At 53.8% G+C, this 227,487-nt stretch overlaps 13 protein-coding genes across 22 annotated transcripts; 4 read left to right on the top strand and 9 right to left on the bottom strand.

Annotated features, from left to right (window-relative positions):
• Positions 1-1,045: 1,045 nt before the first annotated feature.
• RAB1B (RAB1B, member RAS oncogene family) lies at positions 1,046-7,476 on the bottom strand. The gene is made up of 6 exons (XM_084893868.1): positions 7,325-7,476; positions 5,754-5,826; positions 5,416-5,511; positions 5,224-5,319; positions 2,528-2,659; positions 1,046-2,438 (listed from the first exon to the last, which is right to left on the bottom strand). Exons 1-6 carry the CDS (start codon positions 7,450-7,452, stop codon positions 2,244-2,246), a joined length of 720 nt encoding a protein of 239 aa, XP_084749994.1. The 5' UTR covers positions 7,453-7,476; the 3' UTR covers positions 1,046-2,243.
• A 633-nt stretch (positions 7,477-8,109) lies between these two features.
• Positions 8,110-17,708, bottom strand: KLC2 (kinesin light chain 2). Of its 3 annotated transcripts, none has more exons than XM_084893860.1 (16): positions 17,517-17,646; positions 16,644-16,882; positions 14,024-14,254; positions 13,806-13,875; positions 13,001-13,223; positions 12,290-12,377; positions 12,070-12,171; positions 11,812-11,985; positions 11,598-11,697; positions 11,031-11,080; positions 10,853-10,920; positions 10,630-10,738; positions 10,395-10,553; positions 10,199-10,323; positions 9,448-9,505; positions 8,110-9,102 (listed from the first exon to the last, which is right to left on the bottom strand). In XM_084893860.1, exons 2-16 carry the CDS (start codon positions 16,869-16,871, stop codon positions 9,019-9,021), a joined length of 1,869 nt encoding a protein of 622 aa, XP_084749986.1. In that variant the 5' UTR covers positions 16,872-16,882; positions 17,517-17,646; the 3' UTR covers positions 8,110-9,018. The 3 variants fall into 3 exon arrangements, with proteins under 3 accessions (XP_084749986.1, XP_084749985.1, XP_084749987.1); XM_084893859.1 differs by lacking the exons at positions 8,110-9,102; positions 17,517-17,646 and adding exons at positions 9,207-9,394; positions 17,656-17,708 and having other exon boundaries at positions 9,430-9,505; XM_084893861.1 differs by lacking the exon at positions 8,110-9,102 and adding an exon at positions 9,209-9,394 and having other exon boundaries at positions 9,430-9,505; positions 17,517-17,648.
• An 8,456-nt stretch (positions 17,709-26,164) lies between these two features.
• Positions 26,165-113,995, bottom strand: PACS1 (phosphofurin acidic cluster sorting protein 1). The gene is made up of 24 exons (XM_084893855.1): positions 113,514-113,995; positions 64,561-64,648; positions 53,340-53,429; positions 51,561-51,686; positions 48,549-48,693; positions 48,214-48,305; positions 48,059-48,139; positions 45,623-45,682; positions 44,798-44,958; positions 44,393-44,486; positions 39,534-39,614; positions 38,200-38,315; positions 37,914-38,049; positions 36,933-37,037; positions 36,273-36,379; positions 35,515-35,669; positions 35,278-35,388; positions 33,893-33,995; positions 33,449-33,491; positions 31,611-31,650; positions 31,281-31,416; positions 28,966-29,192; positions 27,616-27,735; positions 26,165-27,516 (listed from the first exon to the last, which is right to left on the bottom strand). Exons 1-24 carry the CDS (start codon positions 113,852-113,854, stop codon positions 27,401-27,403), a joined length of 2,874 nt encoding a protein of 957 aa, XP_084749981.1. The 5' UTR covers positions 113,855-113,995; the 3' UTR covers positions 26,165-27,400.
• A 1,269-nt stretch (positions 113,996-115,264) lies between these two features.
• On the bottom strand, positions 115,265-130,733 carry SF3B2 (splicing factor 3b subunit 2). Of its 2 annotated transcripts, none has more exons than XM_084893856.1 (21): positions 130,521-130,733; positions 130,306-130,355; positions 129,929-130,006; positions 128,167-128,415; positions 126,926-127,043; positions 126,015-126,112; positions 125,579-125,675; positions 125,343-125,434; positions 124,758-124,973; positions 124,485-124,622; positions 124,248-124,328; positions 123,597-123,824; positions 122,658-122,807; positions 121,386-121,475; positions 121,179-121,286; positions 120,291-120,398; positions 119,866-120,008; positions 119,676-119,777; positions 116,131-116,230; positions 115,826-116,011; positions 115,265-115,491 (listed from the first exon to the last, which is right to left on the bottom strand). In XM_084893856.1, exons 1-21 carry the CDS (start codon positions 130,651-130,653, stop codon positions 115,420-115,422), a joined length of 2,637 nt encoding a protein of 878 aa, XP_084749982.1. In that variant the 5' UTR covers positions 130,654-130,733; the 3' UTR covers positions 115,265-115,419. The 2 variants fall into 2 exon arrangements, with proteins under 2 accessions (XP_084749982.1, XP_084749983.1); XM_084893857.1 differs by having other exon boundaries at positions 130,306-130,352; positions 130,521-130,693.
• Positions 130,734-133,154: 2,421 nt separating this feature from the next.
• Positions 133,155-140,465, top strand: GAL3ST3 (galactose-3-O-sulfotransferase 3). Its single transcript, XM_084895725.1, has 3 exons — positions 133,155-133,422; positions 136,560-136,790; positions 139,106-140,465. The coding sequence occupies exons 2-3, from the start codon at positions 136,669-136,671 to the stop codon at positions 140,283-140,285; spliced, it is 1,302 nt and encodes a 433-aa protein (XP_084751851.1). The 5' UTR covers positions 133,155-133,422; positions 136,560-136,668; the 3' UTR covers positions 140,286-140,465.
• A 9,022-nt stretch (positions 140,466-149,487) lies between these two features.
• CATSPER1 (cation channel sperm associated 1) lies at positions 149,488-158,903 on the top strand (the record flags this gene model as incomplete). Its single annotated transcript, XM_084895715.1, has 14 exons — positions 149,488-149,545; positions 151,091-151,158; positions 151,209-151,628; positions 152,748-152,985; positions 153,897-154,010; positions 154,239-154,398; positions 154,633-154,724; positions 154,855-154,998; positions 155,134-155,197; positions 155,327-155,399; positions 155,930-155,990; positions 156,773-156,848; positions 158,603-158,717; positions 158,877-158,903. 14 exons carry the CDS (start codon positions 149,488-149,490, stop codon positions 158,901-158,903), a joined length of 1,710 nt encoding a protein of 569 aa, XP_084751841.1.
• Positions 158,904-160,912: 2,009 nt separating this feature from the next.
• On the bottom strand, positions 160,913-162,429 carry CST6 (cystatin E/M). Its single transcript, XM_084895655.1, has 3 exons — positions 162,130-162,429; positions 161,365-161,490; positions 160,913-161,076 (listed from the first exon to the last, which is right to left on the bottom strand). Exons 1-3 carry the CDS (start codon positions 162,367-162,369, stop codon positions 160,993-160,995), a joined length of 450 nt encoding a protein of 149 aa, XP_084751781.1. The 5' UTR covers positions 162,370-162,429; the 3' UTR covers positions 160,913-160,992.
• Positions 162,430-169,830: 7,401 nt separating this feature from the next.
• BANF1 (barrier to autointegration nuclear assembly factor 1) lies at positions 169,831-171,929 on the bottom strand. 3 transcript variants are annotated; one of them, XM_084894814.1, is made up of 3 exons: positions 171,804-171,929; positions 170,796-170,934; positions 169,831-170,334 (listed from the first exon to the last, which is right to left on the bottom strand). In XM_084894814.1, the coding sequence occupies exons 2-3, from the start codon at positions 170,916-170,918 to the stop codon at positions 170,188-170,190; spliced, it is 270 nt and encodes an 89-aa protein (XP_084750940.1). In that variant the 5' UTR covers positions 170,919-170,934; positions 171,804-171,929; the 3' UTR covers positions 169,831-170,187. The 3 variants fall into 3 exon arrangements, with proteins under 3 accessions (XP_084750940.1, XP_084750942.1, XP_084750941.1); XM_084894816.1 differs by lacking the exon at positions 171,804-171,929 and adding an exon at positions 171,761-171,785; XM_084894815.1 differs by lacking the exon at positions 171,804-171,929 and adding an exon at positions 171,172-171,603.
• Positions 171,930-172,043: 114 nt separating this feature from the next.
• EIF1AD (eukaryotic translation initiation factor 1A domain containing) lies at positions 172,044-177,904 on the top strand. Of its 2 annotated transcripts, none has more exons than XM_084894812.1 (6): positions 172,044-172,467; positions 173,548-173,826; positions 173,958-174,066; positions 174,161-174,269; positions 174,435-174,482; positions 175,005-177,904. In XM_084894812.1, the coding sequence occupies exons 2-6, from the start codon at positions 173,740-173,742 to the stop codon at positions 175,147-175,149; spliced, it is 498 nt and encodes a 165-aa protein (XP_084750938.1). In that variant the 5' UTR covers positions 172,044-172,467; positions 173,548-173,739; the 3' UTR covers positions 175,150-177,904. The 2 variants fall into 2 exon arrangements, with proteins under 2 accessions (XP_084750938.1, XP_084750939.1); XM_084894813.1 differs by having other exon boundaries at positions 172,232-172,467; positions 173,684-173,826; positions 175,005-176,356.
• A 6,397-nt stretch (positions 177,905-184,301) lies between these two features.
• On the bottom strand, positions 184,302-193,975 carry SART1 (spliceosome associated factor 1, recruiter of U4/U6.U5 tri-snRNP). Its single transcript, XM_084896142.1, has 20 exons — positions 193,579-193,975; positions 191,752-191,809; positions 191,355-191,410; positions 190,598-190,724; positions 190,382-190,487; positions 190,053-190,130; positions 189,863-189,962; positions 189,639-189,781; positions 189,326-189,532; positions 188,589-188,713; positions 188,382-188,518; positions 188,143-188,282; positions 187,047-187,220; positions 186,565-186,675; positions 186,257-186,344; positions 185,424-185,514; positions 185,190-185,325; positions 184,690-184,779; positions 184,465-184,586; positions 184,302-184,383 (listed from the first exon to the last, which is right to left on the bottom strand). Exons 1-20 carry the CDS (start codon positions 193,892-193,894, stop codon positions 184,365-184,367), a joined length of 2,424 nt encoding a protein of 807 aa, XP_084752268.1. The 5' UTR covers positions 193,895-193,975; the 3' UTR covers positions 184,302-184,364.
• Positions 193,976-195,933: 1,958 nt separating this feature from the next.
• On the bottom strand, positions 195,934-203,496 carry TSGA10IP (testis specific 10 interacting protein; the record flags this gene model as incomplete). 4 transcript variants are annotated; one of them, XM_084895051.1, is made up of 8 exons in its annotated part: positions 195,934-196,107; positions 196,759-196,883; positions 197,071-197,170; positions 199,056-199,223; positions 201,847-201,991; positions 202,152-202,834; positions 202,939-203,066; positions 203,368-203,496. In XM_084895051.1, 8 exons carry the CDS (start codon positions 203,494-203,496, stop codon positions 196,029-196,031), a joined length of 1,557 nt encoding a protein of 518 aa, XP_084751177.1. In that variant the 3' UTR covers positions 195,934-196,028. The 4 variants fall into 4 exon arrangements, with proteins under 4 accessions (XP_084751177.1, XP_084751178.1, XP_084751179.1 ...); XM_084895052.1 differs by having other exon boundaries at positions 199,056-199,220; positions 203,368-203,479; XM_084895053.1 differs by lacking the exons at positions 195,934-196,107; positions 196,759-196,883 and having other exon boundaries at positions 197,100-197,170; positions 199,145-199,223; positions 201,847-202,834; positions 203,368-203,479.
• A 12,508-nt stretch (positions 203,497-216,004) lies between these two features.
• DRAP1 (DR1 associated protein 1) lies at positions 216,005-218,190 on the bottom strand. Its single transcript, XM_084893537.1, has 7 exons — positions 218,030-218,190; positions 217,734-217,806; positions 217,361-217,454; positions 216,963-217,082; positions 216,770-216,860; positions 216,525-216,613; positions 216,005-216,234 (listed from the first exon to the last, which is right to left on the bottom strand). The coding sequence occupies exons 1-7, from the start codon at positions 218,069-218,071 to the stop codon at positions 216,129-216,131; spliced, it is 615 nt and encodes a 204-aa protein (XP_084749663.1). The 5' UTR covers positions 218,072-218,190; the 3' UTR covers positions 216,005-216,128.
• A 278-nt stretch (positions 218,191-218,468) lies between these two features.
• On the top strand, positions 218,469-220,683 carry LOC311627209 (UPF0696 protein C11orf68 homolog). Its single transcript, XM_084893536.1, has 2 exons — positions 218,469-218,632; positions 219,288-220,683. Exons 1-2 carry the CDS (start codon positions 218,502-218,504, stop codon positions 220,042-220,044), a joined length of 888 nt encoding a protein of 295 aa, XP_084749662.1. The 5' UTR covers positions 218,469-218,501; the 3' UTR covers positions 220,045-220,683.
• Positions 220,684-227,487: the final 6,804 nt, after the last annotated feature.

The following is a 227,487-nucleotide window of genomic DNA, read 5'->3' as shown; positions in this document are numbered from 1 at the left end:
ACCGCCCCCCGCCCCACCCGCCCCCATGGGGTCAGACCGCCCCCCGCCCCCCCGCCCCGATGGGGTCAGACCGCCCCCCGCCCCACCCGCCCCGATGGGGTCAGACCGCCCCCCGCCCCCCCCGCCCCCATGGGGTCAGACCGCCCCCCGCCCCACCCGCCCCGATGGGGTCAGACCGCCCACCGCCCCACCCGCCCCCATGGGGTCAGACCGCCCCCCGCCCCCCCGCCCCGATGGGGTCAGACCGCCCCCCGCCCCACCCGCCCCGATGGGGTCAGACCGCCCCCCGCTCCACCCGCCCCCATGGGGTCAGACCGCCCCCCGCCCCCCCCCCGCCCCGATGGGGTCAGACCGCCCCCCGCTCCACCCGCCCCCATGGGGTCAGACCGCCCACCGCCCCACCCGCCCCCATGGGGTCAGACCGCCCCCCGCCCCACCCGCCCCCATGGGGTCAGACCGCCCCCCGCCCCACCCGCCCCGATGGGGTCAGACCGCCCACCGCCCCACCCGCCCCCATGGGGTCAGACCGCCCCCCGCCCCACCCGCCCCCATGGGGTCAGACCGCCCCCCGCCCCACCCGCCCCGATGGGGTCAGACCGCCCCCCCGCCCCACCCGCCCCCATGGGGTCAGACCCTCACCCACCGTCAGCCTCGGTCCCGGGACCAGCACTCACCCGCTCCCCCGGCCGGAGGCTGCAAGCGGTCACCGTCCAGGGGCAGAGACTCCGGCCAGAGGCCAGCGAAGCCAGCGCGGGGCTGTACCGGAGGCCTGGGTCCGGCCATTCCCAGCCGCACAGCCCGTTGTGCCCGCGGGCGCTGGCTTCACCTGGTGCCGCCGGCCTGTCCCTCCCTGATGGAGCCGTGCTGGGCCCCAGGGGACACCCACAAGCACAAACCGCTCTCCCGGCTTCAGGAAGTGGGTCAAGGACTCGGACAGCAGCCCAGGAGGCGGCCCCGGCCCAGCCCCCGTGCAGACCCCCGCCCAGGGCTCCCGTCCCAGCCCCACCTCCAGGCGGCCCCCCCACAGACCACACGCAGCCACAACTTCCTTGCAAAAACCCTCGGCTCGCCCGAGGGCCACTGGAAATTTATTTTTTTGTCCTTTCTGTCTTTTCCCCAAGTGGCTTTTCCTTGCAAAATGCCTGACATGACACTGGAGGGGAACCTGGGGGGGGCACCCTAAGGGGCAGCCCGGGGACTTAAATACAAGCTGGGAGGCAGGGCACAGGTGGGACAGGCGACAGCACAGGGACATGGCTTGTCAGGTGGAGACCGAAGGTTTGGTTTTTGCAGGGAGAAGCTGTGCCAGAGGCAGGGCTAGGATCCTGGGTGGGAGGGGGTGAGGAGAGAGGCCCCCAACCCTGGGTGGCACCCACATTCCCCAGAGTAGTAGCAACAGAGGACGAGGATCTGCCCTCGCAGGCTCCGAGGGGAGGAAGCCACTGCGCGGCCCCGGGGAAGGCAGGTGCGGCAGAGTGAGGGTTAAGGCTGTGCCCAGCTCTGGCACCGTGCGCCTTCCACCTCCGCCTGCCTGAGCACAAAGGGGCGCGGTGGGCAGGCGGCACATGGGCCTGGCTCTGGCAGGGCAGGGGGTGGCAAGAGCAGGCTCCCTCTGGGCACAAGACACAGGCCCAGCTAGCTGCCCGCCCACCTGCACTCGATGGGCTCAGACCTCACTGCAGCTGGACGGCTGGAGCTGTGAGTGTGGGAGGGGTGGGAGGAGCAGTAGGGAGGCGGCGAAAGGGGGGGCTGTGGGACCCCTGGAACCCCCATGCCCATCCTGAGGTCTGACCTAGGACCCTGGATCCCAGGTCCTGGTGCCCCGGTCCCATTTCTGACCTGGGCACTGACAGCCTGGGCAGCAGAGGCCTGGGCGGCCCTCGGTTTGTGGGGAAGGGCTGGGCAGGGGAGAAAAGATAGAAACCCACTGCAGCATACACGGGGGCCAGGGAGGGAGGCAGACAGGGGCCCTCATCCCAAAGAAGAGTGAACGTGGGGTGTCTTTTAACGTTTTCTATAGGCGGCAGCAGAGCAAGGCCCGCCCCTGCCCAGCCCCGGGCCTGGTGTCCTCCTTGGGGCCCTGGTAGAACCGAGGCTCAGGGTGGCAGGCAGATGGGCCAGAGGGAGATGAGGAGCCAAGGACACCCCAAAGCCACAGACTCAAACGCCCCAGGAGAGGGAGGCCCCTCCGCCCCTCCAGGAGCATCATCTGGAGAAGGCGCCCTCTGCCCACCCCTGCCCCTCTAGCAGCAGCCGCCGCCCGCCGGCTTCACGGGGGTGCTGTCGATCTTGAGGTTGGGCCGCTCGCCCCCCGTGGCGGCCCCGGGCCCCATCCGCTTCTTTATCTCGGCCGCCATGGTCATGAACGCCTGCTCCACGTTGGTGGCATTCTTGGCACTGGTCTCCAGGAAGGGGATGCCCAGGGAGTCGGCAAACTCCTGCCGAGGGGAGAGGAGAGAGGAGAGGAGAGGAGAGAGGGGCGTGAGAGGCAGTCGCCCCGCCCCCCGGAGGCCGGCCCGGCGCTCACCTTGGCCGTGGTGCTGTCCACCACCTTCTTGGTGGTGAGGTCGCTCTTGTTGCCCACCAGCAGCTTGTTGACGTTCTCGCTGGCGTAGCGGTCGATCTCCTGCAGCCACTGCTTCACATTGGCGTAGGATTCCTGGGGAGTCGAGGCCGGGTTACTGTGCCCCACTGCCCCGGGCAGCACGGGCTCCGGGGAAGGGCTGCCCTGGACCCTGGGAGAGCCGGAGCCTGGACTTTCCTCCCGGCCCTCCTCTGTCTGAGACCCCAAAGCCAGCCCAGCTCCACCCGCTGTCTGCCAGCAGCCCCCACACCCGAACAGTGTAGCCTGAGGCCCGAGCTTCTCTCTCTCCCTGAACCCCAGAAAGGTTGGGGAGCCAATGGCATCAGGTAGAGACCGAAATCGAGAGTAACAGGTCAGCCGGACCACAGTTCCCGCAGCGCCTCAGAGGCCCTTTAAGGGGAAGGGTCCTGCGGGGAGCCCCTGGCCTCGGAGGGAGACAGTTCTGGGAACAGTCTAACATTCACCCTCCTCTGGCTCTCGGGGTCCGCCACGCCCCACCCCAGCCGGCCGGCGGGAAAGGACGGAACTCGTAGGTGGTCGGAGCCAGAGCCACTTCCTTTCTGAGGAGCAGGGATGACAGGTCACCGGGCTCAAACTCACCCCCGCGTGTCCCAGGGGGCCCTGTGCTGGGCACGGGGTAGAGGAGGAGTGAAGCACCGGGGAAAGGAAGGGCCAGGCCAGGACACAGGGCGGCGGACAGGGTGCCGGGGCTGCGGGCCGGGAGCTGGAGCTCAGCACCACCGCCTGGAGGCGCCGCTGGCCGCTCCTGAGGGACGGGCCGGCCTGCGGGAAGCAGGAGGGGTGGGAGTGGTGCAGGGAGCCGACGGCAGGCGGTGGGTCACAGGTGCCAGGGGCACGGTGCCTTCGGAGCGGGGAGAAAGGAACGATGCTGGGACACAGGCCTGAGGAAGGAGAGGCGAGGAGCAGGCGGAGCCAGTGGGTTCTTAGGGAGGGAGCGGCAGGAACACCCCTGTTCTGGGAAGACCGTCCTGGCAGGAGAGCAGAGGCCAGACCAGAGCGAAGAAGGTGGAGACCAACAGGAAGAGCAGCTGCGCCCTGGCAGGGAGTGAGGCAGCAGGAGCGCAGGGCCCAGGCAGACCATCCTGGGTGAGGCCCTGGCTTTGCCACTGACTGTGTGACCCCAGATATGTCAGCTGGCCTGAGCCTCAGTTTCCTCCCCTCTGAAAACCAGTACCTCCCAGTGGGGCTGTGAGCACGGAACAGTGAATACAGGCCTTCTGCTAACAAGTGCTTAATTAGAAGGAGCTGCTGTTATTATGAGGAGCCAGATCTGAGAGGATGGAGAGGACAGAGAGGGCCTCAGAGGGGCTGGCTGGGGGAGGGCAGTTTTCTGGCCAGGCTAAGAGGGACGCAGAGCTGGTTCAGGAGATGGTGAGGCCAGTGTCCAGCAGAGGATGTGGAGCTCAGGGAGGCCGTCCGGGAGCAGGAAAGGGTGCGCTCAGAAGCAAAGAGCCCTGGGTTCAAACTCTGGCTTTGCCTTTCGGGCTGCGGGCAACAGCTCTCCAAGCGTGTCTCCTCACCAGGACACGGGGACCCACCACTTGGTCACTGGGTGACACTGGGAAGATCAGAATACAGACACAGTACCAGCGGAATGTCAACAAGATCTACAGCGAGAGCTACTGAGACACAGGAATCCCAGGACGTAAGACGGAAGCCAAACCACTAAGTGGCCCAGGGAGCCAGGAGGCGGCGGGGCAGCGTGAGGAGGCCCACACCCCGCCCAGGGGGCAGCACAGGGGGCGCAGTGAAAAGCCACTGGAAGATCTCCGAGCGCAGAGGAGCTGGAGAGCTGGAGTGAGGAGGACGGAGTGAAAAGCCACGAGAGGGCCATCAGGGTGAGAACTGAAGCGCGGTCACGGGGTTTGGCAGGCAGGGTGAGTGGGGCACAGTTCACCGCAGCCTGTCCAGGAGGCGCCGCCACGGGCCCCGTGCGCCCGGGAGCCCAGCCCCGCTGCCCTAAGCGCAGGGACTCCTCTGGCCGGAGCCGGTGGGAGCATCTCCACATCCCCAGAGCCGGGTCCCACTAAGCAGCGAGGTTTGGAGAAAGAACAGCATAGAACCAGTAGCGTAGGCTTTCTGTGTCTGCCCATGAGCAGCTGAGGACCCTGAGCAAGCCTCCTCCCCGCTGACACCGCCCCTGTGAGGCGGGAACAGAGCGGACCTCTGGGCGCTGTGAACACCGAAGCTGACGGGCTCTGTCAACTACGAGGCATGTGACCGTTCCCGGTGAACATGGCGCTGCTGCCAGAGACACACGCCTAAAGCGGCCACCGCAGGCGCAGGGCTCCCGGGCCTCTGCCCACACGGTGCCCATGTGCAGGCTCCTCGCCTCCTTGTCCAAAGCTCTCCATCGGCTTCTCTCGTGTCTTTACAAGGAGGCCATGGGCCCAGCCCAGCAGCCAACCAACCGACTCGACTCCTTCAAAACGCAGGTGCCCAGATTGTCCAAAATAAGGGGAGGGGCGAGCCTGGCTCGGTGAGGCCCCTGCGGCAGGGCCTCTGAGGACCTGTTTCTGCTGTTCCTCGCGGGGAGAGGGCCCGGGTCCACATCCTCTCCAGGCCGCGTCAGGAGGAGGATGGGAGGAAGCACAGCGGGGGAGGTGGGCCAAGCGTACCTGGTCGGTGACGTCATACACCACGATGATGCCGTGAGCGCCCCGGTAGTAGCTGGACGTGATGGTCCGGAACCGCTCCTGCCCCGCCGTGTCCCACTACCAGACAGAGGAGAGGGTCAGCCCGCTCCCCGCCCAGAGCCCCGTCCTCCATGGGGTGCTCGGCACCAGGCCCGTGGGGAGGGCGACACTCACGATCTGAAGTTTGATGGTTTTGCCATCCAGCTCGATGGTTCGGATCTTGAAGTCCACCCCGATGGTGCTGATGTAGCTCTCCGTGTACGTGTCATCCTGGAAGATCAGGGCCAGTGACACGTCCTGAGGCCTAACTAGAAAACCCCCCTCCAGTTTCCTGCCCCTAATTGCACCCTACTGGCCAGCCACATGCCCTTGTTCAGTAGCCATGTTGCTGGCAGCTCCTGCAACTTCGTCCTTCATCCCCACATCTTGCAACTACTGTGCTCTGGGCTGCCCATTCTCCCTCCAGCCACCAGCCAGACACCCAGAGGATGGTAGGGGGACTTCCTACTCACAGCGAACCGAAGGAGCAGGCAGGACTTGCCCACGCCCGAGTCACCAATCAAAAGCAGCTTAAACAGGTAGTCACTGGAGAGGAAGGATGGGAAAGTGTGAGGCAGGTAGGGAGCCATCATCCGGGAGCCACCGTCATAGCATTCTTGGCCCCGAGGCAGGCCTCAGCTTAGAGCACTAAGGTGTTCACAAGATCCTCCCACAAGTCCCAGGAGGGGAGAGCTGGCCACCCCCCGTAACACAGAATTCCCACTTTACAGAGAAGGAAACTGAGGCACAGAGAGGGGCATGACTTCCTGAGGTGACAGGGCTGGGTACCTACCCTGATTCCTGACAGACCCATGGTCTGGAGTCCAGTAGGGACTATCTAGGGGACCTGTCTTGGCAGGGGAGGCCCCAGGAATGGAAGCCAGGGCCCGGCCTAGAGCTTGCTGAGTGAAGAGCTGTGCAGAGCTCCCATGAAGCCTCTCAGAAGCGGTGGCAATAACAGTGAGCAGTCAGGCCGTACCGGGTTCCTGTGTGCCTGACCCAGGGCTAAGAGTTCCAAACGCACCCTCGCGTGTAAGCCCCGCCAGAGTCCAGGGCAGAGGGTGGCTGTTATTCCCAAGAAATGAGGAAACCAGAGGCAGCGAAGGGAAGTGGCTTGCCCTGAGTCACACAGCTGGTAACCTGGGGACTGGAACCCGGGTTCAGACCCCGAGGTCTGTGAGAGCTGTCAGCTCCCTTCTCCGAGGCCCCCTCCCCAGGAAGCCTGAGGCCTGGCTCTGGAGGAGGAGGCGGCGGCAGCGGGGAGAGAACTGACACTCGGGAAAACTGTCCTGAGCGGCCTGGGACAGAGATGCGGGCCACCTGCCCCTAGGGGGAGTGACCAGGAGAGTCTGAGGAAGAGAACCTCACGGGAGGGAGCGGCAACTGCCACGTTCGTTGGGCTAAGCAGCAGTGTGACAGCAGGGGAAGGGTGTGACGGCGGCCCGGGGCTGCAGGGAGAGGAGAGGGCGGGAGGGCCGGAGCGGCGGGAGCTGGACCCGGGCTGGGCCGGCCCCGCGGCGGGAGGCCCCGGGAGAGCGACCCCAGCGGCGCCCCGGGACCTCCCGGCCGGCCCGGAACCGGATTCCGCGAGAAGGGCGAGAGCAGACGGATTCACGGCCCGACCTAAAGGGCAGGAGTCTGGACCGAGACCGGGAACCCTCTGGTGAGAGACCTTATCGCTGAGGCCATTGTCAGCGCCCAGATCGCCACTCTTAACCAGATGGGGAAACTGAGGCCTGGGAGGCCAGGGCTGCGGGGTCACCTGACCTGTAAGGCCAGTCAGGGTCAGCCCCTCAGGCTCCAGGTAGTGTCCCTCGGGGTCGCGGTGTCTGGGCCCCGGGTACAAGAACTAAGGGTGTGGAGCCGGGGTCCTGGGGGCCCCGGGGGAGGGGCAGGACCCGGATGTGTGTGGGGGGGGTCAGCGGAAGAGGGACCCGGATGTGGGGGCCGCACAGTCCTGACCCGGGCCGGACAACCCGGTAAGCGCACAGCCCCGTACTCGGGATCGAGGCTACGCCGAACGGCGCAGGCGGGGCTCACTCACTATTCGGGGTTCATGGCGGCAGCGGCGGCCCGCTCGGTCGCTCCCAGTCGGCTCTGCTCCGCCTCCTGTTCCAAGATGGTGGCCGCTCCGCCCCTCAGGCCCCGCCCGCGACGCGCAGCCGCAAACATTCCAGCCTGGGACCTCGCTGCGCGTTGCTTCTTGGGACTTGTAGTCTCCTTACGTTGTCCAACGTACTCCGCAGCGCAGGCGCAAACCGGGGGGGCCCAGCCTTCTAGCTCATCACTGCGCATTGCCTTCTGTGGCTCTCTAGACATACCTGGGCTTTTGGACTGCACTTGGGAGCCTTGTGGTGTCCTGGAGTTGGAAGCTCTCTTTAAGGCCGGGGTTGACACATCTGTCTGACAGGCATTGATCCCTATCCTCCCGCCTCCCGGAGTATTTGAAAAAGTTCATTTCTCCAGGGTCCTTTGTGTACTGGCGTTCCTAACTCACAGCCACAGGCCCGGGGTAAGGTGTCCTCGTCCACTTTATAGATGGAAAAATCGAGTATCAGTAACTCGCTCAAGGTCTAACAGCTTACTAAGGGGCAGAGCTCAGTCAAAGCCCGCAATTTTCTAGAACCTCAAAGATGAAAACTGTTAGATCTTGACCCTTGGGACCCCCAATTATGGGAAAGAATATCTGGGCTCCAGTTGGAGGAATGGGATGTGAGGGATACACACACACACACACACACCCTTCATTCGCAGCCTTTCCCGACCCCCGACCCCAACCCCAGCCTAGACCCTGGGAGCCCTGGACTTCAGCCCCAAAACAAGCCCGGCTCAGATTCAAACCATCTTTATTTCTACAGCAACATTTGAAAATAGAGAACGACCACCTCACCCCACAACTGGAGCAGCCCCTCCTGCCACAGCAGGGACATCACTGTCCCTCGAGAGAAGCTGCAGGCGTGGGAGAAGGCGTGGCTGGATGGCTCGACAGGCAGTGCCTGGTGGGGTCGGGCGGGAGGGACAGTGCATAAGGCCGGGATGCAGGGCAGGGCCCGGCGTTGAGGGGCTGGTAAGGGGAGGATTCTCCATCCGGGGCACGGAGTGACAGTGGGGCAGGACGCATCCCTCAGAGTCCACACCCCTCAGGTCCAGGAGGAGCGCGACAAGGCCCAGGGAACCTTTTGGGGAGATCCCCAGATGTGTTGTGGAGCCTGGGAGATACCACCGCGTGGAATGGGGGTGATTAAGGCCTGGGCGGTACCACTAGAGAAGGGCGGGGTGAGGGGAAGCCCAGGCAGTACGGTAGACTGAGGAGAGGGGGCGGCCAATAACTTATTTCTCTATATACAGAAGCAACGGCCGAGGAGGGGCAGGAGGCGGGGGGAGGAGGAGAGGCAGGGCAGGGTGCTGACTGGAGGGCAGTTACTTAGTGTTCTTGACTCCGGGGTCAGGGGATGGCAGGCCACTGAGCCTCTACCTGGAAGACCCCAGCCAGCTTTCACTGGCTCTGAACCTAGGACAGGGGCCCTGCTGGGAGGAATAAATAAGGGGTAGAGCTGGAGCCGGGCAGGCCCAGCCTCCAGGGCTCAGGCTGAGATGACAAGGGAGGAGGTTACCCTGAGATTGAACAGAAAAGACAGGGGTCCTGGGGAGTCAGGCAAGACAAGCAGCAGGCCCATGCGCAGGGCTGGGGGGAGGGCAGAGCCGGGTGCGGGCTGTGGCACTGGCTGCCCTTCAGGGTTAGCCCACCAGGGAGCTTCGTCGGGAGAGGTCCATGGAGCTGGAGCTGAGGGCGCGGCTGTCAGAAAGGCCTGTGCCTCCAGGCTGTGGGCAGAGGGGGCACGTGGCTCAGCCTTGTGCTGCTGCCAGTCTGCCTTCCCTGGCGAATCCCTGAGCCCCACCCATGCCCCGTCCTGGTCCTGACACCCCCGCCCGCCTCCACAGGGACAGTGCTGGTACTGGCCACCTGCATGTCCACCCAAGCAGGGGCTGGGTCTCCCTAATTTGTTCCCCCAGTGTCCAGCCCAGAGCCAGAGCCAGAGCCAGGAAATGCTGCCGGGGAGCCATGCTTGAGGAGCCCGTTAGGTACCCAGGGATGCAGGCCTCCCGCCCGGGCCTGGGCCTCCGCCATACCTGGGCCTCCCGCCATACCTGGGCCTCCCGCCATACCTGGGCTGGCTCTTCCGCACTCTTGTTGAGGAAGTTGAGAGAACTGGCCCGCTTCATCCTGAGGGGACGGAAGGCCAGGATGTGCGGTGGTGGGACTGGAAGGTGGGAAGGGGATGGGGTGGGGATGGGGTGGGGGTGCGGTGGGGGTGGGGTGGGGGGAGCTGAGGGAGGCACCGATGTGGTGGGACTGGAAGGTGGGAAGGGGGTGGGGTGGGGGTGGGGTGGGGGGAGCTGAGGGAGGCACCGATGTGGTGGGACTGGAAGGTGGGTTGGGGATGGGGTGGGGTGGGGGGGGGAGCTGAGGGAGGCACCGATGTGGTGGGACTGGAAGGTGGGAAGGGGATGGGATGGGGTGGGGTGGAAAGGGGGTGGGGGGGTGCGGGGGGGGGGAGCTGAGGGAGGCACAGATGTGGTGGGACTGAAAGGTGGGAAGGGGATGGGGTGGGGGTGGGGGGAGCTGAGGGAGGCACCGATGTGGTGGGACTGGAAGGTGGGTTGGGGATGGGGTGGGGTGGGGGGGGGAGCTGAGGGAGGCACCGTTGTGGTGGGACTGGAAGGTGGGAAGGGGATGGGATGGGGTGGGGTGGGAAGGGGGTGGGGGGGTGCGGGGGGGGGAGCTGAGGGAGGCACCGATGTGGTGGGCAGTGGAGCCTGAGAGATGAGGGAGCTCACCCCGAGCCAGGAGCTCATTGGGGTGTGGGTGGTTCTTAAGGCTCACCCTGCGTGGTAACCGATCAGGGCAGAGGCTGACCTGGGGTTTGGGGGCTCCTGGGGGCCCCCACCCTGCAGCTTCTTCACCAGCATCTCACTGCTGCGCCTCAGAGCGTCTCGGAGCTTCCCCAAAGAGCCGCTGCGCCGCAAGGAGCCGCTGCCATCCTGTGGGGAGGACATGCTGGACTGTCGTGCTGGCCACACAGCCTCCTGCCCACCGCAAGCCCTCGACTCACCCCGCTCCACTCGGCTGCGGGCCCTGCCTCCTCCATGTCAGACTCAGACCGAGCCCCAGCACCCCCGGCCACATCTCGGCCGCCACGGCGGTCTCCCCGCCCACCGCTGCCATCTTTCAGCAGTTCCACCACCTTGGTCTGGCTCGCAGGGTCCAGGCCCTAAGGAAGCGGAGGGCACATTAGGGGGAAACAGGGCCGAGCAGGTCCCCGCCTAGTCCGCAGGCCTGCCGCCCACCTGCTTGCGGCTGCGGCTGGCGCAGTCCTCCAGGGTGTGCGCGGCTTCCAGCTTGCCCTGGCGCCGGTACAGGGCCCCCAAGCTGCGCAGGGTGGTGTTGACGGTGGGGCTGTGGACAGGACAGCGGGACAGTCTCACATTCTGTGTTCCCTAGGAACCAGCCGGCCAACCAGGATCTCACCCTGCTACCTGCTCTGCCGCCAGCCCTGCCCTTCGTCCTCACCTGTCCACTCTGCAGGCCTTGTACCAGCTGCCGTATTCCCCGTAGGCAGTGCTGTCCCGGCGCTTGTCCTGGGGAAAGAACGGTGAGGGGTGGGGGGAAGAGAAGGCCCTCCCCTCTACACCCCCCAACTCCCCCTCCTCCCCTGGACACCATCCGGCCCGGTCCGCAGTGCTGCTACCTTGGTCTCCTCCCGTTCCTCCGCGTGCATCCAGATGGGCTTGTTGTCCCCTGCGGAGAAAAGGGGGCTGTCACCAGCCTCCCATACAGGCCTCTGCTGGTTGGGCTGGACATAGAACTGGGGTCTGGGGAGGGGATCAGGGGGAGCCAGGAAGAATCAAGGTTGGGCTTGCTGAGTGAATGAACAAGAATCAGACCTAAAACGTTGGTGCCCTCCTCTGAAACAGATGACTGTGGCATAGGCTTGTGCTTGAGGGGCTTGGGGGAGCAGACCCTCAAACACCGTGGGCCACACCTGAGCCTGAGAGATGGGCCAGGCTGAAGGACCCAGAGCAGGAAATGGGCCATCGGGGGCCAGACGGCAGCTTCCCAGCGAGGGAGACATTGGGCTGGGCCTTCATGGGGAGCCAAAGTTGCCCAGGAGAGAAAGGGGAAAGACTCTGGGTCTAGGGCGTGGGGTGTACAAAGTGTCGTGGCACAGACAGGGCCAGGAGGTGTGTGTACCTGCCTGCCTGGCCGCCGAGCCTGTGCTCTGTGAGCTGGGGGCACATGGCAGCCACGGACTCACCATTGACAGAGCCAAACTCCTTCTCGTGAGCTCGGGTGAGGATCTCCTTGTACAGGGTCTCTGCATCCTGGTACTTGCCCTGCTTCAGGTAGCAGGAGGCCTGCAGAGGCAGGGGCCGGAGGAAAAGCAGATGCAGGGACCTGACCTTTTCCTCCTCTTCCCCCCTCAGCCCTCTCCCTCCCTCCCCGCCGTAGCTCCTCCTGGCCCAGGGTACCAGGTTGTTCTTGGTCTTGGCCACGTTGGGGTCATCAGGCCCGAGGCGTGTGGCGTAGATTTCCAGGGCCCGCCGGTAGTAGTATTCTACCTCCTCGGCTTTGCCCTGGTTCTGGCAGAGCAGTGCCAGGTTGCTCAGCTGCTTGGCCACATCGGGATGAAATTTGCCCAGGACCTGGGATGGGAGCAGGAGCCAGTGGCTAGGCTCAGCGCTGGCCTAGGCCCCCTGCCTGGCCCGCCCCGCCCTGCCTGCGCCCACCTTCTCCCGGATCTCCAGGGCCCGCTTGCACAGAGGCTCGGCCTCCTTGTACTTGCCCCGCTTGCCGTACAGAACCGCCAGGTTGTTTAATGTTGCAGCCACCTGGGGGAGGGGGAGGGGAGGGGTTGGAGAGTAAATGGAGGCTCGGTGACCCAGGGCCCTTCTGAGACCTGGGAGCCGCAGAGAGCAGCAGCAGCCCAACCCCCACCCCCTCACTCACAGCTGGGTGGTCCTTGCCCAGTGTCTTCTCGCGAATGGCCAGGGCGTCATTGAGCAGGTGAGCAGCCTCTTTGTACTTGTTCTGGTCCCTAGGGCGGGCGGAAGGACGGTGAGATCCTCCTCCAGCCTGGGCCCTGCCCGCAGTGGTCTGGTCCCTTGTTCACTCCTGCCTTTACTGAGCGGGCACGATTATGACTGAGCGTGGGAACCGGACAGCCGGCCTCCGGGGCTCAGAGGCTCCGGGATGCACTCACTCACCAGGGCATGCAGTGCTGGGGAGGAAGCAGGCTCACCAGACCCACCCCTGCCTCATGCCCAACGCACACCGTTCTGTACCCTCCAGTGCCCTCGCTCATTCTGCTCTTCCTGTTGGGAAACCTTTCCAATCCTCTCGTGTTCCGGGAAGACTCACTTTTTACCAAAGACCCTACTCTAGCCACGGTGCCTAGAGAAGCTGTGCCAGCTCCCTCCCTGGCTATTTCCAAACCTTTCTCCCCCTTAGCCTGAGGCTTACTCACACCTACAGGCCTACAGCCCAGGCCGTGCGGGCCCAGGCCCCCTGTGGGCTCAGCCCCCTTGGCACAGCTCCTCTCTCTGCTGCCCAGGCGCCTGGAGAAGCCCAGGCTGGTCCTGGCCCGGGCAGACGCTGAGGCTTGGCCCAGGGAGGAGCCTCCAGGGAAGGCGCAGGCGCCGTGCCTGGCGGAGGGCTCACCGGTAGACCAGCGCCAGGATGTTGAGCATGGTGGCCACGTCAGGGTGGTCGTGGCCGGACGTCTTCTCCAGGTCTTCGAGCGCCTGCTTGCAGAGAGGCACGGCCACCTCGTAGCGGCCCTGGGAGGCGTACTGGATCACCAGGTTGTGCAGGGTGCGGAGCCGGGCTGGGATCTCGTAGCCCCCGTGCTGGGCAGCCGCGTCCCCTCCGCCGGGGCTGGGGGCTGCAAGGCCAAGGGGAGGAGCTCAGATGAACCTACCTGCCCCTCGGCTGGCCTGGTGCATGCCAACCCACCTCCAATGCACCTGACACACGGCCCTAGGCAAGTTACTGTTTGGTCTCAACCCCTTCATCTAAGAACCACCCCAGAAAGCAGGGGTAATGTCCTCACGAACTACCTGCCCTGGAGCCTCAGCTTCTCAGCTGCTGAGGGAGGTCTGACTGACTGCACAGGGCACCAAGCAAGGCCAGCACCGGCCCAGGGCTCCCTCTGCTCTGACCCTCCCTCAGCCCTCAGAGGACGCTGAGAGGAACCAGCGCTGCCGGCGGTCACAGAGCGGCGAGTGGCACAGTGAACCAGGCTGGACTGTGGTGCCAGCTCCGCTGGAGCTCGGGGTGGGGGAGGTGGCAGGGAAACATGGAACACCATGTTAAGCTCTCACATGCTGGGATGTTGATCAGGAATGAATGCCAGGAAGGAACATGCCAACCACTTGGTTCCAGTTTCTGGTGATCTCTGAGGCCCAAGGACCAAGAATCTGTTCAGCCCTCTCTACCCCCCCCCAGAACCAGCTGCCCTCCGCACCTGAGCTCTGCTCCTCCTCGTTGGGGAACAGGTCGTCCAGAGAGTCTTTGGGGACCTCCCCCTTCTCCTCCTGCGCAGGAAGACAGGATGAGATCAAGGAAGGGCCAGGTAGCCCAGTGGTCAGCGGCTGGGGGAGCTGAGTGCTCTGTGCTGCCCCCTCCCCGCTCCCAGGCCCTCTGCCCCGGCCTGGCAGTGGCTGCGGCAGCGGCAGCACTCACGCTGGGGGAGGTGTCCTCATCCAGCTTCCGGATCTGGCTCATGAACAGCAGGTGCTGCTTCTCCTCCTCGAGCTGGGCCACCGCCTGCTCGCTGCGCTGCAGCTTCTGCTGCGTCCCCGCCAGCTCCTCTCGCAGCCACTGGTTCTCCTGCACCAGGCGCCGCACCTGGGCCCGCAGCTTCTGCTTCTCCGACTCCACGGCCCCCAGGTGGCTGGACAGCGCCAGGATCACCTGTGGCGGCCGGAGGGATGCCGTCAGAGCCGAGCACCCGCGCCCGGGCCTCCGGGGCCAGGGAAGGGCTGAGCTGCAGGGCTGAGCCACTTGAAGTTTCCTCTCATCAAGGGCGTCTTCTCCCAAGGCCCCAAAAAGACCGAGTCCAAGACTGAGCCAGGAGTCTTGGGGATCCCCAACTCCTTCCCTCTAGGATCAGAAGTCCTGGCCCCTAGACTGTCTTTGCTGGACTCTAAGAAATCCCACCCCTTTTCCTGGGCCTCCAGCTAGTCCTCTGATGATGGCCAGCTCCCGCTCACTGGCTGATGGAACAGGGCGAGTGGGGGCGCTGTGCTTTCCCCAAGCTAGCCATTGTCTCCCTTTGTCTCTCTTGGGGGTTGTGCTCAATCTGCTGCAGCCACAGCCACTAAACCACTGCCTCCTGCCCAGGAACCTGGACAGATGGCTGGAACACTTTCCCAAAGAACCCTGATAGACTGTAAGACCCACCCTGACTTCTGCCAAGGCTAGACCCGGGGGGGATGGGGCACATATGCCAGCCGATGGTCTGGGAGCCACAGGGCCGGTGAGGAGACCCAGAAGCTTACTCTTAGCCCTACCCCTCGCCCAACCTCCATGATTCCTTTCCTGAGCTGCAGGCTCCTCCCGCCTTGGGGCCTTGCATCCGCTCCACCCTCTTTCCCATCATTCACTTTCAGAGGCCTTCCTGCAGTGAAACCTCTCTTCTGCCCCCAGGCCCAGGAAAGCAGGGCACCCCCCCCCCCCCCACCAGCATCCTGATGCCCATCTGTGCCGGAGCCGGCACACACTGGGGGCTGGTGGGGGGAGACACGACGACGACCCTACGTGTTCATCTCTGTGCCTGGCAGCCAACCATTGCCCTTCCAGAGGGCCGCGCAGTCTCAGACCCTGCCCTTTCTACTTGATTAGCAAATGCCTAAATGACAAGAGTTTTCACAACCGCTAGCTTTTTAAAAACTCCCCTAGACAGCCTGGGAGTGTACACAGCAGATGGCATGATCCCTATTTTAAAGACAAGGAAACCGAGGGCACCACCTGCTCAGGAGTCACAGAGCCAGCAGTGCCTCCGCCAAGACTCGAGGGGCCGAGACTTTCCCCAGAGCCCACCTCCTCCTCCATCTGCGCGCTGTCCGGCAGCCCAAGTCAAGAGGGCCAAACACAACTCTAATCCTGCGGCTCTCTCATCCCTTCATCGCTCCAACCAGGAGCCAGGGAGTTCCGTTCCCCTCTCCCTCCCTCACACCGATCCCCAGTCCTCCTGGACCGACCTCCCGAGCATCTACAACTGGCCCCTTCCCTCCACCCTCATGGCCACCCCTTTGGTCCAAGCCACCGTTTCTCATTTGAATCCCAGCAGTGGTTTCCTACCTGCCTCTTCCATCCTTGACCCGCTATAGTTCACTCTCCATACCTTTTCCCGCAAGACTTTAACACCTAAGCCATACTGGGCCACTTGACTGCTTAAAGCCCTCCAAAGGCTTCCCAATTCCCGGAGACTGAAACCCAAACGAACGAGGCACAGCCTGACCTGGCCCTGCCGTCCCCACAGGCCTGGTCTGTCCCTCTCTCCTTTCCCAGGAAGCTCTGTCACACAGGTCTTTTCCCAAGTCTCCCATTGCAAGGTTTTTCCTGCCTCAGGGCCTTTGCACATGCACCCCCCCCTCCTCCCTTTTCTGGAGACGGGTCCAGGTCTTGGTTTAAATGTCATTCCTCGGAAGTCTTAACTGACTAATAGATAAGACTTCCCATTTAAAGCTATTACAAGATTTTGTTCTTTCCTTTGGAGGATTTATCACAACGTGTAACAAATGTATGTTCTTATCTTCCAAATGGACTAGAGCAGGAATCTAGTCTGTATCCCTGGTACCTAACATATTGCCTGGCACACAGTAGGTATTTGAAAACTTACCTGTTAACGAGTGAATAAGAGAATGAATGGGTGGGTGGGTAAGGATTTTCCTTTTTGTTTTCCTATGTCATTCAGTCTTTGCTACCTACCCTGTTTCCCCGAAAATAAGACAGTGTCTTATATTAATTTTTTCTCCCAAAGTTGTGCTAGGTCTTATTTTCAGGGGATGTCTTATCTTTTCATGCGCTAGGTCTTATTTTCGGAGGATGTCTTATTTTCGGGGAAACACGGGTAGCAGAGAAACTAGGATCAGGGTTCTCCGTGGGGGCTGATGGATGGCTGTCAGGCTTCTCCTAGGGAGCAGTCTCCAAAGCTCAGCGGGTATTTACTGGGGTCTTTGCCTGGAGCTCCAGGGGACAGATGGTGTCCTGCTCTGATTCTGTTCCTACGCAGCCAGAACCCTCCGGAACCTCCAACCCGCCCTCCGCCACCTCCCCCCTCAGCACTCGACAGGCCTACCTGGGCCTCCCCCAGTCCCAGCTCGATGGCTTCCAGGGAGCGGCGCAGGAGGACACAGCGTTCCTGCGAGCCGGGCTCAGCCTCGCCGGCTTCAGGAGCGACCAGGGGGGCGAGCAGGGCGCGATGCTCCCCGCGCAGGGTCTCCAGCCCCTGGATGACGGCCTTGGTGCCCAGCACGATCTCATCCTGGCTCAGCTTCTCCTCTCGCGGAAGCACCATCGTGGCCATGGCCTTGCCGCCTGCGGAGGCGAGGGGGCGGGCAGCGGGTGCCGGCCGCAGCGCCCGCAGCCCCGGGTTAGGTAAACACCTCCGTCCCCGGGCGCTGGGTCCCCGGGGCGCCCGCCGCCCTGGCCCGCAGCCCCGCCGCGCCCGCGCTGGGCCTCCAGGGGGCGCGCTCGGCTCGCCTGGGCCCGGGAGACGCAATGCGGTGAGACCGGCGAGGCTGGACCCAGATTCGGCCCGGACCCCCGGCTCAGGCCTGCGCAGGCGGCCAAGCTCGGGCTTCCCGGGGAGAATCGCTCAGCCAGGGAGCGCGCGTCGGAGGAGGGTCCTACGGGGACCGTGGGGTCCCACTTCCAAGCGGGAGACCCCGGCCCCTCGGGCAGTGCCAGCCCCGGCCCCCAGGCAGCCCCATCCCCGTCTGGCCGGCCGGCCAGAGCCCCTCCTCCGTCCCTGGGAGCCCCCTCCCCGGAGGAGCCGAGACCCCGGCTCCGTCACCCAGGCCCCGCCCACGACCACCCTCCCATAGGCCGGCGCGCGGCGGCCGCCCCTCCCGAGAAGGCCCGGCGCCCGCCCCCGGCCCAGGCCGCGCCCCCTCCGCGAGGGGGGCCCGCGGCGCCCCTGCCCCGGCGCCCGGCCTCCCGCCCCGCGGACCTGCGCCTCGCGCTCGGCGCTCCCGCTCCGGCTCCGGCTCCCGCTTCACTCGGACCGGCCGCCGCGAGCGGGTCCCACCGCCTCCATCCCGCCGCCCTTCCCGGCAGCCTCCGCGCCGCCTTAAAGGTGCAGCCGCTACCTCAGGCGTCGGAGGTGGCGAAACACGCTCTGCGCCCGCGGCCGCCTTAAAGGAGCGCGAGCCCGGGCCCGGGGCGGGGCCACCGGGCGGGGCGGGGCCACCTGGAGGGGCGGGGCCGCGGGCGGGGCGGGGCCGCGGGCGGGGCCGGGCGGGCGCGGGTCCCGGAGCCGCCTCCACGCGCCGCGGCCTCGGCTTCCTCTCTCGGAGCCGCTGGAGCGGGAGCCTCGGGAGCCTGTGCGCCGCAACCACCCGATGCCGCGGCGGAGAGGACGGCGAGGGAAACTGAGGCCCGGGGAGGCCCGGAGCCCCAGCGGGAGCGGACACCCACGGACGTTTATTAAGGGAGTGGCCGCTTTCTGATCGCTGTGCCAGACGCGGTGGTGCCTGAAGCGGGTTCACTCCCTGGATGCCCGCGAAGGCCCGATGTCGGGGCGCTGCTGTCACCGCATCTCCCAGATCGGACCCCTCCGGCTCCTCTGCTGTGGGGCCCCCCCCCAACCCCTTCGGAGCGGCTCCGTCCCCTGCAGGCTCCCCACAACTTGGGGCTGCTTCCTGGGCATGGGGGAGGCGGAGGCTCTGGCTGGAAGGGAGGGAAGGGTGGCAAAGGGCAGCCGGGCCTCTGCCAAGCCGGACTCATGGCCTGTGTGTGTACACACAACAGATGCTGCTGACCGATGGACAAGACAAGGCCATGATATCATCCGGCTCAGATGAAAGATCACCTGTTCAGCGAGCCCATCCGTGATTCCCTCCCGCTGCCCCCCCCTCCCCTCCCCGTGCAGAGCAGCCCTCCGGCCCAGCCCGGCACCCGCTTAATTCTCTCTGTAGCGTTTATGCCTCCAGCATGTGTCTTGTCGGCTCCCTGTCCCCTGCCTAGAATGTGGCCCTGCCTGTCTCCTTCACTCCCAGAGCAGCCCCTGGCCGGCCGCAGGGCAGCACTAAGTGCTGGTTCTAAAAAAGGGCAGAGGGTGCACCTGTTGGCCTTGGCAGGCCCAGGCTTTGGTCTGGTGCTCTGCGGCCCTGGATCGGTGGCCACCCGGCACTGCCCTCGGCCCATGGCATTAGGGGTGCAGCATAACCACCCGGACAAAACCCGCAAAGCGAGGCCGGATGTTAGTACCAGGGGCTGGGTGGTCCTCAGGTCAGGGTGGGCCCAGACTCAGACTGCACCAGCTCCAGAGCCTGTGGGTGCGAGAACCCCCTGGCGTCCTCTCTGACAGACCTGGCCGGGCGCCCTGGCGAGAGGACGGCACGCCCTGTGGCCGGAGCGCATACCTGTGCGGTGAGACTCTAAAGGTTAGCCTTCCCTTAGACCACATGTGTCAAACACAAGGCCCGCGGGCCAAATCCAGCCCGCCAGGCCTTGCAATGTGGCCCGCACCGCACTGTCATCACTGCACTCCGCTGTCAGTTTATGACATTGTCAGTTTATGACTGTTCAGTAAACCATTCGGCCCGCGATTTAGGCTGGATTTTAGATTTTGGCCCCTTCTCTGATTGAGTTCGACACCCCTACCTTAGACAGCCATCGCAGCCCTCCTGCCGCCCCCACACCACACCGGGCTCTCTTCTGGAAAAAGTCTGCTCTTTGGCCAGGGAAGATGTTTGGAGACAGCGATGTCCTTCTCTTGGCTGACAGTCCCTGTCGCTTCACCCATTCCTGCCCCTTCTCACTCTGAATTCTCTTTTCTGAGTGTAGTTTAGCGTTTCTGTCCGGACACTGCTTACAGCGTGGCGCTCAGTCCAGGGCCCAGGGATCCGGCAGGGAGTGAACTGCACAGATCACAGAGCAATGGTCCCCTCCTTTTATTTTATATATATGAGGAAGGGAGAGGGACAGAGAGAGAGAAAATCAATGATGAGCCGAAACCGGTTTGGCTCAGTGATAGAGCGCTGGTCTGCGGACTGAGGGGTCCCAGGTTCGATTCCGGTCAAGGGCATGTACATTGATTGCGGGCACATCCCGAGTGGGGGATGTGCAGGAGGCGGCTGGTCAATGATTCTCTCTCATTGACATTTCTAACTTTCTATCCCTCTTCCTTTCTCTCTGTAAAAAAAAATCAATAAAATATATAAAGAAAAGAAAATCAATGATGAGAGAATCATTGATTGGAACCCGCATGCGCCCTTGACCAGAATGGAACCTGGGACCCTCCAGTCTGTAGGCCAACACTCTATCCACGGAGCCAAACCAGCTAGGGCTGGGATTGCCTATTGCTGGGTTCTAGTTCTGGCCCTCCCGCTAGTTCCCCGCAGGCGGTGTGGTTTCTCTGAGCTCCTCTTTGGGCACCGACCCTGCTCCTCCCTGCCTGCCTGGTGGAGGGAGGGCTGGGCCGGCCGCTCGGTTCTTATCTGGTTTTCTGTGCTTGACCTTGCGGCGTCCAAACCTTTTCAACGCTCGGCCTTTTATCTTGTCTCTGAGGATGTACTGTGAATCTCCCACCGGAAGGGACTGTTACTTCATCCGCTGTGTTCTGCACACCCCTTCCCACCTCCCCTTGCCCCCAGAGGCTGGTCCGTGCCAGGCTGCTGATGGGTGCGCCGTTAGGGAGAGGAAAGGAAGGAGCCTATCGCAGTGGTGATTCTGCTCCTTATGCCATTTTCCTCAGAGCTCATCGGCTTACCCGCTGGTCCCAGCCCGGGGAAGTGGTTCTTGCTGCTTTTAATATTGTTTCCTCCCAGGAACCCCCTCCCTCTGCTTCCCAAGCGGAAGCCTTAGATCCTCAGAAGCACTTCACTGAAGTCTGCTTTCTCAAGTGATTCTTTCCGCCTTGGCTAGCTTCATGCCTTTTTTCTTTAATCCTCACCCGAGGATATTTTTTCCCTATGGATTTTTTAGAGAGAGGAGGGGGAGAAGGAGAGAGAAACATTGATGTGAGAGAGATAACAGCACTTGGTTGCCTCCAGCACATGCCCAGACAGGAGCTGGTACGAACCTACAACTGAGGTATGTCCCCTTGATGAGAATAAAACCCTAGACCCTTCAGTTCACAAGCTCTAACTGCTGAGCCAAACTGGCCAGGCCACTCCTTTTTTGTTTTTTTCTTATCATTTTTATTTTTAAAATATATTTTATTGATTTTTTTACAGAGAGGAAGGGAGAGGGATGGAGAGCTAGAAACATTGATGAGAGAGAAACATCAACCAGCTGCCTCCTGCACACCCCCTACTGGGGATGTGCCCTCAACCAATGTACATGCCCTTGACCGGAATCGAACCTGGGACCCTTCAGTCCGCAGACCGACGCTCTATCCACTGAGCCACACCGGTTTCGGCCACTCCTGTTTTTGAAGTGGCTGGGGGGCACTTCTGTCAAGCATAGCATCCCCACCCTGACATCCGGGAGGTCACTCATCAATGCTCAAGATTGGAGTCTCCTTAACGGTCATGTGTCCCACATCTCCCCGCTTCCGGAGGGGCCTGTGCCATTGTGAACAGCTCTGGTTGTTCGCCTTTTTCCTGCTTTGAGCCAAGAATCGGGTCTGCTCAGAGCTCCCCTGAGAGGCTCCTGGCTCCTGTCCCGGCAGCCACATGGCAAAGCTGTGCCTCCCAGCCGGACTAAAAGGGCCCGGCCTGCTCAGTGGGGTCGGATGAGCTGAGTTCAAAGCCAGGTTTCTCCACTTGCCAGCTGTGCAGGTTTACCCATATTATTACCTTATCTGTTTCCTTATCTGTAGAATGTGGTTCCTAATCCCTATCTATCTGTGGTTGAGTCCTCAAGAGAACAGTGGCTCAGGGGTTGAGCATCAACCTGTGGACCAGGAAGTCATAGTTCAACTCCCAGTCGGAGCACATGCCCACGTTGCAGGTTCGATTCCCAGTGTGGGGCGTGCAGGAGGCAGCTGATGGATGATTCTGTCTCCATTGATGTTTCTGTCTCTCCCTCTCCCTTCCTCTCTGAAGTCAATAGAAATATGTTTAAAAAAATAAAATTTAAAAAAGAATGGGATAAGTAGCAGAGTTCAGATGTTAATATTATGCTTTGTACCTAACAGACACTATTCCTAGTAGTTATTTGTTACCACCATCTGTTCAAGCTCACTACTGAACAGACCCGGTGCTAGTGAATGGACAGAATATGACGTGGAGAAAAAATATGACATGGAAGGCAATGCTGCGTATGGTGGTGTGGGAGAGAAAACACACCCGGAATGAAAGCGAGCAACACAGGCCGCAAAGAGGAAGCATGGCTGGGTATGACAGGTGCTAAGAGCGTGGTGCTGGGTGTAGGTGCCCTGCGTGGTCAGGATGGAGGGAGCTCAGCCTGGCGGGGGCGATCTCACCTCTGCCCAAGGCCAGCTCTCCCACATGCCAAGGAATCCCTGCTCTCCATCCTGCCCAGATACTCCCTGAGCTCCATCCAGACCCATATGTTCAACTCCAGTTGGATGCCCATCCCCTCACCCACACCTCTCACCTCCCAGGACGTCCCACCGTCTGCCCATTTGCCCATGGCAGATGGTCAGTCCCCATCCTCTACTCTTTCTCCTTTGACCCTACTTCTTAACCAGCCTGCTGATTCCACCTCTTAAATAAGGCTCAAGTCTCCATTTTCCCACCTCGTCTACCGTGCCTTAGCCTATGTCTTGCCACATCTTTCTGAGTTGCTGTAATTCCCTTCTAACTCTTCTGGTCTCCAGTCTCGTTTCCTTCCACTGTAGTAGCAGGTGATCTTTCTGAAGTCCACCGCCTTTCCTTTCTGCCTAAAGCCCTTTCTGGGCCCCACGCTGGTCGCAGGATAAAGCGCGGTCTCTGCCGTGCACAGAGCAGTGATGATCAGCCGCAGGCTCCTCAGTGCCCCGCTGCTTCCTGGCCCTCTGCCCTCTCCCTCTCCCCATCGCTTTTCCGCCCCACTCACCACTGTGGGTCTCAGGATGGGCCGGACTCTCTCCTATCTGGTTGTTGCTATTTTTGTACCCGGAACATCCATCGTGTTGGGCATCTTTTGCTCAGGTGTCAGTTCCCTTGAGACATCTTCTCGGACACCCCTCCCCAGGCTGCATTAGATGTGTGTCGTCCCCCCCCCCCCCCCCGCCCCATGGGCTGCCGTGCAGCCTGCTGTGCTGTGTGGCAATTGTCTGTTTGTCTGTCTCCCCTGCTAGGCTCAGAGCTCTCAGAGCTAAGGACCCAACCCTGCGTGCATCTGGTACCATCACACAGTAGGACTTCATGCACACAGGACACGGGGATGCGTGGGAAGTCTGAGTCTCGAGAGGTGGTCTGGGATCTGATGAGCCGGGTTAGAAACCTGGCTCCCTCTCCACCAGTCTGTGTGCCTAGGACAAGGGACAGACCCCCGACTCACTCCTTTAGCCAGCTGAGTGTTGGCCAGGTCCAGAGTGAGGGGCGCCCCATCCCTCCCCTTGAACCCTCATTCTAAGGTGCTACAAAGACATTATGGCAGGTGGCAGCGTTGGGCTGGGTGGTCGGGAAAGCCTTTCTGAGGAGGTGATGAGTAGGCAAAGGGGGTGTGGGGCAGTGAGAGCATGTAAAGGCCCGTGTGCAGGGGAGAGGGATCTGATTACGGAAATGTCAGCATTGGCTGAAGGATGAAATGCGCAACCAGGGATGTGCCAGGAACTGAACCCGTGCACATTGCTGACACTCTGCCACTGAGCCACACCACTGAGCCATACCAGCCAGGGCTGATTCACATTTCAAAAGGCTCTTGTGTGTAGAACAGACTACTGGAAGAGCAGCTAGAAGCTGGACAAGAGGAGATGAGTGAAAGCAGTGAGGACCTGTGGCTTCTGGATCTGCCTCGAAGGGAAAGCCTATAGGATTTGCTTGTGCGCTGGATGCTGGGTATGAGGAGAAGAGGAGGCAAGGGTGATTTCAAAGTTTCTGGCTTCGGCAATGGAGGGGGAAGTCTGCGCACTGGGAGCATTTCACGCCGCGGGGCTGGGAGCCGCCAGAGGCGGGAGCCCCGCGTTGTCCAGTGTTTCGAGGCCACTGGACAGAGCGCCCTGCTGCGGGAGGCCGAGAGAGAGCAGCTGGTCCGGTGGGAGGGGCAGTGCTGGCCCAGGCCCAGGAGGAAGCGATGCTAGCAGGGAGTGTGCCCTGGAATGCCGCTGAGGGGCCACACGAGAAACAGACCCTTGGATTTGGCAGCCCAGGCCATTGGTGACCTTGGTGAGAGGACTTTTAGAAAACAGCCTGAGGGAGCGTATGGGGGGGGGGGTGCGAAGGAGGGAGTGTGGAGAAAGGGAGAGCGAACAAGCTCTAAGGGGAGCAGACATGGTGTGACAAGCTGAAGGGTGTCAAGAATCGGGGATTGTGCCGCGCCAGCACAGCCAAGGGTTCGTTGAGCCTGAGCGGGGGCGACGGAGGATGGAGAAATGATAGACAAAGAGAAAGAGCTGGGTCTAGGTGAATCTTCTGTGCCTGGCTGAGGCCACAGAACAGATCCAGACTGCAAGCTGACAGTTTATTTTTAAAATATATTTTATTGATTTTTTTACAGAGAGGAAGGGAGAGGGATAGAGAGCTAGAAACATCGATGAGAGAGAAACATCGACCAGCTGCCTCCTGCACACCCCCTACTGGGGATGTGCCTGCAACCAAGGTACATGCCCTTGGCCGGAATCGAACCTGGGACCTTTCGGTCCACAGGCGGATGCTCTATCACTGAGCCAAACCGGGACAAACAAGGTATTTACAATGTTCTTCTAAGTTTCATTTGTTTTGGCAGCACTCGCTGCCCCTCCCACAGGCCACTAGCTACCCAGGAAGGATCTAGGGAGCAGTGACAAGATGACAAGATCAAGCTTAATTATGCTTAGAGGACTGTGCCCTCCAAGCTGGGACTTGTGTGCGACTTTGCCAGCAGGTCAGTCTGAGGCTTAACCCTATAACCGCTTCCTACAAGGAGCATAGCCCTGGCTAGTGTGGCTCAGTTGGAGCATACACCAAGAAGGTTTTGAGTTTAGTTCCCGGTCAGGGTACATACCCAGATTGTGGGTTCGATCCCCAGTCAGGGTGCATACAGGAGGCAACCGATCAATGTTTCTCTCTCTTCCTCTCCCTTCCCCTCTCTCTAAAATCAATGAAAACAAGCCGCCAGGTAGCTCAGTTGGTTAGAACATCGTCCCAATATGCCGAGGGTTTGGGTTTCATCAAGCACATACAAGAAGCAACCTAATGGATGCATAAGGAAGTGGAACAACAAACCCATGTTTCTCTCCAGGCTGAGTTTCCTAGAATCAATAAATAAAAATAAAATAAAATCAATAAAAACATATCCTCAGGTAAAGACTAAAAAAGAAGGAGGATCAGGGAAGTGGTTGCTGCCGGGCAAGGACACAGAACAGACGTCTGTGACCGGAGAGAGCCGTCACCGGAGCCCAGCCTGCTGGCATCCTGATCTCACACTTCCAGCCTTCAGAACTGTGAGAAAGAAATACTTGTTTTTATGGGAAAAAATAAGAAAAAATCACGTGTTCGTGAAAGAGCCACAGAGACTGGGAAGGGCAGGGGCAGAGTGAAGCCTGGAGGAGGGAGGGGCCGTAGGTGGAGCAGGCGGAGGCGGAGGCCCTGGAGTAGGTGCAGGTAGGCTGCAGTTCATGCCTCCTCCTTCCTCTCATCTTCCCATCTCCTCTTCTCAGTTCTGCACTGGAACCTGAGAGGGTGAGGAGCTGGGACCACAGGGCCTGCCCCACACCCCTCCGGCTTGGCCCTCCCACAGGGCTCCCAGGTCCCCACCGCCTCTGCCCTGCCCATGCCCTCCGCTGCCCGCTCCCAGGACGGCCTCGGTGGGCCCGTTCACGCTGCCCTCTCGTCACCTCAGACACATCTGAGGCGTTCCTGTCACCGACGGGGTGGTACACCTTGTTTGGCAATAATGTGCAGGTTGCATTCTGGGACACTTTCGAAGATCTCACTTGATTGTGCCCCTGGGGAGGCAGGACTAGTTGCATTTTCTAGGCTGAGTGTGCACAGGGCCAAAGCCGTTAGGTCATCGGCCACCGGAGCTTGGGGAGCCAGTGACGCCTGCCCCTGGCCGTCCACCCCTGTGGTTGTCCTGCAGGTGGATGCCAGGCCCCCATGTGCACACTTGTTCACAAAGGAGGCTTGGGAGCAGGGCTGGGCTGTGCCATGGCCAAGGTTAAGGGCGGCAGGAGGGCCTCAGTGATGGCCCTCCCCTCCTCCTGCAGAGGCAGAGCCCTTTGACCTCAGACTTCACCAGCTTCCAGAAACAGGAGTTAACCTAGTAGGGGAAGAAGCCAAGTTCTAATCTTCAATCAGAAGAGAACCCATCTTGGGAGGTGGGTTTGGGGGTGCTGGATCGCAGGGAAAGGGGGACTTCGGTGGGAATGGCGCTGTTTCTGACCTCTGCTCCCCCCTACTGGCAAGACACCTTCCTGCGGTGTACAATGAAGAACACGGGATTTGCTTCTTTCCCAAGTCAGTTGCTGGTGGATTCTGAGCAAAGTTGGCGGCACTGTGCAGAGGGGTGGGGGTTGGACAGACTCTATGTCACAGCGAGAGGCGAAGAAGCCTGAGCCTTGCTAGTTGGTAAGAAATCAATTTATTGAATGAAAAAGCCAGCATCCACTCAGCCCCTCCGCTACTCCCGCTAAGGGCAGGACAGCGGCCCAGCCCGGGAGATGCTGAGCGGCGGGGCTGAGCCGTGGCTGAGGGCTGGAGGAGCCTGTGGGAGGTACGGAGAATGAGAAAGACAGGTTTCAAAATGAAGTTATGTGCAAACTTCTGGAAGGGGTGAGGACAACAGTGAAGTTCTGGAGGTGCTGGTGGGGGCAGGGGGACTCAGTGTGCCTCGGCCTCGGAGAGGGCTGACGGTCGAGGCTGAGGGCTCAGTCCCCGAGTCCCTGGTGAGGGAAGGAATGGAGCCTTCTGGAGGGACCCGGGCTGGGAGGCTGGGGTCTCAGCCCAAACCAGGGACACAGGAGTGAGGCAGGGAAGTACAGACCAGGGAAAGGGAGACAAATGGACCTGGTGGGAACAGGGGGTGAAGGGGCGGGGGGCCACAGACAGTACATTGGGGGGTCTGTCTCCCAGCTCTGCAGAGTTCAGCGTTTCAGGAAGAGGCAGAGCTGTGCTGGGTGAAGGGGTGGGAGGCAGAGGGAGAGTCAACAACAAGGGAGCCACGGGGCGGGGGCCAGTGCCAGGTGCATCACAGGCACCACCGAGACTGGCCGTGCAGAGAACAAAGAAATGCTCAGGACGCAGGCACATCTGCAGGGGACTCGGGGGAGAGGCAATGTGTGTGGGGAGACCAGGAAGGCCTCTCTCCGGGGTGGAAATACACAGCATCGCCACAGAAATGCTGTCCTGGGGGTGAGGGAGCTGTGGGAGCTGCCCATGATGGGAGGGGAGGGCTCCCGGCGGCTCAGGCTGAGCAGCAATGACAGCTGGGCTGTAGAACACAGCAGGGCTGGACTCCCTGCTCAGGATTCCAGGAGCCTATTTCCAGGAAGGGGACCAGTGCCACTGGGGAAAAGAGGCGAAGGCAGGACTCAATTCCAGGGACTGGCACCAGAAAGCAAAATCAACATGCCTCGGACCAGCGGGAGGGCGGGATGGAGAGAGGAGGGCGGGCCTGCCCAGGAGGAGCCTGAGCAGGGGGAGGGGGCAGCATCCCCGGTGGTAGTGTCCTCAGGACTCGGCCAGGGAGATGCAGGCCTCCGGGCCAGGAGGGGGTGCTGGACCTGGGCCTGCTGGCCCCCTGCCCGCAGGCAGGGAGGCGGTGGCAGTGCCAGGAGGGAGTGGCCAGAACACAGTGCCCTCAGGTGGTCTTGCTGCCACTGAACAGTCCCACGGGAAAGTGCTTGACATGAGTGGGCCACTGCGCCGCCAGCTGGAAGAACTTGATGTCGCTCCACTCGACTCCGTCAATGGACACTGGGGGGGACAGAGGAGGGGGTGTGACCAGGACCGCTAAGGGCCCCTGGAGGGGCACCTCCCTGCCCCCAGTGCCCTGTCCCACCCGGCAGCACCCACCTCGCAGCATGGTCTGCTGCTGCTTGGCAGAGCAAATGAGGCGGCTGATGCCTTCGATGACCTGGCTCTTAGAGTCTACCTCCTTTTCTCGAGGCTTCTTGCTCAGGAAGATGGTGGGAACTGGAAAGCAAGCAGGATCCCAACTGTCACAGCCCTGGTAAAGCAGCAAATCCTCTCCTCCCCCCTACTTCCCCTTCTTCCGGGGCAAGGGGAAGTGGCGTGCAGAAAGCCGACCCTGCCCAGGCTCCGGGACCTCGGAGCTCCCGCCCCATCCAGCACAGCCTCCCACACCCAGGCCTGAGCACTCCTGTGGAATGAGGAACCGGGCCAGATCCTCTGAAGTCCCTTCCAGCTCCACGGCCTGGGGGAGCCGTGCAGGCTGTATCAGCCCTGCCTGGGACAGGCCTGTTCCACTCCTGGTGGGGAGAGGCAAGAACCGGAGGGCACTGCTGGGCTGACAGCGCCCCCCCAAGGCCAGTCTTGGGGGTACAGGTGCAGGTTTGGCACAGCCCCCACCACCCCTCAGGGATCTCTGTGGATGAGGAATGAGCAGGCCCAGCTGCTTTGGGTGCCTCCGTCCTGACAGCTGGGGAGTGGGGTGCCAGGAGGGCACAGTCACCTGGGCACACAGCGCAGACACACAGCCAGACCTGCGGGTTTACAACCAAAACCGACGGCAGCCAGTGCTGGCCTGGTGGGTGGATTCCCGCCTCAGTCTCCCGGAGTGCAGGGCCCAGGGCCACTCCACCTCTTCCTCTGGTGCCTAAGCCTCCCCTCCTTTCTGGAATGGGCTGTATTCTCCCTAAGTATTCCTGCCCCCCACCCCCCCAGCCAGGACATGTTTTTATTGATTTTAGAGAGATGGGGGGGGGGCCGCGGGGGGGGGGGGGGGAGAGAGAGAGGGAGAGGGAGAGAGAGAGAGAGAGACATCAATGTGAGAGAGAACCCGGGACTGAACCCGCAGTCCTTTGCTAAATGGGATGATGTTCTAACCAACGGGGCCGCTTGGCCAGGCTCCCCTTACTTTAAGGCTTGAGTGGCCTCGGGTGGGGTGAATGCGCTGCGCCACGGGGCCACGTGATCTCGGGCTGTGGCGTGGAGGCGTCCTGTCACCCGGCTGTCCCTGAGGGCAGCACTCACTGCCTTGGCCCCGGGGCTGTGGGGCTCAGCGGACAGGGACCAATGACGCACTGGGGACCATTCCTTTGTGGAGAGGAACGGGCTTGTCTCCAAGGTGAGGCAGGACCCGGGGACCACGTGATACTTGCACTGCTTCTCCTTCATCCCAGGTCTCTCCGAATCAGATTCTGGCCCGGACCCTGACCGTCCCCGGCCTCAGAGGTCACTTGCCTTTCTTGTTCTTCTCTTTGGTGACCACGGTCATGGCCATGGTGCCGGAGAGCTGGGCCTCCCCGCCATGGGGCAGGCGGGAAACCTGCACTGAGCGGAAGACACTCTTGAGGGTGTTCTTGGAGCTGGCATCTCTCTTGTCACCTTCCCTCCTCCGCTCCCCAGGGTGGCCGAGCCAGTAGTCCACCTGGAGGCCGATCACGTCCCCATACGGACTGCTAGGGCTCCTGAGGAAGGGAACAGGAATGGAGAGTAGCTTCTGCCCTCAATTCCCAGCTACATGGCCGAGGGATGGGGGCGGGGGGTGGAGGGTGGGGACAGGGGGCTGAGGGGGGACTGCCAGGCTGTGGGGCTCCAGGGTCTCTCTAGTCTCACAGAAGTGGCTCATGAGGGAGTGAAAACGCCAGGAGAGGGCGAAGACTGGGAACACTGGGAGGGAAGCAATGAGGGATGAGGGAAACAGAAGATGCTCTATGAAGGAAAACGGTGTGTGCATACACACGTGTGCACAGGCACCCACACACCTGCACATGCACACACACCAAGCAAAACCGGCCAGAGGTGGGAGGTTAGTGGGGCAGAGGGGCAGCATGGCGGTAGCAGCCTGGGAAGCGGATGGAGGCTGACCTGCAGCCTCTTGCTCCTGGCACTCTAGCACAGGATAATTTTAGCTCCAAGGAGAAAAAGAGCTGATGTTTTCTTGAAAGGAGGCGTCAGACACAATAGGAACATAGGCTACAAGTCATCTGACGTTTCTCTTTCCGCCTGCTTTCAGCGGTGCTCGGAAGTATAAGCTTAAGCTGGCAGGGAAAGGAGGTCGGGGGAGGGGGGACCGATCCCAGGCCCCCCAGGAAGCCTGGAACCCGGGCCCCTGGGACCACATGTGGGATTTCCTCCTTTTCCTGCTCTGCCCTTAACGAAGGGCCATGAAAAGGGGGAGAGGGTGGGAGAACAGCGTCAGGCAGCTTTCTCGCCATCTAAGAGCACTTCAGACTCCCAGGAGCCAGTCACTGGCGGTTCTGGAAAAGCCACTGGCCAGGCCTACCCTCCCTGTTGCTACAAGGACCATCGTCAGAGGGAAGAGAGAGGCAGGGGCTGAAGGAAGGGAAACGGAGGGAGGAGCAGCAGGAGCACCTTTCTGCTCCTGACCCAGGCCAGCTCCTCTCCCACCGCAGAGCCTGTCCCCTGGCTCCCCCTAACCGAGCGCCTGCTCCTCTGCCCGAGGCTCAGCGGGACGGCTGCCCACAGAGGCTCCCTGGCCACGGCTCTAATTCCTTCTCCTTCCTAGCCCCCCTCCTCCGCCCCCAACACACTTCCCACGGCACCCCCTGCAACACATGCAGTTGGAATTTCCGTGCTGCTTTGACCTTGCAGGGGCCCAGGAGCCTGAGCTCCAGGACAGGGACCTCCTGTCTCAGTCATGGCCATGGCGACAGCTCCATCGCGCTGAGGGAGACTGTAAACATGGAAGGAAGCAGCACCTGCCCTGTGCCCGGCACACACGCTCACACACTGCGACCTGACTACCTCCCTCCTCTCACAAGTCGGAAATGAAGCTTCGCAATTTGTCCAAGGCACAAGATTCTTTGCTTCACCCAACTTCAGCCAGGCTTCCGAATCTTCTCTAGAACCACCTGTGCACGTCCTTATAAAATCCAGTTTTAGCAAAAACCTTGCTAAGTCCTCCACCATCCATATCTGAGTAGGTTCTGCACCTGCCCCCAAACTCTCCCCCCCCCCCCCGCCCTGTCTTTATCAAGAGTCCTATGAGGTCAGTTTAGCCAGAATCTCCCAGCCCATGCTTCCTCTCAGTAATTTTCCGCCCACAGACCCCACACCCTCCTTGGCTACGATCCTCACTTGTGTATGCTGTATTGAGACGAGCCCTATCTCTCTCCCCGACACAGTGACTCCTTTACCTATCAAGACAGTCCCACTTTGAATAAAGTCTCCCTACTGCGCTGTCAGTGTCTCTGACTGTAGCACAGAACCGCAGCTCAAGCCCAGGAGGTCCGACCTTCATGCTCAGCCTTCCTGCCACGCTGGGCAGAACGAAGACAAGACCTGTGCGCAGCGCTTTACAGATACAAAGGGCCCCTCAGTCAGCCCTGCAACTGCCAGACAGACAGACAGACAGCTGTGCGACGATTGCCCAGCCAGTGACCTAAGTCTGAATTCTAATGACAGTGTTCTCACCACCATACCACCCTCTGCCCTCAGTGTGCTGCCACTGGGCCATGGTGCCGCGGGAGTAGGGAAGCCGTGGACCCGGAGGGAGGGACAGCAGGAAAGACAGGTACCGGGGAGAGCCTTACCCCACAACGGCGAGGGCACTGCTCATGGACGGGGAGGACGGAGGGGTGGCCGTGGCGTCTCGGCTCAGGCCTGAGCTGGAGGGCGGGGATGTGGAGGGCACCGTGAGGCTGACCGCGGGCGCGTCGTCGCCGTCGCCTGCCGGAGACACACAGTTGGCCGGAGGAAGCCCTCCGCCTCAGTGGCAGCCTGCTCTCCTTTGGGCCTTAGGTACCGCCCCTCCCCCCCCCCCCCCCCCCGCCCCCGCTTCCCTGGGGAGTGCGGGCGCCACCCAAAGTCTTCCCCTCTGGCCTGCTGGCCTCACTCCACGGAAGCAAAGGGTCCCAGCTCACCTGTGGCAGGAGAGTCTTCCACCAGCCCCACCTTCACCACCTGGGGAAAAGGAGACACCAAAGCTGCACCCACTGGAAGCAGGTGGTTGGGAACAACAGCCATCACTATGCATTGTTTGATGTGGGCTTTTAGAATCTTTGCAAATGCAGAGCTTTAAGAGATGTGAAAATACCAGTTCCAAAAAGCGAACTGGGGCCCCAGGAGTCCTCACGGCTCTTCAATAGGGACAAGGGCCGCAGGAACCATGTCCATGTCCTGATCTCCTTTCGCCTAAGAAAGATCAGGAGTAGGAGGCCATCTTCTCATCAGAGAGAAATGAAGAGCCACCTGAGAAAGCGGGGGAGTGTGGCAGGGAGGAGCTCTCTGCGCCTGCCTGTTGCAGCAAGCCAAGGGAAGACACAGCCAGCTGACACCTGCTCCCTCCTTCCCAGACTTCCTGGAATCTGGAGGAACACTAGTGAGGAAGGGTCCCAGCTTCAACCCCTGGAGGCAGTAGGGTCCACTCCAGCTTCCCAAATAATTTTAGATGGTGCATAGTGAATTCTGGGAAGGTTAGAGGGCGCCCTCCAGTGGCCAGAAAAGGGCACAGCTAGAGACAGACCATTTGTCACAACTGTGATACCAAGGGACACAAGTCCTGAGTCCTGGCGGGTAGGGGGCCTAACACCCGGCAGAGGCTCAGCAGAGCTGGGAGGCCACAGAAGGTGGACCCTGAGGGCTGGCGTGAATGGAGATCATGCCCAGATGGTTCCCTTGAGGCTGGCTGCTTAGAACACAATGGCTGCTATTCTTGGAATTTTCTATGCATTTAGACACCAGCAAGTAACACATCGATACTCAGAGCTTCCTGGATATGACTCCTTTTGCTTCCCTGGCCTTGAAAGATGCTGTCACCTCCTTTGTTTGAATTTTAGATTTTTTTCTCTCTCTCTCTTGGCTGTGAGGTCAGAGTGGGCAGCGACCCACAGCTCCATGATGATGTGAGTCAGACCGCCACCCAGGCTACAGGGCACGGTCTGGGGCCTCCAACAGGACCGTTGGAGCAGCTCCAGTGGCAAACGGGGACGGACTGGACGAGCCAGGCGGAGGCTGTGTAAGGTCTGAGGAAGGGCCAGTGAATATGCCCAGGCTCAGGCATCTCCCAAGACCGCTCAAGGCATCGAGAATGTGGGCCGAGCAGAGAAGAGGGACAGTGGGAGCTGCCCTCACCTGCCCCTTCGCCCAGAAGCTAGGAGAGTCCTCAGGAGACTATGCAGAAAGATCCAAGCTGACCGGAAGGGAAATGTGAACATCCTGTACATGGAAACCTGAGTCTCAGCCACGCTTCTGTGGTGTGGCCTGGCCCCGCAGGTCAGCTGTCCCCTCAGGAATCCCTCTCTTGGTAAGTCTCTGCCTTGTGGCCCAGCCACACCAAATGAACCAAAGATCAGAACGACTGACACCAAAGAAGTCCACGAGGTGTTCCGAGTGTTTTCAAAACCCACTAGTGTAGAGATTCTCCCTTGACACACAGGGGGGACAGAAGAGACCCTTGTTCTCAGAGGCCTATCTGACCCGGAAGATGGAAACAACCTATTTCTCAGACTGCTCTTCAGAATGTCCTCTCTCACTGCTTGCTGTGGGGCTGTCCTGTGCACTGTGGGTGTCAGCAGCATCCTGGTCTCTACCCACTAAACGCCAGCTCTGAGGACCCAAAATGTCTCAGGCATTGCCAGCTGTCTGGGGAGAACCGCTGTCTGGATGAGTCTTCCGTGTGCGTGTGTGCGTGCGTGCGTGCGTGGAGGACAGGCAGGCGGGGGAATGGGTGGGGCAGAGAGGAGAGACAGTCAGTACTCACGCCAATGAAGGGGATAAACTTCTGATACGAGTCTTCATCAGGGCTGTTGGGAGAGACAAGAGAGCCCACAGTTAGTGGGTGAGGCCGCGTGGAGAGCTTTTCCTGTTTTACGGCAGCTCTCAGGGATCCAGGCACTACTACATGACATCTTCCCATCAGGTCCAGATGGCACGAGCAGTCACAAAATGGAGGCAAAAGGCCCGAGTCTGCACACTAGACCCCCTGCTCCCACTTCCGAGCGTCAGTCCCTGAGATGGTGCGGAGGCCCAGGGCCAGGGAGGACGGCCTGAATGGGTGACAGCAAAAACACCGCCTCTCTCCACCTCACATTTTCTGGGGTTTCTACACCAGGAAATGGTAGGAAGAAAAATGTGAAAAAGCAAGGAAGATTCAAGATTGACCTAACCCACCCCCCTATAAGAAATGCCCCAAAGGGAAACTTACAACTTATGCCTGCAGGTCAGCATGGCTTCCGCCACAGGCAGCTGGTGGGTCACTCCCGCGCCGTTGATGTACTGCATCACCCGCCCCACTACGTCCAGTTGCTCTGCAGAAAAGCCAGGAGATACCGGACAGACTTTAGCAGGCAGATCCGACACCCCGCTTAGAGAGCCCCCTTTCTGACACCCATGGGAAGACCTGGGAGTAGAGGTAGAAAAAGAGTTCCAAAGACCTGGTGGTTTTTAAAAAACTATTATTATTTATAAATATAAAAGGCTAATATGTAAAGTGTCCCCTTGCGAGTTTGGCGGGGAGATGGTGAGTTCAATCGCTCACTATGACATGTGCTGACCACCAGGGGGCGGCACAGAATGAAGGCAGGCCCCGGTCAGCTCTGATTGCTGGCCAGGCCTAGGAACCCTACCCGTTACATAAATTTTAACTAGAAGATTCGTGCAAGAATGGACCTTCTTTTCCTTGTTTGCTGGCTGCACCTGTGTGCATATGCAAATTAACCAGCTACCTTTGTTGGGTTAATTTGCATACTCACTCCCAATTAACTGGTGGTCCTCACGAAGGTACGGTCAATTTGCTTCTTTCTCTTATTAGTGTAGATTGATTTCAGAGAGGGAGAGAGAGGTAGAAACATCAATGATGAGAGAATCATTGATTGGCTGCCTCCTGCATGCTCCCTCCTGGGTATTGAGCCTGCAACCCAGACATGTGCCCTTGACCAGAATCAAACCCGGGACGCTTCAGTCCACAGGCTAATACTCTATCTGCTGAGCCAAACTGGCCAGGGCTAATGGTTTTGACTCTAATGCACAATAGACCAAAGCACTGCTCTCTCTCTCTTCCAACCCGTCTCTTGCTCTTTCCCAGGCTAACCATGCTCCCGCCTCTGTCTTTGCTCATACCAACCTCATAACCCAAAGGCTCCCCTCTTCTCTACTAATCTGTGCCCATCACTTCCTTCAAGGTCTGAGGAAGCATTTGCCCCCTCAGCCTCCCCGAGCTCCAGCTCGCCCCAATCCCGGCCACCTCACTCTGTGTTTCAGGATGACATGTCTGGTGCTATTCATGTACCAACAGACAGCTCAGGAGCTATTTTCTGCTTATATCTCATCTGTACAACTAGCATGCTCCCCCCGCCCCCGCCCCCCATGGCCCTCCTTATTTTTAGATGCACAGGAGCAGAACAAATGGCAGAGACTAAAATCACCCAGGGTGGAAGGGCTGCACTTAGTGGGCCTCCTCTTACTATAGAGGAAAAGACAAACCGGAAGGAGTGGGAGAGTTAGAGCCATGCTCTCCGGCCTCCGTCAGCCGCGACCGGCCCTCTCTGAGCCAGGCGGCATTCCACCGCAGTGCCTTACCGGGGTCCTTACCTGACACCGGGGGCTCCGAGCGACTGAACAGGTCTCTCCAGCCAGAATCAAGGAAGGTGCTGCTATATCTACTGTCCACTGAGCCCAAGTACTTGGCCACAGGGTGAGAACCTGGCAGGTGGAGAGAAGGTGAGCTGGTTAGGGGACAGGATGTTGGCATGGCCTTGGTGCCTCCTGATTGCCCCTCCCTCGACCCAACCCACCGCCTGCTTCATGAGTGGGATCTGGCCTCTTTACCGAGGGGGATGATGAGAAAGCGCATGTAGCCAAGCCAGTCGGAGGTCTTGTTGGCCAGGGACTTGACGAAGAAGCGGAGGATGGAGCTCAGGTAGGTCTGGCTGCCCAGCGCGGCCACCTTCACCGGCCGCGGCATGGAGGAGTTGCAGTTGCAGCTGGGGAGCAGGGGACAGTCACCACCACTTTCTGGAGGTTCACAGCAGCCTACTCAGAGGGAGGCTCTGAGCTCAGACCTGTCTGATCTCAACAACCCACAGGGGAGAAACCAACCAGCAAACAAAATAGTACAGAGAGGCAATAAACCAGCGCTTTTGAAATTAGGGAGCTATCCAGGATCAGAGAGGACGGGCCACTGTCTAGCACAGTGGTTCTCAACCTTCCTGAGGCCGCGACCTTTAACACAGCTCCTCATGCTGTGGTGACCCCCAACCACAAAATTATTTTCGTTGCTACTTCATCACTGTAACTTTGCTACTGTTATGAACCATAATGTAAATATCCGTGTTTTCCGATGGTCTTAGGCTCTACAGCAGCAGTTCTCAACCTGTGGGTCGGTCTGATCGGGCCAGGAGGTGCTGTCAGCACATGGGAGTCGGGGTGGGAGGGTGCCAGAGGAACCCCAAAAGGCAGGGGAGGAGCCACGCCCTTACTAGCGCTGGATGCCAGAGGAACCCCAAAAGGCAGGGGAGGAGCCACGCCCTTACTAGCGCTGGATGCCAGAGGAACCCCAAAAGGCAGGGGAGGAGCCACGCCCTTACTAGCGCTGGATGCGGGTGAGCAGGGCCGACAGCACGGCCTGCACCTCCACGGTGGAGCAGGTGCACACGACCGGCTTCCGCTGGTCCTGGAGCAGCTCCGCCACATACTGGGGGAGGAAAGGGCAGAGACACGGTGAGGCCACAGGGCAGAGACTCTGCTTCCCCACAGGCGCCAGCTGCAGGTCCTGTCCTCTGTCCTTCAGACCACCGAGGAAGCGGGAGTGGGCTCTGGGGTCTAACTGGGTGGGCAGTGGTGAGTGGGAGCAGGCAGGGCTGGGGGTGTTGCTTAGCTCCGTCTGAACCACATTCACGGACTATGGCTGACCATGGATTTTACAACACGTGGCACTCAAGGCACCTTCCTTCACGATGCTCCCTGACGCACACAGCCCCCCTGGAAGAAGGTAGGACAGTGATATTGTTGCCTTTTTACAGATGAGGAAGCTGAGGTACCGAAAGTTAGTAGTTAAGGTCCCGTAGGCTGGAAAAGGACAGAAATGGGATTAGAACCCAGAGCCTGGGCTTGGTTCGGGGTAGGAGGGACCTGAGGTATGGGGGTTATTTTTCTATTCTTCCAAGCCCTGACTCTCAAATACACCCCTGGGTGCCTCTTGCTCTCCAGAACCTTCCCTCCCAGGCCTGTGGTCTGCAGTGCTGTACCTGGCCCTGCCAATCAGTGGTGTTCACAAGGATGACGTTTTCTGGGAGGGCTGCGTCTGACACCAGGATCTGGTTCAGCTGGTCATACACCACCTTTCTTGGAATCTGCAGGGACAAAGTGTCTGTGAGGCAGGCCCAGGGAGCCTGAGAGCGGCGCTGGGTGGGCTGTGAGAGTTCGCGGAGCAGGGGTATTTGGAGACACTAGGACTTTATGGAGGGGACACAGCGTCACACTGGCCAGACCAAAGCGGAAAGGAGGACAGAACAAGCAGAGTCCTCAGAGAACACTCATCCACAGGCGCAGGCCACAGCAGCCTCCTGACCGGGAGGGCGGGAGGCGCAGCAGGCATCGCATAACGGGAGGGGGGCAGGCAGAGCGGGCCAGGCAGGGGAAGGACCGGAGAGGAGGGGGCGGAAGGAGGCCCCGGGGAGAGAATTAATGAGTGGCAGAGTGCTGCGCGGGGAGCCTGCTGCCACAGGAGCGAGGCGTCTCAGGACCAGTGATTAACCAGACGGACAACACGGCGCCCCAGGGCTAAAAGCGCGGGGCTATTCTAGTCTCTGGTTCGCTGCCAGCTAGGCAAAACGTCCATGCAGGAAGCCTCACTGACATGACTTTAATATTTATCAGGTAAGCAAGCAGGCTCGAGTTCAGGCTGGTGATGTCCAGTGAGATTCTGATGGCCGCCATCTCCCAGAACCTGAGGCACCGCACAAACTAACGTCCGTCGGAGGCAGAGGAGGCCAAGCCAACCAGGAGGGGTGGGATGCCACCTGGGGCTGAAGGCAGCTGGTCGACGCTGGCATTTCTTGCCCCATCCCCTGCTCCCTGCAAACAGCCTGGAGGCCAATTCCACACGAGTAGTAATAACAAGTGTGCTAGACCTCTCTATTTAGGCCTGTTTTCAAGACTTTTATTTAGAACATTTCAAAGGAGCCCTCCTTTCCTCCCAGCTGACTGCCCAGGACCCGGGCCGGTACCTGCGTGCTGTGGCCCAGGTCGGGGGAGCGCTCGCTGTCGGAGCTGTTGGTCCGCTCGCTCAGGGGCTTGGAGAGCTGCCGCTCCCGCAGGGGCGTGCTCCTCTTCTGCCGGGGCGTGTGCCCGCCTTCCGCTTTGCTGCCAGACACGCGACGAGGAGGTGAGACGGCCCGCTGGCCCCACGCCATTGCCAGCCCCTCTTCCCTGGGCCACAGCCTCATGCCATCTGTTTGGCCTCCTTATCCTGCCCCCCAGCCCCCGCTGTCAGCGTTTCTCCCTCCTGAGTACCTGGGCGAGGCGGAGCCTTGGAGATCTGTTTTGCTGGACTTCATGGGAGTTTTGACTTTTTCTGGCACAATCAGACTTGTACTCCCGTCTCCGAACATGTCCTGGTCAGCGATCTCCTGCCATGGAGGAAGGAAGCAGCGAGGCTAGGGCTCACTAGGAGCCTCTGGGGTCCTGCCCGGGCCCGTCCCCACTTGAGGAGAGGCCGTCACTCCCTCTTTTCTGAAGCCCCCCTCACCGGGGAGAACACTGGCTGCAGGGCTGTGCCATTCAGTCTGTCCCCTATCGTTACGGACTATTTGTCAACACACAAACCTGAACTGAGGTTCTAGCTTCTCTAGGTGGGAAGGAGAGAGTTTTAATCAGGAAGTAACTTTATTACATTTCACTTTTAAAAGACCACTGTGCAGCAAGGGCCAAAGTGGACAAGAGTGAAATCGGGTTATTCAGATTACTGGTGAGTACAAAGCGCGTGTTGTAGAGTAAGTTTTAAATTAATCTTGAGTCAAGCCTAATGTTTCACACACCAGGTCTGGAATGCAGTTTTACTTACAAAAGGAAGCAGAGCCTAAAACAATTCTTTCTGGCCTCCACTAAGCTCCCAGGTCTCACTGGGAGGCTGATGCAGGTGGGACCTGGTAAAGCTCTCTGCTCCCTCCCACCAGGTCCGGCCTCCAGCTCCCTCAAGGCCCAGCTCAGATGCCCCCCCCCCCCCCCCCCCCCCCGCCCCGCAGAGCCACTCTGCCCTGCAGCCTCTGCATGGGGTGGGCATGGGCTGGCTTTCCTCCGCAGGGCTGTATCTTGAAGGCAGAGGCGTGTTCTCATATTTGCATCTTCAGTGCGGAGCACAGATGCCCAGTATATGTGTGTGGAATTCACTGTTTAAATAAATCGTGTACCCCAGCCAGTTCATTCCATTTCATTAGGGCTTGGTCTGCTCTCCTGTGCAGCCTAGCATCTCTCAGAGCAAGGAGTGACCAGAATTCCTTGGAGATTTAATATTGTGGCTGCCTGGCCATACATAGTAAGAGCAACATGGGAGGAAGAGATTTTTTTTTTAAGGTGAAGATACTGATCATCATCTCTCGGAAATAAATGAGGGTGGCAGATAGTGAGGAATTATCTAAATCAGCATTTGCTCAGCTGTGATTGGTGAAGTAAGCTGGTCTCTGGTTATACTCCATGCGAAGGATTTCAGGAGGAAGAGAACACAGGACATTCACGGCCACGGATGCAGGGAAAATTCCCGTGGTGTTCCTGAGGGTTTCTCTGCCTTTGTTTCTAAAGACACAGAAACCATTCCAAACAGCTGAGACGGGCGGCCGAGCCATACGTACCAGGGTGTCTGTTTCAGTCAAGCTGTCATCTTGATTTTTAATCCAAGCAGATTTGACTTTTTCTAGAGCAGCCAATTCCATCTGTAAAAATTATAATAGTTAGTCATCACCGATCAAAATGATCACCACCAACTTGTTTTCTAGGTACCTTAGAAACTTAAAAATTTCATGATCTAATGCAACCTTTGGGATTTTCATCTTATAACCATCTTATAAAGAGGTTATTTTGGTGAAAACTAAGCCAGAGGTCAGTCATGTTTATAATCACTAAATCAACAATACAGTGAGCCATGGAGCCCACAGTTTCTGACTGACAGATGTCGTTAGGGAAGAGCAGCTCAAAGCTTAGAGGGCTTTACTACGGGGCCCACAAAGGCTGGCCCTGGACCCGGTAAAGCCCCTCACCCAGGAGGAACTATGGGACCCCTTCTGCTTGTCAAACTGCTGAGAGGAAAGGAGGATCTTATAGTGCAGGTCCTTGATTTTGAGACTGAAGACATCCATAGTAGCCAAATGCTTTTTGCTCGGTGTTAACATCTAGAAAACCCTCAAACAGAATATACCAAACAAAGACAACCAATGGTAAGCCTTTTAGGTGTGAACTAATTATCCCTTTGTTCTCAACTCTTAGCATTTCTCATAAATATTAAAAACTTATTTTGCCAATATAGATAAACAGCCAGGATTTTCATATTTGCAAATATTGCTTCTGGTTGTGCATTTATCAATGTCAACGTGATGGCCAGTTAAGAGTTATGGGACTTAGACACAGAAAAGGTATTAAAAAACAAAACAAAACAAAACAAAAAACCGTTACAAGAGTTATTTGAGGCAAACTGACGACAGTGCTGGGAGCAAGATCTCAAATGCCCCAGAAAAAGGTATTGGCCTCAGTGAACCTCTGGTTCTTGTGGGGAACCAGGAAGTCAGAAAAGATCCGGGATATCCTACTTCTTTCTAATCACTTAAAGTCCTTCCTCTGAGTAAGTTAGAGTATTGATAAATATCAGATTAAGAGGCTCAAGGGGTCACGTGGCAAACTAATGAACAAGGATCACAAAAGCAGGTCCCTGTGCCCTGGCTGGAAGGCTCAGTTGGTTGGAGCATCGTCCTGTACACCAGAAAGGTTGTGGGTTCGACTCTTAGTCAGAGTGCATACCTATGCTGTGGGTTTGATCCCCAGTTGGGGTGGGTATGGGAGGAAACGTATTGATGTCTCTCTCTCACATCAATGTCTCTCTCTTGCCCTTCCTATCTTAAAAAAAATCAATAAAAACATCCTCAGGTGAGAAAAAAGAAGAAGAAGGCACCGAGTCATACTCTGAACCAGGTTTCTCCATCTGGCACTGCTGACAGCTGGGGCAGATCTCCCCTGAGGCTGGGCTGCCCTGTGTGCTGCAGGCTGTTTGGCAGCACCCTTGGCCTCTGCCCACTAGATCCTAGTAGCGGCCCCTGTCCCCACCTGCCTCCCGTTGTGACAACTGAAAATGGCTGCAGTCATTGCAAACGTCCCCTGGAGATAACTAGTCATCCCTGGTGGAGAACCACTGCTCTGAGCCAGCTCCAAGACTAACGCAACACACTTTAAACCTCAGATTTTGAGATGGTTTGGTTCAGAGCCATACACAATCAGCTGCCTCCAGTTTGCATAGCTACCTCATACACATTATGTAATAACCAATGTTAAAATAGCAGAATCATGGCAAAGTCCTGGTCAGACTTAAGACTGAAGAGGATTTCACTCAATTTTGGGTCTCAGTGTGACAATGATGGGCGATAACACCATTTTGCTGGAAGGGTTTTTTTTTTGTGTGTGTGTGTGTTTAATATATTTAAAAAAAAATTAATTTCAGAGAGGAAGGGAGAGGGAGAGATAGAAACATCAATGATGAGAGAGAATCATTGGTCAGCTGCCTCCTGCACATCCCTACCAGGGATCGAGCACACAACCCAAGCATGTGCCCTTGACCGGAATCAAACCTAGGACCCTTCAGTCCACAGGCTGACGCTCTATCCACTGAGCCAAATCAGCTAGGGCCGCTGGAAGGTTTTAAAGTAGCATGCCCTGCAGCATGTCTCCACAGAAAAGCTGGCCCACCCGATAACATCTTTAACTTGGTTTGGGGTTGGAGGGCACCTGCCAGCTATTTACTGACTCTCCTGGATGTCCCTGGCAACCCACTAGGAGCAAACTCAACTCTGAGTTTCCATTTCTGCTCCTGCGGACACTAAGGGCTTCTCTCTCTGCAGGAGTTGGGACTGGCAGTGCAGTAGCCGTATCTGTCTGCGTGCGTGGCACTGGAGGCAGAGGTAGCACTCCGAGCACTGTGCCGTGGGGCGATGCTGGCTGCTGCGGAGGGTGCCAGGCTCCGGGGTGTGGGGGATGTTTTCGGCTGTCACTGTGATGAAGTACTAGTCTCTGCCACCACTATGCTCAGTGCATGGAAGCAGCAGTCTTCAGCAGCAGGCAGTCCTGACTGGAGGGCCGCCTCTCCTGACTGCCCCAGCGGCAGCACTGGCAGGGCCTACTGTTACCAGCTTACACAGCAAAGAAGGTCGCTGCTGTGTGCACAAGTCTTGGGAAAACTCAAGAACTGTAATAATTTGTATTAGCAGAAATTCCTTCTGCTTCTAGTGATAAACAAAATCTTCTAAAGTTTGGGGAACAAAAAGGAAGATTAAGAAAAATAAACAAACAGCAAAGATAGGGTATCAGGGAGCAAGGACAAAAGGGGCAGCACGCACAGGCCAGCCCATGGAGCACAAGCTCAGTATCTTCTCCTAATACATTTCCAAGCTTTCCTCGTAAGAGCACAGCCTCGCTCTGTCCTTCCTTCCCAAAGTGCCTCTCAGACGAAAGAATTCCAAAGTTCCACACCCACATCAAAACATATGGGGCTCTTCAGAATAGAAGTATCACAGAGAATCAGCAAAGCGAACTTGGAATCTAGCCAATAAAAGCAGAATCTGAAGGACTCACTAAAAAGACATCTAGCTTCCATTAACCACGGTACATCAGTCCGTCCATCAACCAGACGCCATGCTAGATGTGCTACCTGCACCCTCTCACTGTATCTTCACGCTGCCTTGTAAGGCATGCGCTTTGCAGAGCTACACCAATGAGGAACGAAGGTGTGGCAACTGCCCCAGTACAGTCAGTGGATGAACTGGTGAAGTCAAGATTCAAACTCAGCCTGACTCCAGAGCACATGCTTGCAACCCACCCCTACCCGGCCCCAGTAAACGTTCTGCCTAAACAGAGACCCTTAGCCCATTATATTGCAAAGACTGCTCCTCATCGCCTTTACAGCCACCTAGGCTCCCATGCCAGCACCCTCTCCTTATGAACAAGGCACCCGAGGCTCAGAGCACTAAGGACATTTTCCTAAATGTTGTAAGCCATGTAACAAGAGTAAAGCAAAGCCTACACACACCCCAACAACCCAGAGACACCATCATTAGGAGAAAAGAGTTTTCTTAATATCAACGGTCCTTAGCATTTGCTGAGCGGTCACCTGCTGGGTGCTGTGCCAGTGCTCTGGGCACTGCCTCATTAATCACTGAGCTGCGTTTGTTACAGCAGAGTCCCGTTCTGCATTCCTAGGACACTGACAGGTCTTTCCTCCGCAGGCCCCAGGTTTCTCTCTAGAAGAGCCATCCCTGTGTTTATTTTTAAGACGGAATCTGGCTCTAGTGGCCAAAGATCTGTCCACGTGGACAGCGGCGATTCAGCAGGGCCGTCCAGCCGCCCGGCAAACACAAACAGTAAAGTGAGACCGCCTCAGCTCCAGGTCACAGGAGCCTGGGCTGGAAAGTTGCTGAGGGCACGGGGTCTGCAAGTGCAGGCCCCAAGGCTCCCCGTGGCGGTATTCTCAGTGATTCCTGGTGCAGGCTGCTTTTCCATCCTTCCTTTCCTCACTACTGCCATCTGGTGTCACCATTCTAGGACGGACTGCCTGCTGTGCCTTCACCAGGAAGAGAGATTGGGTGGAAGACAGCCCCACCTGGCGGCAGCAGGCAGTAAGGCAGCCCACCAGCTGCCCACCTCGCTAGCTGCACGCTTGGGACAGGTGCACACCACAGACAGTGCTTTTCAGGGGAAAAGCACCTCACATGCTTCATATTATTTCCCCACAATTAATACCTATTTGCAGGGTGAATTTTGTATTCCTTCTCTTAAAGCGGCAAGAATAGGGAGACTTAAAAGATTCAATTTCTTTGACAGAAGACATTGGGCTTTCTGAAACCATGCACGTCGTCTTCTTGCCTTTATTGTAAACGAGGGGAAGGACAGCTTCCCGGGCTGAGACAGATGCAGCATCTCCTGGGTCCCTGCCGCTGACCCTGTGGGAGGGCCTTCCCGACCGGGAACTGAGCACGGGCCCGGGTGATGCTGGGCTCCCGGGCTACAGCAGTCAGCACCTTCTCCTCGTCACCGGGCAAAACAGGAACCTGCCCACTGAGTTTTAAGTTATCCGAGAGCACCGTCCCCTTTATAAATAAACCTACCCAAGTTCCGTGTCTTCTGAACAGACCTGTGGGCTTCCAGCCCACTTTGCACCTGTTCCTTCTCCAGCCTGGAATGCCTCATCGATTACCATTGGTGGGTGCCACACTCCCTTCTGAGAGGGAAGGCTCCAACTGAGGGTGGGGTCAGACCAAAAAGAACAGCCAACCGGCTACAGCAATGCCTTCAGACAGCTAAGCTCGCAGCGAGGACCGAGATGACAACCAAGGTTGAAACGAGAGGAGGTGCTCTTCCGAGGTCCCAAAATGAGCCCCGAGCAGAAGGCCCAGAGTGCTCAGCCCCAACACTCCCTCCCCAGGACCCCCCCCACCCAGCCACTGGGCTTGCTCACAGGGCTGGTGGTGTCTTTGCCGAGGCTGCCCTTGCTGTTGAGGCTGCCGATCTCCGTCTGTGAGCTGGACTGCGACATCCCCTCGAAGAAGGGCCTGCGGTGAGGAAGCACAGCCAGTCAGCGGCCGCCAGGGCCAGCACAGCGCTCCGGGAGCTGGGAGAGCTGGTGTTCCAGAACGGTCAGTGACCTGGCCTCACGGACACCGTGAGGGGACACGGCAGAGCGGGACAGGCAGGGACCTGGCCTGAAGGCCTTTGTCAGTTAGAAGCAAACACATGGACTTTGTCCAGACAGAAGGAGGCTCCACAAGAACGAAGCATGGAGATTCCCTGGCACTGGGGGACGTGAGGGAGGGTCTGGAAGCAGAGGAATGGGAGACAGTTTGCTAGAGGAGGGGGGTCTCACTTAAGCTTGGGCTTCGGAGTGCTGAGGATGCTCTCTGTCTCCTCCATCTCGGGGCCGCTGTCGCTGGGGTTGTACATCTCCAGACTGTCATACAGCTCATCCAAGTCCTCCTCCACCTCGCGAATCTGCTCCCGGGATACGTGCTCCAGCCCAAAGCCCACCTGCAGGGACAAAGGTCTTCAGTTTAGGGTAATCCCGATTTACCATTACGGTGGATGTGCAACTCCTTCCTCCTGGACAGGTACACCGGCCCTCTGGACAGTCCCTGTAAGGGACAGGCCACAGTTTCACCCTCTTCGGGCACTCTCTGTGAGCCTGGGGTCAGGAAAAGCGGCAGTGCCAGCATCCCTCTCCCAGGGAGCGGGCACAAGAAAGCCCGGGAGCCATGACCCAGGGACAACCGGCCCAGGCCGGCTAGAGCCCAGGGAGAGACTGCTGCTCTATCAAGGGCCAACTCTTGGTTACTCAAGGTTGGAGCTCTGAAGACACTCCGGCCTCACACAGCTATTGCTCACAATGTCCCCCTTGGAATGGGCGGGAAGGGGACCTACAACAACAGCTGGGTGTCCTGCCGACCCTGTACCGGAGGCTGGGTGTTAGGCAATGGCGGGGGGTACCCCTGCTGCCCATCTCCAAATGCCGAGAAGCCTGGGCGCTACGTGTGAAGTCTTTCTCTTTTCAAGTAGCTTAAAGCCCTTCGTTAGCTACCTTCTCGCCAGGGGGTCCGGAATCTTGGCTCCCAGCGGCATGAAGAGTGCACCCAGGAACAAGGGTGCAGCTCAGGGAGATTTACTCACCATGCACCCTGAGAGGAAGGGGTCGTACCTCATCTGAAACTTTAAACCGCTTCAAGAGGGCCACGAACTTCTGTTTGATGTTCGGCTGCTGCAGGGACAAATGGCACAGCAGTTCTTAACACCCATTTGCGATCAAGTCAACAGAGGGGCTGAGAGCATATTTTGTGAGAAACTGGGAGGACACAAAGGTGGGAAGAGACAGCTTCTGCCCTTCGGCACTTCAAATCTATGACTAATTCCAGGGCACAGCACGGGTCCTGGTGCTGGGGGCGCGGGGGCGAGGAGGAGGTCTCAGGGTGCCCAGGGCCCTGCACCACGCTCCCGCTGGTAATATCACAGGCGCACCTGCACTCATTACTTTCTCTTGTCCTTCAGACCCGTGGTGCCGATCACCTGCACGTACACAGGCATCTCAGACTCTGCGTTTCCAAAACAGGAACTCACTGTCTTCTCCTTATACTCCCTCCCCTGGTTACTGATGTCACCATGCACCCAAATGCCTGACTCTGGACATGGAGTCTCCCCCTCTCCTTCCTGCCCCGTGCTCCGTACTGCTACCTCTCTCCACTGTAACACCGCGGCTTCCCTCCGGGCCTCTCTCCTCGCCTCTCTGGGATCACTGCATCAGCCTCAGCAGGCACCGGCCCATGCCCAGCCACTCTCCAGTCTGTCCCTCTAAACCCAGTGACCATTCCAAATGCAGATCTAATCGTGCTCCTCTCTGACCTGAGGGCTCAGTGGGCCGCACTGCCTGGGTGACAGAGATTAAGAGCCAAACCAATGTCTGCCGGAGGGCTAGTTCTGTCTCTAGCCGCATGTCACCCTTCAACCCCTCCACCCCACGTTCAAGTGGAAACTAACTGCTTACAGTTCTGTGAAGAGCTGGGCTCTCTACTGGTATCCTCTGCCTTGACTAAACCTTGCCCCCAGACCCACTTGGCAAAGTTCTATTTATCCTGAGAAACCCACATCTCAGCGTCTCCTCCCTGAAGCCCTCCTGGCACTCCTGCTCAGTGGTCACGTTTGCTTTTGGCCACCTCTACCCCTTACACAAAGCTCTCTCCGCTGGCACCCGTCCCACTGAGTGTTTAGATGTGCTTGTGTCACTAGACACTGTGAGCTCCTTGATGGCCCTCCTTATCTCTCTGTCTTCAACTCTGGGCACAATGCCTACCTGTGGCCATAAGTACTTCCTGCCTGAAGGGCAGCCTCACTGTTTGGGGATGGAAAAGACCAACTTGCAAGTAAGATGGCGCTACGCCCTTCAAGAAAGGGAGGGCTTCCAAAGGGGGAAAGGTCATTCCCAGCAGAGGAAAAACTTGGGATCACAGTGACAGACGTGTAAGAGCAGCACCTCGATTCGTGTCTGGAACAAAATGTTCTTGGCAGGGAGAGAATAAAGCATGTGCACAAAAGGAGACAGAAACTACAGAACAATCACCTCGCCTCTGGAAAAGACTGAAAAGTGCCTGCAGCTAATAACAAAAGCCTGCGGGGGAGTGGGGAGGTTAGGAGGAGCACTGAACTCTGGCCCTGTAGCGGGAAGCTATGGCGGCCACAGAGAGCCAATCAAGGACTAGGACACCGTTTCACTCTCTCTAGTCATTAGTCCGCAGGGAACCAAGGCCGGGTCTGGAGGACTCCCATGCAGTGGCACCTCCGGAGGACTGGCCATGACAGTCTGGCTCCACGGCGGGACACCAGCTCAGATACAATAACCATCCGGGAGATCTGGCCCACATTCAGGTCACTCCGAAGGTGATGGGAATCTGCTCTTGGGATCCCTAGACTATCAGTCTGCACTAGAGAATCAGGAAGCCTCTGGGGGAAATGAAACTGTGAAATTCTCTCCTAAAAACTCCTCTCCCACATTTTCACACAGAAACTCCATCATCAAAGTTAATTTAGAAATTCAGATATTTAGTGTTTCAGGACTCTAATTTCACCAAAAACAGTGACTCCTGAGGAAATCTCATGCAGGAGATAATCCAAGGGCACTTGTCTCTAAGGTTATGGACCCATTAAGGCAGGAACTGTATCTAATGTAATTAAACCATATCAAGTCCACAGTTCTAAGCACTAGCCAATTACTTCTGGGTAAATCCAATACATGACTAAAACAGCGATCCTCCTAGAGAGGACTGGCTTCCTCCATGCAGGGGGCAGTACGGAGCGTGCACCATCAGTTCCTGGGAGGGAAGGTGGGTGTCTGTGGTGTTCTGCTCCCGGAGGAAGCATTACCTGTTCCAAAGTTTCAAACAACCGTTCTCAACCTTTTTTCTATCCTAAGACAACCGTTACATCCGTGATTCTTAATTAGGTGGTGGAGGAGGCAGTGCGCAGGGGGATATCAGAACCTTGAGGGGGCGGTCATGTGAGGCTTTAAAACCTCGAGTAGACCTTCCCATGCCCCCTCATCAACTGAAAATCTCGGCTCACACATTCCCCAGACTCGGAGGCTCACCCTGGTGATGGCGGAGGTGGAGGTGAGTTTCCTCCGGGTCTTCTTCACTTTCCGCAGGTCCTCGTCTTCATAGAACAGGTCCTGGGCGGGAGGGGACAGTGAGGCTGGGAAGCCCCAGGTCTGGCACTGCTCTCAGGCCCGGCCTGTGGAGTTACCTGTCCGTGCAGGGGGTCATCACTGCCTTCCTGCTCTGAAGAGAAACTCTCCTCCTCTTCCTCAGAGTAATTGTCAATATCAGGAGAACGGTCTGGAAACAGACACCTCAGTAAGGAAACCTCGCCATGGGAGGCCTGGCCCGAGGCTGGCGGAATCCTGGCTCTCTGCGGCGGGCGGAGGAAGGCACAGCCATGGCAGGCCACGTTGTATTTTCAGGACCTCTAACTCCTGCCTAAGGACATTTTAGGCACCATCTCATCCCCCTTCCCCACACGGAGATCAGGTGAGGGCTGCTCCGGACCCACGGGGCCTCCGGACATGGCAGGCATCTTACCAGACAGCTTGGATTTGATTCCTTCGTGGTCAATGGGCTGGCTGGACAGGGAGTAGATCTTTATTTCTGCCACAGGCACGGAGACGTCCTTCACGTTGCTGTGCAGGCCCAGCACCAGGGCGCCCTCGTTAGGGTGCTGCATCACCTGGGTCACAGCGGCAATGGAAACGCCTTACTGCGGAGGGTCTGCAGAGGTGTCCGTTTCCCCAGACCCAGTGGACGTGCAAGCCAACGGGCATGGCATTCTGCTAATACTTCCCTTTCTCACTATCTTCCAATGTATGGCTACTCTCCTATGCCGGTCAAAGGCTTATTTTTAAAAAATATATATATTTTATTGATTTTCTACAGAGAGTAAGAGAGAGGGATAGATAGTTAGAAACAATGATGAGAGAGAATCATCGATCAGCTGCCTCTTGCACACCCCCTACTGGGGATGGGCCGGCAACCAAGGTACATGCCCTTGACCGGAATCGAACCTGGTACCCTTCAGTCCGCAGGCCAACGCTCTATTCACTGAGCCAAACCGGTTTCGGCCAAAGGCTTATTTTTAAACTGTCTCTGGAAGTGCCAACCACCAGTCAGACCACGTGGTTAAAGATAAAAATCAAGGCCTGAGATCGAAAATGGCTGCCAAAGTCTAGGATGCCATTCTGGCGTAGGTCCCTCACAGAGAAACTAGTTCTCCAGGCTGGGGAGCTCCCCTCGCAGTGAGGAAGAGGACCTACAGCACAGGAGAGGGCGCAAGGGAACGTGGCGTCCAGGTCCCTGCACTGCCCCCGGCCCTCGTACCGATACCAAACCTGAAGAGGACAGAGAGATGGTGGGCTACCCCACATGTCCCACTTATTACGGCCACCTTTCCCCTATTTAACGCACTAACGTGCAGAAATAAGTTTGAGAACGGATGTGTGGCCCCCTCTGCCTCCCCTGTGCCGGAGCTGAGAGGCTCTGCCTGGCATGGAGGGAACTGCAAGCACCCGAGGACCAAGGAGCCTGTTTCTCATGGCTGGAGAGGTGATCAGAAATGTGGAAAGGCTAGAATAAGCCCTATGGTGTCGGATTGGAATTGATTGGCATGTGGGCTTATGATCAGATAGGTAGATATAGACGGGGAAATAGACATGATGTGCATGGGTACATATGTGCATACACATATATGTACATATATTCCCTGGCTCTGTTTAGAAGCAGTGATACCCCAGCTGGGAAAATGAGCACTCCTAGTACCCAGATCTTGGTTTCTAAATGCCATATTCCACTAACGGAACCAGGGCTCCTCAGAGGACCAGTTCATTCCAAGGCTGGGTCAGAAAAAGTACAAGATGAGTCTAACGCTTTACATCAGAAAGTAAACAAGTGTGTGAAGAGTAAAAGAGATGGCCCGGCCAGCATGGCTCAGTGGGTGAGCATCGACCTATGAACCAGGAGGTCACAGTTCGATTCCCAGTCGGGGCACATGACCGGTTGCCGGCTCGATCCCCAGTGTGGGGCGTGCAGGGGGCAGCTGATCGATTATTCTCTCTTATCACTGATGTTTCTCTCTCTCTCATCCTCTCCCTTCCTCTTTGAAATTAATAAAAAAAAATATATTTTTTAAAATATATTTTATTGATTTTGTACAGAGAGGAAGGGAGAGAGATAGAGTTAGAAACATCGATGAGAGAGTCATCGACCAGCTGCCTCTTGCACCCCCCGCCACTGGGGATATGCCCACAACCAAGATACATGCCCTTGACCGGAATCGAACCCGGGACCTTTCAGTCCTCAAGCCGATGCTCTATCCATTGAGCCAAACCGGTTTCGGCTAGACACCATTTTAATCAAGCAATAAAAGTTAACATCACCAGTAATGGGACAAATCACTAGAAAAACACATCATTAATTCTATGGTAGTTCTGCCAAAAATATATAATCTGAACCTAATCTTCGGAAAACACCAGACAAATCCAAATAAGGAACATTCCATAAAGTCACCAGCCTGTACTCTTAAAAAATGTTAAGGGCATGAAAGACAAGGCCTGTTGTAGTTGAAGGAGACTAAGGAGACATGACAACACATAATCCTAGGTTAAATCCTGGGTTTAGAACCGTGGTCGGCAAACTGCGGCTCTCGAGCCACATGCAGCTCTTTAGCCCTTGAGCGTGGCTCTCCCACAAAGTATCACATGCAGGTGCGCACATACAGTGCGACTGAAACTTTGTGAGCATGCGCAGAAGTCAGTTTTTGGCTCTCAAAAGAAATTTAAATTGTACTGTTGATATTTGGCTCTGTTGACTAATGAGTTTGCCGACCTAAAAGGATATTATTGAAGCACGGCACAATCATTGGAATGGGGACTCTGAATTAGATGATAACCTTGTATCAGTGACACTGTCCTGATCTTCATGAAGGCATGGTGTTCACATAACTTAGGAAATTAACGAAGAGCAATATTAATGTGCAATGGGGCATCATGTCTGCAACTTACTCTCATGGTTCAGAAAAGAAAATGCACAAATATGTACCTAGAGAAAAATAAGGCAAATGTGGTAATATGTTAACACTGGATAATCTGGGTAAAGGGTAAATGAGAATTCCTTGTATATTCTTACAACCTTTCTATAAGTTTGAATTAAAAAAAAATATTTTATTGATTTTTTACAGAGATGAAGGGAGAGGGATAGTTAGAAACATCGATCAGCTGCTTCCTGCACACCCCCTACTGGGGATGTGGCTGCAACCAAGATACATACCCTTGACCGGAATCGAACCTGGAACCCTTGAGTCTGCAGGCCAACGCTCTATCCACTGAGCCAAACAGGTCAGGGTGTGAATTTTTTTTTTTTTAAAGTTAAAGTACTTGAAAAAAGAGGTATATCCTGCATTTCCAATATAAGAATTTACTTATCAAATGAAACACCCCACCAGCAGGCTGAGAAAATCATTTGCTGGGCTGTCATGGCTGGGCCTGGTGTGTCTCTTAGACAACGATTTAAAGGCCAACCGTCTGCAGACTGTGTTCCTCTCACCTCTGCCATGTTGATGAGTCCCACGGCCAGGGTCTTATAGCCCAAGATAGTCCGGTTCTTGTAACGCTTTCTCCTTTGCAGCATGATCTGCAGTTTATTGGCATCTCGCTTCAGGAAGTGAGGGTACTGCCAAGTGCAAAACAGAGTCAGGCATGGTTAATGAGCACCTGAGGCCTTGGTGGGCCGGTCCTGCTAGAGGGCACACAGTCTTTCTGGGCTTCCCCATCTCCTGTCTGTTCATGGGTGGGGAGGGGTAAGAGGGTAAAGGAAGTGTCACTGAATTGCTGCTGGGGGTCTGCTTCTGCTTGGTACCTGGCTTCCACTCTGCAGTCCAAAAGAACAAAGAACAGAACAAAGAGAAGATCACTTGCTGAAAAAAGGGGTCAATTCATCAAGACTTACTTCCACATGTTTATAAACCTAATAACAGGGCTTCAAAATGCATGACCATCAAAACCTGTGCCTGGCTTAGGGCCGTCACAGTTTGAACTTACAGTTCCTTTTGCCCCCATCATCTTGTGACTGGCTCTTTCCTAAAATCCAGCTCTCACTTCCTTTTCCTACTCAGTGAAGCCTTACCAAAGGAAAGGCCTATATTCCACTAGAGGCCCAGTGCACAGAATTCTATATCCCACTACAGGTACGGTGCACAAAATTCATGCAGTGTGTGTGTGTGTGTGTGTGTGCGCGTGTGCGCGCGCGCCCCTCAGCCCAACCTGCACCCTCTCCAATCTGGGACCCCTCAAGGGATGTCCGACTGCCTGTTTAGACCCGACCCTTCTGGGATTGGACCTAAACAGGCAGTTGGACATCCCTTTCACAATCCAGGACTGTTGGCTCCCAACTGCTCCCCTGCCAGCCTGATTGCCCCTAACTGCCCTCCCCTGCTGGCCTGGTCCCCCCAAATGCCCTCCCCTGCAGGCCTGGTCCCCCCAACTGCTCTCCTCTACAGGCCTGGGTCTCCCCAAACTGCCCTTCCCTGCAAGCCCAGTCTCCCCTAACTTCCCTCCTCTGCCGGCCTGGCCTGGTCACCCCTAATTGCCCTCCCCTGCAGGCCTGGTCCCTCCCAACTGCCCTCCCCTGCTGGCCATCTTTGACCACATGGGGGCAGCCATGTTGTGTGTTGGAGTGATAGTCAATTTGCGTATTATTCTTTTATTAGATAGGATTACCCAGTTTCCTCTCCTTCACTGTCCTCTCCACATCGGAAATTATCTTGTTCTCTGATGACTTTATATTGCCTGTCTTTTTCACCACTGAGTCTCCATTGTCTACAGCAGGCCTGGCACAGAGCACATTTCAGAAAACTGCCTCTTTCCTGGCCATGTGCTCAGGTGTTTTCTCTATGCATTCAATTTGGCCGACTGGGATTGTGATGACAGACAGACATAAAAAGGAGAAGGGAATGGATGGAGATTACAAGATGAGGACAAAATGGTTGTGTGCTGTGACTCACTAAGAGGTGATGGGGCAGAGCGTGGTAGGACAGGTGAGCTAACAGCCTTATCTAAGGAAAGGAAAGAGAAGAATGAGACACGGTATATTTTTTAGCAGCCCATTCAGGTCTTGGCATCTTTATCATGGCTGGCTAAGTGACTACTCTGGCCCTCCAGGCTAAACGTGTGAGCTCTAGGTGACTTTAATCCATTCCTGCTCTGGCTAATTCACTGGGTGACTTTCATTCATGGGGCTACGTCTGCTCTTGGATCAAACGGTTTCCAGATCAGAGGGCTGTCTAGGGATGGGACTGGACATGGCATACTGTGGGCAGATTCCTACCTGAAGGGAGAAGGTTAGTTGGAGCTCTGTTTCCACCAGTCCACTGGCAGGAAGGATGATCTCATTGGAGCGAAGAATCCTTTTTGAACCCTGAAATCAAGAAAAAACTATGTCAAAGCCGTGTCACCAAAAACCGGACTGAACGGAATACTATGTTGGCAAACAACTTTGAAAAACTCTGCGCTGTTACCAGTCTTTGTTGTATTAGAATAAAGGCACACCACAGGTACACTGTATGCTGATACTGTCCTGTATGTTTACAAAGGGTCTTCACATTAAAATGGTTTGTTACTGCGTCCGAGTTTTCCCAATGCTCTGGAGGAAGAGGCGAGCAGGTGCCATCCCCCAGTAGGGGTGTCGAACTCAATCAGAGAAGGGGCCAAAATCTAAAATCCAGCCTAAATCGCGGGCCGAATGGTTTACTGAACAGTCATAAACTGACAATGTCATAAACTGACAGCAGAGTGCAGTGATGACAGCGCGGTGCGGGCCACATTGCAAGGCCTGGCGGGCTGGATTTGGCCCGCGGGCCTTGTGTTTGACACATGTGCCCCAGGGTGTGGTGTGACCTCCCCACGCTCCCCTCAGCCTGGCTCTTCCTCTCTGACACTCAGCAGCACTGTCCTGTCGGTGTGGTTTTTTTCTCGTTTCAGATGCTCTTTCAGGCAAATCAACTTGTCTTTCAGGTCTCAGCCCAACTACAACTTTTTTCCAGGAAACTTTCCTTTTAGCACCCCCACACCAACTTCCACTGTATTAGACACCGCAGTGCTTTTAGCTCTAAAAAAAAAAGTGAAGCCAAACTATCCTAAACTATCAAGAGTTCGCAGGAAGATCTGAGGAATGCAAGTAAATGTCTACAAATGATTTTTTTTAAGTTGAGGTTTGACCTAAACAGTGAAGTGCCCAGGTCTCCAGTGCAGACTGATGAGTGGATAGATGCACACACTGAGTACCCCACATCTGTATCCACATGGAGAACACTTACTCTGGAAAAATCCCTCTGACCCTTCCCAATCTTGCACCCCTCCCAGAGGCAGGTACTGCTTTGACTTCGTTCACAATAGATTCGCTTGGTCTGTTCTAAAGTTTCACAGAGACGGAACCATCAGTATGCACTATTCTGCTAGGGCTTCTTCTGCCCACATACTGCATTTGAGGTCAACACAGGTTGTGGCACGGACCATTCATTCCTTTTTATTGCGAAGCAGAGTTCTGTGCTAGGCACACGTGTACCACACTTCGTTTATGCACGCTCCCGCTGCCGAACACTCACAATCGGTTGTTTCTAGTTTGGGTTGTTTCCAGTAATTATGGCTGAAGTTAAGTCTGTGGGGACGTGTGTTTTCCTTTTTCTTGGGCAAATGCCTAAGAGAGGAAGTGCTGATGTTAGGGAGATGCATGTTTAACTTTAAGAGAAACCAGCAGCCCCACAGCTTCATGAACACTCGGGAAAGCCGATTGGTGGATTCTAATGGATACGCTCAGTGCAATATCATTGTGGTTGGAATTTGCATTTCCCTGATGAGTAACAATATTGACAAAGTTTTCATTAGTTTTTTGGTCATTTGTAAATTTCCATTTATGAATACGTATTTCATCAAATGTCTTTACCCAGGTTGCTTATCTTATTAAGTTGTAAGCTTTTAAACTTACACATGACATTGTCAGATATATGTATTGTAAATATTCTGCCTATCCATTTTCTTAATAATAATTTGATGAAGAATTTAATTCTGATTTAGTCAACTTTATTTTTTCCTCTTATGCTCAATGCATTCTTGATCCCAGTTGAGAAATCTTTGCCTAGTCCAAGGTTATATTCTGCTTATCAAGTTATTCTGCTATATCAGAGCAGATATTCTGCTATATTTTCCTTTAGAAATTTAAAAATTTTTTTTTTTAAAGAGAGAGGGATAGAGAGTTAGAAACATCGATGAGAGAGTCATTGATCAGCTGCCTCTTTTTTTTTATTTTATTGATTTTTTACAGAGAGGAAGGGAGAGATATAGAGAGCTAGAAACGTCGATGAGAGAGAAACATCGACCAGCTGCCTCTTGCACACCCCCTACCGGGGATGTGCCGCAACCCGGGTACATGCCCTTGACCGGAATCGAACCTGGGACCCTTCAGTCCGCAGACCGACGCTCTACCACTGAGCCAAACCGGTTTTGGCAGAAATTTAAAATTTTTTATTATTTACTTTTAGGTTTCTTATTCATTTAAAAATAAAATGCATTTTACAATGTTTTATAATTAGAATAGCGTTATACCAATTAAAATAATAAAGGAAATGGCTTTATCTGTTGACAATGCTTTTTATAGTAACCTCTATTACAAACAAGAATCCTGACAAAGTTTTCACCTGAGTTAATTTAGGCTTTTAAGAAATCTCTGTAAAATGAATCTCAGAAATATGAGATAACCCAAAAGGTGGTCTATGTATATTTCTGCCGTGGGTAGAGACATTGGCATGCTTTAGAGATATTTCTAGGTGTCAGGCCTGGTGTGTGTGCCTGAAGACCTGCCTCCTGGAGCCGCTCAGATGGTGGCCGCTCTTCTCCCACAATCCACACACCACTGGGCGTGGAGGTGCGCAGGCGTCCGCTTGCTCATCACCAGCTACAGAACATTCTCCCTCCCACCTCCCTAACCCCCCTTGGAATTGAAGTCATAAGACTATATTATCCTCTATTCTTCACTGTTGCTGTCACCTAGAACTGCCAGTCATTCCTGCTCATGTCTTAATTTTGGCTCCTCACTCACTGTTTCTCTCCCCAACACTCCTCCAGTCCTAACTCGATGATTTCAATATAGATATGGTCTTTCCAACCCCTTGACTCTAAATCCCAAGTTCTCTTCCAGTGATCTTGTCCTCACGCTTGTCCTAGCCACTCACATGGTCATACAAGCAATGCTTACCAGAAATCTCAGTTTTATGCATCCCACTCACCTCTATTGGCACTTCCTATCTTTTCAGTTCATTCTCTCTAGTTTATCAACAATGATAATCCTTCAAACTCACCAAACCTACAACCCATTGATCCTCCCACCCTTTCACTCTCCCTCATGTCCCTGCTGTTCCTGCTTTCCTCCTTGCCCAGCTTAAGTGCCACCATCAATCTTTATAAGGATGCCCTTGCCCATGCCCTTGACTCCTTTGCCTGCTATTGTTCTGAGTACTCGTTTGGTAAATTACAACCTGTTTAAATCCAACTGCACCAGCTGAACATGCCTGAGAGAATCCTATAATCAGGCTAACAGTTCTGACTTTAAATGTATGACCCCAAATCTTCATGCTGCCAGCAATCTCTGCATTCTCCAAGTCCTTCCATCTTCTAAGCCGATAATCTTGATTCCTACTTTGCTGAGAAAAGTGAAAAGTAGGAAAAGAGCTCCCACAGCTCCCGCCACACCCACCACTTCCTGACCACCTTTGTACTCACACCCTCCTCCCTCCTGGGACACAGAACCCGTGCTTCTGTCCTGTCAATCGCCCTCCTTGCGATCTCATCCCTTCTCACTTACTCAGACTGTTCTAGCCATTCTCCCTTGCCTACATAATCACCTTTCTTCTCTATTCTGAATCATTTCCCTTAACGAAAACATGCCATTATTTTTTTTAAGGCCTCTCTTGTCCCCACATGCCCTGTTGACTACCACCCCTACCTCACCTTCCTTTTTTTTTTTTTTTTGTCTACCATCAGGAAATAGCATTTTTATTTATTTTTTTTTCTTTTATTATTTTTTTTTAAATAAATTTTTATTGTTCATATTATTACAAATGTTCCTTTTTCCCCCCCTCACCATTGCTCTCCTCCACCAGGTTTCCACCCCACCCTCTGCCCTTTCCCCACTCCCCATTGTCCTCATCCATAGGTGCACAGTTTATGTTCAGTCTCTTCCCACGCCCCCCTCTCCCCTTTTCCCCAAGAATCATCAGTTCACTCCCCTTCCATACCTCTGATTCTATTATATTCACCAGTTAATATTGTTCATCAGATTTTTTTTTTTTAATTTCCTTGGTTTTTAGATTCACTTGTTGATAGTTACGTGTTTGTTGTTCATAATTTTTATCTTTGTTTACTTTCTCTTCTGAAAGAACCCCGTTCAGCAATTCATATAATTCTGGTTTGGTGGTGATGAACTCCTTTAGCTTTTTTTTTATTAGTGAAGCTCTTTATCTGACCTTCGATTCTGAGTGATAGCTTTGCTGGATAGATTATCTTTGGCTGTAGGTTCTTACTATTCATCACCTTGAATATTTCTTGCCATTCCCTTCTGGCCTGCATGGTTTCTGTTGAGAAGTCAGCTGACAATCGTATAGGTGCTCCTTTATATGTAACTACCTTCTTTGCTCTTGCTTCTTTTAATATTCTCTCTTTGTCTTTTGCTCTTGGAATTTTAATTATGAGGTGTCTTGGTGTGGTCCTCTTTGGATTCCTTTTGTTTGGAGTTCTGTGCGCTTCCTGGACTTGTAAGTCTAATTCTTTCACCAGGTGGGGGAAGTTTTCTGTCACTATTTCTTTCAGTATGTTTTCAATATCCTGCTCTCTCTCATCTTCTGGGACCCCCATAATTCTGATGTTGGTTCGCTTGAAGTTGTCCCAGAGGTTTCTTACATTATTTTCAATTTTCTGGATTCTCTTGCCTTCTAGCTTCTGTGGAGGAGTGTCTTCTGGCTCTTTATGTTCCAAATCTTTGACTTGATTCTTGCGATCTTCCCTTTTGTTTTTAGGACTCTGTAAAATATGTTTTATTTCAGACAATGTATTCTTTATTTCTTGTTGTTCCCTTATCATTTCTTGATGATCTCTTTTCATATCCTCATAGGTCTTATCCATCTTTTCTAGGAAATTCTTGAAAAACCTTATAAGCGTAGATTTGAACTCTATATCCAGACGCTTTTTGTCCTCCATTTCTTTCGTTTGTGATCTATTTTGTTGTCGCATTTCGCAGTTACAGATGGGGCGAGGTTTCAGGGTGGAGCCTGCAGCTTTGGCTTCCGTCAGCCCCGCCCTATGTGGGTCCTTCAGTGCTCGCTGCCGGCGCCTCTGAGAGAAAGGTGCCCTCGATTTTCGCCTGCTGCCAAACAGTCTATGTGCTCTCCCCCAATGAGCCCGGTATTGGGGTTCAGTTCAGTTTGAAGTGGAGTTGGAGGTGGCGTTCAGAGCAGTCTGGAGCTCCAGTCTCCTTCCCGTCAGGGCAATCCCGCGGCACAGCCGGCCGTCCCTTCTCTGGGGGCAGTGTGCGCGCCTCCGGGACCTCCTTTCGCCGCTACCCCGGGTTCCGCCTTACAGCCCAGCTCCCTATGGCTAAGCCTGGGTCCCCGGGGTCTGGGGAACTGGGGTTCAGAGCAGTCGGGGGCCTAGCACAGTTGGAGTTTTATCTCCTTTCCGCTAGGGAACGCCCGCCAGGCACTCCGTCTCCCCCTCCTCTCTGGCTCCGTCCTCTCCGCGCACCGTGTCTCCGTACCTTGGGCTTTTCCAGCTCCTCCGCGCCTCCTTCTGGTTTTGTCCTTGCTTCTCGCTGTAGAATTTCCAGTCAGTCAACCTTCCTGTAGTTCTGGGCAATGTCTGTTTTATATTTTAGTTGTATTTTATTGAAATTGTTGTGTGCGGCTGCGGCTAGGTCTTCACCTGGGCGCAGCCATCTTCCTCACCTTCCTTTTATAGCAAACTCAAGAGTTGTCTCTTTTCGCTCTCTTGAAGTCTTCTCCCATTTCCTCTTAGATGCATCCCAGTCAGCCTTCCTATACCACCATTCCACCAAAACTGCTACGGACAAGGGCTCGGCTAACTTCCACTCGGAGGACTGATGATCTGTTCTCGCCTTCCTGAACCTGTCTGCAGCTCTGACAGAGCCATCACCCTCTCTGTCAGCAACGCTTCCTCCATTGGGCTTCCAGAACACCACTCGCCTGGATTTCCTCTTTCCCTCCTGCTGCTCTTTCTTGATTTCAGGTCCTTCTTCTCCATGACTTTTTAATAGTGGGGTGCCTGAGCCTCAGTCCTTAGACCTGTCCTTTATATGCACTCCACTCCCGATGATCTCATCTAACTTAAGGTCTCAAATGTGTCGATGACTCTCCAAATGATTTCTCTCCCCCACACCTCTCCCTGGAACTCTAAACTCATACACCCAGCTCTCTTTTTGATATCTCCTCCTGGATATTTAATAGCCATCTCAAACATAATATGATAACCTGAAATTTGGACTTTCCCTCCAAACCGGTTTCACCCAGTCTTCCCCATCTCGCCTAGAGGCATTTTCACCCCACCAGTTGCTTAATCAAAAACCCTGCCACCATCTCTCCTGTTGCACCATCACTGTTGTTCTATCAGCTGGTTCTCCTGGCTCCTCTTTCAGTCTCTCTCCACAAAATTAAGTCACTGGTGTTTAATTTTTAATTTTTAAAAAATCTTATTGATTTTTGAGAGACAAACATTAATTTGTGGTTCCATTTATTTATGCATTCATCGGTTGATTCACACAGCAGCCAGAGCGGTCCCATCACTTTCTGTTCGAGCGAACTCCTCCAATTCACACAGAACAAAAGCCAGAGACCCTGCAATAATCTGCACACATCCTCTCCCCATCCCTGTTCAACCTCACCTCCTCCAGCTCTCACTCCTCTCCAGCCTCACTGGCCTCCCCGTCCTTCTGGATTCTGCCAGACGTGCCAACCACAAGCATCCAGACTCACTCCTGCCTCTGGGTCCTGTCTTGGCGTTTCCCTCTGCTTGGAATGCTCTTCCTCCAGATTTCCGCATGGCTCCCTCCCCCACTTCCTCCAGAGTCTTCTCAGTGAGGCCTGCCTTGCCCAACGCGTATAAACTATAATTTGTAACCCCACCCTCACCCCGCTTGCTCCATCCCCCTTCTCTTATACTATTTACTTATTTCCCCCACAGGACACATCACCTTCCAACAGCAGCAGTCCGATTATCTGAACCTTCACTATCCAAATATGTGCTATAAATACCTGTAAACATTTCTATCCCAAATGCATTATCTGGATTGCAAACCTGTTAAAGGGAACTGCATAGGCAGGTAGCAGGACATAGAGTACAGTGCAGTCACAGCTCTGGCACTTTAAAAGCATGATGCATTTCTGCTTCATCTTTCCCCCTTTCTCCAAGGACTAAGACCTTCATGGTCCCAATATTTGCTTCTTCCAGGTGCCTAGGATACCAACTTGAGTCCAATTTAAAAATTATCTTTAGTATCTTTATGTATCATTTAAAATCTATATAATAGTATACCTTCATTTGCAGTATAGAAGCAAAACAATTTAAATCTGATACTATAGAATCATTACTTATAGCACATAAAGATACCTATCAATGAATATTAATATATTAAAAATTAAGTCACTGGTATTTTATTTTTAATTTTTTAAAAATTTTATTGATTTTTGAGAGACAAACATTAATTTGTTGTTCCACTTATTTATGCATTCATTGGTTGATTCTTGTATGAGCTCTGACTAGGGACTGAACCCACAATCTCGGCATAAGGGGATGACACACTAACCAACTGAGTCAGCTGGCCAGGGTATCACTGGTGTTTTAAATTCTTCTTTTTTAAATAAAAGTACTCTCTGTGGATTGTCACAAAGATATTTAAGAGTGCTGTAGTGATATTTCAGGAAATAGGCTGAGGTTTAAGATGTCTGAAAATGGCCGAAACCCGTTTGGCTCAACGGATAGAGCATCGGCCTGCGGACTGAAAGGTCCTGGGTTTGATTCTGGTCAAGGGCATGAACCTGGGTTGCGGGCACATCCCCAGTAGGGGGTGTGCAAGAGGCAGCTGATCAATGATTCTCTCTCATCGATGTTTCTAACTCTCTATCCCTCTCTCTTCCTCTCAGTAAAAAGTCAATAAAATATATTAAAAAAAAAAAAGATGTCTGGAAATGCATTGCTATTTTTCCCATTTAAATAATAGAAGACAGACTTCTACCATCCAAAATGTTTTTTTAAGAATAGATTAAATTTCAAGGAAAGCCTGGATATAAGTTTATTTGTTTATTATGTTTATTGTCTCTTTCCTTCTAATACAATAATTTTGAACTCTTTAGTCACAGTATCTTTTTAAACTCTTAAAAATTATTGATGCCCTAGCTGGTTTGGGTCAATGGATAGAGTGCTGGCCTGCGGACTGAAGGGTCCCAGGTTTGAGTCCAGCCAAGGGCACATGCTTGGGTTTTGTGTTCGATCCCCAGTAGGGGGCATGCAGGAGGCAGCTAATCAATAATTCTCTTTCATCATCTTTCTCTCTTTCCCTCTCCTTTCTCTCTTTCCTTTCCTCTCTATACAAAATTAATAAAATATATTTTTAAAAATATTAAAAAAATAAAATAAAGACATCGATGAGAGAGAATCATCAATCAGCTGCCTCCTGCACACTCCCCAATGGGTATGTGCCCGCAACCAAGGTACATGCCCTTGACTGGAATCGAACCTGGGACCCTTGATTCTGCAGACCGACGCTCTATCCACTGAGCCAAACCGGTCAGAGCCAGAGACAGGTTTTTAAAAATTCTGATTTTCACGTGAAAGTTCAAATTTTATTTATCATTAGTCAAAAATATTCTCAGTTCTTTCCTTTGAAGTGACAGTTCAAGAAAATAACTTCTGAATACCCAAGTCTGAATAACGAGTTTGTCTGAAAGCCCTTCTCTCCGAGTAAAAATGGTTCCATGAAAAAGCAGGGACTTTGACTCGCTGCACAAGCACTTGTCCCCGAGGTCACAGCCTTCTTCGCCACGAAGCAGAAGTGCTTCATGCGTGTTACCCGTTTCATCACATGGAATGTTAGAAAGGCAGGGAGTGCAGGATTCAGATACAGTAAATTAGCCATTTTTACTATTTCTTCAAGGACATTCGTAAGCAAAACTGGCCCTTTTTGCTTCCTTCGAGTCTGATGGTAAACAATGCAGTAACTACTGGTACAAACCGGGGAGCTGCCTTGCTGTGCACCGAGAACCTGTGCTGTACCCACCACTGCCCACTTCAATGAATGTCGCCAGGCGTGGAAAGGACAGATAATGCCACATGTTACCATGAAGATCACTTCAGCCTGTGTCTCTCCTGAAAGGGGGTGAGGGAGCCCAGAGTCTGCAGACCTCATTCTGAGAACTGCTCCTCACCCAGAACGCAAAGGTGCTCCAGGCAGGGATTTTGGTCTGTTTTGTTCACTGCTGTATCAGGCCTCTGTGCCTCGAACAATGCTAAGCATATAATAGATGCTTAATAAATATGTATTAAATGAATAGCTGGATAAATGAATGTGATAACATCTGTAATTACTTTCAACTGCTTAGAAATAAAGCAATAAAATTCAGAATATTTGCAGTTTTTGGTATAATTTAAAATTTTATAGAATGTTAAATATTTATCCAGTAAATAAATTATTTCTTCTGGCAAAGGCATTTAACTGCAGGGTGGTAAGAGCAGCAGGGAGCTTTCGAAACCATACAACAGTGTCTGCACTAGAAAGCACCAGCTTTTAGCAAGGAGACAAGCCCTGCCCACGCCCCACAGTGGGCCGTGCCTGTGACCTGGAAACGGTGCTGAGCCAGGAAAGGGGGAGACACTGAGAGTTCCCACTGGCACGTGCTTGCCCCACACTTTCTCTTCCGGCCCCTCGTGTCTGCGTAAGTGTCACAGGATTGGAAGAATCATGCCCAAAAATGAACAGGGAGTAAGAGGAAAAGGTGGGACACAAAGGAATTCATAACAAGTAATTTAAACGTTTTAAGTTTTGAGATCTAATTTAAGAAAATGTTATCTCAGAAACAAAGGGCCTCAGTGTATGGGTCACATACTGTGATCGCTGTAGATGTGGATGTTAATGAAACCAATGGCAGTACAGAAACTGCTGCATGACAGTTGGTCTGGCTCATAAAATATCCGGTAGTAGGGAGTTACCATAGAGTTCGCTATTTTTTAATGACTAAGAATTAAATATATATGGCACGCTTAAACGGAAAAATTCAAGAACTATTTAATGATTCCAGAGGCATTTGAGAATCTCAGTATACTCTAGGGAGCCATCATTAGAGAAGACTTATCAGTTAAGAAGGTCTGGTAATGGCCGAGACCGGTTTGGCTCAGTGGATAGAGGGTCGGCTTGGGGACTGAAGGGTCCCGGGTTCAATTCCGGTCAGGGGCATGTGCCTTGGTTGCGGTCATATCCCCAGTGGGGGGTGTGCAGGAGGCAGCTGATCGATGACTCTCTCTCATCGATGTTTCTAACTCTCTATCTCTCTCCCTTCCTCTCTGTACAAAATCAATAAAATATATTTAAAAAAGAAAAAAAAAAGAAGGTCTGGTAATGGTGTTTAGTGACCACATAAATTACCAGCTCTTCAATTGCTAGTCCCACTCTGCCATTCAGTAATTAGCTGGCAACAAATACATTCCTTAACTCTTTTGTAATTCACTTTTCCCCTTCCTCCCAGAAATTCAGGAATGCTTAGAATATGAAAATATGTGAGCCCTAGCTGGTTTGGCTCAGTGGATAGTGCTTCGGCCTGCGGACTCAAGGATCCCAGGTTCGATTCCGGTCAAGGGCATGTACCTTGGTTGCGGGCACATACCCAGTGGGGAGTGTGCAGGAGGCAGCTGATCTATGTTTCTAATACTCTATCCCTCTCCCTTCCTTCTCTGTAAAATACCAATAAAATATGTATATTTTTAAAAGTATGTGAAATACTTTGGGTCCCTTGAAGATACTGAGACAAGAATAGGGAGTTAAATGTGGGGATTGCTTAGAATATAAAATATCCCAGTAAAATTTTAATCTCTAATTCTGAAATAATAATCCATAAATTTCTTCTCTCTTATAGAAAACCTCCAAAGAAGACCCCAACCCCTGTATCTGCGTGGCCTATGAATCCTGGGTAAAGGCTGAAGGGATATAAGCCCCCTAGCAGACTGCACGGTTTACCGAGCACAGCCTTGGCCCCTGCGCCACTGGGCCTTCACACCAGCTGTCACAGGCAGGCAGAGGAGCCGTTTGTGTTCTCTACACGGAGAAACTAAGGCTAAGAGTCAGCACTGGGATCGGGGGGTCTCACGATCGTCTTTCCAGCGCTGCACTTCCTGTTCTGAGTGAAGGGAGAGGTGGTCCCCATCAGCACTTCTGAAGCCCTAATAGTGGGCAAAGGTTATCAGCTTCTTTGAACCCTGAACAAACAATCCTGTCAACTCACCTGTAGCTTCACGGCGATGACCACTGAGTTCAGATCTTTGTCCATTTCTTTCAGCATGACCAGCTTCTTCAGGGTCAAGCTGAACAGCCTAGACAAATTGAGAGAGAAGATCCAGTCAGATGTAAGGAACTCATGAGAAAAGTCACTGACATTCTGCTGGAGAAACACTGCTTTATTTGAAGTAAAAATGTCAGAATGCCGTTCTCAGTCCACACTGTGTCTCCAGTTAGTAAATGGGCGGCTACCCCTTTAATTTAACTGTTGCACTGGAGAAATGTCAGACAGGCACATTATCCCATTACCTCCGGGTACCCATTCACATCAAGCCCAAACCAACATGTATGGTATTGAAAGAACAGAAAGCAAGCTCAATGGAATAGACCCGAACACCCAGAAACAATCCCACAATTATACAGAGACTTGATATAAAAAAGGGCAGTAATAAAATAACTGGGAAAAGAATAAACTCTGAAATAAGAAAATTTGGACCCTATCTCACACTAAATATAAAAAATAATCTCTAGGTGAATATTAAATACTTAGTTATAAAAGGCAAGATTTTAGGAGAAATATGGGAAATATCTTTCTGACTCTGAGGTAAGAGTGGATTTCTTAAATAAGGCACTGAAAACACTGATAAATTCAATTATATTAAAACTAGTGGCTGGTGCACTGTGCACATCAAAAGAAAATTAATTAGAAGAAATATTTTAATATCGCTATTTGCCCTTTCCCTATATTAGAAGCATCAACCAAATTCATGATCAATAATGACAGATCAAAACACACACGTGACTGGCGCCAGTGACAGCTTTATTTATATTGCGCATGCACAAGCTTCGTGTGTGTGTGTGTGTGTGTGTGTGTGTGTGTGTGTATGTGGTGTGAGTGTGTGGGTATTAAGCCAGTTTACTATATATATATATATATATATATATATAGTAAACTGGCTTAATTAGACCTGCTTTCTTTATTTTTTAATGTATTTTATTTTTTTTCTTTTACAGAGAGGAAGGGAGAGAGATAGAAAGCTAGAAACGCCGATGAGAGAGAAACATCGACCAGCTGCCTCTTGCACACCCCCTACCAGGGATGTGCCCGCAACCAATGTACATGCCCTTGACTGGAATCGAACCTGGGACTGTGGGAAGAAAACAAAGCCAATTGGATCTCTTTTTTCTCATCTGGCTGAGATTTCAAGTGGGAACTCATTCATCGTCCAATGGAATTAAAGGGTCATTTTATTACTATTACCCACACTGTACCATTCCTATTTCTTTCTTTAAAAAAAAATATATTTTATTGATTTTTTACAGAGAGAAAGGGAGAGAGATAGAGAGCTAGAAACGTCGATGAGAGAGAAACATTGACCAGTTGCCTCTTGCACACCCCCTACCGGGGATGTGCCCGCAACCAAGGTACATGCCCTTGACCAGAATAGAACTCGGGACCTTTCAGTCCGCAGATTGACGCTCTACCACTGAGCCAAACCGGTTTCGGCACCATTCCTATTTCTACTTGAGTTTAAAACCTGCCACCTTTTGGAAGGGAGAGGAAGAGAGGGATAGAAACATCAATGATGAGAGAGAATCATTGATTGGCTGCCACCTGCACACCCCCACTGAGGATCGAGCCTGCTACCTGAGCATGTGCCCTGACCAGGAATTGAACCCTGACCTCCTGCTTCATAGGTCGATGCTCAACCACTGAGTCACACCAGCTGGACTTGGGCAGTTTTTGCTCAGATGCTGGCCTCATCATTTCTGCAGTATTTTCTTGCTTCCATCTTAAATTTCCATCTGTTCTTCTATCCTTGACCTCTGTTCTTTGTCACCTTTTACTCATAAGGCTTCAGGTTTCCATTGTCATTTCATTCCACTGAAGCCACCATAGAGTCTGGAGGGAACTCTGACAAAAAAAGCCATAATCTTTCAACTCTCCTCCTACCAATTACAATTTTTTTTTTTTTTTTTTTTTTTTTTTTACAGAGAGGATGAGAGAGGGATAGAAAGCTAGAAACATCGATGAGAGAGAATCATCGATCAGCTGCCTCTTGCACACCCCCTACTGGGGATGTGCCCGCAACCAAGGTACATGCCCTTGACCGGAACCGAACCCGGGACCTTTCGGTTCGGAGACCGTCGCTCTATCCACTGAGCCAAACCGGTCTCAGCCCAATTACAATTTTTTAGGAGTCAACTCTCCTCCAGCATCTATCCGTTTTTAATGCTTTTAGTAGTTTATTTTTCCATAAATATATATATATATATATATATATATATATATATATATATATATATATATATTTAGATTTTCTCATTTTTATCTATGGAAGGATTTGAGCAACCAACTTCAATCTACCTTTTTTACTGGAAACTTCCTCTAATTCAATTGAGAATAATTTACAATTAAATGTACTTTTAAAAAAATACATATTTTATTGATTTTTTTAGAAAGAGGAAGAGAGAGGGATAGAGACTTAGAAACACCAACGAGAGAGAAACATCGATCAGCCGCCTCCTGCACACCTCCTCCTGGGGATGTGCCCACAACCAAGGTACACGCCCTTGACCGGAAATCGAACCTGGGACCTTTCAGTCCGCAGGCCGATTCTCTATCCACTGAGCCAAACCAGTTTTGGCAAGTAATTACTATTTATATGACTCTAATAAAGCATAAATATTTACATATGTGCAATGCATAATAGGAACAGAGAAATAGGATGGGGAGAAGTGAATAAATATGAATAAGTTTTGGCCCCAAATCCTATATAATAAAAGCCTAACATGCAAATTGTCCCCTCAACTGGTAGGTTTTGGCAACGTGGTGCTGGCAGTGGATGGGCCCTGAAGAGAGTGGGACCACAGTGGGATGATGGAGCGGGTGAGTGGGTGGCACCAGGCCAAAGTGGATGTAAGCAGGGCATGATTGCCCTGCAGATGGCGACCAGCGGCGGCAGTGGGGGGGCAGGTCAGTCACCTGGTTCCTAGGCACTGAGGGAGCCAGGTGAGGGCCCGATGACTCAGGCTGAGGGGGGCACATGGGGCCCTGGGGGTCCAGAGGTCAGCTGGGACCTGCCCTTCCTCGCTTGATGCTCACGCTTTGGTCACCCGCCAGGCCTAGGGACCGCACCTGTGCACAAATTTCGTGCACCAGGCCTCTAGTGTTTTTATAAGGTACTAAATAGACATTAAAAAACAACAACAACAACAATAGAAGAGGAACACAGAGGTGGAATGCAGATAAAAGTGCTACTTATAGACTGAGGATCTGATTTAGTAAACTTCACAATACCAAATCACAGTTAGTGTTATGCTGAGTAACTTTTTAAAAATCCTCACCTGAGGATAAGTGTGCTTTTTATTGATGTTAAGAGAAACATCGATGTGAGAGAGAAACAATCGATTGGTTGCCTCCTGTACTCTCCCTGACCAGGGATTGAACCCCCAACCTTCTGGTGTACGAGACAATGCTACAACTGAGCTATCCAGTCAGGGCTCCTATGGAATGTGCTATGAGTAACTTTTTAAAAAGTGTCTGTATGTGTGTGCATGTTTACAAAGTATTACTGGTACAGTGTAGAAAAAGATATCTAATTTATTTTGAAAATATAAAGTGAAAGAAACATCTCTATACTAGTAAACCTCTGGAGAGAATTATTGCTAAAAAAGTCTGGGGGGGGGGGAATGTGTGCACGTGGGTCCACCAACCTTTGAGCATATATTTATGTGCTTCTTTCTTTTTAACCAAATGGATATTTACAATTTACATTGAGTAAGTGGACGTCTTTCCATGTTAGCAATGTTCCTAGACTAAATCTGAAGAACTGTCTCCCCCATGGAATGCAGCCATGATGTCTCAGTTGCCTTTTATTTTTTTAATTCTTGTTTTTACTTTTAAAAAATATATTTTATTGATTTTTTACAGAGAGGAAGGGAGAGAGATAGAGAGCTAGAAACGTCGATGAGAAACACCGACCAGCTGCCTCTTGCACATGCCAGCAACCAACGTACATGCCCATGACCGGAATCGAACCTGGGACCCTTCAGTCCGCAGACTGACACTCTACCACTGAGCCAAACCGGTTTCGGTTTGTTTTTATTTTTAAAACTGACTTAGAAGGGCTGCCCCTGCATCTACATAGTTTAGTGACCAGCCAATAACTGGTTGAAGATTCAACTCACACATGGTAAGGCAGCTAGACTTCCAACCTCGCCCATGGAGCTGTGTAGGGGTTATGGAATACAAAGTTCAGGTCTGACCCAGCGCTTACTTTCTGCCGGACCCTCCTGCATCTCTGCACATTTATTCAATCCCCAGCCAACCAGGGCTATCTGGGGACTGGGACCTCTCCAGCCTTCCCTGCAGAGGCTTCTTGTCGGGCAGGAATGTGTAGAGAGCTTTTCTGTGCCATTTCCAGGACCTGTTAAGTTTTAGCTCATCCACCAGTCTGCTGCTTAACCTAACGGGGACAGCTATTGAGGCCACCAGAACGGCCTTGTTCAGCTGCCACTGAGATCATTACTTTTACTGACAAGGCCAATGGGCACGGCTTTTCACCTGCTCCAACTCCAGTGGGCTTCCTCTAGGAGCCATGTTGCTAATTTTCATAGCCTGCCCCACCCTGAGAGAACTGCTACACTGCATCTGGGGCGGTGGCAGGGGCTGGGGGGACAGGGGAGAAAGCTGGTGAGTAATCCCAGGCCAGAACATAAAAAATTCCCACTGTTCTTCCCTCAAGTTCAGCAATTTTTTACGGATAAATGCTTCTTGATTTGTTGTTTCATTTGTTCTGTATCCAGAGGGCTGAAATTGTTTTTCACAGCTCTGTTCAGCTCCATCCACCAAAATCCTACCTCTGTCCTCAGCTACTTTTAAATCTTTCATCTTCAAGTGTGCCACTCAGTCACATGACATAAAACACAGTAGAAGTCCTGTGAGATCAGAGAGAAAAACGACCATTCCTCATATCCAGCTGTCTTCCTACACTATTACACCACATACTTCTAGGCCTTGAGAAAGCAAAACATAACTTGCTAACAGATGGTTTTACAGAACTCTATCTGGCCTAAAAGTAGACCAAGTGACAGTTCTTTCAAGTCTTATCTAGTTATCAGGAGCAGGTTTCACCATGATTCATTTAGGAAAGCAAGCTGCTTGGCTATTTTTGTTTTCCTTTCCTATAAGTCATGCGTTCTCTCCATTGGTTCGTATCTGAAGTCAACCATAAGCCACTGAAAGCTGGTTACCTGATTTCTATATTTATCTGCACAAAATCAAACACAAGAATTAATTCCTTTGTTCTAACATATATGTTCTCTTCCTCACACGTTACAGTTTCTCTTGTATTAGAAATGGCTCCTACTGCTGTATTAAAACTACAGAATATCACATGGCTGTTCTGGTCAGTCAGCAAACTGGTATTATATTGTTAGCCTTCCCATTCCTTGATAAGAACTCAACTCAGGATCAATCTAAGTATAGTCAGTTATCAGTAAGAGGCAAACAGAAATCAAAGTTCAAGAATTTCTGAACTAGTTCTATGATTATAAACCTCCCAAAATTAAAAGCATTTTTGAATATTGCTGCTATGTTGACACTGTAAGTTTACTTTTATTGCACATGTATATTTGACAATAGTTTTACATAGAATGCTAAGAGCACTATATTTTACAGACTAGTATAATATTCATACTATAGCACATCTAAACCTAACGCCTAAATAAATGCATTATCATTTGTTTAAAGTTTTAATGGCAATAATGGGAGGAAAAGAGTAAATTTGTCTTACATAACTGAATGAAAAATAAACTCAAAAACTAGTCAGTAAAGTTTAATGTGGCCTCGTGCTCCTGGAAGAAGGGGTTGCCCGATTCAGAGGGGTGATCTGGCTCTATCCCGTTAATCTCCGAACTGAGACTTCTGTGATGGCAGGGTCCTGGGATCATGGTTAGTCAGTCCCCTTTCTCAGGACAGAGTGCTGCCAATCTCCTTTTCTCAACAGCCAGGTCTTTAATATCTGTAAGACAATTGCCAAATTGAAGTGTGTTCTTCTTTCCAGCTTCTCGGTAGACTTCTTTTCCTGAACTAATCAGTTCTTTCAAGGTTGCATCCGTCCAGGTAGGTCTGCAGCTCGCTGGCCGGCAGTCCCATGGAGAGCCCATCCGTGCGTGGTGGGCCATGGTGGGTGAAGACACGGCAGCAGCAGGCACATCTCCCAGTGGCTTGGCTTCACCATTCCTTCCTAATTTCCTCCTGGTGACACGTGATTCCACTCCCACTTCCTCCTGTGGCCCAGGAGATGCTCCTCTGACCTCTGACCCCGCAGCAAGCATGAGAACGAATTTGATACTCTAAGTTTGTGACAAAGCATTTCTCTTATACAACTTATTCTAAATAAATTGCACACAGCTTCTCAACCTTCTTAAAATATTTTTCACCCTACAAAAGTCATCAACAGCAAATGGCTTCCCAAGCTGAGTATTACACATGAAATCAGGGCAAACCTCATGGCAAATTAATTTTTTTTTTCATTTCTTCCCTTGGGTTGGCAGTACCCCCTGATAGGCATACATGAAGGAGAAGAGCAAAACTGCACTAGCAAGGACTCTGAGGCCACCAGTCCCCGTCTAGCTGAGTGCACACAGTGCAGGGCCAGCTGTAAGACGACCCCTCACAGGGCCCTGCCTTTGTGCCCCGCAGCTGCTCCAGGATGCTCTGCCTGCACAGCCAGCCTCACGAGTGTTCCACTAAGAAACGTGCCACCTGGGGAAGGTGGGCATGCCACAGACAATGTCTCTTCCAGACAGCAAGGCGTTTTAAATAATCCACACGAAGCCTCTGGAAGCCAGCAGTCCATTACAAGTAGTGTTAACTGATAAGGCAGGATTGATTACAGGAAGGTAATTCAATTGCAAGACTCTTGACAACACCACAATCTAATACTGCTTGGGAGGGAAATCACTTTTTGTTTGACATTTTCATTAACAGAACTACCTGAATGCAGTGTAAAAAGCTGCATCAGAAAAAATAGCCTCTTTACTAGGCAGATGGACCTGATCTACCTGTAAATGATAGACTTTCTAGTCAAGCCACACAGCCAGGGTCAATGCAGACTACACTTCAGTTTGTGATTCATTTTGTTTTCTCAGTGATGGCATGTCAGACACAAACACCGCTCATGGTTTGGGGTTTTCCAGTGAAGGTGGCTCACCTGTAGGGGGACAGAATGTGAAAACCCCAGACACCAGTGACATCCACACACATCTCAGGGTAAGCAATGTTATATGCCAGTTTGCTTGAACCTTCTCCCTCTTTTTTTCAGGAGTTCCGTTTCTAAAAATACATTTTTATTGATTTCAGGTAGGAAGGGAGAGGGAAAGAGATAGAGACATCAATGAGAATCATTGATTGGCCGCCTCCTAAAAACCCCACACTAGGGATCGAGTCCACCACCTGGGCATGTGCCCTGACTAGGAATCAAACCATGGCCTCCTGGTTCATAGGTCAACGCTCAGCCACTGAGCCATGCCAATTGGGCTCAGGAGTCCCATTTGATTTGGTTTAAACTAACAGCTCTGAATTATAGAAAGATCAGGTTTATATCTGACAGAAATTATTCCCTTCAATGAGAAAACACTTTCCAAATCCACTAAGAACCTAAAGATATAAAAATAATAACATCGGCCCTAACCGGTTTGGCTCAGTGGATAGAGCGTCAGCCTGCGGACTGAAAGGTCCCAGGTTCGATTCCAGTCAAGGGCATATACTTGGTTGCGGGCACATCCCCAGTAGGGGGTGTGCAGGAGGCAGCTGATCGATGTTTCTCTCTCATCGATGTTTCCAACTCTCTTTCCCTTCCTCTGTAAAAAAATCAATAAAATATATTTTATAAATAAATAAATAAATAAATAAAAATAATAACATTGCATTAGATATATTAAAAGTTTAAGATAAATAAATTTTAAGTCTATAAAATGGAATCATACTGCTGTATAACAGATAATAAGATGTATATTATACATAAAATACATGAATACCGTGTTTCCCCGACAATAAGACATCCTCCGAAAATAAGACATCCCCTGAAAATAAGACCTAGCGCATGGAAAGATAAGACATCCCCTGAAAATAAGACCTAGTGCAAGTTTGGGAGAAAAAATTAATATAAGAGACTGTCTTAATTTTGGGGAAACAGGGTATGACCAATTTATTCTTTGCAGCATTGTCTGTAATAGCAAGACACTGGAAACAAGCTTCTTTCCTTGTTTACTAAAAGTAAATTTCATGAAGAACTTCTCCAAATGATTAGGAGCGTATGGGAAGGCAACTGTTTGATGCTTCTTTCTCACATCAATGTTTCTCTCGCTCTCAAATCAATAAGCATGTCCTTGGGTAAAGATTTTTAAAAATATATATATCTTTTATTGATTTTTTACAGAAAGAAAGAGAGAGGGACAGAGAGTCAGAAACATCGATGAGAGAGAAACATCGATCAGTGCCTCCGCACACCCCCACTGGAGATGTGTCCGCAACCCAAGGTACATGCCCCTGACTGGAATCGAACCTGGGACCCTTCAGTCCACAAGCCGACACTCTATCCACTGAGCCAAACCAGGTAGGGCACTGGCCAACATTTCTGTCACTTTTAATCAGGGGCCTGGATAGTGACATAAAAGAGATGCTTACTAACCTGCAGGTGGCACACAGCAAGAGAAGGCTAATGCAAGAAGTAACAGTCAAACCGTTTTCACAGGCTGAACATTTAACTATAAGCATATGAACAGTTTTATATTTAGGCTAAAAATTTCAATAAAAGAGGTATAAGATATGTGAGGGTTTGCTTGGCATAAAAAAATATGAAAAATCCTGGGAATAAATCCAAAACTATGTCATGAACTTAATATAATGGCATTTAAATTTAAACATAAAAATAAATCCATTAAAGTACTGAAGTAAATATGAAGAAAATATTTTTTAAAATAACCTCAAAGCAGGTAAAGCTTTCCTAAGGATACAAAAATCCTAATTTTTAAAAATATTTAAGAATATAAAATTCAGAGGCTATTTTTAAAAACTGATAAATTTCACATTACATTAAGAAAAAAAAATCTGCATGGTAAAACACCACTGTACACAAAGCCTGAAGACAAATGACAAAAGCGAGGGAAATTTCACAATTTATATAAAAGACATAGGGCTATTTTCTTTATTGTACAAAACTCCCCAAAATTACTAAGAAAAAACAGGCCATCAAGCTAAGGGAAAGCTTGCCTGGAGAGACTAAGGAGGCCAAGAGCTGTCCAAGCTGACGGGCATTCTTGTGTTGGAGTGAAAAGAACTGAGCCATTTGTTGCTATAAATGGTTGAATCAGGATTGATGGTGGAAACTCCCATGAGTTAAATGTCAATTGAACGTACAGAAGGACTTCCTAAGAATTAGGAGTCCATAAATGGATTCAGGCCAAGGCTAATCAGCCAACTTCTAAAAAAGTTTTGGGAAAAGAGGATCACATTAGCTGGGAAAGAAGCTACATAATCAGTGAGGTTCTGTCAAACTCTAAAATTATGCAATTCTATCCTAAAAAGTGCATCAGCTCTGGAAAAGCTAAGAGCATGAAATAAAGTAATGAATGACAGGCTCTCACACCAGGAATGAAAACGCCCTGCCGTCCCAGAGGAATCCCTGCGCAGACGCCCTGGAAGAGCCTTTCTCGTGGCCCACACCAGCCCTCCTGCCGGAGGGGACAGCCCCCGGGAAGAAGTGGCTCCAGAGCCCCTAGAAGGAGACAGTCAGACTGTCCGTCTCTGACCACCGTGCTGCTGGGCAGACCCCAGGGCAGGGCTACAGGGGGGCCAGGAACGTCCTTCCTGGGGGGCTCCAGGGACCCCCTCCTTCCCTGGGAGAAACAGCCCGGAGGACAATTAAGCCTCCCAGGGGCCCTGGGGGAAAGAGGCTCCCAGAAACCCCAAAAGAGAGTGGGGCTGGGCGCCCCGGAGGGAGGGATGCTAGAGACCTGAAATAGATTCCCACACACCTCCCCCACATGCCTGCTGTAGGAAGACAGACGGGGTTAGGCTGGGTTGAGGGGATCTCCTCTGGCCAATGTCATTTATTTACACATAAAACTGCACACAGGGCACTGGGGAGGGGCTTCCCAGAGCGAGGCCCACCAGGAGTGTCCTCAGGGCTGTCACCCAGCCCACTCCCATTGCACCTGAGTTACCGGGTGGAGACCCTCGGCGCTAGACCCCGAGCATGGAGCTGGGCTCCGCCTTCGCCTGTGAGAGGGCTCCTCCGTGCTCCTCAGGCCTCCCAGCCCTCTGGGCCCCCTCCTCCGCTCCTCCACTGCCCTCCCACTCAGTGCTCAGGGTCTCCAAGACCGGAGCAGGATGCCCAGCCCACTAGAGGCCTGCAGGGGGGGGGGGGGCACTGACCCCAGGAATGCCTCCTCTGGACCACCCACTCCACGAAGCAAAAAGGCCTCATACAATCTTCTTGCCAGAATCCTGACCTCCAGACCACTGCCCCACCAGCCACCGCCTCGTTACCAATTCCACCGCTACTGTACGTGCCCACCTGTGTGGGGGAGGGGCTGTCTCTACCCAGCCCGTCACTACTGAGCCTCCCCCAGGAAAGGAGCCCTTAGCCAAGCCCTCGGCTGTCTCTAACCAGCCCCGGTCACTACTGAGCCTCCCCCAGGAGAGGAGCCTTTAGCCAAGCCCTCGACCTGGCTGCTGCCGCACCAGCCCACTCTCCCCCACCCTCCACAGAGGGCTGTGTCCCGGCTGACATGAGAATGAGTTTCTATACGGGCCATCAGGGGGCGCCATGAGTCGGACTACGTGGCTGTTGCCAGGGTATAGGGAGAAGTAACTAATTGGACTGCCCTACTTATAGGGTATTCCCAAGTTGGGAACATTACACCTAACTTTAAACAATCAGAAAGGCTTTCTCAGCCAGGTGAATGGGGGGGAAAGAGCATTAAAAACAAAGAAACAAAACCAGTTATCTGCCATCTATCTCTATTTGCTTATCCAATGAGGGTGTCACCTGGGACCCAGAAGGCAGGCAGCCAGAGAAAGCTGAAGCACTCCTTCACGGAGTCCTGGCTGCTCTAACTCAGCAGAGTCAGCATGGTTAGCTCCATGTGCGGAGGGCTCAGCCCAGGCCGTGGTGCAGGGCAGGGGTCAGCAAAGGCATCAGTCCACAGAGCCAAATATCAACAGCACAACGATTGGAATTTCTTCTGAGAGCCACATTTTTTAAACTTAAACTTCTTCTAACACCAGTTCTTCAAAACAGACTTGCCCAGGCCGTGGTATTTTGTGAAAGAGCCTCACTCAGGAGCCAAAGAGCCGTGTGTGGCTCACGAGCCGCAGTTTGCCAATCATGGGTGTAGGGGAATTAAGTAAGGATTTCAGACCTGGGCAATTTATATACACTTCAGGAATAAGTATATTTTATGGATATGTTGCAGGTGGTATTGTGCATATATATTAGGAGATTATATATATATATATATATATATATATATATATATACACACACACACACACACACACACACCCCGATATATATATATATATATATATATATATATATATATATATATATAGTCATAGATCCTCTCTTTGTCTCACATTTTAAAATATACAGTCTTTTCTTCAAGAAAAATATTTATTAGAGTGTACCAGACTCATTTAACCTAGAAAAGAGTAAAAGTATAGGACATTGATCCCTATTTATCAGACTGAGTCTCTAGACTATGGTATCCCTACCAAAAAATAAAATAAAATAAAAGTACTTCTTGAGTGATCATCTGAAATACTTAGATGGTTCTATCCATCACACCTGCATATCTTACTTTAAGTTAGACACTGAACATACACTGCAGTCCTCATCTTTTGGGGCTGTCATATCTGAAGTCTATTTTTAGCTCATGAGAGGAGAAAGGCAGTCTCACACCTCCACTCAGTTCCTACCACAGCGCTCTGCACGCCAGCTCCGGGAGTGAGAGGGCCTGCCTGCCTTTGCTGAGGAAGGTCCCCCTCTCGCCTGTGCACTCCAGCCTCTTTCACCAGTTCTTCACGGCCCTCCTCCAGAGTCAGCATATCCTCAGCTTACCGATCAGAAAGAGGAGGAACACAGAAGAAATATGAACAGTGACTCAGTGGTCGTTCAGAAAAACCTGCTGAGTTGGTGTGGTTCTATTTGTGTGGTTCTAACAGTGACTCACAGGGAGGCCTGTGAGTGAGCAGTCTGAGAGACCGGGAGAAAGGGCAGTGGGCACTGCCAGACAGAGGCCTGGCAAAGTGACCTTCCTGCTCCTTTTGGCAGGTCAAGTCCCTGCCTGACAAGAGCTAAGTTATCACCAAGGAAAATCAGACTCAGTTCCATGAAAGACAGAAGCCAGGGAGTGTGGGATGGGGAAGGGGAGAAGCAGTTTGGTGCTGAGCTCAGGAGGAAGCCCAGGAGAGGCTGTTAGCACTGACCAGGCAGAGGAAGTCAGAGTCCATAGCAGAACGCTGGGCCTCTTTCTTCCCACTCCGCTAAAACCCTCTGCCCCTGCAGTGTGCTGCTCTGATAGCTGCAGGCCTCCACTGCCCGCACCGCCCACTCAGCTCTGTGCTTGGCTGCTTCTTCACTGCCTCCAGAAAGAAAAGTTAGACATGATACTTACTATGCCAATAATCACCACCTGGTAACGTAAGTTCCAGAAGCACAGGCCTATTCTTACAAACAGCACAGTTTTCAATTCAAAAGGAGAGAACTCACCCTCATCCCTGCCCCCAGCCCTGGACAAGCACAGATTAAATTAAGAATTCTTAAAATTCCCAACGGTGTCAAAAGCATTTAAAGCTGCCAGGTCAAAGATTCATTTTTGCAGCAGACAACCACAAAGGATTTCAGTATTACATACAGTGGAAATGATTGCAAGAAATTTTAAATATGGACAGACAGTAATTTAAATTCTTTTCCTAATGGCTAATACTATATTTTCAGTTCAATATCTGATTCTAAGTCAGGCTCCAGCTGAGGAAAGGAAGAGCCAGCTTTTGGTTCCCTGGGATTGACTTGCTCGGGGATTACCTTGTCCGCCAGTTGGGAATCTGGGTCCAGTCGGCACTCTGCCGGAAGCCCCGCCATGACTAACAAGGAAACGCCCGATTGCCAGGAGGCAGGGGGAAGGAAAGCCCCAAACAGGCCACTCTCCCTCCGGCAGCCACTGCCACCGCCTCGAACCGGCTGTGGGAAGTTGGCAAATCAATCGACCTAGGTTTTGATTTCCTTCCCTCCAGCTCACATGCCCATGATAGAGAGAGGCAGGAGGAAAACAGCCCCTCTTCTGCAGCTGGGTATTCTGGTGCCTCTCGGGGATGTCTGAAATTAAACCAGCTATGTGAGCCATGGGGACAAGCCAATGCACTTAGAACGGAAGGGCTGGACGAGAGAATGAACTCGGGTCCTGAGCTGCTGAGTTAACCAGCACTGGAATCACTCTATCCCCAGACTTCTTGTTATTGGAAATACTGTGTGTGTGTTTAAGTCATTGAGTTGGCTTTCCTGATTCTTAAAGGTGGAAACATTCTAACTGACCTAAAAGTTTGGCATATCATGAGATTTATGCAAAGGCAGAGTTGGAGCTCTATAATTTAAACAAATAAACAAAACAAAATATCCTGTTCTTGTTATTATAACACGAGAAAGGCTTTAGGACAGGTAAAGGATAGGTTACAAGAAATGCAGCCAGTGGATCCACACAGTTAGCAATTCAATAAATAAACACTAAGGCTGGAGTTTGATATTAGGAAGCAAAAAACGAAACATGAAAAACAGTAAGATTCAGTTCACATTCAAAGATAGGGGTATGTTATACATACCTCTAAAATCTCTTATATGAAAGGCCCGAGGCCGACTAGCCTTTATGACCAAACCAACAGCAGCCCTCGGGACAGGTGGGCGGGGCGGAAGCTACTAGAGGCGATGGGTGGGGTGGCCAGCTGAGGCAAACAGAAGCTACTCACGCAAGATTTCGTGTGCACCGGGCCTCCAGTCTATAATAATCTATAATAATAAAAGCCTAATATACGAATTAGACTGCACAGGAGAATGACCTTCTGGATGAAGCAGGGCTTTGAGGGCTGAGTCCCTTGCATGAATTTCATGCACCAGGCCTCTAGTGACCTACTAACTAACAATGGATAAGATGAAAGCACTTCCTGTACATCAGACACCAGGCTACGCACTTCACCTGTATAATTCCATTTCATCTTCACAACTATCCTGAGTACTATTATTTTTTTAAATTGAAGTTCCATTTTTAATTTTTTGAGGAAACTCCATACTATTTTCTTTTTTTTCTTCTTTAAATATATTTTTATTGATTTTCCACAGAGATGAAGAAAGAGGGATAGAGAGCTAGAAATGTTGATGAGAGAGAAACATCTAGACAAGTATTAGTTGCACATCCCACTGGGGATGTGCCTGCAACCAATATACATGCCCTTGACCGGAATTGAACCCGGGACCTTTCAGTCCGCAGACCGACGCTCTATCCACTGAGCCAAACCAGTTTCGGCTATCCTGAGTATTATTATTCCCATGAAGAAGTAAGATCACACACAGCCAGTACCAGTAAGTACATGTCAAAGCCAGGCTTTGAACCGCAGGTACATTATCTGATTCCAAAGCCTGTGCTCCTAACCACAGTCTAATACTTGTCTAGCTTACTGTGCATTGATATAATCGTATATAGTTGTATGTAATTCAAACAGTAATTATCTTGATTCTACTGGGAAAACTGGCTATTTAAAGGAAGCCCATAACTTCTTCATTAAGCAAATTATAAACACAAATATTTTATACACTGAGTTTGCTTGAAATAAAGTATAAAATTAGTTTTGAATATACTAGAACTATGTTATCTCTAAGCCATCAAAATTATGCTAAACAAACAGAACTCATTGGTTTAAGTCTTCTCATCAAAACTAACCTTCTAGGGAGAAGTAAAATGTTTCCTTAAACAACTCAATTATTAAAAATGGGTGAAAAGGAAAGAAAGTAGTTAATTCAGAGGAAAGATGATATCATTTACTTTACACATGGTAAAAGGATAATATGATTGAATGTGTTACAAGGCTAGACATACACTATGTGTCAAATTAAAACATGAGCCAGAAAATTACCAGTTAGAGAAAGTTTTAGTTCAAAGAACTCAGTGTTTTAGGAAGCCAGTTATCAGCAAAAACACAAATGTACTAAGTGCCAGCTAATGGGTTACTAATAAATCATTAAAACAAACTACAGGGAGATCTTCTTTGCTTCTGAAAATGTCTCAAAATATACAGCAAGAGTTCACAGACTGATAATAATTATCATAGTTACACTAGATTAAATACTGATAATAATTATCATAGCTACACTAGATTAAATATTAGTACCAGGGTGTGTGTTTTTCACTTTTTTACTGAATTTACTGGGATGACACTGGTTAATAAAATTATATAGGTTTCAGGTATACAATCCTATAACACATCATCTATAGATTGTATGTGTGTTCATCACCCTGAGTTAAGTCTCCTTTGCTTCACCATTTATCCCCTCTATGATGTCAGGATCTCATTTTGTTCTTTTAAGGTCCTTCTCATAGCCACACTTTCAGATGAGCTAAGGCACAGAGTTTAGATAAAGTTGCTCAAGGTCACAGGAAGGAGGAGCCAGGATTCACACACTCACACACACACACACGTCTGTCTGATGCCCAGTGTGTACTCCCTCCGCCCTGCAGCGATGTCTCTACTGAGTGGAAGGCACCGTGAGATCGTCTACTTTACTCACCCATCATCCCTATCAACTTAGAGAGCTGCAGGGAAATAAAGAACTTTCTTGATGTCCGCTGGCTAGTTTACAGCACAGCTAGGAGTGAACCCCATATTTCCTAGCCTAAGGCAAGCAGAGTCAGTAACCATTTTGACTCATAGCAGATACTCTTCTTTTTTTTTTTTTTTTTTTGTAAATATATTTTATTCATTTTTATACAGAGAGGAAGGGAGAGAGATAGAGAGTTAGAAACATCGATGAGAGAGAGTCATTGATCAGCTGCCTCTTGCACACCCCCTACTGGGGATATGCCCGCAACCAAGGTACATGCCCTTGACCGGAATCGAACCCGGGACCCTTCAGTCCCCAAGCCAACGCTCTATCCATTGAGCCAAACCGGTCCCGGCAGATACTCTATTTTTGAGAAATATTAAAAATCTCCCCATATCTGTCTTTTTGACATTTAAAAATATCCCTATCCTGACTGGTGGCTTAGTTGGTTGGAGCATGGTCTCATACACCAAAAGGTTGTGGGTTCGATTCCCAGTCAGGGCACATGCCTGCCTAGGTTCATTTCCCTGGTCAAGATGTGTGCAGGGGACAACCAATCTATATTTCTCTCTCTCTTTAAAAAAAATCAGTGAAAAAGTATATTCTTGGGTGAGCATTAAAAAAAAATCCCCAGAACTAAATTCAAAATAGACAAGCAAGAATGATATAAATGCCTGTCGCTGTGCACTGAGGTGTACGCGCGTTATGCTTTAGTGGGAGATAGGAAAAGAGAAGTCTCAAGCATTTCCTGTGCACAACTTGCAGCCAGCCAACAGAAGATAACAGGAGTTCATGCATTCACTACTTTGGACTACCAGCATTTTTTCAGCATCTTGTATTTCACTAGGGCTTAAAGAACGTTAAGGCAGGAGTCGGCAAACTTGTTCTATGAAGGGTCTAAATATCTTAGGCTGTGTAAGCCCTATGCTCTCTGTTGCAAATACTCAACTGTACCATTTTAGGGAGAAAAAAATAAAAGCAACTATAGACAATACATGAATTGTATGGCTGGATCCCAATAAAGTTTAATTTATGGACATTTTTCACAAGTCACAAAATGTTGGGGTTTTTTTCAACCACTTAAAAGGAACAGCTGTAGACTACAGAAAAGCAGGCTGTAGGCCAGAGAGCATCTGCTAACCCTGCATTGAACCAAAAAGTACTGTCAGTCAGGAGAGATCAAAGGAACAGCAGTGAACAGAAAAGCAAGGCCATGGCCTTTTTCTGGACTCAGCTCTGGTGCCACTGATTCTGGAGACCTTCTTGGACCATCCCCCCACTCCTGCTGGGGGAAGGTGTCCCACTTTGGTGTTCTCACTCAAACTTGGGCCTATCTCTACCCTATCACTTACCATAATATTTCTGTTGATTATTCAATTGTCTTTATATCCTCAAATCAAGAGCAAGAATGTTTATTTTTAGTCTATATTCCTAGCTGACACGGTGCTCAAGAAAACAAAAGAAAAGATGGGAAGAGGGAGAAGGAAAATAAAAGAGGAATAATCTCAGAAGATCTTACCTTTATACAGACAACATACATCAGAACAAGGGCTTGACAGTGATTCGGTGGCATACACCTAAGGAGTTAAATCAGTGGCTCACCCACTTCTGCCATCTGTCAACAATCTATGTTGTTTATGTCCCATAATATGCACCAACCTTCAATCTATTCTCTTTACTATTGCCTACCTCAAGGCCAGGCATCGGACTCATCTGGATAAGAAAGATTTAGGTATTAATTTTAAATGACCATTGGGCTGAAACTGGTTTGGCTCAGTAGATAGAGCGTCAGCCTGCAGACTGAAGGGTCCCGGGTTCGATTCCGGGCATGTACTTTGGTTGCAGGCACATCCCGTGTGTGTGTGTGGAGGGAGAGGCAGCTGATCGATGTTTCTCTCTCATCAATGTTTCTAACTGCCTATCCCTCTCTCTTCCTCTCTGTGAAAAGTCAATAAAATATATTTTAAAATAAAAATGAAAATAAAATAAAATGACCATTGGGTCTCCGGAAAAGCTTCAGAGTTCCTTGGGGTTCTCTGAACACAAATTTGTAGAACACAAATGGAAAAACTACCATCCTACACTACGCTCAAAAATGAATGATGGCCTCAAATTGTTTAAAGAGAACCTGAAAAGCCACAATTATCATATATAATATGAAAATCAGCATGGCGAAGTCTACCTTACCATTACTTTAAGCACAAAAGAGAAATAAGCACATTTCAATCCCTCATGCTCGGATGGACCCTCTACTGCAGGCTCTTAAACTTTCCCACGTCCTGGTCTCTGGCAGTCTGGGGAAGTGGGCCTTTCCTCAGAACAATGTTTTGAATGCGTGAACTATTATGAGTTTTAAAAAGGAGACCCGCGGGGGCACCGTGACACGGCGTGACATGCAGGTGGACGGGCACCCTGTGGCAGCAGGCAGTGAGGGGCAGGACCTGGCCTGTGGCAAATAAATAAACAAACAAACAGGCCCATTATTATAATAATTAAGCCACATTACCTCCCCGCTCACTCTGTCTTCTCCCCCTGCTTTATTTTTCCTGTTTAGCATTTGCTACTATAATATCTAATATACTATACATGGTATTCTACCTGTGTTCTCTCTTTTAGATGTCTCCCCAACAGAAACCTAATTTTCATGAGGACAGGAAACTTTATCTATTTAGTTCACCACTCTATTCCCAAAACCTACAAAATGCCTGGATATAATAGATGCTTAATAAATGTTTGTTGAGTTATTAAATAAACTTCCTATGTCCTACAAACTATCCTCTAAGATGAATCAAAGGCAGCTGGCCCTGTCATCCTTAAGAAAGACAATATACAAAACTTCATGTATACAAACAACTTCTTGGTAGACACTGGAATCCTTTTAAACATAATCTCATTCATCCACAATAAACTTAGTTATCTAATGACTGAGGACAAAGAAACAATATGAGGTGGAGAAGGCAAATGCCTTAAGGTTAGTCCATGAACAAAATCCATGAGCTAGGTCTCGGGCTTATTAACTCTGTCCCTTCACTTCACCCTTTGCCCTCTTGCATTTCCTTAAAGTACAGTCCCTTTCCCACTGAAGATCTCTAGTTTCACACTAACAGTAAGAGATGCTTTCAGGATCGGAGCATACTCATTCACTGCAAATAGCTACAAACTTTCTTTAAAAAAAAAAAAAAATTTATTGATTTTTTTACAGAGAGGAAGGGAGAGAGATAGAGAGCCAGAAACGTCTGAGAGAGAAACATCGACCAGCTGCCTCCTACAGACCTCCTACCGGGGATGTGCCCGCAACCAATGTACATGCCCCTGACCAGAATCGAACCCGGGACCCTTCAGTCCACAGACAGACACTCTACCACTGAGCCAAACCGGTTTCGGCTAGCTACAAACTTTTTGCAACAAGTTTCTAGAATTTCCAACTTCTTGCCAAGGCAATTCTTGAATAGAGGAAATTATTTTCTTTTAAAACTCATCTCAATCACAATAAATTAAAAGGTTAATAAGAAATTAAAGCTCTAGCTGGTTTGGCTCAGTGGATAGAGCATCGGCCTTCGGACTGAGGGTTCTGGGTTCTATCCCAGCCAAGGGCATATGCCTGGGTTGCGGGCCTATTCCCCAGTGTGGGGCGTGCAGGAGGCAGCCAATCGGTTATTCTCTCTCATCACTGATGTTTCTCTCTCCCCCTCTCCCTTCCTCTCTGAAATCAATAAAATATATTTTTTAAGAAAAGAATTTAAATCCTTAGATATAAAAGAATGTCTCATATAGTCCCCAAAGGAAGGAAGTTTAAAGTCAAGACAACTCAAACCACTAGAGAAATATAATCATTTCTACCAACTCTGTAACACCACTCTATAGTGTGTGATAAATTAGAAAGGCAAACCAGAAACCAAAAAAAGAAAGGGGGGGCGGGGAAGATGAGGTTAATGATGAGGTCACTAATGTGAAAGAAAACAGTGTCCTCAGACTGTTTCATAACTAAGCAAGCAGTCAAAACCTAGCAGGAAGGCGGCCTGTCCCCTTCTTGTGGCGAAAACGAATGTCAGCCCGCTCTCCGCCCCATTAGTTGCCAAAATGCAGAGCTGAGGAAATGCGCTTATATCATGGGAGATTCTGAGACACTCAAACCCCTCTGCTTAAAATGGAACTTTCTAATTCTGCTTAAACATCAGAATTTTCCTTATTTGTGGATCTTCTTATACACAGGATAAGAAAATGTGAAGAAACAGGTTTTTTATGTATTTGTTTTTAATATTTTGACTGCTAATAAACCAGCAATAGCTGGTCATCAATAGAGGGTGACAGAAAGTTCCACAGCAATGATGCATAATAATAAGTGGGGAGAGAAAACATTTTTCACATATGTCTGACTTCAGCTCGATGGGAAAATATTAACCTAGAGCAAACATTATAACTAACTGCTGGATTCTCATATGGTTCTAGCTCTAATCTTCAGAGATGTATGCTTTTGAACTAATCAGGTAAAAACTAGTATAATTTTCTAACTACTTATAGTGCTGTAGCTTTGTAATCACACCGAAGAGAAAGCTCTGAAGAGACGAGGATAAATAAAGGCCACAATCAGAGAGAACTTATCTTCAACTTTCTCTTGCCAAGTTTTACAAAGTGTTGTTTCAACATTACAATATCAGAGAGGTACTTCTTCCTTTGAAGCTTTTTAAAAAATGCAGCATTAATTATATAAATGAATAAAAAAGAAATTAAAAACTTCACAAATTGTTTACATTACTCTAAATTCACTGTCAGTGAAAATGAGAAGTAAACTAATATTCGTTTAGTGGGATTAGTTAAATAAAGTGTGTTTTCTCTATTCTATGGAATACTATACAGTCGTTAAAAAGAATGGGAGAGTCCTCTGAGTACTCAAATGGAAAAATCTCCATTTGTTTGTTATGGGAAATGAGCAAGCCAAACTCTTAGTGATTCTGCTTATGCAAAATATTTCTTTGAATCTGTACTCATATTGCTTTTAAATATTTAGGACAAGATCTAGAAGAATAGATGCCAAATTCCTAATAGTGATTTAGTCTAGGAGGGAGAGAGAAGTGAAGGAGCTTTGAGACATATTCATATCATACACTATAAATGGCTTAAATGTTTTATAAGATCGTATTAATATATTGCTTATGAATTTAAAAGTCTTAAAGGAAGAAAGAATTAGATAATTCTATAAAAGGGGGAAAGATGAAAAGTTGCTTGATAAATACTAAAGTCTATTAATGGCAGAAACAGATACAGAAAAAGATGGAAGTGTGTATGTATGTGCTATATATACAAACTCATCTTTCCTGGCTCAGCCTGCTGAGAGCACCTCGAAGGACTAACATCCTATAGTAATGAGCACAACAAACTTCTTCAACAGAGAATATCACATGTCAGTTATATGTAAAGTATGCTGGGAAAGCTACAGAGGTGGATATATGACAAGACTGTCCTTGAAGAACTCACTGTCTTGATGTAAAAGCTAATTAAAATCAGTAAGAAATAGAGGTATGTGCTGAGGTGTAGTACAAGAGAAAAAGACATTAATTTCTCTGTAGAATCTGGCGTTGGAACTGGAATTTTTGTCTTCAATTTTTTGTTGTGAAAAGTTTTTTTAAATATACCAAAAAATAGGGGAAATGGGTAAAATGAATCCCTATGAACTTATCAACCAGCTTCATTATTAGCTCAAGGTTATGTCATCTGTTTCCCCACTCCCTCTCCCACTTTCACGTCCAGATTATTACAATGTAAAACTCAGACATCATAGCATTTCTTCTAAGACAATTCAATATGTTTAAGAGATAGGGATACTGGATACTTACAAAAACAAACAAACATGACAATACCATTATCGCTCCTAAAATAATAGTAAATGCTTAATTTCTAATTTACAGTCAGTTGAGTTGAACTTCACAGAGAAGATTTCAATAGACAGTGAATGAGAGGAAGGGGATTCAGGTTGAGGAACAACATGTGCAAAGCAGAGAAATGTGCAAAAGTGAAAGGTTAATAAACATCTGATTCAGGGCTGTGGCAGTGGAAGTGGAAAGGAAATGGCAAGTATGAGTCATTGGGGAGGAAAACTCAACAGGATTTTCCACTTGAGGATAGCATGTCTCTCTTCCCTGCATTTCCGGTTAACAGTGTTTGGTCGTTTTGAGCTGTATAGAACAGGGTCAGCAACCCAAGTCCTACTCTCAACCAGGATGCTATGCTATCCTATGCTATCCTATGCTATCCTATGCTATCCTATCCTATGCTATCCTATCCTTTCCTATCCTATCCTATATAATAAAAGCACAGTATGCAAATTGTCACCTCAACTGACCGAAGTTCTTCCAGGAGTTTGACCAGGGGGTGGGCTGGCTGGGGAAAGGAAAGGAGGCCCTGGGCTGACAGCCGCTACGGACCCTCCCAGTGTACAAATTTCTTGCACTGGCCTCTAGTTTGTAAATAAAGCTTTATTGGGACACAGCCATGGATTCACACATTGTCCAAGGCTGCTTTCACCCTACAGTGGCAGAGTTAAATACTTGCCACGAAGACCCTATGGCCTGCAAAGCTGCAAATATTTACTATCTGGCCCTTTATATGAAAAGAAAAAGTAAGTTTCTCTAAGAATTTCTCTTTCTGTTTGATTGCTATTTGGTTATTATTTTGTTTACTGTCTTTCTCGTCTCAAGGTAAGGTCAGGGATTTTTGTGTCTGTTGTTCACTGCTCTATCCTTCTGCCTAGATCAGTGCCAGACACTTAGTAGGCATTCAGTAAATAATTGTTGAATGAGTGTATGTATTAATCTTTTTGTTTCTCTTCTGCATTAGACATGGAGCTTCTTGGGGTGAGAGAGACAAGATGGGTGGCAGTGATGCTATTTCCCCCAATGAAGTTTAAAAATTTGTTTTTTCAATAAGTTTTAAGCAGCAATTAAAACTACTAGTTATGATGAGTAAACAAACAAAAAAACAACAACAACAGTACAAACTAGTAATTATGAAGACCGTAAAAATATGGGAACATGTTTATGATAGGTCAAAATCTTATGCAAACTGCCTCTCTAAAATCTATATGAATATGGACAAAGACTAGAAGATAATGCAAAAATGAAGTCATTGTTTTAAGACAGTGGATTTTTTGGGTGTTTTTTCTCTCCAAAATTTTTTTAATTCTGGAGGCATACCTCGGGGATACTGTGGCTTTAGTTCCAGACCACCACAGTAACGTGAATACAGCAAGAAAGCCAGTCACAGAGTTGTTTTGGTTTTCCAGTGCATATAAAAGTTATGCTTACACTATACTACAGTCGATTAAATGTGCTATAGCATTATGTCTAAAATAAACCTATGATAAGCTGCTACAATATGCCTTCTAGCAGCAAGTATGCCTGCAAGATTCTTAACTAGAGCCTGATTTGGATTTATAAGTTTTCATTTAGACAAAAGCCCTTTTATTGGAAGTGGAGCATGAACAGGCTTGGTTGAAAGGAGTGGTTTAGGTGAGAACATGTTATATTTGTGTTTTCCCAAACCATGTTCTTCCCTTCTTATTTGGAGGTACATGTTCTGGCTACCTTTTTCCAGGGGATCATAGAAAGGCAACATTTTCTCCTGGACCAGTCATTTGGAGTAGTCATTTGGTTTTCTTCTCATCTCACTTTCAGGCTGTCTTTAAAAACATGGATAAGTGTATTCTTTGTACCTCTGTTTCTCCATGTACAAAACTGTTGTTTTCTCATCTCCCAAGGATGTGGTGAATTTGCAGCCCTTTCATCTAAATAGACTTGTGTTTATCCTACCAAACTACATTTCTAACTTACACATAATTGGATTTCCAACCATTGCCTCTAGGCTTCATCTGAGTATCTTGTCGGACAGCACAAAACAAAATACAGAAAGATTCCACAGTTTCAGAAGCTTCCTCTTTAAGGGCGTATTATCTCCCAGGTGCACAAATGGGAAGATGATGAAGTACCTTCCCTCATTTAATTTAAAGTAAAACTCAAAGTCCTTCCAGTAGTCACAAGAGTCTACGTGATATGACTCCCTGTCCCCACTTACTAATCTGACCACCTACTACCCTGTTTCCCTGAAAATAAGACAGTGTTTTATATTAATTTTTTCTCCCAAAGTTGTGCTAGGTCCTTTTTTCAGGGGATGTCTTATCTTTCCATGCGCTAGGTCTTATTTTCGGAGGATGTCTTATTTTCAGGGAAACACGATACTTCCTTGTAAGGTCACCCCATTCTAGTCATACGGACCTCTTGCTCTTTATGTTACATTTTACTGTGTTTTGTTGTTTATTTTTCTGTGTTCTTTTAACAGCCAATCACTTTTCTCTTCATACCCAATGCAAGTTATTTTGTGTGTGTGTGTGTGTGTGTGTGTGTGTGTGAGTGTGATCTCTTTTCCTTGAGTTGAACCTAGCTTTCTCCAAAGGCAATTCCTGGTGTTAAGTAAAAACTTCCTCTCATTAGAGCCTAATGTTTTATCATTAATAAATGATAAAGGATGTTGTCAGCTAGTATTAATACTCTGCTTTTGAAATTTCAATTACTGGTGTTTTATTTTGTGAAGTTCTTACCATATAAATGGCGCAAGTAATTTAGTAAGTTATGGCACGGCTCCAGAGACTTCTTACACAGTAAGCCAACATTTTCTTTTCCTTCCCAGAGGAATATATATCACATTAAATTAAGTTTGTCTTGGTTGCCACACACTCTAAACTGAGCTGGTCTTCCTCCCTGTGCCGAGACATATTTTGGGAATATAACCGATTTCTCTAACAGTATGGAGATAGCGGGAGTAGCCTTTTCCTGCCTTAGTCTTGTTGATGACTCACGGTCTTGAAATAATCACAGAGCACTTATCACAGGCCTTATTGCTTCACGATCCTTTGATCAACTACCAAAACTCTTACCAAATGCCTTCAGATTTTAATGGCATGTGTTTACTACATAGCACATTCCACAAAATACTCAGAGTCTGATGCCTCTTCTCTTTAGTCCAAATTTCAATGTTTTCCTGACCAGTCCTACCAGCCATGTTCTTTTGATTCTATTCTCAAGCCTGTTTGTCCTGTTTCTTGACTTTGGTTGTAACTTCCTCAGACAGTGATCTGCTGATAGGTAAGTTGAACTCAGTTTCAATAGCTTTCATAATTATGTAGTAGAGGCTTTTAAATGTTATTTCCCCTATTAGCGTTCCTTTTTTCTTTCTATTACACATTTGCTTATTCAGCCCTCCATCCATTTTCCTGTTTTTCCATCGAACATCTATGGAACATTTATTAGGTATCAGCTGTTGTGAAACTTTCTTGGCCCTCTTCACTGTAGCCCTGACTTTAAAGCGTTTCTTTTTGTTTTCTTGTTCATTTTTCTTTTCCATCTTCACATGGAATATTTTCTAATACTCTGATAACTATCAGTTCTAATTAGTAAAGTTAATGTCTTCAGTAGATGACTCTCTTTTTTAATGATAGAATTACACTTGCCTTGTTTTATAAATAGGTCTATTGCAAAGGCTATTATACAAAAAAGTATATAAATGTGATTTTCTCCTTTTTGCTCCTTTTCTCATTATTACTGCAACTGACTCACGGTAACTTCAGAAATGTCACTTCAAATAGAAATACAATGTAAAAAAGTTTCATTGAGATGTGGTTTGTATACCTAATGTCTCATTGGGGATCTTGTATAACCCAAAGACTGCCTTCTAAAAGCACAAAATTTCTTTGAAATTCTATGTTTAATCTTGAAAAAAGTTTCACATTCAGCATTTTACTCATTATGTGTGAATTTATTAAATATATTTTATTGATATTGTACAGAGAGGAAGGAAGAGAGATAGTTAGAAACATCGATGAGAGAAAATCATCGATCAGCTGCCTCTTGCACACCCCCTACTGGGGATGGGCCTGCAACCAACGTACATGCCCTTGACCGGAATCATGGAGATGATACGGTTCTATCATCTCTTCAAAATCTTTCCAGCTTAGCGCCTCCTCACACTGCTTCCCAAAGAAGAGCTAAACCCCAAACTTATTGTGGCCTACAAGGCTCTGTTGGGCTTGATTTCTACCTGCCTCTCCAGCCTTACCTCTTCTCTCCCTTCCCCCTCGCTCACTGCTTTCCTATCACACTGGCCTTTTTCTGCTCCATGAATAGTTCATTTTCTCTTTAGGGACTTTTGCACTTGCAGTTCCCTGCCTGCAGTGCTTTGATCTCAGATAGTTACTTGACTGTTCTCTGTATCATTCAGATCTTAGTTCAGATAGGCCTTCCCTGAGCCACATCTGACTCACACTTGTGTCGTTAGTTATTTTCCTAATTTTTTTCTGTTACATAGTACTCTACCTAAAATTTTCTTATTTATTTTTGTCTGTCCCCTTCCCCTTTAAAAGACCCTAAGTTTTATAGAAGAGGAAGTATACTTTCTTATTCATTACTGTACTCTTGGTGTCCAAACATTCCTGGCATACAGTAGGTTTTTAATATATGTTTGTTGAAGAAGCAAACATTTTGTATGCTTTTTCATACAGAGGACCCTCCAGCTGTGAAGATTAATCATTTGCTAATTTTTAAAGTCTAGATTATACCAGTAGATGGCAACATGTAAAACTATCGGGTTACTTTTTTTAGGTCTCTTCCTAAAACAAAAAGTCAGACACACTTGAGAACATTCGAGCAGTTTTACACTTGTGGGTAATAACTATATTAAAGGCAAAGTGTCTTAACAGTGAGTCTCCACAGAGTAATGGTGGTGGTGGTGGTAGCGTGCTTTCTGGATTGTCACAATGATCCGGACTTCACTGACATTCAGTGGTGAAAACAAGGATGCCAGGCATTCTACAACATACAATTCCTTTAAGTCCTGCACAATTAAGAAATGACTCGCCTCCTTCACAATTTCCAACATTCTTGTCAGTGAAAACATTCCACCCAGGACAGAACCAGGTTTTGTAGAGCCTAAAGCTTATATAAGCTGGAGGGTCCTCTATGAAAACGCATACAATTTCAAAATTAGGTCTAGGATTTTAAAATATCAAATATTTAGGAATATATCTAAAGAAAGATGTACAATAGTTCTTTGCCAAAAAGTGCAAAACCATTTAAAGAAGATCTAAATAAGTGAAGGGACACATTGCATCCATGAAATGAAAAACTCACTATTTTAAAATGTTCATTCTCTTTAAATTAATCCACAGAGTCAGTGAATCTTAATAAAATTCTCCAAAAAAATTTGAAAGTTGAAAAGTTGATTCTAAAATTCTTTTTTAAATGCAAAGTGAAAAGCTGGCCAAGGCAATCATGAAGAAGACAAAGTTGAAGTCTTAGACCCCAGGGAGCAGGCCTGTTACAGACAGATATGATAATAGAGACGGGGACATGAGTACAAATGCTGACAAACTGACCAGTGGTTCAGAACAGATAGTCTAAAAGGTAAACTGCCACATGACTTATGATCAAGGTGACATGCAGAACAAGAAGAAGAAAAAAAGATCTTTTAAGTAAATGGTGCAGGATTAATTGAATATCCACATGGGGGAAATCTATCTTAATCCCTCACAGTATATACAAACATCAATTACAGACGGACTGTGTGTAGATCTAAATGTGAAAAGTAAAACCATACAGCTTTTAGGAAATATAAGAGAACATCTTCATGATCTTAAAATAAACTAAGATTTCTTTAATGTATTTTTATTGTTTAAAGATTTATAGCTGGCCCTTTGTTTTTGTGTTTTTCCCCCCAATTGACCTCCTCCACCCTACACCCACTCCCCCAGGATTTGGTCAAACTATTGCCTGTGTCCATACAGGAGCTATGCATATATTAGTATGTATGTAAATTCCCTAGTAATTAGACATAAAATATGCAATAAATGCATAAATAGGTGGGACAATAAGTCAATGTTTCTTTCTCCCTCCCTTCCTTTCCTCCCTCCCCCCTTCCTTCCTCTCTCTCTCTAAAAACCAATTAAAAATTTTAAAAAATAAAGTTAGATACAAGAGTGTACATTGTATGAAGTACAAAAGCAGGCAAAACTCAGTTACGCTATCAGAAGTTAGGCCACTAGTCATCTTTGGTGGAGGGGAGAGGCAGTGATTAGGGGGGCAAGGCAATGTTTCGGGGTATTGGTAATGTTCTGTTTCCTGATATGGGTAATTCAGTTTGTAAAAATTCAACTGTACGTAATTCTCTGTGTACTTTTCTAAGTATGTATTACATTTCAATAAAAAGTTTTCTTTAAAAATTAGGTATAGGCCCCACCGGCATAGCTCAGTGGTTGAGCATCAACCTATAAACCAGGAGATCATGGTTCAATTACAGATCAGGGCACATGTCCAGGTTGTGGGCTCAATCCCCAGTGTGGGGCATGCAGGAGGCAGCCGATCCGTCTCTCATCATTGATGTTTCTATCTCTCCCTCTCCCTTCCTCTCTGAAATCAATAAAAGCTTTTTTTTTTAAATAAAAATGAGGTAAAGGGCCCTGGCCAGTGTGGCTCGGTTGGTTGGGTATCACCTGTGTACCAAATTGTTGCTGGTTCAATTCCAGGTCATAGCCATGTTGCGGGTTTGATCCTGGTAGAGGGCATGCAGAAAGCAGCTGATCAATGTTTTACTCTCACACTGATGTTTCTTTCTCTCTCCCTCTCCCTCTCTAAAAATCAATAATATATGAAAAATTAAAAAATGGTGTGGGGCCATTAAAGTAGCCTGAGTAGCCGAGACCGGTTTGGCTCAGTGGCTGGAGCGTCGGCCTGTGGACTGAAGGGTCCCAGGTTCGATTCCGGTCATGGGCATGTACCTTGGTTGCGGGCACATCCCCAGTAGAGGGTGTGCAGGAAGCAGTTGATCGATGTTTCTCTCTCATCGATATTTCTGGCTCTCTATCTCTCTCCCTTCCTCTCTATAAGAAATTAATAAAAAATATTTTTAAAAAATAAATTAAGTAGCCCGAGTACATGTGTACATGAAGGGCCTTAAAGCTTACGCTTCATAATACACACATACCAGTATATATGTAAATAAAAAGCAATTTATAGTTACCTAAGCCTAGAACTAAATAGATTTTTATACTGAAACTAAATTTTCCACCATAACATAGACTGAATTTTCCGAGTGCAACTACTGTGTAAATAGAGGAAAGACTTTTAGTTTTGTGTAGAACTAAAAGATTTACTCACCATTCTAGAAAATCATACATGGATGGCATTGCCACATATCATCTGAGTCACCCACACAATACACCTGTATCAGTCTCTAGCTATGGGTCATGTTCAGAGATAAGCTATGTGTACCTAAAAGCACCTGACGGCTAGTTTCTTTTCTTTTTAAAAAAAAACATATATTTTATTGATTTTTTACAGAGAGGAAGGGAGAGTTAGAGAGAGAGTTAGAAACATCAATGAGAGAGAAACATCGATTAGCTGCCTCCTGCACACCCCCCAATGGGGATGTGCCTGCAACCAAGGTACATACCCATGACCGGAATCGAACCTGGGACCTTTCAGTCCGCAGGCCGACACTCTATCCACTGAGCCAAACTGGTTTTGGTTACAGTTTCTAATGTGCTTTGAGCATTTACAAATTTTCCTGGGAACATTTGGAAATACACAGCAGTCCTCCTTTCATTTCTCCTTTATATTACAACTAGAGGGCCGGTGCATGAAAATCATGCACTGAGAAGGGGGGGCCTGTCCCTCAGCCTAGTGCACCCTTTCCAATTTGGGACCCCTTGGGGGATGTCTGACTGCTGGTCATCCCTCTCACAATCCAGGACTGCTGGCTCCTAACCGCTCACCTGCCTGCCTGCCTGATTGCCCCTAACTGCTTTGGTCTACCAGCCTAATAGCCCCCAACTGCTCTCCCCTGCCAGTCTGATCGCACCCAACTTCCCTCCCCTCTTGACCTGATCACTCCCAATTGCACTTCCCTGCTGATCTGATCTCCCCCAACTGCCTTGCCCTGAAGGCCTGGTCACCCCCAACTGCCCTCCCCTGCTGGCCTAGTCACCCCCAACTGCCCTCCTCTGCAGAACTGATCTCACCCCAACTGCCTTCCTCTGCCAGCCTGGTGCCCCCAACTGTCCTCTCCTGCAGGCCTGGTTGCCCCCAGCTGCCCTCCCCTGCTGGCCTTGTCACCCCCAACTTTCCTCCTCTGCAGAATTGATCTCACCCCCAACTGCCCTCCCCTGCTGGCCTGATCACCCACAACTGTCCTCCCTTGCCAGCCATCTTGTGGTGACCAATTTGTGGCAGCCATCTTGTGATGATGTCGCGTGACACTACCTATGCTTTTATTATATAGGATTAAGATGTTGTAGACATGTTGGTAAATTTCATTGTCTGGGAATTTTATTTCTGGATGGAAAATGGGCTATAAAGTCTGGGAATGTTGAGAACCAGTTACAAACCATCAGCCTATCAAAAGAACTGCAAGAGAATTCCTAACCTCAGTAGCTGTTCTTTTATGCTACTTATGTGTTAGCCAAATGAAATAAACTTACTTAAAATGTAATAAAATTTAAAAAAAAGAACAGAAAAACCCAGCCGCCATTTTCAAGAGCAATTACCTAAATATATCTATCGTAAACTAGACGTGGTAAGCAGAACAAGGGGAAAACAAGAATTCAAACTATGAGATCTAACTGAGGCCTTTGCAGTTAGACCCAATTTGGCATTCACAAGCAAAGGGCTCCTTTATTTTTTTGTTCCCTTTCAAAAATAGCTCCACCTTCAAGATTACACAAATTAGATCATTCTGCAGCAAGATTCCTCCTTAGGAAGCACAGACAGGCTGTCTACTGTCTTACTGTTTTTCATTAAAAAAAACACACAAAAAACAAACAAAAAAAAAAAAACAGGAAAAACAAAAAACAACAATTATGAAAGCAGAATAATGAGGGATGTTAAGACTCAGCTGCTCCAATAGCTTCAACACGGCCCACAGCATAAAAAAATTTCCTCTAGCCTTGGCCGGTGTACCCAATGATTAGAACACCGGCCTTCGCACCAAAGGGTCTCGGGTTCAATTCTGGTCAAGGGTTCGCTCCCCGCCCCCAGTCAGGGCTCATGAGGGTTCGCTCCCCGCCCCCAGTCAGGGCTCATGTAGGAAGCAACCAATTGATGTGACTCTTAATTGATGTTTCTCTCTCCCTTCCCTCCTCCCCTTCCACTCCCTCTGAAAAGCAATGGGAAAAATATCTTCATGTGAGGATTAGCAAACAACAACTAAAAGGAATTCATCTAGCCGAAACCGGTTTGGCTCAGTGGTAGAGCGTCGGTCTGCGGACTGAAAGGTCCCAGGTTCGATTCCGGTCAAGGCATGTACATTGGTTGTGGACACATCCCCAGTAGGGGGTGTGCAAGAGGCAACTGGTCCATGTTTCTCATCGACGTTTCTGGCTCTCTATCACTCTCCTTTCCTCTCTGTGAAAAATCAATAAAATATATTTTAAAAAATAATAAATAAATAAATAAAAGGAATTCATCTAGATATTTAACGTCATCAGTTGCCAAGCTATGGATTAGATCATCCAGTAAATTCCCAAGGGAATTCCCAGCAGCAAAAGTAGAAACAAACATTCTCAACAACTTTGAAGAGTTCTAGAATACAGATCTCTTTCTCAAATAATGTCACTTAAAAAGATGAGAATAATAATTTTTTTAAAAAAGGCAGAAAACTAAAAAAAAAAAAAAAAAAAAAAGGCAGAAAACTGACAAGTTAAGTGGAACTTGGAAGTCATCCTTAAATCATTTCCTTCTATCATACCTCAAATGCAATCCATAAGCAAATTCTTTCATCTTGAAAATATACCCAGAATCTGAAGACTTTTCATCTCTCCACCTCTGCTATCCTGGGCCATGCCAACATCAGCTCCCACTGGATTCCCTTAACACCCCTAACTGGATTCCCTGCGCCCACTCCTGCCCTTCTTTACAGGCTGTTCTGCACATAGCAGCCAGCGGACATTTTTAAACAGAAGTCATGTTCAGACACCAGGGCTCAGTGGGTAAGCACTGACCTAAGAACCAGGAGGTCACAGTTAGATTCCAGTCAGGGCATAGGCCTGAGTTGCGGGCTCAATCCCCAGTGTGGGGCATGCAGGAGGCAGCTGATTAATGATTCTCTCTCATCATTGATGTTTCTATCTATCTATCTCTCTCCCTTCCTCTCTTAATTCAATAAAATTATTTTTTTGAAAGTTACTTAAAAACATATTTTTAAGAAGAAGTAAATAAATAAAATAGAAGTCATTACCATGCCTCTTCTCTGGCTGAAACTCCCTATAGTTTCCCATCTCACTCAAGGTCAAAGCCAGAGTCCTCTAATGGCCTACAACAGTGGTCGGCAAACTCATTAGTCAACAGAGCCAAACATCAACAGGACGACGATTGAAATTTCCTTTGAGACCCAAAAAACGACTTCTGCGCACGGGCCACAAAGTTTCAATCGCACTGTACATGTGCACCCGAACATGGTATTTTGGGGAAGAGCCACACTCAAGGGGCCAACGAGCCGCATGTGGCTAGAGGGCCAGAGTTTGCCGACCACTGGCCTACAAGCTTTGGTCCCATTTACCTGATGTCCTTTCCACTCTCTCTGCCTTGCTCACTTGGCTCCAGTCTACTGACTTCCTGATGTCCCTGCATCTACCAGTACTTCCTTAAAAGTATGCTCCACAAGAACTGCTCACCACCTGAAGTCTTCCATATGAACTTATTCAAAACCCTAAAACTCCCTGCCCCGCTAATCCCACTTGCCCACTTTAATTTTCCCCATCTTACATACCCTGTCACTGGCTCACTCAACTGCTGCCCACCCTATCCCTGCAAGGTAACTCTCAGGAGAGCTGGGGTTTGTTTTTTTCTAGGTGCAAGTTGTTTGTTTTTATTTTTTAAATTTATCTTTATTGTTGAAAGTATTACAGATGTCCTCTTTGTTGTTTTCCCCCATCGACCCTCTCCACCCCGCCCCCACCCCTCCAAGCCTTTGATTTTTGTCTGTTTTATTGACTGGTCTCTCCTGGTCACTGGTATACGATGCTCAACGTACCTGCTGACTAAATGAAGTTACTATTAGATAGAGGAAGTGTTACAGAGACTTATCCAAACCCACATGGTGAGGTAATGTCAAATAAGAGACCAAATTGTAAAGCCAAAGCATTTTGGACTCACAATTTTAAAGAGATTATAGCAACTTGCCGATATTTTCCCCTCCATATATAAGAATAGGGAGAAATTCTTGTATCAGCATCAAACCAAACAAAAGAGCATCATTCCAGTCATTTTCCTATAAAATCATCTCTTAAACAAACTCAGATAAGATGCTACATCACCACACTGAGACATGGCACTCGTTCATCAGTGATGCTGCCTGAGAACTAAGTAAACATATCACTTGGTCTAAGTCCAAAGCATACCAAACTAACCTTACGCTAAATCTCAGTTTAAAAGACATTTCCCATTTCCAGCCCACGTTTTTATTTATCCAATGAGATTCCTTCTTCTCCATGGAGAGGAAAGCCAACCAAAAAGATTAATGGGTAGAGCGCTCTCTCCCGCGTGCTTTTCCCTTCTCCCTCGTCCTCCCCCAGAGGCCTGCATTTCCTAGACTCTCAGGGGCAATGGAAACAGCTGCTCTTCCCAGACCAACCCTCTGAACCTGTCTCCAAGGCTCCCTCCCTTTCCTCCGACTTCTCAGTGAGTCAAAGTCTCTCCACCTCTGCCTGTCCATTGCTTCTTCCATCCTAAGCTCGCTCCTGTTTCACTGTCGCAGCTTTAATAAATGTACTCTCAAAATAAAAATATTAATGGGCAATGTGTAATAATATTACAGCTATTCCTGCCTGGCTGGATTGGCTCAACCGGCTGAACATCATCCTGTGCACCAAAAGGTTACTAGTTCGATTCCTGGTCAGGGCACATACCTGGGTTGCGGGTTTGATCTCTGGTTGGGGTGGATACAGAAGGCAACTGATCAATGTTTCTCTCTCATCAGTGTGGGTTTGTTTTTTTTTCTTTTTCTCTCCCCCCCCTCCCAACCCTCAGTGCATGTCCTCAAATGAGGATTTTTTAAAAATATGTTTTATTGATTTTGTACAGAGAAGAAGGGAGAGAGATAGTTAAAAACATCGATGAGAGAGTGTCATCGATCAGCTGCCTCTTGCACATCCCCTACTGGAGATATGCCCGCAACCAAGGTACATGCCCTTGATCAGAATCGAACCCGGGACCTTTCAGTCCCCAAGCCGACGCTCTATCCATTGAGCCAAACCAGTCTCGGCAAATGTGGATTTTTTAAAAAATTAAAAATAAAATAGTTATTTCTATTTATAAGTGTGTTGTTTTTGTGTGTGTGTATTGTGTTTCTTAAGGAAAGATAAAGTTATCTATAATAAAAACAAATGATATTACATACAGTTAATGAATAATCCTCCCCATTAAAGGCAAGGGCATAAACAGTTTATTGCACACTTTGGTGGCAGAGAGGAAATACAATTAAATCCATTAATAGCCACAAGAGTTTTTATGTTCCCAGAGGACCTTGGTTTCTAGAGTTGCTTATTCATTTTCATCAATAGGAAACATGGTGCATGGCAGAAATGACAGATGCTGCAGACTACTTTCCACATCTTTTAATTTTGATGAGAGAATTTTATTAAACAAAAGACTTAAGGTAGATAACACTGCCACATTCCACTGGATATGAGCTTAAAATGCCAAACAAAAACCTACTGTGAAGACAATAGAAATGATAACTAATGTGAATCAGGTCTACCACAGGTCTACAAATATACTATCATATTTTCATAGCTTCACTGACATTACCCAAAGATGTTAAGGTAATAATGTCTATGAATATAGATGCCCAAATATCTTACAAACCTTTTATTTCTCTTCATAGCAAATCAACAAAGCAAACAACAACAACAATAAAACCAGTATTCTTGTTTTTAAAAATCAGGAAGAAAAGTGACTTGCACAGAGGTAATCAATAAAAACTAGCTATAGGGCTACGATGCTTTATTTACTCATACATAACACTCCAATCCAAACGTAAACTTTTACTTGTATCTCTGCATCTTCAACAGGGCTTCTGACCCCCTGAGACTTTAGAAGGTTAAACCCAACCCTAAACTCACCAGCAGTCCTCCCTCCCTGGAGCACACCTAAGCCAAGTGAGCAAAAAACATTTCTTCTTCGCCTATAGAACACCCAGCTGTTACTCTCGTGTTCTCAGATTACACTGCCCGTGACTCTTAGCCTTATAGTCAGAGCCCATTCATTCTTGCTTAGTGGTTAGACAATATATAGTTTACAAAGTGATCCCCCAATATTTCAAGTACCCACCTGGCACCACGCATAGTTACTACAATATCACTGACCATATTCTTTGCGCTGTATTTTACTGCCTCTTGATTCAGAGCCCATTCATTTCTTTTTTTTTAAATTTTTTTTATTGATTTTCAGAGAGGAAAGAAGAGGGAGAGGGAGATAGAAACACCAATGATGAGAGAGAATCACTGATCGGCTGCCTCCTGCACATCCCCCCTGGGGATTGAACTTGCAACCTGGACATGCACCCTTGACAGGAATCAAACCCGGGACCCTTTAATGTGCAGGCTGACACTCTGTCCACTGAGCCAAACCAGCTAGGGCGAGCCCATTTGCTCTTCACATTTTTTATTATCCTGTTCTTCAGCTCATGGTGTATTACAATAGTAGAAGCAACAAAGCAGAAAGAGGCACAGATAGCCATGGAGATAAACAAAGACAAAAACAACTAAAACCCTTGTGACTCAGTGGCTGAGTGCCGACCTGTGAAGCAGGAGGTCACAGTTCAATTCCCTGTGCTTGGGTTTCGGCCTCAAGCTCCCCTGTGGGCTGTACAGGAGGCAGCCCATCAATGATTCTCTCTCATCATTGATGTTCCTACCTCTCCTTCCTCTCTCTGAAATCAATAATATATATATTTAAAAACCTAAAACAGTAAACACAAGTTTAAAAATAGCTATGCACCAGGTACTGGTCTGTACTCTTCATTTCAAGCCCTGATGTTCATCATGAGAATCCCATTCACCATAATGATCCACACTTGAGGTTAATCTGTTTAATATAGTCTTAAGGAAGAACTAGAAACATATATTTGTAGATTTCCAACCAAAATGGGAAAATCAAGTCTTGGGTCTTATTAATGGAGAAAACTAACATATATATAAGGATCCAAATGTTTCACTACATGCCTTTAGATGTATTATCAGGTTTCTCCTGAGAAAGGAGAGTAGTTTCTCTGTAGTCTGAGACATAAAAAGGAAAGCTTAAGGAGACAAGAGAAAAGTATCAACTCTGTTTAAACCCTCAATTTTCCTGAGAGTCGCTCAGCTTTCATTAGTGATAAACGGCTAGCTGTAAACCGGTTTAGTTGCTCTCTGGCTGCCAAATAGAGCTTAAGAAGTCAGCAGGTAGAATAGGGAAGCTGTCAGGTCAAGTCAGCTCAAAACAAAGCTGTGGTTTGCAGGCGGGGCCTACGCCATCTCTTCCGTTCACATAAGCTGGCAGGACGCAGAAACAGGATCCCAACTCAGCCACTGCGCCAGAGAACCAAAATGTTTTGCTTTGACTTTCTAGTCTATTAAGTTTAGGGTTTGGCAGTATCTGTGTCTAAAGTGAACTTAAGACCTTGTAATCAGAATAGCAACAGGACTGCCCTAATTCTAGAAAGAAAGCAGTTTTTGGAGGGTGTGGAGGAGATAGAGAAGCTGAACTGGAGGTAAGATAGCAATAGCTAATATTTTTAACTACTTTCTATATCCCACCATAAGCAATGAACTTTACTAATCTCATTTAACTCTTAAAATAAGTGAGGGGTAAGAATGATTATTATGCCTATTTTACAGATCAGAAAATAGAAGCATTAGAGAGATTAAATAATTTTCCCAAGTCACTTAAATGGTAAACAACAGTCAGGATTAAAATCCTGGCTACTGGCTCCAGAACTGCTACCCATAGTCACTATGCTATGAATCATCTCACTGTCTAAAATCTGGTAATAGAGCAGCATTCTGCAAATCCAACATGATAACATATAAAGCATTAGATATTATAGATCAACTATTAGAACCAGATGGGGCTTGGGGAACACCAAGTTTAAAAGGAGAAATAGCTCTGGTGTCAGACAATCATGAGTCATGGAGACACATCCCTGTTCCATCTCCCTCTGAACTCTGTAACCTTGCAGAAGCAGCCTCACCTCACTGGACCTTGGGTTCCCTTTCTAGAAAAGGGATCTCAGCATCTGCCTCTGAAGGTACCTGGTAAGTGCTGGATTAGTCAGGTTCACGGCATTCATCAGCCCAAATGCTGCCTCACCAGAGGTCTTCTCTGACCGCCCTATCTAAAACAACCTTCCGCCGGGACCGGGGTGGCTCAGTGGATAGAGCGTCGGCCTGGGGACTGAAGGGACCCGGGTTCGATTCCGGTCAAGGGCATGTACCTTGGTTGCGGGCATATCCCCAGTAGGGGGTGTGCAAGAGGCAGCTGGTCGATGACTCTCTCTCATCGATGTTTCTAACTCTCTATCCCTCTCCGTTCCTCTCTGTACAAAATCAATAAAATAAAAAATTAAAAAAATAATAATAATAATAAAAATGCCACTGGGATGCATAATTAAAAAAAAAAAAGAATTAAAAAAATAAATAAATAAAAAATAAAACAACCTTCCATCAGTCTGGTGTAGCTTAGTAGACCCATAGACCAAGAGGTCCCGGGTTCGATTCCCCATTAGAACACATGCCAGAGTTTCAGGCTCCATCCCCAGTCTCCTTCACTGATGTTTCTATCTCCTTCTCTCTTCCTCTCTGAAATCAATACAAATATATATTTAAAAAATAAATAAAAGATAAAATAAAACAGCCTTTCCTCCAACACTCTCAATGCCCCACTCTGCCTTATTTTTCTTCATGGCACTACTCACTACCTATTTGTTAAAGATCCAGTTATTTGTTTATTATCTGTCTCCCTTCACTAACATGTACACTAGGAGAGAATGAACTTGTTAGCTGTTTGCTGCCATTTCCCCAGCACCTAGAGCAGTGTTTGGCACATAGAAACACTCAATAAATATGTGTTAAATGAATGAATTGTGTATAATGGAATTTCACTCAACATTATAAAAAATAGGCACTGTTCATCCAACAAATGTATTTATTAAGCACCTACAAAATAACTATATGAATGAACAGGATTATTTCAAACAGTGATAACTAGCTATGAAGATTTATAAATCCCCAGAAGAGACTGGGCAGATGAGGGCAGCTTTCAAGGTGGCAGGTCAACTGAGTGATGACCTTAATGATACCAGGGAGCCAGCCACATGATGGTCTGGGGACAGAGCATCCAGGTGGAGAGAACAGCAAGTGCAAAGGCCCAAAGGCAAGGGGGCCAGTGCCCACGCCCAGCTTGCCCGGAGCCAGCTGAGCACGGGGAAGAGGGTAAAAGATGAGGTCAGCCGAGACCGGTTTGGCTCAATGGATAGAGCGTCGGCTTGGGGACTGAAGGGACCCGGGTTCGATTCCGGTCAAGGGCATGTACCTTAGTTGCGGGCATATCCCCAGTAGGGGGTGTGCAAGAGGCAGCTGATCGATGACTCTCTCTCATCGATGTTTCTAACTCTCTATCTCTCTCAATTCCTCTCTGTACAAAATCAATAAAATATATTTTAAAAAAAGAAAAGAAAAAAAAAAGATGAGGTCAGGAAGAAGGGCCACATCAGAAAGTATCTCCTAAGCCATCAGAAGGAGTTTTATTCAAAGTATGATGAAAAGTTACAGCTCTCTTGCCTTCACCAACAAGAATGTAGACTTGATGAAATCAAGGATTTGGTTTGTGACACACACCAGGTGGTCTGTAAGCATTTGCTAAATGAGTGAAATGGGAAGATAATGAAGAGGAGAGTGACATGATCTGATCTTCATTTTTAACTATCACTCTGAACTGCTGCCAGGGTCACCTTCTGGGAGGAGGCTAGAGTGGCAGAGGATGGATAGAATTACAAACAGTACAGCACAATATGTTTGAGGAAACAAAAGGAAAAAGCTACTCTCTAAATCTTGATGCCATTTGGTGTTTTTAAAGAAGAGACAAGAAAAGGTAAGTAAGGAGGGATCGAATAAACGATAAGTGCCTCCTAAGCCTTTTGTGTTTTCTAAACTATTAAACAAAACAAAACGCCTGCTACAAAGAATATCTCACCTATGGAAAGAACCCAAGGAACTCAAAGACAGACAAACACACAAAATGCTTTGGAAAGAAAAAACACCTGCCTATATCTAAACACAACAACCACTCAATTTCCTCAGGGACAATTATATCCAAAACTAGAGGTCTGGCGGACAAAACTCATGCATGGGTAGGTCCCTAGGCCTGACCTGCGATCAGGGTCAATCTTCCCACCCCTCTGTGGTGTGGGGCGACCAGCAGGGCGATTGTGGCCCATACACTTGTACCTGCCTTGGCCTGGCACCATCCTCATCCACTGCCACCCACCCCCAGTTCCCTGTTCCCCATTGGGCGATCAGAGCCTGCTGCCCGGGGGGGACAGACTGAGAGATTGGCTAGCAGGCCCTGACCAGGCAATTGGGGCCTGCCGTCTGGGGGCAGCTCCTGCATTGAGCGTCTGCCCCCTGGTGGTCAGTGCACATCATAGCAACCGGTCGTTCCCGTTGTCAGGTCTTTTATCATTATACAGTGGTGCCTCGCATAAAGAACGCCTCGCACAGCGAACGCTGCACAGAACGAACTTCATTTCATGATTCATACAACGAACTTCGTTTCACACAACGAAGTCGCCCGAGCTTCCACGACCGCTTTGCCAGAGCTTCCACGACTGCTTCGCCCGAGCTTCCACGATCGCTGCCGATGTATTGCATCCTTCCGCGCAGGCACTGCAGGCAGTCGTTAGTCACTGCGCTTAACTTAAGCACGTATCGCGGCAATCGTTCTTCATTACGAATTAAATCACGCACGTATCACGGCAGTCGTCCTTTTAAGTTAAACTCAATATTTTTTTTATATCATGGCTTCTAAAAAAAGCAGGACTTAATAGATTGAGGTTTAAAAAGTCATCTTAGCATATTTTATGCTACAGAACGAATTATTTTTTTTAACATGTATTGTTATGGGAAACGCGTTTCACATAACGAACTTTTCGCATAACAAACTTGCTCCTGGAACGAATTAAGTTCGTTGTGTGAGGCACCACTGTATATACCTATATATATAATTCCCTGGGGGAAAGCTTGTTCACAATAAGGTTTTGAAACACAGGCTGTCATTTGGGGAAGTTTTACAGAAAGCTTAGAAATCACCAAAAAAATATAAAAGGACAAAAATTAATATCACACATACTCCTACCATTTTGGAGTTAAGGCTTCCAGATAATTTTCTCAAAGATATTGATTAAGACCAAAATTGTGGGGAACAAATGGCAGGGAGACACCAGGAAGCAAATTCCTTCCAGGAAGAAGTGAGCAGACTAGAAAGTAACAAGGTTTAGAGGGCAAAAACTTATAAAAGAAAACTAATGAGTCCTTGAAATAATGGAGAGGCATTTTTAAATAATCTGGAAAAGGACAAAAGTATTCAGTTTAATTAAATTAATAAGGAGAAGCAATATTAATATTAGAAATGCCATACTTAGACAATTTTCTCCCTAAAACTAATAGAACTTTTTGGCCTAGAGAAGGGATGATTCTGTCAGTGCTTGTCAATTTAGAACCCAACAACCCTGCTCAATTCCAGATCAAAGGGCCTCTGAAGGATGATATAACTTCAACCTCTGTCTTTTCTCAAGAGCCCTCGATCCCATTCCAAAAGCCGTCTGGGAGGAAACCAGCTCTTGCAATCATTCCCACATCACCCCAGAGCGGGATGCGGCAGATGCGAGCCAAGCTGACTGCAAATTTCAGAGGACCCACTGAGCCTTCGAGTCCAGGCCAAAGCAGGATGAGGCTTCCTGGGGTGAAGGAGTGAAAATCCCACACATTTTCTGACTTGCACCTCCCTCATGCACACCCAGGCAAGTACTAATAATAACAGGTGGCTTACTGGCTCAGCTAAGAAAATGAAAAACCGGTTTAAAAAGAAATCACAAAACCACTAATGTGTCCAAAAGATCTGTAAATCAATCCATGTAAAACGGACTCTGTGAAAGTCATTCTCTTTCTGCCTTAAGGAATCTGAGCTTCCAAAGGGATGAGGGATAATATTACCCCACCAAAGAGGATATCCCATTACAACACTCAAAATGTGAAACTCAAATCTCCTAAGGTACAAATATGCTTTGAAGACTTTTAATGCTAGGGAAATAATAGAAATTTCACCAGGTCTCCCTTATTTGATCAATTATATTTACTTTATAACTATCATTTAAGTACTTTCTCCTGTGGATCTATAGGTCCTATTTTATATTTATTTCCCCCACATCTTAGAATAGATGGTAAATAGAAGTATTCCTAATCAATGGATGAAAAATCTAAAGTATGGAAGAATTTGCCCTGGTATACAACAAGGATACAGAGTAACATATGCTGACTTGCCTCCTGGTTTTGTGGTTAGAGGGGCAACTGCCCCCAAGTGCCCTCATAAAACACTTCCACTGCAGACCAGTCATGCCAACTTAGCCACAGCCACCCCCTTCGGCTCTCACACTTCTATACAATAAGGTGTATTAACTTCAGTACCCACTTGAAAAAAAGTCTAAGGAGAAATGTGACTAATAACTACTGAACTCTTTCCCTAAGTACAGGTACAAATATGGATATGCAAATGATCTTTGCTAAAGGACAAATGTGATACAGTCTATAAGTGATGCAGCAGAGCACTTTTTGACTCCTAATAGTTTACACCACTGAGAAAATGTTGTATACTTGTGAAATTTAATAATTTTTCCGCCTCTCCTACTTAAGCAATTCAAAAACAGGAAACATCAGGAAAACTTCACACAAAGACCAAAGAGAAGGGATAACTATGACACTAAAATCCTTTAACATCAAGAAACATGTCACATGATGTCACACTACTTACTATACATACCATAGACCACAGGTAGATAAGTACTACTTACTATGGAGGGAAAACAATGCCAACTTCACAAAAGAACTATAACAGACCCACCTGCTCATAAAAAGCCCTAAGCTTATCTCTGATCTCACTCGCCAGAGGTCATCACTGGGAAATACAACTGGCTTTTATGATTTAAAAATTGACTATAGGATCTGAGGGAATTTAGTACATGTTAAATAAAGGCAGAGTATGTAACTGAGAAACAACTACATTGCTCATTTTGATTTAAATCTCTAGTAAAGGAAAAGGGACTTTTTTTTTTTTCAAAAGCAAGTTATATTTCTATAGGAATCAAGAAAAGGAAGGTGACCACCCTAACACTCAACTTTCCAACTCTTCTCTGCACTAAGTAGAGAATCACATTTCACACGACTGAATCCCACAAAATTCTTATATGTAGTTAACCTTAGATCCACAATCATGTGTACATGTCCTAAGTGCAGCTACCTCATGTCTGCGTCTCAGTGAGTTACACGAGACAAGAATGTAATTCTAGAATATATACAGAATGCACACTGCCAGTATATGCTAAACAACATGAAGCATACCGAGGAGACTTCAAACTAACCAGATGACTCTAATAACTGGAAGGGCTATTTTCTCCCCACGGGGAGTTATTTTCCAGCCTGCAGATAAAACAGCGTGTCCAGAGAGCACAAGTGTTCCACAAGGAGCTGGGAGCACACGGATGTCAGCTGAAGAACAAAGTCAGACAGGACAGCTGACAGCCGCAAGGATTGGCCAGCGGACATGACATACGGCAAACCCCCGCAGGTGAAAGCAAGGCAGCCCAAGCCTCTCGCACCGAGGCAGCGTAACCACTACCGATGTGATCAGGATGTCTGGCTGTTTCTTGGGCTAATAACTTCTTAAAACATGAACTTTTCAGTGACTAGATGGAGCAGGCCAAAAATCAAAAGCAATTAGTGGTTTTATTTATATCCCCCATCCCCCCTCACCCTCACCACCCACCCCGGCTGCACAGCAACTTCTTTCCAATCGGCTTATTCCTTTCCATCTAACAGCTAGAGAAGGCAGCTGTCCAAACATCACCACGAATAGGGGTAGATGTGAAGGAAGCATGGGCAAGCATGTGCTAGCACACTGGTTCCATGTGGGAAGGCACAGTGCTTTTGTGTTTGAAAGACGCAGCTTAGAATACTTCAGCTAGAGACGGGCCTATAAAAATAGAGAGAGGCCTGCTTAGGACAAGAGACGAACACCTGAGTTTGGTGGTGTGCTAGGGTGCTGGCCAAAGCAAACTAAACTGATTACCCTACAGAGAAAAAGGTGAAAGTCAGTAAAGTGAATCAGTAAATTTAAACACAAAGGCCCTGAAGAGTAGAGTGGGGCAAATGGAAAACAGAGAAGCATAATCATTAAAAGTTCCAGAGGTACGTGCCCTGCAAAGACTTTCCATCCCTGCATGGAAGGACAACTGAAAGAAACTTCTGCAAGGAGCCCCAGGAGTCCGGAAAAAAACATTTAAGTATGGCTGTTTATGTAAACAAACAGGAAACAACCCAAATGTTCATCAAAGGGAGAGTTATGACATATTCGTATAATGAAATTCTATGCATTAGTGAAAATATTTAAACTACAGCTACCTTAAAAGTCATTCTCATAAATGTAATGTTAAGTTAAAAAAAAAAATAACAAACACTCACTAAAATAGATCGCAGAACATACAGTATGATAGCATTTACATAAACTTCAAAAACATTCCAAATCTGAAAACATTATTTAGAAGTGCATACATATAATAAAACAGTTTTAAGAGACAAGGGAAATGATAAACACACAAGTCAGAATAATGTTTACCACTCGGGGGAAGAAGGAGATGTGGTAAGGAAGGGGCAACCTGAGTGCAATGCTCTATTTGTTAAGCTCAGTTAACTATAGCGATGAACTCCTCATCGTTTTTAAAATACATTTTTATTGATTTCAGAGAGGGAGGGAGAGGGAGAGAAATAGAAACACCAGTGTTGAGAGAGAATCATTATCAGCTGCCCCTGCCCGCCCCACACTGGGGATTGAGCCCAAAACCCAGGCACATGCCCCGACCGGCCGGGAATCCCACCATGGCCTCCTGGTTCATAGGTCGACGCTCAACCACTGAGCCACGGGCTGGGCTCCTCATCATTTTTTAACACCCAGTGTATCTAGGGTGTGTGTGTAACTGTGTATGTATGAAATAACTCAAAATAAAGAGGGGGGAATGGGCCAACAGAGTAAAAAGTGAACCCAGGGCTCCAAGGCACAGAATCACTCAGCGGTGACGAACAGACGCCTCCAGGCACTGGTCCGGACTTCCTGAGCAAAACCAGCCCCGCTGTCTGTCTGCTCAGGGGGCACACTCGCAGACATGCCCACTGTCCCCAAAGAGCTGGAGAGAGAGAGATGGCCTTGCGATACAGAAATAAAATATCCCAAAGGCGGGCAAGTTTTACGGCGGGGAGGAAAGGCCCCAGATGGTCCGGCAGATAGGAATGGATCGCATTAGGAACAAGGCAGCGCCTTCGTGCGGCCCCCCAGGGCTGGGGTTTGTGGCGGTGACCGGAGGGGGAGGAGGGAGGGGGGAGGAGGGAGGAGGGAGGAGGGAGGAGGGAGGAGGGAGGAGGAGCACGCTTCCAGCACAGTCCACAGACAGGACTTCTGCAGGGCGGACTGTGAGCTGCGGGCGAACAGGGCCCCAGGGCTGGGATATGGCTTCACTGGCAGTGACAGCGTCTGGCAGGTGCGGAGACATTGGGATTATCAGATGAGATCTATACCGTGTGTGTGATGTGTCTATGCCGTGTGTGTGATGTGTCTATACCGTGTGTGTGAGGTATCTATACCGTGTGTGTGAGGTGTCTATACCGTGTGTGTGAGGTGTCTATACCGTGTGTGTGAGGTATCTATACCGTGTGTGTGTGAGGTGTCTATGCCGTGTGTGTGAGGTATCTATACCGTGTGTGTGTGAGGTATCTATACCGTGTGTGTGAGGTATCTATAGTGTGTGTGAGGTATCTATACCGTGTGTGTGTGAGGTATCTATACCGTGTGTGTGTGAGGTATCTATACTGTGTGTGTGTGAGGTGTCTATGCCGTGTGTGTGAAGTGTCTATGCCGTGTGTGTGTGAGGTGTCTATGCCGTGTGTGTGTGAGGTGTCTATGCCGTGTGTGTGATGTGTCTATGCCGTGTGTGTGAGGTATCTATACCGTGTGTGTGTGAGGTGTCTATGCCGTGTGTGTGTGAGGTATCTATACCGTGTGTGTGTGAGGTGTCTATGCCGTGTGTGTGAGGTGTCTATACCGTGTGTGTGAGGTATCTATAGTGTGTGTGAGGTATCTATACCGTGTGTGTGTGAGGTGTCTATGTCGTGTGTGTGAGGTATCTATACCGTGTGTGTGTGAGGTATCTATACCGTGTGTGTGTGAGGTGTCTATACCGTGTGTGTGAGGTGTCTATACCGTGTGTGTGATGTGTCTATACCGTGTGTGTGATGTGTCTATACCGTGTGTGTGATGTGTCTATACCGTGTGTGTGAGGTGTCTATGCCGTGTGTGTGAAGTGTCTATGCCGTGTGTGTGTGAGGTGTCTATACCGTGTGTGTGATGTGTCTATACCGTGTGTGTGATGTGTCTATACCGTGTGTGTGATGTGTCTATGCCGTGTGTGTGTGAGGTGTCTATGCCGTGTGTGTGAAGTGTCTATGCCGTGTGTGTGTGAGGTGTCTATACCGTGTGTGTGAGGTGTCTATACCGTGTGTGTGATGTGTCTATACCGTGTGTGTGATGTGTCTATGCCGTGTGTGTGTGAGGTGTCTATGCCGTGTGTGTGAGGTATCTATACCGTGTGTGTGAGGTATCTATAGTGTGTGTGAGGTATCTATACCGTGTGTGTGTGAGGTATCTATACCGTGTGTGTGTGTGAGGTATCTATACTGTGTGTGTGTGAGGTGTCTATGCCGTGTGTGTGAAGTGTCTATGCCGTGTGTGTGTGAGGTGTCTATGCCGTGTGTGTGTGAGGTGTCTATGCCGTGTGTGTGATGTGTCTATGCCGTGTGTGTGAGGTATCTATACCGTGTGTGTGTGAGGTGTCTATGCCGTGTGTGTGTGAGGTATCTATACCGTGTGTGTGTGAGGTGTCTATGCCGTGTGTGTGAGGTGTCTATACCGTGTGTGTGAGGTATCTATAGTGTGTGTGAGGTATCTATACCGTGTGTGTGTGAGGTGTCTATGTCGTGTGTGTGAGGTGTCTATGCCGTGTGTGTGAAGTGTCTATGCCGTGTGTGTGTGAGGTGTCTATACCGTGTGTGTGAGGTGTCTATACCGTGTGTGTGATGTGTCTATACCGTGTGTGTGATGTGTCTATACCGTGTGTGTGATGTGTCTATGCCGTGTGTGTGTGAGGTGTCTATGCCGTGTGTGTGAAGTGTCTATGCCGTGTGTGTGTGAGGTGTCTATACCGTGTGTGTGATGTGTCTATACCGTGTGTGTGATGTGTCTATACCGTGTGTGTGATGTGTCTATGCCGTGTGTGTGTGAGGTGTCTATGCCGTGTGTGTGAAGTGTCTATGCCGTGTGTGTGTGAGGTGTCTATACCGTGTGTGTGAGGTGTCTATACCGTGTGTGTGATGTGTCTATACCGTGTGTGTGATGTGTCTATGCCGTGTGTGTGTGAGGTGTCTATGCCGTGTGTGTGTGAGGTGTCTATACCGTGTGTGTGAGGTATCTATACCGTGTGTGTGATGTGTCTATACCGTGTGTGTGATGTGTCTATGCCGTGTGTGTGTGAGGTGTCTATGCCGTGTGTGTGTGAGGTGTCTATACCGTGTGTGTGAGGTGTCTATACCGTGTGTGTGATGTGTCTATACCGTGTGTGTGATGTGTCTATGTCGTGTGTGTGTGAGGTGTCTATGCCGTGTGTGTGAGGTGTCTATACCGTGTGTGTGAGGTGTCTATACCGTGTGTGTGATGTGTCTATACCGTGTGTGTGATGTGTCTATGCCGTGTGTGTGTGAGGTGTCTATGCCGTGTGTGTGTGAGGTGTCTATACCGTGTGTGTGAGGTGTCTATACCGTGTGTGTGATGTGTCTATACCGTGTGTGTGATGTGTCTATACCGTGTGTGTGATGTGTCTATGCCGTGTGTGTGTGAGGTGTCTATGCCGTGTGTGTGTGAGGTATCTATACCGTGTGTGTGTGAGGTGTCTATGTCGTGTGTGTGAGGTGTCTATGCCGTGTGTGTGAAGTGTCTATGCCGTGTGTGTGTGAGGTGTCTATACCGTGTGTGTGAGGTGTCTATACCGTGTGTGTGATGTGTCTATACCGTGTGTGTGATGTGTCTATACCGTGTGTGTGATGTGTCTATGCCGTGTGTGTGTGAGGTGTCTATGCCGTGTGTGTGAAGTGTCTATGCCGTGTGTGTGTGAGGTGTCTATACCGTGTGTGTGATGTGTCTATACCGTGTGTGTGATGTGTCTATACCGTGTGTGTGATGTGTCTATGCCGTGTGTGTGTGAGGTGTCTATGCCGTGTGTGTGAAGTGTCTATGCCGTGTGTGTGTGAGGTGTCTATACCGTGTGTGTGAGGTGTCTATACCGTGTGTGTGAGGTGTCTATACCGTGTGTGTGATGTGTCTATGCCGTGTGTGTGTGAGGTGTCTATGCCGTGTGTGTGTGAGGTGTCTATACCGTGTGTGTGAGGTATCTATACCGTGTGTGTGCTGTGTCTATACCGTGTGTGTGATGTGTCTATGCCGTGTGTGTGTGAGGTGTCTATGCCGTGTGTGTGTGAGGTGTCTATACCGTGTGTGTGAGGTGTCTATACCGTGTGTGTGATGTGTCTATACCGTGTGTGTGATGTGTCTATGCCGTGTGTGTGTGAGGTGTCTATGCCGTGTGTGTGAGGTGTCTATACCGTGTGTGTGAGGTGTCTATACCGTGTGTGTGATGTGTCTATACCGTGTGTGTGATGTGTCTATGCCGTGTGTGTGTGAGGTGTCTATGCCGTGTGTGTGTGAGGTGTCTATACCGTGTGTGTGAGGTGTCTATACCGTGTGTGTGATGTGTCTATACCGTGTGTGTGATGTGTCTATACCGTGTGTGTGATGTGTCTATGCCGTGTGTGTGTGAGGTGTCTATGCCGTGTGTGTGTGAGGTATCTATACCGTGTGTGTGTGAGGTGTCTATGCCGTGTGTGTGAGGTGTCTATGCCGTGTGTGTGAGGTGTCTATACCGTGTGTGTGAGGTGTCTATGCCGTGTGTATGAGGTGTCTATACCGTGTGTGTGAGGTGTCTATGCCGTGTGTATGAGGTGTCTATACCGTGTGTGTGAGGTGTCTATGCCGTGTGTGTGAGGTGTCTATGCCGTGTGTGTGTGTGTGAGGTGTCTATGCCGTGTGTGTGTGAGGTGTCTATGCCGTGTGTGTGTGTGTGTGTGTGTGTGTGAGGTGTCTATGCCGTGTGTGTGTGTGTGTGTGTGTGTGAGGTGTCTATGCGTGTGTGTGTGTGTGTGTGTGTGTGTGAGGTGTCTATGCCGTGTGTGTGAGGTGTCTATGCCGTGTGTGTGTGAGGTGTCTATGCCGTGTGTGTGTGTGTGAGGTGTCTATGCCGTGTGTGTGTGTGTGTGTGTGAGGTGTCTATGCCGTGTGTGTGTGTGTGTGTGTGTGTGAGGTGTCTATGTGTGTGTGTGTGTGTGTGTGAGGTGTCTATGCCGTGTGTATGATGTATGCACAGCCCAGGGCACCGCGAGGCAGAGTCCGCCTCCGGAGGCCGGGCGGCGGGAGGAAGGCCGCGGGAAGCCCAGGCCGCGGGGGAGGAGGGGGTCCGGGACGGAAGGTGGGGCCGCCAGGAGGGCGGGCCGGGCAGGAAGCCGCCGAGGCCGGGCGGCGGGCGGCGGGCGGCGGGGTGAGGGGGAGGGGATGTCGGGGAGGCGGCGCCCGGCCCGCCCGCTCACCTGGGCACGCAGCTGGCGGAGCTCCGGTCCACCTCCCAGGTGGCGTACAGGTTCATCTGCACCGGCGCGGGCGGCCGGCCGGGCCCCGGGCCGCCGGGGGGCGCGGAGCCCGAGGCCACGGCCACGGCCATGGAGGTGGAGGTGGACGAGGACGAGGAGGAGGCGGCCACCGCCGAGGTGGACGTGGACGACGAGGCGGCCTGGGCCGGCTTGGGGGGCGGCGGCTGCGGCGGCGGCTGCGGCGTCGGCTGCTGCTGCGGGGACTGGGCGACCCCGGAGCCGCGCTGGCCGCCGCCGCCCGCCCCGCCGGGACCACCGCCCGCCCCTCCGCGCTCCGCCATGGCCGTGAGGGGCGTGAGGCGCGGGGTCACGGGGACCGAAGCGGCGCCGAGGACGGCCGGCTGCTCCCGGCGGCGGGCTCACCGGGCTCCTCACCGGCCTCCTCACCGGGCTCCTCACCGGCCTCACCGGGCTCCTCACCGGCCTCCTCACCGGTCTCCTCAGCGCCCGCCGAGCGCGCGGAGGCTGCACGCAGGCGCGGCCCCGGCGCAGCCCTCGCGCCGCCTGTTGCGGCCCCGCCGGCACCGAGTGGGCGTGTCCGGCCGCGCGGCCCCACCCAGCGGCGGGCGGCCCCTCGCTCGGCTCCCGCGCCCGCTCCCCGGCGGAGAGGGGTCGGCGGCCGCGCAGGGGCCTCCCGTCCGCTCCGGTGTCACGGCCGCGGCCTCCCCGCTCCCCGCCCTCCGGCGCAGCGGCCCGGCGGCGGAAACCCCGCTTTTCCGGGGCGCGGCCCGGCGGAGAGGGCTGGCGGGAGCGGCCTCGGCCTCCGGCTGCGGGGCCGGGAGGAATGGCAGCCCCTCCCAGCCGCCTTCCCGCCGCGGGCCTGGCCGCCGCGCCCGCCTCCCTCCAGGGTGGGAGCAGGGGAACCTGAGCCCCACAGGCCCGCGGCCCCGAGGACCCTAAAGCTCCGGCCCGGGAGCCGGCCTTCCTAGTCCCTGCAGCCCCTCCCAGAGCCGTCACAGGCCAAGACCCGCCCCCCCCCCCCCCCTTTCCTCCTCTTGGAATGCTCTTTCCACTTCACTTAGGAAATATCTAAAATCCTATTCCGCCCAAAGCCTGGCTCAACGAGCACGTCCCCCGTGGGGTCTCCCACTTCTGCTCCAGCACCCATCCTGAAGCCTCCCGCACCCCCTCATCCTGTGGGCGCTTACACCGACGCAAGCGGCTCAGCAGCAGACGTCGCCCGGCGCTGGCAAAGGCCTTTAACCCAGCTGGCAGCCCTGTGTAGTCTACTCTGGGGATGGGAACCAGAGAAAGCAAGCCCCCAACTCCACCCCCCCACATACACACCAAAGCCTGGAGGCGGGGTGTCGGACACCACCCACGGGATCATACAGACTCAAGGACCATCTGTGTTGTCTGTCGGCTAAGGACTTGGGCTCTTCTGACCACAGGTCTGTTAGGAAGGCCAGACCTGGCCTACTTCCCAAGCCCACTGAACCTCCTCCGCCCGGCCGGGTGCTAAGCTGGCTATTTTAGCCCCCAAGGACAAAGGAGTAAGGTCACACCGGACCTTCCTAAAAGGCAGGCAGTGGTAAAAGCATTTCTGCACACTCTGGCCTTATCACCAGTCTCAGCTGCGACACAGGACCCAGGTGTGTGCCCTGGGGCCGCCCTGAAGGTGTGGAAAGGGCTGTTTTAGTCCATTTGCAGGAGGGGACTAAAAGATGAAGGAAGATCAGGAGTGTTACATATTCGTCTTTTTCCTTGGGAAACAGCTTTATTTACAAAACAGGTCTAAAATAAGAACGCGAGTGACAAGCCCTGGGGAATGTGGGAGAGCTGGCTCGTGGGGACCCATGTGCGAAGCCCAGGCAACCACGCCGCGGGCTGGAGGTGTGAGGGGGCCCTAAAATTTGAACTCCTTGTATTTCTTGCTGCCCCCGCGGCTGTCCTGAGGCTGAGCTTTCCGTTTCTTTTGCTAGAAAAAAAGAGAAACAGGTTAGAACAGGTTCAACCACCCACTGATCCCCAAACAAGGGTGGACAGCCTGACACAGCCTGACACAGCCACATACGTCTGTGGAAAAAGTGCTGAAACTGGATTCTCAGACGTGTATAAGTTCCTTCCCCTCCCAGTGCCTATTTCATCATCCGTCAGGACAGCCCCCCCGGAGCATTTCTAAGGAAGCTTCCAGCACCAAGGAAGCTCAGGACAGCAGGCAGAGTCCTCCCACACACTCACCACTAGGGGACCCCACTCTGCTGAAAAAGGAGGCCCAGGCCCCAGCCCAGGCTTCTGGGGGGAGCTCCTACCTTCTGTTTGGCAGCATGCTCGGCCACCATGTCACTGAAGTCTTCCTTCTCCACTTGTGCCTGCTGCTCCCGGACATGCTCCTCATACTTCTGGGTCATGGCCATGGGGTCCAGCTCTAACTCTTCAGGCGCCAGAGCCACTTCCACACCCTGCAGCTCAGGGGCCGGGCCCTTCCGGCTCATAACCTAGAAAAGTGACCAGAAAAGAAAAAGGGATCAGGGCTCTGTCATCTCCAAAGAGAGGCTCAGAAGCCCTACCTTCTGCCCCGGACACTCCCCAAAAGCAGCGTCCTCCGAGCACTCACCGTGGTCATGTCATAGATGTGGGTCGATCCCATGATGGCTCCCCCAACCGTGGCCGTTCTCTTCTCTGGTAGCACAGTGAACAGCTGAGGTGTCTCGCTTCTGCAAGACACAAAGGGGTCAAACCCAAAATGGAAGGGATGAACGGGCCTCCTGAAGCAGAAGCAGAAGGAACACGGACAGCACCTTCACCCGCGCCCTGGAGAGATTCCGAGACACCCAGGGGAGAAAATGACGCACAAGCTGCCGTGAGAGGGTAGAACTGGGTTGGTGCCAATTCTGGGGAATACAGCCCGGAGGAAGTACAGAGACTGAGTTAAGGGATCCCCAAGTTTAGGGTATCAGAGACCAAGACTCCCACATGCGAAGGGCTAAGAGTCAGCGGCTGAAACTTTCCAAAAGATGGCCGGTTTCGGGAAGCTGGCAGGAGAGAAGAGGTTGCAGCAGTTCCTGCCCAACGTTGTGCCTGGAGCTTTAACATACAGAACTCAAACTCCCAGCCCCTCCACTGGTGCAAAAACCATCTACAGCCGGTCTCACATTTGAAACACAAGAGCAAATCCACATGTATCAACCCAGACACGGCTTCATCCCTACTTCTCCCCCAGAAGAGGTGACAATCTATTAACAGCAGCCAGAGCTAACGCCTTAAAATGGCGCTCAGACACTGTCCTTCCTTTGCTCAAACCCATGAGGTTTTTATTGTAATTTGAATAAAGTCCAAACTCTACCATGGTCTGAAGAGTTCATAATCCAGCCCCTTACCTAATTCCTGCTCACTATACTCAACCACAGTACCCTTCTTTCTTTCTCTTTCTTAAATATGCAAAACTTGAGACTTCTGCTTTCTGACAAGGAGCAAGAGGGACTAGATGTACCCACTCCCCCTGAAACAAGCCCCAAAAATGGGGAAAACAAATGTAAGCTTCTTAATACTATCTGGAAGCGGTACAATAGTGGACATGGACAAGGAGGGACAGTGATTCCTGAGAGACAGGTTAAGAAATGAGATGAACCCTTCAACTGCCCAGCCTACTACACGGAGAGGAGTAACCCATGCAGAAACCAGAGGTCTCCATGATTGAAGGGATGAAGCTGGAAGTGCAGGGAGACCAAGACTGGAGAACTCAAGAGACCTACAGAGGGTCCCCCAAGTACCCAGGTGAGTACTGCAGGTGAGGAACTACACAGGCCGGGGAGAGAGCCACCTGCAAGGATCATTGGTAACAATACCTGCCTCGTCCTCGGGGAAGAGTGCCTCGCCCACGTGGCAGAGTGAACTCCTGGTAGACAGGGCACTGAGCTAAGTATGCGGAGTGTCTGTGCCTCAGTAATGCAGAGGACAGAACATGCTTCGGTCTAGCCTAATCTGACAAGCAAGACCTGAAAGAACCAAACTGTTTTCAGCACTTGAACTATATCCCTGAACAAAGCTAAAGATTCACAGGAATACAAAAATATTTCACAAATCCTAGCATCCAATCAAAACCTAACAGGCATGCAAAGAAGCAGAAAAATACAATCCTTAAGGAGAAAAATAATCAATTTACATCAACCCAGAACTGGCATAGCAAGCACAGTTGGCATTCGCAGGTAAGTACAATAAAATGTTATTATTACTGCATTCCATATGTTCAATTGTTAAATAAGAGATACAGAAGATATATAAAAAGACCCAAATCCTAAGGCTAGACATAAAGACTACATTGGATGTAATTCAAGTCAGATTAGAAACTGCAGAAAAAATATTAACATATGAACAGAAGTTTTCTAAAAGGAAATACAAAGAGAAAAGATATTTTTTAAAATATCAGTAAGCAGTGGGACAACTTTAAGAGATCTAAAAGAAATGTACAATGGGAGTTCCCAAAGGAGAGAAAAGAAAAAATATTTGGAGAAATAATGGCCATAATTTTTCAAAATTAATAAAAACTATAAATCCAGATTTAAGATACTTCCAAAGGAGAGGAGGAAAAAATATTTGGAGAAATAATGGCCACAATTTTTCCAAAGTTAATAAAAACTATAAATCCAGATTCAAGATACTTAACAAAATTCAAAAAAAAACCAACATAAAAACCACACAATATTCCATCCTACACTCACTGCATAGCATAATTGAATTGTTCAAAACAGCAAGGAAATATTAAAAGCAGCCAGAGGAAATTAACATGCAGAGGAAGAGAAGGATGAAGACAGATTTCACATCAGAAACAATGAGACACTAGAGCAACATCTTGAAAGTACTTGAAAGAAAAAAAATCAATCTAGAATCCTATACCTGACAAAAATCTTTCAAAAAGGGCAAATGAAGACATTTTTAGACCGCGAGAGCAAAAAGAATTCATGACCAGCAGACTCGCAACAAGAAATGCTGAAGGAAGACTTTCAAGCAGAGGGAAAATGATACCAGACATCAACCTAGATATATACAAAGAAAAGAATGAACACTGGAAATGGTAATTATGTAGGTTAGTAATATATGATTCTTATTATTTAAATCTCTCTATAAGATAATTAACCATTAAAGTAAAATTAACTAATAATCATGTAGTGTAGGGTTTATAACATGTAGAAGTAAAAAGAATGACAATACTGCAAAAGTTAGGAGGGGAAAATGCAAGAACACTTTCGTAAGGTTCTAATGTTAATTGAAGTATTGTAGTATACCACTTGAAGAAGATTATGATAAAGACAGACATTCCAAACCCTAAAGCAACCACTAAAATAATAAAATAAAATGGTTGCTAAGTCAAAAAAGGATAAAACGGAACCATAAAAAAATGTGCAATTACTCCAAAAAGTAGGAAAATGGGAAAAAGGAAAAAAAACTGAACCAAGAAAGAAATTTCATGAAAAAAGGGGTCATATACCTAATAACAGGGCTTCAAAATGCATGACCATTAAAACCTGTGCCTGGCTTAGGGCCTTCAGTTTGTATTTACAGTTCCTTCTGCCCCCATCATCCTGTGACTGGCTCTTTCCTAAAATCCAGCTCTCAGCTCAAATACCTCCCACCAGCCAAAACCGGTTTGGCTCAGTGGATAGAGCGTCGGCCTGCGGACTGAAAGGTCCCAGGTTTGATTCCGGTCAAGGGCATGTACATTGGTTGTGGGCACATCCCCGGTAGGGGGTGTGCAGGAGGCAGCTGGTCGATGTTTCTCTCATCGACGTTTCTAGCTCTCTATCCCTCTCCCTTCCTGTCTGTAGAAAATCAATAAAATATATATATATTTTTTAAAAATACCTCCCACCATCCAATCCTTCTACATCCCATTACCCAGTTTCCTCACCTTCACTGTCCTCTCCACATCGGAAATTATCCTGTTCTCTGGTGAGTCTGTCTTGCCTGTCTTTTCCACTGCTCAGTCCCCACATCTAGAGCAGTGCCTGGCACAGAGTTGGTATTCAATAATTTTGTATGTGAGTGTGAGTGTGTGTGTGTGTGTGTGTGTGTGGAGGGGGGTTTAGCAAATGTCAACAAGTCAGCCTAGAAACTGAAGGAAAGAGGAAGTCCTCCCTTCTCGGTCCTGCCTGATTCTCTCACCCATCCATCGCTTCCTCAATCTTCTTCTTCCTCAGCTCAATGAGTTCAGGAGTCTCCATTCCAGCTGGCACTGATGAGAATCCTCCAGGAGTAATGAGGCCACTGTAAAGAGAGGAACAAGGCTTGGAGTAAAGAGAAAGTCCCCAAAGACAGACAGACTAGTTCAGAGAGGCAGACTCTGCATCCCCACCTGTCTGCAGGGGTAATAAAGCCTGTTTCATCTGGCTTGTCTTCATCACTTTCCTCCTCTTCCTCTTCTTCCGAAGACTCTTCATCAGATGGCTCCAGCTCCCCCCAAGGAGTCCGATCAATCTCTTCTTCTTCAGTCTTGGTCTGAAAGAGATCACTAATCATTCAACAGATGTTTACTACCTATTAGGTATCAAGCTGCTGTAAAAGGAAACTAATCCTGACAGAAGAATACACAGATACGCTCTGCCCAGAGAGCTCATGTTCTAGTGGGGGGTTTGATTCACACCAAAACTCAGAAAAATGCATGCCCTTCTTCAGATTTTGAAAATTCACAACATCCAGCTCAATGACAATGAAACTACAAACTATCTCTAAACTTCGTGACCTTAAGTAAGGCTTAAGCTTGCCAGCCATGGCCCATACCTGAAACTCAGCGGCATTGGTTCCAAATACGTCCCCATAGAGTGGTTTCCCGGTTTCATCTACGGGGGGTTTGCCCCAGCCACCAGCATGGTACCCAAAGGAACAGCTCTGCAAGACAGTAAATGCAAGTCATTCTCCTGCCAGCTCCTACAGAAACACCGACGCCCTAGGAAAAAGTCTGCACTTTGGGAACTCTGGAAATTATGATTTCAGAGAAGGATTACTGTTATCAAAGCATTATAGAGCAAAACTATTAAGCAACAAAAATATGGAAGCAATAGAATGGGGAGCTGCGAGTCAGAAAATATGTGAGTGACCTCAGCATTTGTGGTAGAATCCAGTGTCTGAAACTAAAACATGTTCTTTAAAACACATGACTCCCACTTCTCAGTAATTTCTTTCCTCACTTTTGGAAAGCTTTTAGAATATATTTCTCTTAAAATTTCCTGAAGCTTAACAATTACTTCTTTTTCGCTCCATTTACTTTGTTGTCTGTTAATTTTTTAATTTAATGCTTTTTAATTAAAAATAAGAATGAATTTGCCAAAACCGGTTTGGCTCAATGGATAGAGCGTCGGCTTGGGGACTGAAGCGTCCCGGGTTCGACTCCGGTCAAGGGCATGTACCTTGGTTGCGGGCATATCCCCAGTAGGGGTGTGCAAGAGGCAGCTGATCAATGACTCTCTCTCATTGATGTTTCTAACTCTGTATCTCTCTCCCTTCCTCTCTGTACAAAATCAATAAAAAATATTTTTAAAAAACAAAACCCATTACTTTTTTCTTTAAACATTTTTTTCTTTAAACAAAAAATACAAATGGTGGAATGAAAAAAAAATACACCCTCTAACAGCAGAGCCAACTAAGAATGAAAGAAAGGACAGTGCTCACCTCAGGGATGGGTGAGTTCAGCCCAGGGATTTTCAGGTTTGGGTACGACGGGGGCGGTCCATATCGCTGCATGGCAATCAGCCACGGGGGAGGAACTTTGTGAGCATTCTGCAGGAAAGAGAGAACAAAATACCATCTACTCAGCCCTATCCCCTCATCTGCCTTCCGCTCCAATTGCCACCCTCTTCTCCGCTGCCCGTCACTCACGGGTCCTACTGGCATCCCCAAGGAAATCCTCAGCTCATCGGACAGATCTCCTGGCTTCTTCTCCTTCAGGCGCGTCTCAAACTCCTTCCCCTGAGGAGAAAGCAGAGCAGGCTGTATTGTGAACACCAGACACTCTGGGGACCTCAATAGCAAGAGGACATGAGAACAAAGATGAGAAGTCCCGATTCACAGCAGATACACAACCCACTGAGGCTGCCTCATTCCCACTCTATTCTCACTGCTTCTTTCCCAGCTAGAGGAGGCTCAGGAATAAGGCCAGGAAGGAGGAGGAGAAGCAAGACGCCAGTCCTATTATTAACCCACTAGGAAAACATGGGCAAATTCCGGACCTGCTTTCTCGTCTATAAAATGAAGGCATTTGACCGGGTGATTGCCAAGATCCTTCCACCTCAAAAACTCCAGGGAACCATAGTCATTAATATTTTAAGGATCAGAAACAAAAAGTTTTCTCCGACCCCAGTATTAAATGTCTCCTATAAGCATCTGCCCCTGTCCCTAAACCACCCAATATAAGTATCATTTCAAAGACAATGTTTGCTTCTCTCCAAAAAAATGCCTCATTTGAAGATTTCAAATTCCATCCCATTCACGGAGAGTTAATGGACAATCTGAGGCTGAGGGAAGAGGCCAGTCTTCCGACTTCAGAAGTCCTTCCAGCCTAGCCAATGTGGCTCAGTGGTTGAGCATAGACCAATACACCAAGAGGTCACTGGTTTGATTCCCAATGCCTGGGTTTCAAAATTGACCCCCAGCAGGGGGCATGCAGGAGGAAGACAATCAATGTTAATGTTTCTCTCAGCGATATTTCTAACTCTCTCTCACTCTCTCTCTAAAATCAGTAAAAAAAAAAAAAAAAAAAAGAGCGAGAGAGAGAGAGAGAGAGAGAGAGAGAGAGGAGAGAGAGAGGAGAGAGAGGAGAGAGATTTTTTAAAAAGCCCTTCCAGCCGAAACCAGTTTGGTCAGTGGACAGAGTGTCGGCCTGCAGACTGAAAGGTCCCAGGTTTGATTCCAGTCAAGGGCATGTATCTTGGTTATGGGCACATCCCCAGTAGGGGGGTGTGCAGGAGGCACCTGATTGATGTTTCTCTCTCATCGGTGTTTCTAACTCTCTATTTCTCTCCCTTCCTCTATGTAAAAAATCAATAAAAATTTATTTTTAAAAAATTAAATAAATAAAAAGCCCTTCCAACCAAGAGTTACAGAGCTGTGACCTAAGGCCCAGCCTTCCCTCCCTGGTCCCCACTCCCAAACCTCATAGTACAGGTCCCCGTGGATGGTCAGCTTTGGCTTGGTCTGCCACTTGAAGAAGGCATCATGCAGCTTCTGGTAGTCAATGTCGATCTTCCCCATCTTAGGCCGAACCTTCTCGCGCATTTTTGACTTCATAGTCTTCTGTTCTTCCTGTGGAGAAAGGCAAGACATACCTTAAGAGGGAGTTAGCAAGTCCAACTCTTATAGATCTGGCCCCCCACTCCCAAAAGAGCTGAAGTGAAACCTCATCTATCTCATTCAAAAAGACACCAAAATCCTTCCTGCTCAAACCCTTAAAATTATAAGATTCGCGTTGAACAAAACATACTTATCATATGAAGTTATGTTCATGTCAATAGATTATTTTTCAAAGCCATTTCATCCAGAGACTGATCTTATGAGTTGCCTGTGGAAAAAACTGGCAGACAGCAGTCTAGCTGGAAGGCAGAGTTTTCACCTGGTACTTTTATACCTCCTGAATTTTTGTAGGACAGGCCACTACTGCCTACTCAAAGAATTCCAAATTTCAAATTAAAGAAGTCACACAACTGCCATGAATTTAGCCACAGAATGTATTGGTCTCACTCTGGAGGCAGAGAACTAAAGTCAGAAGCAACCCGCGGAGAAAGGAGGCACCATGTGCAGACCACAGACAGCTGGGCAGGCAGGCAGGCAGCGGGGACAGGAGACAGGAAGACAATGGAGCCGCTCAGAACCAGAGTCTCTGGGTGGGGCAGGAGAGCTAGTTCTGAGCACAGAGGTGGGGACTGCCCTTCTTGCTCTGTGTCACACACAGAGCTGACTTCTGGAAGTCGAGAATGGATAATTAGACAACGAACCAGAAGGTGAGTTTTGGGAACAAGACCCCAGGTGTGAAGCAGGCTGCTGTTAAGGACATGGCTCCCTGAGGGCAGGTCTGAGCCCCAACCAGACCCTCACCTTCTCCTGCAGGGCCTCCCGCATCTCCTGGATGCCTGTGCGTTTGATGAAGTCCGGCAGCTCAAAGGGCTGCTTCTCAATGCCTCGTTTGCCCTGCAGGTACTTGCGCTTAAAACACCAGTGCCGCGGCACGGGCACAGAATTCCGAGTGGCCTTGAGATGGACCAGGAGCTTCGGGTCCTGGGCTGTCACATCATGCATCTCCACGACATCGGGCCGCGCCACGAGCTGGAAAACACAACACCCCTCAAGATAGTCCCAACCTGCCGAAACCGGTGTGGCTGAGTGGATAGAGCATCGGCCTGTGGACTGGAGGGTCCTGGGTTCAATTCCGGTCAAGGGCATGTACATTGGTTGTGGGCACATCCCCAGTAGGGGGTGTGCAGGAGGCAGCTGGTCGATGATTCGCTCTCATCAATGTTTCTAGCTCTCTATCCTCCTCCCTTCCTCTCTGTAAAAAAAATCAATAAAAATATTAATAAAATAAAAAAAAAGATAGTCCCAACCTTTTCGGTCTGCAGCTTTCTATTTCTCTTTCTCAAATGCCCCATACCGAAATTATCCAGGCCTCCTTCCAATCTCTCCTCCCCCAAGCAAAACTCCCTACGGGGCCTCTGAGCTCCAGCGCCTGCTGGCTCAGCTCGGTCTCACCTGCTTAAGTTCAGCCACAGTGAAGCGATTCATTCGGCGCAACTTCTTCTTGGACAGCTTCGGGGCTTCTGGCTTCTTTTCCTAGAACAGGACAATTCTCTCTGAGCAGGACTCGTCGATGTCAATCAGACCGTCCAGCTTACCCCAAACCTTCAACCACCAAAGGGATTCCCCTCTGCCAGGGTTCACCAGGCCCCGCTCTGGAGTCCTGGTCTGACAGGAGGGCGTGGGCCTCACCAGCTCGTCATCGCTGCTGTCGTCATCGCTGTCCTTGTGCTCCTCCTCGAAGCCCTTCTTCTTGGGGGCTGCGGAGTTCTCCAGTTTGTCGAGTTTCTCTGGCTCCTTCTCTTTCTCCTTCTTCACATCATCGGTGAGCTGAGGAGGCAGACAATGTAGGAGCTCAGCCCTGGCCTCCCTGTTTCTGAGCCGGGCCCTGAAGATGCCCTCCTTACCCCCTCCGCCTCCGTGCCCCTGCCCTGCTCAGCCTGCCCTCAGAGGCTGCTCCTGTACCTTGAAAGCCTCAAAAATCCTCTTGAAGAAGATGAAGTTGGGCTCATAAATTTCAGGCTCTTCGGTCACATATTCAATTTCCACATCAGCCGCCGAGGACTCAGAGCCGCGGGACCGGGTTGACTCTTTCTCTCGGTCCCCAGAACTCTCAGATGACGCCCCTCGTACCCGCTGGGGCTTCTTCTTCTTCTTCCGGTTCCGACGCTTCCGGTTTTTCTGCCACAACAAGTAAAACCAATGGGCCAGGGAACCCAACACCAGGCCTGTCCCCACCTCTGATCCCCCCGTTTCCCCAAGAGGCTGAAAACCAAGGCCCTGAGGTCAGACTCCAAAATCCCGTCCCTCTCCAGCTGTGTGCCTCTGGGTGAACTACTCTACTTCTCAGAAACTCAGTTTCTCTTTAAAATGTTGGCATGCATTGTCCTCAGAACTCAAAGGACTCCCGGCAATCAAACAAAACAATCCACATGATGCCGGGGACAGAAACGGTACCAGCAGCCACTGCTTCCTGAACACTTAGAACGGGAGCTGTTAGTGCCCAAATCCCATCTCCCGCCATTCCCTCCACCCAGCTCCGACCCATACCTCCTTCTTGGACATGGACACTGAGTCCTCCTCCGTCTCTGACGCCGACTGGCCCAGGGATGAGCGTGTGTCTGTCTCCATTTCCTCATCCTCTGTAAGGGAGGAAGAGGCCATCAGTGTCTCGCAGGGCCGCTGCCCTGCTGTTGCTCACTGTAACCCCTCCCTCTTTACCAACCCTCCTGGGCACCCGCCCCTGCAGGCCGTCCCTGCGGCCCTCGGGACGACCACGCACTCACCCTGCTGAGAGTTCAGCTCTTCCTGGCGGCTCTCTTTCAGCTGCAGGATCTTTTCCAAAGCCTGGGGGATCTTGGGGCCCACCGAGGGGTCATCCATCTGTCAGAGACACCCCAGGCAGAGGGAGGTCATCTCAGTGCCCCTTTCCCAGCGATTCCCACCTCTCCTACTAGGAAAGCTACTGGCCACATGACATAAAGACAGGTAGTGGACACCACCAGCTGGCCTCAACCACCCGTCAGCATCCCGCAGCGTGAAGCACAGAACCCTGCCCCAGAAATGTCTTCCTGTCCTGCCTAAATGTCTGAATTACCTATGCCCCTCACCCTCACGCCCACCCCCAGAAGTCCTCCCATCTCCTCAGAATCCTTTTCTAAAAATCCAGAAGCAGTCCCCTCTGAACCACACTCCCCTCTCTCCAGGAAGTCGCCCTCTCACCTCTCTGCTCTCATCTCCCGGGGGCGGCGGCGGACCACGAGGCCGGGGAACCGGGGCCCCCATGGGCAAGACAGGAGTGGGGCCCACTGGAGCAGCAACTGAGAGAGAAATCCAAACCCAGTGTGAGAAGAGGTAACAACAACAAAGAGAGAGAAACACTGATTTTAAAAACTACCTTCCTTGCATGCTAAAAGTTAAGAGTGATGGTTACGCCAAAACCAGTTTGGCTCAGTGGATAGAGCGTCGGCCTGTGGACTAAAAGGTCAAGGGCATGTACCTTGGTTGTGGGCATGTACCCTGGTTGCGGGCACATCCCCAGTGAGGGGGGTGCAAGAGGCAGCTGATCGATGATTCTCTCTCATCGATGTTTCTAACTCTCTTTCCCTCTCTCTTCCTCTCTGTAAAAAAACCAAGAGCCGAAACCGGTTTGGCTCAGTGGTAGAGCGTCGGTCTGCGGACTGAAAGGTCCCAGGTTCGATTCCGGTCAAGGGCATGTACCTTGGTTGCGGGTATATCCCCGGTAGGGGGTGTGCAAGAGGCAACTGGTCGATGTTTCTCTCTCATCGACGTTTCTAGCTCTCTATCTCTCTCCCTTCCTCTCTGTAAAAAATCAATAAAATATATTTAAAAAAAAAAAAAAGTTTAAAAAAAAAAACAAAAACAATAAGATAATATATTTTTTAAAAAGAGTGATGGTTACACTTAGGGGGAGAGGGTGGCTGGAAGAGAGCCAGAGGGCTTTTTGGGGTGCTGGCAATGTTTTGGTTCTTGGCCCAGGTGCTGGCTGAACGGGTGTATTCAGTTTATGAAAATTCACCTTTGACACATACAGTTTTAAATGTGACATATACTTAAGTAAATAAAATTTCCATCACCTTCCTTGCCCTTTCCTTCCGTTTCTGAGGTCTTACCTCGGGGGCCCAGAGGCGTGCGGACGCCCATTTGGCCCATGTCCTGCGGGGGCCGGGGCACTGGGCTGCCCATCTTGGCGATCTCCTGCTGCCGCTCTTGCTCCAGGAGCACAGCTGCCTGTGAGAAGGAAGTGGAGGCACAGCCTGAAAACCCACTGCGCAGGCAGCTCCTGGCAAATGCATTCTCACCAGGTAACAGGACCAAGAACAAACTCGTACCACTGGAGTCCTGAAACCCCACATCCGCCCCCCGACTTCCTGGATACTGATCCACACAGAGGAGCCCTCTCACCACAAAACCAAACCCCTGGCAACAATGCTGAGGAAAAGCCCAAATTCCTAGCAGAGAATTTACTATTTAGCTTAGACACTGACTTCTATTTTTAACAAAAAAGCTTTCTTCCCGAAAGATTAGTTATCTCTAAGAAACAGTGGATTCTTTTCTTATATCTACCCCGCAAGATCTAGCACAGTCTGGGCAGAGAGTACTTCATACACACTCCCATGTCTGGTGCGGATAATGCCCATTTTCTAATACTCCGAGTAAGCCGTTAGCTGACACCATGCACCTGTGGGGCCAATCGTCTCATGTGCTGTTCCCTAACCTCCGTCCACAGCACTCAGTCCGAGTCCCCTCCCTGGGGCCTAAAAGGACTGGAAGGGATCAGCCAATGTTTTCTGTAATGGGCCAGAGAGTAAATACTGGACCAGTGTACAGACTCCTTTGTATACCGTTGGGTTTTCCTTTTTTACTTTTTAACAATCCTCTAAAAATATAAAAACAATTCTTAGCTTGCAGGCCATACAAAAAACAGATTGCAGGCCACAGTTAGCAAGCCCCCAGTTTAAGAAAGATGAAATTATTTGGGAGATACTGAAATTTGGTTGAGGATAAGGCAATGTTCACTTGGTGCATCTTGTCTTGGACACTAAGCACTAGAAGTGAAAGCCAAAGCATTGGAACATGGGGTTAGAGGTCAAAATGAGGGGTGTCACCCGCTTCTGTTGTCCCTTCAGTGAATGACCTCCCTGCTAAAGGAAGAGAACACGCCGACGCCTGCACTGCCAGCCCACAGGCCGGCCTGCCTCAACTCCGCTGCCTGGGCTCCTCTTCCTGCCTAAGACCTACGTGCCAGTCTTTGGTCCAGACCTTCCAGGAGGCCTGGCCCCAGAATCCATCTCTCTCTCTGCAGATCCGCTCTCCCTCATGACCCAGACCGACGGCCTGCCGCCCTCCCTACCTGCTTGGCGCGCTCCTCCTGCTGCATCAACAGCGCCGCCTGCTGCTGCGCCAGCTTCAACCGCTCCTCCTCCGACAGCGCCACAGGCTCGCCCACGCGGAGCGGCGGTGGGGGCCCCAGGTTTGGTGGGCGGGGTCCAACTGCCATAGGAAAGCCAAGGCCAAGGCCTGGTGGAGGCGGCGGAGGCGGCGGAGGAGGCTGCAGAGGGGGGAGGCCCATGGGTGGCGGTGCCATCGGGATCCCGGTGAGCTGTGGAAAAAACACACGGTCACAATCCAGGAAGCATTTACCTACTGCCTGGCAAGTGCTGGGACTCTAAGTCAAATGACATACAGTTCTAATATTCAAGGCAATGCTCTATAGCAATACTAAGAAAAGATGTTAACTTTGGGGCACCAACCAATGAAACCTATTGAATTTCTCCTCAGAAAAATATCATGAACACAGATTTTATTTTATTTATTTTTTATTAAATTATTATCTGTGTACATATACCATTGCCCCCCCCATACATCCTCTCCCTCCCCAGAGTTTTGTGTCCATTGGCTGTACTTATATGCATGTATACAAGTCCTTTGGTTGATCTCTTATCTTCCCCAGATCTCTGTAGTTTGACAGTCTGCTTGTTGCTTTACTGTCTCTATATCTATCTTTTGGTTCATCAGTTTATAATGTTCTTTATTATCCATAAATGAGTGAGGTCATGTGGTGTTTCTCTTTCATTGACTGGCTTATTTCACTCAGCATGATGATGAACACAGATTTTATTTTTTTTAATTAAATTATTATCTGTGTACATATTTTACCATTGCCCCCGCCCCCATACATACCCACCCTCCCCAGAGTTTTGTGTCCATTGGTTGTACTTATATGCATGTATACAAGTCCTTCGGTTGATCTCTTATCTCCCCCAGATCTCCCTCCCCTCCCCACTGTAATTTGACAGTCTGCTTGTTACTTTACTGTCTCTATATCTATCTCTTGGGTGAACACAGATTTTAAAAAATAGATTTTTACTGGTTTCAGAAAGGAAGGGAGAGGGAAAGAGATAGAAACATCACTGATGAAAATCATTGACTGACTGCCTCCTGCACTATCCCTACTGGGGCTCAAGCTGCAATTGGTGTGCCCTGACCCGGAAATGAATCCTGACCTCCTGGTTCATAGGTTGACCCTCAACCATTGAGCCACACTAGCTTGGCAGGAACACAGATTTTGCATGCAATTTCAGGAGATTCAGGGACACCTCTAAAGTCCATCTAAGGACTCCTGACCCCCCACCCACAGAAATCAATGCATCCCCGGACAGAGCCACTGCTGTAAATAAAGAGTAAAACCCTGGACCAGAAAGAACATGGAAGCCGAGAGGACTTAAATAAATGGGAGCCATGTCACCCAGTGGCTCAGTAAACATAGAGGGTATGAAATCAAATCAAGGGGTGACCCCCGATGTCTCAATGAATACAGGAGCTGTGCCCAGGAGGGCAAAGACGACAGCGATCACTTCCAACTGGTTTAGGGGGTGAAGATAAATCAAGTCAGGCTTCCAAATATTTGAGCTAAATCTTAAATGATAAGTAGAATTTGGAGGACCAGACACTGGGGAGGATGCAAGGATCAGGACCAACGACGAATTGAAGAGCTCCGAATTCTGTCATTGCAGCACCTCCCTGCCCAATCTCCTAGTTGCGTCCCCCATACACCACCCGTGAGAAGGACCTAGGTGAGCAAAAGGGACCTTTAGAGTGAGCCGCCATCATACCTGCGCTGACATGGGAGGGGGAGCTGCTTTGTCCCCATCTTCACCTCTTAGAACCGGCCGATTCAGTACAATACCAGTCTGCAAAAGAGAAACTCTAGGTCAGTCCAAGAGCCGTTATTCCACTAAGGATGCTCACCCCCATCCATGCAACAGAATTTACCCAGTGCCTGTCTGCGGGAGCGCGGGCTGGGCACTGGGGAAGACCTGTAGGTGTACAGAAACGGTTACACGAGAGCAGGTAAAGACAACAACAGGCAAAAAGGGGGGAAAGCCCGCTAGCTGTGCGGAGGAACACAAAGAACGAAGACTGAGTGGAGAGGTCATGCTAGGCCTCCTCCAGAAGCTGGCTATCCCGACATCCCGCCGCCAACACTTACCTGGCGCGTGTAGCTCTGCAGCCGCTCCACTAGCTCCTCCCGACTCCCTGCTGTGCAAAGCAGAGAGCCATTCGGTAAGTCAAGCCGAGCCCGAGCCAGGCCCGCCGCCCAAGTCAGGCCCCAGCAGCCCGCCTCCGCCCCCCATCTCTGGGGTAACCAGGCTCCGCTGCCCCGCAGGCCTGCGCGGCTGGCTCTTGATCTCCACTTCTCCTTACCTTGGATCGGAGCTCCGATCTCTGCCAGTTTGGCCTGAAGCTCCTGGACAGCCCAGGCGCCATAGTGGCCAGGAGGTGGCGGCGGCGGCAGCTGCAACTCTCCTTTGGGAGGCTCGGGATGCTCGGCCGCCATCTTAGCAGCAGCCAGGCGCGCGACCCATACGGAAGCTCACGCCAGCTTCGGGGCCCACTTCCCGGAACTTCCGGCAGCGCGGAACGCCACGTCCCTCCCGGATTGGAAGGCTGCTCGGACAGAGGCCCGCCCCCTGTCGGTCTCCCATGGTCGCAAAGCATTCTGGGAGTTGTAGTTCGGTTCCCGGCCACTGCCCCAGGAGCACTGGGGGCTGGCGCGGGGCGGGGCTGCGGGCAGAGCGGGTCGCTCCCAGGGGGCTGGCTGTCAGCGCCTGGCTGGCCTGAGCGCAGACCACTAGCCTTCCGACTCCCTGACCTAGTGGGAGAGGCCCTCACGTTCCCTGGGAGCTCCGAGACTGATTCCCCAGCCGCCGCGCGTGGCGGGCGCCAAGAGCAGAAGGTTGCAGCCGATGCCTGTGATAAAACCGCGTCTGGTTGTCTGCCCGCCCGCCCCGGCCCAGGTGTGGGTGAATGCGCTGAAAGGGGATCGGATCGCAGCCGGCAGAGGAGCGGCCCGCCCGGGCTGAGCTCCAGCTGCGGGCCCTGGGGAAGGGCCACACGTCAAGCCCCTTTCTCCATCTTCCAGGCCGGCTCCAAGGTCGCCTCCGCTAAGCCCGCTCCCGTTTTCCTTTGCTTCCTTGGAGCTCTCATAATACATACAAACCTCCCGCCGTTGGTTTTGAAGTCTTTCCTGCCCCTTCTACCCACCTCCATCCCCGAGATCGTGAGCAGGGGCCTGGCGTTCGGTCAATGATAACTGGGGAGGGGGAGGGCAAGTGGAACAGTCTTTCTGGGGACATTATTTTCGTCTCCAAAATAAGCTCAGGATCTTTTCTTCCCTCATCCCCACCAGCCTCCTGAGGGACCGACCCTGCCCTGCCTCCCCCACACACACACACAACCCCACTGCTGGCCTGTGCACCTGAGGGAGAAATGGGCAGGAACCCCTTACCTGTCCAGCTGCCACCTCTCCCCACCTCTCCCGCTAACTGAGGTCCCTCTGCCATTCTAGCTCTGCACGGACAGGCTCATTGCACCCGTGAGTGTGAGTGTGTGTGTGTGTGTGTGTGTGTGTGTGTGTAGAGCCAGGAAACTCAAGTGAAATAGTCTAATTTCCCCCACACACCCACACCCTTCATATCTCTAACATGCTCCAATTCACTGGCTGCCTCCAACAAAGAGATAAAGAGCTGGGAGCAGTGAAAAGAATAAGGTGTCAGGTCCAGGGGAGGTGTGAGGTCTGTAACAGACAGAGGAGGCCTGGGCCAGGAAATTCTCTTTGCTCCCGTCCAAACCTGACCCTTCCCACTTCTATCGCTGCCACCACCCAGTCTCCTGCCACTCCCAGAGGAGAAGCCAAACCCAGAAAGGACAGAAGAAAGAACAGTTGTGCCCTCCCTGCAGCGTCAGCCCACTCAAGCAGAACCATTCCTGACACAAAGGAAGTGTCGTTCTGCTCCTGTAACTGGAGAGCCAACGGCAGGTCACCTGAGGCTGCAGGCCCCAAAGCGTGTGCATGTGCTGGGGGGGAGGCTGGAGGTCTCAGGCAGGATAAACCAGGGGCTGATGGGCAAGGAGGTGGTGTGGCTTAGCCAGAAAGCAACCACCCTAGTGGGACCCCATTTTATCCCAACATCCCTGGGACCCAGGCAGGGGAGCCCCCCATTGTTCAGAGGGGAAGACTGAGGAGCCAGTCTGGGACAAGCAGTTCTCCTGACCCTGAGTGTCCCCATTCCCTTCTCCTCCTCAGTAAGGACCCTCACACAGCACCTACCTGTGTGGGTGTGGAATGGAATCTAGTCCCTTCCAGAGCCAGCTTTGGGTGGCTGCCTCGGCTCTGGGACCCTTGCCATGCCAGGCCAGGAGGGTGGGAGGAGGCAGGGCTCCGGGGCTCTGAGAGCCAGAGAACTGTGTGTCCGGGCGGCGCTCCTGCCTCACTCCTGGAACCGGCAGAAAATTCAAGACGATCTGCCCCCGCCCCCCCCCCCCCAGCTCAAAAGTATCATCTTCACGTGTATCATCTCTGAGGGCTCAGAACACCTCCCCTCCGCTAAGGCTCTGGTCAGGAGGGAGGGGGTCTGGGGTCCTGGTGGAGGGTGCCAGTGGGTCAGCAGCAGGGGCTGCCCCAGGGGCTGCAGGGGAGGGTTCCCCCGGAGATGAGGGCAGAGGGGGCCAGACCCAGGGCTGCAATGATGCTTCCTGTCTGGAGGTGGAAAGAGGAGGAGAGGAGGGAGGGAGCGTGTGGGCGCTGTGATGTACTGTACCTGTGCTCCAGCCCCCCCCCCACCAGGACGCACCAGCCCAAGGCTGACCAGTGGGACCCAGGGTGTCCAGCAATGCCACAGCACCCCGACACTTTCCGGACCTAAACGCCCCCTTCTGAGGAGGGAGGCGAGGAGCTGCCACACTGGTGTCCGGACTCAGCAAGGTTGCCGGGGAAAGATGCCCGCATCAGAAGATGCCACCCGGAAAATGCTCCTGGGCAGGCAGCCTCCGAGCCAGGGCTGCCCCCTCCTCCCCTCGCTCCCCTTCCCCTCCTCCTCCCTCCGCCGCGGCCCCCGCCCCCGCCCCGCCTCCAGGTTGCGATGGGGGGCGGGCGGCGGGCAGAGCCTGAGCTGAGCCGCTCGGCGGACGCCGCCACCTGATCCCATCCCGGCGCGGGAGGCGAGCGGCGCTCGGTGCGCAGGGCCCGGCGCGGACCGCAGCGGATCCAGGAAAGGGGCTGGAGGAGCGGCGACCCCCGCCACCGGGACGGCGGCAGAGCCCACGCGTGAGTACTGCGGTAGCCAGCCGGGCTGGAGGAGGGTGGACCAGCCGGGACCGGGGCGAAGGATGGGCGGGAGCGTGTCCTGGGGGCGCAGAGCCCGGAGAGCGTGCGGGGGGCGCAGGGTCTGGGGGGCGGGCGGACTGGGTGAGGGGGCCACTCTGGCCTGTCCCCCAAGGCGAGCAGATCCCTGACAGATCCCTGGGGGAGGTGGGGATGGAACTGAAGGAATGGAGGCAGGGGGAGGCAGAGAGTGATGGAGAGAGCAGGGGAGAGGAATTCGGATACAAGGGATGACGTTGGGGACGGGGAAGGGGGCTGGAGGGACCCGGTGCAGGCGGAGGAGAAAGGGAGGAAAGGAGGGAGGCGGGAGGATATTTGATCTCCTGGGACACTCATTGGCGCCTCCTTAGCCTTTGGCCCTTCCATCCGGAGGGAGAAATGTTCACTGGCTGTGCCATCCTCTCTGAGGATGGAGCCTCCAGGTGAGCCGGAGGTCAGGCTGTCCGGTCGGGTGGTCCAGGCCAGCCGCCCTCCTCCTCTAAGGCACCCGTTAGCCCTTCCGCTGGGAGGGGAGAGGGCTCACTCCGGAGCGGGTGGGCACCCAGGCCAGTTTGCCGAGCTCTGGCTGGCTGTTCCAGTTCTCCCTCGGTTCCCTGGAGAAGGGAAGGCAATTTGCAAAAAGGGGCAGCAGCCTGAGGGAGGTTGACCTGACTAAAATTAGCGCTGATACTCCGGTGAGGCTGGGCACACTGGCCTGGCTGGGTGGCTGAGGGACACTCCGTGAAGAAGACACAGGGGCGCCGGGCAGTGTTTGATGCCTGACGGCCCTGGCCCCGGCAGACCTACCCACGCCAGCTGGAGACCACGAGCAGACAGCCCCCCGTGTCAGGACCCCAGGAGAGGCACCGAGGACTGAGCCTGCCGCCGAGGGGGCTGCTTCCGGTGTCCCAGCAGAACTCGGTCCTGGAATGTTGATGCTGGCTGGGTGCCCACCCAAAGGAGACGGGGTGCTGATTCCAAACACCTGAAGGTCCGTCATGGAGAAAACTGTCTGTGTGGTGAGGAGGGCAGCGGCCACATGCAGAGCGGAAGGTGGAAGGGGGCTGGCCGAGGAGCCTAGCCATCCCAGAAAGAACCGGAACGGCCAGTGCTGCTCGGACCTGGACCAGGCGTATCTGAGGGGATGAGCACTGTCACCGATGGTGGCCTCGCAGAAACCGGTGCCTGGGGAGTTCTTGTGGGCCTCACCCGGGGTCCGGCTGGCTGGCTCCTCAGGGCTGAGGGGAGTGGCATGGAGGGGCCACACGCAGCCCATCGCCCTTCTCTGTGTGGCCTGGCTGAAGCATCTCCCAGAGAAAATCCCACTAGAGCCCCTGCAGGCTTGACATCGTTGGCTAACCCAGAGTCCTCTGAAAAGCAGGGCGGTTTCAGGGAGTTTAGCATAGATGGGACTAGGCTGGGCCCGCACGTTGCCCCTTCGGGGAACTCCTGTCTGGCCACTGAGTCTTGTAGGCAGGAAAAATGGCGAAAGGGAAGGGGCCCCAGCCTGAGAGGGCCACCGGCTCTGACTTCCTCCTGAAGGCTGCCCGGCCAGACAGAGCCAGCCCTCCTCTGCCCCGCGGGGTGTGTGTGTGTGTGTGTGTGTGTGTGTGAACCTTCTCCTTGGTTGTCCTCTGTGGCTGGACCCTTCCCCGCCCTTGGCTCTAGGTGGATTAAGTCCGTCTGCAGGCTGATGGAGGGAACACGGTGCTGGGGCCTGGAAGGAAGGGAAAGGCATAACCAGGCGTCTTCCCACCCCATCAGGCTTCAGGGTGATCCAGGGTTAATTGGGGGGCGGAGGGAGTGGAAGCCAAGCCCAGGGCCCCCAGGAAAGGTGATGGTCAGAGGAGTTTTCACATTACCTCACCCCTCCTGGGACTCGGGTGTCCTAGTTCCACATGCACATGCCCGTGAGGTCCCGGCTCCCCCTCCCTTTCGGAGAGGGGGTACATGAGGCTGAAGCTGAACCAGAAGCCGGAGTCTGAGGCCGCTGGGGCAGAGACCCACCCCAGCAGACAGGCACTGCTGCCGAAGCTCACTTTCCACTGTGCTGCCCTTGAGCCAAAGCATTCCGGTGTGGGGACAAGGCACTGGCCAGAACCAGGCTCTTCTGCCTCTCACCTGTCACTCGCCTGGGATGCAGGCCCACCGTGTCCAGGAGTTCCTCAGCAGGGCCCCTCCGCCCCCCACACCCTGCCCTGCGCCCGAGCTGCCATCCACTGCCTCACTGCAGAGTGAGCAGACGCGTGGCCAGGGTTCAGGTGTTTGGGGATGGAATCCAGATAGGGTTCCAGGATTTCAAGTCCTTCCTTTCTCTCCCTCATGGATTGGTCTTGAACCCTCAGAGCGGGAGCCCAGGTAGGAGGGCACAGGGCTCAGAAGTGGGCAGAGGTGCCAGAGTTGAGGGAAGGCTGGGGAAACCAGCTCTTTGTGGAAGCAGCACACCTGTCTAAGGGGATGGACTCTGGAGCCAGAAAGAGCAGGTCTGATCCCGGATTCTGCTAATTCCAGCTCTGTGACCCAGACAAGGGGCTTCATTTTTAGAGCCTCAGTTTTCTTGTCTGTAAAGTGGGAATAATATCTGTTAGGGTTGAGGTGATTAAACGAGATGAAGTATGCAGTAGCATAGTACAAATGGTGAGTCCCTGCGTCAGAGACTTGAGAAGGTGAAGGCTTGGCCAGTGTTTCTGAGGAGCTCAGTTTCTGGGGGGTCAAGACCAGCCCTTCACCGGAGCCATCAGGTAAGGAGGGGAAACCTTGAGTTGAGACTCCTGTGATCTGAGCCAAGTCTACTGGGGAGACAGCTACAAATGGCCATGAGACAAAGAGGAACTGGGGGCACAGAGAGAAGCAGAGACAGGGCTTAAGGGAGTGGCTATCGCCTGAAGGGCTGGCCACACCCCAGAGCCTGTAATTCCACCCAAGACCCAGCTATCTGGAGCAGAGTGGAGATAGGGTCTTGGTGACGGGAGGCCGGAATCTGATCTTCCCTGGCCTCTCTGCTCACCCCACTCTTGGGAGCTCTCCTTTGCAGCAGTGTGCCGGGGCGAGAGCCCATCTCCTCTGCCCATACAAACCTGTTTGCCTCCTTCCCCTGCCAGGCCTCTCCGGAACACTGGCCCTGCTACCGGAGCCTCAGGAGCCCCCATGAGGGCCGGCAGTGGGTGTCCTGGATAGCGAGACCTGGCTGGTCCAGGCGGGCACGCTGTCATGCCCATCCTCCCGCGTCTGCAGCAGGCCACCAAGATGATGAGCCGCAGGAAAATCCTGCTGCTGGTGCTGGGGTGCAGCACCGTGAGCCTCCTCATCCACCAGGGTGCACAACTCAGCTGGTAAGGAGCAGGGGCCCGGGTGAGGGGCGGGGCCCAGGGCCGCTGTGGTATCCGGGGGACCAGCTGCCTGGTTAACACCACGACTGAGAGCCCTGCTTCCATTCCGTGCTCCGGCCAGCAGAGTCGGCCTTCTGCTGGGCCGTTCCTTCGCTCTCTCCTGAAGTGCTTTCCACACATCTCTACTTTTTACTATTTTTAAAAAAATATATTTTATTGATTTTATACAGAGAGGAAGGGAGAGAGATAGAGAGTTAGAAACATCAATGTGAGAGAGTCATCGATCAGCTGCCTCTTGCACACCCCCTACTGGGGATATGCCCGCAACCAAGGTTCATGTCCTTGACTGGAATCGAACCCTGGACCCTTCAGTCCCAAAGCCGACGCTCTATCCATTGAGCCAAACTGGTTTCGGCTACTTTTTACTATTTTTAAAAATAGATCGATATTGATTTCAGAGAGAGACAGAAACACCAATGATGGGGGAGAATCATTGATTGGCTGCCTCCCACATGCCACACACTGGGGATCAAGCCCACTCCTGGGCATGTGCCTGATCGGGAATCAAACCATAACCTCCTGTCCTGGTTCATCGGTTGATGCTCAGTGAGCCATGGGGCCAGGCACCACACATCTCTTTAGATCCACACAACCCCCCAAGGCATGGGTTGATCTCATTAAAATGAGAATGACGTGCTCGAAGTCATAGAGTGAGTCAGTGACTAAATGGGGACTCGAATCCAGCCCAAACCCAGTGCCTCCCCCAAGGACTGCAAACAACTCCTCACTACTCCTGTTGTGCTGGGCAAGTCCTCTCCCTCTCTGAGCCCGTGTCCTCATCTGTAAAATAGAAATGATGGTATGTGTGACCTCGCTAGTCCCCCTGACACCAGATACCATGTGACTACTCCTGGCTCACGTGTGAACCCAACGTGTGAATGCCTGCATCCCTCAGAGCCTCAACTTTCCCATTTCTACATGGTCTGCCCAGGAGAATGATGTGAGTGGGCCCGATCCCCACTAATTTGCTGGTCTTTAAAAGGGCGTCTGTGTGGCAATTATCCTGAACCCAAATCAGCCACAGATGGGAAATCTCCATGGTGTTCTCAAAGCTGCTTAGCGTTTCCTCATTATGACCAGGGTGGTAGAAAAGGAACAGGAGAGGGACTCAAAGTCTGAAAAGATCTTACAGGTTTACCTGTAATCCCAAACATCCTTTCAGGATTGAGGAAAGAAATGAAAGCTTCATGAAGGCTAGGATTGTTAGCTGTTTTCTATACTATCATATTTCTTGAGCCTAGAAAAGTGCCTGGCACATAGGAGATGATTAATATATATATATACATATACATATACATATACATATACATATACATATACATATACATATATATATATATATATGTTGGCAGAATGAATGAATAAAGCTCCAGAGGTCTTAACAGAATCGTATGACAAACGGGTTGCCTCCAAGCCCTTGCCACTCGTCCACAAGGCGAGGAGCCAGTGAAAAAGTAAAAGTGAAAAACAAGAGAGAGCAAGAGGACTTGGTGACCTCAGCTGGGTTGCCAGACTTACGTAAATGACTTTTTTCTTCTGAGCCTGTTTCTTCCTTTTAGAGTGGAATCTCTCTAAAAGATCTCTCTCAAGGATCTCCCAAGGCCTTTCTCCCTCTATTAGTTATCTATTTCTGTGTAACCAAAGTACCTCAAAACTTAGCAGCTGAGCACATCGAACATTTATTATCTCACTTGTGTGGGTCAGGGACCCAGGTGGGGCTTAGCTGGGTGCCTCTGCTCAAGGCCTCTCATGGGGCTGCAGTCTCATCTGAAGGTCTGATTGGATGGGCTCCCCTTCCAAGCTCACTCCCTGTGGTCGTGGGCAGACTTCCGTTCCTCCAGCAGGGTGATGGACTGAAGGCCCAGTTCCTTGGTAACTGTTGCCACGGGATGCCTCCCCATAGGATGGCTCACAGGATGGCAGCTTGCTCACCAGCTACCTGAGTTGTCCTAGATAAGACACGGAGATAGAAGCCATGGTCTTTTTATAGTGCAGTCTCACGAGTGACATCCATCATCTCTGCCCTGTTCTAGTCCTTAGAGACATCAATAAGCCCCGCCCATACTCAAGGGGAAGGAAATAGACAACAGCATGAATACCAGGAGGCCAGCAGGGGTCACGTGGGTCATCTCAGAGGCCGCCTGCCATACCCCTCTAGCGCTCCGTAGGTAAAGCCCAGCACGGGCTGCTCCGCAGCCCACCCCCCAACCCCCGGGCAGGGGCGGGGCTCACACCCTCTCACACCCTCCTCCCCGCAGGTACCCCAGGCTGTTCCCCCTGAGCTGCCCGCCCCTGCAGGACTCGCCGCCGCGCCCCAAGCACCTGACCGTGGCCTTCCTGAAGACGCACAAGACGGCGGGCACGACGGTGCAGAACATCCTGTTCCGCTTCGCCGAGCGCCACAACCTGACGGTGGCGCTGCCGCACCCGCGCTGCGAGCACCAGTTCTGCTACCCGCGCAACTTCTCGGCGCGCTTCGTGCACCCGGCCACGCGGCCGCCGCACGTGCTGGCCAGCCACCTGCGCTTCGACCGTGCCGAGCTCGAGGGCCTCATGCCGCCGGGCACCGTGTACGTCACCATCCTGCGCGAGCCCGCCGCCATGTTCGAGTCCCTCTTCACCTACTACAACCAGTACTGCCCGGCCTTCCGGCGCGTGCCCAACGCGTCGCTCGAGGCCTTCCTGCGCGCGCCCGAGGCCTACTACCGCGCGGGCGAGCACTTCGCCATGTTCGCGCACAACACGCTGGCCTACGACCTGGGCGGCGACCCCGAGCGCAGCCCGCGCGCCGACCCCGCCTACCTGGCGGGCCTCATCCGCCGCGTGGAGGAGGTCTTCTCGCTCGTCATGATCGCCGAGTACTTCGACGAGTCGCTCGTGCTGCTGCGGCGCCTGCTGGCCTGGGACCTGGACGACGTGCTCTACGCCAAGCTCAACGCGCGCGCCGCGGGCTCGCGCCTGGCCGCCGTGCCCGAGGCGCTGGCGCGGGCGGCGCGCGCCTGGAACGCGCTGGACGCCGCGCTGTACGCGCACTTCAACGCGAGCTTCTGGCGCCGCGTGGCGCGCGCCGGCCGCGCGTGCGTGGAGCGCGAGGCGCGCGAGCTGCGCGCGGCCCGCGAGCGCCTGCTGCGCCGCTGCTTCGGCGACGAGCCCGCGCTGCGGCCGGCCGCGCAGATCCGCACCAAGCAGCTGCAGCCCTGGCAGCCCAGCCGCAAGGTGGACATCATGGGCTACGACCTGCCCGGCGGCAGCGGCGCGGGCCCGGCCAGCGAGGCCTGCCTCAAGCTGGCCATGCCCGAGGTGCAGTACTCCAGCTACCTGCTGCGCAAGCAGAAGCGCCGGCTGGCGGCGCGGCCCCGGCCCGAGCCCGTCCTGGACAACCCGCCGCCGCCGCCCAGGCCCATCCGGGCGCTGCCCCGCGGCCCGCAAGGCCCCTGAGCTCCGGGAGCCAGGCTGGGGCTGCCTCCAGGCCCTGCCCATCAGGTCCCGCTTCCGAGGGGCCTAAGCCCTAGGCTGTAGGGGGAAAGGGGGGGAAGGGGTGCCCCACCCTATCTGAGCCGCCTCCGTGGGGCGGCTGAACCCCGTCCTCAGGAGGAGCCGAGAGCCCCGGGCGTGCCCTCCTCCCCAGCTGGAAGTCTGGGGCTGCCCAGTACTGCCGACCCTTTTCGGGGGCTGAGCCGCCCTCCACCCGCTTCCAGAGCCCGTGGGCCCAGCTGCAGAGGAGCTCCGCCCGCTGCCAGCCCCCGGAGCCCTCGCCTTTCCTCTCAGGGGCCAGAGCTCCCCGCCATCTGTCTCCCAGGTTCCACGCTCACCACAGACCTAAGCTGCTCCCAGACTCCCAGAACCAAGAGTTCTTGGTTGGGCTTTTTGTTTTGTTTCTTTTTTTAATAAAAAATATCTCTCAAATGCGCAGGTTGGTGGCAGTCACTGAAAGCCAGATTCCCCGCGTCGGGTGAGGCAGGTGCCCAGGAATAGCTGTGCCAGCCTCAGTCCGCCCCCTGATGGACGCGGCCACCTCAGCCCCGCTCATTTCCTTTGGGAAAATGTAAATCACTTTCATTCAGTTCAGCAGCAGTTATGGCGTCATCTCTGACAGGGACGTCATGTCTGACAGGGGTGCAGGTGAGAGGCAGCCAGAGCCTCTCTCCTTTGTAGAGCTCAGGGGCGGACCTTGGAACGGGAGCAGACAAGGGGGGAGGGGCAATGGTAAAATATGTACACAGATAATAATTTTTAAAATAAAATAAAAATAATAATAAAAAAGAAAAAAGAAATGGGAGCAGTTGAGGAAGAGGAAGGACTGGGGTTAGAACCAGTGGCTCCTCAGGCAGAGGGAGGATCACTCCAGGTAGGGAGGTGCTGACCTCGACTTCACCTCCTCTTGAGTCACTGGCTTCCCCACTGGCCTGCCTCCCGCGAGGAGAAGACAGTCCTGAGGTGAACGTGAACGAGGACCAGCCCCGGCCCCAGCGTCCTTCCGTGCAGCCCGGCGCTCAGCAGCTTCGAATGAAACCTCGCTTAAAACTAGCAGAGAGTCAGGACTCTTTCTGTGACTTTCTTTTCTACTTTACAGGGTACAGCGACATTGACGGATCGGCAAGCAAGCATGGCTCACGTGGTGTACTGGGTGCCAGCCACTGTTCGGGAGATTTATACATGAGATAGGTACCCTGTCATGGGTGAGGGAACTGAGACTTGGAACGGTTATGTGACACTCAGGGTCACACTCAGGGATAGAGTGTCAGCCTGTGGAGCGAAGGGTCCCGGGTTCCATTCCAGTCAAGGGCACGGACCTCAGCTTCAGGCTCCTCCCCAGCCCGGGCCCTGGTCAGGGCTCCTGCAGGAGGCAGCCAATCCATGTGCTTCTCTCACATCGCTATTTCTCTGTCTTTTCCTCTCTCTTCCACTCTCTCTAAACATCAATGTAAAAATATCCTCCAGTGAGCATTTAAAAAGAAGAAAGAATAAGTGTCCTAAGTGCTATCACAGGGCCATTCGAATAAAGAAGTTCATGGGCCCCATGCCAGGCTGATACCCAGGGCCTTCCCCACAAAGAATGTCAAGTGAAGAAAGCAAGACGTTGCTAGCAGCTTCTCTTTATTCTTCAAGAAGACCATCAGCACTGAAACTGGTGTGGCTCAGTGGATAGAGCGTCGGCCTGCGGACTGAAGGGTCCCGGGTTCGATTCCGGTCAAGGGCATGTACCTTGGTTGCGGGCACATCCCCAGTAGGGGTGTGCAGGAGGCAGCTGATTGATGACTCTCTCATCGATGTTCCTAACTTTCTATCTCTCTCCCTTCCTCTCTGTAAAAAAAACAATGAAATATATTTTTTTTAAAAGAAGAAGAAGAAGACCATCGGCAGCCTGTTTGGGTAACGAAGACTGCAAGGGTTGCCTGACAGGTCGTATGACACGCAGTAGACTTGAAAGGGGGCTGTTTTGACAGCACCCCGCTTTTTAGCAGTGGAGTTCTGGAAAGGCAACTCTGATAGACATGCAAATGCATAATTAGACTGCCGGCATTAATCACAGTCGAGAATTGTACTAGACTCAAAGACAAGCCCGGTCTGGTCCCCAGGCCAGCAGGGCGTCTGCCACTGTCCCCCGTCTCCCGGTCTCCAGCCCTGGCCTCTGGCCACAGGTTTGCCAGGAACATCCGCTCTTGCTCTGGGTGCCTTTCAGATCTGCCTTCACAGGCTCTCCTGCTTCCCTGGCCCCCAGGCCCGTGGGCTCCTTTATAACCCTGCCCATTGAGCAGAGAGCCCGACGCTGGGCTCAGAGAAATCTGGATCCTGCACTGACGGGAAACATCAGGCCTGGGAGGCGGTTTCTCTCTCTCTCTCTCTCTCTCTCTCTCTCTCTCTCTCTCTCTCTCTTTTTAATATATTTTATTGATTTTCCACAAGAGAAAGGGAGAGGGATAGAGAGCTAGAAATGTTGATGAGAGAGAAACATTGACCAGCTGCCTCCTGCACACCCCCTACTGGGGATGTGCCCGCAATCCAGGTACATGCCCTTGACCAGAATGGAACCTGGGACCTTTCAGTCCGCAGACCGACGCTCTATCCTCTGAGCCACACCGGTTTCGGCTCTCTTTTGACGTAGGAGCGAGGGCAGACCCTACGTAAGCACCGAGTTGGATGTTAGCCTTCAGGGTCTCCAGCTTCAGCCACATCCCGGGGGGACAGGCTCTAGCCCCTGGGACCCCCGTGCTCTGCAAACAGGCTCCTTCCCACAGCACACGTGACGCTGCCCACTCTGCCGCCCGGCAGGTCTCCGGGGCTTTGGCAGCAGCTGAGACGCGGTCCCCGCCTGGAGGAGCTCACACCAGCACCCCAGGCAGATGTGTGCGTGGCAGCCGGGGTGAGGGCTTGGTGGAGGCCATTACCTCCCTGGGTGTTTGGGAGTTCAAACTCTGGCTCTGCCACTTACAGGTCACGTGACTCCGGTTGTAGTCTCGGAGCCTCGCTTTGCTCGCCTTTGAAGCGAACCGTTTCCCTGGTGGGGTGAACGGCACTTGGCCCGAGGCGCCCAGCGCGGCGCCCAGCTCAGCGCCTGGCACAGGGAAATGTTCCCACAGCTCAGGTGCTGCCCAGACTCCCCCCGGAGTGACACCCTTCAGGGCAGACGCTACCGGCTGGCAGTCAATTCTGAAGGCCTCCCAGCAGGCGGCAGAGAGCATTCTGAAGTAAGGGTGCCTTTTCTTTTTTTTCTTTTCTTTTTTTAAATATATTTTTATTGATTTTGTACAGAGAGGAAGGGAGAGAGATAGAGAGCTAGAAACATCGATAAGAGTCACCGATCAGCTGCCTCCTGCACACACCCCACTGGGGATATGCCCGCAACCAAGGTACATGCCCTCGACGGGAATCGAACCTGGGTCCCTTCAGTCCCCAAGCCGACGCTCTATCCATTGAGCCAAACCGGTCTCGGCAAGGGTGCCTTTTCTTACTTTGCCCAAAGGCATGGTACGGCCAGCAGCAGTCTCGATGGTGGTGGTTATGGAGGGATGTGCAGGGTGAGGGGGGAGCAGAGAGGAGGGTGGGGCATCTGAAGAGGCCCCCGGAGGAAGGCTGTCCCAGCTGAGGACGGGGCGCGGAGGGTACTCCAGACAGAAGCACTGACATCAGGTTGTGACCGGCCTAGGAGGTCACGCTTAGAAATTCAGGTGGTGGGGCCTGGGACGCGGAGAAAAGGGAATGGGCAGAGATGACCAGCAGGGAGCCCACTGTCCCCAGGGCAGAGGGGTCTCCGGCAGCCCATGTAGCCCATCCCGGACCCAGCACCCCCGAGGGAGGGACCTGTGTTGGAAATGATGGGAAGTCCCCGAGCTGGCGGGAGAAAGGCCTTTTTTAAAAAAAAATTATTTTTATTGATTTCAGAGAGGAAGGGAGAGGGAGAGATAGAAACATCAATGATGAGAGAGAATCACTGATCAGCTGCCTCCTGCACACCCCCCCCCCCCCCCACTGGGGATCGAGTCTGCAACCCAGGCACGTGCCCCCGGCCAGAATCGAACCTGGGACCCTCCAGTCAGCAGGCCAACGCTCTATCCACTGAGCCAAACCGGCCAGGGCGAGAAAGGCCTTTCATCCAGCGCTGATGCCGCCGGGAGAAGCCACGGTAGCAAGAGCGGTGGCACTAGCTGATGTGTGCTGAGCACTGCTCCGTGCGAGGTGCTTTGCTGTGTGCTTCACGTGTTTTAATTTACTTGACTCTTACCACTGGTGAGATAAGTGTTATTCTTGTACCTCCTTCACAAAGGGGAAACTGAGGTACAGAAAAGGTGCAGTGCCCAGGCTCACCCGATGGGAGAAGCTGAGCTGGCACAGAGGCAGGGCGCCGGGCTCGCAAGTGCTCCCTGTGGAGTCCATCGTCTCACCCGCTCACGCACACCCAGCAGTCCCTGCGGGCTCGTTATTAACGAGCCTCTGGATTAGCCCCCTGGGCCTGAGTGGGAGGGAGGAAGGCCGGGCACGGAGAGAGGGAGGTGGCAATCTGCCAACACAGTTGGGCAGCTTCCCGGGAGGTGCTAGTGGAGTGGAAAGGGGCCTGGAGAGCAAGAGGACCGAGGACGGGGGACTGGCCACCCGGAGGGACGGAGGGGAAGGGAGGGGAGGGGGGAGGTGACGTGCAGCCCCTCTCTCAGTCACAGGCCTGAGACTGGCTCCTGTGGACCAGACGATCCCAGGAGACCGGGGACCCCCAGCCAGCCGTCTCCTTGCCAAGGGTTCCCGGCACATTCCAGTGGGCAAAGGGCAGGCCAGACACAGCCTCCTCCACCCCCACCCCAATTCCATGGGATTTTCACAACGCCGGCGGCACTGGAGTCATTACAAATGGGGGCTGGGGGCAGAGGGGGGCTGTGGCCTCCAGGGGCAGCCTGGAGCCAGGCCAGAGCCAGGAGTGAGGACACGCCCATAAACTGGAGCCCCGGTCCCCTATCCCCCCTGTGTCCCCAGCTCTAGTTCGATACTGGGACCCCCATTCAAGCCGATCCTCTCTGAGCGCAGAGTGAGTGTGCTCAAAACCACTGATCCCATCTCTCCCTTGTTGAAACACCGCCCTCCTTCACCAGCTCACCAGGCCCATCCTAGCCTGAACCCCCCCCCAAAAAAAAAATAACCTTTCAGCTACACCTCCATTGTCCCCCAGCCACACTGGGGTGCCCACCATTCTCTGGAAAGCTGAATTTCATCAGCCAGTGGTTGGACACAATGAAATCTCATGAAAAATTAAATGAAAGGTTATATAAAGTATATAAACTGACCATTAAACCAATTATATCAACAACAAAGGTAATAAATGCTCATAATTCATTATTTTCTAATTAACTTAGTAGGTTTTACTATTATTTATATCTCTATTTTTTATTTTTTTAAAATATATTTTATTGATTTTTCACAGAGAGGAAGAGAGAAATAGAGAGTTAGAAACATCGATGAGAGAGAATCGTCGATCAGCTGCCTCTCGCACACCCCCTACTGGGGATGTGCCGGCAACCAAGGTACATGCCCTTGCCCGAAATCAAACCCGGGACCTTTCAGTCCGCAGGCCGACGCTCTATCCACTGAGCCAAACTGGTCCCGGCTATCTCTATTGTGTCTGGTGGAGATCTTATGGAACGGTGCGTGACTTACACACATCTCACACAAACAGTGTCCAGTGACCTTACACCGGTAACATGCGCTCAGCCATGATGGGAGTGGTTATATGACATCACCAAACCCTGCAGGTCAGAGGTTAACTTACTGTTTTGTTGTTCACCTAGACCAGGGATCAACCAACTGAAGTATGGTAGCAAGCACACTTAGGTGAAAACTGCAGTTTGAATTTCAACCCCGCTATTCTGGCTGCTGCACTCGCTGACTTGCTTAAACAATAGGGTAGCTGCCTCGGCTTCCAAGTGGAGACCTGAAGGCTGAGGCAATTCTCCTGAGCCTGTGGACCGGAACCTCAGGAGATGGATTCCCACGGACTCAGGAGCTCCAGGAGCAGAAACTGCAGATAACCTTTAGAGATGACTGACTCTGCTTGATGCTGCTCCTGTAAAAATTGCTTTCACAAGATGGGGCCACATTCCAGCATCCAGCAGGATGTGGCTGGGAATGACCCTGTGGGCCGTTCCCAGCCTTTAGAATTTAGAATTTAGAACAAAGGAAAATTTCTCTGGTTGAGACCTTTAACGGGACTGCCTGCACCTGGCGTGGCCGTGAGTGTGGACTCCACCTGCGTGTGGTGCTCTCGTGGCCGTCCTGGCCAGCTCAGTAAAGCCTTGCCTGCTTTTTTAAAATCAGCTGGCAGCCTCCGGTGGTCTTATTTGTGACTCCAGGGTTCAACCCCACAACACCAACTGTAAGCCAAACCAGACCCACCACCTGTTTGTTTGTTGTTGTTGTTGTTGTTTTAAATATATTTTATTGATTTTTTACAGAGAGGAAAAGAGAGGGATGCCGTGTTTCCCAGAAAATAAGACATCCTCCAAAAATAAGACCTAGCGCATAGAAAGATAAGACATCCCCTGAAAATAAGACCTAGCGCATCTTTGGGAGCAAAAATTAATATGACACCGTCTTATTTTCGCGGAAACAGGGTAGTTAGAAACATCGACCAGCTGCCTCCTAATGGGGATGTGCCTGCAACCAAGGTACATGCCCTTGACTGGAATCGAACCCAGGACCTTCCAGTCCCCGGGCCGATGCTCTATCCACTGAGCCAAACCGGCTTCGGCCCACCACCTGTTTTCAATAAAGATTTATTGGGACACAGCCACACTCACTCATTTGCTTATTGTCCTGAGGCATTTTGTACTACAAAAGCCTAAACTATTTACTCTTTGGCTCCTCAGGAGAAAAGGTTGTTCCTCATTAACAAAAACAAAAATATCAGCCAACACGCACTAATCAGAATTATGCACGGAGAAGTGGGTGCTAACCACTTTCCCACATCTCACTGCCTGAGGTGCTGGGCCCGACACCTTCCGGCAGAGAGTGGATGTTCCTAACTCTCTATCCCTCTCCCTTCCTCTCTGTAAAAAAATCAGAGGAGAAGGGAGAGGGATAGGGAGAAACATCGTTCAGCTGTCAAGGTACATGCCCTTGACTGACGCTGTATCCACTGAGCCACCGATTAGGGCAATTTTCATGTCTAATAGTTTAAAGTTATTGTATCAGTCTGGCTGGCGTGGCTCAGGGGTTGAACATCTACCTATGAACCAGGAGGTCAAGGTTTGATTCCTGGTCAGGGCACATGGGGGTTTGATCCCATTGTGCGGTGCGCAGGAGGCAGCCAGTCATCATTGATGTTTCTAGCTCTCTTTCCCTCTCCCTTCCTCTCTGAAATCAATTTTAAAAAAAAATTTTTTTTTTAAAGAAAGTTATTGTATTGGCCAGGAGTTGATCAGAGAAACAAAGTTACCTGGAGTTGTTGTATATGGTAAAGATGTATCATAGGGGTAAGACCCAACATAACTAGGAGAGCTGACCATATGAGACTGCTGTCTCCTTGGTTGGTGCTGGAGCCCGAAGCAGCAGGCAGACAGTTGGGACGAAGGTGGGGCGAGGGAAGCAGGAACACACTGGCACCTGCCAGGAGGAGCTTGCACCCACAGGAGGGACCAGAAGCCACATCCATCTCGTGCTGCATCCAAGCCTCCAACTTTGATGACCTACAGGAGGAGCTGGGAGGGAGCGGAACAGACTCCTGGAACAGGGGTGACGGGAACTGGGGGGTCTGGTGGAAGCTGGGGGAGCGGGGGCCCAGCTGCTGCCCCACGCCATCGGGGTGAGCTCAAAAGTTAGGGTCCCCGTGAGCGAGCTGCCAGGGCTTCTGGGGGCCCCGCGCCAACCTTCCTGGTGTGAAAGGATACAACTCCGCTTCACTCCTGCTTCCCTTCTGCTCGGCAAGGCTTGCACAAGACGTCACCGGTGGCCTGGCTAAGTCAGGACTGCCGGGAAGAGAATTCTGGGAAACATAGTTTCCGTTTAGCTAAAATGACACCGTGCAAACCCCCTGCAGCTTCCATAATATTCAACTTGAATATTATGGCCGAGGACACCAATGAGCATCAGAGACGTTCAGGGATTAAAGCCCACATTCCTGAGGCCCTCGGGTCTGTGCCGTGGTTTTTCCTCCATCCCAGGATTTATTGTGAATTTATTGTACTCAGCAGCCGGCAGAACCTTCCCCAATGGAAACCCTGGCACTGTCCTCCCTCTCCTGCCAAGTTACACACCGAAAGCCCTGCCACGACCTGCAGAAACCATAACGCCCCTTCCTGCAGCGAAAAAGGAACCGCAATGATGCGGGGATGACAGCCACAACCGCAATTCTAGGTTTGATATCTTCACCGGAGAAAATCAGTCTGAACCCCAGCAACTGGCCTGTGGCTCTTGAACTCTTTTCCCTTACGTTCCCATGAGTGTGGGAAATTACTGTTTGCATTTACATAGAGGGGAAACAGCGGGCCTTCACTGTCTTGCCCCTGGGTTTTGCCATTCTGCAAACCGCAAGGTCCAGAGTCATGATAGTCTTTTTTCTTTTTTTCTTTTTCTTTTTTTTTTTTTTTTAATATATTCTATTGATTTTTCACAGAGAGGAAGGGAGAGGGATAGAAAGCTAGAAACATGGATCAGAGAGAAACATCTGCCTCCTGCACACCCCCTCCTGGGGATGTGCCCGCAACCAAGACACATGCCCTTGACAGGACCTTTCAGTCCGCAGGCCGATGCTCTATCCACTGAGCCACACCGGTTTCAGCCAGAGTCCTGATAGTCTTAACAACACAGAGAACATGATGCTGGTGCATTCAATTGATGCCATTATGCTAACTGAGCTCTGTGAGCAGGAAACAGCAGCATCTTAGGTGCCTTAGACAGACTGTGCCAATGTCAGCGATGAGCCCTGTGGAAGTTAAAGGATCTGCCGTATCAGGAAAGTCTAGGGGACCAGATCATTGGGAATGTCAGATATCTTCTTTAAAAAAAAAAAAAAATGTTATTGATTTCAGAGAGGACGAGAGAGGGAAATAGAGATATAGAAACATCAATGATGAGAGAGGATCATCGATCAGCTGCCTCCTGCACACCTACACTGGGGATCAAACCCGCAACCCAGAATTGAACTGTGACCTCCTGATTCATGGGGTTGATGCTCAACCCCTCAGCCGTGCCAGCGGGGCTGTCGGACACCTTCCGATGTGAGAGACACGAGACGCTGTCCCCTGTGCCATCCACCATAAATAGGAGCCACGTGTGGTATGTCTTCTGGGTTTGGAAGCCAACGTACGTCACCGTTAGACAAGGTGCTCTGACTCACTCACCGGGTCACCTATACATCCGACAGCGTTAGCTCTGGGTCTGAAACACGGCTCTTCCCAAGCCCAGCCGTGAGCAAGCTGCCCTGCACTTGGCTGTGACGCCTGGCAGATCCGCGTGCCTGACTCAGGTGTCAGCAGAGATGCCACGTGGTGCCTCTGGCACGTCCCGAGAGGAGCATCAGAGCCGTGCCCCTCGCAGCTGTGGCCGCGCTGGCCGCTGCCAACGCTCCTCTGCACTCCGGAAAGCAGCTGCTGGCTGGTTCGGAGGCTTGATACAGACCGAATGCCAGCTCTGTGGACACCCAGGGGTTATCGGGCCCAGATGTCCTTCATGAGCTGAGTGTTCTCGGAGCCACCGGATCCTGAACTTGGGTTTGCACAGCCGCGTCGCACTGCGAACTGGAGGGCGTGTGCCAGGCCGGCCCGAGCACATCCAGAGGCACAAGCCGCGAGGCAGGTGCGGGAGGCCCCATGGATTTGCCTCTATGGCCTCCCCTCCTCCCCCTTAGTTTACGCTCAGTAGCTTCAAGGGGAAGAGGAAGGACAGGTCTGATGTGCGGAAGGCTTTGCACAGGAAGCCAGTGCCAGCCAGAGCGGGCAGCTTCTGTGGACAGCCTCTTTGGAGGGATTCCTGGAGGACGGCGGGGAAGGAAAGAAAACTCCTGTCCTCAGGACAGGTGCGGCCCCCGTGATGCGGAGGAGAGGAGGCCGTGGTGCGGACAACATCTAAAGGGCTGGCGGTCTGCGGAGGCTTGGGAAGAGCACAGCGGGGAGGCTGGGGGCGTGAGAGTCCAGGAGAGGGGGCTGTGGCTTCTGAGCATGCTCACAGCCGGGGAGACAGCCGTGCCCGCGGAAATGCCCATCGGGAAGCGCTCCGCGGGGAGCCCTCGCGAGATAAAATGGCCCGTCCTGTAGATGCCGTCCGCCTCTTTCCGCAGGAAAACAGCACCTTCTCTGTGGCCCCGAGGGAGGGCAACCCCACAGGATGTCTGTCTGTGAGCGGAGGTGTCTGCTCTGGGTCCAGCTTTGCCATTGCTCACGGTGGGCCATTCCCCTCCCGTTTCTCGGCACTGGTTTCCTAATTTTGCAACGAAGGGTTTAGACACAAGGATCTTTGGCTTTGAACGACCACAGAGCCCCGAGGGAGGCATCGGAGAATGGGGCCGGGGAGGGGCCCTGCTGGTGACGTCACAGAGGGGAGAGTTCCGGGGGAAGAGTCCGGCCCTCCCGGCAACCCCTCCCGGCAACCCCGTGGCCACAGGCTGGGTGCGCGGGACAGTCCAGGCAGGATCCTGCTGGGCTGTGTCTTGAGCTCTTCGTGTTCAAGGGTTCCCAGCTCTTCAGAGTCACTGGTCAACCTTCGATGGCAGGAGAGGCTCCAAACGAGACAGGCGCCAGCAATCTGAATACGCTCTCTCCCCGCAGCCCACCAGCCCCACACCTCAGACCAGGCCATCGAAGAGCCCCCCACCACGCTGAACCTCACCCCCGGGGCGAGTCCCAGGACTCCCCTGACTACGCCCTCTCCCGCCTCTCCCCCCAGCCCTCCACATCCTTTGACCCGTCTGGGGCTGTGTCTCCTAGCCCCGTCCCCTCCCACCTCACCCATGAGAAGATACCCTTTCTCGAGGAGCACCGCCACGGGGGCAGGAGGCACCGCGGCAGGCCGCGCCAGAGGTGGCCCCGCGTCCGCGGCCAGCCTTTCCTCTCCGCAGAGTACTTCCAAGACAGCGAGTCAGGGAGTACTGAGCCAGGCGGGCCCCCGCGCCCCGATGCTGACGGCCACAGCAAGCACCGCCGTCATCCAGCCCACCACCGCCGACGGTCTCCTCACCCCGGCGAGAGCTCTTCCCACCGGGGCCTGTCTCACTCCCACAGCCAGCAGGGGGAGCACCAGCACGGCCGCCACCGCCATCACGGCGAGCACCGCCGCAGGGAGCACCACCACGGGGAGTACCCTCGTGTCAGCTCCAGAGACACAGCCGGCAGCATGGCCAGAGCCAGCTCAGTCTTCCAACCCAGCGTGGCACGCAGGCCGAGCGTGCCCGTTGGCTTGATGCGTTCCAGCACTACAGTCCAATCCTCTGCCAGCAAAGTGCATCCTCTGGAATTCTTCTCTAAGACCTCGGATAGCTTGCCTGAAGAAGAGCAAGATCAGCCAAACAGTGAGTCTTTGCCCACCCCCACCGCCACTGCCCCCGTTCCAACTCCTGGGCCGGGCGGCGGGTCTGACACAGGCCCTGCACCAGTCCTGCACAGATCCTGAGGCGTGACTCTCACCTGCAGGTGCTTCCCTTTGGCTGTTCACTCACACAACCTTTTCCTGGCAGAGCCGGGCGCCTCTCTGGGGCGTCGGCGGTGTGTCCACTCAGTCACTGCTTTGTGCACTCGCCGTTCACGGGTCCAGCATTTCCTCTTATCTCCATGGGTCCCTGCACCAGCTGGGCCCTGGCAGCACAGGAAAGACCAGCCCTCAAGGGGCTCCCAGGCTGGGGGTGGTCAGAACCAACCAACCAACCAACCAACCCGCCCACCCAGATCGCCCAGTGACGGAGCCCTACCCTTCCTGTCAGAACGTCAGTGGACTCACCTGTCCCTATTTCCCACACTAAGCCAGGAGCTTCCGGGAGCAGTGCCTGAGTGAGAGCCATTCGAGGGCAGGGCCTGGCTGTTCACGCACGACCCCCCCAAACTTGGCCCCTAGCAGCTCAGTAAACATGGCAACAGCCCCGCAAGCAAGCAGAGGGGGTGGATGTCTCACGGCGGGGCTGGGGGAAGCAGCCAGAGGCGGCGCCTCAGCAGAATCTCAGCGGGAGAGGAGCTGGGGCGGCACGGAGGAGCGGGTTTCCACACGGCAGTTGCCATGTGCGAAAAGGAAGGCACGGAGGTGTGGGAACACGAGCCCTCAAAGCGTGCTCAAGCAGACCCCAAACCCCACGCAGGCTGGCCTCGGCCGAGGAAGGAGCCGGGATCCACACACAGAGGCCCCTTCGTGAGCGGGTGGCGGGCAAGCGGGCAGGCATGAAGATGAACCCCAACCCAGCTGACAGGCGGCCTGGGACCCCAAAGCCCCTCCTCACAGACCTGCCTTTCAGGCCCCCTTGCAGCCAACAAGACCTGGCGGCTCCACAAGAAGGCGCGCAGCGGGACCGTGTGCAGTAAGCTGTGCGAAAACTGCTGCTCCCTCTTTCTCGGGCTCCGGAGGATGCTCAGGGTCCTGACCGCGTCCCTGCTCTTCGACGCCTTCATCTTCATCGTCGTCTGCCTCAACATCGTCATGCTGGTGGCCCAGACCTTCGCGAACGTCGAGGTCCGGGGCGGTAAGAGCCGGGAGCCCCGCTCACGTGGAGAGGGCTGTGGACGGTGTTTCAGACCCCTGCCGGCCTGGCCCGGGCCCGCTGGCTTCACCTGAATCAGCTGGCTTGCCAAAACCAGTTTGGCTCAGTGGATAGAGCGTCAGTCTGCAGACTGAAAGGTCCCGGGTTCAATTCCGGTCAAAGGCGTGTACCTTGGTTGTAGGCACATCCCCGGGGGGGGGGGGCGGGAAGGGGGGCGGTGCAGGAGGCAGCTGATCAATGTTTCTCTCTCATCGATGTTTCTAGCTCTCTATCCCTCTCCCTTCCTCTCTGTAAAAAATCAATGAAATATATTTAAATCAGCTGGCTTGGTCCTCACCCCTGGGAAGTAGACGGCTTTGCCCAGTATCAGTCAAGAGGCTCAGAGAGAGAGAGAGAGCTGAGGTCCGCTAGGCAGCCGGGGACAGAAAGGCCAGCGAAACCAGAGGACTGCTGTTTGTGGCCACGGCCACCAGAGGGCGCATTTGCTCTAACTGTGCTTTGCTGGGACGCGTGGTGGGAACCCCGTGGGCTGGAAGGGCCAGAGATGCTGAGGAGTCCCTGGAGGGGTGAGCAGGCAGCCCTTAAACCCCTGGGGAGCAGGGTGAAGGCAAGGGCACGAGCTAAGAGAGAAGTAGAACGGCTGATGGGTCTTGCACGGTCACCGGTTTGGGCTCCGTTTTAAGCATTCGACCGTGTTCAATGCCTTTCGTGCTCATGAAAAGTATCGGGCAGGCTGTCATCATCCCCATTTCACAGACAGGAAAACTGAGGCACAGAGCAGTCAGCACACACAGCTCTCCCTCAGTGGCTGTGGGTAAGGTTCCCGTGGGGAGGAGGGGGAGAGGGGCCAGGCTGCCGGCGACGGCCCTGAGCAAGCCCCGCGGCCCCCGCAGAGTGGTACTTCATGGTCTTCGACTGCATCTTCCTCTCCATCTACGTGGTGGAAGCTCTGCTCAAGATCGTCAGCATGGGCTGCGACTACTTTTATGACTCCTGGAACAATCTGGGTGTGTAGAGACAGGGTGTGTGTGTTGGGGGGGGGGGGGCGCTGAGCTTCCCAGGGGAGCTGCGGGCAGGAGGGCCGGGCCGGGTGTCGGCGGGCGGCTGTGGGTCTGGGCCGGGCCGGGTGTCGGCGGGCGGCTGTGGGTCTGGGCCGGGTGGGGTGTTGGCGGGGCGGCTGTGGGTCTGGGCCGGACCGGGAAGGAGCCGGCAGGCTCAGGCGCCTGTGTCCTCAGACTTCTTCATCATGATCATGGCCGCGCTGGAGTTCACGCTTGTGCAGTTCAACTCCCGCTCGCTGAAGCGCACCGTCTACAACCCCAACTTCTTCCGCATCTTCAAGGTCTTCAAGAGCCTGCGGGCCCTGCGGGCCGTCCGCGTCCTGCGGCGGCTCAGGTCAGCGGGCCACAGCGCCCTCCGGAGGAGGGGACGGGCCTGGGCCCGTCGGTGACCTGCTGCAGGGATGGGGCGGGGGGCTGCAGGCTCCAGCCGGCTTCCGGGAAGCCTCCTGCGGGTTCAATCTCTTCCTTCCCCAGAGAGGGGCTGGGCTCTGAGAGTCACCGACCAGCCAGGGGCTCCTGGCACAGATCCACCGCCCCTGCCTCAGCCTCCCTTTCTCCCTCTGCCCAGCATCCTGGTCAGCCTCCAGGAAGTGACCGGGACCCTGGTGCGGTCCATGCCGTCCATCACGGCCATCCTGGTCCTCATGTTCACCTGCCTCTGTATCCTGTGCTGTGGGCTGGGTGGGCGCCCGCGGTGCTGCGGGGGAGGTGGGGGCAGAACCGGGGGCAGGAACGGGGTGGGGGCGGGGCACAGTGGGCCCCTGAGCCCGGTTTGGCCCTGAACCTCCAGTCCTCTTCTCGGTGGTGCTGCGGGGGCTGTTCAGCCAGTCTGACCCCAATCGCTTCCAGAACATCTTCACCACCATCTTCACCCTCTTCACCTTGCTGACGCTGGACGACTGGTCCCTGATCTACCTGGACAGCCGGGCCAACGGTGGGGGGCCCCAGGCTGGGCGCTGGCGGAGGCCGGCTGGGCGGGCAGACCCGAGGCTGGTGGCCCCATCTCCGAAGGGGGGCGCTGGGTGCTTGCTGACGGCAAGAAAGTCACAGCTCCAATCCCCCCTCCCAGGCGCCTGGTCCATCATCCCCATCCTCATGGTTTACATCGTCATCCAGTACTTCATCTTCCTCAAGTGAGGGCGCTGCCCCGCTCCGCTCCCGGCCCACCCCCTCCCCCGCCTGCCCCGGGGGGACCCCTGCCCAGCCCTCTCACCGGAGAAGGCGCTGCCTCCCCTCCAGCCTCCTCATCTGCCCCCCTCCAGCCTGGTGATTGCCGTCCTGGTGGACAACTTCCAGATGGCGCTGCTCCGGAGCCTGGAGAAAGTGAAGCAGGAGGTGCGGGGGGCGGGGGGGGGGTGTCAGAGAAACATGAGGAGGAGGGCGGAGGGCGGAGGGCGCAGGGCGCGGGGCGCGGGGCGCGGGGCGCGGGGCGGGGGCGGGGGCGCGGGGCGCGGGGCGGAGGGCGCGGGGCGCGGGGCGGGGGGCGGGGGGCGGGGGCGCGGGGCGCGGGGCGGGGGGCGGGGGGCGGGGCGGGGGGCGGGGGGCGCGGGGCGCGGGGCGCGGGGCGGAGGGCGCGGGGCGCGGGGCGCGGGGCGGGGGGCGGGGGCGGGGGCGCGGGGCGCGGGGCGCGGGGCGGAGGGCGCGGGGCGCGGGGCGCGGGGCGCGGGGCGCGGGGCGGGGGCGCGGGGCGGGGGCGCGGGGCGCGGGGCGCGGGGCGGAGGGCGCGGGGCGCGGGGCGGAGGGCGCGGGGGCGCGGGGCGGAGGGCGCGGGGCGCGGGGCGCGGGGCGCGGGGCGCGGGGCGGAGGGCGGGGGCGCGGGGCGCGGGGCGCAGGCGTGGCGCCCACAGCACCCCTCTTCTCCCCAGAGGGCCGCCCAGTTCCAGGTGAAGCTGCTGGCGGAGTCTCTGATGATGCTCAGCGAGGAAGGTACCGGCCCTCCCCTCCCGGTCAGACCAGATGCCAGGCTGGGCCTAGAGCTGTGGGGTCTGAGACTCGGGAAACTTCCAGGCTCAGCCCAGCCTCCGAAGCCAGTTAGACTGAGAGTCAGTTCTTGCAAGTCTGTGGCCGGGGTGTCCCACGCGGCGGCCTCCGCGGCCGGAGGGTTTTGTCAGGGTCAGACACACGCTTGTCCAGAGGCTCTGTGTGCGCCAGTTTTGTTTAGAATCTGAGCTCCAGAACGCCGCTCCTTAGATCATCGCCGCCAGGGGACCGAGGGTCCTCAGGGGTCACCTGCCTGCTCCATCAGGGCAGACACTCCATGAAAGAGACGAAGCAAAAAGAGAAACATTTAGCAAACGGAGAGCGCAGGGGCCCCCAGGAGCGTCTGCACCCAGGCCTCGCCTGGCGCCCAGGACCTGGTCTCCGCCCGTCGCTCTGCTCCTCGGCGGCGGCGCGGCTTTGTGCTCAGAGCGGCTCCCGCTTCGTGGTGGGGAAATGGCCGCGCACAGCTCCCTCTCACACCCTGGGCTCGGCACCTCCAGCTTCCCTTCCCGCAGAGCCCTCTCCTCCGGGAGCTCCAGCCCAGCCCGCTCCGATGCCCGCCCGCCGGCCTCTTCCTGAGCCATCCCTGCAGCCGGAGGGACAGGCCTGAGTCCTAACAAACAAAATGGCCGCCCTCTCCCGCCTGGAGGAGTGGTTTCCTTGAGGGCGTTGAAAACCTCCGTGACCCCAGGGTCCCTCCGCCCCTGACCCCCCTCTCCCTGCACCAGAGCCCCGAGAGGTGGTGAGCGACCACACCATGCAGCGGCTCCTCATCGAGAAGAAGTTTGGGACCATGACCCCGCAGTAAGGGGGCCGGGGGAGGGAGGCGCCTGGCCAGGGCAGCAGGGAGCGTGGTGGCCCCTCTGAGGACACGGACAGGACACGGACAGGACACGGACAGGACACCTGTGCCCGGGGCCCTGCCTTCAGAGCCGGCGGGCCGTGGAGGGAGGGGGCCTTCAGCTAAGTGGGGGATGGGGGAGGGGGCCGGGGAGCAGGCTGCTGGCACTACTCCTTCCTGCCCGCTGGAGTGGTGAGGGGGACAGGACAGCGGGCCGGGCTGTGCCCGGGGCCGGGAGACAGTGCACAGACTCCCGCCGCCCGGCTCTCAGGCCTGGCTCCCGGAGAGCCTTCTCTCTGAGGCTGGGCCTCCCCCACCGCCCCCAGCCCGGCTCCGAAGCAGCGGGCGGGTGCCTGACCCCGGGCCCTCCGGCCTCCTCAGCCACCACAGAGCCCACGTCCCAAAGCCTCGGCCGGCCTCGCTCGCAGAGTCATCGCCGCCATGGCCACCCCCCACACCCTCGTTCACCCACAGTCTCCCGAGCTGAGCACCACGCCTGCACCTCTGGGCCTTTGCCCACACTGTTCCCTCTCCTGGAATGCTCTCCGGCTGCCAGGCCAGGCTCAGGTGCCCCCGACTTGGGAGAGCGGAGTGCCAGTCCTGCGCCCTCACCTCCCGGCCCTCCGGCTCCCTCCGCGCCGGCTCCTCGGCCCCGAGCCCAGCCTGGGCCCCGGTGCCTCCGCCATGCTCCCCGGGGGCTCCCGGCCCCCACATTCCTCCCCACAGCCCGCCGGCAGCGTCATCAGATCACGTCCCCTCTTTTATTAGAGCCGTGCTGGCTTTTCCTTCTTCCTCTGGTGCTGAAACCCTACGAGGGCTCCTGCCTCCCTGAGGACAAGGCCCGGCACCTCCTGCCCCGCGGCCTGCCCGCCTGCCCCAGCCTGCGCCCTGCTCCTCTGGCTGAGCCTGGCAGACCATCCCCTCTTTCAGACCCAGCTCAGGGGCACCGCCTCACCGCCTCTGTCCGGCACACCCTCACTGGTCTGCCTCCTGGCTCTGCCGCGGACTGGCCTCCCGGAGACAGGGCTGTGTCTTGTTGGGTCTGTGTGCTCGGAGCGCCGTGCAGGGTCACTGGTTACCTGGCGCGGCTGTGTGACCAGGCGGGCGTGGGTCGTTATGCGTGGGCAGCAGGCTGGGTGCGCGGGTGGGGGTGTAGGTGGCTGACGGACAGCACAGTGCGGTGAAGGGGGGTTCAGGGCAGAGCGGGTGGGTGGAGGGGTAGGTCAGTGAGTGATGGGGGTGATCGATGGCAGTGGATGCTAGGCGGGTGGGAGGAGGGGTGGAGGGTCGGAGGGGTACACAGTTAACACCCTCCGTGGCACAGGCAGACTGGGGGGTGGGACATGGAGGTCTGGAGTGCTGTGAGGGGGGGGTTGGGGGGGAGCAAGCAAGAAGAGCCATCTGGCCTCACTAGTGTGGCTCCGTGGCTGAGCATCGTCCTATGAACCGGAGGCCACGATTTGCCTAGCCAGGGCACATGCTCAGGCTGCTGACTCCGTCTCTGTCTCCAGGAGGGGGTGTGCAGGAGGCAGCCAATCAATGATCCTCTCTCATCATTGATATTCCCTCTCTCTCTCCCTCCCCTTCTCTCTGAGATCAGTAAAAGGTATAAAATGGACAGGAGGAGCCGTCTGGGGGGCTCTGGGGCCAGAAGGCCCAGCCAGGCGGGTTGGCCAGCACTCACCTCCGCCCCCCGCCCCCCGCCCCTGCCCCCCAGGCAACAGGAGCTCCTGTTGCACTTCCTGCAGCTGGCCGCGGGCGTGGAGCACCACCAGCAGAAGTTCCGCTCCCAGGCGTCCGTCATCGACGAGATCGTGGACACTGCGTTTGAGGTGAACTGGCAGGACCGGGGGGGGGGGGGGGGGGGGGGGGCGGAGGAGGGGCCCGGCGTGGGCGGGAGGGGGGACTGTGCCCTGGAGCAGCCCTGGTAACAGTCCCAAGGGCGTTGGAAAAGGCAGAGGCTGGCAGCTCAGACCCCCCCTTCCCCCCAGGCCGGTGAGGAGGACTTCAGGAAGTGACCGGACAGGGAGGCGGACAGACGTCAGCCTCGCAGGCTGCCCCTGGGGGGCGGGACAAGCCCAGGCCTGCGGGAATGACTGGCAGGCCTGCAGAGCCGGACCCCAACAGAGTTTTAAACCCCAGCCGGCTCCGCGTCCTCCTCGGCACGAGGCCGGAGAGCTGTGTGCGCACGTGAGCGTGCACCTGCGAGTGTGCGCGGGAGTTACATTTGAAAGGTGCTGCTCGTGGGGGCCTGGGGGTCAGCGGCAGCCAGAGGGTGACGGGAGAGCCGCCGGGCTCGGTGCCGGAGGCAGAGCGGGGCCGCTGCTCCGGGCGGAAGGCCTTCCTGGCCCCGGAGGCAGGAGACAGGAGCTGGAAGAGCCTGTGCCAGGGCGGGGGGCCCAGAGGCTCAGAGCCCAGGCATCCAGGCCTCCAGCGCCCTGAGCGTCCACCGGGAGGCCATCATGAGCCCAGAGGTCCCCGGGCTGGCCCTGCCGGGTGCGGTGCGGGTGCGGGTGCGGGAGACCTACACTGAGGGCAGCGCCAGCCCACCCTGGCCCTGAAGAGCCAGAGGAGGGCTCCCCCACCTCCCACAGCACCTCCTCTGGTCCAGTGGTGCCACCACGCGGACAGCTGGGGGGTCAGACGGAGGGTGACAGCTCTGCCACCAAACCTGTGCTCCCAGCCTGAAGCCCCGAGGCCCCCCCTCCGGGCCTGGCCCAGGGCACCGGCTGGCTCGGGGCCGGGGCCGGGCCGGGCCGGGGCTGGGCAGAGGAGGTGCCGTCTGGGGTTTGCGCACAGATTCCAGGACGGACAGGCCACCTGGCAGATACCTCCCGGCCTCGTGTCACTCCACCGCCTCACACATTCATTCAACAAGCATTTCCGGCCGCGGGCCCCGCGCCAGCCCCGCGCTGGAAGCTCCTGCTGGGTGACACTGGGAGCCGTCCCAGCAGCGGCCCGCCCCCGCCCCGGGCGGTCTGAGCCGCCATCGGACGGGCTGGAGCAGACGTAGGGCGCAGCTTCTCCGGCACCCTGACCCGGCAGACCCAGCCCGGCCCTCAGCCTCCCCGTGGAGGGCACATCTGGTACCCCTCCTCGCCCGCCTCCGAGCCCAGAGAGGCAGGGCCGGGCGCGGGCAGGGCCAGGCAGGCCCAGCAGGTGAGAGCCTGGCCTGGGGGCTCCCAGCCTCTGCCCTGGCTGCCTGGGCCGCTGGTGCCCACACCCGGTGCGCCCCAGGCTCAGCCAGGGCTGGTCCTGTCCCCGGCGTGGGTGTGGACAGCTCTGAACACGCGGGTCTCAGGCTGTGCGTGGGTCCGTGTTCACACCTCCGGGTGGTTTCCAGGCTGCCAGGTGGTGTGTGGTATTCTGGATCTGTGTGTCGTCCAGAACACCGAGGGCTGTTTGGGTTTCCCTGTCTGGTTGTGTGTGTGTGTGTGTGTGTGTGTGTGTGTGTGCGTGTGTGTGAAGCATGTATTGTAGCTGCAAATTCAGGTGCATGAAATATTGCAACTCTGTCTCTTTACACCGATCCGCCCCTCATCCCTCCCGGAGGCAGACTTCCCTCAGCCCCTCGGAGGTCCTGGGCCAGCCCCTTCCCGGGACCTGCTCAGAGCCCCGCACAATGTGTGCTTGGGCGTCACTGCCCGCCTCCCGGGCCCGGCGGCAGCGGCTCGGCTGTCCTGGGCCGCGTGTGGGCAGAGAAGTCTCCCAGCCTGGGAGCTCGGAGGCCTGGGCCCGCTGGCTTCCCCCACCCATGCCACCCTGGGGGCTGAGCGCGAGGAGAGCTCACCCCCCCCCGCCCCCATCCCCTCCTGGGGCTCTGTCTCCCAGGCCTTGGCTCGGAGAACACCGAGAATCTGTGTGTGTTCCTGTGACTGATGCTGGGTGTGGAGGACTCCAGATTGGGCGCTAACCCCGTACCCCTGGGCTCTGTGTGGGCCGGGACAGCAGCTCAGCGTGGAGGGGGGCTGCCCGGAGCGGGAGCGGAAGGCTGGAGGGGGAGGGAAGCACTCGGAAGAGGCGGACGGAGAAGCAGTGAGCAGTTTATTGCGGCAGACACAGCCGTGGCCCGAAGCACCCTCCACCAGCGGCCCCTCGCGGCCGCGCCTACACCGGCACGCAGTGGTGCTTGAGGAGGCTGGAGGAGTTCTCCCAGGGCACCACCAGGATCTCAAAGTCGCAGCGCAGCTTCTGCAGATGGAGGGGGGGTGCAGGGGGTGAGCCTGGCCCAGGCCTGCCTCCTCCCGCCAGTCAGTGCTGGCCCACCCCGAGGGGCAGCCCCTGGCCCAGGAGTCAACAAAACTGATCCTTCTAGCCAACTCTCACTCCGGGGGGAACCCCCGTCTCCTCGGCACCCCACCCTGACCTGGCGCTGAGTCACCCAGAAGGCAGGGACGGGCCTCAGTCTGGCCAGCCAGACCAGTTCAAGCTGGACAGCCTGAGGCCGGGGCTGGGGCAGGGCGGAGGGGGGGCTCTTACCTCCTCCTGTGCCCCCGCGGACAGCGGGCAGGTGGTGAGGTCCATGCGGTCTCCGGTCACCGCGCTCTTGCGGCAGGCTGTGCTCCCCATCTCCACCGTCAGGTAGTACTTGACGCCGGCCACCAACTGGACAGAGGCAGGGCCGGGTCAGCGGTGCCCGGACACTACCCTCGCCCCTCGCCGCCACCCCCATCTCCCATTCCCTCCCCCAGGGCGCCCGCACCCTGGCCTGGGGGTTCAGACCTGGGGCAGGAGCATCCCGGTGGGGGTCCCCGGGGAGAGACTGAGGCCCCGGCCAGGCGCCCACACCATCCTCATCTCCCCACCGCCTGTCTCCCCACCGCCCTTCCCGATGGGCTGGCAGGAGAGGGACTGGGGTGAACCCAGTGAGGCAGCTGTGCAAGGTCAGGGTTAGAGTCTATTTGAAATTCAGATATTTTGTTCCTTATGAAATGTTGGCATTAATTCAATTTTTTAAAATATATTGTTGAGCCGAAACCGGTTTGGCTCAGTGGATAGAGCGTCGGCCTGCGGACTCAAGAGTCCCGGGTTCGATTCCGGTCAAGGGCATGTACCTTGGTGGCGGGCACATCCCCAGTGGGGGGTGTGCAGGAGGCAACTGATCGATGTTTCTCTCTCATCGATGTTTCTAACTATCTCTCTCTCTTCCTCTCTGTGAAAAATCAATAAAATATATTAAAAGTATATACTGTTGAAATATCCCGATTTCCATTCCTCCGTAACCTGGCGCCCGCGGCCCCGCACCTGGCTCTGCGCGCGGATGATGCGCGTGTCGCGGAAGTAGTAGAGGCTGTTGCTGCCCATGTTGTAGCTGGCCACGGCCGCCTGCGCCGCCTTCTGCACCTGCGGGTCGCTGGGCTTCAGGTCGGTCAGGCCGCCCACCAGGCGCTCCCCGGGCCGGGCCCGGGCGTCGCGGGGCAGCGCCAGGAGGCAGAAGGCGAGCAGGGCCAGGCCCAGCGCCAGCGGGAGCTGCGGACGCGCCATCGCTGTGGATGCCCGGCCCGGGGCCCGCGCCGCTTTTACGGGCTCCGGCTCCCCGAGGCCCCGCCCACCCGGCCCCGCCCCCGCCCCCGGCCCCGCCCCCGGCGCCGTCCGCGGGCGGGGGACTGGGGGATCCCCGGGGCTGGGCACTCTGGCCAGGCCCCTTCCAGCCCCAGCACACCTGTGCCCCCGCGCTGTGAGGGGAAGGACAGGGCAGCCCCCCGCAGGAGGCCCACCCGTGTGACACACAGACAGCTCTGAGCAAGCTAACCGGACCCGCTGGTAAATGGTGAACGGCGGTGCCGGCTTGTGAGCCCGAGCAGGCTGTCACATCTTTGCTCTTAAACCCAACTGAGACCAAAGGATGAGAACTGGCCAGGAGGGGGTCATGCCAGCTCTGCAGTGACTACCTGGGTGACTTTGGCAAGTCCCTGGAGCTCTGAGAGCCCGTGCCCTCGAAGGGACAATATCTTCTCAGGCTGTTCTATTAATAAAGGCCCGAGACGGGGTCCCCACAGGCAGCGGGCGTGTGCTGGAGGGCCCAGCGAGACCGGGCACTGGAACTCTGATAATACATAAAAACAGGGAGTCCCCGTGGAGCAGTCTGGGTTTTGTTGAGATTCTTCCTCCGCGTTGTAGCCATCAGTACAATCTGGGCGTTGCTGGGGGAAGCAGGCCTTTCGCCCTTAGGACACTAAGATTTGGTCAGTGCTTAGGGTCAAGGATCTTAACTGGATTTTGGAAGATAGTATGTGACAAACAGTTGGTGCTTAATAAGTGGGTTTGATTTGCATGAGTCTACTTACTAGTGGATGTTTTTCTTTTTTTTCTTTTTTTAAATATATTTTATTGATTTTTCGCAGAGAGGAAGAGAGAGGGATAGAGAGCCAGAAACATAGATGAGAGAGCATCATCAATCAGCTGCCTCTTGCACACCCCCCACTGGGGATGTGCTCACAACCAAGGTACATGCCCTTGACCGGAATCGAATCTGGGACCTTTCAGTCCGCAGGACAACGCTCTATCCACTGAGCCAAACCGGTTTTGGCTAGTGGGTGTTTTTCAATAAATACTGTAAATGTATTTTCTTTGATTTTCTTAACATGTTTTCTCAAGCTTATTTTAGTGTAAGAATATAGCACATAATATATATAAAAAACAAAATATGTGATAATGGGCTATTTATGTTAATGGCTTCTGGTCAATAGTGAGCTATTATTTGGGAAAGTCAAAGTCATATTCTTTTTTTATCTTTATTGTTGAAAATATTACATAGGTCCTCCTTTCCCCCCATTAACCTCTTCCAGCCCACTCCCATCCCCCCTCCCAGGCCCTCACCACCCCATAGTGTGTGTCCACGGGTTATGCATATATGCATACAAGGTCATTGGTTCACCTCTTCCCACCCACCCTCTCCTGCCTTCCCTCTGAGGTTCCACAGTCTGTTCATGTTTCTATGTCTCTGGGTCTATTTTTTAAAAATATATTTTATTGATTTTTTACAGAGAGGAAGAGAGAGGGATAGAGAGTTAGAAACATCGATGAGAGATGAACATCGATTGGCTGCCTCTTGCACACCCCCTACTGGAGATGTGCCCGCAATCAAGGTACGTGCCCTTGACCGGAATCGAACCCGGGACCTTTTAGTCCACAGACTGATGCTCTACCACTGAGCCAAACCGGTTTCGGCTTTATTGATTTTTTATAAAGAGGAAGAGAGAGGGATAGAGAGTTAGAAACATCGATGAGAGAATCATCAATCAGCTGCCTCTTGCACACCCTCCACTGGGGATGTGCCCACAACCAAAGTACATGCCCTTGACCGGAATCGAACCTGGAACTTTCAGTCCACAGGCCGATGCTCTATCCACTGAGCCAAACCGGTTTCGGCTGGGTCTATTTTTGATCATCAGTTTATTTGCTTCATTAGATTCCACATGAGTGAGATCATACGATACTTATCTTTCTCTGACTGGCTTATTTCGCTCAGCATAATAATACTCTCCAGATCCATCCATGCTGTTGCAAATGGTGAGAGTTTTCCTTTTTTTATTGCCACACAATAGTCCATTGTGTAGATGTACCACACATTTTTTATCCACTCATCTGCTGATGGGCACTTAGGCAGTTTCCGAATCTTAGCTATGGTGAATTGCGCTGCTATGAATATAGGGGTGCACATATTCTTTGTGTAGAGAGAGACTTTTAACTGGGGGTTGTCCCTGTTCCTAACCCCCACGTGTTCAAGGGTCAAGTGCACTGGGAGGAATGAGTAAGCGCCCAGCACTCCAGGACCAGAGTGTGGCCACCGCCCAGTGCAGCCTCTGCCCGCCCAGGGCCCAGGTGTGAAAACAATCTTGGGATTCCAAGGAACTGTCTCAAGTTTGTTGTGGGCTCAGGTGTCCGCCTTAAAGAGACAGCCCGGAGTCTGTGGGAAAGCTGGTGGGCTTGGTGAGGAGGCCAAGGCCAGGCAGGAGCCTGGCCTGAGAGAAGCCAGGAGCGGGGAGAGTGACGGGCCGGGGCCAGCAGCACAGCGAGAGGGAGGCGGCGGCCCACGGGGCCGGGAGCCTTCTCCGGCTCTCGCAGGCCTCTCTCCTGTTCCACAGCTTCAGCCATGGCCACGCTACCCCAGCAGCTCCTGGAGCATTCGCCAGGCCCAGGCCCAGCTCATTTCCCCTGCCTCTCCTGTCACTCCCTCCTCTGATGCACCCGGCCTAACAGTGGCCAGTCCTCTCACCCGCGGCTCTGTCCTCACCGCACCGCAAAGCAGGGAGCACCACCCGCATTTTGCAGAGGAAGACAGTTCATCAGAGGTCAGGACACGTGTTTAAGGTCACACCGCTACACGCGGCTTGATCATGCTGCTGGGAACAGACCTTTTGCCTTAGGACTCTAAGATCTGGTCAGTGCTCAGGGTCAAGGGTCGTAGCTGGGGCTTGGAAGAGGCAGCGGTGGGAAAGGGTGGGGGAGAGAAATGAACTACTGCTGGGTTCCCACTGCATGCCAGGGACCCGTGTTCGTTCATCATAACAGTTTGCGGGGCAGTGACTGTTTCCTCTTTTTAGAAGGAAGAAATGGGGGGTCAGGGTCAGTGGTGGAGATTGGGGTGGCACCCGGGTGTCAGCATCCGTGTGTGTGAGGCCTGGCCTGCTCCGCCAGAATATGAGGTCTGCTGTGCAGGGGGGTTCCCCTGGAGGTGGGGTACCCCTGCAGGTGGGGTACCCCTGGAGGTGGGGTACCCCTGGAGGTGGGGTACCCAGAGGATTTCCCAGGGCTGGTCTCATTCGGAGAAGAGCCCTTAGCCTGGACTCCCCCCTGCCTGGTCCACTCTGGCTTCCAGAAGGGGCTGAGCCAGGTGTGGCCATCCCCACTGGCCACAGGGCTCAGCCTCCAGCTTTGCTGTGGCCCAGACGTCCCAATCCAGGTTGCCCATGGCACCCCTCTCACCCTTGACCATGGGTCTCACTGACCAGGATGGACCCTTGCCATTCCCTTCACCCTGGGATCAGGCCTTCATTCTGTGCCCCAAACCCTCATCGAACCCTTAACCTTTCCTCTCCCCTCCCCTGGGCTCTGCTCCCCCTTCCCTGTGGGACCCCATCCTGGAAAGGAGCCCCGGGCAGGAAAGCTGGGAGCCAGCAGCACTGGTACTCCCCGCTGCGGTGGGGGGGGGGGAGGCGCTCCTGGTGCGGGGGTTTCATGTTCATCGGCTGCTGAATGTTCACCGCCCTGCGCAGCGGAGCGGAGGCTGAGGCTCAGAGCAGCAAGGCACCTGCTTCCGGCCCACAGCAGACAGAGGAGAACCGGACCTGCACTGGCCTTGGCTCCTCAGGCCACAGCGGTGCAGGTGAGAGTCACAGCGGACAGAGCCCTGTGCACGCAGGGAGGGGGCAGTGTGGAGGGGGCTGCGGTGGAGGACACACACACTGAGCGTTTCATTCTCTCTGGGCGGCCACCGGGCAGGTGTCTGGAGCTTAGGTTCATCCTGTGGCCCCCCGTTTCCCTTCCAGGGCCAGCAGGACTCCTCAGGACCCCACCCCAGCGCTGGGCCCAACCTGAGTGCTCATGACGGGACAGCTGAGGGGGGCAGGCGCTCACTGGGTGCAGCAGCCTGGGACAAACACGGTGAGTCAGGATCTGCCGACTCCCAGGCCCACCCAGCTCGCCAACAAAGCACGGTCTGTTGGGCAACGTGGGCTGACATTTAGATAACCTGGTTTCTGCCCATCCCACCCAGGCCGTTTTCCCCAGCGCCCTCCGTCCCACTGGGAGCCAGGCGAACATCCCAGGCCTCTGTCTCCGCTCCAGGACCGATCGGGAAGCTGTGTGGGCAGGGACCAGATAAGAGCGTGGGCCTTCCCAGCCTGTCACAGGTGCTGCCCGAGTGCCAGGGAGAGGCAGAGAGCAGGCCAGCCCCTCAGAGACAGAGCCTGTAGCCAGGCAGGAGAGCCCACGAGGAAGCAGCAGAGCAGAGCAGGCAGCACCCCCAGATTTCTGCTGAGGCCCCAGCCAGAGCCACGGGCGGCAAAACCGGCCACAGCGCGGGAAGGACCTGGGCAGGCTGTGGTGAAGGAAGAGCCGCCTCCATCACCCAGCGCTCCGGCAGCCTGGGCGGAGGCGGGGGGCTGAGGCCCTGCGGGGCACACCGGGCCTGTGTGGCAGCCTCACAGCACGGGGGTCGGGGTCCCGGACGCACCCAGGAAAACAGCAGACACCCAGCGCGGCCGGGAACTGCCGGGACAGCCCACATCACCCTTCTGGGCGTCAGCCGGCCCCTCCCGATGGCCTGTAACACAGCCGGCCCGGCTCTGGCCGCCTGGTGACCTTCCAAGGGGCCACTCACTTCCCAGAGCCCGCCCTGCACCGAACCCTCACCCCTACTGACCACCAGCTCCAGCTACGCCGTGTCGCTCTATCCGGGTCTGTACTTGTTTCCCCTTTATTCTACTACTCTGCGGTGTGGCTACATACGGAAAAGCACACAGCGTATCTGATCGCGCTGACAAAGGAGTCCGTGCCGTATCACCACCACAGAGGTCGGAAATGGACACCGCCGCCGCCCAGGCTGGCCTTTCATCGCCCTCCCCCTGCCCCCAAGGGCGGTCACTGTTGATTTTTGCGATAAGCTTTTTCGAGTTTTACCACCTAGGCAGACTCCCAAGCAAGAACTTACTTTACAAAAATGGAATCGCATGACTTGATGTGGCCACTGTTTGCTTGGGAACGTCTACCCTCGTACACAGCGAGTTCACGTTCGCGGCACTGACCACCAGTCGGGGGCCATTAGACACAAAAGGTGTGGGAGTCCAGGTCACAGCCCCGGAGTGGAATGTTGGACCCTAGGTGGGTTTCCAGTTTTACTAGAAAACTCCCGTCTTCTCCCCAACTGTCTTCACGTTCCCACCAGCTCAGCATCAGTTCGCTGTTCCCTTCTCATCAGCACTCGGTAATGTCCGACCACAATTTTTGCTGATCCAGTTTAGCACCATTGCATCTCACTCGTATTTCTAATCCCAAGTGTAAACACCTTTCCACAGGCTTATTCATCATCTGGGTATCCCTCAGGGCTGCCCTTCAATATACTTTTATTGATTCCAGAGAGGGAGGGAGAGGCAAAGATAGAACATCAATGATGAGAATCATCGATGGGCTGCCTCCTGCATGCCCCCCACTGGGGATCAAGCCTGCAACGCAGGCCTGTGCCCGGACCAGGAATCGAACTGTGACCTCCTGGTTCACAGGTTGGTGCTGACCACTGAGCCACGCTGGCTGGGCCATTGCTGTTTCTTCGCTGCAGCTCTGTGCCCCGGATACAGCCCTTTGTGGTTTATGTGCTGCAAATACCTTTTCCACTCGGGTGAGTCTTCCCTTCACTGTTCACAGTATTTTAGATGAACTGTTTCTATTAATGGAGTTGAACTGATCAACTTGTTCTTAAATTTTCCCTGAGATCATGAAAATCTTTTATTATCCCTATTTTGGTATTTAATATCTGTCAGTCTCTCCTGACCACACTGTAAGTCCGCTTGTGACAGCAGAGGGGGTAACATCTGGACTCCATTTTGACCAAAAGAACTCATTTTAGAGGCCCATTACTCCTTGCTTTCGGTAAAATTCTGTAGTTCAAACGGACCTAACCACACCCTTCCAGGAAAGAATGTACAGTGATAAAGTAGTGGGCTTCTCCCCGTCAGTGCCCTGAGATATAATTCAGAACATGTCTGCACACTGCGCGGAAGATGCTCCTGGCTTTTTGAATACTGCACTTCTTCGACCAGCTGTCACACCACGAGCCTGATACAAAACAAGGCTAGGCCACGGATAACTCAGTATCAAGTGCTGTAACATCCGCTTTTAACATCATATTTGTCAAACGGTAACTAGGACATCTGCATAAGCATTATTTCATAGGCCCCGTGAGCGGTCCACTGCGCACGGAAATGCCTGTGCCGGCCTTGGAGTCCGCCGCTGCCGGAGGACAATGTGGACAGCTGCCTCGCCCTCACTCCCGCGCCTCACCCACGCCAGGCCCCTACATCGCCACCCGCAAGCAGCCCGCTGGGAGCTCTCCTCTCCTCCGCACAAGCTTCTCTTCCCAATGACCTCCCCCTGCCTGACCTCGCAATGAGTGCAGTGCTCACTTCTGCACTGAGACTCAAGAACCTGACAGCAACCCAGAGGGAAATTGTGAGCGAGCAGTTCCTCCTGTTCACTGCGAGCCCAGCAGGGCTGGGCACTGCACAGCTAGCACTCCACCTGATCGTTACAACAATCTCATTTCCACGCGGGGAAACTGAGGCTCAGAGAGGCCGAGGAACATAGGGCTCTGGCACATGGGGTTCCAAACTGTTCGGAGGGCCAGTCTGGGTACTTCCTACCAGTAAGTCCAGGAACATGTCAGTCTCTCTGAGCCTGGTTCCCCATCCGTAAGAGAAAATAGTGGAAGAAAAAAGTGGTTGCCAAAACCCTAGCCGCGGGCCTGGCTCAGTGGTCAGGAACAGGATGGAAATGCACCAGAGGGCAGTTCCCTCGCCCGCCCAGCTGCGATGCCCCTGGTCTTCCTGCCTCCCTCAGGGAGCAGGGCAGCCGGCAAGGGCCCTGCCCGCTGCTCCCCAGGCCAGGAGGCAGGTGAACTTTTGCCCGTATCGGTTCCCCCTCTTCCTGATACCTCTGACGCCCACAGACCTTTCCACCCGGTGCTGCCTAGCCCAGCTGTTGACTCAACTGACATTTGGAACACACAGCCCATCTGGATCCAGGAAGGGAACAACCCACACTCCCCCACGTCACCAGGGATTGAGACACTCAGCGCACCTGTCCGAGGCCTGCGTGCCTGGGTGGCTGTCCTGGGAGTGAGGAGGAAGGGCCGGTTTCGATGTGCACTGATAAGCACGGCAGGCCTGATCAGTCCCTGGGAAGGTGGCGATCCCAGCCCACTGCTTTTCACACCACAAAGCCCAGTACTGGAAGGCCACTGACTTTATTGATTTAAAAAACTTTATACGGACAGTGACGGTTTTGCCAAAAGAGAAGCCAAACGTCATTAAACAGACCAGGGGTGAGGGTAGGGGCCAGAAATCCACTCAGAAAAGCTGGTTGTTGACCTGAAACTGGCGGGAAGGAGAAGGGAGATGCATGCAAGAGTGAGAATTCCAAAAAAGTTGAAATGGTGAGGGCAGAGAACTCCCCCGGAGACCCGGAGGCCATTGGTGGTGAGCAGACGGCAATCGTTTCCTTGGTAGAGGACAGGGAGCACCCCCACTCAGCTGCAGACTCTGGAGACTCGAGGCGGGGGCCAGGGCGGGGGCTCCCCAGAGAGCATCACAAGAAGGCGTCGCACCACTCGCGCAGGCACCCGAAGCAGTCCCGGGACTGCTTGGCGTTGGCGCCACACGTGTCCTTCAGCCACTCCCGGAACAGGTCTTCGTCCTTCTTCAGCACCAGGAACTGGCCCAGGACCACGTAGGCCTGCAGACGGCACGGTAAAGGGCGGGTGGCTCAGTGACCTGTGAGACTACAACGGCGCCACGGCCGTGCATTCAAACCCCACGAGCCTAGGACAGCGGTCGGCAAACTCATTAGTCAACAGAGCCAAATATCAACAGGACAACAAATGAACTTTCTTTTGAGAGCCAAATTTGTTAAACTTAAACTATATACGTAGGTGCATTGTTATTAACTTAATTAGGGTACTCCTAAGCTGACCTTCGCTAAACACCCGGGGGGGCCAAAGAGCCGCATGTGGCTCGGGAGCCGCAGTTTGCCGACACTGGCCCAGGAGGAAGGGCAGGCTCTGGCTATCTCCTCAGACTGTACACCACTGCCCACCCCAACAGGCAAACCCCTCCCCTCACTCCCAAACCACCAGGCAGCGCTGCAGCCCGCCACCGGCTCTCCCACCCTCCCCAGCTGCACGCAGCCTCCCACACCTTGTCAAAGCCCCTCTCCTCCAGCTTCTTGCCCAGGACTTCACCGATCCCCGCCAGGCTGCCCACTGGCTTTTCCCCCATGGGCTCGGCCACGAAGTCTCGGTGCTTTTGGGAGGTTGTCATCTTGATCAGGGTTGATCTGGGAACCCCAAGAAAAGGTAGGTTAGGGCTGAAAACCCGGAAACGCCCAAAGGCCCAATGGCCCAGGTCTCATATTCAGAGAACGTGAACCCAGCCATCATGGTGGCTTACTGATTCCCTTCATTTCACGGAGAAAACTGAGAGGTCCATGCCGAAACCGGTGTTGCTCAGTGGATAGAGCATCAGCCTGCGGACTGAAAGGTCCCAGGTTCGATTCCCGGTCAAGGGCATGTACCTTGGTTGCGGGCATATCCCTAGTAAGGGGTGTGCAGGAGGCAGCTGATGGGTGTTTCTCTCTCAAAGGTGTTTCTAACTATTTCTGTAAAAAGTCAGTAAAATTTTTTTTTTTTAAAGAAGAAGAAAAAAAAAAGGTCCAAAAAGTTTCCCCCACTATTCGAGAGAGAGAAATCTCTTCACTCCCGGGGGAAGGCGCTGTGTACTGCCCGGAGGAAAGACGATCCGCCCGCTCAGGTGGCGCACGCGGGGCCGGGGCTCGCGGAGGGCGTCACTCCCTCTGTGACCTTGGCTGGGAAAGGAAGGCGCTGCTGCCCGGAGCGGCCACCGGGCGGGAGGAGCAACAAAGGGCCCCCCCGCCACCGCCGCCCCGGGGCTCACGGGTGGCAGCGGCGCCGGCGGAGCGCGCCCCGGCTCCCGCCCGCCGGTCCACGCCGGCCCCGGCCCCGCCCCCAGCGCGCCGCCCCGCCCCTCCACGCGCCGCCGCGCCCACGCGCCGCCCGCTCCCGCCGCCCGGCCTCTCCAAGGGCGCGGGCTCCGACCGGCCGCGCCGCCGGCGCCCCCGTCCTCCCTCCTCCCTCTCCGTGCACCTCCGGCTCCCAGACCGGGCCCTGCTCCGCGGCGGGCGCTCACCGGCAGTCCCAGCTCCCGTAACGGCTCCTCCCGCCGCCGGCAGCTCCCGCCGATACCTCAACCCACTAGAACTTTCCCCCACTTCCGCTTCCGGGTCGCCTCAAGAGCCGCCTTAAAAAAACTAAATTTGGCGCTTCTAGCTGCGTAGAGCCATAGAGTTGAGGCGCTCTGGACCTCCACGGCAACCTTAGCGGACGCTCCTTTTCGGTCGGCTCGCGGGAAGCCGGGCTGCCTCGTCTGATTTCTCTTCTCCGGCAGCATTTCCGGTCTCGGAGCGGAGGCCTGGGGAAGAAAACTTCTTTTCCCGGCTGCACGGCACCAGGAACTCAAGGACCTAGCGTCGGCCCACTTGGCGGCCGGAAGAGATAGAGGGTCGGACGGGGAGGGAGGAGGTGGCTGGAGGCTTCCGGCAGAGCGCCGGAAGTACTGTTCTCGGAAGGGTCCGACTCCCGCCGAACCGTGTCGGGCTTTTAGGAGCCGGGCAGGAACCCGACACGCTGGAGACCTGGGTCCAAGCGAACTCCACCGCCTTGCGCACCGGCGAGTTCATTTTCTGTGCTTTCGCTGGCTCGGCTGCGAAGTGAGTCGTGGACCAGCCGCTCCCAGCGTCCAGCCTGGAGGACGGGATCGCTCCGGCGGCGCCCTGGGAGGAGAGGGCCAGAAGGTAGCTGTGGGTCTCGCTCTCTCTCGGCGTCTTTCCTCCGGGGTAGGGGCGGGAGGCAGAAAACTACAGCCAGAAGTAGCACTTGGGAGTTTTCCTTTGTCAACCTGGTGGTGCCAGTCCTTGTCATCTCCGATCGCAAGTCAGAAATAGAGCAGATGCCCTGGCCCGATACTGCTGACCTCGCCCTTTAATGAAGCCAGTTCCTGGCTTGGGCCTTGGCGGTGCTCTCCTCACTGGCCTCTGCCTGGATTGTGTTGAGATATTGAGCCTCTGTGTTGTGTGGCTGTGCTGCACTGGGATGGACCAGCATCTTGAGGAAGATACAGTTTCGTTTATCTCTTCCCGAGCGATGGCCAGAATGATTTATTTAGTTTTTATGATTATGCCAGTACTTATGATAACATGAGTTGTTTTTATGTGCCATACACTGTTCTGAGTCCTTTGCTTACATCCTCTCATCCTAATAAATGCCCTGGGTTAGCTATTTTTTCCCCCCCGAAGCCTAGAGAATTGAACAGTAAGGATTGTCAACCTAAAAACTTCCAAACCTGTGGAGAATTTTTATGAGTTTATTTGAGCCAAACTGACAACATGTGCCAGGGAGCAAGATCTTAAACCCTCCGGAGATGAATAGTTTTGCAGTTTTCATTTATAAATTTGAACTGAAGGATGGAACTAAGGGAGATTACAAAAGGGTGGGAGAAAGCTAGGTGGGGGTTGGGTTCCAGGATAGTTAGTATGATTATATGCTCTCCTGAGGGTCGTGACGTAAAAACCTTTCGTTAAAGAAGTTCTAGGCCTGGGCCCTGGCCGGGTAGTCCAGTTGGTCAGAGTGTCGTTCGGACACACCAAGATAGTGGGTTTGATCTCCGGTCAGGGCACATACAAGAGGGAACCGATAAACACACAACTAAGTAGAACAACAAACCTACATTTATTTCCCTCTTCCTTCACTCTCTCTAAAATAAATAAATAAGTAAAAAACTTATTGGGGCATGACTAGCCACCATGACTTGCCCAGTTAGGACTTCATTATCAGATCACCTTCACTGTCCATACGACCCCTTTGTTTGTTCACAGGAAATAGTCAGAAGTAAGATCCCAATTCAAGCAGTTAGACTTCAGAGCCCGCGTTCTTGACGAGTACACGGTCCCTCCTCAGTCAGAGGCCCCTCCCCATCTCCAAAGCAGTCCCGGGTCCTGATCTCGCCATCAGGAGGCTCGGGAGAGGTGGACAGCCTCTGCGCCTCACCGCCCTGGGACAGGACCAGCATGTCGCAGGCCACCAAGAGGAAGCACGTGGTGAAGGAGGTGCTGGGGGAGCATATGGTGCCCTCTGACCAGCAGCAGATCGTGAGGGTGAGTAGCACTGGGCATAGCTGCTCTGCCCCGACCCCTCCGCTCCTGTTGGCGCCCTGGGCTGGGGGAGAAGACAGCCAGCTCAGTGGGCCTTTGAGCTGGCTGATGAGGTTCTTGGTCTCCTGGACCAGGTACTCAGGACCCCAGGGAACAATCTGCACGAAGTGGAGACCGCCCAGGGGCAGCGCTTCCTGGTAAGCATGCCCTCCAAATACCGCAAGAACATCTGGATCAAGAGAGGTGAGAGGGCCAGCTCTCTGGGAGTGAGAACCACTTCCTGTGGCCTTGGCTTCCGCCGCTGCAAGCTGGACTGACGGTGCCCCTCTGCCTCCAGGGGACTTTCTCATCGTGGACCCCATTGAGGAGGGGGAAAAGGTGAAGGCCGAGATCTCCTTTGTGCTCTGCAAAGACCATGTGCGCTCTCTGAAGAAGGATGGGCTCTGGTAGGCGGTCCCCTTGGCCGTTGGCTGTAAGATTTGGGGGGTTGGGCGGGATTGACTCCTTAGCTGTGAAATTAGGGGAGGATAGATCATAGCATCCAGGCAGGGACAGCTCTTATGGTGAGAGATTTCTCTGTTCTTCTGACCCTGGCTTTTCTCCTGATACAGGCCTGAGGCCTTTGAGGTGGCTGAGAAACACAGCAGCAGCAGGAACAGGTGAGGTTCCAGCCTTAGGGTTGAGAAGACGGAAAAAAGGGGTTCAAGCTTTAGTGTCCTGGGGAAATAGAGCCTGTCTTTCTCCCTCGTGAGAGCTCCTAAATACGTGGGTGTACATCTGTGGTTAAATTCTGTGGGTTAACATCCTGGCTTTGCCACTTAAAAATTGGGGACTTTAAGCAATTACGTCATCTCTAAAGCCTAAATTTCCTCACCTATAAAATAGCCTTGGGAGGATTAAAGGAGCTGATGCTTATAAAATTGCTCAGGGTAGTACTTTGTATGCAGTGTGGGTCCATTGCGTGTTAGTAAGGAGAATAATTACAATTAAGACCAGTGGCTCTGGTAAACGTGTGAGAGGGGTTGTCTTTAACCTGCTTTCGTTGGCCCAGCTTTCCTGCCGTTTGCTCTGCTCCCTGACTCGCTGAGCCCAGAGGGCCCTCCTTTCTGTGGGGCTCCTTGTTTGCAGATGTTGCTTTCCCAGAAGGCATTGGGCTAACTCTATCCTTTTCCCCCGTGAAGACCAACTCAGCCAGAACTCCCAGCGGAGCCCCAGTCGTCGGGAGAAGAGTCCAGCTCGGAAGATGACTCTGACCTCTTTGTTAACACCAATCGCAGACAGTATCACGAGAGCGAGGAGGAGAGCGAGGAGGAGGAGACGGCCTGAGGCTCCTGGACCCGCTTCTCCTCTTGCTCAGAGACAAGTCCTGGCTCCTCTCCGACCTCGGACAATTCCGGGTGCTCTGCAGATCCCCCCATGGGGACAGGCGGGCTCCTCTCTGAACCGACCTGCTGACTCAGGAGAATTAAACCCCTGGCGGGTGGTGACTTGTGCCAGTGTCCGAGTGGCTCTCTGGAGGGAGAGGGAGCTGTGAATCAGTTAAAAATTGCTCCTTGGTAGAGGTCTCATGGGCAGGAACTAGGGAAAGGCTGGACATTTTGAATGATTTGAAATTGAGGAGGAAACTAAGGTTCGTTCTCTCTCTCTTTCCCTCTCCCTCCCTCCCCCCCTCTCTCATTGGGCACTTAGTAAGCGCCAGGCCCTGTGCATTCCTCCTTGCATGTACTTTGTAAGAGGGAACAGTCCCACTTTACTGCCTGCTCTCAACCAGTACTGATTCAGGCTGTCAGGATCACAGCCATAGGACCTAGTCCCCGTTGCCTCTAAGAAACACTCAGGACGAATTTCATAGTACCTCGTAAGCTGACTTCCCTGCAATTCTAGTCACCGTGACTGCAGGAGTGCCCACCTCCACGCTGCTGTGTGCATCCCTGGTTGCTGGACCCTCCTAGCAACTTAGACCATCACTCCTCAGCCCTCCTGTAAAACATATCCCACTTACCTCTCTGTTTTTTTTTAACCTCTGGCTATATGTTACTCCTCCTCATTGCTGGCATTGACCTTGTAGTCTCTGCAGACCAGAAAGTTAATCTCCTGGCTTAGAGCTTTGCTTAGTCATTTTCTACATCCCGTGGTGGGCCTGTTCAGCACTGTGGCTCTTTAGTTCCTTGATAATCCCCATCACTAATTCGGGTCTTCTATTCCCGGCCTGCTGCCTACATCTCTACCCCCTGTGCCCCTGATCAGTAGGAATTGTAACTACTTTAGAAGTCAAATACCTGTATAATCACCGCCTTCTGGCTTTCTTGTTTACTTGCTCAACTACCCCCTCTGCAAAAATTCTTTATCCTCCAGCCCCACCACATTCTCACCATTTCTCCTTTCACTTTCCTCCTTCTGCAACTTGGAGTCCATGGCCCACACCCTCCACCTCTTGTCTTCCTCCACTGTATTCAGCTACTAAAACCTAACCCCAGCCAACCCAATCATTCACCTCTGTGCCTGTAACTATTTGAGAAAACCACCAACTGGGCTCACTTGTTTTACTTAAAGTTTATCATTCTAAACCTCAGATGAACCCTCAGCACTGCCTAGCAGATCAACTCTGGGGTGTGTTTTGAAACTTCTTATCTTGTCTACCTTTTTCCCCTCCCCTGCTAGCTTCCACAGCTTATTCACTAGGAAATAGTAGGCCACCCTGACTGGTGTGGCTCAGCTGGTTGGATACACCAAAAGGTGTCGGATTGAGTTTTTTTTAAAATGCATTCCATTGATTTTTTTACAGAGAGGAAGGGAGAGGCTTAGAGAGTTAGAAACATCAATGAGATGAGAGAGAAACATCAAGCAGCTGTCCCCTGCACACCTCCTACTGGGAATGTGCCAGCAACCAAAGTACATGCCCTTGACCAGAATCAAACCTGGGTCCTTTCAGTCCACAGGCCGATGCTCTATCCATTGAGCCAAACTGGTTAGGGCTGAATTCTTGATCAGGAAATGTATTCAGGTGGCAGGTTGATCCCTAGTCAGGATATGTGGAGGGCAACAGATCCATGTTTCTCACATGGATGTTTCTCTTCTCCCCTCTTTCTAAAAATCAATAAAACTATCTGTATCTATACATATAAAAGGCTAAGCGACCATCTCACCAATAGGTATGACATGCACTGACCACCAGGGGCAGACGCTCAACGCAGGAGTTGCTGACCTGCAGTAACTTGGCAGCAGGGGTTCTTGGGTGATGCACCGGAGAAATCTACACTAATAAAAGAGTAAGATGTAAATTGACTATACCTTTGCGCCAATCAGGAGTGATTATGCAAATTAACCCAACAAAGATGGGTTAATTAGCACATGCAGGTGCGAGCTGCTGGGGCGCAGGTGTTCCACACTGCCCCAGGTGCCCCTGGCCTCGGGCAGCGTGGGAAGGCGGAAAGGCAGCTCTGGCCAGAGCCAAGATGGTGCCGGCAGCCAGGGGAAGGCAGGCCCATTCTTGTATGAATCTTCCTGCATCTGGCCTCTAGTAAGTTAGTAGTAATATTAACATATTCTAATTAATGTCCTTTCAATCCGCACAAATCTGTGCACCAGGCCACCAGTATACACACACATCTTTTTCCTTTTTTAAGAAAGTAAGAAATATTGTAGTAGGCCATTGGTGAGAATTCACACTTCCCCATTACCAAACCTGCAATGTCTTCATGGATCTTCCTATCTTTTTACTTCCCATTGGAATTCAATGGGACTTCAACCTTTCCACATGTATCTGCTCTTCTCACTTTCTATTATGTTGCTTAGTATGGCTTTAAACATATACACATGTATTTGTGTGTATGTGTACACACAAATACATATGTGTATATGTGTATATATATAGAGAGAGAGCCCTAGTTGGTTTGACTCAGCGGGTAGAGCATCAGTCTGTGGACTTAAGGGTCCCAGGTTAGATTCCAGTCAAGGACACATGCCTGAGTTGTGGGCTCGATCCCCAGTGTGGGGCATGCAGGGGGCAGCAATCAATGATTCTCATCATTGATGTTTCTATCTCCCTCTCCCTTCTCTGAAATGAATAAAAATATGTTTTTAAAAAAAGAATGAGAAAATGTATATATATAAACAGAAAGTAAACATCAGATGAGGTAGAGGCAAATTCGTTTGAAGTTTGTGTTTTATGGGAGATAGCTAACTTTTTTCCCTAAAGATGTGGCCACTTGTCCCTGTGTCATTTATGGAATGGCTCATTCTTCCCTCGTTGCTTTAGAATACCTTTTAAAATAAATTATATTCCTGCATATATGTGGATCCATTTGAATTTCTAATCTGTCCTGTTTACCACACTTTATAGCATGATTGATACAGCTCCCTCACTCTGCCCTGCTGTTCCTGGAACATTTCACATTTTCATGTCTTTTCTGACATAAGAACTTTAGAATGGATTGTCAGTTTTCATTTAAAAGTCCTGTTGAGATTTTCATTGACATGGATTTAAATCTCATGGTTGGATTTGGAGGAAAGTACTATCTTAAGACTTTTGAATCTTCTTATCCAAAAATGAGGTTGTTTGTCCTTTTGTAAAGTGCTATTTTCATGTGGGTCTCTAATGTGTCCAGTTCAGCTTAGTCTCAGGAATCTGAGAGTTATTTGTTGTTATGAATGGATCTTTTACAATTACATTGTAACCGTCACTGGCGTGTATGAATGGATCTTTTACAATTACATTGTAACCGTCACTGGCGTGTAAGAAAGCTGTCCATCTTTGTGGGCTCACCTCATTGATCTAAATGAATTCTGATTCTCTCCACTTTCTGACTAAAGAGTAAAATGGACTGGAGTAGGTTTATCTGATCCTTGATGCTCATTTCTTGAGTTATAGAGGCCAGGACCTCCAGTATAGTGTTGAGTGGCACCCTTATTTGTTTGTCTCTTAGCAGGAGTCGTTCTCATGTTTTCTTCCTTTAGGTTTCTCATAGATAACCTTCATTAGGCTGGAGGTATCTCCTGTTCTAGCTTACTGAGGGGTTTTTCTTAACATATCGTGATGAATTTCCACATCTACTGAGATAATCAAAAGGTTTTGCTTTACTGTATTAATTTTCATTAATAGGTTTCCTAATATGGAACCATTCTCACAACCCTGCTTGATTTTATCGTATTTAGTTAGGATTTTTATACCTTTCAGGCAAATTTCACTTTTTTAATTTTTATTTTTAGAGACAGAGGAAGGGAGAGGTAGAGAACACTGATATGAGAGGGAAACAGCAGAACATCGATCCACTGCCTCCTGCACGCCCCCTACTGGGGATTGAGCCCACAGCCTGGGCATGTGCCCTGACCTGGAATAGAACCAGGGACCCTTCAGTGCACAGGGCGATGCCCAACCGAGCCACACCAACCGGGGCTCACTTTGTCATAATGATCTGAGCTCCCTATCCCATTTGATAACAATCATGCAATCGTGTAGAACTGGTTTAGGAACATTTAATCTTTTTCAGGTTTGAATTTATAGAAAAGGAATTACTTGTTTCTTCACAATTTGATAAAATTTATTTATAAAACATCTGCACTTGGTGCCCTTATTTTAGGGGTGGATCTTTGCCTTGTAATTTTTTTGTGTATTTTCCTTTGACTAGCTTCGCAAAATGCTTACTTTATTGGCCTTTTCCTGTTTCTTTGGGTTTATTTTCTGACTCTTAGTTTCTGAGTTGTATGTTTTGCTGATTTAATTTCAGTCTTTTTTAAATATACTTAGAGCTGTAAGTTTTCCTTTGTTGCCCACTGTGTGGCATTTTGGGCATTGTCTGTAAGCTTGGCCGTGTTTTCCTCGGTAGGAACCAGTCATTGTCATTAACGTCATGGAAGGTCAGGGCACCAGCAGTGGCTCCCGTTGTTACAAGAGACGCCGAGTCCCTGTGGAAGCTGTAAGGCACGTGGCCTGCCCTGCCTGGGACGCGGGAACAAAGCATTAGCAAGGCTGGCGCTGTCTCCAGAGAGCAGTGGTGGCAGGCTTTTCCAGTCACTGCTGCTAGCCGATGGCGCCCAGGTACCCGCTCCCCCTGTCACCCTGCTGGTTCCCGGGGAGGCGCCAAGTTCCAGAAACCTGTTACTGGCCATCCAGGGTGAGCATGGAGTGGTGCTGGTCCGTTCTCCTATTCCTCGGGGAAGCTCCCTCTCCTGGAGTGGTCCCGCTGCATGACTTGGGCAGGTGCGAGGAGGAGCAGTCATTCCTGCTCCATGATCAGTCAGCATTCTAGAAGCTACCAGCAGGGGTCACAGTAAGCACGCTCAGGCTGAACCTCAGCAGCTGTCCCTGGGTCCCTGCGCCGCAGCAGTCTGTCCGACCCGAGGCCCCGGTCCAAATGGTGCTGGTCCTCCGCTGGCAGCCAAGTTCCACAGCCACACCGGGATCCACGTACCAGGCCTCAGCCCTCCCCCAGGCACACAGGCAGCGTGCTCAGGGCTCTTGGAGATCCGTGGGAGCTGCCCCAGTCTTTCCGGTTTCAAGTCCCAGACCAGGTGTCCATGGCTGTGCGGACCTCACCACCACCAGACGCTGCTCCAGAACACAGCACGGGGCTCAGCAGCTGTGGGGCGCTGGGAGTGGGCGGAGGGGCTGAGACCTCTGAACTTGAACTGAAGGGGTCCTCTCCCCAGGGACCTCCTCGCCCCTCTATTTCTATAGTTCTCCTAGAAACGGCTGACGCTTTCGGACTCACCTATTTTTGTTTCATCTGTGAACTTTTTTTCTTTTTTTTAAATGGTTCGTACCTTTTATTTATTTTTTAAATATATCTTATTGATTTTTTACAGAGAGGGAGAGGGAGAGAGTTAGAAACGTCGATGAGAGAGAAACATCGACCAGCCGCCTCTTGCACACCCCCCACCGGGGATGTGCCTGCAACCAATGTACATGCCCTTGACCGGAATCGAACCTGGGACTCTTCAGTCTGCAGACTGATGCTCTATCCCCTGAGCCAAACCGGTTTCGGCTCATCTGTGAACTTTCAAGTGCCTTCCTCTTTCATGCAGGTCCCATAATTTAGCATTTTGGCGATCAGGGTGTCTTATCAATCCTATGTATTACCTGTGGCCACGGTAGCTTTGTGAGAGGAGGCCTCAGTAGTGAGGTCCTCCCCGTTTTTGGTCCCCTTTCTGTCCACAGCTGACACACTTTTGGGGGACCCCTCCAGTCTCTTCCCTGCTCCCCAAGACAGTGCATATATTGGTACCGAGGGAAACTGGCTTCTCTACGTGTCCTCTAGAGCAGCTGCCCAGAGGACAGAAAGGTCAGGGGTCCGAGGAAGGGAAGGTCATGTGGTTTGTTAAGATTAGAAGAGCCAAAACCGGTTTGGCTCAATGGACAGAGCGTCGGTCTGCGGACTGAAAGGTCCCAGGTTCGATTCCAGTCAAGGGCATCATGTACCTTGGTTGCGGGCACATCCCAAGTAGGGGGTGTGCAAGAGGCAGCTGATAGATGTTCCTAACTCTCTATCCCTCTCTGTAAAAAAAAAAAAAAAAAAAAATCAATAAAATATATTAAAAAAAAAAAAAAAAAGACTAGAAGGTACAGGGCCTGCTAAGGGATTTTGGGACCAGAATCGCCTGATGGCAGGAGCTGGTGCCTCAAGAGTCAGGGAAGGGGTGTTGCCGGACTGGCTGGGACCCAGCCTGCTAGAGCGGAGGCCCTAGGTGAGGCCAGCTCCATCTTCTTAGGGTGTTCGAGCCTGAGAAATGGCCGAGGGGAGCCACTGTGAGTCACTACGGCCCTGTGAGCGAGGCCAGCCGCCCCGTCCTGTGCCAAGGCGAAGACACTCAGGCAGTGGCAGGTGAGAGTTTGTCTGTTTGACGGAAGAGACTATGGAAGGTGAACTTCAGAAAGGAAGAGGACCCCCGAGGAGAGAGCTGAAGAGCAAGAAGGAACAAGGAGCAAGTTCATGAATGATGATGCTAATTGGGGGTGGTTCTTAAAAAGTCTAGATCTGAATATCCACCACTTATCCCTCTACTGTTGATGGACATTTGGGTTGCCAGTTTGGGACAGTTATAAATAGTCCTGTTCTGAACATTCTTATTTGTGTCTTTGGCTGAACATATGTACATATTTCTGTTGCTAAGCCAACATGTTTTAGCTCTCTTGAAACAAAGTTTTATAATGGAAATTTTAAAACTCTCATAATGGGGTAATGAACCCATTGTGGCCATTACCATCTTCAATAACTATCAACATCTTGCTAGTTCCCTCTCCCCATATTTCTTTTAAATGAAGGTTCCTTTTTTTATATTTTTATTTTTTATAGAGAGGGAGGGGGAATAGTTAGAAACATCGATGAGAAACATTGATCAGCTGCCTCCTGCACACCCCCTATTGGGGATGTGCCCACAACCAAGGTACATGCCCTTGACCGGAATCGAACCTGGGACCCTTCAGTCCGCAGCCGATGCTCTACCACTGAGCAAAACCGGTTAGGCCCCATATTTCTTGATATTTTTTAACATTAGAGTAACTTAAAGTAACTCCCTGATCTCAGCACACCCTTCTATTTGTATATATATGGTAACACACACATATATGTGTTTATTGAAGTAATGAAAGGATGTTCTCAACTACGCTATATAACAGCCCCAGAAGTCTGAGGTCACACCTCCCATTTTGTAGATAGCACCAAGACTCCAGGTAAGTTGTTGCCCGGGGTAACAGAGTAAGTGGGAATCACCCAGCTGGTTGGCCCTGGGCCCCAGCTGAGTTCGCTGACCCTCACACCAACCTACTTGGAGGCATTGCTGCCCCAGTTCCCAGGAGTGAGGGGAGGGCGGCTGGTGGGGCCCCACCACTGAGCAGCAGAGCTGCGTGAACCCTCCCTGGGGGCTCAGACCAAGGATTCAGTGGCCCCTGATGTCCTGCCTCCGAGGGGCTGAGCGGACTTGCTGAGGCAGGCAGGCGTCAGCTGCCTCAGGGCTCAGGAGGGCCAGCACCTGGCCTGGCGTCAGCAGCCACAGGACAGAAAGGACGCAGGCAGGTGGTACCAGCCATGGAGGGTTCTTGGTACACTAGTTGTTTGTATGGAAAACAATGCAATTAATAAATAATATGAGAATAACGATTTGTGTCCTCATCACAGTAATGTACAAATTAAAACAGTGAGTTTATTATTAGGAGGAATAAAAACCTAAGTCTCTGAAAGACCTTCCAAGTTCCTGGCTCACCATTCATTGTCTACCCAGTCACTAGCATCAGAATGAGAGGAATTCTGGGCCAAACCTGGTCAGCCTACCCCGGTCCATTGTAGACGTTTCCAGCTCCAACAACAGGGACAGCCCCTCAGCAGGCCTCATCCTGCAGCAGATAAAGCACGAGGTTTGACGCAAGCCTAGCCAGGCCCAGAGACACGGGACTGCCTGCCAACACCAGACGGGCCTCCGGCTTTTGGGAGAAATAGCCTGAGATCCCCAAACCCCACACCCAGTCCAGACACCCGTGGACACCGCCCCGAGGGACCCGAGGGCGCAGCCAGAATCACATCAGACCAGACTCGGCACGGGAGGAGTGACTGCTGGTGCCATCAAACAGTCGAGAGCAAGTGGTTAAGGCAACTGTATTTTCTTTGCTTATGTTTTTCAACTCCAATTGTTTATAAAAATTCACTTTTTGCTCCTATTTTTTTCCATTTTTTAAAAACCACGAGCCATCTGGAATGTATTCGGGCACCGGCTGAGGCAGGACGCAGTTTCTGTCCAGCTCCCATGGGAGCCTCCTGTCCGCTCCCCTCTTCCAGGCTCCGGGGTCCGCAGAGCACTCAGCCTCCTTCCCGGAGCGCACTCAGGGCTCGTCTTCCCGCTGCGGCTGGTCCCCGCACGTCTGGGGGCGCTCTGAGCAGCTGCCCTCAGCACCCTCTTCTCCACAGACCCCGGGGGTCAAGGACCATGGGGTGGCCCCTCGACCCTGGGCACAGCCGTCCCCGCCCTGCCAGGCGGGCCGTCCTGGGCCCTGGAGGGCAGTGACTCGTGTGGCACTGGAAGCCGAGTCTCAAACATCCTCCATCTCTGACTGGAGAGCCAGCCTCGCAGAGGGTAGGCCTGACGGACAATGGGGTCAGAGCTGTGCTGCCTCAGCAGGGGCAGTGGGGGAGGGGTTCCTCCTCGGCGGCTGGGGCCTAGGGCAGGAGTGGACTGTCTTGGAGGTCCAGGCTAGTTTTTGTCTATGTGTTTCCTTATTCGTGTCATCTGAGACCACGTCTCACTTACTAGAGGCCAACCAGAGGGGTCTTGCTCATTTCTGATTTCCAGGTGAATAAGTGAACGAGCTCATTTAATTTTCACAGGACATCCTATACAAACGGCGGAACTAAGGCTCAGAGAGGTTCGGTGACTTGCCTGAGGGCACACAGCTGACCACTGAGCCTGCCTGAGGTGGTGTCAATGCTCCTCCCAGCACCGCCTGCCTCTCCTCTCAGGTCTAACCTGGAATCTGCACCATGACGAGGGAGGAAAAAATAAGGAGGGAGCTTTATTTAATATTAAAGTGGGAGAGGGGCTGGGGGAGGTCGGCTTCACTTGGTGATGGTGTTCCTGTGGAGAGAAGGAGGGCGTGAGGCTGGAGCCCGGCCCCGGGCCCTCCCGCCCCCGCCCAGCCGGGGCCCGGCCACTCACGCGTTCATGCTCTTGCCGCTGCCGCTGAGCACGATGTAGGGCGTCTTCTGGGCCTTCTGCTTCTCCTGGAGTAGAGCCACCGTGCCCAGCGGCGTGTCGCTGGAGCTCATCTTCTTCAGCAGCTGTGGGGTCACGGCCGGTCAGCACCAGGAGGGAGCCCCGGCCCACCGCCACCCCGGAACCCGCAGACGGAGGCCACCCCCAAGTCACCCCGGGGCCACCCACCGCCTCCTCGTCCAGCTTCTTCATCCTCCGCTCGGTCTTCATCTTGCCCGAGCCTTTGCCGTGGAAGCGGTGGGACAGCTGGCGGAAGGCCTGGGGCACGGCAGGAAGCACGTTAGCGGAAGAGGGCGGTGGGCAGGGGAGGGAGGGGAAATGGGCTCAGAAGGCTGAGCTGCGCTGGGGCCTCAGGACCCCAGTGACACCTGCTGGGCCGAGGCCGGGCCAGGACACAGGATGGAGTGTGAGCAGATGCTGGGTGAGGATGGACAACGCTGTCAGGAGAAGCTGGGTGTCCGTGAGAGCACAGGGCCGCCCAGGGCCTGACACTGCCACCAGATGGCGGCCTGAGGCACATCACGCCACCGAGGGGCAGGTGAGCAACGGAGCCAAGGCCCCTGGCCCCCTCCTGCCGGGCCTGAGGGGGGCTGCGATGCCCACCAGAGAGGCACAGAGGTTCAGACCGTCTCCAGCCCGGCCAGTGTCACCTGGTCCAGAGCCCTCACCTCCTTGGGCGTGAGCTTCCGGCCCGTCTCGTCCACATACTCGATCTTCACGTCAGGCTTGTAGCCGTCCTTCTCCTTGAAGTCCTGGGTGAAGCCGCGGTACTCCTCCCGCCGGCTGTACTTGTCGTCGATGGCCCTGGCAGAGACGGGGGCTCAGGGCCAGCCACCGCCCACCCTGCCCTCCCGCAGCCCCAGCCTGGCCAGCCCGGCCTCTGCCCACCCTGCCTCGCTCACATCTTGTCCTCAATGCAGTACACCGCGGACGGCAGGGACTTGTTGGGCGCCTTGACCCGGGCCACCTTCTGCACCGTCGTCTCCAGCAGTCCTAGGGAGAAGGGGTGAGACTCCAGGCCGTCCACCCGTCACAGGGCGCAGCCCAGGGCGGGCTGATGTCCCCGGCGCACAGAGGCGCTGTGAGACCCACAGCCGTGCTGTGGGGGTGAAGGCGTCGGACAGGAGAGAGACTCGGAGACCGAGGCCCTTGTCCGCGGCCACTGAGTAGATGGCAGAGCTGGGACCCCAGGGCCAGAGGCTGTGGGCTTCCAGTCGCCATCCTTCCTCAGGAGACACTGAGTCTTGAGGGATAAGTGGTGCTTTGTAGAGGGACATGGGCACTCAGCCATCAAAAATGGGGTGATGTAAAAAAAAAATAAAAAAAAAATTGGGTGTAGCCCTAGCTGGTATGGCTCAATGGATAGAGCATCAGCCCGAAATAGAGGGTCCAGGTTTGATTCTGGTCAAGGACATGCACCTTGGTTGCAGGCTCAATCCCCAGCCTGGTCATGGTGCATGCAGGAGACAACCAATCAATGTGTCTCTCTCACATCAATGTTTCTCTCTGTCTCTCCCCCTCCCTTCCACTCTCTCTAAAAATCCACGGAAAAATATCCTCGGGTGAAGATTAACAAAAAAATAATAATAATAAATGGGGTGATGTAGACACTCCAATGACTGTCCCACAACCAAGCGCCAAAGGAGTGGCTCACGGTCCGGGTGTGGCTCAGAGCGTTGGGACAGGAGACATCAGGGGCCAGGGAGCCATGCAGGCCCTGCGCCCGAGCGCTCACCTTTGTTCTGACACAGGAGCAGCGCGGCCGCCAGCCCTCTGTTCACTATGGGCTCCTCGTCCAGGATGGTGGTGGAGGAGGCGGAGAACTGGGGTGGCACACAGTGGTGAGTGACCACATGGGCTTCTCACCCCTCACCCAGAGCCCCCCCACCCTGTGAGACCTGTGGACCCCCATGGGGGAGGAGACGAAGGCCCGGACCCTGAGTGACCAGCCCCGGGCCTCTGCCTCCAGCCCACCCCCAGCCCCACGCGCGGCGGTCCCTGCCCTTCCGTCCTCCCAGCCCCCCGCGTGTCCCCCTCACTCACATCCTGATGCTGCTTCTCCTCATCCAGGTTGACTGTGCTCCAGCCAATGTTCTCCTCCCCGTCGGACTCGGAGCCTCCGTTGGCCGAGCGCTCCTCGTCCCGGTCGAAGTCCTGGAGGACAGAGGCGGCGTCAGCCCCGGCGGCCGCCCACACACAGCCGCCGGCGAGGACGGCTGGGCCCGCTCTGCCCCCGCCCGCACACCGCCCACACACAGCCCGCACACAGCCCGCCGGTGAGGACGGCTGGGCCGCCGCTGCCCCCCGCCCGCACACCGCCCGCACAGCCCGCCGCTGCCCCCGCCCGCACACCGCCCGCACAGCCGCCGGCGAGGACAGATGGGCCCACTCTGCCCCCGCCCACACACCGCCCGCACAGCCGCCGGCGAGGACGGCTGGGCCCGCTCTGCCCCCGCCCGCACACCGCCCGCACAGCCGCCGGCGAGGACGGCTGGGCCGCCGCTGCCCCCGCCTCTGCCCCTCACCATGAGCTCCTCCTGCTCCCCGCGGTTGCCGGCCAGCCCGTAGGTGGGGATCTCCCCCAGGGTGCGGCAGAACTCCGACGTGGCGTTGAACACGATGGTCCCCTTCCGCTCCGGGTCCTCGTCCTCCTCCCAGCCCCGCTGGCGGGACTCCAGCTTCTTCACAATCTCCACCACCTGGAGGAGAGAGCGGCTGTGGGCAAACCCGGAAGTTTCTGGGGCGGTGCCATTGAGACCAGGAGCCCAAGACCCTCCTGGTGGCAGCAAGACAGCCATTCCTCCTGCCTGTGACAGTCTCCATGTCCTCCCGACTCCTGCCCTCTCCGCCTGCACCTGCCCCAAAACCATCGCCGGCTCCCTACCGCCTCTGAATCAACATCCAAAAGCTCCCGTGGCCCCGGAGCCAAGCCCTGGCATGGCACCGAGGCCCTCAAAGCTCTGCCCCTGACGTTATCCCCCAGCTGCGCCCACTGTCCTCTCTATGTGTCACTGCCACCAGCACACAGGATTATGGGTCTCCCCTCCTTGAAGACATCCTCAAACCCCAGCTCCCAGTTAGACAGTCAGATCGTGAGCACAGGGCCCCTGGGCTGCCTGCTCACCAGTGCCCTCCAGCCACTAGGGGGCAGCCTTACCCACAGGAGGATGCAACCTGTATTCACAGAAGACAGGGGAGGGTCTGACCCTAAAACACCACACAGTGAAAACACTGCAGAAATCCAAAAATCTACAAATACTATGGTATTAAACAAAAAGGTAAACCAAGATTGGAATTCAGGCCCAGCCTGCATGGCTCAGTGATTGAGCATCAACCTATGAACCACGAGATTACGGTTTGATTCCTGGTCAGGGCACATGCCTGAGTTGCAGGCTCAGTCCCCAGTGTGGGGTGTGCAGTAGGCAACAGAGCAACGATTCTCTTTCATCATGGGTGTTCTCTCTTTCCCCCTCCCTCCTCCCCTCCCTCTCTGAAATCAATACAAAACTGGAATTCAGGGGCAGCCCACAGGGCCCAGGCCGTCACAGGCCACCGGCCGCTCTGTCCTGCGGAGGCCACACCCTCCTGACCCACATGCGACCCTGAGGGCGGGCCCCTCACCTTCTCGCCGCTGTCTCGCAGCTGGTGCAGCTGCTGCAGCTGCCGCAACCGGCGGCCCTTCTCCAGCTGCTTCTGCAGCTCCAGCTCCGCCTCGTCCTCCTCCAGCAGCTCTGGGGACCCAGGCGGGGGCCCGCCCTCCTCTGCGGACAGAACAGGAGGTGCCTGTTCGGACCATCCCCTGGGACCCTCGGCCTTTTCCTGCCCGTCCCGTCCACCCTCCGCAAGCAAGGCCCCCTCACCCTCATCACTGATGTCCATGTTCTCCACCCGAGTGTCATCTGACGGTGGGGGCTGGGGCACAGCCTCCTTCTCCTCCTCCTCCTCCGGGGCCGCCTCCTCTCCCTCGGGCACACGGCGCCGGCCCCGGCCCCGCAGTCTGCGGGAGAGACTCTCCGTGAGCATCAGCCCCGGTCAGCCCGCCCTCGTACCCACCGCGCCCAGCGCACCTGGAGCCAAAGTCCCCATCCTGAGTCTGGTCCCCAAGAGGCAGCAAGTCGTCAGCCCGCACGACCGTCTCCTTCTCCTTCTTCCGGATCTTCTTCACCTTCCGCTTGGTCTTCTTAAAGGTCACCTGAGGGGGGTGGGGGGGGGGATGAAGGAGGAAGGAGGAAGGGGGGGAAACGGGCAGCCACAGCCCACGAGAATGAGCACATCTCACACAGACGGGAGGGGCGTGGGTCACCCCACACTGAGATGAGGAGAACGGGCGCAGGGTGAGCACCTTGCCCAAGGTCACCCAACGACTACGGAGACTGGGGCTGTGAGTCCCGGTGCGGTGGCCCCGAGCCCTGCTCTCAGCCCCTCCGCCAGGCAATGACTGAGCCAGCCGTGGACCTCCGTGCTCAGTCATCACAGCAAAACTCCACACGCAGCTGCCACAGGGCCACTCGCCAGACTACCGCTCACCTGCTACAGCCCTTAGGGGTGGCCCTGCTCTCCCACCAGCTGCCTCAGACTCAGCTGAATGGCTCCCCCAAGGCCCAGCTGGCCACGGGCGGAGCCTGGACATAAAGGCAGGTGCGCCTGGCTCGCAGTCCCCGTTCTGGCTACACCCCCACTTCCCTGGCACCTCCCCGGGCTGCCAACCACTGCTCCTCCGTAAGGACCGAGCACCCTGGAGGCTAGCCCCCTCCATAGCTCACTGTGCCCCGGGGACAAGCGTGGGCAGCAGCGGAGGGCTCACCATCTCCTCCGGCGTGAGGTACTCGGAGGCGAGCCGCGGCCCCACCATGCTCAGCGACTGCGCCTGCAGCCGCAGCCGGGTGCGGATCTCCTCCAGCTCCCGCTCCCGCAGGCCGTCCGCGGTGCCGCCCTGCTCCAGGCGGAAGGAGTGCGGCCGCTCGCCCTCCAGCTCCTCGTCGTACTTGGCCAGGATAGAGCGGGGCTTTTGCTGCAAGGCAGGAGGCACGGGCTGGGACCAGCTGGCTCCTGGAGAGCCACAGGGCCGCCGTTCCCCGGGCCCCACGGCCGGGCCCCCGCCCCTGCTGCCCGCCTGCCTGCGCCAGGTCGTCCACGCTCTCGTCCTCCGCGTAGGGCAGGTAGTCGGGCTTCTTCTTCCGCAGCTCCACGTTCTTCTCCGCCCGCTCCTTGTCCACCAGGTTCACGTTCACCAGCACGTCGTCCTCCTCCTGCAGCACGCCTGCGGACAGGCAGAGGCCACTCGCACATGCCCTCAGGTCAGCGGTGCCTGTGTCCCCAACCAGAGACCCAGCCAACCCACCTTTGTCCTTCAGGGTGAGGATCATGGTCTGCCCCTCTTGGAAGGAGTCAATGGCGTGCTCCACCGTGAGGCCCTGCAGGTCCCGGGCGCTGTACAGGGCCTGGAAGGCGGGAAGCCCCACTGAGTCAGGAGCCCTGACCCTCCCACGGGGATCCCAGCACCAAGGACAGCGGTGCCACAGCAGCCTCACCTGCCGCCTCTGCCCGAACTCCTCCTCCACCAGAGTGCTCACTCCGAACTCCTGGTCCATCTCCTCCAGCAGCTTGGCCTAGAGGACAAGGGGGTGGGGGGGGGGCACCTATGACCTCAGCCATCCAGGGTCACCAGGAGACCCACAGCTTTATCAGGTGGGAGTGCAAACAGGCAGGCAAGCCACCGAGAAGCAAAACAGACTCCAGGGACCATAAACCTGCTACCTCTCTGAGCCCAGCCTCACCTCCCAGGGCCAGCTCCTGCCTCACCAGCTGGTCAGGCCACCAGAGGCACCGGGCACCCAGCCCCAGCTGCCCAGGGCCTCACCCTCTTCTCTGCCAAGTCCTTCTCCTTCTGCAGCTGCCGGCTCCTCTCGATCCAGGCGGCCGTGTCATCCAGCCAGGGGTCGTCCTCCCCCAGAGTCTTTATCTTCCTGAAGGGAAAGGGGACCTTTTGGGAGCCCAGCTCCCGCTCCCCCACCCTCTGCAGGGCCCCCTGGCAGCTCCTCAGCCCTGGCCGTGCCGCCCTGGCCGGGCCCCTCACCCCAGCTTCTGGTTCAGGAGGCGCTTCTCCTTGGCCGCCGCCAGCTTCTCTCGCAGCTCCTCTCGCTGCCGCAGGGCCATGGGGTTGATGATGTCGGCTGCCACGGGCTCCTCCTTGGTGCCCGCCTCTGGAAGGGGGGCCCAGACGTGAGGCTATGCCTGCCCATGGCTGGTGGGAGAGGAGGGAGCCACTCACCCTGCCCTTCCAGCGCAGGGGCAGGAAGGGGCCCGGAGAGGGGAGGGACCTTCCCTCAGCCCCACACTCCCGCGTCACCCACGCAGCATGGCGGACCCTCCGTGCCTTCCAAAGCCCCGCAGGTCATGCTTAAAAAGACCCAACGCCCCAATCAGTTTGTAGCAACTGTGCACACCTCTCAGCGCCTAGACCGGAAATGCTGCCTCACGGCAGAGTGAGGGGCAGCGCCAACTGCTCAAACTTAAACAAGCTGAGCCCCTGTCTGTGGAGCAGCCACACTCAGTCTCACTGTTTCACTGATAAACTCTCTTTCACTTTAAACTAAGGGAAAAAGGAGGATAGATGGGAGGGAGGGAGGGAGGGAGGGAGGGAGGGAGGGAGGGAGGAAGGAAGGAAGGAAGGAAGGAAGGAAGAAAGGAAGGAAGGGGGAAAGATAAGCTGAGTCCCACGCCTATCAGCAAGCACACACCCACAAGGCCACTAACTGGTACTGAACCTGCACCCAACCCATGTGCCTCCATCCAATGCCCTCCTTCACCACCAGCCGCAGCCTCACACTCACCCTTCTTGACGGCATTGACTTCCAAGGGTTTCAGCCCCAGCTTTGCCCGGAGTTTACTGAGAACGAGATGAATGTATTAGGAGCTGTCCAACAATGGGCACCACGTGCATTTCTAGGCAGACGGGGTGAAACAGGATGGGCCTGAATGGTCCTGAGTCCCAGGGCATGGGAAGGGCACTGCCCTCCAAACCAGGGAGCAGGGGCCCTGGGCCAGGCCTGCCCTAACCAGTGGAGCGCCACCCCTCCTCTCGGGCTCAGTGCCTCCTCTATTGCTCACGTGGCTGCTGACTGACTTAGGTGGCACCTCCAATTCCAGCCCGAACATGTGAGGGTATGGAAGCCTCCGAAAGCAGCTGCTCCAGAAGCAGAAAGTGGGCACGAAGGAGACGGTACTTACTTGGTCTCCTCGATGCTGAGGGACGAGGCATCTCCGGAGCTCGTTTTGGAACTGGCAGCTGGAACAACAAGAAGCAGGGCTCAGGAGCTGGACACAAAGCCAGGGAGCCATGTCTTCGGCCCCAGCTGCAGCCAAAGACCAGGCCCTCCCAGCACCAGCCTGGCGGAGACACGAGAACAGCGCATTCTCCAACCACAGGAACTCCTCCTGCCTGCGTTCCCGTCTCTGAGAACCGCCTCTTCTAATACCTGCCCTTCTTGACCCAAAACGGCCAGCTTTCTGCAGTCCTCTTTGCTGCCCCTTCCCTTTTCCGCCCACATTGCCTGCTCTGGCCTCACTGGCTGACAATGCCACCTCCATGAGGTCCAGTTCAGTTACTGATCCGAATGAACTGCTCTCCCCAAACTGCCCACAGGGCAGGGGCTGTGGTGGTGCCGACCGTGTCCTCTGCAACTCGTGTAGCAAGACACGGACTGGTGGTGCCTGCGCTCCGCGGGATGTTGGGAACACAGAGCTAACGATGATGCATTTCAAACCTCCCCGAGCCACCTCACAAGCAGCAAACAACTTCACCGACCACACACACAGAAGCCAGACACCCTGACGGAGCGCCCTCACCCGGCTGTCTCCAGACGCTCAGCTTCCTGCATTCCCACCCCTCAACCTGCCTCGTCTTATCCCACCTGGACCCTGGGTGTCAACCACTCCGACTCTCCTCACGGCCACCAGCCCCTTCTTCCGAAACCCCATGGATCCTTTTCCTGGTTTTGCTTGATCTCCTACGACGTGAGCACCTGATCATTTCCCTCTAATCCGCTTTCCACACAGATCCCATGTTTTATTATTTTCCTTCTGGGCTATTCTACCTCCTTTCTGTAGTGTTTGGCTCCACCGACTACTAAAATATTAGCATTTCTCAGGCTCTACTCCTGACCCTGGCTTCTCACTCCCCACTCCCTCAGAGGACTTCACTGGCCACCTAAACACTCCTCTCTCCCAAATTGCTCTGCCCAGCCCAAGCCTTGGGTTTTTCTACAGGTTTCTCCCATCGGCATCAAACGCAACACTCTCCAAAACGGAATTCGTTATCTTGTCCCCAAAGTCTGCTTCTCTCCCAAACTCCTCAACTGCGATGGACACCACCGCCCACCCAGCTGCTGCTCAAGACAAAACTCCACTCCCCTCAGTTCCTTCCTTCCCTCCCGCCCTCACTGAAGCGTGTTAATTCCATTTCCAAACAACCTGTCCATCTGTCCAAGCCTCTGCGCCCCACTGCTGCTGCCTCGGTGTGGGCCACACCTGGCCCCGCTGACTACCCCTGACCCAGTTCTCAATGCAGTGATCGCCGCAAAATATGAATAGGACCAACTCACTTCCCAAATCAAATCATGGCTCTCTACGACCCTCAGGGCCTGCGGGGCCCTTCGGTTTGGAGCCTCGCCTGTATCACAGCCTCTCTCGCTGCTGCGAGCCCTCCCCGATTCGCCTGCCCAATGCCAGGTTTTCTCTTGCCTCTGTACACGCTGGTACCACCTCATTCATTCGTTGTTCATTCATTCATTGTTCATTCATTCATCCATCCATCCATTCAATTCACCCACTCAATTTACGGAAGGCCTGTGATGCGCCATTGCAAACAAAGTTTCTGTCCTCAGAGTCTACTAGAGGGAGACGACCGTTAACCCCAAACACCCTTAAGAAGACCTTTTAACAAGTCTGACCAAGACAGCCCACGGATGCCTCCGCCTGGAGTGCTGGCACTGCCTTCAAACCCGGGCCCCCGGCCCCCGGCCCCCCGCCCCCGCCCCGCGCCGGCCCCGCCCTCACCGGCCTCGTAGCCATCGTCCCGCTTCTCCCGCTTCACGCGCCGCTCGGAGGGCTCGGCCTGGCTGCGCTCCCGCCCGTGCGCGCCGCTGCGGGCCTCCGTCTCGGACCCGCGCCGCCCGCCCCCGCGCTCGGCCCCCCGTTCCCGGCTCCGCTTCCGCCGTTCGCCGCCGCTGCCGCCGCCGCTGCCGCCGCTCCGGTGCTTGTGCTTCTTGTGCTCTCGGTGGCGCGGCGGCTGCTCGGCGGCGCCCCCGGTGCCGGCCGCCGCCGTGGTCCCGGCCGCCTCCTTCTCCCCGCGGTGCTTCTTGGACGACCCCATGGCGGCACGTCAGGCCCGAGCCCGGCCGCCACCGAACCCCGAAGAGGCAAAATGGGAACACTTCCGGGTCGCCCCGCGGCCGCCTTCGTGTTGCCGGAAATCAAGAGCGGCTGCTTCCGCAGTTCGCTCCGAGCGTGCCCCAGAGGCTCATGGGAAAGCCGGGGTCGGAGCCCAATGCGCAGGCGCGGCGGCCTCGGGCTGGTGGAGGGCTTGGAGCGGGTGGTCCGTCTGCGCGTGCGCTGCTTCAGGTGCGCGGATCCGGACGTGGTATGGGGGTTGTAGGTCCCCCGACTGCAGGGACCCGGAGGGCGTCCCAGAGCTTTCGGCGTCTCCCCGGCCTCGCTCCGCCTGCACCCCCAGCCCCGGGACGCGCGCTCCCGCACAGACGTTCCTCGGACAGCTCCCGCCGCTCCAGCGAGACGTCCTGCCAATGGACTCCCTGGGATCGTGCCTCCATCGGGCGCTGGACGACCGAGTGGAACGGAATCTTTGGACTGGAACCCGGATCCTTTGTCCGCCGGTGTCAAAAAATGAATCCACGGACAGAGAGTAGTATAGCAAAGGTGGAGATTTATTGAAGAACAAGTACAGATTCCTACGTGGGGAGGGGGAAGAGTCAGTCCCGCAGAATGGACTGCCACCTGAGGAGGGGGGGAGGGTCTCACCGAGTTCCTTTTCCCTCTGGCTTATAAAGGCTGCAGATCCTGGTGCCTTAGATCCCCTCTGATTGGTCACTATTCCCTTCGACTGGTTACTATAGTAACTCCTGGGCTCAAAGGTCGAACCTCACCTGGGACAAGAGAAGTTCTCTGCGCACACACACACACACACACACACACACACACACACTCTTATTTCCTGTTCCCTCTGCTTTCTTCTTCTGGATGAAGGATTCCTTTATTTGGTAAATATAGACCTTTCGTTGTTCCCAGCTCCCTCGTTCTGTGGAAATGTACTGGTTGCAGCTTTTCAGCTTCCCTGTTCTGTGGAAATATACCTGCGGCTCTGCAGCCTCGTGCTTCCTCCACAGTCCCTTAATTCCCAAAGTGTCTAAAATTTCCTAAACCTGCCTTATTTTACCCCTAAAATTCCTGTTTGACCAGCATGCTCTCCTCGAGACCCCGAGTTCCACAGCCCAGCCTCTGAGTCCTCCAACCAGTTCTGTCAGCAATGCTGCCTTTCCACGCCCTCTGGGGAGAGGGCCTGTCATCTGGGCCGGGTGTTTTGTGAACTGCTAAGGAGCTGTGTCTGTGGACCCCCTGGAATTGGGTGTTAAATTCAGCACATTGTGTGTGTGTGTGTGTGTGTGTGTGTGTGTGAGCGCGCTCCCTCTGGTGGCCCCTGCGTGCTCCATCTGCTGTGGTGTGACATGTGCGCCCTTCAAAGGGACCGGGATTTCTCAGAGGTAGAGGCCCTCCTGTCCTATTTGCTCTGAATTTCTAGGACCAGCACACATGCTGGAGACTAGGAGTGGGGGTCACAGCCAATGCTCTGTAAGATGCCCCCTCCTCAGGAGCACACGCAGGCTGTGAAGCTGGGATGGGATGGGGGGGGGGGGTGAGCCGACAAGCTAAACCTGCTACCTGTCCACCTGCCACCTCCTCCCAACCAGCACCCTGTTCCCTCCATCACCACAAACCCCACACTGGCCCAGCCGGCCTGGCGCTGTGGTTGACGGTCAACCCATGTACCAAGAGGTCGTTGATTCGATTCCTGGGATTCCTGGTCAGGGCACTTGCCTGGGTTGTGGGCACGGTCCCCAGTTTGGGGGCAAGCATGTGTTTCACTCACATCGATGTTTCTGTCCCTTCCTCTCTAAAAATCAATAAAAGCATATTTTTTTAAATATATTTTTAATTGATTTTTTACAGAAAGGAAGGGAGAGGGATAGAGAGTTAGAAACATTGATGAGAGAGAAATATCGATTAGCTGCCAACCAAGCTACATGCCCTTGACCGGAATCGAACCTGGAACCCCTCAGTGCACAGGCTGACCTCTATCCACTGAGCCAGACCAGTCAGGCAAAAGCATATTTTTTTACAACGAAAGGAAGTCCCGCACTGTATGTTCCATTAAGCCTTTAATTTGTGTCTAAGGGACTGGCTCCCCAGCCCAGGCTCGGGTGCAGTGCCTCTCAGGCTGGCGGCCCGCGGTTCCCGTCTCGGGGGTGCTGAGAAGAGTGCTCCGTTCTCTCCCCTGCTGGTCGTTGGCTCCTTCAAGGCGAAGACAAAGATAGAGGCCCTGGGCTCTGCAGCCCCAGCCCTGCACCCACGGCCCCCGTGGGCTGTGGGACGGGAAGGGCCGTTGTGGCCGATGATCCGGGTTCACATCGGACCCCTGTGCTGAGTGACCCTGAGGAAGTGACTCTCCAAGCCTCAGCTCCCTCCTCGTGAACTCGCCCCGAGCCCTGCTCCGCTCAGGCTCTGACGGGTAGGGGACACGTGTGGGAGGCTGGCCGGCTCCAGCCCACCACGGAGGCTGGTGTGTGGCCTCCAGACGGGCACAGGTTGCCAGCCTGGCTCTCTGCTTATTCGCTCCTTGGGAAAGACCCTGCCCCTCAGCCTTCAGCTTTCTCCCTCTTGGCCTCACCTTCCTCGGGGGGCCTGGAGGACAGAGCCTGGGGAAGTACCTGCTGGCAGAGTCTTCCAGGTCATGGAGGGGAGAGGAAGGGTAGACGGGGCAGGACTGAAGCTGAGACTCGGGGCGGATCAATGTGGCTGCCCACAGAGTTCCCTCACCCTTCCCCAGACTCGCAGCACAGGATGGAGGGGGCTGAGGAGACCCTGCAGGGCCCAGAGTGCTGCCCATGCACCCCTCCTCACAGCCGGGCAGAGCCAGGTCCGCGGCCAGCTAGCTGGCCTCACCTGGGCTTCCGGGAAGTGCCCTTGGCATCCCCCTTCCTGGCCTCCGCCAGCAGCTGCTCCTCATCCAGCCCCAGCGCCGACAGCACCTGGGAGAAGCGCCGGGCGGCGGTGAGCCGGGCATTGGTCTGCGGGGAGAGGGGGGGTCCCGCTGTGCACCAGGGCCTGAGAATGAGAATCAGTGGGGCTCTGATTCCTGAGGGGACCCCCGGGCTTCCAGGTGGGCAGCAGCCCGGGGTCCCGTCCCAGGGGCCCACCCCCGCCTCGCCTGCCTCCCCGCCCAGCCGGCGAAGGCGTGCTCCGGGGAGGCCTCACCTGCATGGCCTGCTGGAACAGGAAGGGCCGGGCCTGCACCCGGTGCTGGATGCCCTGCAGCTCGGCCTGGTACTCAGCGAAGCGCTGCCGCTCCTGGCGCCTGCGGGAGACGGGCGTGTGGGCCGCCGGCCGTGGGCACAGCCCGTCTCCACTCTGAGCCGCTGTCTTCCCTGAGGACTCATCCCTCCTCTTTCTGAGCCATCTCACCCCCTCCTCGCCCCGGGTTCCTCCTGAGGGCAGGGGGTAGGAATTAGCATTTGCCCCGTTTTACCCAGGACCCCCTGAGGCCCAGGGGACAGGAGAGACTGTCTCCGGGCTGTGCAGCCCGGGCTCCTCGTCCTCCCAGTCACTCCCGGGGGAGAGGGGCCAGTGGTGGCCTCTGAGCATCTGGGTGTCTGTCCCCTCCCGATACCCACGCTGCGCTTCTCACTCTCCCCGCGAGGGGGAAGCAGAGGCTGCAGCCAGGCCCTGTGCTGGGCTCCGGGCTCTTCTCTGCAGCGGCGGCGGCTGCACCAGCTTGCCGGCATTTGCTGTGGTTCTTAAAAGCAGGCAGCTTAGGAGACGGGACAGAGGGACTAACAACGGCGCTGCAAGTAAAACACATTCCAGAAACACCAGGGCTCCGCTGGAGAAGCACACATCCGCGTGCAAAACCCACGTGTGTCCGCTCCACTCTCCGGATGCAAGGAAAGCACGTGGCCTCCCACCGCGGGGACTGTGTGTGCCGCCTCCCGAGCAGGGCAGCCTCCAGGGCAGCTCAGAGCCACGTGCAGAGGCGGAGAGACCCCTGGGAAACACTGCCCCCAAGTTCGAAATGAAGGCTGCGTGTTTGAAACCCTCCTCTCACTGACATGTGCCCCGTGGAGTGTAAACCTTACGCTTCCTGCCTGGGTAAAAAAAACACACAAACAACGAACTTAAGGTCTGGCAAGAAGGCATCTGCCAGGAGGAAAGGAGGTGAGGCATGGAGAGGCTGCCCTGTGCCAGCTCAGCCAGTAGGCCCTCAGTGGGAGGGCGCCTGTGAGCTGGTTCCCTGTCTCATGGGGTTGGGCTTTGGGGGAAGGCCCTGCCCGGCAGGCAGCTGGGTGGCGAGCTGACTGCCTGGATTGGAACCCCGGCTCCGCGGCTCACCTGGGAGAATGACCGGAGCTCTCTGAGCCTCAGCTTCCGCATGTAAAACCGCGGGAGTGGTGACAATACCTGCCTCCTGGGCCTGCTGTGAGTCTAAAGGAGCTTTTTAAGTATGCATTTGTGGGTTGGTTTTTCTTATTATTAGATTTATATCGATTTCGAGAGGAAGGGAGATGGAGAGATAGAAACATCTCTGATGAGAGAAAATCATTGACCGGCTGCCTTCTGCACGCCCCCTACTGGGGATCGAGCCCACAACCCGGGCATGTGCCCTGACCGGAAATCAAACCATGACCTCCGGGTTCATAGGTTGGTGCTTAACCACTGAGCCACGCCAGCCGGGCTGTGGATTGGCTTTTTAAATGGTCAGCACATAGGGAGAGAACAAACTCACTGGCCCCTGAGCAATGGCGGTCTCCGGGAAGGGGGGCGGGCAGAGTGCTGTTCACATCCCACACCCGCCATTGGGTAAGACCTGAGTTGGTAGAGGAAGCACACCTGGCTTGTGGAATCAGAAAAACAGGGTTTGAAAGTGTGAAGAAGCATGTGGGCTATTTAACCTGAGCATCTGACAGCTTCAGAGACTGTTATTCTTTGAGTGAGCTTGGCCCAGCCCCTTCTCCAGAGCCTCATGGTCTTTGTCTATTCGCTACACAAAGTGGCCGGCCTGCCCGCCTGCCTGCTGCCTGCCTGCCTGTCTGCCCGCCTGCCTGCCTGCCCGCCCGCTGCCGGCTGGAGGATGGCAGCGCAGGCTCAGCCCTGAGGAGAGTGAGGCTGGGCCCGCTGGGTCCTCCTGTCTGACACAGCACTGCCTCTTCCTTGTCCCCACACGCCCCCCCAGCCCAGCTCCCTACCTCAGCTCCTCCAGCTTGCGTTGGGCGGACCCCAGCCCTTGAGTCCTGGGGGCATAGGTTGCCAGGCAGCGGGCCACCTGATGTTGTACCTGTTGCTCCCGGGCCCTCCGCTGCTCAGCCTGCTGCTGCTCCTCCTGCTGCCGCCGCTCCCAGGCCTGCAGCATGCTTCTTGGGGGGAGAGAAAGGAGAGGGTGGGAGGAGGCCGCGGGAGCAGGAGGCTCAGAGAGGGTCGGGCCAGGGAGGGGGACATAGGGCTAAGGGGATGCATTTTGATGTGAAGGACAGGCAGGTGGGTGAATGGATAGAAAAAAGGAAATGGGGATGTGGTGAATGGAGATATGGAGGATGGATGCGTGATGTGGATGGTGGAATAGACAGCACCTAGATCGATCTGGAACATTCTTCCCCCAGCTCTCAGCCCATCTCATCAATCAGGTCTTTGCTCAGATGTCAGGGGAAAAAGACTCTCTGACCACCTCGTCTACCGCTCAGATATTTCCCAGTTCTAGCTATACACCTTGTTTGTTTTATTTCTTATTTTTTAAGATTTTTTTTTTTAGCCGAAACTGGTTTGTCTCAGTGGATAGAGCATCAGCCTGTGGACTGAAAGGTCCCAGGTTCAATTCTGGTCAAGGGCACATACCTTGGTTGCAGGCACATCCCCAGTAAGAGGTGTGCAGGAGGCAGCTGATCCATGTTTCTAACTATCTCTCTCCTTTCCTCAATAATATATATAAATATAATATATATATTATACATTATATTTATATATATTAAATGTTTTTAATTGATTTTTAGAGAGTAACATGAATGGAAAGCAACATCAATCAACTGCCCCCTGCACACCCCCTACCAGGATTTGAACCTGCAACCTGGCATGTGCTCTGACAGGCAACCTTTCAGTGCATAGGGCGATGCCCAGCTAAACAAGCCACACTGGTCAGGGCCACCTTGTTCATTTCTTTATTAATTATCCTTCTCTCCAAGCAGAATGTAAGCCTCATGGCTTCGGTTTCCTGTCTGTTTTGATACATTCACCAACAAGGCGTCCCTGGCAGCTAGAAGATGCCGAACCGAGGCAGAAACTCAGTCTTGGTGAATCAGCGCATAATGGAGTCACGGGCAGGTAGACGAAGGGGGCGGGGAGGTGCAGTTGCTCCGTCAGCACATCCTCATTGAGCACCAATAGGTTCAGGTCCTACGCAGGGAACCAGAAAGGCCGGGACCAATAAGACCTGGCACCGGCCCTCGGTCTGCGCACAGGGACAGACAAGCCGGCAGCCCCCGGCAGGTGCTGTGGCAGAAGCTGTGATGGCGGCGAGCACAGAGCACAACTCCCCGGAGTGGTGGAAACCGGTTTGGCTCAGTGGTAGAGCGTCGGTCTGCGGACTGAAAGGTCCCAGGTTCGATTCCGGTCAGGGGCATGTTACATTGGTTGCGGGCACATCCCTGGTAGGGGGTGTGCAAGAGGCAGCTGGTCGATGTTTCTCTCTCATCGACGTTTCTATCTATCTCTCTCCCTTCCTCTCTGTAAAATATTAATAAAATATATTAAAAAAAAAAAAAAAAAAACTCCCCGGAGTGGCCCTGGACTGAGAGATGCCTCTGAGTTAGCTGGGCGGCTGAGGACGGCGGGAGAGCATGGGCCTCCAGCCGCTGTGACCGGCTGGCCTGGGCGGCAGAGCCTCCTTCCCAAGGAGCCTGGGCTTTGTCCCCAGGGCACAGGGAAGCATGGAAGGATCTGGAGCAGGAGGGGACGGGGTGAGAACTGAGGCTGCTATCAGAATGCTGACTGGATTCTCACCCACCACTTCTAACTGGTCACCAAGACCCACGGAGCCAGCCTCCAATGGGCTTCCTCTCTCCATTCCATGGCCGCCTGGATCAGCCTTGTCATCCCTCACCTAGGCAAAGCCAACAGCCCTCCATCCCGCCCACACTCCCCCGTCTCCCCCCGTTATCTCCTGTTCAAGTCCAAGTACAGCAGTTATCTCTCTCCACTGCCGTTATTGTTGCTTGGCCATTTGTCTCCTTTCCCAGCAGACCTTGAGCTTCTTAGGTCTGAACCAAGTGTTTTTATCTTTATATCCTAAGGCTGTGGTCAGCAAACCGCGGCTCGCGAGCCACATGCGGTTCTTTGGCCCCTTGAGTGTGGCTCCTCCAGAAAATACCACGGCCTGGGCGAGTCTGTTTTGAAGAAGTGGCGTTAAAGAAGTTTAAGTTTGAAACATTTGTCTCTCCAAAGAAATTTCAATCGTTGGCCTGGGGATATTTGGCTCTGTTGACTAATGAGTTTGCCGGCCACTGGCCTCAGGACACACGAGTATATACTCACTACGTGTTTCATTAATCACTTTGTTAATAAATTATTGATGGCCCACCCAGGTTGAGCATTGACCTATGAACCAGGAGGTCACATGCCCAGTTTGCAGGCTCCATCCCCAATGTGGGGCATGCAGGAGACAGCGGATCAGTGATTCTCTCTCATCATTGACATTTCTAGCTCTCCCCAATCAAGAAGCATGATTCCTCTCTGAAATCCATAAAATTATATATATTTTTTAAAAGAGTAAAAATATTTTAAAAATAAAAATAAATTAGTTGATTGATTATTGATGGATAGAAGATTGGAAGTGAATGAAAAGTTGGTTGTGTCAATAGACAGTTGGCCAAGCAGACAGAGATGGGTGGATTGATGGATCCATAGATGATTGGATGATCAGAAGACTGGGGGTGGATAAACGGAGGGATGAATGAGAGGATGAAGGATGAAGTATCTCTTCCACCTCACCTGTTGGCCTCCTGCCGCTTCTGGAAGGTGCGGGTAGGGAAGCTGGCGAGCAGCGTCTCCTCTTCCCCCGAGGCCTGGGCCTTCCCAGTCCGGTTGCAGGTTTGGACAGCAATCCGCCACGCCTTCCAGGGGTGCTTTTTGAGGCCTGGCCCAGGGGGAGAAGTGACCTCTCCTGCCCAACGGGCATCCCCCCAGCACCTGGAGCGCAGGCCAGCCCGGCCTGAGCTCCGGGCCCAGCCGCCGGGCCCCGTCCTCTCCCCCTGGGCCGCCTCCTCCAGAACCCGGGTGCTGAGCCCCACACTCACCTAGTTCCAAGTTGTGCTCCAACTGCTGCTTCATCTTCTCGAGGTCCCACATCCCTTCCAGCCCCGTGGCCCTGGCCTTCCTCCTCTGCGGCCCACGGGGGCCACTGGAGCCGGGATTGCTCAGTTCGCCCTCCTCGGAGTCCTCCACGCAGGAGTGCCACGCCTTCCTCCGAGAGCCCGCCCTCCGTCTGCGGGGGGCCCTGTGCTCGTCCCCCTGGGCCTCCCGAGCCTCCTGAGCCTCCTCTGTCTCCTCTGACTCGGACCATTCCTCCTCCAAGATGGACCTGCTCCTGGGAGGCTGGGGCAGGCTCCTCTCAGCCTCCTTGGCCTCCTCCTCCGCCTCCTCCTCCGCCTCCTCCTCCGTCTCCTCCTCAGACTCCGATTCCGATCCTGGCTTCCTGCAGGGCGGCTGCTCCAGCTCCTGGCCCTCCCCGTGGCCCGAAGGGACGGAGCCGTCCCAGGCCTTGAGCTGCCGGACCCTCTCCGGGCTCCGCACCGTCAGCTGCCAGCAGAAGTCCTGGGCCTCCAGGCAGCTGTCCGGGCCCCTGCGGCCGAGCTTGTGCTGCGGGGCCGCGGGGGCGGAGCGGGAGCCGGGCCGGGGGGGAGCCTGGCCGTCGGCGCTGTAGCTCTCCCAGGCCCACTGGAAGGGGAAGGAGGGCTTCCGGGGAGCAGAGAGGAGGAGGCTGGGGAGGGACAGGGCAGGGGGTGGCGGTCAGGGGCAGAGCACTGACCCCCATCGGGCCTGACACCAGCATCCCTCCCGGCCCCTCCCTCCCCCCGTGCTTACTCCTCGGCCTCAGCAGAGCCGGGCCCTTTACTGTTCCAGCTTCTGGGCCTCCGCTCCTTCTTGGCCCCTCCACTCTGGCATCTCTGCCGCTGACTCCAAAGGACACGATTGCCACTCCCCGGCCGGCCCTGGGCCAAGACAGGGGAGAAGGCCCAGCTAGACCCCATCACACCTCCCCCGGCGCAGGGGGGGGGGGTCACTTATCTGTGCCTGGGCTGGCCCCTAAAACGGACCGGCAGCTACCTCGGCTTCATCCCCATCCTCCTAAGCCTCCCCCTGGCCCCTCCCTCCCTCGAGCCTCCCTGACTCTCACCGAGGCCTCAGCTCAGTCCCGTGGCTTCTCACGGGCCTCCCTCAGCCCTGGCCTCCCCCGGCCCCGAGAGCCAGGCTGCCCTGGGCAGTTGGCAGTCCGCCATGGGCCTCCCTCACCTGCTCAGCCTGGTCGATGCCAGACAGAAGCTTGAGCAGCCCCGTGCCCATCCCCGGAGCCTGGAGCCTGGGGTCCTGCCCCGCTCTCCCCGCTGTGGTCCTGACCAACTGTTGGCGGGTGTTGAGCATCTTGGTGTCCTGCCCCGCCCCCCGCCCCCTTCTGCCAGCCTTGGAACTGTCCTCTCTCCCATCTCTATGGCAACCAGCCCTCAACCAGGCTCCAGGAAGCTGAGCCAGGTGTGTGAGGCTGACTCCCAAGCAGAGGGAGAGCTCAGCAGGATGCTGAGGAAGAGTCCAAGCCCGGGTGCTCAGAAACCCAGGGCCCAGGCCTGCCTCGGCTCTGCCTCCGGGCTCCTGGGTGACCCGCTGGGAGCCCCCGCTTGGCTGTGTTTCCCCAGCGCTCTGCAAAATGGGCCTCAGGCTCGCCCCCTGGAAGGGCCCTCACACGCTGTGAAGGCGGTGGGGTGACCCCCTCTGCCTCTGCCCGCCTCGGGGCTGCTCCTGGCGGAGGCCTGGTGGGAGCCACACTAATTCTCACAAGGTCTCCTCCGAACCCATTGCCCTCCAGGCCCCGACAGGGCGGGAAAGGCCAGGAAGCAGGCACCCAGAGCCGGAGAGGGCTCTGCGGGGTTAGAGCATCGCAGGCGGCTTCTGAGCAGCACCAGAGCCGGACTGGGCGCATCCCGGCGGGACACCTGGCGGCGACGCCGCCACAGCAGCACGGGGACAGGAGGCCCCGCGGCCGGTCAGCAGCTCCGCGGCCGCACACCGTCTCCGTGTGTTACTAACCTCAGGTTGTTGTGCACAGTAACTGCCGCACAGGCTGGCAGCCTCGGAGCAGGAGGGGCTACCTGGTGGCCTAGGCGTGTAGCCAACTAGGCCCCCTGCGTTTGTGTGAGCCCCTCAGGTGTTCCGACGGTGACACACGTCACCTCATGAAGCATTTCTTGGAACATATCCCATCGTTTAAGTGACGCCTGACTGTACATAATTTCCTACAAAAATGAGGTCATGCTTCTGCTCCACAGTATGTTCTGCCAGCCCTCCAGGCCGCACACGCAGAGCCGCGGGCGCTGAGTGTCGCAGCCTGACCCGCACCACGCACCAACCCCGCCCCCTGCCGTCAAACAGGCACAGGGCTCCCGCCAGCCTCACCCCTGCCGCGTGGCCACAGGGACGGCCTTGTAAACGAGCCATCGCACACTGGGCATCTCTGAACCCTAAGTTCCTGTAAGCACATGCGCTGGCTCTAAGCAACATAACTTTTTAAAAAATCCTCACCCGAAGATATTTATTGATGAGAGAGAGAGAGAGAAGGGAAATACCAACAGGTCAGGGTCAAATCCGCAACCTAGGTATGTGCCCTGAGCAGGAATCGAATCTGCAATCCTTTCGGTTTACAGGCTGATGCTCCAACCCACTGAGCCACCCGGCCAGGACAGCAATCTACCTTTTAAAAATATTTGTATTGATTTCAGAGAGGTCAGGAGAGGGAGAGAAAGAAACATCAATGATGAGAGAGGATCATTGATCAGCTGTTGAGCCTGCAACCCGGACGTGTGCGCTGAACGGGAATCGAACTGTGGCTTCCTGGTTCAAAGGTCAATACTCAACCACTGAGCCACGCCGGCTGGGCATGCCTTGGGTTTTTAAAAGGTCCCTCTGGCAGCTGTGTAGAGATTAAACTGGAGGGCCAGGGACTGATGTCCAGGAAACAGTCTGGCCGAAACAGGTTTGGCTCAGTGGTAGAGCATCTGTCTTCGGACTGAAGGGTCCCGGGTTCGATTCCGGTCAAGGGCATGTACATTAGTTGCGGGCACATCCCCAGTAGGGGGTGTGCAAGAGGCAGCTGGTCGATGTTTCTCTTTCATTGACATTTCTAGCTCTCTATCTCTCGCCCTTCCTCTCTGTAAAAAATCAATAAAATATATTTAAAAAATAAACAAACAAACAAAACACAGTCTGTTGGATAGGAAGAGAGAGGGAAAAAGAGAGGTCTGGAGACTGGGCCTGGGCCTGGGCCTGCCACCACTTGGAGGTCAGGAGAGGTCAGGGAGACACAGCCATGGAGACAGACAGAGGCCAGAGGGACGAGGGGAGCCAAGAGAGTGAGGCAGCCAGTCATGTGAAGACAGGGGAGTGACCAGCTGTGGTAAGAGCTACTGAGAGGTCAAGGCAAGGTTGACAGTTCACAACCCATTTGGCAGCCGTACTTGTTCCGGGGCCCAGAGTCCCAGGATCAGACGCAGGAGGCTCCTTGCAGACTCTGGTGTCGCTATGGCTGGGCTGGGCCTCCGCCAAGCACCTCCTCCCAGAACCCACTGGACTCTTCCCCTTTGGAGCTAAAAGGGAAAGTTTAGAGAAAAACTAGCTGAAGTCTAGGGGGAATTTTCTTTCCCTTGAGGAACGTATCGGCTTTGTTTTTTCCTGGAGGTGCAAAGGGGAAGCTAAGTCACTATGTCGCCCATTTTTTGCTTAAGCTGCCAGGAAGCTCAGAGTCAAAACTGACACTCAATGAACAGGGCACCGGAAAGGCTTCTGAGGGCCGCAGATGTATATATTATGTTCTTGCTCCTAATTTTTCTTTCTTTTCTTTTTTTTTTTAATTATAGCTTCATATTCTTGAGCTTCCATTTCTATTTTTATTTTATCTTCCTCTTTTCATAGGAAACAGTCTTCACTGCATTGGACATAAGCCAGGCATACCAGTTAATTCCACGCTTTCAGCAAATACATGAAAATGCCTTGTACTTGTCAGGTCTCTCACGTTTGCAATTGAAGGTATTAAATTAAGCCAAAAATGATCAAATAAATCCCTGGCTTGCTTTACTCAATCATAGAAAGGTCAGGGATGTCCTTCCTCCAGGAAGGGCGTTCCCAGTGAATGCGGCAGAAAGCTGGCCCTCAGGGTGTTGTGACCAGGGAGTGACTGGAGGGGGCAGGACGGTGCTCCCGGATGGACCGGGCTTCAGGGGCCTAGCCCTGCGCCCTCCCTGATCCCAAAGCCCACAGGCAGGGCTGTGAGGTCACAGGCCAGGCCAGTGTGAGAATCCTCATGGTGGGGACCATGTGGGGCCCTAGGCTCACGGACCCCCATGGCTATCTTAAGGGGGGCTGGTGTCCCCCCTCCCTTCTCACCCCGTCCCCCGCTGGATGTCGCTGATCTCACTTTTGCCTGGTTGGAGGGTCCTGAGTCCTGTACTCCGTGTGTGTGCGTGTGCGTGTGCATGTGTGTGTGTGTGTGTGACTCCTCATTTTATCACCGTTTCTCTCTGTCTGCTTCAGTGTCGGATGGGAACACTGGCTGCAGGCTGTGCCGGAAAGGGGCAGCTCGAATTGGTGGGGCAGACGAAGCGGAGAGACCACACAGAGAGAGTCTCAGACGCTATAGAGGAGTCCCTGAGCTTCGGGAGAATGCCACCTGTGTGGGCACAGCGTGAGCCCACAGCCGGACAGGCCCTGCCCGGAGAACGCCCTGGCCCAGCCAGGCTGGCTCGGTTGGTTAGGCGTTGTCTGTGCACCTACAGGTCCTCTCTCCCTCTCCCTAAAACAATCCATCTTTTTAAAAATCTGTTATATACAGCCGAAACCAGTTTGGCTCAGTGGATAGAGCATCAGCCTGAGGACTGAAAGGTCCCAGGTTCGATTCTGGTCAAGGGCATGTACCTTGGTTGCAGGCACATTCCCAGTAGGAGGTGTGCAAGAGGCAGCTGATCTATGTTTCTCTCTCATAGATGTTTTTAACTCTCTGTCCCTCTCTCTTCCTCTCTGTAAAAAAAAAAAAATCAATAAAATATATTTAAATAAATAAAAATATAAATGTGTTATATACATTAATAGACTATCCCTCAGCCTTAGAAAGAAAATTATGCCCGGCCAGTGTGACTCAGTGGTTGAACCAGGAGGTCACTGTTCAATTCAGCCACATGCCTGGTTGCGGGCTTGATCCCCAGTGTGGGGCATGCAGGAGTCATCTAATCAATGATTCTCTCTCATCATTGATGTTACTCTCTCTTTCTCTCCTCTCGGAAATGAATAAAAACGTATTTAGAAAAAGAAAGTTATGACACATGCTACAACATGGATGAACCTTGAAGACATTACGCTCAGTGCAATGAGCCAGACACATAAGATAAATATTATATTATCCCACTTGCCTGAGTTACCTGGAATAGATGTAGAGACAGGAAGTAGAGCAGTGGTTGCCAGGGGCTGTGGGAAGGAAGCCTGGGTGAGTGTTAATGGGGACAGAGGTCCAGTCGGGGTGATGGAGAGTTGTGAAGACGGTGGTGGTGGTCGAACACGTGTGAAAGGTCACGGGGAAGGGGTGCCGACTCCGGAGATAGGGGCAGTCACGAGATGAACTTGCTGCTTAGAAAGATGGATCTGGCCCGCAGTGGGCCAGAGGCAGGGTGGCCAGTGAGGAGTCTGTTGCAATAATTCAGGCAGCAAATGATGGAGGAGTGTCGACAGAACAGCATCCTTTCCTGGAGGCTCCGGAGCAGGCACCGTTCCGAATGGTTCTGTGGTTTCAGTTAGCCACATGGTTCTCAGCCCGGCCAGGAGGCTGTAAAACGTGCAGTGCCCGGGCCGTACAGCCAGTGAGCTCAGACTCTGGGGATGGCCCGGGTACCAGTGACCTTCCGAGTTCCCGGTGATTCCAGTGCGTGGTCAGGGGGAGAACTCCTGCCCGCGTCAAAGGTCAAGTACAGGGGGCCCCGGGATAGTCTGTTCACAGCCGAACTGATCCTGGCACAAAACCAGTGGCCAACAGATCTCTGTAAATATCAGAGACCCTTTTATCATGTCCATTTATGATAAGGAAACTGAGGCACGGAGAGGTCGGTTATCTGTTTAAAGTCCCAGGCTGGGAGGGGGGGCGGGTGTGTGCCGGAATGAAAATACAAGAGTGTCACCCCAAAGCCCACAGTCTGTGTGCTCTGTTCCCTTGGGGGTAGCAGTGAGGTGAACCCTCAGGGGAGCGACTGCTCCAGGCCCTCTACCCCACGCTGACGGGCTTCCTGTGACCTGAGAGGAGACCCCGGGCCACGGCGGAGGGCAGAGGCAGGAAAGCCATCTGCAGAAACAAACTCAGAACTCAGTCGGGGAAAGTGAAACCAGGCCCCACAGACACACACCAGGGCAGGAGGTGGGAGCGAAGCTGTGGCTGAAACAAGAGCAACACCACACACACACACACACCACACACACCACACACCATACACCACACACACCCACACACACACCACACACACCCACACACACACCACACACACACTCACACATACCACACACACACACACACACATACCACACGCACACACACACCACACACACACACACATACACACACATACACACACACACCACACACCACACACACACACACACCACACACACACTCACACATACCACACACACACACCACACACACACGCACGCACGCACACATACACACACATACCACACACACACACACCACACACCACACACCACATACACACGCACGCACGCACACATACACACACACCACACACACACACACCACACACCACACACACACACACACACACACCACACACACACACACACACCACACACACTCACACATACCACACACACACACACACACACACACCACACACACTCACACATACCACACACACACACACACACACACACACCACACACACACACACACGCACGCACGCACGCATACACACACATACCACACACACACACACACACACACACACACCCTGGCCGCCTCCTGCACTACACACACACACACACACACACACACACACACACACACACTCACACCCTGGCCGCCTCCCTGTCCCTGGAGCAGCGGGCACACGCCTGCCTTCCCTGTCCCCATCCCGTTTTCTTTCCCGCCACAGCCCCCGGCGTCAGTGTACGTGCTTGTGTCTGTTGTCTGCCGTTCCCCGCCCAGCCAGCCCGGAGGCCTGTGCGGCAGGTGGTCAGTTCCGCCGGCTCTCCGCCGAGCCCAGCCCCGCCTGGCACAGAGCAGGTGCCAGGAAATGTCTGCTGAGTGAATGGAGAAAACACACATGACCCTATGCAGGCTGCAGGGCCACTACTACTGTCCTTCGAGGACACCCTCTAGGAGGATAAAACGGGTCTGGAAGACAATTGGCAATGTTTGGGGGTTTTTCTCTTTGAACATGGGTGCATAGGCCTGAGCAGTCCATGCTCCTCGGGGCACTCCATGTATCACCAGGGCCCCAAAAAAACTCTTAAAAAAATGTATTTTATTGATTTTTTACAGAGAGCTAGAAACATCGATCAGCTGCCTCCTGCACACCCCCCACCGGGGATGGCCCGCAATCAAGGTACATGCCCTTGACCGGAATCGAACCCGGGACCCCTCAGTCCAGTCTGCAGGCCAGTGCTGAGCACTCTGTGTCCGACTGCATGTCCTCACCTGTCACTCTGGTCCTGAGGAAGCCACACCATCTCACACCTCCAGGCCGGAGGGTGGCGGCCAGGTCACTCCATCCCTCAACTCTCCTCCCTCCCCCTCCCAGCCCCTGGGGCAGGTGTGGGGAGGAGTTCCTCCTGCTGACCCTCCACCCTTTTCCCCTCGAGGCTTCTGGGGCCCTGTGGGGCTGCCAGAGCCACAGGACACGGGCCTCACAGAGGGCTGGCGGGGGGGGGGGGGGGGGGGGGGGGCCCTGTGGAAGTGGGAGTCCAGGGCGCCAGAGGGAAACCGGATGGGAGCACCCTGAGCTCCTGGGGGCGGGGGGTGTTCCTATGCCTCAGCTTCAGGGAAACGGGGGGAGTGTTTTGTCACTCCAACCCTCCAGGCATTGGCCCTCAACACCCCTCTCCCTGGACCCTCTTCCCACAGTTTTCTGGCCCTCCCATCCCCTCACTGGGGTTTTCTCCTTAAACCTCACCTTGTCGGTCTCCCCGAAACCCTGTAGGCTGGCTGGGGCCTCTTGTCCTGCCGGGGACTCCGCACGCCTCCCATGTGGTGCTTTCTTTTCCCAGGACACGTGTCCCCTCCCTCACACTCCACCTCCTCATGGTGTCTCCCATCGGAATGAACCCAGGAACCCGCTGCCTAGCAGTGTCTCGGTGACAATGTCACGGGAGCTGAGATGTGAGCCCGGGCCAGCCCGGTCTCAGCAGGTTCCTTCGGCGCCGTGAGGATGGGCCCCCGGACCCCACCCCCTCCGGCAGCTGCAGGGAGAGCCGCTGGGACCAGCTCTGAGCGCCTGCCTGCGAGCCTCCGGCTGCCTCTCCTCCTGGCCTACCGCGCAGACACTACGCGTCCCTGAAGGGATGGCTCAAGCCTGGCCCTCCCCGTCCTCCCTCTGGGGGCCTGAGCAGCGGCCTCCGTCAAGGTCTTGAAAGCCGCGATGGATGGGCTTGACGATCTGCTTGCCCAGGAGGTTTGTCCCCAGAGGTGGGAGCTGCGGGTGCTGGATTTCAGGGACATGGTGCCGACTTCTGGAGGATATGGTGTGGATGCAGCACCCAGAGGCGCTCACCGACAGGACCGGTGGCTGTCATAGGCCCAGCCCCAACATGGAGCACCCTGGGCTCCCGTGGGGGTGTTCCTAGGCCTCAGCTTCAGGGAAAGGGGCGGGAGTGTTTCCTGTCCGTCCTCCATGGGCCCGCAGAGGGAAGGGCTGCTGCACCTGCGCCGCAGGCGCTGAGGGCGCCAAGAGCCCCTCCGAGGGGGAGCAGGCCCCGGAGAGGGGCAGCTGGGCTGCATCGGGAGGAGGAAGGCAACCGCACCTGGGCCCTGCCCACCCTGGGCACGTGCGCTCCCCACCTGGGGCAGAGGGGAACCTGCAGACTCTCTCTCCCACATCCACATGTTGAGTGAGGAGGAGGAGGAGCAGGAGGAGGAGGAGCAGGAGGAGGAGGAGGAGCAGGAGGAGGAGGAGCAGGAGGAGGAGGAGGAGCAGGAGGAGGAGGAGCAGGAAGGCAAGGAGGAGGAGCAGGAGGAGGAGGAGCAGGAGAAGAGGATCAGGAGGAGGAGGAGCAGGAGCAGGAGCAGGAGGAGGAGGAGCAGGAGGAGGAGGAGCAGGAGGAGGAGGAGCAGGAGCAGGAGGAGGAGGAGCAGGAGGAGGAGGAGGAGCAGGAGGAGGAGGAGCAGGAAGAGGAGGAGCAGGAGGAGGAGGTGGAGGAGCAGGAGGAGGAGGAGCAGGAGCAGGAAAGCAAGGAGGAGGAGCAGGAGGAGGAGGAGCAGGAGGAGGAGGAGCAGGAGGAGGAGGAGCAGGAGAGGAGGAGCAGGAGCAGGAGGAGGAGGAGAGGAGGAGCAGGAGGAGGAGGAGCAGGAGAGGAGGAGCAGGAGAGGAGGAGGAGGAGCAGGAGGAGGAGGAGAGGAGGAGCAGGAGGAGGAGGAGCAGGAGAAGAGGAGCAGGAGAGGAGGAGCAGGAGGAGGAGCAGGAGAGGAGGAGCAGGAGAGGAGGAGCAGGAGGAGCAGGAGGAGGAGGAGCAGGAGGAAGAGGAGCAGGAGGAGGAGGAGCAGGAGGAGGAGGAGCAGGAGGAGGAGGAGCAGGAGGAGGAGCAGGAGAAGAGGAGCAGGAGGAGGAGGAGCAGGAGGAAGAGAAGTGTGCCAGGGAACCGCAGGAGGAGCAGCGATCCTTTCCCCAATTCCTCCCTCAGATGCTCAGCCCGCAGCCCCTCGGGGAGCTCGACATGGGCTCCCTGCTTCCTCAGAGGCCGCCGGGACCAGATGCTCAGGTGCCTGCAGACCCCGGACAAACGCTCCAGAACACACTGCCGGCAGCTGTCGCTTCAGACCTGACACCTGCGCCAGTGCCCGAACCTCAGGCCGCTGAGGTCCCTGCGTCTGGTGGGCCTCAGTCTCACCGATTTCCACCTGAGCCCCTCGGCGCTCTGCTGGAGGCAGGGGCACCCGCCCCCCGGGCCTGGGCCTCGATGGCTGTGCCTGGTGGACTCCCGAGGCGAGGCCATCTGCCTGTCCTGAGCGGCTGCCACCAGCTCAGGGAATTCACCACCAACTTCTCTGTGGCCAACTTGGGGGGGGGGGGGCTGTCAACCAAGGGGGACTTGCCCTGGTCCGGGCTGAGCTGACGGGGTCTGAGGGCGTTAGGACCGCCCAGGACCATCTGTCTTGGCACCAAGCACTGTAAGCCACGTGACATCAGTGTAATTTCTGACCTGGCGTTTTCATGACGTGTAGCCCTGCCCTGCCCGGTAGTGACCCTGCTCAGTGGGAACACTCAGCAAAAGCTTTGTTCTGGGCCCTTGGAAGCTGTAATATAGGACCGGGGTGCACTGTGCGGGGGACACCCACATTTCAGGTTCATGTCGCTGTGAATGGGGAAAGGAAGGGACCCAGAGCAGGTCCTGCAATCAGAAACATGGATCTGACTTGCTTGTGGAGGGGGCAGGGGATTTGAGCTCGGGGCAGGTGTGGCAGTTAATCCTGGCGTGGATGGTTGTAAACGGAATGATCAGAAATAAAGACAATTTCAAAGGCAAAACAAAAAAAATTATGGGAATATCCTAAACATGCATGCATCTAAAGTGTGCAGCTTAATATAGTTTTCTGTCAAACCACCACTCGGTTCCAGGTATAAGACATTTCCAGAAGGCCCTCTGCCCCCTCCCACTCAGCCCCGTCCCGAAGTAACCATTTAACATTATCGCCAGGGGCCAATGCTCGAAGATTCATGCAAGAATAGGCTTTCCTCCCTGGCGGCCAGCCCCGCCTTTGCTCAGCCCGAGCCTCTCTGCCTTTGCTCTGGCCACAGCTGCCTTCAGCCTCTCGCCTTGTCAATTTGCATATTCCCTCCTTATTGGCTGTGGGCGCTGCCAGCTTTTGTCATGGAGTTATGGCCAATTTGCATAGTCAGTCTTTATTAGATAGTATTATTTTAGTCCTCACCTGAGGATATTTTTCCATTGATTTTTAGAGAGAAGATCAATGGAAAGGGAAAGACAGATAAATTTTGATGTGTCAGAGCCTGAAGTAACCATTATACTGAGTTCTATCTCCATGAATGTTTCACCTGTCCCTGAATTTCATATGAATGAACTGAACAATGTCACGTTGTATACTCTTTTTTTTTTTTTTTTCTGGAAGGACTTTGGCAAAGGGCTTGCTGACAGGTGTAAGAGCAAGGGCAGCCAGCCAGCCAGGGAGGTGGCATCCCGGAAACAGAGACCATGCAAGGTCTCCACAGTGTGTACTCGTGTTGGCTTCTTTTGCTCAATGTAACATCTGCAGGACTCACTCAGGATGTTGTAAGACTGGTTCATTCATTTCTTTAATTTTTATTTATTTATTTATTTTAAAACATATTTTATTGACTTTTTACAGAGAGGAAGGGAGAGAGATAGAGAGCTAGAAACGTCGATGAGAGAGAAACATCGACCAGCTGCCTCTTGCACACCCCCTACCGGGGATGTGCCCGCAACCAATGTACATGCCCTTGACCGGAATCGAACCTGGGACCCTTCAGTCCGCAGACCAACGCTCCACCGCTGAGCCAAACCGATTTCGGCTGGTTCATTCATTTTTGTTGTTGTTAATCCACACCTGAGGATATTTTTCCGTTGATTTTTTAAAATATATTTTTACTGATTTCAGAGCGGAGAGATAGAAACATCAATAACAGAAACATCAATGATGAGAGAATCAATGATTGGCTGCCTCTTGCACTCACCCTACTGGGGATTGAGCCCAAAACTGGGACGTGTGCCCTTGACTGGAACTGAACCAGTTCACAGGCCGACACTATCCATTGAGCCAAACCAGCCAGGGCCACCCCACCCCCTTTTTTATTAAGAGTGGAAGGAAGGGGAAGACAGACACATTGATGTGAGAGACATCAACTGGTTGCCTCCCACAGGCACCCTGACCAGGGCTGGGGATTGAGCCTGCAAACCTGGTACATGTCCTTGACTGGAATCGAACTCAGGACCCTTCAGTCCAAGGGCTGACACTCTTTCTACGGAGCCAAACTGGCTGGGACTGGCTCGTTCACTATTGCTGTTCTGTAACATTCTACCACTGACTTAGCCCTGCCTTGCTGGGCGTTCGGCTTGTTTCAACTGGGGACTGTGAACATCTGGGGTGTGTGCCGTGTGGACCTGTGCCTCCGGGGGCTGCTGTGTGACAGGGAAGGTGTATGAAGACTCACCGACATTCCCACCACAGCGTGAGCTTGGGAGGCGCTGGGTGCAGTCAGACCTCAGTGCTGGGTGGTGACCACCTCACTCCCTCAATGCTGGTGCTGGAGGCTCAGTGACGGTGCCGGAGGCTCAGTGACGGTGCTGGAGGCTCAGTGACGGTGCCGGAGGCTCAGTGACGTCTGCTGGAGGCTCAGTGACGTCTGTTGGAGGCTCAGTGACGTCTGCTGGAGGCTCAGTGACGTCTGCTGGAGGCTCAGTGACGGTGCCGGAGGCTCAGTGACGGTGCCGGAGGTTCAGTGACGGTGCCGGAGGCTCAGTGACGGTGCTGGAGGCTCAGTGACGGTGCCGGAGGCTCAGTGACGTCTGCTGGAGGCTCAGTGACGTCTGCTGGAGGCTCAGTGACGTCTGCTGGAGGCTCAGTGACCTCTGCCGGAGGAACCCTCAGGGGGGCTGCGGAGGGAGGCTCTCCACGTGGCAGGAGGAGGGATGATCCCCTTCACATGACAGTCAAGGCCCCGGCTCCCACACGGCCTCAGAAGCTGCCATTTCACACACCAGCCACACTGACCGTACACTCCAGCGCGCGGCCGAGGCGGGCGGCGGCATTCACACAGGACTGGGCCTGAAGCTCAAGGCTCTTCCATGACAGAGAATAAACAACTTCATCTGGTGCCCAGGTGGCGCTCTGAGAGGGGGCAGTCCCAGGCTGCCCCTCAGGGCCAGTGGTGCCCTCGGGGCAGAGCCATCTCTCCCCTCCCCGGAGGCAGAGGCCTCTGACCCCGGAGGCTGCACTCCTGACTCTTGGCCGAGGACGAGCCAAGCCCTTCCCGCTCCCTGAGCGGAAGCCGCGGGCCAGTCTCCCAGGCTGGACCCCCTTCCCAGCCTCTCCGGACAGGACCTGGGACCGCTCCAGTGGGAGGGGAGAGGTGACGGCCACCTCCAGGCCCGGACTAGAAAAGCGCCGTGCGCTGAGCGTTCCTGGCAGTGGCCGTGGAGTCATGGGCGGAGGATGGTGAGGCCACACGTCCGTCCTGGAGAAGTACCGCCCACCGATCAGCTGAATCCCACCATGAGCCTTACACAAACACCAAGTCAGCCCACTGCGTCGGAGCCTGCATTTTAAGTTTGTTACATCAGCCCTTGTCCCTAACAGGCACAACCAGTATAAACAGTACAGTATGTGTAACTAACAAAGGTAACAACTAGCTCCATTTTACAGACGGAGAAACTGAGCCCGGAGAAGCTACAGAACTTGATGTTAATAAGCGGAGAGGCCAGGATTTGAACCTGCAGCCTGGTTCTAGAGGTCGCACTCCTAAGCACTCTGCCGAGGCGGAACCCACGGGCCCCGGCCATCTCAGCCCCACCCCGCCTCCTTGGCACCTTTGCCCATGAAGATGCCACACACACCGCAGGCTGGAGAGATGGTTTCCCACAAGAAAGGGGCCCTCAGCCCAGAGGGGAGCCGAGGAGAGGCGCACAGAGGCCGGGATCAACACTGATGTTCCCTTTTGTTTATTTATTTTTTTAATAAATTTAAGAACAGCTCTATTTTCTCTCCTCCGCCCAGAACAACTAAAACCAACTGAAAGGGGGTGTGGCCGGGGCAGAGGGTGCTAGGAGTCGTAGTCCTCTTCGTCCTCTGCGTCAGGTCCTGAGGGGCCCGGCGGCGCGGGCGGCAGAGGCAGTGTCGAGGTGAAGGGCAGGAAAGGTGTTGGGAGGCTGCGGGGCGGAAAGCAGGAGGTCCGGTCACTCTCCGGTGCCCACTGAGCCCACACAGGGAGCACGGAGCCCGTGCCCTCTGTATCAAAGGGGGCCGAGCCCAGAACAGGTCCCTCAGCCCCCGCCCAGGCCCCAATCGCCGCCCCTCCCAGGGGAACGAGATTCTGAGACACGGTCTCCTGTCGCTAAGCCTCCTCAGCGCCCCTTCCCGTTCCCCAAGCCTGCCACCCGGGAAAGGCGCGAGGGGCAGAGGCCTGAGGAGCAGGTGCCTTCCCGCCATGGCTGCTTACCTCTGGAAGGGGGCAGGGGGGCGGCTGGCCTGGGGCGGGGCCGTCGGTGTCTCCTCGTCCCCGTCAGTGTCCGTGTCCTCAGACTCATCCTGGGAGCGAGAAAAGCGCGGGCCCATCACCGAGAGCCCGGAGCCCGGGCATGGCAGGGACGGGAGCCGCCTCGCCGCCCGTTTACAGGCCACAGGTGAGGCTGGATCAGGCTCCCGCCAGCGCGGAGGGCCGGACCCAGCGGGGGGCTCACCCACCTCCTGCTCCGAGTCTGTCCCTGAGAGCTTCTTGTCCTTGCCTTTGCTTCCCATCCCGCCGTTCTTCCGGCTGCTGCCTGGCTTCCGGCCCCTGCGGGAGGCACAGTCCGTCTCCCCGTCCTTCACCGGCCCCCCCGCCCCCCACCCCGCGGCCTCGGCCTCCTGCACCCGGACCCCGGGCCTGGCTCCCCACCTGCGGGCGCCCTTGTCCCCGTCCAGGTGGTTGTCCTCCCCGTCCCCCTGCATGTCAGGCACAGCCGCCACCAGGTCCTTCAAGAAGTCAAACTGCTGCTCCAGCTCAATGCACTGCTTCCTGCAAGAGGGAGGGGGCGGCGGGCAGGGCGGTGAGCAGCTCTGGGTGTCGGGAGAGTGGAGCCCGGAAAACCTCCACCTCATCTCCACCCCCTCCTCGCCCTTCGCTGTGACAGCCAACTTTTCCCAAGTTCAAACCACCGGCCGCTAAGGCCTCGGTGGTCCCCGGGAGCCTCTCGCCTCAGCCTCGGGGCAGGGGCTGTGCCCGGGGCCCTAAAGGACACGGCTCCCGAGGCTGGCCTCAGTGCGGCCGGACAGAACCCGCGGGCCCGCACTCACAGGTGGGACGTGGTCATGGTCTTGGCGTTCCGGGACTGGGTCACCTGGCAGGCCTTCTTCAGCAGCGACTCCAGGAACAGCTCCAGGGCCCGGGCTCAGGGCGTCAAGGAGAACCGGGAGGGAGCGCCACCGGCCCGGCACCCCGCCCCCCGCCCCCCGCCCCCCCGGCCCGGCGCCCCCCGCCCGGTCCCCCAACCCCCGCCCCCCCCGCCCCGGGCCGCCCCGCCCCCCGCCCCACCGGCCCGGCGCCCCGGGCCGCCCCGGCCCCCACCCCCTGCCCCCCGTCCCCATCGGCCCCGGCACCCCGCCCCCGTCCCGCCGGCCCCGGCACCCCCGGCCGCCCCCGCCCCCGCCCGGCCGCCCCGCAGGATACAGATGATGACAGGCACCGCCGCCGCCACCTTCCCGATCTCTTCGTCCGTCTGCATTATCTTCTTGATCCGCGCCTGGGGAGGAGGCAGGGAGCTCGGACCCCATGGCTCCCGCCCCAGAAGACGGCGTGGGGGGAGCGGGGATCCCGGAGGGAGGGGCGGGGGGCACGGTGGGGAGGGTACGGAAGGGGGCGGGGCGTCGGGCCCAGAACCCCGCGATACGCCCGCCCCCCAGCGGGGCTCGGGCCCGCGCCTCCGGGAGCCGGGCCCTTTCCCCCGAACCCGGCCACGTGCTCACCGGCGGGAACCGCGCGTTGTACTTTTTCTTCTTGCTCGGCATCTCCGGGCCTCTCGCCGCCCCGGCCCAGCGCCGCCGCCCGCAGCCTCCCGGCCCGGGGCCTGCTCTCCGCCCGCCCGCCCGCCGAGGCTCCCCCGGGTCCTGGCGCCGCCCGCTCCGCCCCGCCGCTCCCCACCGGGTCCTAGCGCCGCCCGCGGGGACGCCGCGCCCAGGCCGAGCGCCCGCCCTCGGAGCCGCCCAGGTGGTGCGCGTCGGGCCCGCAGCGCCGCCGCTCCGGCCCGTCCGCCGGCCTGAAGAGCGAACGTTAGCCACGCCCCGCAGGCCGCCCCGCCCCCTTTCCCTGGCCCCGCCCCGAGGTCACACCGGCCCGCCCCTCCACGGGAGGCCCCGCCCCACGGCGCCGCCGGCCCGGTGGCCCCGCCCCGCGCTGCGTTTGTCGATAAAGTTGTTGTTGAGACGGCGGGGCGCTAAGATGGCGGCGGCGGCGGCGGCCGTGGCGGGGGCGGGGCGCGGCGGCGGCGGCGGCGGCGGCGGCGCGGAGCCCGGGCAGGAGCGGAACCGGGCCCGGAGCTGGGCCGGTGCCGAGCGCAACGAAGGCCGAAGGTGACGGCGGGGCGGCGGGAGGGGCGCGGGCCGGGCCGGGGCCTGCCCCTGGCCGTGGACGCCAATGCGGGGGCGGGGGGCGCGGCGGTCGCTGGCAGGCCTTCCCGTGGGCTCTGAAAAGCGGGAGTTCGAGCCCGGGCATCGCCCCAGCGGCCTGGGACCCGGCATTGCCCTCCCGGGCCTCAGGGTCCTGGTTGTTAAGGGGACCGGATAGCGCCCTCCGGAGGCCCGGCCCCGCGGGGCCTGCTCGGGGCTGCACGAACGCGGGCTCCGCCGCCGCCCCGCACCCACTGCCGGCGTCCCGGGCGCCTGCCGTCCCTGGCGGGCCGGGGGGCAGCCGGGCCAGTTGCTCCCCCACCAGCATTCCCATTTCCGCCCAGGCGCTCACTGCAGGTGTGACCTTGGGTAAGTCTCTTCTCTGTGAGCCAGGGAGAGTGGTGGTAACAGTAGCCACAACGCTTCCATAGCGCTTGTTCCACCGCAGTATTTGTCAGCAGCAAGCACTGTTGTTATCCATTGTAAAGATGAGGCAACTGAGGCACAGGGACCGGAAGCCTTGCCCAAGGCCACACAGTGTAGTTCGGTGCCTGGCGCCCACGAGGGCCCGCCGAGCTGCAGATCTGTTATGAACCCTAATTCGGTTCCCTCCCACCAGGGGAGACCCCGGGGAGGAGCTGGAGGAGGAGGACTCTCCGGGCGGCCGTGAGGATGGCTTCACCGCGGAGCACCTGGCTGCCGAGGCCATGGCCGCTGACATGGACCCCTGGTTGGTGTTCGATGCCCGCACCACGCCCGCCTCCGAGCTGGATGCCTGGTTAGCCAAGTACCCACCGTCCCAGGTTACCCGCTACGGGGACCCCAACTCGCCCAACCCCGAGCCTGTGGGCTGGATCGCAGCGTACGGGCAGGGCTACACCCCCAACTCCGGCGACGTGCAGGGCCTGCAGGCGGCCTGGGAGGCCCTGCAGACCGGCGGGCGGCCCATCACCCCGGGCACCCTTCGCCAGCTGGCCATCACCCACCACGTGCTCTCGGGCAAGTGGCTGATGCACCTGACGCCGGGCTTCAAGCTGGACCACGCCTGGGCCGGCATCGCCCGGGCGGTGGTGGAGGGCCGGCTCCAGGTGGCCAAGGTGAGCCCGCGGGCCAGGGAGGGCGGGCGCCAGGTCATCTGCGTCTACACGGACGACTTCACGGACCGCCTGGGGGTGCTGGAGGCGGACGCCGCCATCCGCGCGGCGGGCGTCAAGTGCCTGCTCACCTACAAGCCCGACGTCTACACCTACCTGGGCATCTACCGGGCCAACCGCTGGCACCTCTGCCCCACTCTGTACGAGAGCCGCTTCCAGCTGGGGGGCGGCGCCCGCGGCTCCCGCGTGCTGGACCGCGCCAACAACGTGGAGCTGACTTAGGGGCCGCCTGTGGAGCCCGCCCTCCGCGCCCCCTGGGGCTGGATCGTCCTGTCTTCCTCCTCCTGCCCCACGGGGCCAAGCCCCAGCTCTGAGGACGAGGTCGCGCTGGAACTGCCTGCATCTTCAACCCCTTTGAACCTCTGCCCTCTGTGCAGGGCCGGCTGAAGCCCCGTCAGCGGGAGGCTCTGGTTCCCTGAGGGCCGGACCCTCAGACTCTCTCTCAGCTGCTGCCCCCTCCGCCATCCAGAACCACCATCTGGGGCCAGACCTGCAGGAGGAGGCCCCTCCTTGCCCATCCTCATCCTCGGTTTTCCCTCCCCTTCCTGCATCCCCCCCCCTCTTCTCTTTCTCCCTCACAAGAGAGAACACTTAGTGCTTCCAGTCCCTCTCCCAGGAGCGGAGGCCCTGCAGGCCCGAGCATGCCGCTTTCTGGAGGGAGGGAGGGCGATTGCAGGGGATGCCAGGGCCACGGACACGGGGTCTACCCTCCCTGTCGCCTCACAGTCTGCACCCCCTTCCTTCACTACCTTGTCATGTGCCTGCTCTTGGCATTTCAATAAAACCCAGCTTGGGTCTGTGTCGTGAGTGTTTTTTAAAATACTGTTAGTGAAAAAAATAAAATAAAAAATAAAAATAAAATGCTGTTAGCGGTTACCTGCTTGGTTGCTGGCCCTCTGCCCTGGCTGGGCCCTCCTAACTGCCCCCTGTGATGAGATATTCCTGCTGCCAAGGCCGGGACCCTCTCTCAGAGACTCCGTCAAGCCCGCCCTGCTTCCCTCCGTCCCAAGAAGCAGAATCAGTTTCTCAGTGACTTCCCACAAATCCACGGGTGGTGGATTTATGCCTGTGAGAGAGAGGACCCTCTTGGTCCTGGCAGTTCTGGTGAACGGAGGATGGCTGGACATCCGTGTGCAGGGAGCGACCTGCACGTCCCCGAGCGGCCTGAAACCGCCCATTTCCTCGCGCTCACCGCCTGCTGGCACGGGCGCTGGCCGGTGCAGAGCACTCTGTACGCATTACTCACTCACAGCCCGTGTGAAGGAAATGTGGCGCTGATCTGTGGTCAGGGCGATGGAAGCCGGGAGGGGGGTGCCCTCAGGCCGTGCAGTGAGCCAGGCAGAGCCAGGACCTGTACCCGGTCCCCACTTCCTATCGGTGCGGTCCTGGCCTCACCCACAGGGAGCGCTTCCCGACCGCCAGGCACGTTCGCAGGCTCCCGCTGCCTGGCTCCGCACCGCCCAGCCCAGCCGGCGGCCTGGCTCTGGGTGGAGGCCAGGGTGTCTGGCAGGAAGCCCCTGGGGACGCAGCTCTCGTGCGGGAGCTGACTCAGCCTCCAGCATCCTCACCGAATTGGAATTCGGAGCAGGGGAGCGGAGATGCCACTGGGCTGACTGGGTGGAAGTGGGTGAGTCATGAGACGCTGCCTTGGCCCCCTCCCCAGCTTCCTCCCCGCCCGCAGCTTCCCCTGGTCTGCGTCCCCCTCAGCCCGGCCCTGGGAAGTCCCCAGAGCTGGGTGGTCTACACATTGGAGCCTGGTGCCCTCCGCTCAGACCAGCAGTGCTTTGCACTTGACCAAGGTGGGCCAAGGCTGTGGGAATCCTGGCCAGGCCCTCGGGGGCCCATGGGGATGACAAGGAGTATCAACACCACCTGGTTCTCCTGTCACTGAGGATGTCACACTCTCCCTTTTCCATCCTGTGGGCCTGCGTTAGCCCATTCCTCCCAAACCATGGCAGCTTGCCTCCTCTGCCCTGTCCCCGCCCCCTCTCCCCCTGTCCCCCCACAGCAGCTCTGCAGAGCTCCCTGGTCCCTCTCCTACTCTAAGCCCTTCTGTGGCTCCCCAGCCTGTAATGCAGTCTCCGCTCGAGCAGCCACAACCTAACCCCCACCCCCAGCTTCCCTTAGGGCCTCTCTCTGCCCATGCTCACCCCACGGGGCCAGCTGGCACTTCTTCCCCCCCGGCAAGCAGCCCTGAGCCTCTGGCTGTCCCTGCTGCCTGGACACCTGTCGTGCTGCAAGGATGGAGAGTTACTTATGTAATCACTTGCCTGATGTCTATCTCCCACTGACCCCTAAGCCACATGGCCAGAACGTGCGCTCAGCGAAGGCCGCGATGTCTAAGTCTCAGCCCTGTCCCCAGCGCCTAGCACAGTGCTGGGCTACAACCACCTTTCCATTCGTTATTAACCGGTTAACTACCACGTGTCCCAACGGAAACTATCCCACAGGCCATGATATATATATATTTTTTAATATATTTTATTGATTTTTTTTTTTAACAGAGGAAGGGAGAGGGATAGAAAGCTAGAAACATCGATGAGAGAGAAACATCGACCAGCTGCCTCCTGCACACCCCCCACCAGGGATGTGCCCGCAACCAATGTACATGCCCTTGACCGGAATCGAACCTGGAACCCTTGAGTCCGCAGACCGACACTATCCACTGAGCCAAACTAGTTTTGGCTCGCCATGATATTTTGAATTTAAATTTTTTTTTTAAATATATTTTATTGATTTTGTACAGAGAGGAAGGGAGAGAGATAGAGAGTTAGAAACATCGATGAGAGAGAGTCATCGATCAGCTGCCTCTTGCACACCCCCTACCGGGGATGCGCCCGCAACCAAGGTACATGCCCTTGACCGGAATCGAACCCGGGTCCCTTCAGTCCCCAAGCCGACGCTCTATCCATTGAGCCAAACCGGTCCCGGCTAATTTAAAAAATCAATTTGCAATGAATATTATAAAAATAAATATATTACAATTTTCAGCTGAAAACTCATGGGAAATGATTTTAAAGTTGGTCAGGGCTGCCACTTAGGGAAAACAGTTTTTATGGATGCGCGTGGCGTGGGGAAGGTCCACCGCCTGCATCTACAGCAGCTCATGGCGAACCATGTGCTAACCGAACGGAGGAGTGTGCAGCCCACACCCAGCCCCTGCAGTGGCTCTGCCCATCTCTCCATCCCTGTTCACCTGCTTGTTCCAGAATCCCGAGCTGCCTCTGGTTTCCTTGCACACGTTCTCGCCTCACTTGTGTGTTTTTGCTTATCGGCTGTCACCTCTGCTCGGTGTGCCTGACCTCCCTGCTTTCCTGGCGACTGCACTTCGCAGAGCCACAGCTCATTCTCTCAGGTTTCTCCTCCCCATTCATCTGCACTTCAGGCTCCCATAGCAACCCGCACCTGGGGCTCTGTGTCGGGGCCCCTCAAAAACAGTGGCTGAGCCATCCCCTCAGAGTGCCTCCCACCAGTGCCAAATCAACGCTACTGAATAAGTGAGTGAGTGAATGGAAGTTACTCTGTGTCTGCGACAGTTTCCTCATTCTGTTCAGAACATGAACCAGGCACTGTGCTGAGTGTTCACATGCATTATCTAAGCCTCACTTGACTATTGTTGCTGCCATTTTGCAGAGGAGAAAACTGAGGCCCAGAGAGGGTCAATAATTGTTCAAGGTTACAAAGCCGTGAGCGGCAGAGCCCCGGTATGAATCAGGTGCTCTGCCAACTCCAGAGTCCCTGATGCATCGCTGAGCCCGCTCTATAAGGCCCAGCAAAGACTTGGGCTCTAATTTGTAAAGCACACAGGTTGGGTCCTCAGAACCACCTAAAGGGAGGCTGGGTCAAGACCAAGATTATATATGTCAAAGAGGAAGGGAGCGGGTGAGAGAGAAACATCAATGATGAGAGTGAATCATTGATTAGCTGCATCCTGCACGCCCCACCCTGGGGATTAAGCCCACAACCTGGGCATGTGCCCTTGACCAGAAGCAAACCCAGGACCCTTCAGTCCACAGGCCGATGCTCTATCCACTGAGCCAAACCAGGTAGGGCCAATGCCCATTTTACTGGGAAAACTGAGGCCCAGAGAATACTCTGACTAAGCCGACCTTGGCAAGAAGGACCTCCCAGGCCTCCTATGGAGATTGCTGCCCTGCCCGGCCAAGGGCTCCCCACGACCCACCCCCTCAGGCTGACAGCAGTCTGTCCTGTTTGGCCGCCCCTTCAGGGTGGGACAGGCTGGGAGAATTTGGACAAGCCCCTGTGCTCTGCTCCCTTATAAAACCACAGGAAGGAGGACTGAGGCCAGAGAGGGGCACCCCACCTTCTCTCACAGGCCCTGCGAACCCCGAGCCCCAGAGAGGAGGCTCAAAGGGGACTGGCCAGGGGATGGGGAGAATGTCTGACCCCCATCCCGCTGGGACCGGGCACGGACTCAGGAGAAAGCTTCATTCAGCCAGAGCCTTGGCAAGGTTCTGGGGATTTTCCCAGCAAGACGATTGCACCCCACTCGGCCTGCGGGGCGGGGCCTTGGCAGGGACAGAGGCTTGGGTCACACAGCTGATTCATCCGGGCAGGGAACTCCCCACTTCTGACATGCATCCCCCATACGCTGAGGGGTAACCTGAGGGCACCCGGCCCAGAAACCCAGCAAGCCCATCTTTCCTTGATGACACCCCTGGGTGAGAACACCCAGGCTGACAGAGGGACGGAGTTGGGACGGGTGGCAGGGCCGAGGGACAGCTTCCCGGGGGATAACACCAGAGACTAGAACCAGAGTGATGGCTGGACAAGGGCCCTCACCCATTTCTCAGATGAGAAAACGAAGGCTCAGTAAGAGCAAATGCACACCTCTGCACCAGGCACTGCTCTAAGCAGTTGGCTCTCATGTTGACCCTCACGGCCCTGCTATTGCTGCGAAGGAAGCTGCAGAGGAAGAGGTTAAGTAACTTGGCCACGGTCAAGGCTAAAAGTGCTCCAGCCAACCGCACAGCTCCCAAGAGGGAGCTGTCCCGTCCCTGAGCAGCTCTGGCCCCTGGGGACCCTAGAAAACCAGGGTCCCGGCTCCGCCCGGGCTGGGGGGAGGGCCTGGGGAGGCCAGGACCAGCTGAGCCTGCAGAGGCCAGGAGAGGGCAGCGGAGTATTCCCACCACAATTCCTTCTCTCGGGCTCTGACTCCTTTCCAAACCTAATCCCTTCCTCCCAGGGCCTCCCTTTCCGGTCTGCCCCTCCCCGCAGACGCCGCACGCACACCCAGGCGCGCACATGCTCACGGCGAGTTCAGCGTCAGGCCCTGCAGAGGCCTGCAGGAGGGGAGCTGAGGCTCCGTGAGGCATGGCCCAGGGCCCCCGGCAGGCAAATTCTGTCCCATCTGGCTCCCACTCACAGGCTGCATGAGTCACCCCCTCACCCCCATGACTCAGTTTATTCGGGTGCCCGGCGGTCCTCCCAGCGAGGGTGGGGCGGCTGACTAGCCCAGCCCAGGCCCTGCAGCCTTTCATCCCAGGATGAGCATTGCATCCCGCTCCGGCCCAGAGCGGGAGCTGGCACCCTGGAGCCCAGGGTGGAGGAGCCTCAGGTCCGGGAGGTTAGGGAGAGCCCAAGAACTGGGTGACAGCCCCCAACTGCCCTGGCCCAGGTCCTCAGGGAACGGGGGCTGCTCCGAGAAGCCTCAGGGTCAGGCTGAGTGGCAGAGCCATCGGGGCACAGACAGAGAGCCCTTGCCCAGCTGACATGGCTCAGAGGTTGAGCGTCAGTCTATGAACCAGAAGGTCCTGGTTCCATTCCCGGTCAGGGCACATGCCCAGGTTGCGGGCTACCGATTGATGGTTTTCTCTCATCATTGATGCTTCTGTCTCTCCCTTACTCTCTGAAATCAATAAAAATATATATATTTTTTAAAAAAAAGAGCCCTTGATACCCTCCATTCAGAGGAAATGGCCCACATGACACAAAAAATAGCAACAAGGAAATTCTCACTAGCATTTATTAACTTCCTACTGTACCAGTCCTGGGCTGAGCACCATCCACACCTCGTCTCCTTCACTCCCGCAGCAATCCTGAAAGCTGGCACAATCACTACCATATCCGTTTTACAAACGAGGAAACTGAGCCCTAGCCGGTTTGGCTCAGTGGATAGAGCCTCCGCCTTGGGACTGAAGGGTCTGGGGTTGGATTCTGGTCTAAGGGTACTGCCAGTATTTTGGGCTCGGTCCCCAGTAGGGGGCGTGCAGGAGGCAGCCGATCAATTATTCTCTCATCACTGGTGTTTCTATCGCTCTCTCTGAAATCAATAAAAATATTGGTTAAAAAGCTTATAAAAAATAACAAATGAGGAAACTGAGGCATAGAGAAGAATGGCCCAGATCACACAGCCAGGAAGTGGCTGAGCAGGGACTCAGGCCCTCTAATCCAGACCTCATGTGGCCCCTCCTGCCTCGGAGAGCTGTGCTGGCTGGAACAGGGATGAGGGGCCCAAGGTCCCACCCCCCTGCCTCTGTCCTGGTGGATCCCCACGGAAACCTCTGGTTTGAAGGACCACAGTGAAAACCACTAATGTGCAAGAAGGGGAAACTGAGGCTCCCAGAGGGGAAAGGCTGGCCTGAGCTCCAGTAACAAATCAGAGACAGCTATGGCTGGGCCCAAGACCTTTTTTTTTTTTTTTTTTTAATATATTTTATTGATTTTTTTACAGAGAGGAAGAGAGAGGGATAGAGAGTTAGAAACATTGGTGAGAGAAAATCATCAATCAGCTGCCTCTTGCACACTCCCCACCGGGGATGTGCCCGAAACCAAGGTACATGCCCTTGACCGGAATGGAACCCAGGACCTTTCAGTCTGCAGGCCGACGCTCTATCCACTGAGCCACACCGGTTTCTGCTGGGCCCAGGTCTTTGATGCCCCCCAGTGCCCTGGGCTGGAGTGGTGGCGGGTGAGGGGGGGAAACTCCGGGAAGCAGTGGGGAGATGGAGCCCAGCTCCTTTCCTTCTGCCCAAGTCCAGCTCCTCAGCCTGGCACTCAGGCCTCTGGCTTAGGCCTCACTCAGCTCTCCTTCCAGCTCAGGTCCCAACACCCGTCCCACCAAATGCCCTTGGACCACAGGAAACTCCGAGTCTCCCCTTCCACCACCGTTTGTCTTTGTGCCCACTGACTCCAACCCTAGGAATGTCTCCCCAACCTCCAGGCTCCTCGGCCAGGAAGCCTGCTCCCCGCCCCACCCCGGGGAAGAGCAGTCCTTCCCGGGTCTGCAGAGGCCAAGAGGACCTTCTGGGGATGGAATATTCTGTGTCTGCTGGGACTGTGCTCACGTGGTGTACACAGTAGTCAAACACGTGGTCAGCACTTTGAAAAAGTGAATTTTTTAATGTAAAATGAATTTTAGTGAAGCAATTAGGAATTTTTTTTGGGGGGGGGAATGGGGAATATTGATATATACTCAGAGGAAGGATTTCCCAGGTATAAGAAAACAAAAAAGGAGGAGCAGAACAAGGCTGTAGAGGAGGCTGCCTTCTGGGCACAAAGATAGGAAAGACCCCGGCAGAGCGGGAGGCGTTCACTGCACACCCTTTTGTAGCTTCTCGGTCTTGGAGCAGGGAAATGGAATAGAGTTGAAGAATAAATAACAAATTTCACAATATAAGGCAAAAAATATAAATCATGATTTTG

The sequence above is a fragment of the Pipistrellus hanaki genome, assembly GCF_964339955.1.
Source record: "Pipistrellus hanaki genome assembly, chromosome: 9".
Lineage (NCBI taxonomy): Eukaryota > Metazoa > Chordata > Mammalia > Chiroptera > Vespertilionidae > Pipistrellus > Pipistrellus hanaki.
Note: the sequence above shows the minus strand (reverse complement) of the source record. Positions and strands in the feature narration are given on the sequence as shown.

What these genes read in the sequence shown, in the direction of transcription:
- SART1 (XM_084896142.1), bottom strand. Translation starts at nt 193,894, where the DNA reads ATGGGGTCGTCCAAGAAGCACCGCGGGGAGAAGGAGGCGGCCGGGACC. An exon ending in GATGGGGACTTTGGCTCCAG is followed by an intron (nt 188,519 to 188,588) that starts GTGCGCTGGGCG and finishes TCTCTCCCGCAG; the next exon opens with ACTGCGGGGCCGGGGCCGGC. An exon ending in GGGAGCAGGAGGAGCTCATG is followed by an intron (nt 186,676 to 187,046) that starts GTGAGGGGCAGA and finishes TCTGTCCTCCAG; the next exon opens with GACTTCGACCGGGACGAGGA.
- RAB1B (XM_084893868.1), bottom strand. Translation starts at nt 7,452, where the DNA reads ATGTTTGCGGCTGCGCGTCGCGGGCGGGGCCTGAGGGGCGGAGCGGCC. An exon ending in AAACCATCAAACTTCAGATC is followed by an intron (nt 5,320 to 5,415) that starts GTGAGTGTCGCC and finishes TCTGTCTGGTAG; the next exon opens with TGGGACACGGCGGGGCAGGA. An exon ending in TGGACAGCACCACGGCCAAG is followed by an intron (nt 2,439 to 2,527) that starts GTGAGCGCCGGG and finishes TCCCCTCGGCAG; the next exon opens with GAGTTTGCCGACTCCCTGGG.
- LOC311627209 (XM_084893536.1), top strand. Translation starts at nt 218,502, where the DNA reads ATGGCGGCGGCGGCGGCGGCCGTGGCGGGGGCGGGGCGCGGCGGCGGC. An exon ending in GAGCGCAACGAAGGCCGAAG is followed by an intron (nt 218,633 to 219,287) that starts GTGACGGCGGGG and finishes CCCTCCCACCAG; the next exon opens with GGGAGACCCCGGGGAGGAGC.
- KLC2 (XM_084893859.1), bottom strand. Translation starts at nt 16,871, where the DNA reads ATGGCCACGATGGTGCTTCCGCGAGAGGAGAAGCTGAGCCAGGATGAG. An exon ending in ATCCTGGCGCTGGTCTACCG is followed by an intron (nt 12,378 to 13,000) that starts GTGAGCCCTCCG and finishes CGCCCGCCCTAG; the next exon opens with GGACCAGAACAAGTACAAAG. An exon ending in CCCTGGAGATCCGGGAGAAG is followed by an intron (nt 11,986 to 12,069) that starts GTGGGCGCAGGC and finishes CTCCCATCCCAG; the next exon opens with GTCCTGGGCAAATTTCATCC.
- CST6 (XM_084895655.1), bottom strand. Translation starts at nt 162,369, where the DNA reads ATGGCGCGTCCGCAGCTCCCGCTGGCGCTGGGCCTGGCCCTGCTCGCC. An exon ending in TCATCCGCGCGCAGAGCCAG is followed by an intron (nt 161,491 to 162,129) that starts GTGCGGGGCCGC and finishes GCCTCTGTCCAG; the next exon opens with TTGGTGGCCGGCGTCAAGTA. An exon ending in CCGCGGGGGCACAGGAGGAG is followed by an intron (nt 161,077 to 161,364) that starts GTAAGAGCCCCC and finishes CTCCATCTGCAG; the next exon opens with AAGCTGCGCTGCGACTTTGA.
- SF3B2 (XM_084893856.1), bottom strand. Translation starts at nt 130,653, where the DNA reads ATGGCGGCCGAGCATCCCGAGCCTCCCAAAGGAGAGTTGCAGCTGCCG. An exon ending in CACGCCTCTGGGCCCCCGAG is followed by an intron (nt 126,113 to 126,925) that starts GTAAGACCTCAG and finishes TTTCTCTCTCAG; the next exon opens with TTGCTGCTCCAGTGGGCCCC. An exon ending in GGATTTTTGAGGCTTTCAAG is followed by an intron (nt 124,623 to 124,757) that starts GTACAGGAGCAG and finishes CTGCCTCCTCAG; the next exon opens with CTCACCGATGATGTGAAGAA.
- PACS1 (XM_084893855.1), bottom strand. Translation starts at nt 113,854, where the DNA reads ATGGCGGAGCGCGGAGGGGCGGGCGGTGGTCCCGGCGGGGCGGGCGGC. An exon ending in ACTCCGAAGCCCAAGCTTAA is followed by an intron (nt 44,487 to 44,797) that starts GTGAGACCCCCC and finishes TCCTCACCGCAG; the next exon opens with GCCCTTCTTCGAGGGGATGT. An exon ending in CAAGGCTCCGCCTCGCCCAG is followed by an intron (nt 38,050 to 38,199) that starts GTACTCAGGAGG and finishes CGTGTCTGGCAG; the next exon opens with CAAAGCGGAAGGCGGGCACA.
- GAL3ST3 (XM_084895725.1), top strand. Translation starts at nt 136,669, where the DNA reads ATGCCCATCCTCCCGCGTCTGCAGCAGGCCACCAAGATGATGAGCCGC. An exon ending in CAGGGTGCACAACTCAGCTG is followed by an intron (nt 136,791 to 139,105) that starts GTAAGGAGCAGG and finishes TCCTCCCCGCAG; the next exon opens with GTACCCCAGGCTGTTCCCCC.
- BANF1 (XM_084894814.1), bottom strand. Translation starts at nt 170,918, where the DNA reads ATGACAACCTCCCAAAAGCACCGAGACTTCGTGGCCGAGCCCATGGGG. An exon ending in AGGAGAGGGGCTTTGACAAG is followed by an intron (nt 170,335 to 170,795) that starts GTGTGGGAGGCT and finishes TGCCGTCTGCAG; the next exon opens with GCCTACGTGGTCCTGGGCCA.
- DRAP1 (XM_084893537.1), bottom strand. Translation starts at nt 218,071, where the DNA reads ATGCCGAGCAAGAAGAAAAAGTACAACGCGCGGTTCCCGCCG. An exon ending in GGCGGTGCCTGTCATCATCT is followed by an intron (nt 217,455 to 217,733) that starts GTATCCTGCGGG and finishes TGACGCCCTGAG; the next exon opens with CCCGGGCCCTGGAGCTGTTC. An exon ending in GGGGACAAGGGCGCCCGCAG is followed by an intron (nt 216,861 to 216,962) that starts GTGGGGAGCCAG and finishes TGCCTCCCGCAG; the next exon opens with GGGCCGGAAGCCAGGCAGCA.
- EIF1AD (XM_084894812.1), top strand. Translation starts at nt 173,740, where the DNA reads ATGTCGCAGGCCACCAAGAGGAAGCACGTGGTGAAGGAGGTGCTGGGG. An exon ending in CTGAAGAAGGATGGGCTCTG is followed by an intron (nt 174,270 to 174,434) that starts GTAGGCGGTCCC and finishes CTCCTGATACAG; the next exon opens with GCCTGAGGCCTTTGAGGTGG. An exon ending in CACAGCAGCAGCAGGAACAG is followed by an intron (nt 174,483 to 175,004) that starts GTGAGGTTCCAG and finishes TCCCCCGTGAAG; the next exon opens with ACCAACTCAGCCAGAACTCC.